The following is a 248,865-nucleotide window of genomic DNA, read 5'->3' as shown; positions in this document are numbered from 1 at the left end:
TATATGTAGTGAGTGTCACGTAGAACAATATTCAGTGTCATGTAGAACATAAGATATGACGTGTATAATCAATGGTACAATCTAACAAAAGAGAATAGAAAAAACAGAAGTACGAAAAATACGGAAAAGACGAAGTTGGCCATAATGCGCCACATTTAATCACGAGCTGTGCATATTAGAATGAACAAAACATAAAGCACCAAGTATGCAGGAAACTTCTGTTTTTTTTTCTATTGTCTTTTGTTAGATTGTACCACTGATTATACACACCATATCTTATGTTCTACATGACACTGAATATTGCACTCAATTCATATAGTGCTCTTTGCAAAACATGTACTTTTATTACAGTTGGCAACACTGTTAACCCTACTGGTGGCCTCCATTTGTTCCCTATTGTGGCAAGTCTCTTTCTGTACATCACTTGCCAGAATTGTATTTTGCCGTGCCCCCCCTTTTTTGCGGAATTTGCACTTTTCCCCCTTGTCCAACCTTGCTGTTTCCCGAACTTTCACCCCTTATATTTCTTGAACCTATTGCTATGGGCAGCTAATTTTTTGGGAATGCTCATCTCTGTTACAGCTCTTTCAATTGGCATAGGCCATATCTTTCACTGCAACTATCATTTTCGGAAGGTTCCCTTGTAAGGCAGGGGGATTGTTGGTAGTAGTCCAAAACAAAAAGCTAACCGTCTTATTATTCGCTATATTGGAAATGTTGAAACCAATTAATTCCTTGACTCTAATGTTACAGACCGAAAATTTAATCTTAGTCAGGGGCGTAGAAAGAGGTCTGAGTTTGGAGGGGGCCATATTTGCAAATGGAATAACCCCCATATATATTTATATACATAGTGTACTCCCGAAAATTAGGGGACTCTTTCCCCCTCAGCCACAGTGTTGCCAGCACAGTTAAGGGACTAAATAGTTGACATTCTATTCTCTGTTTTGCCAGAATCTTATTGAACATAATAAAAATAAGAAAGTAACTTTACATTCAATACCTTCTCGTAAACCAATTAAAACAAAGTACTATCTATGTTGCAAAACCCAGCAATCAGGAAGCACTCTCCTAGCCTGAGTCGAATCGACCTTTCAGTTTTGTCTTTGTCGGTTACAAAACGTAAATTCGCATAGATTTTTAGCTCTTAGTACCTCAAAGCGAGTATAAGGCTCTAATCACTCTAAGGGCTGGAAGAACCTCACAATATTAACGGAGAGGAAGGCCCGGCCCCCAAAGTTACTGATCTTGTATTCTTATTACTGTTCATTTAGCGTTTAAGGAATAGCCTGAAATGGATTTTAAAAAATAATCTTTTCTTAGAAGTATGAATAATTTTAGTTTACTGTGGATAATTTTTTTTTTTTTTCATTTACTGTCGGATAAAAATATTTTTAACATATAATTTGAAATAAATATTTGAGGGGGCCAAGCCAAGATTTGGGGAGGCCGGTACCCCCGTGCCCCACTTAGCTACGTCCCTGCTCTTAGTGATTTACCAATGAAGGTGTCAGTAGCAAACTCCTATTTGAAGGATATTATGAGTGAGTCATCAACTTATTTGGAAGCATTTCATAAGTATCACAAGAAAGTGATGGAAGAAAGTATGTACGCATTTCTGGAGGCACATTTTGAAGACTATGGTAAGCTTCATAATGAAGCTATGCTGCTATATGTGATAGCGTTGCTAGAAAATTTTGATAGAAGATTTGGGAATAGTGTTGGCAAAGTTTCTTTATCGTACCAAATGTTACACTGTGCTGACATTATGCCTATGGATAATGCAATGCAAGAACTCAAATCTTTGTGTGATTTTTTATCTTTGAATTTTGAAGGGTGCGTAACTGAAAATAAGTGTTTTCATTCAACTTTAAAGAAGTATGCTTAGAAGAATATGAAGTTGAATGATGTTTTATGTAAACTTCAAGTGGATGATATTGGGGACGGTTTTCCTACACTACCACTAGCTGTCATATAAAGTGTGTGTCTATAGATATTATACCTGTAAAGTTGAAAGATTATTCTCAAGTACGGCACGAATTTATACTAAATTAAGTCAACAACTTATACTTACACCACACCACTTAAGTTCACTTGTGTCAATATCCATGGAAGGTCCTCGCAAACTGGAACTTTTCCATATAAGAAATGTTATTAAAAAATCTGGTATATACACATCCCAAAGAACAACTGCATTGCCTTCTTTTTAAAATTTAAAATGTAAAATATGTTGGTTTATTAAAAATGTGTATTTAAAAATTTAGTTGATGGAAAGGTAAGAGCCTTCTGGATTAGTCTTAATATTTTAATAATTGAATAAATATGAATCTGTATCCATTGACGTCTCTGGCAGAGTTGGCGTGGGTCAATGAAAACTTGACCCACGACCCACTGACCCACCACCCACCGTGACCCACTCTGACCCACGACCCACTCTGACTTACCACCCACCGTGACCCACTCTGACCCACCATGGCCCACCACCCACGGTGACCCACTCTGACCCACCACCCACCATGAACCACTCTCATCCACTGTGACCTACTCTGGCTCACCAAAATCCATCGTCATCAACTCTGAACACGATTCACGGCCTCTTCTGTACTAACTAAAGAGTTTACACTTGTAATAAAACATGACTGTGAAATTGTCACTAATCGGAGTTTGAATTTCTAGTCAATCGCTCAAGCACCCCTCTGTCAGAATAACGGTGGATCTGATCTTTATGATATAAAATGGTAAAGTGTTTGTCACTGAGGAAATTGAAACAGTTCGAGGTGAGGGGAAATTAGTGTGTGCGTAAAATATACTTGCACTAAGAGAGTATTCTTGCAAGTGTTAATTTCTCAACGGATTCCAAAAGAAACTTCTATTTGCAGGAAAATACCCCTGTACAATATGGAAAAGGTTATGGTTTCTCAGTTCACAATATTTTCCTCACAAAAGACTTGAAAAATCAGTTTTTCATAGTGTATAAAGGTGCTCGGGTACCCTATATGAGAGCATATCCATAAAGTATGCTCATAATTGTAATTTGTGTAATCACTAAACACCACGTTAAATTTAAGTTACAAATATGCTTAATTGCAATTATTATGAATATTTATTCAAAGTAGTTTACCTAAAGCAAAGAAGAGACTTACTAAAAAATAGGTACAAAATTGAATAGCACAAATAAGCCATTAGCAGTGGCGTATTTAGGGGTGGCTTCCGGGCTTAAGCCCACCCCGAAATGTTACTTACTATAGTAAAGTATATGAAATATCTTGCAAAATTTTCACATTTTCAGGCAAAGCCCTCCCCCGAAAGTTAGCAAAGCCCTCCCCGAAACAAAATCGTAAATACGCCACTGGCCATTAGTAATACAAGTAGGCTTATACATTTTCTATAGCTCGTAATTTTCCACTTTAAAACAAACCTGAAATCGGGTTTATTTCCTGTTGGTAACATTTTCGTGGTAAATCATCCGCAGCGGAATGGTGTCTATCCTTCAGCCAAGAAATAAATAGCTCGTCTACTTTGAGCTTGTCTAGCGGTGGGCCATTAACATTGATGAACAACAAGTTAGACAATGTTTGAGCACTTAGTCTATTTTTAATATCAGTCATCTGTAAATTCATAAGGGGAAGTCCCCGTTCGCACTCTGTCGTGGAAATTGATAATACTTCTACCCGATTTCTGCAACTCCTCATCGACAATCTGCTTGTTAGACTTAACAGTTTTGAAATACTCAGCAAGAAGTATCATCTCTCTATCACCATACAACATCTTTTCCATATCGACCATGTCAGTTGGCAATGTCGACTCATGGAGAACAGAAACTTCATCTACCACGCCTTCGATAGGGAATCTTGTGAATAAATTATCAATTAAAGCCTGATGAACTGAAGATTTCTTATTTCTTTATAAATTTAATTTTTGTAATTACACATGAAGGTTTGATGCCATTACGAAGTTTCCTCTCCCGTCTAGAAAGCGAAAGAGAACGTGGTTCCTGGAAAGTGTTCAGAGGTGAATGGGAATTTCTCTCCTTCTTCCCCTTCAATTACCACACCGCTGTTTGCCATGTGCCAAATTACGATGAATTTCAATTAAATTATCATAGTATAATTATTTCCTTGTTGAATTATCAATACTTTTCAGTGAAAAAAGGATGAAATTTCAAAGTTCCAAATCAAGGTAAGTAGACCAACGTAAAGGGAAAAATGTGTAAAATTTTCCATATAATTATGGGTACAATCCAAACTTAAAATTTCCGTGTAATTAAGCTTACAGTACAAATTTTATGCCTATTTTAGTCACAAGTTTTTGGGTTGATTGCCCTGTGCTGTAAGCGCTCCATATAATAAACATAAGCTTCAGCAATTATTATAGTAGAAAGCAATGGATATATGAAGCCAAACACTGTATTTTTTGTTTCTGATTTTTTTTTCTTAAATAACATCGATCGTTTTCGATCATTTTTACAAACCAACTCACTACCAATTTTACATATATAGAACGTGCCCCCCTCCATAAAGGAGAATTTAAAAATATGCTAGGACACATTCTGTTTATTTTCAATAAAGAGTTAATGCACTGAATTTCAGCTCCGTGAGTTTAACGGCTTGCGAGATACTCATTTTTTTCACAAAATTCCGATCCTCACTACGGTACCTCCTTAGGATATTATGCATTATAATAAAAGCAATATAACATCCCAATTTGGATTAAGGCCTAACTATATACCAAAAGTAATTTCATTTGACTTTGCAATTTGACCGTGATAATCAGGCACAGATAGTTACATTCAATTTTTTATATAATAATTTATATATTACAGTGATTCAAAAATGTATTTTTTCCAGTAGTTAGCTCTAAAAACTCACAGATCTCGAAAGCCAAGTAGTAGTAGAAGTCCTATTGCTATTATTACAATTAAAAATATCAATATCCAAAAGCGCCTGAAGTTCTTTTTTCACTTGGTTAGATATACTCACCTCAGGTAAGTAGACAGAAACAAGTGGAAAAGGAAGGGAAATGAAGGTCTTGGAAGTAAAACGAAGATAAATTTACCAGTTTTCAGAAGATACTGTCTACAATGCAGTGAGCAGAGAGGGTCGGTAGATCATACTGAGTCGGTGGGTCGCAGTGGGTCACGGTGGGTAGTGGGTCGCAGTGGGTCACGGTGGGTGGTGGGTCACAGTGGGTCACATACCGTTGACCCACGACCCACTGACCCACTAGGAAAACTTGACCCACTTGACCCACTGACCCACTCCATCTCTGGTCTCTGGCATGTAATATTTGAGGAGGACATCGAAGAAAGTGATTTAAATGGTACTACCTAGCCCAACCTGTTTCGATTCCATTTGTTACCTTTCTGTTTACCTTCACGGATCCCCTGAGGTATATCAAGAACTCTGTATAATCGTTTCGCAGCCTGAATATTATATTCCAAATAAATATAATAATTATTATTATTTATATGTTATTCTGTCGTTAGTAAATAAATTAAATTAGAACAAAGTATTCAATAGTTTGTACTTCTGTCTTTATCTGATTAAAATATTGTTAGTAATAATTCTTGTACAGTACCGGTATATGGAGAAGCTTTATATTTCAAAAGTTAAAAATTAATGTGTAGCAGTGAAGAACTAAGATACAGTTCTCTGAAAGTATATAGACGGTTTCTTTGTACATAGTATATATGAAGGGTAAGGGGAAGAAACAAGGAATTTCCATGCATGCTTTACCGGGTGCTTTGTCCTACCTGTTGGTGATTCTTGGCACTATTTGATTGTATATGCCACGCACGCGTAGATGTAGAAATATCCATGTAAAAAGGGGCGAAAGATTTAATAACCCTATTCTTTGTACGCGGTTTTCAATATTAAAATGCCGTTTTCTCAAAAATGTAATTTTGTGACATTCCTTCTTTTTTCCCCTTACCCTTCATATAGAGGTATGGATTGCACAATGTGCATGGTTACTTTCCACATTTTTAATGAGCTCCCCCCACCCTAGAACTTCAGATTTCCCCCCAAAACCGAGAGGACTGGATAAAACACTGACTTAATTTGTCTTCAAGGACAAGAATACTTTTCTGAGGGCCTGCTTCTACGATGTTTCTGAGAAGACCACCCGGATATGATGTTCGTCGCCGCTCAGGGGGTGTCATTTTGCGATGTTGTATCACCGGGACAAAACTGACAAACCAACGCCGAATAGTGCGTTCATTTGCCGTTCCTGACCCAAATAGCTGTTAATGTTCTTTGAAGCTTGCTGCGAAAAAAATGAATATATATATATATTAGTTTATTGTTCCACGGTTATGCCCTCTAGGAAATGAAATCTTCAAGTTTTACGTCCCACGGTATGCAGGCGAGACTAAAGATATAGTGATGATGAGAAATGAAGGAAATTGTGGAGTTCAGTTTATTTTAGTTTGGTGTCCCTTTCAGCAGCGAGGCTATATGAGACGTGGACCTACTGATTTAACGTGGAATCCGAACCACATGAGCTCCCGCCGGGAATCGAACCCGGGCAGGAAATGATGGAAAGAAGGGAATGAAAGAAAACGGGAGAACCCCAATAAAACCCACGCACACGGTGTTTGTCCATCACGAAGCTCACTTGGCATGAACTAGGATCGAACCAAGGACCCCCTGCATCAGAGATAAACGCTCTACCACTGAGCCATCACCACCCAATTTCCTCTAGGCTAAAGGAAAGGGCTGATTGACTAAACTGAATGATTGTGAAATTAATTTTTGTGCTTCTACCGGGAATCGAACATGGGACTAGAAGCACCAAAGGCACATAAATAGTCACTTTTTTTAAAATTAACTGATGAACAAAACTTCATCAGTAACTTTATTCCTCAATTACCACTATTTTCATAATTACAATTTTTCATTCTATTTTCTACTTAACATGACAGAGGTACGAAGACAGAAATATTGAGGACAACTAAAATTCCACATATGCTCTCACAACCGGGAATCAAACCCAAAACCACGTACACTAAAGGCGCACGTGCTATCCAGGTGACCAGCGGAGAGAGCTTGCAGCTTATTGTGAAGAATTTTGCATTTTGAACCGGAGTTCGCTGCCTCTTAATTCAGTAGCATCCCCAATTTCGTCATGATGATGGATCACCACTGCAAAAATTTAGTGTTTCCATCTTAAATACAACCTGGGCCACGCAAACCGAATTGATGTGCTCCATCAATTCGCTAAGGAGGAGCTCAATAACATTAAAAAAAAAAAGCATCTACTTTCTATTTCATTGACTTCTGAAAAAGTGCATGTATATATGTAAGCCTAGGGTAAGTAAAACAGCAGTGGCATAATGATAACTCTACGGGTCCATCTGGAAAAATAAATTTTGGCGGGGCCACAAAATTATAATAAAAACTTTCAAAAAAAAAGTAGATAATTTACTGTTAGTTATCAGATATCGCAGCACAAAAATGCAAAATAATGTCATGTTTGTCATTACTAAATATATTATTTCTGGAACTTTTTTCATTATTTACTAGATAATTTATTAATATTGTTTTTGTTAATATAGAGTACAGAAATTCAATTTCAATGAGCATGTATCTTTATCTGCTGTTCCATTGTAAAATGACACGAAAACTAAATAATCTTTTTTTTTTTTTTTTTTTTTTACTTTTCACATATCATTAAATTAATACTTGGAGTAATTTACCGGTTTTAAATCAATGGAAATTACCGTAAGCTGGAAAATTACTCAATTTGATTCTGAAAACTTCTCTTTTGTACATGGTAGAAGCATATTTCTAGGTACGAAGGAAAACACGAACTACCATACCAAGTATGAGATAACCCTGCAATTGAAGACTTCGGGGCAAAAACCCGTCAACTCCAAAAAGTGAAAGTGTAAAGGAGATAGCTTCACAGGACAGATAAATCGACACGTTTTTTTTTTTTTTTTTTTTTGTTTCTTTCGGAAAATAGGTTAAGGGGGCAAAAGGTCACTTTTCGAAAAAGGACCCCCTTGATTAAAAGAGCCACATTAAAGAAACAAAACTCAGCCGATGTAAAGATGACTTCAAAGTAGGAAATACGTGTTTTGTGGTTTCTGCGAGAAAAGGGTTGCAGGGGACAATGGCCTCCTTCGAAATGGCAAATTTGCCGAGATTAGTTCAAGCGTCCAAAAAGTGAGACCCCGAATCGTTTTTTTTTTTTGGGGGGGGGGGGAACCGTTTGGCAGATGGATAAATCGGCTTCCACGGATACCATTATGTTTGTGGGCACACGTTTTGAAATAATATTTTTGGCCTCAGGGTCCCCATAGGGTCCGAGACGGGGTCCGACAGAAAATTTGCAAATGGCAAGAGGAATGAAGCAGCACAAAATTTGAAAGTTGTTAAATAAGGAATATGTGTTTGTGTTCTGAGGAAAAACATGGTAAAAGGTGGGAAAAACATGGTAAGAGGTGGGGAAAACATGGTAAGAGGTAGGAAAACATGGTAAGAGGTGGGAAACAAAAGCCAGAGTTCATAAATGCCCTTTAACAAGCAAACGATGGTATGTCAATTCAAAGACCCGTATTCCATTAATTGGTAGCAAAAACAGACAAGTCGGAACGTAATTGAATCATGGGGCAAAATTCTTTCCACTAGGTGGAAAACACGTCACATTTGTAGCCCAGGAATTAGCTGGAATTAGTGCAATGCAGTTTGTCAAATGTGTTGAACGAGCAGTGAAAATAAGATATTAGGTATGGGTAGAGAGTGTGCTTCTGGTACAAGTTCGGAAGAGAAAAATGTGAAGCCAAACACATCGAAAGATTGCAGCGAAACTACCAAGTTAAGTGAGACAACCAACAACTCGAATAATAGAAAGGGTGAAAAAAAGAAAAGAGTGAGAAACGAGCAAGCGAGGAAAAGAAATGTTATGAAGTCCAAGAAGGCGAGAGGAGAACAGCATGTAAATTGTATAGATAAATATGTTCCGAAGAAAATTATTGGAAGAGACTGCTAATGTAAAAGGAAGTGCTTTTCGAAACTGTGACGTGCAAAAGAACACACTACTAAAACAGTTCTACGATATTGGTGATAAAAAACATTCTCCATTTGGAACATTCGGGAAATTTAAGGGTAAGACTTTATTATATCCTGTCAAATTTTAAGATGGAATGCACCAAGCAATTACTGTCTTCTGAAAGAAAACAAAGTCCTGTACTTATCCATATGATCTTTTAATATTATAAAGTCTCGCCTTAGATGAAGTCAAAATCCTACAAATTTGATTTTTTGGGGGTAATTTTGGCAAGGAATCAATTTGAACCATTCAAACTTACAAAAAATATGTATACAAGTCCTAGAGTACATTCAACAAATTTTGTTTTCTGATAATTCCCAAATTCAAGGGATAGGCCAATGTATATCTTCTTCCAAAATTTAAGAGAGTATCTCAAGGTGCTCATGTCTAATGAAAGAATATGAAACTCTGTATTCGTCCATATAATGTGTTACAATAAAATCACATCTTAGAGAATAAATTAGGTCATAAAACTCAAATTTTGAATTTTTGGCTTTTTTTTTTTTTTTACCTATATAAGGAAACGATATAGACCACCCGAATTTACATAAGTATATGCGTTAACTCTAGAGATCATTTACCAATTTTTAAATCTGACAATTCCAAAAATGTAAGAGTCGGTTTTCCCAAAATTTCAAAGGAGTGTATCATGGTACTCATGCCCTATTCAAAAGATAAAATAAATGTACTCATTTGAAGGGTGAACTGACCAAACTTACAGAGGTACAGTACATACTAGCTTCCTTCCCCTAATAGTATTCCAGACTTTTAATGGCCTTACTCAAGTCTTCAAGTCTGTAAGCTTGCACAATCTTGCATTTACATAGCTGCAGGCCTAACCAAGGCAGTAACAAACTTTTTTTTTTTTTTTAGTTCTTCGATTGAAAGCTTGCTTCAGACTTGCCAATAATACGCCATACAAGGCTACCCTTAAAATTTCTTTAAATTCATTCTTCTGTCAAGTATGACTTAAAATTTACATTTGGCAAAGGCATACACAGAGAGAATCTTTGAAAGCTAAGTCTAAGGCGCACACGTTTTAGAGCAACCTTCATTCTCACATCTGGTCCAATCGGGTGTTTCAAAACAACACCGACAACGTTTGGGAGGGGATTCCTGACACCAAGATAAGACAAAAAGTATAGACCAACCTGGGTGCACAAATCCTTCCCTTCGGAGTTATAGGCTGCCGAAAACACACACACAAAAAAAGAACTTTAAAGGTCCATAGCTCCAATACTATGGGACCTACCGTAGTCGGGTCAAGATTTCACTTATTAACTAGTATGCGCCCTATCCAAAAATTTAAGTTTCAGAATTCTGCGCTACTTCTGCAACAATATTTATAGAGGTAGTTGGTGAGTACTTCAAATTACATGCCCGCAGCCAAACTCCCTCTATAAAAATTGTTTCTTGAGTAGGGTCTTGAATATATATTCGGGTAGTAGAGAACGTTTACCAAATTTTATATTTTGTTAATTCACAAATTTAAAGAGTGGGCCAAAGTACCTCTTCCGAAATTTGAAGGCATGACAGAGGTTAATAGCGTAATCTATCTTCCTTAAAAGTTTATTCTAGAACCTTAATTATTCATTGATTAAAAAAAAAAACGCTGTGTAGATTTTAGTTTAGAAGAAGATATGCAGGGTGCAGTGGATTTAAACATTATAATATAAATTTCTTTAATTAAATAGCTCAGAAAATACATTAATATAGCTATAGATTGGTTTTAAAAATATATCGATATTTTATTTCTTTTAAAGGTATATACTGAATTATATTGACACATTCGATCATTTGCTACTCCCGGGCTGGCAACACCACTCAGTGTTTATGTAACATCAAGCTTACGATACGATAATTTAAGGCTTAATGCCACATACGATAAAACACTTATGATACGATAATTTTAAAACACATACTTTTGCTGGAGTTCTTGAATGTGCAAATAACTTGTATATGTGCACTAAGTAATTATAAACACACACTGAGGTTCTTAACAGTCATTCCCGCTGAAATTAACCAATAACGACTTAAGAAATGTCAAATGGCAACCCTGCATCCATTTTTTAAAAATTCAATTACGTTTACAACGGGGATGGAAACATACTTGTTGTCAGAATAATGTTAATAATGGAAAAAAAGAGGGTGAGAAAAGTGACGTCGATTTGGAGTTCGAAATAGAAGATTACTAGATAAGTTTTTATATATTATTGTTATTATTATACTTGTTTCTACAATTATCACGTAATAACGAATATACGATATTTTTTTGTAATATACGATAATTTTAGTCGAAAGTTGATAATTTTGTTCTTTGGGGTTGGCAACTTTGATGTGACATTGTAGCTTGGAGGCTAGGCTTTAATGTAAATGGAAGGGAACTAAGTGAAAAAGAAATAGAAAAAACCAAAGAACTTCTTGAATTTTGGTGGAAAAAGAAACTGGAAAACGTTAAATGAAATAAAAGCTGTACTTACTTTTATTTTTTTTCTTTTTTTCAGGATCCAAACTTCCGAAGAGAAGGAAGGAAAATACCTTGAACCTGAACCTGAACCTGAACCTCGACGCAGTGATGCCAACCTGTGGGGAAAATCCCATATCGTAGGAGTTTTTGACCTTATTTTCTTGGAAAGGGATTAAAAAAAACAGCATATATATATGGGATTTTGCGAGAAGATCGAAATTTACGGCTTATTCATTTAGACATTGTAAAAAGTGACTAACACAGAGAAATTTAAGGTTCAATATTATAACATACTTTTAACTATTATAGCGTGGGAAATTCATACGTAAAATGGAACTTTTTGCCTCTCGACATGGGATTCCATAATGTTTCAAGTTGGCATCACTGATTTGACGCACTCACCTCTCAATTGTTCAACAAATTTAATGAACCCAGTCACCTCATTAGAGATCTTCGGATGACATTCTTGCTGTTTTATTTATATAATATACAACATTTCCACTGAAATTATTTATTAGCTAAATTCTGCATTAAATACTAATACACGACACTTTTTGCAGGTAATGTAAAATAGTTTGCAGCCTGTCTAATTGTATCATTGGCTGCTGTGTGAAAAAAGACAGCTTGTCTAAAAAGAAAATATTACATTTTCTATGAATAGTTTTCATACTTATTCATTTATAATATAGCATAGTAATAACTGATTCATATGCCCTTGTTCAAAATTAGAGTGTGTCTCTTGAGTTTATTTAGCCTATAAACAATAGTTAAATTGGAACAAAACTTACAGAATAAATACCAAGATTCTTTTTTTCTATATTAGAGTGGAAATTTGTATTGTCCAAACTACAAATAGTTAACACTCGGTTACGTTAGGCTACATAACACACATCTGATGAGACGTGCAAATTTTCAATTCGTATACGTTTTTGGGGGGCGGGGGAGAATATACACAAGCCCTACGTATTTTACTTTTTAATTTGTTCCCATTTCACACCTAAAACGACAAAATGTTGTGCATTTATCAGAAAATAAAGGAGAATATTTTATAAGTTTAGTTCTGATCCGGGTACTTCATCTAGGTTAGTTTCAAAGCCGAACCTTAAGCAAATTTTCATTTTCTCGGGGGAGAGCATAGGAGGAGCTAGGGATTCTCTGCTGGGGGACAGACCTTTTGGTCGGACTCGGAGGTCTTGGTAGGTGGCTATCTTATAGGTGGCATTTTTACTTTTTGTCAAAAAGTTGGGGGCAATACCCCCCATAACTCCGCCCATAGGGGAGGGGAAGAGCTATCAACTATAAAATCGTTTCACCGTTACTATAGTTATAAAACTAGAACACTTATACCTAAATTCAACATTACTGATTGGAATTCTTTCAGCTTGTACAGGTATTCTAGTTTGGAGATTAAGATCGAAGGATATTCTTTTTTTTTTTTAATGGGCTAAACTGCCGCAGATGGCGGCCCCGGATAAAACCCACATAAGCTTCTTTTAAACTTTGTATTACTACTTATTCGTTATTTCTTTAATGATGACTATTCACTTTGGGTATCGTTTAGTTTATCCCCCAATCTTGCACATAACCAGATCTCCAGTGTTATTTCACAAAATATAGCTGAGTGAACGTGAGTGGGGTAGAAGCTCCCCAGGCCTCGTTGTATTCTACCTTTATCAGAATTTAGACAAAAACAAGATATTTCTACTCCGTTCTGGAGCCATGAAACAAGTTGGGGGAGGTTGTAAATGCAATCCTTCACTTTTTTTCTGATTCTCATGCTGACATTTCTTCTGATTCTATTCATTTTCCCGTAAATTTTGTATTTCGGGGCCGCCATCTGCGGAAGTTAACCCAAAAATGTTCTAGTAGTTTTATAGGCATTTCCGCTGTATCGCCGGACCACACGAAAATCAAAATAGTACCAAAATGTACTACATTAGGTTAGATTAGATTATTTTAGGGTGGTTAGGTTCTGTTATGTTGAGTTAGAAGTCACATTCAAAACAGGGTGGCGTATGTACTACATTAAGTTAGGTTATGTTGGTTAAGGTATATTAGGTTAGGTTAACTCTCCCTCACAAACCAAAATAAATTCTCCATTTCACCAGGTAAATTTCCTATAATTGGTCCGGCGCTACAACAGTTAACCCATTTTGTATGTAAAATGTTTGTGTTGAATTCCAATGTTATTGCTCTGCCCGATTCCGCATCTACAGCTTGTAATTGTGCTTGCAAACAACAAACTGCATTAGACGTCAGATTAATATTCGTTTCTTGGTTGGTTTGTAAATTAACACCCTTTTCAGCATGGAGGGCTAAATGAGATATGGACGTACAACTGAGACAAGGATCCGAACCAGATGAGCTATCACTGAATCGGAATCACATCTACCCCGCGTACACTAAGTGTACATATACACGTAACTAACAGAAACTCTAGATCAACGCACAGGAAGAAGTATGTAGAGCCAGTCCCGCCTTGTTACACTCAGAACAGAACTTTCTGTGATCAAGAGTGCTGGAAAATGTAGCCAACGGAATAAAATAACTATGACAGCTCTATAGTATGTGAAGACTATTCAGAGTATTAGATATAATAATAATGATAAAAGCCTTCTAAGAACTGAAGAACTTGCCTTCGTTCACTACTGGCCAAATTGTTGTTCTGAAACACATACTAGTAACAATGAGTTGATTTAGTTTTCTGTCTTTTTACTTGGTGCTAAGAGAATACAAACTTGAGATAGTGATAGACATAAAATTAAGTTTTTAAGAAATGTCCAATGAAGGAGAGTCGAAAGCTGTACAGTTTCCATGTGTGAGGCGTTCAAAAAACAGCGAAGGCGGAAATACGAGGTGTGTTCAAAAAAGAAACCGAACTTTTACAATAGCGCGCCAACCGGCAGTGGGAGCGTGCTGCGACTACAGAGCGCACTTCGCGGCAGGTTTACACAATAAACTGTTATTTTCTTCGTTTTGCTATAACCATTAGTCGCTGAGCTACAGCTGCTGAAGTGAGCACGTGTGCAAGCTGTTCGTCGTAATAATGATAGTACAGCGTTAACGAAAGAGCTTGAATAAGAACGCGTGTGTGTGAAAGTTAGTAACAAATTTGGCAAACCGTTTACAGAAACATTTCAATTGCTTTTTAGTTCATTCAGTCTCCTTTCGAAAAAAAAGCATATAAATTATGAGTCCGTCAAAGATCAAGGTAATGTTTTTTTTTTTTTTTTTTTTAATTGGAAAGTCATTGTCCATAATGAGTTTGTATTCAAGTGGTCAGATGGTAAACAAACAGTTGTACCAGAACACTTGAGCGCGGTTGAGGGATCTTCTGCGCAAGAGGAGACCTGAATTGTGAGAAAACTATTTGGATGGTGCACCATGCTAATGTGTCTACTTACGATTCGCTCCTCAAACGCAGTTATCTGGCAAAACATCAGACTCCCACACTTCATATTCTCCGGACCTAGCCCTGGAACCTTTTTCTGTTTCTCAAACTTGAAACCACGTTGAAAGGGCGTCATTTCCAAACCATAGAGGTAATTCTGGACAATTCGACAAGAGACCTGCGCGCCATCCCAAAAAGTGCGTTCCAGGAGGCTTTCCGAAAAATGGAAGAAACGTTGTGAACGGTGTATTGCCAGTAGAAGGAACTACTTTGAGGGGGGGGGGGGCAGTAATTAAAATGTTGTACAATGAGCCATATAGATGTTATAGCGGAAGTTTGGTTTCTTCTTGAACACACCTCGTATATTGCCGAATATCTCACGAACACGAGAAGATATCGCTTTCGGTTCAAATTACATAGAAAGTCGCACCGACAAATGAAGTGATGTACAGATGGGAGGGGAGCGGTGGTCTCGCAATGGGATCTCTACAAGCAGGTGGAGGATCCACACATTCGTTCCCCAATTGTAGAAATCCCCACTCCGCTAACATCTGTACGTCATTCATTTTATTTGTGAGATACGACTTTCTATGTAATGTTTTCATCTTACAGCGATATTTTCCTGTATTCATGAGATATTCGGCATTGTATCAGCGCTTTTGCTGCTTTCTGAACTCCTCTCACTTGGAAACGGTGCAATTTTCGACCCACGACTTTTTTCATGAGACTCTTTTTCCTTGTTAATTTCAGGTCTGTTATCACCTTCTTCATTTTGTCAGTGTATTATCTTATCACCCTATATATTGGTGAGTTGACCTGCCGTTGGCAACACTAAAAAGCGGACACCAAATAACGCTGTGTGAATGAGCATCCAAGACTACCACCTGCACTTCAGTGAAAGAGAGAGATGCACTATATTTGTTTCCTCGCAGATACCGTAAAAGGTGGTTTAAAGAAGCTAGCGCACTGAGACAAAATATGGCTTTAGTGTCACTGCAGAGACTCTTGTACTGGGCTCTATTTCTTTTTCTAAATTAAATGAAAAGTGAAATCTTTGAGTTTAATGTCCCATGATTACGCCTTTTAGGTCAAGGAAGACGATGATTAAAGCAAGTGAATGATGATGATAGAATTGGTGGAATGAGAAAGTGGGAGGAAACGGGAGCAACCGAGAAAACCCACGAGCATAATGTTGTCCACCACAAACTTACTTGGCCGGGGATCGAACCAGTTGCGCACAAAATTCTACCTCTCCAATCTCTCAAAAACTGTCCTGAATCATCTTACAATCAGTGACTCATCATCTGTATCATGGGCAGGTGCTGTCATTTGACTGAAATTGACAGAGGCTTAATTACATTGTAAATGAGATGTATGCAACCCTTGCTACACATAAGATTACGGGTTACCATGTACATATAGAAAAAAACAGTAATACCATCTCTCTCTCTCAAGTCATATTTGCTACAAAAATGTTTGTCCTTGATTTGAAAACCTGTACCTTCATAACCTCTTAACCGTAAGTCTATGACACCTGGCCAATACATATCCTAAAGCATGTAGAATTTTTCGAGATACCTTTCTTGTAGCTAACTAATATTCGGGTCCCAACAAAGGCACTCAAATTATTTTTAAAAAAATACTCCCTTTTGAAGACAATTTCGGGTTGGGTCATAACACATGGATATGGTACCATTCGAAAGTCTGGTTTATTCTAAAAATAATAACGTACAAACTATGACCCTATGATTTCGCAAACCTTTTCTGTTTTCATACAAACTGCCCGTACGTGATTAAAACTTGGCAAAAGTATACCCTTAGACACGTAATAGCTCTTGAGATATCTTTTGTGCAGGTATTAGTATATAGGGTTCCGATAGGGCACCACAAAAAGAAACAAAATATGTTTCTGGTTAATTTTCCTAGAGTCCCCTGAATTTTCCATCCGTCAGACATGTATGTAGTGTTATTCAAAATTCTGATACATTCTAAAGATAATGACGTACTAGTCATTGATCTAAAGTAATTAGAGTATGAGTAGAGGCTTCCTAAAAAGTGTTCCTATTATTATTATTATTATTATTATTATTATTATTATTATTATTATTATTATTATTATTATTATTATTATTATTATTATTATTATTATTACTATTATTAACCAATATTGAACGATTTTTTGATTCAAAAACATTTTTTCTTTATCTTAATAGCTCCTTTCCGTATTTTAAAGGTTCGAAAAGAATCTCGAAGTCATGTGTTATTTTTGAAATACCTTTTGTTATCCTGGACCCAACTGGGAGCGCCTAAATCGGCTGATGGAAAATCATTTTCTCGAAAATTCTTAACTTTATTCCGATTTCTGCATTCGGGAGGTATATGTATGGTGTCAGTCAAGAGCCTGATTTATTCTACAGACATTTCCTATCCTAATGTACAAAACATAAATCTAAGATAATTAGGATAGAACAGCACCTTTCTAAGTGAAAATTTACAGTTTCTATTAAAAGACAAAACTGACTTTTAAAGAATCAAGGAAGATTGGGGCAACATATTTCAGGCTTTCCTGATTCTCATCGTCAGCACACCAAACAGTTCTGCAAGTCCGGGGTAGTAATACATCTTACTGTCGATCTGAACTCTGTACTCATGACAACTTCCATTTTGTGTTCTCTGTCCATTTGCTTTGCATCTTCTTTCTGGTTTATCATGTCGTTTCTCTACATAGCGGAGAATTACAGCCATTCTTTGGTAACATAGTTGGCCTAGTATCTGCACTCATATGTTGGTCACTTGGTGTACCTGCAGCATATTCCCAAAAGTTAGGAGTGAAAATGTATTTGCTACCATGTGCAATTGTCAAGCAGTGTTAGTTTGTATTTTATAAATAATATACTAAGTATTCCTTCTGTAATATAAAATAATCCCTCATCCACTATAATGTAATTGTAACTTCAATGTGCTAATTACCTACAAAACTTTAAGGCATTTCTTCTTATTATTATTATTGTTTCATTTCCCCGCTTATGACGATATATATAGATAGAACCATCAGTTTAAGGAAGTGCTCGAAATTCTCATGTTCCATCACCCCTCTAATTCGCGAAAGACAACTAGCAGTTCACACTTGTGAATTTACAAAACTTAAATTGACTATCACCTTAATAATGGTTGTTGACTAGCAAGAACTTTTATTTATTTATTTATTATTTTTTGTTACTTTTCGATATGAGTATGTTCGTCATTTGTTATAAATTTCCTGCAAGTTCCTCAGAAGATAAAGGCTGCTAACATGTGACGAAAATAAAAGGCATCCATCCATAGCTCAATAAATTTGTTTCAACTACAGACAATACAAAACCACGCTCAGGACTTCTAACTATCATTCTACTTACAAATTCTTGTAATTCCTGAATTTTCTTTAAACTTCCAAGCTTTCGACTCTCCCCTGGAGTCTTGGTCACGGAGCTTAAAAACAGGAAGAAAAAGAATAGAAACACCAAGGAATAAAAAAGGAACGGACTTAGCAACGGAAGAGCTCTGTTGTACGAAAATAGTTGTCAAATATGTCAGTAATCTCCAGATGAAGAGAATGCAAAATGAAACATGGCGGAGTCAATTTTTGCGACTTTCTTGTTCCTTGTTGGAAAGTTGCGAACTCATGTCATTATTTTTATTGTCATGCCAATACTGTGAAAAATTTGTAATTACTAGCTCCCATTCGTCACTCAACCATCCCTTATCTAAATTTAATTTCGTTTTTTTAATGAATAAATAAATTTTTAAAAACCAGTGTTTCTACTTCATTTCTAACTCCAAATAAAATTTTAAATCATCTACCCTGTGTTGCCTTTCTTTTAAATGTTTCGATAAACCTGATACTGGATTTTCTGCTTTTGAATCTCTAATAGGCGTTTACTGGGACATAGATTTCTTTTCGTTTTATCTATATAACTTTCTTGGCAATTACATTTTATTTTATAAATCCCCGTGTAATAACTCTTAAATTGGGTGGTGTTGTTTTCCAAAGTTTTGGTGGTTTTAAGGCTGTACGAAAACCGTATAGTGTATAGATTCTAATTAATTCAGTTGTCAATAGAATCCAATAGGAAAAATAGGCAATCCAACCCATTTTTTTTTTATCATTATTATTTTATGTCGGTTTCAAGTTTATCAGGACTTAAATTCCTTTTAACCTAATTATATCAATTATTTAATAATGAAGTTTTGTACCCATTCAAACTACCCAGCTTCATCAGGTATTTAATCTCTATCTGATTTTAAGAAAGTTAGACGTATGTCACGTAAAAAGAAATTCTTCCAAATGTTAGCTTTGGTACCTGTTAAATGTGCAGATTTATAATGTGAAATTACTGACGCACTTGACAATGTGTTTCAGTACAACACAGTTCCTACCTTGGTAAGTCCGTTCCGGTTTTTTTTTTTTTTTTTTTTTTTTTTTTTTTTTTTTTTTTTCGTTGATGTTACTATTCTTTTTCTTCCTGTATTTAACCTCTGTGACCAAGACTCCACAGGAGAGTCGAAAGCTTGGAAGTTTAAAGAAAATCCAGGAATTACAGGAATCTATAAGTAGTATAGATCCGTCTCAACTAGATTACCAAGTGCCTTGCAATATAGAAAGAATATGAATGGAAAGGCATTTCTTCGTACACTAGCTGATAATAGACAAAAAAGTAGTCAACAGCACATTCTCCTTCTGTATTTTTGGAGATGTTACTTTCAATGGAAAACTTTTCACCCTTTCTCCCTTGGCTAAAACAAAGATATCCTGCAAAGGTTTCTAAGAAATGAGGATGGTCACGTTTAGTCTTAAATGTTCAGATACCCAACAATCAGTGGTGAATTAATCACTAATAGCATAAAAAAATAACGTTACTTCCAAGCGCCCAAGTTCCAAGACAGAGAATTAGCTAACCTATACAGTAATGATAAGTGATGTATGTCTTATGAGAAAATGGAGGTTTTATAAAACTGGGGCCAGGTTACCAAGTTTTAATATAATAATAATAATAATAATAATAATAATAATAATAATAATAATAATAATAAGACGGCACCAATTACTTGGAAAAAAATTTCCCTGAATTTCCAGACTAATTTCTTAATCAGCTTTTATGGATATACTAAACTAGAGACTACTTAAATATCATTTATTTAATATATACATAGCTAGTAAAAAATATTTGACATTTTTTTTTTCGGGGAAAGTGTAGAGGTAAATTGGCAAGAATCTGAAGAAAGCCTTCATTTGCGAACATGAATTTTGTTAAACTTCCCGGACATATCATCACTATGAGAAATCTCATGTGTAAGTTCCTGTGTAACTGTCGCACATCAAGTGTATCAAGATTTGCTAGAAACCTGGAGATACACACACGGAATCAATTTGCAAACTTCAACAAGAAAATTACTTAAATATGGAGCCTGTTTAAAGATTTGTCTCCTGTTAGGACATCGTCAAAAAATTGCACTTCATAGGAAGTGGAGAAGACTTGACTCTTGATCTAGAAAGATCATCATTTGACAATCAGGAAAAGTGTATCCAAAATTAATATCAACAAAGATACTGTGTATTCAATTTGTAGGAAGGATTCAAACATGCTCAAGGCGGCAGACATTTTGTGTCCAAGCTACTTCAACAAGAATAGCAAATATTTCTGCTTCAAGTACCGCCAGACATGCTTACAAATTATCAACAGTGATGAAGAGTTCCATAACAACATGATAATACTACATGAAAAGTAGATAACCGGATAACCATAGCGCCATCATCAGAGTAGAAGCAGAAATCTATGTCAAATTCTAAAGAATCACAACAAGTGCGGAGCAAAATTAAAGTACTGCTGTATTTTTAGACAGGCATGGCCTTATGTATCATGAGCATACAACAGAATGATAAAAAGACCAAATAAATAATACCAAAACAATATGACCAAAGCATCGTCCTTGTGATGCATTTCGCCGTTAGAGATAGGACATTTGTGCCACACAAAAGTGTCAGCTTTACTACAATACCCGGGTCCGTTCATCACACCTAGTCTAGAATTTCATAGCAACATGTCATTGCAATCTTTCGCCATTCTCTTACTCTCTAATGATGGCGTCATATGCAAGTTTTGGTTATTTCTGAAGTTCAAATCTACAATAAAAGATTGTCCTAGTTTGGTTTGCCAGACAAGAGATCATGATGTGTAACACGGCGGCAAGTCATTCCAAAGTTCTTCCATGAAAGAAAGGATCGTTGGGCTGCATGTATGGTTTTTCAAGAGGTCTTTTTTATAGGGTCTTAGGACTAGAACAGCACCAGGTATGTAACTTTTCTTTTAATTCCAAAGCAGCATATCTTTTAGACAGAATGCATATAAATACACCCTGTATTTGTAAACACTTCTATAATGAAATAAATAAAAAATAAATAATAATTAATAATAATAAAGCACGTAGATTAAATTCAGACTCGAAAATCAAGATAATTACATCCTGGATTTTTGTGAAACATATGTTATGATGAAAAATATATTAATTGTTATACCATCACAACGTGTTACTTTCTCCCCAAGAATTTTCACCCAAAATATGTTGCCTTACAAGTGCGCACCCAAGACTTTTATTGGGAGAGACAGGGTTCAAATTATTATTAAGTAATTCACTTAAGAAAAAATATTTGAGAAAAATTAAATCGAGAAAGGCGAAAAATATACCAAGCGAGATCTAAAGACCAATATTTTTTTAAAGATATACAAACAGCGAGAGAAGAACCCAAGTTGATTACGGAGAACAATTCCTTTCGCTCATGCAATGATTCTAACTAGTAGAAATTTGCGATTGAATTCTGGTCTGCTACTCGTGCGATTAAAACATTGACCACCATGTTTATACGTCATACGTCGGTACAGGGGAAAATGGTTGCGCTGCTCAGTACGGAAGCGGCTTAGCAAAAGATACGATGCATGTTTTGCGAGTTAAGGTTGCACAACATGGACACTTTCAGTGCATGATTATTTGTCTTTTGGACTATCTTGTCAATGGAGTGTAACTTTTTGTACGACGTTGCTAATAACACAAAGAATAAGAAAACGTCCTAGCTTTCACTCCTGTCTGTAGAATGCAGTGTTGATTCGCTTATGTAACTTGGTGCCATATCCTGATACCGTTCCAGTGAGTTAGTCCCCGCTTCATATAGTGTGCGAATTCATTGTTGTATTCATCAAAACGGTCCTGACAACACATAGAAATTGATTTTCGTATTGCTGGTAATGTAACGTAGTTTTAACTTCCTCCTCTTAGAAAATTCCACCACAACCATGAAACCGCATAGGTACCTTTAGGTGCACTGAAAAACTCAATTACTTCTTCGTCCTTTGGCATCGGCAGTTCTGTACCTAATTACCCGAACCTTTACGAAATCGGACAGATATATTCATACTTGTCTATGGTCACTACAAACTTGCATGATCTTTTGCTAGGTGATGCTTGTGGAGCTCTCTGGAGTTAAAGTTGCACAACATGGATACTTTCAGTGCATAATTATTTGTCTTTTGGACTATCTTGTCAATGGAGTGTAATTTTTTGCAAATGGAGTAATGGGTAAGATGTTGGGACATACAGAAAGGTTGGAATTCTCCGAAGCCGTCAACTCCCAATTCCACACAACATTGCTGGTGTCAGCTCTACTAAAGTCTGTATTGACTGTGGATAAGTCGGTAATACACTGTACAGGGACGCTCGCACAACACATCGTTGTACTATGGCATTCAGATTGGAGGGGCCAACAGCAAATCCATTGTTGGTGGCACTGCTTAATTATGCTGGAGAAACTGAAGCATGTGTATCGGGCAACGCTAAATTGTAGCTTTCACAGAATCTATTCAGTATTAGCACCATTAGATTTCGCACAGCATGACAACTTAGCTAGCAGAGACATCACATACTACTGCCTCAGTGGTGCAATTGCCAATTTTCTGTGCTGCGCGTGTGGCGTATCGTGCCCTATGCATTTTGTTTATTTGCAAGGCTGTCAACTATTTTAAAATCTAACGCATGAATTAACTTGTACAGTCAACGACAAAAGTTCTTTCCGTTTGTTGAAATTAGTTTCGTAAATAACTTCAGAATGGAAGGACAATTTGAGTACAGTTTTCAGCAAATTAAAAAGAATGTAATTTTCTATACATTCCAGCTATACCACCATTTTCCCCAAAATAAATTTTGACAAACGGAAAGGACTTTTGTCGCTGACTGTACACAAGGGCGTACAGCATAATTTCCTTCAATGATGATTTAAAAAGTAAAGTCAACATTTTTTTCAAACTAGGCGAAAGAAATTGGTAGATTCTGGTTCGTTAAAAAAAAAAAAAAAAAAAAAAAAGTGACATGTAGTAGCTGTAAAGATGTTTAAATCAGAGTCTAGAAAATTGGAAACTGAAATGGATCTCAATCCTCAGTCATTCAAAAACATAAACGAAATTTCAAAATCTATTAAAACTGAGGGCCACTGGTTTTAAACGCTACTTTGTAGACAAAGAATCGCTTAATAAAATGGAGGCGATAGCTCAATATTGACATAACCAAATGTACAGTCTTGTTGAAGAAATTTTAGCCACCCACTTTGCTTTAGAAAGCCATGATCTGGCAAGCATACGTACGAAATTACAATACTTTGGCTTTGAAGAAAGATCTCAATTGACCAAAGAAAATCCACATTTGATTTAATTCCAACTATAGGTGAGAGAGGTGAGTTCTACAACAGACATATCTTTAAAAAAAAAAGTAGTAAGAAAAGAAAAGACTGTTTACATTTATGCTTAGACGTTTGGAAAGTGGAATGGTTTACCTTATATGGCAATTTTGCGTTGTCATCTGGAAATTATTAGTTTGAGGTGCTGCCATCTATAAGAATTGGTGTGAATTATTACAACGTCTACTACTATACATTTCCGCTTAGGTAATCGTTTGCGATAGATCGGCAATTTGTGTGTCCAATTATGTTACGTTTAGAATGTGACTATTGCATGATTTAAATTTGTAAAATGGATTGAAGATATGGGTTTGTAAAACAAGTTTATTGGGGAATTGGCCTCTGAACATATGTAGAATTATTATTTGTATTATTTTATTTTACTTTTGTATGTAGAATTTGTTTTCTGATAGATTTAACCCTTTTCCACGGTAATCCTATTCGACATACGATCAGGTACTGATTGTCTAATAATCTTGGCAATATATTTAGCATTATATGCCAATTCCTATTTTCATGCAAGTTTAAAACTGTTTAATCGCGGGACATACAAATTGGAATCTTGCCTTTCGAAATATTCATATACAGGGTATTATAAAAGCATATCACAATATTTTGGGAACATATTTCTCACATCTAAGTAAGGAAAAAGTTCATATGGACCTGTTCTCAAAAGTGGATAGTTTCGAAGTTATTGGGTGACGGAAATATGAAATAAGTGAATTTTTAAAAGTTCATATCTCCACTACCATGGGACCTATCGTAGTCGTGTCAAGACATCACTGAGGAATTGGTATATGAACTATCCAAATATCCATGTTTAAGAATGCTCCAATACTTCCACACCCAATTTTAGAGAGATAGATAGTGAGTGATCATGTAGTCCCAAACAGCGTCTCTAAAAATGATTGTGACAAATTTTATAACACCCTGTATATATGTCTTTATATATATGTACAGGATGTTAATGAACTATACCGACAAACTGTAAGAGGTGATTCCTCATATCAAAAGAAGAGAAACAATTCATATGGACCTATGGCGAAAAGTGCATAGTTTCAGAGCTAGGACTGTCCAAATTCGCGAAAAAGCCAAATTTTAAGAGGTCCAATTTCGAATTCCAGAAACTGTGGATGGTGGTCCTTATCAGCGTAAAGGAAACCACGCATACACAATCCAAAAGTGCATATTTCGTCAATTTCCAATAGATGTACAGGGTATTCTCTACAGGATGTAATTCTCAGATATGCTCTCAATGGAGTTTTCAGATATACCCTAATTTCAAGAAGGGTCCAAAGTAGGCAGGAGGTAAACCTTGACAACAATGGACATGCAATGCTTCGGAGGGAAGGCCCTATTTAGGGACAGACAGCTCCGTGAAGGAGACCATCGCAGCATGCGTTTTCCCTTGTACGAGAGACCATGCTGCTGACGATCTTCAACACCTGCGACATCGCGCCAAAGGATTCCGTGTTCACCGCTATCAAGGCTTATCATTTGCCTGGTTTGGACCAATCGTAAAGTCAGAGCATATCTCAAAATTCGGTTGATGGCATGTCTGGGAATTTCACCACTCTATACACCAATTGAGCATTAATAAAATATGCATTTTTGGATTGAGTATGCGTGACTTCCTGATAAGGACCACCATCCACAATCTCTCGAATTCGAAATAGGGACTCTTGAAATTTGGCTTTTTCACGATTTTGGACAGTCCTAGCTCTGAAACTATACACTTTTTCATACACGTCCATAGGAACTTTTTCTCTTATTTTGATGTAAGGAATCACCTCTTACAGTTTGTCGGTATAGTTCATTAACACCCTTTATATATATATATATATATATATATATATATATATATATATATATATATATATATATATATCGTTTCCACGGTTAGTTATATATTTTTTATGTGTAATAAATTGTTCTATTTTTCGAAATTGCATGTGTAATTCTAACTCCAAAAAATTTCTCATTGCAAAATGTGGCTAAGAAATACCTTCATTAACCCTTCTTGATGTCCTCTAGTACTGACCGCACCAAACGAAAGACTCAGTACATTTCAGTTCCCAAAATATTTTGAATAAGACTGTAGAACAGGTTTTTTTGACTTTAATCAAAACCAGAATTATAAGGAGCATATTAGGGATTGAAGAGAAGAAACAGTAACCAATGTCAGTTTTATCAAACCATTTTTTCCCATATATTTATATTATAAAAGATACATGTTTTTGCATACAAAAATGAACTTCACCAATAAAAGGAAAAGCTACAAAATCCGAAACTTAATGCAGACAAACATAATTTTACCTTAAAAAGAATGAATATAATAATGATTTTTTTTTATACCAGTATACACTAGTTAAACTTCAAGAAAAATTAAATCCAACTCTCGAACAATGAAATCATGCCTAAGAAATTTTGTTGAGTTTATAGAAGTACAATAGGGTAATCCCTCGAATGTCACCTATATTATCAACGATGTAAACGGCCCACCTTCTTATTTATTAAGTGAGTATCTTATCGCGATATAACTTTATACAGGGTGTCTCAAAAGTCCCCTGACATAGTATAACTGTTATTGTCAGAGTTACAACAAAATATAAGAGGGGACGGTTTCCAAATATGATGTTTTCAATCTAAAGTAAAGGATTTTTTTTTTTTAATCGGACCAGCCGTTTGGGCTGTACACTCTTTATGCGCCCAATGTTAAATGAAAATGCAACGTTGCCATTTACCTGGACAAACAACATAAGTGAATGAAGTTACTGTGTTTTAGGCTAACATGTCGATGACCAGCCCCCATTTGAAGCAGTAACTTCATTCACTTATGTTGTGGGTCCAGGTAAATAGCAAAGTTGCATTTTCATTTAACATTGGGCGCATAAAGAGTGTACAGCCCAAACGGCTCGTCCGATTTTTTTAAAAACATCCTTTACTTTAGATTGAAAACATCATATTTGTAGACGGTTTCCCCTCCTACATTTTGTTGTAACTGATAATAACAGTTATCCTATGTCAGGGGACTTTTGAGACACTTTATATATGTTTTGTAAATACCAACTGGATTCTAGTGAAGTGAAAATATCTGTTTTTTTTTTGTTTGCTTTTTGTTTTTTTTTTGTTTTTTTTTTTAATTTTGTAACTATTGATGTGAAATCAATTTATTTTTGAGCCATTACCTGTGCTGTTACAAATATATTCTGATGTGTAAATGAAGTTATTAAAATAGACAATATGTGAGATTATATTCAGTAAGAATTTTTGTTTACATTGAACTGCAAAGAAGTGACTAAAACGCTTCAATGTTTTGAGAATTTAAATATTTGTCTTACTAAATGCCTGTTAGCAGGATCAAATAATGCATCAATCGTCTTGCTCACACTCGTCCACAAATAATGTATTACCCTATTCTGCTTCAAGAACTCAACAAATATAAGATAAAAACTTTACAAAAAAAAATTGAAAAAAAAATACAGGTAGAACCAGCACGATCAAATTATTGGCAAACTTATAGTTTTAAGCTGTGATCGATAATTTATCCTGTTTAATGTTATTTTCTAAAGAATCTTTAACGAAACGTAAATAACCACACCCTTAAAGAATAGCTAATGTTAATTTCTGGTTTTAGCCTAACTTCCCAATACGTTCACCTTACAACTACTCCTCAAATTACATGAACGAAATTGGTTTAGTTACAAAATAAAATGTTTTAATAAGCAATGTTTAAATGTAATGTAGTTGTATTCTTCAAGAAAAACAATATATATAAATCTAAAACTGAAAGGATAATATCGCTGGTTTTAATAAACAATGTTTAAATGTAATGTAGTTGTATTCTTCAAGAAAAACAATATATATAAATCTAAAACTGAAAGGATAATATCGCTGGTTTTAATAAACAATGTTTAAATGTAATGTAGTTGTATTCTTCAAGAAAAACAATATATATAAATCTAAAACTGAAAGGATAATATCGCTGACATGTTTAAATCTGGTTAGAAAATATTAATACGAAAGCTGCAACTCAATCCCTGGAATTCGTTACTCCATGTTAGTAATCGGCATTCCGTATTTGCAGCAAATATAAAAAGACAATGACAGTGATTCAACCCTATTTGTATGTTACATGTTTTTCACAAATAGAGTAATCATGAAAATGTCACATATTGAGTAATATTTTCACTCATTCTTCTTATCCTCCGTGTCGCCACTCTGCACTTTAAGTTTCACCTGAAGCTTACTATGTTATTCCAAAAGACGATCGTATTCCATCATCAAGGATTTTGCTTGTTGCATCAGGTTTTCCTAATGTTTCCTCTGGCGTTTGAATGCTGTAAGAAAAAATACACCCTTCTTAGCACATTTGGTACCTACGAAGTTATAATAAGAGTTTTCATTGGCTAGCATATTATAACAGCCACAATGATCAGCTAAGATTGCTTACAATAAAATACAATATTTTAAAGAATTGAGGGCCGATTTAACAAAGTTCAACAAACGCATTTTTTTCAAAATGCGTTTTTTAACGGATTCTTGTACTTTAATATGAGCCTCACACAATGGCTAACAGAAAATACGACGAAACTAACTATTTGCCGCTGTAAAAGGCGCCTAAATATAGCTTTTTTTTTTTCTTTACAAAACTCAACATGCCCATTTTTCAAGATTCTGCAACTATTTCCATTTTCAAGATTATTTCTTAATACGTGGGCATAGCTTTTTCACTCGTGACAGTTTTTTTTCTTTTTTTTCTTTTTGGCATTATTGAAAAAGAGCTAAGAAAACACGAAACAATCACTCTGCTCTGAGAATATTATGACATTTTGTGAAAGTTTGGGGAGGTTCAAGTTTGGGGTAAAGACTAGTATAGTTACGATATGAAATCAATCTTCAAACGTTTAATGAAAGCCAAATTGCCTTTTAAGATATCTGAAGCAAAAGTACTGCATCGTGTAAGAAGACCTGAGATCAGAGCACAATGCCTTTTTCAAAATACTTACTTTGCTTCACCGATAGACGTTGAGGGTACCTGGAAAGAGAAGTGCTTCAATAATATTTGAAGCACTTCAACTTCCGTCAGTAAATCATGTAAGCAAAAATAAAGCTAATGACGTGAAGAAGTTGATGTGTTACTTTGACAATAATTCAGAGGAAAATAAAGTGCTAGTGATACTGAAGACAAAATTCTGTATTATGAAGAACCTTTACATTAAAGAGGGTTGTGTTCCTGTATTGTTCTTACATAACATTACAAATCTCAACATTGTATTATGTGCTATTGTTTTGGTTGTCATTTCAATGTACGACTATGAGTTCCATAATAGGTTTAAGATGTGAGAAACAGATTTTGTTACTGAGGAAACTTCTGTTCATGTGTTAAAAGGAAAATGTAAATTTACTAATACACTGTTACAGCCGCGTAACAAAATTTCCAATATAGGAGGGGGCAAGTCTTTTGTTGCGCCCCTCTCTCAAAAGCGCCCCCCCATCACAGCGCGTAATTTCCACTACTCTTTACAGTATTACTGTTATGTATTTTTTTTAGTGTGTATGGGAAAATAATTGTAATTTACGAAAACTGATATACATTTGAAAAAATAAAATATTAGGGTTACTTGAAGTAAAGACAGCTTCTTCACCCACCCAATGTATTCATTCAACACAAGATTCGTACCGTATATTAGTAAAACTAGCAGACCTCATTTGATTTGCGTCGGGTTACGTATGAAGTACAGTTTACTATTAATTAATCACTAAATAGTACGACATGATTGTTCCGTATACGTTCGGCACTAAAGCTACATTCTCTCTCTCCAGAACTCAGGCTGAAGACATATCACAAGGACAAAAATTATTTCTAAAGTGATAACAGACTCTCACAATACATCTACAGGCACACTTTTCTTATTTTACTTTTACACTACATTAATCTTCAAATGTTTCAGTACATAGATTGAACTGCACTTTGTATTGATATACCGGACTAGAGATGCAAAATAGCCGGGTTTTTTAGACGTGCTTTATTTTCATTAAAAAACGGCTTTAGGAAAGACAACGGAAATTTTCGCTCCTTTGACACAACTAGGATCTCATAAGTCCCATGTTGGTTGCCTAACCATGATATCAAGTTCTTAAAATTTATACATCTTGAAATGTGTTGTTCGGGTTGCTTAAAGTCAAACTGACAGACAAGAAAAAAGTATCGCCGCCGTTCCAGAAACACTATTGTTTCAGATACTCTTCAATACCTAATATTAGAGCCGAAAAGGCTTCACAATTTCGTTTATATTTCAGAAGAAAATGTTTCACTAATAGCAGCAGTATAATATGATTTAGTTTAAGGAACTGGAGCAACAAAGCTTAGTGCGGTGGCTCTTACCTTATATTTTTCTTCAGAATACAGTATTTTTTAAAGTTAGACCTTAATGGGAAAAGAATGCTGGAACACACTGTTGTTTCTTCGCTAAATATGAAATATTAAAATAAATATATCCCAAGCCAAAAAAGCATGGAAAACATAATCGTTTAAAAAAAATAAAGAAAGAAAGTTTTTTTTTCAAGACCTTAAATCACTATTCCGAATAGTTTTTATTCCCACCACTAACTTTTCACTAGAACTTTTTTGTCGTTAAACATTATTCGAAAAACTGTACAAACAATTGGTTTGAACTAGAAAACCCTAAACATTAACCCTTTTGAGATTTCCACTTTTTTTAGGTAAATTTTAGACTTTCAGTCAAGCAGCTATTGCGTCGAGACAATTTATCGTAGAATCATGGTTCATGCTCCGTTTTATTCGGAATGAAACAGTGTTTTCCTAATTTGTAAATTTCCCTATTATGTACCTAAGGCAATCTGTCCAAATTGGTAAAAATGGATTTTTTTTTAAAGAAAAAACATTTCCTGCGAATTTCTTCCCTCCGGAACACAACATGGGTATGCAAATGTTACAAAAAAAAAAAAAAAATTTTTTGCTTCATTCCCAACAAAGCGAGGTATGAACCATGATACTGGGGCAAATAATCTTGGTGCTAAAATTCATTTACTATTTTTTCCTAATATCTACTATCAACAAGCTCTAGTGTCAAGACTCTTTATCGTAGGATCATAGCTCGTAACTCTTTGTATTTGTAATGAAGGAATGTTTCCAACTGTATCATTCAAATTTCTCCATTATGTACCAGAAGTGAAAAAATTCCGCTCAAATTGAAAAAAAAAAAAAGATTTTTGTCAGGAAAAAATAACCTTTTTGAGAATTTCTTCTCCCAGATACATTCTAGCGCCACGGCTGTGGTACAGTTCGAAACGTTACTTCATTACAAACAAAATGAGGTACGATCCATGGTCTACAATGAACACTCGTAACGCTAGAGCTTATTGAATAACAATACATTTGTAACCATTGCCCAAAAATGGGGAGGGAAATTTAGTAAATCAGCTCTAGCACCAAGATTATTTATTCTAGGATTATGGTTTGTACCTTTTTGTTTGTAATAAACCAGCGTTTTAAATCGTATCACTTGCATGTCACTATCCTGTACCTGAGGGGAGAAATTCCCGCTCAAAATGTATAAAGAAAAGCGGGAAATTCAAATTTTCAAAAATTAACTTTCTCCGAATCTTATCTTCTAAGGTACAAGACAGCGCAATGGTAGTGGTACCGTTGGAAACGCTGCATCATTACGAACAAAATGAGGTGCAGACCATAATCCTACGACAAATAGGGATGATCTGTACCTACTTTACTAAACACATTGACTAAAAATGTGTAATAGGGAAAAAATTCAGATATATAACTACGATCACTATTTACCCTACGATCATGGTTTGTACCTTGTTTTATTTGGAATTGTGGTAGGTTCTAAACGGTACCACTCACATGTCCCTGAAGGGAGGAATTCCCGAAAAAATAAAAAGATCTGAAATAATCCCTTTTTTTCCACTTTGGGCGGGATATTCCCGCTTCTGATACAAAATAGGGAAATTTGAGTGGTACAGTTGGAAACATTTCTTTATTACGAACACCACTAGGTATGGACAATAATCCTAGAATTGATAGCAATATGTTAGGATTTTTTTTAAAAAAAAAAAAAAAGGCTCTAAAATGTATCCTTTTCTTTCTACCTTCGTCCATGTTTGTGACGTCACTGCCCCCAGGCATCGCAATCGTGACTGCAAAATGTCCATGAAACACATTCTTTGATGCTTCCCCGCTTGAATGAATGCAAGAAAAAAGCACGGTGTGAAAAGCTTTACTAGAGATTTATAAAGCAAATTCCTAAGGTCGACGACATGGTTCAGATCTGTACCAAAAGTCCCCAAAGGGTTAATATATTTGCTCTTCTTTTTCTTATGAGTGATTATTCTTGATTGTTGAACTTCTCATATTTATTTTTCTTCAGAATGCAGTAATTAAGTCTCTTTTTCTTCTTATAATGGGGAACAAAGGTGGAAAGTACTTTCTTCATTAAAGTTGAAATATTACAAAAAAAAAAAAAAAAAAAGTTCAAAATTTGACAGGCATAAAAGCGGTGGAAAAAACTTTTTTAAAATCCGTTATTTGAGCCCTTGCGTAACATCTAACTTTTAATATATTTAACAAGAACCTAATAATATAGTTTCAATTTGACTAAATGTTCAATGTAAAAAAATAACTAGCCACTGTCATCCTATAGCTCATTTTGACACAAAAACTACACACTTCAAAGAGCAGAATTCACACTTTTCCGAAGACAGTTGCACGGTAGAAGCTATTTGTGAATTCTCTACTCAGTTCCTTCACGTCCAGTGAGTCAAGCCTGTCTGGGTACGCATTAAGAACTGCAAAATGGTTCAGCCTTGCCTGGGTCATTGTGGATCTCAGATAAGTTTGAGACGCCGCAACATTGAGAAACTTCTCTCGACAGTTGCAGATGTCGCCGGGATGACAAACAGGAGACGAAGGACTTTCAACACTTCAGGAAACAACTCTCTTATTTCCTTACAGAGTTTCTTGAAGTTCTCAAGCAGGTCTCTCAGATTTCTTGAAGTGGGAATAGTGCTGAGTAACTGTTGCATCTGTAGTTGTAGTCGGTCCGGATTGACATGGTATTCTTTTAAAATGTCACTAATGTCGCGAAAAAAGTTACCTTCCAGAATTCCATCTTCTATTGAACGATACTTCTTCAGTTCAGAGTGATGGAATAGACTAAATTTTGCAAATGATATTGTCCAAACATTCATAATAGATTGCGCGTAATTTCTCTTCTGCTGTGTTGAATTGGTAATTTTTCGCGGATGTTTGCGAGTGTTCTAGCCTTTTCGGGGTCTGTTTCCTGCGCGGTAGCTGAGGAAATCCATGTTTGTTCTATCGAAAGCCCTCCTATACAATCAAGGGCGACAAAAGGAATAATTGATATATCTACAGCGCCCTTGGCGCAATATTACATCCTTTTTTGTTCTATCGAAGGCACCCCTATACAATGAGGGTTGTCAAAAGAATAATTAATATTTTTCTATATCTACAGCGAACTTGGTGCAATATTACATCCTTTTTTGTTCTATCGAAGGCGCCCATATACAATCAGGAATGACAAAAGGAATAATTAATATATCTACAGCGCCCTTGGCGCAATATTACATCCTTTTTTGTTCTATCGAAGGTGTCCTTATACAATCAGGAGCGAAAAAATGAAAAATATATCTACATAGCCCTTGGTGCAATATTACATCGTTGTTTGTTCTATCGAAGGCGCCCCTATACAATCAGTTGCGACAAAAGGAATAATTAATATATCTACAGCGCCCTTGGTGCAATATTATATCCCTTTTTGTTCTATCGAAGGCGCCCTATACATCAAGGGCGAAATAAGGAATAATTAATGTATCTACAGCGCCCCTTTGTGCAATATTATTTCTTTTTTATTCTATCGAAGGCGCCCCTATACAATCAGGAGCGACGAAAGGAATAATTAATATATTGACAATACTCCATCATTATAACTTATTTCCTTTTTTTATTCTATCGAAGCATTATGTCGCCCGTACATAATGAGGGGAGATAAAGGATTAAGAAAATGTTTACATCGCTGCTTGATTGTCATATAGGTAATTTTTATTTCTTTATTTTATTGTATCAAATGTCTCCTAGACAATCAACACAAAAGGAACAGAAAAAGTGTCAATTAGTTATAATAATACAAAGCACTGCACTCTATATTTTTTCGAAGATTTGGCAGTGCATACAAAACACTGCTTTTGTACATAAACTTTTCATTCTTCAATCGGCTTAAAAGAAAGGCAAAGTAATCATTAGGCGCCTTCGGCGCCCTCAATAACTTCTACCAGAACTTTGGGGGGGGGGGGGTAATGCCCCCTTGCCTCCCCGTCTTGTTACGCCACTGCACTGTTAACTTCTTATTCTGATACCTGCAAAATGTAATATACTTAAGAGCCCATTGAATTTAAATGCTTAGAATGTATATTTATAACACCTAGCTAAATAAAATAAAGAAGAAATATGTATGAAAAAGTGGATATGTTGAGTTTTGTTAAAATTTGTAATTTGTAACTTTTTTTCCTCAACAAAGGTCGTTAAGTAATGAACTCCAATTACTGCTTCATTAATCCCCATCTACATGGATGGCCAGTATTAAATTTTTTGAGTCAACGATATTAAGGGCAACTTAAAAAAAAATAACTCTCCTGTAAAGTTCTGTAAATGGCGTTTGTTGAGTTTTGTTAAAACGGTTCTCAATTATTACAGGAATTCTAATTTCATTTTAAACTCGAGTTTGAGTTTTGTGTTTACTTCCTTATGGAACATCGAGGTATAGTATTAACATGGGCTTTGTACCATGACTGGGGCTTAAATCTGATGAAGAAAGTGGATGCACAGGCAATCATGCCAAGTTCAACTCCCAAAATATAAGCCGTTCCCCACCACACTATCTCGTCTCTATGAAAGCTGGATTAAAGAACCGTACCAGCGGTCCCGGTACTTTCAATTCGAATTGTATACAGCATGGTGGACAAATTGTAATGCGCTGAGAACCAGGTCAAATTAAGAACCATATTTGGGGGCGACGCAAATTAAAAATAAATAAAGAAAAATAAACAAACATGTAATGATGACAATTTAATAACATGTTATTAATACTCCAATATTAAACAAAAATTAAACTTATATGGGCGCATGAGAAGATGGTTCAAATTAACAAAAAATTATCTACTTACCAATGAATCCTCCCTTGGGAAGCTTAAATATTTTTCATACGTTTCGGAACGCCACACTGGTTCCTTCTTCAGTGGCAAGGTAACAAGATAAAAACGGATATGAGATAAAAGGTGTAAAACAAGAGATACATATCACTATATAAATGTAACGTAAAGAATGGATACTGAAATGTCACGAGTAGAGCACAGCGCAAAAGGGTGATCTGAATCGAAGGAGGCGCGATATCTATCTTACGTCACTACTGCCAGATTCAAAATAAACATCAAAGGTAGGTAACCAGATTCTATTGATGTTACCAATATCCAGATTTAAAGATGGTTTATATTTATGATTAAAGAGTGATTCTTTAATCTCCCATTGTTTCTTTGTTTTTGCTGAACCTATTGCATTAACCTGTTTTATATTGTGTGTATGTTGTTTTAAATGAAGCGCCAATCTCGAAATACCCTCTTCTTGTGATTTTCTTTGATTGTCTAATGTGTTCTTTAATTCGGGCGTTAATATTGCGTTTCGTTTAGCCTACGTATGAGAAGTCACATTCACATTGAACGCAATAAATTCCTGCTAGTTTGAAATTAAAAAAAAAAAAAAAGCCTCTGGCCACCAGCTTATAGGGGCTGTATTTGGAAATCAGCGCCTGTTGGGATATCACCGTTCATCTCAGTGACCGCGAAAACTGTGGATTTGACACTAAAGTTGGTCATTTTGGATTATTTTTACAAGTCTAGTTATCACTTCCCCCCCGGTGACCCTCGGCCTGCAGGCGAATGGGGTGAATTTAGAAGTTAATGCGATCGGAGTTTTACCATTGATCTCAGCGATCGCGGAAAGTATGAATTTGACACTAATATCGGTCATTTTCTACTACTTTTACATGTCTCGTCAAACGCCATTCTGAGACCCCCCCCTGGTTCGAATTTTGAAAAAAAAAAAAAAACGCTTTGTCTTGGTCTGGGACATGGACCAAGGTACTCGTGACCAAACTTTGGTAACTCTCGGTTCAATCGTCTGGTCCCCAGACCGCACACAGATAGACAAACTATTCATTTTATTTATATTGCGTTGCCCTCAAGTATGGTTCTTGATTTGGCTCTCAGCGCATTATAATTTGTCCGCCATGATCTATACAATTCGAGTTGAAACTGTCAGGACCAATGGCTTTGTTCTGAAATCCAAAAGATACTGGAATAGCTAAATGAAAACGTAAAGAAATTTATAAACATAAATCTTTGTGGATAAGTGAGAAATCATTAAACCTAACAAAAAAGAATATAAAAAATCTAAAACAATGCCAAGATCGGTGAAGATCATAAGAAACTCAGAAATGATGTAGCAAAAGATATATATACTCGTATGTTACACTTACTAACATTGTAAGTGGTATATCGTTACAAAGTGATGGAGTTCTTGTTAATAGTAACCCACCAAGTGTATTAAATAATCATTTAGCAAATGTACGTAACGTAGATAGCAAATGCATAGTTGTGTAACTGACGATGGAGAAAGAAATCTGTGCTGAACTCGCTACCCTAAAATACTCATTAATGTACAAGTATGGGGATTGAGCTGGCCAGGGAAATGTTGGAGTACATTCTGATATTTATCAAGCTACGCCCAGGGCCGTCGCGTGGGCGAGGCGACCGGGGCGATATCCCCGTTCGCCGCGACCTGAGGGGACGCCGGGACGACAAATCAACAAAATTCAAGGAATTCACATCATGTTGGTAAATGATTTCTTCTAAAATTAATGTTAATTCAGATATTTTAATAGTTCTTGCTTTTCTACAACAGAATATCCCAGTGTTTGCTGTTCTAGTCTTACAATTTGGACACGTAACAATACTTGTGAAACTAATTCTGGACAGTCAATTTTACCGTTTAATAATTTATGTAAGAGCAACAGATCAAACACCCATCTCCTTTTTCCTAATGTTTGAAAACTAAAATTCGTTACTATGTCTTCATAGAGGACGTACTTTGGGTAGAAACCGGTTTTCTTGTATGCAAGCGTTTTTAAAAATTTAAAGTTTATATTTTCTATTGCATCAGAGTATTTAGTGACATTTGGTGTCCAAACAGTACAACAATATTCTAATTTTGATCTCACATGCGAAAAATATAACCTTATAAATGTTGATTCTTTATAGAAATCCTGTCCTATCCTATAAAGTAAACTTAGGTTTATATATGCACTACTCATTATCGCGTCAATGTGTTGAGCAAAGGTTAATTTGCTATCAAATATAACTAATAAATCTTCGATAGTATTTGGGGTAGACAAGGAAGTGCCACTTATTGTGTAAGTAAAGTTAATTGCGTTTTCTTTTGTCGTGAAAGATACAGATTTACATTTGGACACATTCAAGACTAATTTCTTCTTATTACACCATATTTGAACTCTTTGTAGATCCCATTAAAGTTTCACGCAATTTTCAATTAAACTTTCTTCAGAGTATAATTTGAGACTGTCGGCAAAAAGAAGACCTTGGGAAGTTTTAATACACAGAGGAATATTACTAATAACAAGAAGAAAGGAGAGGGGGCCTAGATTAGATCCTTGAGGGACTCCCGATAGAGTATTGAACTTGAAAATTACCAGTAATGTAAAACATTGCCTAGGATTATTGAACTGGAATTCTCTCCAGCCCTCTGTAAGAAGAGATTTTTTTAATCTTGGAATTTAATATTCGTATCGTTGTTTGTCTCGATTTCAATAATTCAAAACCTGTTTTCATTTACTTTTATGTTTTAATTACAAAAGCCATTCAATTTTAAAAATTGACATAATACCAACTTCTTTTATCTTACATTATAATGTTATATTCCATATTTGAATCTAGAAGTACAGAATAAACTCTGGTTGTTTGTCATAACACTCTAAAGTAGGAAGGGGGGCGCCTTGAAATTCTCGCCCCGGGAGCTTACAATCCACGCGACGGCCCTGGCTACGCCAAACAGGTCTGTGTGTGTATTGGCTTGTTGTCATCCTTGGGAACTGTACCGTTCTCAAAGAGCAACATCCGTATCATAAAATGCACCTAGTCGCCTAAAATACCCACATAATTTCTGGTAGTAATATGTGCTGGTAAGATAATAAGAAGAAACAGAATACCGTGAAATTGTAGCCCACTCAAGCAGCATTCAATTGTACCCGTCTATATTTAACGGTAATATGTACACATTCGGGTTAGTACCTCTTTGAAAGTCCGCGTTCGGCCTCTTGTTGTAAACAAGAGAAAAAAATCCTTGTTGTGCATTGCTAAAAGTCATATTCGTTGAATCTTTTCCTCTCTCTTTTATTCCATAACAGAACTCCTTTTTATTTGAACACATTTTGTATACCACTTCCAAATCAAGAAATGACATGGAGTTTTCTTTGAAATAAACTTTAGACTTTCTTTTTCATTTCATTCGGCACATGTTTATCTTCTACAGGACAAAAATTTGTCGCTTGTTGAAATCCAAATGTTCTTAGAGTAAAGTAATACGCAAGGGCAATTACTTATGACTGCTTTCTATATAATTAGAACGCTAAACTAAAGTATAAAATATCATTTCAGAAGGTTTATACGATGAGCATAGTAAACTAGTCAAGAACCTATATCCATACCAATTTCAGGTATCGCTGTATTTATGTCAGAAATAAATTCCGGTAAGGTCACTTAAACAAATTAGTTCGTGGAGCTAATGTTGCGTAACTGAGAGAAGCAGAGCATTTGTGTAAAAAAAACATTGAATGGGAGTGAGAAGGAAATACTCTGTAAGATTTGTGCTTGAAACAGAATTCATAAATGGCTTCTAATGTCAACTGGTCAAAGTATGACACCAGAGCACGCCTTTATGCTCAAAGCAGCAAGATAGAGAAAGATTTAAAGAGGGAAGGGAGCTGTAGAGAAGTTTGGCAGTGTACGAATCTTGGATCCACGAGTGGAGTACAGTAAGTGACGAAAGTTATTTCCGGGGCCGCGGTGGCTCAGTGGTAGAGCGTTCACCTCTGGTGCATAGGATTGTTGGTTCGATCCCAGCTCGCGCCAGGTGAGCTTTGTGGTGGACAAACACTGTGTGCGTGAGTTTCCTCGGGGTTCTCCCGTTTCCTCCCACTTTCTTCATTCCACCATTTCATTCATTTCTCATCATCACCGTCTCATTTAGCCTAGACGGAATAACCGTGGGACGTAAGATTTAAAGATTTAATTTCATTTCAATTCAAAAGCTCTTTCCGTTTGATGGAATTAGTCAAACTAAACTCAACAACACGCTGAGCAAGGCTATGTGATAAATATATAAAACACACAATCACGTAACAGTTTCAACACAATAACTGTGTCTTCAGCAAACTTCCACACCTTCTGGCTACTTGGAAGTTGATCACTTCTTATATACTTCCCGGAGATCAACTTTTAATTGGATTCCGCCCTTTCGTTTGATTATTCACTTTCATCTGTACAACTGCGCACTTATCCAATTAAATATATACGTTTTTGCTGGATACAGTCTTGCCCTCTAATTATCCCTTATTATGTTCCCTTATTAATTTGTTATCTTTCTTTCTTCTTCCTTTTCTTTTCCTTTTTTCTTCTTTAAGTAGAATCTTCTCCCATCCTTTATTTATCACGAATCCTGAATTCCAATTTATCACCTTGTCTCGTGCCTTCATAAGAGGTAACCAACTTCCAAGTAGCCAGGAGTGAAAGTCTGATGAAGACACAGTTATTGTGTGTTTTATACATTTATCACATAGCCTTGCTCAGCGTTTGAAATGAAATGAAATGAAATCTTTAAATTTTACGTCCCACAATTATACCGGCTAGGCTAAAGGAGACGGTGATGTCATATAATATATATTTAACCCATTTCCACCCCCTCCCCTCCCCTTCTAATGCAAATGGGGGAAGAATTTTTTACTTTTGAGATTGTCACAATTTACCTCAGCGATCTCGTAAACTTTGAATTAGATTTTAATATGGGCCGTTTTCGATTATTTTATGCCCTCTTCCCTGCCTTTCGCGGAAATGTCATAAAAATCTAAGTTACGTCAGGATCCAATCATGTACCAAAAATCATTGAAGTTAGTGCAGCGATCTAGGAGAAGATGACGTCATACATCGTTTCATTCTTTTTTTTATTTATATAGATACAACATCATAACCACACACAGTATAGTTATTATTACTATTATTATTATTATTATTATTATTATTATTATTATTATTATTATTATTATTATTATTATTATTATTATTATTATTATTATTGCTGTATCTCGGTTTAAGCCGGTTTCAGCTCAATAATATGACGGTTGTCTCTGGCAAGTGTTGACTGTTTGAAAAGTTCTCCAAAGAACTTCCTGACCATATGACAGGTGTCTAGTATTACTGATTTTTGTAGGTTTGTTATTGCGTTTATCAGTTTAAGTTGTATCACAGTAGCTGAGCTAATGATTGGTCTCACGGTAACTTTCTTGACATTTCCATAGCTTCTTGATTTCCTCTGCCAGGCCTTTATATTTGCATATTTTTGTACTGAATGTTGTACGTATGTTATGAGTCAGTGATATTGTTACATCTGTGTGGGTTACTTCTTGGTCCATTTTAATGATAATAGTGATGTCGGGTCTGTTTGTAGGTACGGTGACATCCGCTCTTATTTTTCGATCCCAGTAGAGTTTGCACTTGTCGTTTTCAAGTACTAGACTTGGCTGGTATCTATAGTATGGCTTGGTATCGGCAATTAATTCCATGTTATGTGCCAAAAAGTGGTGAATGCTTTTTCCAACATTGTTATGTCTTTTTAGATAGTCTGTGGGAGCCATTATGCGGCAATATTATTATTATTATTATTATTATTATTATTATTATTATTATTATTAGTAGTAGTAGTAGTAGTAGTAGTAGTAGTAGTAGTAGTAGCAGTAGTAGTAGTAGTAGTAGTAGTAGTAGTAGTAGTAGTAGAAGAAGAAGAAGAAGAAGAAGATCTTTCTTGTTTGTTTCGCTGTCCAATAATAAGATATACGACTAGGAAAGCTTCTTCCCAAGAATCCAATTCAAATATGAATCAAACAATATTACAAGGAAGATATCCTCCCACAGCCCGGAAAAAGGTGAGCAGACAGTGAGAAAAAATTAGAAGCATCTTAAAAAAGCTTGTCTAATATGACAACGCGTAAAGTATATTGTTTGTTTTTATCAATAAAAATGGTTGAATTCCGTTAAAAATAGTCCTTCTTTATTGGCATTTTTGAAGAAATTGCACTGAAATGAAGAATAGTCCTTCTTTATTGGCATTTTTGAAGAAATTGCACTGAAATGAAGAATAGTCCTTCTTTATTGGCATTTTTGGATGAATTGCACTGAAATAAAATACGTTGAAAAGAAAAACTTTTACTTACATTTATTGTACTTGGTAACTGCTTTGAGGCCGGCATTAACAGCGTCCTTGGCAAGTTCAGCAGGTAAAACAAGCCGTGCAGCAGTTTGAATATCTCGAGTTTCCAGAGTCTTCCGGTTATTTTTATGGACTAGAGAAGAGGCCTCAGTACATATGCGTTCAAACATATCGTTTACAAAGTTGTTCATCACATTCATAGCTTTGTTCGATATGCCAATGCCCGGTTGAACTTGTTTCAAAACTCTACGCAGGTAAATGGAATAATTCTTACTATCCCTCTTTTTGTTGTTCTTGCCTTCCTTACGAATCTTCTGGGTTTTGCCAACCTTCTTTGCTGCCTTTACGCTAGTTTCTTTCTATAAAACAAACAAACAAACAAACAAATAATATAATATATAAATAAATAAACGCATAAATAATAAATAAATAAATAAATAAATAAATAAATAAATAAATAAATAAATGACAACCAATCTCAAAGAGGGAAATTTCAATTACCAGGCTTGTGGAATAGCAACAAATACTTTTTAATTAATATCATTTAGAATGTAATTTAAAAAATACTTATAAAAATTAAATAAGAACATAGCTTGAGGAAAGAAAAACCGATAGTAATAAGTAATTTTACCCTATTGCTACATCCGGCGGTAAGACATGCTTCTTCACTACTAACGAGTTGAGTTTTTGAATAAAATCGGATAAATTTTCTTTTTTTTTCTTTTTTCTTTTCCTAATAAGTAGATGAAATCAAACTTTTTTTTTTTTGATTAGCTTGAATTTCTTAATAAATGGTTATTCAAATAAATAAATTAAGTCTTAACAAATATTTCTAAGAAGAATTTTAGGAAAATGATCCAACATGGATCAAAAGATTGCGATCTTGGATCAGGGGTCACAACATTTTTGAACGGTCCCTAAATCGAGTTTTCGTATCTTTTACAGAATAAGCACATCATACTGAGTTAACTGTTAGTTTCGGTTTGACTACAGTATGTGTAGTTCTCTAGATGCAAGACCTACAAGAAAATTTTTGATTAAAATATAATGGATCTTTTGATGAATTTTTGAAACAGGGGCCACACAATTTTTGAACGGCCCTTAAATCTAGTTTTCGTATATTCTATGAAATAAGAACATCATACTGTTTTATGTGATAATTTGAGTTTGGCTACACTATTTGTAGTTCTCCAGATATTAAGGCGTACTACAAAATTTTTGATTGAAATGTATTGGATCTTTTGATCCGAAAATTAAACTTCCAAATACATTGATTGTTGCGAAAACAAGCATTCTAACAATTCAAAATAGTTATCTGCAAAGAGATGTACTTACTAATCATGAAATCTTAAAGGAACATTTCATCATCACGGGAAGGACATTTACACTACATTTTTAATGCTTTAAAGTTGTATCTTTCTAAAAATACAATATAAATTCTGCAAATGTACGATATATGAGCAGTACAGACGTAGGAGTATATGTAGCTGATGTTCTCAGTATTTTTTTTTTCTGTTTAGAGTAGAAAATAATAATTGCTAAACGTCTGTCACGGGCTGGGACAAAAAAGAGAAGTGACTTTTGACACCTCAAGTGAATGGTACAAAACTCTGTGAATTCTTAACTCAAAATATTTTTTATTTAAAAGGAAATGTATAAAAGATGAAATTTTCCAAAAAACTTCAGATAAGAGAAATTTGCCAAATATGTGTATTAATTTAAAAAAAAGAAAAACTAAATTTTACTGTGTCACGGGCAGGACACCGTGTGAATTAACACACAAAATCTCAATAAGAATGATTTCAAAACTGAAATAAAATCGAAAATAAGTAAATTTTTGCTGTTCTGTTGTAGCATTGTACACAAATAATTCTATTTACTTTAGCTGAGGCTCGCTTTTATCACGCAAAAATAATAATATGTATTTATAGTACAATTATTTTTCACCACCTACCCTTTAGGAAATGTTTTGGCTACCCATTTACACCCACCTTGTAGGGAAATTTGTACAAAACACTGTGTCTAACAGTATATAAAATAGGTGCTGGTATCCAGTGCCGTGTCGGGAAAAATCAGCGCCCGAAGCGAGAGTATACGACGGCACCCCGATAAATATGAGTGAGTTCGACAGACCAGCCGCAAAGCGCCACCATGGTTGGCGTGCAGCGTATAAAATTTCCAAAATAAACTCTGCTTTTCCTTGATTTTCAGCACTTTTTAATACTTTTCTCCTTCCATTATATATATATATATTTTCTTCCCGAATCTCCGTGATCTTTATTTCGACGCACAGTGACATCGCCCCACTCGCCCCCACCTCGGCACGGCACTGCTGGTATCACGAAGATTATTTGATCGAAATTGACGTAAGATACATCTTCTTCAACAGTCCTGAAAATTTTACCGCAATCGCTGACGGTCTTTATACAATTTACCTTGACTTCTTCGTCCTCTTCCACTGGGCTTTGTGCGATAGTTGCATGTCTGTGTGTTCTCTTTTTCTGTCCACTAAAGAAAAAATCCACCAACAAAAATGTTCCTTGTGTTATATCTTCAATAGCTATGGCATAACACAAGCCTTATTACCATCCAAACCTAAGTTGTCACTCAGGATAGCTTCATAACTTTCGGAATTATCATTTTCAGAATCAAAATAGACGTCTGTTAGGAATTTTAAGATTTTACACGGACGAAACTCTGATTTAAAAGTTCGACGAAGGATCAAATATTCACTGTCAAATCGCAGAAAGAAGTGTTTTGATTGGAAACATTCAATTGACAGAGCATTTTTCCATCGTCTATTCAAAACGTCTTTGTTTCCTTCAATTTCTGCTGATGATATTAGTAAAACATGTATTTTGAAACGAAGAGCCTAAAGCTGCTACGAAATTAGCAGCACATTCTACAATTACTTTCTTTTGTTTCACAAATTTCTATACTGGCCTTTTTGTATGTACTCCAATCCCATCCACTGCTCCTTTGAAACCAACAAAAAGGTAACGCTAATATTTATATGACACTTATTTTAAGTTAAAACATACTGACAGTAATAGATAATCCTTTATTTAAATAAGTAATGTTCATGGTTATAAAACGTTATTTTAGTACACATGGAATCATTTTCTATCATGAATAACCGATCCCACCAATGGCATGCCTAGTATCACGGGCGGGACAAGTTTTTAAATTGAAATAAATGGAAATATATTATTGACATTAGTCCAAAATTTTGTAAATGTGAAACGCACGTGCAAATTGATACTTCTACTACGTACGAACCACACTCTCAAATTTAGTAATTCAGCACAACAACTTTTGTTAGTTTTCTGTCACGGGCAGAACATTCAAGGTGACGTTTATATCTTTAATGATATTATAAACAATTTTTTATCCTGTAAACACTTTTTAAACTGCAGTTTGTAGAAAAAAGAAGCATGTTGAACAGCTCAAAGTTACTACAGCCAAACATCCACAATATACCATAAAATGTTACCGATAACAAGAATTAAAAAAAATTCCTCTCAGCTGACGTTACAAATTCATAATTTAGACTTAGTTTTACGTGAATTCTAAGTGTAAATAAGTTTTTTTTTTCATTGTGACAAAGTACATTTCGTTATATTTACATCATATATATGTAAAAATGCACTGGTTTTGACAGTTTTTGAAAATTTGGTTTCGGGAACAGTTTCGCATGGAATGGCCCTAAACGATCATCTCAAAATTAAACTATTTCAGGTTAAACAGTTTCATCAATACCTACATTTTTGCATTTTCCTTTCTCCTTAATATTTCTCTCGATCACTGGCGCAAATCCCAGAGGGATGACGGGGACATGTCCCCCCAAGCTTCGAACTGAGAGACTGCTCCTTCCCCCAATAAAACGATTTTTATTTTTATTTTATTTATTTATTTATTTATTTATTTATTTATTTGACAAATGTGATGATTTGTGTTCGACTGCCACAAAGGAAAGTGAGATGAAATTTATGTGCCTTGCTGTATAATATATAACAGATTCATCTACCGTAATATGAGTCTCATCCTCCCCTCCTCACCTCTCCCAAGAATAAGAATCAAAAACTGCCCGCCTCCCAATGTTGAAGACAACTATGCTACCCTGATCCTCAATAGCATTGTTTCTCAACTTCATAAAAACTTCATAGTATTTTGAACATCATAAATATATATATATATATATATATGGGAATGGTCTTACCCATCCCTCTCAAATGTTGAACACAGATTTGTGTTTCTGCCCTCGATCATAATCTTGTAAAGATTTAACTCTATTCACTGATCACTATGACATTCGATGAGTTATCCACGTCGATTATCCTTCCAAACAATGATGAGCTGTCACGAGTTGACCTGGTCAAGTGCTATATATGGCTTATTGGACTGTATGTTTCAAAGACTTTCACATTACGGAAGTTGGAGAAGAAATATTGAGAGAACTTGAAAATGTGGTGTTGGAGAAGATAAAATGGACAGAGAGAGAGCAACAAACGAAGATGTTTTAAAACAGATAGGAGAGAAGAAGAGCTAAGGACACTTCTAGCTATCATCCTTCGTAGGAAAGCAAATTGGATTGGACAGATTTTGCAAAGAAATTGTCTTCTTCATACCACCATAGAAGGAAAGATGGAAGGAAAGCGAGGAATAAAAATGAACACAAACGATCGATGATTGTAGAAACAGAAGAAAATATTAGGAGTTAAAAGAGGAAGCTGAAGATCGAACAACGAGGAAGAAATATTTTCAGGCCTAAATCTAAAATTGAAAAAGAGAAGAAAAACCTCATAAGTCCCAGGACCTGCCGAGAGGCAGAACACTTAATAATAATTAAAGCATATAATTCCTATATTGAGACAATAATGGTGAATTTCAATAGTAAGAAATAAAATGCCAAAGTTGCCAGGTCACAGTCTTTTGCTGACTGACGTGGAACTCACTGAAAATATACCTAGGAACAAAAGTACGAGACAAAAGTTAGATACTGAAAAGTTGAAAATGAGGAAGTAGGAGCAGATTAGAAATTTCGAAGCAAAGTAGATGAGTTGATGGTAAGTAGATACACAAACTAACTAGTTGTAGGTGCATTTTGAACTTTGGGAGTATATGTACGGTATCATGAAGATAGCACAGCTAAGAACAATGGGTTATAGAAGAAACTTTTTAAAAAAACTAGGGAAAGTATGGAAACAATGGTGCATTGAAGAACGCAAAATACTGTAAGGAAAGTTGAACTACGAATTGAGAAAATAAATCGATAAAGACGTAATTATAATAGACATAAAGGTGGCAAGAGGAAAGATAGAAAAATATAAGTAACGTATATAGAGGTAGCAAGAAAGAAACTAGAAACATGACAAGGGAAAAAAGCTACTACGACAATACATAATAAAAAGATGGAAATGAGTCTTTAATCAAATTTTCGTACTTTTTGTGGAATAGGCACATAATACTTAGTTAAGCGATAGTTTGGGTTTGGCTACATATATATGTAGTTCTCGAGTTATAAGGCTTACAAGAAAATTTTTGCCTGAAATATATTGGATATTTTGATCCAAAAATGTAGACCTAAATATAAACACTAAATAGTTAATAATAGAGATAGAAAATTGAACTCAGTAAATGGCAGGTTACTTATACAAGAGTTGAGCCCGTCCATTTGTCTGACTGGTAAACATTTTAATTACTTTGTTGTTGAAGTTGGAAATTTCACGAATTTTGTCTTTATGAATTGACCAAACAAGCCAACGATTTTAACACATACTATTCTTGAGAAAAGTTTTAATTCTTTTTGAAATGCTGATACTTCGCTCTGCTTCAGCTTTTGAAACTGGAGTAATTACTGCAATTTGTAGTTTTGTGTACTTCACAAAACCATTCTTTGGAGGAATGCTTCATGAAGAAAGTGAACAGATCACAGATTGAAGGAATACCTTTGAGGTGTCATTGCGATAAATCACTGACAGGTCATTTTTTCAATTTCTCTTGGCAAATAATCGGACTATAACTGGAAAAAAGTATTAAGTAAGTGGCTGGGAATTTTCTCTGAACAAAACAACCTTTTTCGCGTCAATAATCTCTAAACTACTAAACATATGAGAGTACTGGAATCGTCCTTTCACTTCCTTGATCACTATGTCACGTACTCCTTTGGCATCTGCTATTGCATTTACTACAGATCCTTTCCTTGAGAAAGCAGAACATTCATCTTTATAAAGTTGATACTTTCCGTGTTCTTTCTTATTTCAAAAACAGCTGACTACATATGGTAACTGCATTGGCATTCTGCATCTGAATTGTGTTATACAAAGTATCATGTTTCATAAGCTCATAGGAAAAATAAAATCTGGATTGTTCAGTAAGCTCCTTTTTTAAAAGCAAAAACTTCCTTATTATTGCGATAGCTTCTTTTTCCTCATTCTTCTCAAAACATTCCAATAAATACGATTTTTTTTTCATGAACACTACTTACAACAACAGACTGGAAGTTCTATTTTGTTGAAGTAACTAGGAATCCTCTTATTGTAGACTGATCCCAACCAATCACTTTACTTAGGCGATAAAGAGAAATACGTTCTGGATCCAGCAATATTTATGAAAAACAACCTAAGAAATTAACAATGAACGTACTTGGCATACAGGAAAGAATTCTGAAGAAGACTCTGTACACCCATTTGGTTGCCACACATTACTGGAGCACTATCTTAAGCTTGAGCTGTGAGATTTTCATAAACTTTGAAAGGTTCAAAAGGTTTTTTTTTTTTTTTTTTTTTTTTTTATTCTTTCACTTAAATGTTACGGAAACTTACAACCTACCATTGTTCACAGTCGTTCCCCACCAAATAACACACAATAAAAACAAAAGAGATTTTGCTTCTATTCACTCACTGTTAACCACGACTTTTTACTTAACCATGTATTACAGAAAGTTCTCTTTTTTTTCCATTAAGGTGAGAAAATGTGCAATCATTTGGTTGATAAATATCTAACCATTTAATTTCAAGGCTTCTGCTATATTTAATGGATTAAATGAAATTTTTAATAAACAAACCACTATGTTCATTTTAAAAAAAATCAGACTCTCTCGTCCCCAAAGAATTCAGAATTACCACAATAATCAAACTTTCACATACACAGCTATATAGCACGTCTTACTATTGGCAGCGGGCCGGTTCGTCCTGGCCCAAATATCATGAGGAAGAACGTACACAGAGGGGAAATAAGTGTGATTCTATCAAGTGGCAATCATTGCTGTTCAATTCGCAGAGAGTCAGTGCTCACATGTTTTCTCCATGCCGAGAGAAGCAGAGGGAACCGACCCAGCAGATGCTGGCCCCGCCTCTTCTACGAAACCAAACTCATTGTATGTTAATCAGTACGAGTCATGTTCGAATTGTTTACTTTACAGAGAAGACTCGTGAAGGAAGTCATATTCGTACAAAATAACGTTTCATCACTTGAAACTAAGGGAAAGCTTACTTAATTCACTAATCCTTCTATAAACTTTACAATAATAATTACAAAAAATAATTATAAATACATAGTAATCACAAAATAAAATGGCATATGTTTCACTATATTTATTGGTAGGTCCCGGCACCTTTGGCTCTTAACAAAAGTCCGCCCCTGGTTATCAGGTAAATGTAACTTGCTGAAACTTAGTGGAGCAGGATAGAACTAATAGGACGAGTAGGTCTGTAGGAGTGAAGAAATATTTAATGTATATGAACGAAATATGCATGGCTGTAGAGGGAAATGGATTGAAAAGTGAAAGTTAATAAAATTTTAGCAAGAGATAATAAATATGTAAATAGTAATAAATGAAAAATAAAAATAATAAATATGAAAATATGATAATAAATAAAACAGGAAGATACGGCAGAATGAAAAACAATTTATAAAAATATGCAGGGTATTACAAAAGTGTGTGACAGTATTTTGGAAACAGATCCCTCAGATCTACATAAGAAAAAAAAGTTCATATGGACTTGTGCTCAAAAGTGGATAGTTTTGGAGTTATAGGATGCCGAAAACATGAAACAAGTGAACTTTAAAAGTTCATAGCTTCACTACTATGGGACCTATCGTAGTCAGGTCACTGAGAAACTGGTATGTGAACTATCCAAATATCCATGTTGAAGAATGCTTCAGTACTTGTACACTAATTTTTAGAGGGGTAAGTGAAGAGTGATCGAGTACTCCCAAGCAGTCTGTCTAAAAAATGATTGTGCAACTACCGAAAGTTCTGAAAGATGGATATTTAGATAGTTCTCATGCTAGTTCCTCAGTGATCTCTTGACCCGACTACGATCGGCCATAGAGTAGTGCAACTAGGAACCTTCAGTTATTTTTATTTTTCGCGTTTTCGGCACCCTACACTTCCGACCACAGGTCCATATGAACTTTTTTTTTTCTTATTTTGATGTGAAGAGTCTATTCACAAAACATTGTAACAAATTTTTGTCACACCCTGTATAAGGAGAAAAAGAGTGAGGCAACAAAATGTTTCCATCTATTTTATTTTCAGTTTTGTTGAAAATACAACAAAAAAAATTGCAATTCCGTATTTCATTATTTCCAAACACTTCCAAAACTTCATGAACTGAAAAGTCACAGCTTCTCACCCCATTAAAAGAGGTTAATAAAGATTCAACTTAAGAAGAGTTGCATAATCTATCGTGTCAAAGTTTATTTTCTAACTTTTTTTTCAACAATAATTACCTTTCTGAAGTTCAACCAGTAAATATCAAGAAATCGAATTTAAACTGTTTTGAAAACTAAGCAAATCATTCAAACTTCAATAAAGAAACTTCCATGAAGAATATAATGAAAAAAAAAAAAATCAGATCGAAAATAGACCTGAAATAGACCTATTGGTTAAAGATAACAGGTGGAGTTCTTTAGATATACAAGACAAGCTCATATCTTTGAAATCGTTGAACTTCCATCGTAACCAGGGTAGGAAGCTATTCTGAATAGACTCTATAGCACTTACAAAGTACTTGGCTTCATTGTTCCAAATTACTGTGCTATACTCCAAATGAGAACGCACGTTACACATGTAGAGAATGTTAAAGGTATTAATATTTGAAAAATTACGGCAAAGCTATTTTAGCATTTCTACGTTTTTTTTTTTTTTTTTTTCTGGCTTTAGATGTGATTACTTGCAAATATTTGTGGAATAATAATTTGTTGCCTAATAGTATCCCTAAATAATAATAACATAAGTTCGAAATTCATGCAACCCACCATTGTATATTTATAAAACAAAATATTGGTTTTCCTTGAAAAAGTTACACCTTGAGTTTTGGCAATATTCAAGGGCACAAAAATATTCTCTGACCATTTAACTAATGTTTCAATATTTTCTTGCAACGTCGCCTTTGGCGTGGGAGATCAGGGTTCGATTTCCGACTGAAGTTCATCTGGTTCGAATTCCACGTTAATCAGTAGGACTCATCTCATATGGACGGACTCAGGGTAAAAGGTAACAAGTCACTTTTTTACAATTTTCGGTTTTTAACACAGAGTTGTAGTATTTTAAATGGCGCTTTTTTTGTATGAAAAGCCCTATGAGAAAAACGTGACCAAAAACAAGTACAAGGGACGTGCAAAAGGGAATAATTAAGCTACAATGGAATCCAGACTGGGTAAAAGGGAATAAGATGACTCTCCTGAAAAATGAATAAAAATGACTTGTTACCTTTTACCCTGATTCCGTCCATATAGCCTCGCTGCTGAAAGAGACGTTTAACTCAAACTTAACTCAATTTTCTTGCAACTTAACTTGATCATGAACAGTATTGATTTCTTGAAGATTTAAGATTATGTCGTCAGCTTAGGTCATTTATATACAGTAAAAACAGCAAGGGGCCAAGATTGGAACCTTGAGGTACACCAGATGTTTTGTTATAAATGGAGGAAGTATAGCCATTATACCTAACTCTAAATTTCCTGTTACTTAAATATGGATCTAGCCATTTTATTATATGACTTGACAATTTGTACTTGTACAGCTTACTTGTTAATAAATAGTGAAGGAATTTATCAAACGCTTTTGAAAATCAAAGTAAATCATACCAGTCTAACCACCAGACCAAATAACAGAAAAGAGACTATGAACAAAGCTTGCCAAATTTGTAATAACTGATCTACCATTTACAAACCCATGTTGATTTGTGTCTAACTAATCACAGACAACGCTATACAAGTAGTTGTACATTTTTTTTTTTTTTTTTTTCAAAAATTTTAGGAATAACATTCATTATAGAAATTGGTGTATAATCATTGATTTTGTCACCTTTAGTTTTGGGTAGAGGTGTTATGGCTACTACCTTCCAAGCCTCCGGATAAATATTTTCATTGAAACTCCAATTAAGCAAGGATGCTAACACTGGTGAAATTACCTCAGCCACTTCTTTTATAATGAAAACTGGTATTCTATCTATGCCAGATGCAGATTTGGTCTTTAAGGATTTAATAGCATCTCTTATATTTTTAGTTGTAATAAGAAGTCATTTCCTCCCACAGAAGGTTTATATATATAATACTGGAATGCTAATAAGAAATGAAATAGTAAAAATTACTTAGCTATGAACAATATTCAAAATACAGAACAACTAAAGTCTCCAGGATATCAACAACAACTATCCTTGTAACTCTGAAGGGCGATCCATTTAAACCTTAAAATGCTTACAATTGTAGAGACATTTAGTGAAGACTAGGATCAATTACCCGCTTCGCTGGGTTAAATTAATATATATATATATATATATATATATATATATATATATATATATATATATATATATATATATATTAATATGTTTTGTTAGTCAGTCACTTTTTACTATTACTAAAGCGCTCCTTGATATTGGTCATTTTCGATGATTTTTATATATCCCTCTCCTCCCTACGTTGCGGGCCACGGCATCGGAAGTGTCGTTGTTCATCTCAGCGACCTCAAGAACTATAGATTCGACACTAATATTGGTCATTTTCGATCATTCGTAAATATCTTTAAGTCACATCGTCAAAGTGATATGACAAAAATCATCTCATGTTCGAACTTCATCTATGTTGAAAGTTTGATCAAGATCGGTCTGTGGTTCAGGAGTTATTAAGTTTTATATATCTCCCCCTTTTATAAGTTCTATCGTCAAAGTGAATAGTAAATACCATTCCAGGCCCGAACCTCATCTATGTTGAAAATTTGATCGAGATCGGTCGGGTAGTTTAAGCGTGAAGTCATATAGATAGTCACTTTTATTTTTATTTTTATTTTTATTTTTATTTTTATTTTTATTTTTATTTTTTTTTTTTTTACATATATCTCCTCCTCCTCCTCCCCCTAACCCTCGTTGCACTGTAAAAGTGAAATGAGGAAAACATCCCAGACCTGAACCTTATCTATGTTGAAAGTTTAATCGAGATCGGTCGGGTGGTTCAAGAGTTATTAAGTATTACTATTTTTTATAGATTTCTCCCCTCCCCTCCCCGCCCCTAAATTATATCATTAAAGTGATATAATAAAAACCATCTCATGTCTGAACCTCATCTATGTTGAAAATGGTTTTAAGATCGGTCGTTTGGTTTAAACTTGATGAAGTCACAAAGACAGTCACTTTTATTTTTACTTTTTTGACATATACCTTCCCCCTCTTCCTCCCATTCGTTGCACTGTAAAAGTGAAATGAAGAAAATATTCCAGGCCCAAACATTATCTATGTTCAAAGTTTGATCGATATCGATCTGGTGTTTCAAGAATTGTTAAGTTTTATTCATTTTCATATATTTACCCTTCTCTCTTCCTCCTCCCCTAAGATCTACTGTCAAAATGAAATGATAAAAACTTCCCAGGTTTGAACTTCAAATATGTTGAAAATTTGATTGAGATAGATCGGGTGGTTCAAAAGTAATTCATTCACGAACATAGTCACTTTTATTTTTATATTTATTGATTTTTGTATATCTCCCCCATCATCCCCTTCCCTACGTTGCTCCGTCAAAGTGAAATGAAAAAAATCATCCCAGTCCCGAACCTTATCTACATTGAAAATTTGATCGAGATCGGTCGGGTGGTTCAAGAGATTAACAGTCACAAACATAGTCACTTTCAATTTTATAATATAGAGTAGCTGAACCTGCGCTGTCTACTCAGAGCATCGTTCTGTTATAACCATGAATCTTCTTCCCCCTGTGTATGTCTCCTTACTTACATAAGTAAAGGATAGGAGACTCACAAAGGAGGTTAATTGCTATGTATAGATGTTGGAGTGAGTTTGTAACAAATTTGAAGAAGTAGCACGAAATCAAGTGCAAATATTTTTTTTCTAATAAATCCATACCCCTCTGATACGCCTCATTTCGTTTCTTGAAGCCTTTGAAGTTGCCAGTATGCAATAGGTTTTGCCATTCAGATTTTAAGAGCTTGGGTTTTTAGGGTATTTTTTAGACTTTCAGTCAAGCAGCTATTGAATCGTCACTATTTATACTAGGATCATGGTTCATATCTCATTCTCTTCATACTAGAGCAGGCTTTTAAATGGTACTACTTACATTCTCATACCATATACCAGGAGAGGGAAAAATTGAGGGGAAAGGGGAAATTTCCGGGATTTTTTGTCACAATTTGGGCACCTCTGGAACGGCCTTGTGTGAACGTAGAAATCTAAAAAAATCTGATAAATACTACCCGGTAGACTGAATACGTGCACCAAGTTTCAAGCTTCTATCTTGAATAGTAAGGGCGGAAAAATATTATCAATAATCCCTACAATGCCCCTGATTAGCGCAAAAGACCCTGATCTCAGGTAAAAAATTTCCTGAGACATCCATATTCATTCTAGAATCACGGTTCGTCCATCACTCTTTTCAGAATAAAACTGCCTTTCAATCGGTACCATTCACATGTCTTCATCATGTATCTGAGGCGGGAAAATCGCAAAGAAAGGAATTTTTGGTTAAAATATCCCTTTTTAAACTTTTAGAACCTCCGGACCCCCTGCTTTAACACAGAGATCTGAAAAAAATCTAATAAATACTACTCGGTGGACTGAATGTTTATTCAAAATTTCAATCTTCTAGGTGCAAAAGTAAGTCCGCCAAAAAATAATGAAAATACGCCTAACAAAAGAAAATATATTTTTTTTAAGTTATGACGTCATCATCTCCTATGCTTAGACACAGGAAGGCCTTGAAACTATACGTAACGTGTTCTACAACGCCTCTAGACTTTAAAAAAAAACGGACGACTAAGCTCAAATAGGAGAGTTATAACGCAAAGTTCCAGAAAACACTCGTATGGTTCAAATTGTACCATAAGATCGTAAAAGGGTTAAGCAAAGCAAAGTGCCTGCAATGTCCGTCAACCCGCCATACGTAACCTCTCTACTGGTTACCTAACACCGCAGTTTAGGCTGCAATAATGTTAATCTTATGGGCTCAAAACGGCTCCTAAAATGTTGAATAGAACAATAATGACAGAGTTTTTGAAAATTTGAATGAGAACTGGACAATCTACACAAAATTTGGAATCGACCAGCGAAAACGGCACGTTTCTAGTACGTGTGGTTTCCGAGATCTCATTGTTGAAAGGATTGGCGACAAACATATAAACCTAATATTTTAATATATAGATTACTATTAACATTAATACATTTTTTGAAAGTGTAAACAAACATCAGGTGATCAACCCAAATATGCTGTTTAATATCTGTTATACCAAGGAATCCTCATTCCACTAGATTGAAATAATTATCGCTTCTGGACACTTATTTTTTAGACAGTACTTCAATATATTTCATTTAGGCCGATGGAGGGCTAAAGAAAACGGCAAGTAAATTAAATTACACTTTTTTTTTAAAAAAAAATATTAAGTGTGTATTCTGACAAATTTACTAAGCGTTCCTATTTTTGTTAAAATAGTGAAATTAGATATTTGCTACTTACGGGATTGATAGGACTCGTACATTCTGATTCTGACTCAGAAGTCGTTTCCTCTTCCAAATCTTCGATTCCATCAGCACTTCCTTCATCAGACTGTGGACAAATAAAATAATAATTTAACCATTTACTACTGAAAGTTTACTTGAAATTCAGCGTCATAACTTATATTTATAAACTATAGTGTACTGTCAAACTATACAGAATGCCTTATCTCTCTCACACACACACATTATAACAATAAATTAAACGGTGTGCTACTCTACGAATTTTCAGAGAGATGTTACGAGAATTTTCTATTACAATCATCTTTGAAAAATGTTCGTGATCTAGTTTAGTTTCAATTCAAAATGTGATTACTCTGTATGCTTATTTGGTATCCTATGTACGCATTCAAGCAATATTATCTACCATACAAATACCGTATCTGGATGCTATTCCCACCAAAATCTGTGAAGAATTTGTGTTTAAGAATTCCATTTGTTATACATTTAAATTGAGAAAAGAATTTTTTTCTTTTTTGTTTTAATTTCGTAACCAAATCGATTTGATTTGATTGACTTGTAGTTAGATCCAGTGGGGTTATTCTATTTTTTAACAAACTGTTGTATATTTAACACTATATTTTGTTACACTATATTTTATCCAAGATGGCGGTATGTCTAGTTGGTCGACCTGTAGCTCCTGAAGAAAGGCAAGGTATTGGCGTTGAACTGTGTAAAAAATGTAAATACAACATTGAATCTACTACATTAAATGTTTGTGAAGCATGCAATATAAAGTTTCAAAACAAAAATACAATATTAACACGATCAAGATCGAAATACATTGAGATGAATTCGTGTGCTTCGCAAACAAATGACGATCGAGTGGAAAATGACACAGTAAATGGTAAGTGTTTCAGCTGCATTCGGACAGAACAAGAAGTTTTGTCTTTGAAAGAAATGGTACATATTTTGCTTAGTGATGTGAATATATTAAAAAGTAAGATTCGTGACATCAAACAACAACTGAAAGGAAGTGTGATTAAAAGCAATGAAGTGCAAGAGAGGGGGGTCAGATATGGTAAAAACGAACCATTGTGACCGCAATGTAGATGTTGGTAACTTGTTACAAATAATAAACGTATTACAGGAGGACATGAAGTCCTTAAAATCAGAAAACGAGATATTGCAGCAAAAAATAAAGAGAGTACAATCAGATGTTGAAATCCAAAGGAATTCCAACCAGTGGAAGAAAGTAAGTTACAGTAGACCCAGAAAATACTCTGATGTAAATTCAAGTAGTTCAATTGTGTATGAAAACAGATACAGTGTGTTAGAAAATGTCGAAAGAGAAGCAGACAAGAATCAGGAAGGAAACTCACAAAAGAAAAGAAGTGTGAGAATACCCATGCACAAGGGACAAACTATAGTGCAACCACAAGTGCGCAAGACTTCAAACAAGATTGGTGCAAGAAGAAAGCTCCAGACAGAATCGCAAGTGTACACATATGATGATTGTCACGGTCAAGGACTGTTTATAAAAGTGAGCGATAATTCTACACAAAAGTTGGCAGTACAAGGGAACATCAAGCCTGGAGCGAAAAGTGTTGATGTGTTATCCGAACAATGTAAATAAAGAAGATAACTGTGTAGTAATATTAAGTGGAAGAATTGATGTGGCTATGAATGCAGGTAGTGAGTCTGTGAGTAGGATTAGAAATAAACTCTCTGTTTTGAATAAATGTAAGATAATAGTGGTAAAGATCCCTTACCGGTACGACCTTATTAAAGATTCCTGTGTTAATAAAGCTGTACAAGCCACTAACTTAAAACTAAAAGCAGTATGTAACCAATTCACAAATGTTGATATGGTAGATATCAGTAAGTTAGGTAGAGAAATGAATACTCAACACGGTATACATCTAAATCAAGCAGGTAAGGATGTATTAAGCATAAAGATCCGCGAAATAATTGATAAGAGCATAGCCACTACATTAGAAAGTAAAAAGGCAATAGCGATACTTTGGTCTGTACAGGAAAACCCAAATCACCCGACTCCATGAATCAATATAAAATTCTGTGGAGCCGGGTGAAAACTTTGAACCTAGCGAAGTCGCTTAAAATTAATGAAATAAGTAGAAATGTAAGTGTTAATAAACAATTAAATGTACACAAGGTAATATGAGTCAGGGAGTAGAATCAATTACAGTCAAACTTAGCTCAACCATCTAATAAAGCTGACGATACACTCTCAGTAACCAGCAAGGTTCTTAAACTATGCTTTCTTATTGTACAAGGGTTAAAGGACAAATCGCTCTTTATTTCAGATTTTGCCTACGAAAATGATTTAAATATTTTCTGTGTGAGTGAATATTGGAGTACAGACATTGAACTCCAATACAACAATATAGATGTTTTTTCTATGGTAAATAGTTACAATAAGAGTATATACATACATGGTGGGATCGCTATCTCTGTTAATAGTCACATAGAATATCGTCAATTAATTATAACTTTTCTCAATACTGAACGTGAATTTGAGTCAACTGCAATTTTTCTGGATCACTACAAGTTAATAATTGTATCTGTTTATAGAACTCCTGATAGGTCTTTTTTTCTTTTTGAAAAATTGGAGCAGTTATTGGCATTTCTTAGCAACTGGCATAATTATGAGTTAGTAATAGGGGACGATGTAAATGCACATTTTGATGTGACTACTGACAAAGGATCCATTCATGAGTTACTAAGTCTACTCAGGCAACATAATCTTCAAGAGGCTAACCGTAAACCGACTAGAGGCACAGCGTGCCTAGATAATGCATTTACCAATGTAAAAACGGAATATTTAACCAGTAATGTATGTCAATTTCCCTTTTCAAATCATGATGCCGTGCTAGTCAATCCAAGTAAAACAAAAGTAGAATCCTGAAATTTCAGTTTTCCCATCACCAAATTTATAGCAACTAGATCCATCACATAAACTAACTTACAAAATTTCATTTATCTATTATCGTGTATAAACTGAGATGTAAACATTAAGTATGATAATTTAAGTGCCAGTGATACATTTGATTTTTTTTTAACTAAGTTTCTAAATATTTTTGAAATGTGTGTGCCTAAAAGGGTGGTCCTGTATAATTCATCAAAGAAAACCAAATTAAGTAATAGGTCGTGGTATACTCCAGAACTCTCTTCTATGAAATCTAAAGTATTGCAGTATTATAATATATATAAGAACAAAATAACTAGTGAATCCAGTGATATTTGATGTCTCAAAGGAGTAAATATAAATTTGCAATAAAGGTAGCGAAAGCAATATACAATAAAAATTGCCTTGAATTATCGTCAAATAAATGCAAAACTGCATGGAATATAATCAACCAGATAAGTAATAGTAATAATAATAACAATAATGTTACGCTGCCGCCTGATACCCTTAATATATATTTTGTTACTTCTGTAGAGAAAATCAAGAAAAGCAATGCGGGTACTAATGTTAATATGTGTCACTATTCAAGTCAACATAGTCCATTTCATAGTTCTTTCGTGATTAACCACGTTACCCTGATAACGTCATAGAGGTAGTAAAAAGAATGAAAACTTCTGACAGTAAGGATATATTTGACTTATCCAAAAATTTTATAAAAGCTGTCATTAATCACATTGCAAAACTCCTTACAATATGCTTCAATAAATGTTTCTCTCAAGGTATATTTCCTAAAGCACTTAAAATAACTAAAGTTAAACCTCAAGTGGTAATGTAGGAGACGGGAGATTGTGTTCATCTAATTATCGTCCAATATCTTTTATTCCGTTTTTTCCTAAGATTATGGAAATTATTGTTAGAGATCAGATATAAAAATACATAACTGAGCAAAAAATAATTCTGGAAGCTCAATTTGGATTCAGGCCGGGGGAATTCACAACTGATGCAGTAGAATCGCTAACGAAAAAAATATATGAAGTTTTTGAGAATAAGGATTTTGTTTTAGCGACATTCTGCGGTTTAAGTAAAGCGTTTGATTGTGTAGATCATAAAATCTTATGTGATAAATTAGCATATTACGGATTCCATAGCAGCAGTTTAAAGTTTGTAAAATCCTATTTAAATGAACGTAAAAGAATAGTTAGTGTTAAGAACATGCACTCAACATCTTAGAAGTAAAATATGGGGTACCGCAGGGTTCTGTTCTGGGTCCGGTACTATTTTTAATGATAAATGATTTGCCTTTAAATACTAATACCACATCAATTCTATACACGGATGACCTACCCTACTTAACATAAATACAAACTTTGAGGAAGTGCATGTAGAAGCTCAAGGAGCATTAACAGAAGCAGCGACCTGATTTAAAGGAAATGGTTTTGTGCTAAATCGAGATAAACAAAAACAGTAACCTTTAGTCTCAATCACTGCAATGATAAAGAAAACTATGATGAATCTGAGGTTAAATTTTCTTGGTATATGTATAGACAGCCAACTAATCTGGAAACAACATGTCAAATATGTATGTACAAAGCTCTCCCGAGTACTTTTTTTTGTTAAGAAAACTGAAAGATACAGTTTCCTATGAGTATATGAGGAATTCATATTTTGCATTTTTCACAGCATACTTGGATATGGGATTTTGCTTTGGGGTAACAGTAGCCAAGCAAACGATGTCCTAGTTTTGTAAAAGAAAACCATCAGGATTATTGTTAGAACACATGATAAAGAACACTGTAAACCAGTATTTATCAGGCTTAAGATAATGACAGTAGCTAATCTATATATTTATCAAGTGCTACTTTACACTAAGCAAAACCTTGCAAATATGACACTTAGAGACGAAGTACATACATATAATACTAGATGGTGTAAGAAAATTGATATACCCTTTACTAGATTATCGAAGATCAAAAATAGTTATTTAGTTATAGGACCGAAGCTGTTTAATAAACTAACATTCTCCATACAGCAGTTGCCGTTTAAGGTTTATAATATATATATATATATATATATATACGATTGGTTAATAACGAATCCATTTTACTCGATTCAAGAGTTTAGTGAATGTCAATAAACTGTGTCGTAATTTGCAGTGTCACTTTATTTCAAGTATTATTAGGTTGTTCATTATATTATTAAGATATTCTTTTATTTTGTGATATTAAAAACTGAAGCATTTTCTTAATCTCTCGGGGAAACCAAACAATAAACAAGTAAAAGGAAATATTTTAAATAAAGTATCGAAAATCATCCTGGTAAAAATAGGGAAAAGTTAAAAACAAATATTGTAAACACGGAAGAATTTTACAGGATAAAATATACAATCCTATTTTCTCAAATCCAAAATAGAAAATGGAAGTATGGAAAATAAATATATATACTCTAAAAATCTTACAAAAATCATCACATTACAATCACAACTCAACCTCAACGCATTCGCACATCGTTCACAGTGGCGTTCTACAATCTTAGCATTAGTGGTGTGCAGACTCAGCTGTCAATTGACTGTTCCTGATCATGGACTTCAGCCAAGTGTAAGTACGCAACCATGAACTCTATCCGTTATTATAATGAAATATGCATATGACAGTCTTAACATAAGAACGAAAATATGTAACCCCGTGTAAATCAAAATATTATTTATTATCTTCTTCATACTCTCATTTACTTTAAATGTTATTCATTTCTCTCTTAACATTTTGGTAACGGTGATACATTATGTACATATATGCAATAAAATCACGTTTTGTATTATTTTTCTAAGAATCTGTTTATCTCCTTTCAAGCACTATACTACCTGTCCTATGGCAAACAATTATGTTTTTTTTTTTTTTCCGTCTTACTATTAACAATCAACTAATTGTCTGTATGTTTGATTACTTTTTCTATATCTGTATCTATGTGTATATCTCATTCGGACGCTGTCTATTGCTTGTAAAGCTCAATGACAATAAAATATTCTATTCTATTCTATTTTGTTTGCGCTGTTGCAGTATCACTGACTGTGTTGCTGTCTCAGTTAATGCCACCCTAGGTCTAATAATTGTACGGAGCTCTGTAAACGTGAACATCGTAAATTTAATTGTGTTACTGTATTATTCATATTAATATAATGAGTAAGTGCAGTTACAATTAAAAAAAAACTTAAAAAATTCATGGTTCCCGGATAAAAAAAATATCAAATAAGTTAAGGATGTGAGGAATAACAGTAGAAAAGCATATTATAAACGTTGTAAAGTGAATTTCAGAGCCCACAAAACTGACTTAAGCAAACAAGTCTCCTTAGAAATCAGAAACGTCGCCCATTTTATATTATCATGGTCTGTCCAGTCACTTATGCATATTTGGATTCTTCGGATGGGGTTTCCTTTGATATCTTTTGACGCGACATTCGTATTTCTCTCCGTTCTTGCGATATTGCAAATTGCCGACTCGGAAGGTGGCATTTTAGACGCCTCTAGCGTCCAAACGAAGCCGTATTCACCCAATGTTCGTATGACATTATTTGCTTGTTTTTCCTGTAGATTCATCTTCCAAATTTTCCGTCATTGATGCACGACCACCCTGTATATGTGCATCATTACTATTTGACCCACAGTCATTGTTCAAACGCCATTTTCTTCAGCATAACGAGCCCTTTCCAACGGTATCACTCACATGTTCGTATCGTACACCTGAAGGGAAAAAGTTGGGGAAAATCGGAATTTTTCTGAAAAAATCACCCTCTCGGAAAACTTGCGCTCCTCGGTCCCGGCCCCGGTTTCACGTAAAGATCTTTAAAAAAAATTGCGAAATAACCAAAGGTACACACCAATCTGTATGCAAAGTTTCAATCTGATATCATGAAAACTAAAAGCGTGAAAATTTTTGAAATTTGCCTTAAGAAAAAAATGAAAGTCACGTCCCTCCGCTCCCACTTGGCGCCGCCAAGTTGAACATCTGGTTAAAAAACGCACCTAGGATGTTCTTTGGTCCATCCTTGATTTGCCCAATAAAAAAAGACTGGCTTAAATACCTTTTATAGAACCTAAATAAGCGGCCAAAACGATACTACACCATGGTAATATATACAGACTGTTCCATAATTCGTGTTATTTTCTACAGCGCTGGGAGAAGATGAAGTTTATACACTATTAGTGTAAAATTTGGCACTCTTATTGAGAAATATCTGAATTTTTCGAATTTATAAAGAAAATAAGAGAAAATTGCTGTTTAGCCCCCCTTTTAGGGGTGTAAACACGAAAGTTCATTTTCCTTATGGGAGATTCAATGTTAAATTTTAGAAGCAGTTTTCTCCAATAATTATTCGTGAAGATTTTGGAGCAAATGAGTTGTATTTGTTACAAAATGCAAAAACACTCATTCACAAAGCTAGTAAAGCCATCTCAAACATTATTTAGCGAAGGTCCCCCTTTTGGGGGGCAAGGGGCGTAAAAAGATGGTGAGTGATATGTTACCAAAATCCCAAAATTTATTTTCGGAATGCCAGTAAGCGTGAGATTAATCACAAATGTCACAGAATTAATGCTCCAATGTCCTTACATGTAAGAGTGACTGATAATGGGGCTACAGCCCCCCTTCAAAAATAAAAAAATCACCATAAATATCCTTAGTAGGGACATACGAGAAGAAGGTATTTTTGTTAATTAATGTGAAATTTGGCGTCATTGTATCAAATGAGTATGCGTTTTTCAAATCTGAAATGTTATTTTGATAACGCGCCGCCTTAGGGGGGCACAGGGGGCGAAGTATTCGATGATGGATCTTTATAAAAATTCAAAATTTTGTTCCGGAAATGCCAGTGAGCGTCAGATTTTTCACCACTGTCACAGAATTAATATTCTAATGCTCCTTGCATGTGCCAGTGACTTATATGGGGCTATAGCCCCCTTTCAAAAATAAAAAAAATCACCTTAAATATCCTTAGTAGAGACATACGAGAAGAAGTTTTTTTTTAATTAATGTAAAATTAGGCGTCATTGTATCAAAAGAGTATGCGTTTTTCAAATCTGGAATGTAATTTTGATAACGCACCGCCTTAGGGGGGGCACAGGGGGCGAAGCACTCGATGATGGATCTTTATAAAAATTCAAAATTTTGTTCCGGAAATGCCAGTGAGCGTCAGACTTTTCAGAATGCATGAGATGTGTGTTTAAGAAGCACTGGAAAACGTCCGAATCATTTGTTGGCGTCCCACTGTAAGCTGATTTTAAGCAATGTCAACAAACTTTTCTTTATAAAACACCCTCTAATTCCTGACTCAACTTCTTGTTCATGTGTACTGACAACAGTTTCAGGCCTTTTCTTATCGCAATACACCAACGATTTACGAATTAATGTGTTGACAGTTCAATAGGATTTCGTGTCTGTAATCAACACCTGGGTTAGATTGACTTTTTCGGAAATGGACATTACATAGTAGGTGAATCTCGGGGATAGACTGGCTTAATCATTTGATAATTACTTGTCGTTTCCAGTATACTTTAAGAGTGCATTCATACTGTAGTGTCCTTCGATCATGCAGTCTTTAACTCAGGATCAGCGTGCTAATGTAATTGAATGGTACATTTTATCAGAAAAATCTGCAAGAGCAACAAGATCCCGTATAGTTAAAGAACTCGGATTAAAAGTACACGATATGCAAATTCACCATTTGTACAAACAGTTCCACAGCAATTGTTTTCACACTGCCCATCTTGCATCTAGAAAAAGTGCCGGAAGATATCCAAGTGCATCTACAGAAGAAACAAAAAGACAGGTGTTGTTATCTGTTACTAGTTCACCGCGGAAATCCCTTGCTCGTCGAAGCTTAGGCTTAAATATTAAGAAAACTACGCTACAAAGAATTTTAAGAAACTTGAAGGTAAAACCATACAAGGTCCGAATGGTTTCTGAATTGTGTGCAAGTGATTATGGTGATCGTGTTTATTTCTGTAACTGGTTTATCGAGAAGTTAAATGGAAACCCTATGTTCTTATTTCAAGTGGTTTTCCGATGAAGCAAAATTCTTGTTAAATGGTTCTGTGTCCTCATCACATGCAAGATATTGGTCATCGATACAGCCGAACGTGAGATCAGAAGTGTCAATGGACAAACGAGGAATAATGGTTTGGTGAGGTATAACTGCGACTGAGGTGATAGGACCTTTCTTTTTTGATGAAAATGTAATAACGTCATCATTTCAAAAGCTACTAAGAGAAAAAGTATTTGCTGAACTTGATCGTTTAAATTTAGGTCAAAGTGATGAATTATGTTTTATGCAAGATGGAGCACCAGCGCATCGCTCAAATACGACTATAAATCTTTTGAGAGAGAAATTTGGGGAACGGGTTATTTCTATGGGGTCAAGTGTCGAATGGCCACCAAGATGTCCAGCTCTTACACCATGCGATTTTTTTCTTGTGGTGATTCCTAAAACAAATTGTCTACCAAAAATCATGTAACAGTGTAGAGGACTTGAAACAGAGGATTGTCCACAGTATAGAGATGATCACTCCAGATATGTTGGAGAAGGTGTTCACAGTTTCTTTAGTAAATCGCATTAATTTATGTCTTGCTCGTTCAGGAGGGCATGCCGAATAAAAGTAAGTTGATTTTATGGGTTTTACACTTAGGTTAATGATCTTTTTAAACAATTAGTGATAGTAGAGCCAAAAAGAGTTGTTTTCAACAAAGAATAATTTCCAGCAACTGATTCTTATTCCTCGGGAAACATTTGTTTTTATTACAACCGCGTGTCCGTGTGTATTACGTCTGCAGTACATACGAGTAAGTTGTTATATGGAAAGTTGGATAATATGGTTATTGTGTAAGAAGTAATGAAAATACATGCCTTTTCTTTTTACGAATAAAGCAAACAATATTGAAACAAAGCTCACTTTTAATTTTTAAGATCTTACTTTTCATTAAGATTTTTTTTCCTACTACGTTTACCATTGTCATTTTGTGTTCTATTTCGAGATGGTTCTGCTTAAGCGTGTAGAAAATACGTAGGTGATTTGGGTGTGAGATTTTCTGCTATAAAAAGAACCCTAATTGATATTTAAAAATATAAAATTCTTTGATTATATTCCAGTGACACCATAACAACAAAGCTATATGCATAATCAGTTACGCTGACAGAAGTTATTCATTTACAGTAATTTCCAGGTTTATTGTATACTTTTTTTTGTTTTGCAATAATGACAACTTACTTATTAATTATGACATACTTATTGTGAATTTTTGTGATTTTTGGAAGGGGGCTGTAGCCCCACATCAATCACTGGCACATGCAAGGAGCATCGGAATCTTAATTATGTGTCATTTGTGATTAATCTGATACTCACTCACAATTCCAGAATAAAATTTGGATATTTTTTAATAAAGATTCAAATGTTTATGCTGCGCGCCCTGTGCCTTCCTAATACGGTGTCACCAAAATAATATTCTATATTTCAAAAACGCGTACCTTTTTACTAAGATAAATTATTTTTACATTAATTTGACAAGAAATAATGGTTTCTCGGATGTCCCTGCTAAAATATTTATGGCTAATTTTTTATGTTATTTTTTGGAAGGGGGCTGTAGCCCCATATCAATCACTGGCACATGCAAAAAACATCGCAATATTAATTCTGCGAAATTTATGATTAATCTGATGCTTACTGGCATTTCCAGAATAAAATTTGGAATTTTCATAAACATTTATCATTTTATGTTTCGCCCCCTGTGCCCCCTAAGGAGGTGCGGTACCAAAGTAACATCCCATATTAAAAGACACATAGCTTTTTAGCACAACAACACAAAATTTAACTTAATTGATTTTTTTTAAAATTGTTTCTTAAGGTATGTTCCTGCTAAGGATATTTATGGTGAATTTTTAATATGATTTTTGGAAGGGAGGCTGTAGCCTCATATCAGTCACTGACACATGCAAGGAGCATCGGAATATTAATTCTGTGACATTTGTGATTAATCTGACCCTCACTGGCATTTCCAGAACAAAATTTTGAATTTTTATAAAGATCCATCATCGAGTGCTTCGCCCCCTGTGCCCCCCTTAAGGCAGTGGTTACTAAAATAACATATCAGATGTGGAAAAACTCATATCTTTGTGCTACAACAACGCCAAATTACACATTAATTGACAAAAAGTACCTTCTTTTCGTATGTCACTACAAAGGATATTTATGGTGATTTTTTTATTTTTGAAAGGGGGCTATAGCCCCATATAAGTCACTGGCACATGCAAGGAGCATTAGAATATTAATTCTGTGACAGTGGTGAAAAATCTGACGCTCACTGGCATTTCCGGAACAAAATTTTGAATTTTTATAAAGATCCATCATCGAATACTTCGCCCCCTGTGCCCCCCTAAGGCGGCGCGTTATCAAAATAACATTTCAGATTTGAAAAACGCATACTCATTTGATACAATGACGCCAAATTTCACATTAATTAACAAAAATACCTTCTTCTCGTATGTCCCTACTAAGGATATTTATGGTGATTTTTTTATTTTTGAAGGGGGGCTGTAGCCCCATTATCAGTCACTCTTACATGTAAGGACATTGGAGCATTAATTCTGTGACATTTGTGATTAATCTCACGCTTACTGGCATTCCGAAAATAAATTTTGGGATTTTGGTAACATATCACTCACCATCTTTTTACGCCCCTTGCCCCCCAAAAGGGGGACCTTCGCTAAATAATGTTTGAGATGGCTTTACTAGCTTTGTGAATGAGTGTTTTTGCATTTTGTAACAAATACAACTCATTTGCTCCAAAATCTTCACGAATAATTATTGGAGAAAACTGCTTCTAAAATTTAACATTGAATCTCCCATAAGGAAAATGAACTTTCGTGTTTACACCCCTAAAAGGGGGGCTAAACAGCAATTTTCTCTTATTTTCTTTATAAATTCGAAAAATTCAGATATTTGTCAATAAGAGTGCCAAATTTTACATTAATAGTGTATAAACTTCATCTTCTCCCAGCGCTGTAGAAAATAACACGAATTATGGAACAGTCTGTATATGTATATATATATATATATATATATATATATATATATATATATATGTATATATATATGTATGTATATATATATATGTATGTATATACCATAAAGCTTAAAAGGGTTAATAGATAGGATGAAGGGGTACAGCACCCCATTATTGATTTTAGGAAATAGAATATATCTTTCTATCCAAGTTCCTCCACCCCTTGTAAGTGAAAGCCGATTAATGATTACAGCTGCTTAATATTGAGGGACTGTTTTGATTTACATTAGGAATACAATCGGAGTGACTAATATGTAGTAATAAGACGTAATTTAATTTTGAAATGAAATGAAATGTTTCAGTTTAAGGTGCCACGATTTAGTTTAATTGTATAAAAGTGTGCAGATGTTTATGAAAATAATGGAAACACATATTAGACGAAAAAAATATAGATATAAGTTGAGTGAGTTACTTACGGTTACCCAGTCTTGGGATAATTCTGATCGTCCTGGACCTCCTGATGCTAACACCTTCGTATTTTTTCTATCTTCAGCCTGTGCAACGGAATAAAACATAAGATCTAAAGTAAAGAATTGAGACTAACATAAACAAAGTATATATAACGTTTTGAAACAGTTTCAATTTTCTCCTAGTTATTCATCACAAATAGAAGGTATGCGGGAAAATAAAAATAATTGAGAATGAATGGAGTTTGCGTTTCAGAAGGGCCTATCCGGTTTGCCGTAAGGACCAGACTGTGTCACGTGATCAGGTGAAAAGTCAAATTGTGTACTAAATCGAATCTGGAGATTCCAAATCCAGATGTGAGATATTGCAAACACGTAACCTCCGCGTGGGGTGCAATGGGTAATTCGCAAAAGATGCACATACTTTATCATTATTATTGATTTTACTCAAACAACTTGACTTTTGACAATGTTCTATCCATATTTACCTTACGTTCTATACATCGTTTTAAAACTCTTCATTATGTCTTTGTAATAAGCTTTTAATTAGCCATCTCCTTATTATAGTTTTTGAGATATGTGGACGATTTCATTTTTTTATTGCTTTTCCGTTCACTTAAATGTTCATGTTTCGTGATTTTTTGATTATGTTCCATCCATTTTAGAACAATTTGCTTTTAGAATATAGATTCCACATAGTGTCTTCTACATTTGAGCTGAATTTCATCAATCTCCCCCAAAGTCTGTTCACATCATTGCAACCTAATAGACCCTTTACGAAAGTCATTTATCTGCAATTGGATAACCATTTATTTTCCCCATACATTTTACATCAATAATACTTTTCACTCAATGGAGATCTTTGTCAGCTGTTATACAACTAATCATGACACATTCTTTGTGTGACAGATAGAGCTTAATTGTTAGACTCAACTTCTATATTTAAGCTTAAAACTAGTAGAGATATGTAGTGTAGAAGTATAAAGGAATTTGCTAATGTCAGTGTGTATATGTATCAAGCGTTGTTTGTTATTTGTAACGACGTAGTTTTTCGTAACACCTCAATAAAGCAACTATTAATTATTATGCATTATCAAAACTGCACTGTAGCTTTTTGCTCAACTCTCAGAAATCGATTTACAGAATTACTCACTGCTTCATCATTAGCAACTTTTTATAAAACTGTAATAGGACCCTAATCTAATACTGCTCTCCTACTCTCCTATATGGGTCATGGCAGCACCTACACATCTCTCTAGATTTGATTCTATTCTCAATTTCTTTATTGCTATAGACATTTTCGTGTTCCGCACTTCGAATTTTACCTAAGGAGGTACTCTTGCGATATCTTAATATCCAGACTCCGGGAGCACGCAGAAATAACTCTGACCTGAAATTTCTTCATAAAATAGTTAATGGGAACTTAAGATCAGAATACTTACTTCAAGAACTATTCTTACGTGTCCCTCCCAGCATAATCCGAAATACCCACCTATTCCATATTACCCGCCTTAGGTTGGCAATTATGCAGGGGTCTCTTTTCTAAAGAATACCGAACTGTTATAATCAGGGCCCGGATCTTGTTGACCTAAAATTTTCTAAAAAGTGACCTATAAAATGACACTAAAATTCCTGTAAAATGACCCTAAAAATCACAAAAATTTACCTTAAAACTTGCGTTTTCTTATTTCGTTAAACATTGACATTTTTTAATATCCATTGGATTTTTAATTAACATTTCTAACTCATATTCAAAAAATGTTGTTTCAGTTAGTTGCACTCCATTGATCATTTATTTCTATTGATCAGTCAATTGTACGGCATGGTAAGTCCTAAGTATTGAAAGCGTCAATTCACCCCCGAGTTGAAACTAAGAAGCACTCTTAAACAATAAAAGTTCGCAAGTGTACACTACATGAGAATAATAGATAAAAACCTGTTTAAAATCTGTGTACGCCTTCTAATCCATTTTTAGTTATTCATGTGATCACATCCTTTGTGGTCAACAACCCAAAACTATCTGTTTGGCCACCTACCAACCCCCATCTTTCGTTAACCAGCTACAGCCTAGTTTTCACTAGCTTGTTAAGAATGCAGTTTTTCCACCCCAATAGTCAGGAAGCAAGAAAAGAGATTATTCAACTTCGTCTTTTCCACATCCGTAAACCGTGTTCATTTAAAGATTTCCTTATGAAGAAGAAAGAGAATAAAAGGACCATAAGTGACCTAAAAGTCACCTTAAAATATTAAAAAAATGAACTCAAATTTCAAAACGGCAAAAAGTGACCAAACGTTGACCCTAAAAAACTATATTTTTAGAACCTAGAGTTGATGGATAACGTTTTTATTTGAACTTGCCTTGTCCTATGCGTAACAGAAAAAAGTTGACTTGTCAACAAGATCCGGGCCCTGGTTATAATCATGTAACAACTGATGTGGACATTTTTTCGAGTTACCCGGTGTTTGAAAGAGCACTTCAACGAGTTATGACGAAGTAATATTACTTTTGCACTCTTTGTTGATACTGTTTTTCTTTTTTCTGCTTCTTAACATTTCCCTGTGTAAAATGACAAAGTTACGCTGTATCTGGGAATTTGTTCAATAAATAAATTAATTATTTCAGTTTACACGTTATTATTTCAGTTTACACGTTAATTATTTCAGTTTATATTTCAAGTTGTTATGAGGGTCGTTCTCGGATCGGAAAGAACAAAGTGAGGAGTAAAAAGATATATATATAAAAGCCTAAAAGGGACATATAAATATAACTTGTTGTGCTTGGAACATTTATTAGAAATTGAAACATAAGTCTTTGGTTAGCTGACACGTTTTGGAGTAATGTGATAATGTACCACTGTCATATGGCTTTGTCAGTATTTTTATCTCCCTGCTATTCATTACCCTACAAACAAAAATTCACTCTCTTTTATATAACTAGTGAGCATCACGAATTAGTTATCTTTATTATTATTTCGTTGTTCCATACTTCAGTGTTTTTTCCATCCAGATTACTTTTTGTTTCATGTAGAAGTTTTAATTCTTTCACAATATCTTATTCTTAAAATGTTTGGATAACCTCGAGGAAGGTTGATTTTGTAATGTTTTCTTTCAATCTAACAAACATATTTCTTTTCGTGTTCACGAGATAAGATTAACCTTCAGTTAGTTCACTATTTTGTGTACTATTTGTGAAATAATTTTTGTAACGTCTTACTATTTTTTTTATTCATACCTTCTTTACACGCTACATTATATTATGTCTGTCCTACATAATTCTTTTAATTGATTAATTATCTCCACTTTTTTATTAATTTCTTTTGTTTTTTGGATCAAAAGATCCAATATATTTCAGGCAAAAATTTTCTTGCAGGCTCAATTAAGCTACATAAACCATGTAATATTTAAGCTCAAATGTCTTTATAGCATTATTAAAGAAACTATTTGGTTGCTTTCCCTACACTATTTTAAATTCCTTTGCATACTCAGAGAACATAACGTAAATACATTTCATATTTGTGTAACAATTTTATTTTCCACTTGTAAAATCACTAATATGTATATTTAACACTAAATTATTATTAGAGCAGTTCACACAAAAATTCCCCTCAAGAAAAAATATAAGTATATGCCTTTTAAAATTTTATTAGGTAATTTTACGAGAAATCGCCGTGTTAAGCACACAAGTATACTAACGTAGTGTACATCCTCGCACACTACGCACTATGCACTCGCAGACTTGTGAACTTGGACCTTTTGACGCACACTAGGTGACGTCAGTTCCGGAAATAAGCGTACTTCGAATGCGCACTTGTATCTTTTAGACACAGCTTTAGTTTCTTCATTATTTGTTCTTAATGTCTTTTTACTTATATCTTAAGCTTGGAACAGCTGAAGCAAATAAACCTATAAGCTAGAATTTTATACTTGATCAATGCATTGCTGTTGTATTTTGTGGCCCCTGATCTAATAACTAACTATTGGCCAAGAACACAATCTTTAGATCCATTTTTGTTTATTATTCCTAAAATTCTTGATTTATTTATAGGTAATTCACACGCTACATTATATTATATATGTACTACGTAATTCTTTTAACCCTTAAGTACTACGCATGTTTTTGTCACATTATTACTACGCGGTGTCTGTCAGACTCCGAACAATATATTGCGGAGAAACCAACTGCACGATGTTAATTTTTGCATACACACTAAATATAACCAAGAAGGTAGAGGAAGCGACAATCGGGAGAGGCGGTCGAACCGAAAGTTACGGCGACAGCGGAGTCTGACAGACTCTGCGTAGTATTTACGGGTTAATTCATTATATAACTCGTTATTTGTATACATTTTTTATTTTATTATTTTTTTTCTAGGTGGAAGGGTTTGCCATTTAACCACAAAACCAAATCCTCCCTCGGTTTAGCCATCAGTCGTTCATCGAATGCACTATCTCTCTGCATTACAGTCTGCTGGAACACAAATTGAAAAACCTTCTAAATAGCTTGACTCTACATTAGCTTTTACCTACAAGGATTTATGGATGATGCATGGATGCATTAGGTTTTAGCTTTTAGTAACTTGTGCGTTAAATTCATTGTTTTGGCCGTAAAATAGATCTAAAACTAACGAATGTATTATTATTTTCTCTTTTAACCGTTATTTTCATACCGGAATGCAAATTATACGATACACCAGACAAAAATTCCAATTGCTATTCGTTTTTATAAATTACCAATATATCACCAACTTATGAATAACAACAACAATAGTACGTAAGCATGTGATATATATTTATTAATTTGCGTTTCAATACACTACAAGTATGTACATATTGCTAATATTGTCTATTTTGCTAATGAACTTTTTATTATTATTATTATTATTATTTTTAATATAAAGACTCACCTTAGTAATCTTCTTTCCAAGTAGGTGGGCATTCATGGGTGGAGAGCTGGATCCACTGCTGACAAAAGTTAGGTCAGCACTCTCTGCTTGTTCCATGATCTATTTATGATTAAAAACAAGTTAGTCTCATTATAATGCACCGACTTGATGAATTATATCTAACAATACGCATTGATAAATTATAACTTATTGGTGTGTATTTGAGGCAGGTATATAAAGTATTGGGTGTAACACTATCACATAATATGTATTTTAAGATTCATATTAATCATATTGTAGATGGGGCGTATAGGAAACTGCGATATATCTATGATTTGGAATCATATTTATATGATACATTGAGATCATATAGAAAGAACCAAAAGGAATTATCTAAAATACCCAGTGTTTCAAAAAGAATGATCAGATTTTGGACGGTAATAATTATGGAACATGGAAAGTGCCGGCAAGGAAATGAGTGTTGTTTGAATGGGCGTGGCCAAGAGTTTCAGAAAATCGCCTTTAGATGTCAGTCAATGCGTCTTCTCAGTTTGCAGTCAATCAGAAGTAAGATGGCGTCCGCTCAACAGAAGGCGTATTGTGTACTGCACTTTACAAAAACTGAGTCAGTGATTTCGGTACAATGTGCTTATCGTCGGCGTTTTGGCATTGATCTGACTGAACCCAAAAACATTTGTCGTTGTTATCGGCAATTTGAAGAGACAGGATGCTTGTGCAAAGGTAGGAGTCCAGGTCAGCCTCGCACTTCCGATAAAATGGTGGAATTTAGCTATCGTCTAGATGTTGTTCGTGATACTGCTGGTGGACACATAGAGCATTTGTAATAGCATAGCTAAAATTTGAAAATTTTGTGAGTATTTTGCAATTTATCCCAGTTTTGCAGTATTTTTTTTTTTTTTTTTTTTTTACAATACATATGGATCACGCCATTCTTTTTGAAATATCCTGTATTTGTATTATTATAGAACCCATAACAGAAATGCCTACAATGATCATTTTAGCTATAATGATGTGTTTTCTTAAGTTTAATGAGCAGATTGTTAACAAAGTGAGCAGTGCAAATACCAGTGGTGTTGGAGTTTTCTCCAGCCTGGAAATGTCCCTGTTTTTCTTTTGGGGGGAGGAGTAAAACCCACATAAGAAAGCCCACAATAAAGCCACCCCAAAAAGAAAACTTCAAAACTATACTTCAAAACTTGGATTGAAATGATAACTTTAATGTAATTATAATTACTTTTTTCGATAATATTTTTCAGCGCACACGCCTACTTTCAGAATTAGCTTAAAACATGTATTAATCAAGAGGAGTTCTCAAGAACAGAATACCACTGAAAAAATAGTATGTTCGGGAATCATGCATAACAAATTCTGTTCTCGATCGATCAAATTCGCTGTAATTGTCTTCAACTGTAAGCTAGAACAAAAAGAAAAATGCAGCTACATTCCCTTTATTTTGTAGTACATACTAGCCTAATAGTACAAACAAATAATAAAATGCCTTTTTCCATGTTTCCGTTACTTACAAATCGGAAACGACCCCTCACTTAGAAAAGGAAATTACTGTATAGTGAAACCTGCCTATGTTGGCCACCATCGGTTCCATTGGAAAGTGGCCAACGTACAGAGAATAAGTGTGGTTGGTGTATTTTTAGAATAGAATTTCTAGTATCATAGGGTAAACATTGCTTCGATGCGGCCAACTTCCAAGATAGACAGGTAGTCAACTTACAGAGTAATAAGTAACGAATGTCTAATGGGAAAATGCAGGTTCAAGATGAACCAGGCCAAGGTAAGCAGGTGGCCAAATTAACGGGTTCTACTGTACTAAAGGTATACCTCTATTTTCTTAACATTACATGTGGATAATCACACACATACAAACGACAAAGAGTCGCATTAATAAGGAATCAAAATCTTATGATAATTAAAATGCAGAAATCACTTTGCTTTTGTAATACCATAATTTAGATCAAAGACTTTTAAACGCTTCATTTAAAAGAAATAAGTTACTAAAAATCTACCTCTATTTTCTCAGCACCACACTTGGTTAACAACACATATAAAAACAAAAACAAAAAAAAAAAAAAAAAAAAAAAAGAGTTGTATTAACAAGTGGATCGGAAAGCACCCAAATTCTTCGTGCGTGTGGTGGAGTAAATGACGTATAGTACGATCGAGGGGTCTAGTACCATATCCATTTGAGAAAATGAAAAAAACGTCTAGCTCTGTTATAACAAGCGACTTTAATTTTTTTTCTTCAACAATGTAATCTGTTCATTGTGGTCTACAAAAATGTTTGCAGGCACAAAATCAAACACTGAGCAATAACGCTTTTTTAGCCAATATGCGCAGGATATGGTAGTGTTTGATAGTATTTCTCATTACTTATATGATAAAAATACACAATTTTCGCAAGGGTATTGTATTATTTCACTTGAACTTAAAAAATGCATAATTGTATACACAATGCTTTCATCATAAGTGGTTATTGTTTATTCCAAATCACAGTATTCGTCACCTACATTATTCTCAGTTACTCATTCAGTATTTCAATGTAAAGGTATATTTAAAAAAAAATAACAAAACTCAATTAGGAACTTTTTATTTGTTCTTAAACAACACAATTACACAATGTCTTGATCATGAGGAGTTATCGCTTGTCCCACTTCACAGTATTCGTCCTCTACGTCGTTCTCGGTTTCCCCTGAATTCAATACTTCAACATAATATTTCAAGCAGTCATCTTTATTTATTTATTTATTTATTTATTTATTTATTTGCCAAACTTCCAGATACAGCAAGGTAGCCGTTTTACACTGAAACTATTTGCAGACTTACATTCTGAACGCTGAACTGCTTTCTTCCGAGCAGTTACCGGTGAACAAAGCACAATCGACATACTGGTCAACAATGTTGAATTCACACTAACCTGACTACATCTAACTGAACGAAGCACAACATTGAAAATAATTCACTGTGATTAAAATGGATTGTGGTAGATTTTAAAACTTGCGCAACTTATATATATATATATATATATATATATATATATAAAACTCTATGGCCTATGGAACCCGGAGGTTCAATGTCGCGTTCACAAAAGCTCTCCACTGACTTCTATCCTTAGCTAATTGGATCCAGTTTCTACTTTGTATTCCTATCTCTGCGAGATCTATCTTAATATTGTCCTTCCATCTGCGCCTAGGTCTTCCTAATGGTCGTTTTCCTATGGGTCTTCCAGTCAATACTTTGAAAGCGTTTCTACTTTCTTCCATTGTAGCTACATGACCTACCCACCTAAGCCTCCTAGACTTGACGACCCTAACAATGTTGGGTAAACCGTATAAATTATGTAGTTCCTCGTTATGAAGTTTCCGCCATTTCCCGTTCCCGTTCCTCTTGGGTTCGAATATTCGTCTCAGGATCTTCTTCTCAAATACTTTCGGTCTATGTATTTCCCTCAGAGTAAGCGATCATGTTTCGCATATATATATATATATATATATATATATATATATATATATATATATATATGACAGACTTTGAAACATACTCCCATCTTTGCAACGTATTTTCTATGGGATGTAGCTTAGACTGGAAAATCGCAAATAGTGGATTTGGTAGATGGTGAAATACTCTACAAAATCTGTATCATTTTTTTTTTTTTTTTTTTTTTTTTAATGGATATGGTAGGTTTTGATACTAAACCCCTCGATTGTTATATTTCAAAGGTGTACATGCTTCTTTAAGAATCTTCAGCAAATGAAAATAAATGAATAAGAAGATTTTGAGGATTGGTTGGAATCAAAGATTTAGATATGTAACAAACAGTTATTTATTTTAGACGGAAGATGTATTATTTAGTGATTGTTTTGGAATCTACCGATTTCTGCTAATATGGAAACTACAAGTGTAGTATAGATTGTCTAAAATAAAATAGTTTCTTTTGTTTAATTTGTGAACAAATTAGATTAATAATTTGATTAATAAGCATTTGATCACTAGTTGCTAGTATATTATTCAGGAATTTTTGCTAGACTTCATTAGAAACACTCACTCACGATTGACGCTAAACAGACCTTTTGTCATGGACTTTGATCCACTAATAATGTAATTGCTAAAACACGTAATTTTCTTCATTATTTTGCGTTATTTTCTTTTTTCTTTTTTACCGTAAATGTATATTGTTTTAAAAAGGTCCCATCATTGTCAAATTAAAATTTCGCTAATTTTACAGTAATTATGTGATATCTTCAAATAGATAAAAGATAATCGAAATGTGGAACAAGAGTGCCCTAAACAATATTATTTTGCATGAGGTACCGTTATCATGAGTCTTCTAGTAGTTTCCGTTTGCAGCCATTTATAAACGCGAAAATAAATATCGACTTTCTAAATGGATGGAAATCGAAAGCAGATAAGTGTGTCGTGATAACGGTATCTCATGTAAAATAATATTGTTTAGCGAGCTCTTGTTCCACTTTTCGATTATATTTTATCTATTTGAAGATATCACATAATTACTGTAAAATTAGCGGCATTTTAATTTCGCAGTTATTAAGTCTCTTAAATCTATACATTCTTGGACCAATAACTGATTTCTAAGCAACTTTTGTAGTACACCAGACAAGCTCAATTTCACTTTTGTAATAGATGTAAATGTTTAAAAACTGAGTATAGATGACCACCCTTTGTCCCTATAGGAGCGGTATTTTTGACAATGCTGTAACATGTAATCTCTTATTTTCAATCTAGAGTTTAAACAAACATTTCACACCTCTAGCTTAAGCTAATTCTTACACCGAACACCGTCTGAATTATGAATCTGAAGTTTTATTATTATACTAATTGCTCCCATTTTTCCCTTTAGAAGCAAAATTTTCGAAAACGCTGGAACTTTTTTTTTTTTTTTTTTTTTTTTTTATAGATAAAAGTTAAAATACTAAACTTCGTAAGTCAAATGTAAGCGAATCTTTACATCAAATATTTTCAGAATAAATAGCGCGAAATTTGAATATTTTAGAAACTGCCTCTTCCCCCCCCCCCCCTTAGATACAGAGTTTTAATAATGCTGAAAAACATATTTAGTTATTTGCAGTTAGAAGTTTATATGTCGAGTTTTATTTCCTAGCTTCAAGGGTTCTTGAAATATTCTATTCTTCGCTAAAAATTTGAACCCCACTTACTCCCCCTTAGTATACGTATTTTCCAAAATCCTGCCTTATTCCTTGCTTTTCTGAAAAAAGGATTATTGTGTCAACATTTCCCGTCTCTACCTGTAGCGGTATGGCCAGGGTTGGGTAATTACGAGTAAAAAAAGGTTTTCTACGTGACGTGTAAAATACGCGTAAAAACGCGTAATTTACGTAAAATACGTAAGTACGTAAAAAAATTAGAAACAGGTCTACAAATTAAAAGAAAACATTCTACGCGCTGAGCTTTAAAAAAATTCTTCCTAAAATTGTATGGAATCTAGCTGGATTTTGCAAAACTTAATCCGTAAGCATAAACTGGGAATTTTGTATTGGTTTTGTAAAGTAGCATTGTATAATACGGTTTGCATGCGTGACTTTTCAAAACCCATTTCACCATGTTTCATGTTTTAAACCCTCTGTAATCGAGAAAAGTTTTATGCCAGAGAAGCCATGGAAGAAACTATTGTGCAATATAACAACAATGGTAAGACTTCGTGGTCTCCATTTGTGACGGCTTTCTGCAATGTCTGAGAAAAGCATCACGAACAAGTAGAGGAGTTTCTGTTGGAAAACCTCGGCCCTTCAGGAATAACTAGCTACCAGCAATATCGGGGAAAATGTGGAAATTTTGAAGAACTTATGAAGAAGGGAATTACAACACCACGCACATTCTGGTATTTCGCTACTCGGTAACATAAGGAGTTGTCATAATTTGCTATGAAGTTACTGAACATCCTAGCATCTTCAGCGCAAATTGAAAGACTTTTTCTCAAATTGGTCCTTTGTCCATAACGTCACAAGAAACCAGCTCAGCTTCGAACGTTCGAAGAAACTACTTCAAATATACTACACCCTCAAATTACAAGACCACTCAAGTTATGAATATTAGTGTGATTAAGAGTATTGTGTTCGAATTGTACTAAACTATAATGGAAATGGCATGTAACATTTTTTTAGAATTAAAATAATGGCTAAGTTTTAAATGAAATGATATATGCAGTTTTATTGGAACCAAGTGAAATATATTCAGTATTCGAACTAGGAAGAAAGACAAATTGTTACTTTCAAAAAAAAAAAATAAATAAATAAATAAATAAAAATAAAAAACGAAGAAACAAGTAGTTCAATATTCTGTTGAGTATTTTCTTCAGTTTTGTCTATTTATTATGAGCATGAAAAATGTCTACATTAAATGTTCAAATGATAGTCAAGTGCTAAGGGAAGTAATATATTTAGTGTTGTTGTTGGACTTGGAAGAAAAGAGCAAAATAAATGAGTTCATTCCGAAAAATGTAGTATAATGTTCTGTTGGGTGCTTTTATATTTTTTCAGTTGTGTGTGTTTAAAATGAGAATCTAATAACTTTTACATCGACAATTCGATATGTCCCAGTGCTAAGTGAAGTGGTATATATAGTATCGTTCAAACGTGGAAGAAAAACAAATCAGTTTATTCTAAAATTTCAATATTCTGATCAGTATTTTTCGTATCAGTTATGTGTGTGTGTTAGTGTGTAATATGAAGGTGAAATGAGCCTAACAGTCAATCTCTTTTTCTTTTCTAATAGAAGTTTCAAAGTATACTGAAATGTTTCGAGTTTTATATTAAAAGCTGCAAAGGTATAACAATAAATTGTTATAATCAAAAGGTTACTTGATACTTTCAAACATATCCAAACCAACACATATTTTTAATGTGTGTGCTTATATGTTGGGTGGTTGTGCTTGTGTGTGTGCTAATAGATGGAAAGTAGTAGTGGGCCGGCGAGGGGCTATCCAAAATTATCTTTCATTACTATGATTTGGCATGAAATCATTACTTTTAAATATATTGTTTAGAAGATAATAATGTTTTACTGCTTAAATAAGAAAACTAAGCTTACAATATAACCGACTGTTCAAAATGATCTTAGTTTTAATGAAAGAAATATAGTTTTCTACGTCTGCGTAAAAAACTGGTTTTCTACATGACGTATATTCAGGCCCGTAGCCAGCCCAAAAATGTAGGGGGGGCCCGGCTGAAGTTAGGGGGGGCCGATCCAACCATATGATAGTTCATCACCATATTATAGTTCTTTTGCAAGCCTACTGTAAAAATTTTCAGGGGCCAGCAAAAATTTAGGGGGGGCCCGGCCCCCCCTAGACCCCCCTGGATACGGGCCTGCGTATATTACTAGTAAATTACGCGTAATTTACGTAAAATACGTAACAAGTAAATTACCTTGCCAACCCTGGGTATGGCCTTGGTGTTGATGATAAGCACTTTCGCTAAGTACTTCATCAGATAGGAAGGAGAGGCCTTACGAAGAAAAGAACTATTAAGATACAGAATAACAACTCAGAAGCGTCAAATAGGGTACCATTTGTGGTACAGGGACACATAACAGTGTTCGAAGGTTGAAAGTCCAGACAATTTAATGGAGAATATAAAACTGGCTGGATTGGTAAAAATACTAGAGGAGACAACGACAATGAATACATATATGTATTAACATATCTTGTTCTGGTTCTTTGAAATATACAGAGCAGACACATGAACACTTTGCGAAAGTTAGGGAGAAATGCTTAGAAACCTTCGAAATATGGGGGTATGGAGAAGAATGGAGACAATTGTCAGGTAGATAATAACATATTAAATGTAATTTAAAATTAGAAGAGAAATTGATTAAGACGTTGTCTGGAAAAGAATTGTATCCCCGAGTCATGATAAAAGGTACGGTGGAAGTGAAAGACAGACAGGTTGGAACAGATGGGAACTAATGGATGGTGTTGGCAAAAAAAAAAAAAAAAAAAAAAAAAGTTAGCTGAAAACTGTAGCACATTAAAATTTGTCAGCTAGTGGTAAGTAACCTGCTAATAATAGTAAAATATATATGATGATACTGATTATTATGATGAGGAAGTTTCATAGAATTCCAGTGAACAACAGTATTTTATTTATCTTTCAAACATTTTCCAATTATCTTCTCATGCTCTGTGAAAAATAAGTAGTTCTGTTAATCTAATAATAATATTTTATACTATTATAAATATAAAAGACTAAGAGTGACTCATGCATCAACGCCCAAGTCATAGTACTATAGCCAGAGAAGTCCAAATTGAACAGAAAAGTTTTTGTCACGAAAACAATGAATAAGAAAGGATTTTTTAAAACACATCCTAAATGGGAGCTAAAGGGAGTTCAATTTTTCTGCCAAGAATAGATTATCTCACGAATTCTTGAAGTTGAGAAACTCTGCATATGAACTCCTCATTAAAAAGTGTTATAGCATTTACGAAAATTTCACTTCTAATGAAGGAAGGAGGGACAAAATAATAAAGGAGGGAAGGAGCATAAATTAGCAAAAAAAAAAAAATAGTCTGAAATTTATTTTTCTTTTATGAAATGGAGGAACCAACTAAACTTACAGAGGCACATACCTTGATCCTATACTACTGCTAGATTTTTAGTTTTGGCAATGTATGAGGGAATGGTCCTATGCACCTTCCCAAAATTCAACAGGTGAGCCAAGGTATCCCTGCCTAATTTTGTAGGAGGTGGTCCTACGTACCTCTAAGCCATTGACCCTGAGCCAAGGACCATGAACCCTAATCCAGGGTTCCAGAGGCATAAAAGTTCGACCAACTGTCACCCATACTACTTTGTGTATAACTATGCGATTGTTGATTTTATTTAGTCATCATCAATACAGATAAACAGAAAATTTCATGTCGATTGAACAACTGAAATGCCTGCTACGTTGATTGGAAGATTTTACTTGAGCAGATATATCCAGAGATAACATGGGTAATTGAAAACTTGACTCACGAGCCACGACGAACTCTGACCCAACACCCACCAAAACACATTATCATCAGACGCATGATTCACGCCCTCCTCTCTACTGGCTAAAGAGTTTACACTTGTAATGAAACAAGGCTTTTAAATTATCACTAATCAGAGTTTGAATTTCCTCGGTCAATCGCTGAAGCCCACTCTGTTAGAATACTGGAGGATCTGATTTTTGCGATATAAAATGGTAATGTTTGTCATGGGCCGTATTACGATGAATTTCAATTTAATTATCATGGTATAATTATTTTCTTGTTGAATTACAGATACGTTTCAATGGGAAACAGAATGAAATTTCAAAGTCTCAAATCAAGGTAAAGTAGACCAACGTAAATTAAAAAAAAAAAAAAAAAAAAAAAAAGAAAAAAGGGTAAAATTCAACTGTCTCCAAGCCAAGTAGTAAGTCCTATTGCTATTATTACAATTACAAATATCAATATCTAAAAGTGCCTGAAGTTATTTTTTTACTCTGACATACTCATCTCAGGTAAGTCAATAGAAACAAATAAAAAAGGAAGAAAAATGGAGGCCAGGCCTTGAAAGTAAAACGTAGAGAAAATCACCAGTGTTTAGAAGATGCTGTCTACAATGCATTGAGCAGAGTGAGTCATTAGGACAGAGTTGGTCACAATGGGTGGTGGGTGGCAGTGAGTTACGTCCTGTTGGCCCACAACCCACGGATCCACTCACAGATCTTAGCTCATTTGACCCATGACCCACTGAACCACTCATCTCTGGATATATCAAGTTAAAAAAAAAAAAAAAGATTGTGTACATGATACAACAGTGATTACATTACAAGTGGTATGTACCAGTAGTAGTGGGATGGGTCATGGGTCATTTGGGTCACGAATTTTGTCCGAGTCATTCGAATATGGGTCTTGGTTCTCAGACGTAGTAATCTAGACAGACTCAGTGACTCAAAAGCAGCCGACATATCGTCTCTGTACCATTACTGCAGAATTTTACAGATGATTAATGATGTTCAGTATTCGAGCATGAACATTCATTTGTTTATTAATGTATGTGTTAAGTAATTCATTATTTTAATAGCGTAATAGAAACTATTAATCTTCTTCATGAACCTTTTTAAGTTTTTTTTTCTTTTTTTCTTTTTCTTTTTCTTTTTTTGCTATAATTTATTTCACCCAAAATATCAATAAGCTATTTTATCCTTATTCTGGGTAAGGTAAATGGGGGGGGGGGGGCTCTTTATACTACTCTTACCAATTTAGTGATGGTAAAATAGAAATAGATTAGATTAGATTAAGTAAGCATAACACTATTTACTATTTAAAACTATTTTATTAATAATATAATAGAAATTTATTTAAAAATAAATACCCCCAAGACTAAACTACTCTGTTGATTTTTCACTTGAAATGACATATACCGTATTGTAGGGCTGTTACTATGATTAGTTATAAAATATGGGCAATATGACTTGAGGGTTTCTTTATTTTTCTTTTTTATTTTTTCTTTTATTTTTTTATTTTATTTTTATTTTTTTTGTCTGAAAAAGCCATTCAAGAATAAACTACCCCTTGTGGATATTTTCAGAAGAAAAGACTCACACCACATTATAGGGTAATTTATAATATATGAACAAAATCGCCTGAGTTTTTGAGGAAACCGCCCGAAAACAAGATTTAGATTTAGAGTTTTGAGTTTAGTGTCCATTTCAGCAGCAAATCTGTATGAGACGTGGACCTATGGTTAACGTGAGATCGAAACCACATGAGCTCCGCCTGGGATCGATTCCCCACGCCAAAGGTGTCCGGATCTTCCTAGGTACCTTTGGCGTGGGAGATCCGGGTTTGATTTCTGGTTAGAGCTCATACGACAAAATTCACCCCAAAAACAAACTATCCTTTTATGGATATCTCCCGAATAAACTGCCTATGGCGCATTATAGAGTTGTGAACACACACACACACACACACACACACACACACACACACACACACACATATATATATATATATATATATATATATATATATATATATATATATATATATGAAATATGAACAAAATCCCTCAATTGTTTGCATAGGCGGCGCCAGGATTTTGGTAATGTGGGTGTAAGCTGGGAAGGGACAACACATCCTAACAGAATGCTCTTCACTATTAAGCCTTAAGATCTCACAAATAATCTCTAAGTTTTACTTTAAAAAAAAAAAACACTGGAAAAACACTGTATGATAGCAAGGAACTTAAGAGAGACTTAAAAAGTCACTCAAATGTATCCAAACACAGGAAACAATAAATATACAAAATAGAAAGGATTATTGTAGGAAATATGAAAATCGAAGTTAATGTAGACACTGTGGCGACGCCTATGATTGTTTATGAAAAATTCATCCGAAAAAAAAAAAAACACCTCATTACTAGAATTACAGTTGTGGATTTTTAAGAACAAATTACTTATACCGTGTGTTAATACTTGTTTATAAAATACGAAAAAATTGCCTAAGCCGTGAACTAGCCAGAAAAAAAAAAACTTATCCCTTTTAGATAGTTTCTAAAAAAGTGACTTACAACGTGTTAATGATATATTGATTTATGAAATATAAAGAAAATTGTTAAAACTGGTGTACAGAAAATCGCAAATTTTGATTTGTAACATTCAGTAAACCACCCCTGTTTTTAGAGCTGGCAAGAAAATTCGGAAATCGCTCTTAGTAACTTCACAGAATCTTAGAAAATCCTTAAGTTTAAAATTCGGCCTGGATACGTTGGAGAGTATGGCCTCTAGGTGAGTGTGTGTATGTATATTGGGAAGAAAGAACGAATAGATAAACAGATGGACATACATATATAAACCACTTTTTTCGGCAATAGGGGTTATGAAACGTATATATTCATTGATGTCTCGAACTCGACAATTCTCGCGAATTCCATACCGTACTTCTTTCTCTTCTGGGGGCGCGGTGGCTCAGTGGTAGAGCGTTCAACTCCGGTGCTTGTGGTCCCTGGTTTCGATCCCAGCTCGCGCCGTGTGGACTTTGTGGTGGACAAACACCGTGCTCGTGGGTTTTCTCGGGGTTCTCCCGTTTCCTTCCACTATTCATTCCACCATTTCACTCATTTCTCATAATCACAGTCTCCTTTAGCCTAACCGGCATAACTGTGGGACGTAAAACTCAAAGATTTCATTTCATTTTCATTTTCTTTCTCTTTTATCTACGCTTGAAAGTAAACCGGTTGAGAATGCTCCAAGAGCATTCCAGAACGAACTTAAAAGAATAGAGAGATGGAGCGGGAAGGATAACTGTCATTGTTCCTATACGTAAAACTAATCCTTTTAACTGCACAACCTTCTGTTTCTCGCAAAAATTTGCAAAATATCACCTCTCTATGACTTACGGTTTCCGAGATATGGCTGCTTAAATCTCCCGAAATTCGAACTTTCTTGGCCAATATCTGGGAACGGTGGCCAGTTGGTCAGTAGCCACCGGTTACAATTTGATACCAAAATGTTCACCATCCTCTTAGGTATTGATCAACAACAATATGATCTCTCTATGACAAGGTTCCCGAGATATGGCTCGATAAATCTCCCGAAATTGGAACTATTTTTTGGTCAATATTTTGGGAACGGTAAGTCATAGAGAGATGATATTGGTGTTAATCAATACCTAAGAGAATGGTAAACATTTTGGTACCGATATTAACTAGGGCCACTGGCCAAACCAGTGGCCAATTGGATAGTGGCCACCGGTTACTATTTAGTATCAAAATATTCACCACCCAAGAGGCACCAAACACACCAATATCATCTCTCTATAACTTATAGTTCCCGAGATTTGGTTCCTTAAATCTCCAGAAATCGGCCATTTTTTTGGCCAATATCTCGTGAACGGTAAGAGTGACGCGAAAAATTCCATCACTTTCTCAGATAGTTTTTGATGATCTATCGAATGGAGGGCTCAAAATTGAAAAAAAAAAAAAAAAAAAAAAAAAAAAAAATTGCAAATAACAGACAGACAGACACACAGGCACACAGACATAGAGAATTCAGTAACGAACTTTTTAAGTTCGTTGCAAATACAGAGAAATAAATTATCATATATAGAATAGGGTCGGACTTGCAAAGAATATGTGGGAACTCCACTGAAATTGATTTTATGAAAAGTCAGGGATGCTTAATAGTGCATAAACTTCCCGAAAGTGTTCATTCTTACTTATATCAACCTGCACAATTTCAGTGCAGTACCACTACTTTTTGGTAAAGTATCAAATTTCTTTTAAAATTTTGCAAATTTGAGGCTATTTTTCGGCAGTAGCACCGATTAAATCTGAAACCCAATTGTACCCATTTTTCTAGCCTCTAGAAATTTAAAAACTAAATAAATAAATAAATAAATAATCATACAGGAACTCTGTTTCGAACTATATAGATAAATATAGGTATATAGATATATAGTTAGGACTATATATATATATATATATATATATATATATAGCTTCCTTACTGCTTCTCATTAAGATGTCAATTTCATTCTCTTATGCTAGCTCTTAAATGTCTACCCAGACACGCAAAGAACATCACAACTTCGGTCAGAATTCACGAATTTTGAAACTTGTTTTGTATCCTTCTGAGTTCGGACTTTTCTAAATTCATATGTGATTCGCGCCATTCCGCTTAATACAGTTGCACTTGCTACATTTTATTTACGACGTCATTAAGGAATTACGAAGAAATTTGTATTTAAAAATTCGCTTAAGAGACGTGTATCTTTATCTGTCTATCATTCGTTAACAGCTGTTATCTACATTTCTACATCTTGTATTTTCTTAAAGGGCTTAAAATAAATTTAAAATAAATAATCTTTTACAAAATCTAAATTGTATCTCTTGTATAGCACATAATGACACATTCCGGTCTGGGAGTGCCTACCCCCCCCCCTCCCCTTCTTAGCCTCCGCCCTGGTTATAGGCTTGGTTAGGGTGTGCCTTAGTATAACGATACTTGAGGTTTTTGGTTCGATTTCAACGAACGAACTTCTCGATTTTCATCATATACAGCTACGAATTAATTTTATTTATTTATTTATGTATGTATTTATTTATTTATTTATTTATTCTTTCTTTCTTTTCTTATGGAGAGGCATAACTCATGTAGTCTAAAGCTTTCTGGAAACATTTATGTAAATCTTTTGATTTATTAAATTAGTGCAAAAGCAGATTCCTTTTATCCACAACATTGCTTCAACTTTAACTTGTTACTTTTTCCTCTTGGAACCTGTTATTTGACTTACTGTGTCAGACTATGTTTCCTGTCTTCGTCTAGTCACTAAACTGTACTTGAGGACATTGGACGTATATTAAGTTCTTTTATGAAACAATCAGCAGCCGCTTAGCACTTGTCGAGCTTGGAACAGCGATTTGATCGATTATAAGATTTTGTACTATTACTACGTCTGCGATTATTTGAAGTTGGATTTCGTTAATGTATTTCTATTTGCTGAGGTTTGGCTTTCTGACTTTGGTTTCCTTAGAGAGAAACCACGCATAGAGCTTGAGGTTGTTTCCTCAGCTTTGAGACCTACGACTTACCCTGGCTATCTGTCACTTTCTGACATGAAATGAAATGAAATCTTTGAGTTTTACGTCCAACGGTTATGCCGGTGAGGCTAAAGGAGACGGTGATGATGAGTAATGAATTAAATGGTGGAATGAAGAAAGTGGGAGGAAACGGGAGAACCCCGAGAAAACCCACGCACACGGTGTTTGTCCGCCACAAAGTTCACTTGGCGGGGGCTGGGATCGAACCCGGGACCCCAAGCACCAGAGGTGAACGCTCTACCACTGAGCCACCGTGGTCCCCACTTTCTGACATCATGAACACGTGGAGAGGAGGGTCCGAGCTTTAAGGTTTTACCTTATATGAAAATGAGGAGGACAAGAGGTGTGGTTCGTGTCTGCGTCCCGGAAACAAAATCGTTTTCTTGGAGAGGCTCGGGGCACTACGATCTGGATTTCTGCTGGAGCAACATCGAAGAAAGCAAGGAGGATAGATTTGCACCTACTGATGAAGGTACAGTAATATCTCCGAAACAGTTCAGTGACAACGCCAGACTTAGAATATTATTCAAATTCCTTAACTCCTATCCTGTTCTGTTGCACTTGTAGAAAATGAAATTGTGTTCATGTTTAATTTCAAATATTACCATGAAGCTATATCTCCTATATTTTACCTTATTGTGTATCTAGAAATTGATAATATTGAATGACGTGTCCAATCATTTCTAGCTTTCGAATCTGGTAGTGGAGAATAATTCCCGAAATTTAATAATTTTATTTTAAGTATTATCAAGGCTGTGACCTTCTTTCACAAAGAAACTAGCGGTAAGCCCGTCATGTTACATTAGTAGTAGTTCCATCTTGAAGATGACGTGATTATCATTTAACATCAATTTTTAGATTAAAAAAAAAATCAACATTGAAAAATCGAAAATCATGAGAAACTCATGAGAATACCCTTTGGAAACGCGGCCCTTACTGAGTAGAACAAAGAGAACTTGAAGAGGTCAATCATTTCAAGTATCTGGAAGTACTTGGTAAGTATTTTGACGAGAGGCACTTACTTTACCAAAGAAATCAGGTCAAGAATTACCATAGGGTCTAGTCAAAGAAGCATTCAACAAGAAAAGATCACTCTTAACTAGCAGGTTTAATATTGGACTAAGGAAGAAGATGGTCAAGTGCTATACAGGGTGTCCCAGGAGGAAGCGGCAATTTTCTTGGAAATGGTAGTATGGATGATTCTAAGCAAAAAGATTCATATAAACATTGGTCCTAATCTCAATGGTTTGAAAGCTATAGGTTGTAAACCATTTTTGACTTTATGTTACGTATTGTTCACCCTGTAATTATTCTACAGACATGGGATATAGCGGATTTGAAAGGTAATGGAATGACCTTTCCAATGGTATGCAACGTGTGGCAGTGGTGTCTTTGAAGAGAGGATTATTGAGGGAAAGTTAAGATTATGTAAGGGAATTGGATGGCAACACTGATTCCAAAATTTCCCGCAATTACTTCCCTTCTAAAGACGTGTTACGTGTTGCATATCGTTGGAAAAGCACTTCCATCACCTTTCAATTCCGCTATGTCAGTAGAATAAATGCAGAATGAGTAGTAAGAAATATGAAGTCAAAAATGGTTTACAACCTATAGCTCTCAAACCGTTGAGATTAGGACTCATGTTCACATGAACTTTTCTGCTTAGAATCACTCATACTACCACTTTCCGAAGTATTGCCCCTTTCTCCTGGGACACCCTGTATATGGACTATTGGGCTGATGATTCAGAGACTTGGACATTAAGGAAGTTAGAGAAGAAATATTTCGCGTCCTTAGAGCGCAAAGGTTCTAAGTCCAATTTTTTTTTCTTTTTTCGAAATTGAGTTTTATATACTTATAGATGGCGCATGATGTGCTCTTTTACATGGCGATAAGAAAGCGTACGAAATTGTTATTATTGACAAGAAATAATGAATGAAATATTGTCCTATGTCATATGTCCTCCTATGTCCTATGTCCATTCTTTTTACTCTCCTGTAAAATTTCTAAAATTGGAAATAGAACCTTTGCGCTCTATTCAAAATGTGGTATTGGAGGAAGATGAAGAAGAAAAAAATACAGAGAGAGTAACAAACGAAGAAGTTTCAAAGTGGATAGGAGAGAAGAGGAAGCTTTTAGTTGGCAATCTTCGTAGGAAGGCCAATTGGATTGGAAATATCTTGCGAGGAAATTGTCTTCATACCGCCATAGAAGGAAAGATGGAAGGAAAGCGAGGAATAGGAGGAAGAAGAACACAACTGATCGATGATTTGAAAAATAGAAGAAAATATTGGGAGTAAAAGAGGAAGCTGAAGGCTGAAAAACGTAAAAGAAACATTTCCCGGAACAAATCTACAAAAAAAAATCTTCATTAGTTCTAGGAACTGCCAACAGACAGAATAATAATAATAATAATAATAATAATAATAATAATAATAATAATAATAATAATAATAATAATAATAATAATAATAAATTGTTCTTCATTTTCTCGAAGTCGAAGTGTGCTCACATATCATTTTGTTCGGCTGGATGAGATCTATCCACAGGTAAATGTCTCTCATCTTCGGACTAATTTCTTTCCATCAAACGCTAACAAAACTGTTGAAGTATTATTACGTATTAACTATTAATATAGTTAGTAGTAGTAGTAGTAGTAGTAGTAAGTAGTTGGTTGTTTGTTGAAATTTAGTCCCTCCTTTTCAGCACTGAATCTACATGAGACATGGACCTACAGCTTAATGTGGAATTCGAATGACCTTAATGGGTTCAAATTTTTAACACTTCCCCACGGAACATCGTACACCAAAGTAGAGGTCTGCACGGCTCGGACCGAGCCCGGGCCATAAAAATTTTCAAATATGAAACCATATTTCTCGGACCTTTCGGGAACAACTTTGTAAATATACTGTACAACGATATATATTACACGGTTCTTTCTGAAGAACTTTCAAAGCACAACTGCAAAAGTAAATCTCTAATTGCTGTGAATACGAGTAAAAATACATTTTTGAGTTAATTATTAAGTTTTTGTACTTCGGGCTTCTTTCGGGTTCATTATCACACGAGCTCGGGTCGGGCTCGGGCCTAAATGCTAAAACATATTTCGGACTCGGGTCGGGCCTCACATTATAAATTCACGAGCTTGGCCGGGCTCGGGCTAAAAATTTCGGCCCGTGTAGACCTCTACACCAAAGACGCAAGTGCTAGCTACTAGACAAGCCGTAAAGGCAATAATAATAATAATAATAATAATAATAATAATATTATTATTATTATTATTATTATTATTATTATTATTATTATTATTATTATTATTATTATTATTATTATTATTATTATTATTACAAATAAGAAGAAAATTCAAAAAAGTCGTTTCTTTGGATGCAGCCCCACAGGTCCATATATGTTACTGCCACTGCATTTGATCATTAGAAACCCAGAAAGTCAGGAAATTTTTCTTAAAAATTTTGTTGCTACAGAGTTCTGAACATGAGAACATAGATAAAACAAAGGACAATTCTATGTTTACGTTTGCAATTCAATTATGATAAGTAAAACGGAGATTTATTTTAAAAAAATAAAGTAGAAAAGCCATAAATTCGAACTTTGGTTATTCAAAGTCATACATTAACTTTTGGGAAGTTTCTTTCTTATTCCATGACATTTTGATTTGCCCAGATACGACAACTGTGTCAACTGACCTTGACATATGTGTGAAATGTCGTCATCCAATAGTTTGCATCTGTTTTGGACACTTTGAGTCTAAAACTGACATCCCTAATCGAAGTTGTTCCAAATTGGACTAGTATACTCAAAACAACAGTTCACGGAGTCTTTCGTTCAACGCCTATGAATAAAATTTTTTCACATTCAATTAATGCATTCTCTTCATGAAGTAGATTGTCTAAATCGAGCAGCATGTAGCACAGAATTTGTAGAGCAAACTGGAAATAAAAACCTACTGGATAACATCTTATTCAGTAACGAGGCGACTTCCCACACATGCGGTAAAATCAATCAAGAGAATTGTCACATCTCGGCAAATAAAAGACGAAATGATGTCATGGAGTGGGAAAGGGACTTTCCAAAAGTTGAATTTGATGACCAAATTTAAAATTTATAGCTCTTTTTGTTTTATCGCTTTTATTTATTTATTTATTTATTTTAAAAAATCTCCTACTTTTGGATCAAAAGATCCAATATATTTCAATCAAAAATTTTCCTGTAGGCCTTATATTTAGAGAACTACATATTACTGTAGCCAAACCCAAACTATCAATTAACTCAGTATGATGTGCTTATTCCGTTAAAAAAAAAAGAAAAAAAAAACAAATAAAAAGAAAGAAAAAAAACACACGAAACCTCGATTTCAAAAGTTTTGTGAATCCTGATCCAAAACCTAATTATTGGCCAAGATCGCGATCTTTTGATTCATTTTTACCATTCCTAACTTTCTTGTTGTAATCATATTTTAGTTGCAAAAGTAAACAGTTTTTTTTTTTTTTTTTTTTGTTCAATCTACCAAAAGAGGTAGTTAATTTATGAGCACAAAATAATTTTGGAACACTGCATATACAAAAATAAAAGTTTGTACACTTTTAGAATATATTAAAAATGATAAACATAAATAGATTTGATTTTTTCTCTCTCAAAAGTGCATAATTTCACAAAAATAGACACTTACTTTTAGGACACCTTGGATCGAATAGAAGCACACGTTCCCTCAAGATTCTTATCTCGAAAGCTCGTTGGCGCTCACTAGTGAAGTACGGTAACTCTGTAACACACTGATCACAGCATAAAAAGAAAAATCAACGTCGTATCACGTGAGTAAGAACAGACGCAACACTGGGCGTGATAGAAGACTCTGAAGGCGAACCAATAAAAAACTACTGGTGTTTCAGATGTAAAGCATTACGGGCAATAGCCAATGGTGCACGATATTCCACGCGGTGTTGCCGGATAATGGACTCCCCTTTCCCTTCTCGCTCTTCCTCCAGTTGAGATTATGACACATACATTGGCAACATTATTCGCAATGTAAATATACTATTCCAGCAAACTCAAGAATTTTGACTGTGCATCCTAGAAGTATATATAGCAATTAAATTACTTACCTATTAACTTTTCCAGTGGATATGCTAAACACTTGTCTTCAACACTACTTTCACTATCGTCTATGTCAGTCAATATTTCGTCATTGTCTGAATCTGAGTCTTGTAAATTTATTATCATGGACTAAAAAAAAAAAAAAAAAAAAAATTGTAAACACAAAAAATAATTCTTCGAGCCTGATTTCGGAGCACTTTATTTTTTTATTATATTCTTTAAAGAAAACTCGTACTCGGTTTGCTTAAAGACATTGTCAACTATAATTTTGGAGAACAAACGAACTACCACGAAAGAAAGTAACCCAGACACTGATGAATTCTGTTTGTGCTAGAAGAGATGTTACGTTCCTACACAACTAGCCCCTTTGTTTCCTTCTCAATTTTCATAACAAATGACATTCTTGGGCTTGGTCTAGGTCACACAAAAACAATCCGTCTGATTCCTAAGCAAGTCCATATGATCGAGTTTGTTTTGGGTTACGATAATTTACGACACCATTCAGACGCCTGGTGCTTTTGAATCCCTGCTGGAGGTGGAAAGAGGGATAAGTGGTCGCATATATGTAAGGTAGTGAAACGTGACGAAAAAAAAAAAACATACTGCGTTTTTTCTGTCGAGTAAGGAAGAATTTATCCCGAATTAAATTTCAAAACAATATTACTAACTTCCCATACTTTGTTCTTACGATGTTAGGCATATTATATATATGGGAGCACACCGTATGAACTCTCTACTAGATATTGCATAATAATATCTGAGTTGATATTTTTTCGAGTTTTTTTTCCTTTACTATTTTAACCCATATAAATACAAAGTCAGATAAACAGACTGCTATAAACAGCATTTGCTTTCTTATGAATAGCTTATTGATTCATCTACAATCCGGTTTTCAGCTCAGTACTGTCAAGATCCATCTTTTGATAGGGTAGCATCGTGAAAATATAACATGTGTATAGTATGTATGGTGAATTAAAATGCTTTCATATTCTGAAAGAGATCATTTGTTCTCTTCTAAATGTGTGAAAGTCTTTCCTCCCCCTGAAAGTAATGTTCCCCTAGAATAACCTGCTGGTTACACCCATGATTGTTCTGTAATAAAAGTTGAGTTCTAGTTCCAAATCGAAGAAAAATCCACTGGAAATTAGACGCGGGACTCATCGCTCGTTTTACAAATTGTTTTATATGGAAACCTTTACAAGCGTGTATCATAACAGCCAGTTGACATAAAAAGATGTAGTTTTCACGTATGTGTTCGTAGTTCTTTTCTCTACGTCGTAAAGTGAGCAGTTAATGTACTAATACAATATTTCTAATAAGCGCCTCTGGTATTGTCAAGATTCGCAGTAGCGCGAGAAGTCAGCGTGCAGGACTGCTTGTCGCGAATTGTCAACACCGCTCAAAGCCAATTGGACGCCGCGTGAAGCCAACTCAAGGCCATGCCGCTTATCATTTGAAACCTGCAATAGTTTTCCTCAAGGGAAAAAAGAGAAAAAATAAATTGCCTTGTTGAAAAATGAAAGTGGAAATAGCTAAATGATTAAAAGTTCAAAAGTAAAACTTAACTACTAAAGTACTGAGAAACATTAATATTTGATTGCAAATTCTTTACTTATACAATATAAAGGGTTAAAATATTGGTTATTTTGAGATTGGTTATTGGTTACTACATCATTAAAGAATTTAAGAAAATTTTATATCACCATGCTATTTACAAAAAAAAAAAAAAAAAACGGAAAGAAAACTGAATATATATCTATATATATATATATATATATATATATATATATATATATATATATATATATATATATATATAGGTATAGGGTGTTACATAAGTATTTTATTAGTAATGCTAAGTAGTTCGATACAACATCTGTACTTATGTACTCGAGTTAAATAATGTGTTTCTGTGTGTGTGAGTGTCTGTCATCAGATTTTCCCATAGAAGAAAGTCACCCACAGCTGCCAAATTTGGTAAAATAAAATGAAATGAAATCTTTCAGTTTAACGTCCCACGCATATGCCTGTTAGGCTAAGGGAGACAATGATTTAGGCAACTGAACGATGAAGTGGATGGAAACGAGAGTATCCCGAGAAAACTCACGAACATGATGTTGTACACCACAAACTTATTTATCCAGGGATCGAATCAGGGACCCCGCGAGCCAAATTTGGTACACAGATAGATCTTCACCAGAGCTAATCGCGTATGAAGTCATTTTTGATTTTAGGCTTGAGGAGAGATTAGAAAGGAGGTGAAAGTGGATGCATAAAAGAAGAGGATAAATACCTGGGACGACGGATATTAGTGGTGGTGGATTAAAGCTTAGCGTCCCTTTCAGCAGCAAGACTATATGAGACATGGATCTACAGCTTAACGGGGGATCCGAACCACATGAGCTGCATTCGGGAATCGAAGTCGGGTCTCCCACACTAAAGGCACTCACGTTAACCGTCGGTGCTCCCGACGGATATTACTGTCAAATTCATAGTGTTCGGGGATGATTAGTAACACTCCAGATGCTGTTCAAATCCAAGCCCCATGATCATTGCCGTGTGTGTGGGGGGGGGGAGTAACACGTCAAAAAAAATGACCATATTAGTATTGATTTCATAGATTTTCGGGATCGTCAAGCTGGCTGGTAACAGTCCATATGTCGTTTAAGGCCAAATTAGACGAAAAGAGACATGCCAGCTTGCCCGAGAATTGACAAGAACAATATGGGGGGGGGGGAGTGAAGAGGTAGAAAATCCTTATTGACTAGCGTCAGTTACCTGCTTCGATGGGTTAAAATAGAAAAAATTAGTGATATGTTCCGTTAGTCAGTCACTTTTTACTATTCCAGAAGCACTCTCTGATATCGGTTATTTTCGGTCATTTTTATATATCTCTCCCTCCCCAAGTTACGAGCTGAATTTTGATTTAAATGGCATCGGAAGTATCACTGTTCATCTCAGTGACCCGAAAACTATGGATTCGACATTAATATTGGTCATTCTTTATCATTTCTATGTACATATCCCTCCTCCCCCTCCCTACGTTGTACCGTCAAAGTGAAATGATAAAAACCATCCCAGGCCCAAACCTCATGTATGTTGAAAATTTGATCGAGATCGGTTGCGTGGTTCACAAACATAGTCACTTTCATCTCGTATGTAGATTGCACAAATCTTATCCTCCCCGTGCGAAGAACGGGTATTTCAGGTAACATTTTATAAAACATATTTAGTAAGCAATGTATGTAGGATAGCTACAAGTTCACATATTTTAACATCCATAATTATTAAACAATGTAAGAATGACCCTAACAACTAAGTTGACCCATTAATTACATGCTAATTACAGTAATTAATTTGCAAACTTCTGGTAACAGTGTCAGTTTATTCACTCCTAGCTTAGTTCTTAATGGTGGGAATTTTTTTCCCTAAAGTATTAAGTATGAGGAACCCACCAGGATTTCGCATCCAGGTCAGCAATTAGGGTATATAAGACGAGATCTACTACTTAAAGAGGATTTGGATCACTATGGTGCGTATGATGTACTCATCCTGGGATTTAAATTCAGGACCTCATACACCAAAGAACATCTCTCTAACCTACTTTACTATAGTGATCGTGATGAGTCGTGAAGCCTGAGCTAGAATTACCAATTTCACCACCCACTGTAGAACGCGAGGGTATGTCCCGGTCGTCAACCCTATGAAATGACATTTTGTTAGTGTCGTCTCTCGACGGTGTAGTGTTGTCGGATTGGCGCTAAATTTAGTTTTGTTGTTTTATATTTTTACTTTTCTTCTTCTTCTAGCTGTTTAACTCGAATAGTTGTTAGTGTTTGTGTTATGGTTCCTAAAGTGTTGTTTCTAACACTCATTTGCCTCTAAATTTGGCAACGATGTTGGTGTACTTTTGGTGTTTCACTTTTTCTGAAGTGTGCTCGGAAGGCAATTCTACGAATCGCACCGAATTCTTCCTATGCATCACATGTGAGGGAAAGCGGTTCTATGATTCGTGTAATGTTCAGGCTTCACGAATCGTTGTGGTCACTATAGATAGGAGAGCTGTTTACATTCGCAGTATCGCTTTCTCTGTACGTAAAAGAAAGAAAAAAAAAACTTGTTAACTTGCTTAGTTGTTCCTTTATGGACCAAAAAAAAAGAAAGAAAAGAAAGAAAGAAAAGAAAAGAAAATTAGCATCAGTTTGGTAAAATTGTTGGTAGGAAATGAACGTTAGGAAAGCGCTGCCAGAGCATGGGGTCCCTGGTGCATGGGGTCCCTGGTTCGATCCCAGCTCACACCAAGTGAAATTTGTGGTTTGCTCGGGGTCTCCCGTTTCCTCCCACTTTCTTCATTCCACCATTTCATTCATTTCTCATCATCACCGTCTCCTTTTGCCTAGAAGGTATAACCGTTGGACGTAAAATCAAAAATTTCATTTCACTCTATCCGTTGACTAGCCTTAAACTAGCTCGGAACTTCGCCCCAGACAACGGCATTTGCTCCCCCTACGGTCTTGTTCCTCATATTTCAGCCTCTGCTGCCGTTCTTTGCACGGCAAGAATACATTTATGGCATTATTCTTTACGAAAATTTTAAATCTCTTTCCTTCTTAGAATATGTATTTCAATCAAGGTGAAATGATGAAAATCTACTTATGTCGGTCCAAGTACTAATTGTGTTCAAAAATTTATTTAAAAAGAAATAAAATAATATCTACTTTAAAATATCTTTTTTTTTTTTTTTTTTTTGATGCTTATAAAAATCACGGTTATAAATTCATGCTTAAACTTACTGTTTATTTAATAATGAAATCCTTAAGAATTTCTAAACCTACTTTTTACCTCACGATCGGCTATCCGCGGTAACAAGCCAGTCACCCATGTAAAGCATAGATCAGTGGTTCTCAAAGTGGGATACGCGGACCCCTGGTGGTCCGTGGGATGTAGCCGGGGAGTTCGCGACGCCTAAAAATTGAAATGTGTTATAATAAAATGGAACTCACAGCTGTTATGCAAGAAGTATTCTCTTCAGTTACTAAAAAGAAAGCAATTAGAAATTGTACATATGTTTGTAGATTTAAGTGTTTTCTTACTTTACTAAATTTCTGCCCTGTGAGTATGAAGAGTTGTCTAAAAATGCATTGCAACATTTGATACCTTTCGCTACCACTTACTTATGTGAACAGACCTTTTCTGCTCTTTGCAGTGTTAGAACCTGAAAGAGAAATCGCCTTAATGTGGAATCGGATCTAAGATTGATGGTGACAAAACTTATTCCGGATTTCAGTGAAATTATGGAAAACAGAAAGAATTTCATTCCTCATATTAGTGACCCCACATTTGAGAAATTTCTTTATCAAGTGAATTTCCTTTAAAAAAAAGAAAAAAGAAAGTACATTGATTTTCAGTCTTGAAAGTTACTGTACTTTCAATTGAAATTTCGTGAACTAGGAACCAATCATGTTACTTATTGGAATATTTTTCTTGATCTTTTTCTTGTCAATGGAAATTTTAATCAGTATAATTTTTAATTCAATGTGAAATTTCAGATAGTATTGCAAGGGGGTCCGGGGATCACTTTGCAATGAACAGGAGGTCCGCGGATCACTTTCGGAATGCACAGAGGGTCCGCTTTATCCAGTAACGTAGCCAGGATGTGTTTTTTTTGGGGGGGCAAGTGCTGTTATAGGTACATATAGAAAAAATACAAACAAAAAATATATAAACATAAAAATATATAAAAAATTACAAACATCAAAGTACCAAAGTACATTGTCGGACCTCTTGGAGGGGCGGCCTCTCCGGCCCCCCTTTCCCTACGCCACTGGCCTTATCGGAAAGTTTGAAAACCACTGCCGTAGATTATTTGCTCGGAGACATGATATACATACAAGCGTTAAACCAGTAACCAGGCTTCTCTCTATCAAGGCAGAATGACTGAATGAAAAGTCGGTTTACCATTCCACGTAGTGGAAAGGATGGGTTGCTTTACCCTTTTTTTTGTAGTTTGTTGGTTTGAAGGTGTCAGTATATTCTCAACAGTGAGCTAACACTTGTTTCTTCTTCTTTGTCTGCGTAGAGAGGGTCGTGCTGGAGGAGTGCTTGACATTCTTTTTTGTTCTTGTTGTTTAAGATTGCTCGCTGCATCATCTCGTGATGAATTACTAGCTTTTTTGGTGTTGTCTTTATTGTTGTAAATGCCTTGTGTGTGTATTTAGTTGACATGTATGGATGTGTGATTTACTGGAGGTTACGTGTGTATGATTTCATTTGTTCATGTGTTTTCCGTGACTCTGATTTCTTTTTATCTCCTGTTTGTTTTGTGAGTGGGTGATGTTTCTTCTTTAGTTTTGAATTTGTGATGAAGATATTTCCTTGCGTTGTGGTCAGTATGCGTAGTTGTCGTTGAAGGATGTGTCTCCATGTTGATAGCTGGTTGAGTTTTTTTCTGCTGGGGAAAGGGGGGTCTGTTAGCATGCTGAGAATGGATGCTACCCATTTCATTATTGTTTCGGTTACTGTTTCAATGTCTTAGTTGATTTTGAAGTAAAGGTCGGTGCTGAGAATTTCTGTTTTTCTTCTGCTTTTCTTTTTGTGTGTTTGTGGGGGGGGGGGGGGTCAAAAAATCCAATATATTTCAGACAGAAATTTTCTTGTAGGCCTTATATCTGGAGAACTACATATAATATAGCCAAACCAAGACTACCACTTAACTCAGTATGATGTGCTTATTCCGTAAAAAGTATGAAATCTCGATTTAGGGTCTACTCAAAATTTTTGTGTGTAACGATATATTTGTATTTTCAGTGTAATTCTAAATATCTTTTATTATACTTCTGGGCAATGTGTAATTTTCAAATATGTACTAACTAGTTTGAAGAAGAAGAAGAGAGTACGAAAAGATATAGAATCAAAAATTGATTCTAATATGTGGATTTGGTGAGTTTTTGTCTGTAAGTTGCCATGACGACGAATAATCAATAAATTATTGTTCCAGAACTATCTTAAGGAAGGGATATGTACACAATCTTTTGAGACGTACTTATTTTAGTGATTATGTGCCATAAATAAAAGATAATGTTCAAAAGCAATGAACCAAAAAAATGTTTTATGTGATTATCGTTACCTTATCGTTACAAAAATTTGATGGGCCTTCTTCGCAGAATCATTATCGTTATATGTGGTCCCTGATCCAAAAAATCCAATATACTTCATTTAATCAAATATTTTCTTGTACGCCTTATATTTCGAGAACTACATATAGTGTATCCGAACCAGAACTACCACTTAACTCAGCATACCGCGGTGATCCTAGCAGATATCTGCTACCTCCGTAACAGAAAAATTTCAGGGTTGCCAGTGTATACAAAGACAAATAAACAACCCCCTGTAACTCTCTCAAATCATATAGAACGCAGTAGTTATTTATACTCTGATATACACCACCATATTTATATTATAATTGTGCTGAAGCGGCCTCCACGTTATCAATAATTAATTAATCAATTAAAACGAAAAGTCAAAATTTTACATATTTTCCCATATCAGCTCATATATCACGAGTTACCCCCCTCGGAATATAATGATCTTGGTATCATGTAATCTACAGATATATACCTTCATATCTATATTATCGTCTTGTTGAAGCGGCTTTCAGTTTATCACTAATTAATTAATTAATTAAAACGAAAAGTCAATATTTTACATATTTTCCCATATCAGCTCATATATCACGAGTTACCCCCCTCGGAATAAAATGATCTTGGTATCATGTAATCTACAGATATATACCTTCATATCTATATTATCGTGTTGTTGAAGCGGCTTTCAGTTTATCACTAATTAATTAATAAATTAAAACGAAAAGTCAAAATTTTACATATTTTCCCATATCAGCTCATATATCACGAGTTACCCCCCTCGGAATATAATGATCTTGGTATCATGTAATCTACAGATATATACCTTCATATCTATATTATCGTCTTGTTGAAGCGGCTTTCAGTTTATCACTAATTAATTAATCAATTAAAACGAAAAGTCAAAATTTCACATATTTTCCTATATCAGCTCATATATCACGAGTTACCCCCCTCGGAATATAATGATCTTGGTATCATGTAATCTACAGATACATACCTTCATATCTATATTATCGCCTTGTTGAAGCGGCTTTCAGTTTATCACTAATTAATTAATCAATTAAAACGAAAAGTCAAAATTTCACATATTTTCCCATATCAGCTCATATATCACGACTTACCCCCCTCGGAATAAAATGATCTTGGTATCATGTAATCTACAGATATATACCTTCATATCTATATTATTGCCTTGTTGAAGCGGCTTTTAGTTTATCACTAATTAATTAATCAATTAAAACGAAAAGTCAAAATTTCACATATTTTCCCATATCAGCTCATATATCACGACTTACCCCCCTCGGAATATAATGATCTTGGTACCATGTAATCTACAGATATATACCTTCATATCTATATTATCGGCTTGTTGAAGCGGCTTTCAGTTTATCACTAATTAATTAATCAATTAAAACGAAAAGTCAAAATTTTACATATTTTCCCATATCAGCTCATATATCACGAGTTACCCCCCTCGGAATATAATGATCTTGGTATCATGTAATCTACAGATATATACCTTCATATCTATATTATCGTCTTGTTGAAGCGGCTTTCAGTTTATCACTAATTAATTAATTAATTAAGACGAAAAGTCAATATTTTACATATTTTCCCATATCAGCTCATATATCACGAGTTACCCCCCTCGGAATAAAATGATCTTGGTATCATGTAATCTACAGATATATACCTTCATATCTATATTATCGTGTTGTTGAAGCGGCTTTTAGTTTATCACTAATTAATTAATCAATTAAAACGAAAAGTCAAAATTTCACATATTTTCCCATATCAGCTCATATATCACGAGTTACCCCCCTCGGAATATAATGATCTTGGTATCATGTAATCTACAGATATATACCTTCATATCTATATTATCGTCTTGTTGAAGCAGCTTTCAGTTTATCACTAATTAATTAATCAATTAAAACGAAAAGTCAAAATTTTACATATTTTCCCATATCAGCTCATATATCACAAGTTACCCCCCTCGGAATATAATGATCTTGGTATCATGTAATCTACAGATATATACCTTCATATCTATATTATCGGCTTGTTGAAGCGGCTTTCAGTTTATCACTAATTAATTAATCAATTAAACCGAAAAGTCAAAATTTTACATATTTTCCCATATCAGCTCATATATCACGAGTTACCCCCCTCCGAATAAAATGATCTTGGTATCATGTAATCTACAGATATATACCTTCATATCTATATTATCGTGTTGCTGAAGCGGCTTTCAGTTTATCACTAATTAATTAATAAATTAAAACGAAAAGTCAAAATTTTACATATTTTCCCATATCAGCTCATATATCACGAGTTACCCCCCTCGGAATATAATGATCTTGGTATCATGTAATCTACAGGTATATACCTTCATATCTATATTATCGGCTTGTTGAAGCGGCTTTCAGTTTATCACTAATTAATTAATCAATTAAAACGAAAAGTCAAAATTTTACATATTTTCCCATATCAGCTCATATATCACGAGTTACCCCCCTCGGAATATAATGATCTTGGTATCATGTAATCTACAGATATATACCTTCATATCTGTATTATCGTCTTGTTGAAGCGGCTTTTAGTTTATCACTAATTAATTAATCAATTAAAACGAAAAGTCAAAATTTCACATATTTTCCCATATCAGCTCATATATCACGAGTTACCCCACTTGGAATATAATGATCTTGGTATCATGTAATCTACAGATACATACCTTCATATCTATACTATCGTCTTGTTGAAGCGGCTTTTAGTTTATCACTAATTAATTAATCAATTGAAACGAAAAGTCAAAATTTCACATATTTTCCCATATCAGCTCATATATCACGAGTTACCCCCCTCGGAATATAATGATCTTGGTATCATGTAATCTACAGGTATATACCTTCATATCTATATTATCGGCTTGTTGAAGCGGCTTTCAGTTTATCACTAATTAATTAATCAATTAAAACGAAAAGTCAAAATTTTACATATTTTCCCATATCAGCTCATATATCACGAGTTACCCCCCTCGGAATATAATGATCTTGGTATCATGAAATCTACAGATATATACCTTCATATCTATATTATCGTGTTGTTGAAGCGGCTATCAGCTTATCACTAATTAATTAATCAATTAAAACGAAAAGTCAAAATTTTACATATTTTCCCATATCAGCTCATATATCACGAGTTACCCCACTTGGAATATAATGATCTTGGTATCATGTAATCTACAGATATATACCTTCATATCTGTATTATCGGCTTGTTGAAGCGGCTTTTAGTTTATCACTAATTAATTAATCAATTAAAACGAAAACTCAAAATTTCACATATTTTCCCATATCAGCTCATATATCACGAGTTACCCCCCTCGGAATAAAATGATCTTGGTATCATGTAATCTACAGATATATACCTTCATATCTATATTATCGGCTTGTTGAAGCGGCTTTCAGTTTATCACTAATTAATTAATCAATTAAAACGAAAAGTCAAAATTTTACATATTTTCCCATATCAGCTCATATATCACGAGTTACCCCCCTCGGAATATAATGATCTTGGTATCATGAAATCTACAGATATATACCTTCATATCTATATTATCGTGTTGTTGAAGCGGCTATCAGCTTATCACTAATTAATTAATCAATTAAAACGAAAAGTCAAAATTTTACATATTTTCCTATATCAGCTCATATATCACGAGTTACCCCACTCGGAATATAATGATCTTGGTATCATGTAATCTACAGATATATACCTTCATATCTGTATTATCATCTTGTTGAAGCGGCTTTCAGTTTATCACCAACTAATTAATCAATTAAAACGAAAAGTCAAAATTTTACATATTTTCCCATATCAGCTCATATATCACAAGTTACCCCACTCGGAATATAATGATCTTGGTATCATGTAATCTACAGATATATACCTTCATATCTATATTATCGCCTTGTTGAAGCGGCTTTCAGTTTATCACCAATTAATTAATCAATTAAAACGAAAAGTCAAAATTTTACATATTTTCCCATATCAGCTCATATATCACGAGTTACCCCCCTCGGAATATAATGATCTTGGTATCATGTAATCTACAGATAAATACCTTCATATCTATATTATCGTCTTGTTGAAGCAGCTTTCAGTTTATCACTAATTAATTAATCAATTAAAACGAAAAGTCAAAATTTTACATATTTTCCCATATCAGCTCATATATCACGAATTACCCCCCTCGGAATATAATGATCTTGGTATCATGTAATCTACAGATATATCCCTTCATATCTATATTATCATCTTGTTGAAGCGGCTTTCAGTTTATCACTAATTAATTAATCAATTAAAACAAAAAGTCAAAATTTTACATATTTTCCCATATCAGCTCATATATCACGAGTTACCCCCCTCGGAATATAATGATCTTGGTATCATGTAATCTACAGATATATACCTTCATATCTATATTATCGTCTTGTTGAAGCAGCTTTCAGTTTATCAATAATTAATTAATCAATTAAAACGAAAAGTCAAAATTTTACATATTTTCCTATATCAGCTCATATATCACGAGTTACTCCCCTCGGAATATAATGATCTTGGTATCATGTAATCTACAGATATATACCTTCATATCTATATTATCATCTTGTTGAAGCGGCTTTCAGTTTATCACCAATTAATTAATCAATTAAAACGAAAAGTCAAAATTTTACATATTTTCCCATATCAGCTCATATATCACGAGTTACCCCCCTCGGAATATAATGATCTTGGTATCATGTAATCTACAGATATATACCTTCATATCTATATTATCGGCTTGTTGAAGCGGCTTTCAGTTTATCACTAATTAATTAATCAATTAAAACGAAAAGTCAATATTTTACATATTTTCCTATATCAGCTCATATATCACGAGTTACCCCCCTCGGAATATAGTGATCTTGGTATCATGTAATCTACAGATATATACCTTCATATCTATATTATCGTCTTGTTGAAGCGGCTTTCAGTTTATCACTAATTAATTAATCAATTAAAACGAAAAGTCAAAATTTTACATATTTTCCTATATCAGCTCATATATCACGAGTTCCCCCCCTCGGAATATAATGATCTTGGTATCATGTAATCTACAGATATATACCTTCATATCTATATTATCGTCTTGTTGAAGCGGCTTTCAGTTTATCACTAATTAATTAATCAATTAAAACGAAAAATCAAAATTTTACATATTTTCTCACCTTTATCTTATATTGCGAGTTATTCTTCTGTGAAGATGATAATAGCTGTGTGAGTAATTAACCCCAAAGCTAAAAAGTCAATATTTTATTTTATTGATTACTTTTTTGTTGTTGTTGGATTTGTTACTATTAGTCAGTTTAGAGAGGACTAATGTTTAGAGGAATCATGCTTGACTTGTAGTGTTCATCGTTATATCTTCTGTTTTATTCCCTTGGTGTTTTAAGCTTGTAACTTTTTTATAATATTTTTAAATTTATCAGTTTGGAATTTGTTGTGAGAAAAATAATTATCATGTTTTTTTCTGTTTAGTGGAAGGCTACCATATTATTATTATTATTATTATTATTATTATTATTATTATTATTATTATTATTATTATTATTATTATTATTATTATTATTATTATTATTATTATTATTATTATTATTATTGCAACGAACTTTATGCTTTATGCATCTTTAGGTTATGCTTTATATTTCCTTACGTTATGCTTTATTATGCTTTTTCCTAATTCAGTCCTTAATGTTCTGATCCTTGAATTGTATTTCATTTTTACCCATTTGAATCTCATATTTGGTTTATTTTACTCGCATTTATAACACAAGCAGTGAAAGTATATATGAAACCATTCATTTTTCTCACTCAAAATTACATCAATACAACATACCAAATCATTTTGTGAAGTTTTCCTTAAGCAGTGTTTCGAAGATGAAACATGTACCTGCAGAGTAGACTTCTCACATTTGATGAATTCAGAACAAAGAGCAGAAAATAGATTACCACCTTCTACTCTGAAAGGGTCAGTTGGGAATTCTCTTACTCTCTGAGATGCATATACTTTTGATTTTGACATTTTAGAATAAGCACAATGAGTCTTGCCTGCCTTTTGAAACATTGTGAGGAAGCAAAAATTCACTCTGAGCGGAAGGTGCAGAGAGAGGAAGAATTCAAACTTTCCATTGTTACGCATAAAGGCAATTGACAGTTGATTTACATTGATTGCGGCATTGATGACAGTCTTTGTTGACAATTGTTATCTTCGACACAAAATATATTAACATATTTTTCTTTGTTGTAAAGATACTCAGGGTTCTGGAATCAAAAACATTAAGCATTATGCTTGATGCTTTATTTTTGTAAATTATGCTTTATTATGTTTATAAGGTAAGCAAATTTGGACATGTAAAGTGGTCAAAATCTCAGATATGGTACCAACAATAGGTGAAAAATTCCATTATGCTTTTACTGCATTTATGCTTTATGGCTGCTCTTATTATTACTATATTATTATTATTATTATTATTATTATTATTATTATTATTATTATTATTATTATTATTATTATTATTATTATTATTTACTTTGTTCTGAAACTGGCTGAGAACATCACTGTTTTCATTACTAACACTGAAATGGTTACAATGTTTTCATCCTGTGTTACAATTTATTATTTCTTCTATATGATCAGTTTAAGGAAATGTAATCGTTATTTTCTAATTTTTTAGCAAACATGTAAAGACACACACTATTCAAAGTTCTATGCGAACCCATTTCACCTTAGTTTCTCCGGAAGTGACATTTGCCATTATTCTCGCTCGTTCCTCTCATATAATAAAATGCTGACCTGGGGAAAGATATTGATGGATGGTTTGCCACTTGGAGAAATAAAAATATTTCTATGGCTGGAAATCCTCTTTTATCTTCTTCATTGTAGGCAAACGTTCTTCAATTCAACACATGTAGTTTATTGTTTGGACCGCCTTGCAAATAACTTACCACCAAACGGAATCTGTAATCAGATCCGAGGGTCCCTATCCCTTCCTCTGCCTCTCACTGCAAAGGTTCAAACTTTCTCTACCGAATACTTTTTGTCTCTTTCCTTTTTTTTATTGTAGGCAATATAAAGTGGGAAAGAATAATATTATTTTTGTGCGGCAGTTTGTCATTTAGTTGAGCAGAGAGACGGTAATCAGAATTGTTAGCTAAATATACTCCTCAAATAACAGGAAGAACTCTCAGCACAACAATATTTACAAAGATAATCCAAAAAACCAAGTTCCCTTCTCTGCTTCTCACCCGCACCGATGAACCACTCGCCCCGGGCGAGTGGGCGAGTGTTTATTTGCATCTCTGATATTGCGTATTGCCGCTTACGATAACTTATAAAACTGAAATTGTAAAAGCGGGCCGCGGTGGCTCAGTGGTAGAGCGTTCACCTCTGGTGCTAGGGGTACCGGGTTCGATCCCAGCCCCCGCCAAGTGAACTCTGTGGTGGACAAACACCGTGTGCGTGGGTTTTTTCGTGGTTCTCCCGTTTCCTCCCACTTTCTTCACTCCACCATTTCATTCATTACTCATCATCACCGTCTCCTTTAGCCTAACCGGCATAACCGTGGGACGTAAAACTCAAAGATTTCATTTCATTTCATTTTTCAAATTGTGAAAAAGAAAACGGCATAAAATGCACCGAATAAAATGTTATTACGTATTTCAAGAAAAGAAAATTTATTTTTTGTATTGGGTCCGATATCTCTTATATGTCTTTTCTGGGTGATTACTGTAGTTTGTTTTCATCATACAATCAACCTGATAGTTTTTGTCAGGAATAAAACAATCACAACTATATGTTCAGAGAATAGTTATAGAAACAGAATGTATAGAAACAACTTAAAACACATTCCGTATAGTACACCATAGACCATATAGGATACATATGTAAGAAGCAAAAAATATATGGATAAAAAATTCTTAGTTGGATTAAAATATAAAGTGGAATGGTTTTGAATGGTTTTATCAGATAATAGTTGTAGAGATAGTATTGAGATAATAATAGGAACAAAGGCAATAATAATATTATTAAGAAGTTCAGTATAATATTTACTATGTCCTAAAAACACCTAAAGTACACCCTATGCATAATATATACATAACAAATGCGAGATTCAGAATTATTTGCCTAAATGACAAATTATAGATCATTCCTCTTAAATATTGAACAATATTCCTATTGTCCAAAGTGGTTGCAAGCTACTGTGTAAAGTGGAGCATTTGTATTTCTTATTACTATTATGGAAGCTTCCCGCATGTAACCGTTTTCGAAAAATGTGCACTTTTCAACTTTATTCCTCCAGTAACCTACATTTATTTTTGGAAGTAGACAATTCTAGAAGACGCCCTCTAAAACAACTTAAGTTTCAAATTAAATGTCGATAGGTGGTGGTGGTCGCTTCGCTAAATCACACGGACGGACATCGGAAAACTAAGTTTTCGTCATGTGAGAGTCATGAAATGTTAAAATCTGTCGAAATCTTGAATTCACATTATTTCACGATCACATTTCTTTCAATTCCTTATAGTAGGCAGTAGATACAAAGTTTGAACTTAAAACTAATACGTTCCTTTATTTTCAATGTTTATAATTCATCGTACAGTCTACTAAACGAATATTTCCTTACACGTAGCATTCGCTACATCGAGTTTTCTGTACACCAAATTTTCCGTGCAACGAATTTTCTTACACCAAGATTTCCTACACCAAATTTACCTACACTCAATCTTTCTGCTCCCGTGCTGTTACAAGGTCAGTTTTTTAATAGACCAATATTCATAAATCAACAACAACAATTCTGTCGCAGTTTAAACCAGTGGTTCCCAACATAGCGGCAGGTCGTGCAAAGCGAGCAAAGGGGGATCACGCTACTGACATAAATAAGTTACTTATGTAATTATGAATAAGTATTACGAATATTGTAACAACGAGCCGTTAAATAACGTATAAATACAAAATAGGTATTGGTTAACAAGAACTGAGGTTTTATTTAGAACAAACGAGATAGAAAAGTATGTCCCTTTCTGCAGCGAGGGTATATGAGACGTTGACCTAATGGTTAACGTGGAATCCGATGCACTAAACATAAGCCAGGAATCGAACCCGAGTCTCCCATGCCAAAGGTGCGTATGCTAACCGCTTAACCACGAAGGAGCTCATAAGACATATCGAGAAGCTGTATTTTGCAATAGATTCAGGGTACCAAAATTAGGAACTCTCTCTCCCTTTCACCCTCTATTGAAATCACAAGTGGTTCAAATCAACCATTGCAGGTTTCAGTGCTTATCGCCATAGAACAAAAACGGTAACAGATAGTAATAACCGACATTTTGCAATCTATTCAGGATCCCAGTTAAGAAAATCATAACCACCCGTAACATACTACCAAAGCCGAGAGTGTTTAAAAATATATTATTACTTCCGGTTTCAATATTGATCTCTATAAAGTAAAAATGGTATGATATATCGAGGTTTTTTCTTTCTTTTTTTAACCCTCTGAAGCACTTGGTGAAACTAGCTAGTTTGTACTAACAATAGATTGAGAGCAGATTAATGGTCTAATATATTGACTCAAAACACTTTTATCGTCTCTTCTCGTTGAAATGATCGAAGAAGAGTTATATATTCCTTCCAGGGAATCGCTAGCTTTGCCCGCTTCTGGACCCGGACTGTTTATTTATAATAATAATAATAATAATAATAATAATAATAATAATAATAATAATAATAATAATAATAATAATAATAATAATAATAATAATAATAATAATAATAAAGCATTTGGAAGCAAATAAAATATTTTTGTAGCTAATTTGAGGGTGGTATTGTGTATTTATAAGTAAACGGTAGTACGTAATTTTACTAGTAAAACGATTGTCGAAAATAGTGCTTATAATAAATTAGGTACGTCATTAATAATCTCGATCATCATATGGTCTAATTGTTTTAAACAGGTTAAGTGAAATACTTAAATGAGCTAGATTTTAATGTAGAGAGAGAAACATACAAAAACAAAACTTTCTACTAACATCAGAAATTTCCGGTGGAAGTACGGACCCCCAGGGCCCTCCCTTTGCTACGTTCGTGTTTGAAATGAAATAATGAATCAAAAAACTACCTATTTTTACCATAAATATATCTGGGCAATATCTGTTAGGATTATGACCTTACCTCTGTTAGTCGTATAAAAATATTCATCGATTGTGCTTAGTTACAGTTTCCTATATATAATACGTATATTTGTGAAAAGATATAACTAAACAGCGTATAGGACCTTTAAAAAGAGTACTTTCCTAACAATAATCCCAAGTAACAAGGTTGATTGGCTCACCGTTGGGAATTGAGTGGGATTTGGTAAAAAGGGTGGGTGATGTTCGGTGAGAGCCTATAGCGGAAAAACTTACGTTGGCCCAACGTTGGTTAAATATAAGGTTGGCTAACTAACTAATCTCCCGATCTTCACGCAACGAGACTAGAATTGACTGTTTTCCCAACTAAGTAATACGTTACTGTAGCGTTGGCTAAATGCTGGGGAACCGCTTTAAGAAAAGCACTTTTCCCACCACTCGACCATTTTCTTTTATCGTTGGCTAATGGCAGGGCCGGCGCTAACAGTTTCGCCGCCCTGGGCGGTACTTTCCCATGCCGAACCTGTAATCTGGAACCCTTATTTTAACGGAAGACGTTCAAGTGTCATGAAAAAGATGTCCCATTTAAAAACTTGTATGAAATGGAAAAGTAAACAAAAAATTGAACTACCCCTCTCGAATGTTTACTCCATACGTGACACAATGTTTAGAATTCTCGATTTCGCTGTATATCTATGATACACAGCAGCGCGTACAGAAAATAATAATAATAAAAAATGCTTTAGTCCCGACTAAGAATTTTAATTTTAAGTTTATATCAAGGTGTGTTTCCAATATTACGACAAAATTAAGTGATTAGCTTAAATCTTATAATGTACTAAAACACAATAGAGATACATAAATTTAACATATCTTAATTGAAAGAAACTTTTCTTGGTTTGGAAATAATAAACACTTCTGACCAAAGTATATACACTTGTTTATTAAAAACTAAATTCCAGTATAATAGTTTCAACAACGTAACGTTGTCTTCATCAGACACTAACTGCTTTGCTTCTTGCTTTGATATAAGCAAATTCCTTTCTCACGTTCACGTAGTCCAATGTTTCAACCAATTCAAGTTTTATTGATATCATCGCTGGACCACTCAAGCGTGTTTCAGATATGGAAGAACGTAAATTAGTTTTTAATAAGCTTAAGTTTCGAAAAACGTCTTTCTCCACTTGTCACTGTTACCGATAAGGTTAACAAAATCCTAAGTGCAATACTGACGTCGGGAGCAAAGTCATGTTCCTCAATTTTAGTTTCTTTTGGTGTACCTTGAGGCTTAATTATAGCAGTTAACACTTTCAGTTCGCCTTTGAAATCACTGGTGTTAATATTTTTCGATTCTTCGTGTGTTAAGATGCTGGCAAGTTTAGTCCACTTTTCAGACAAAAGTTCAGGTTGCATATCTTCAAGATTACTTATAACGTAAAGAAAATCGAAATACTTGCTGTAATCTTTAAGTTGCTCAAACCTTTTTCTTAAAGCTAACACAATCACGTCTAGAACTTTGTAATAGAAATCGATCTTGTATCTTTTTGTGGATCTTCAATAGCTTCATCCTCTGCTTCGTTCTGAAACTGTCTCTTCTTCTTTCGACTTCGAGCTTGCACCGTCTTACCTATCAGTGGATCATCCATATCTAATGCTCATGCCAACTCCATCGCATCAACTAAGTAAGATTGAAACTTTTTATCATTTCTGTTCCTCTCAAACTACTCACATATATTTTCAAGTAACCTAACAGCATACAACACATGATAATCAATGCTGTAGAGATTTTTGCTTACTGTGTTTACTTGGAGTAAAAAGTCATAGCAGATAACGAATGAGTAAAGTAAAGTTACTCTCCTTTGCTATACACAAATCATCGTGGGCGACCATTCTATCTGTTTTATTGTTGTTATTTATTTGAAGTAAGACATCATAATCTCCCCTATTTGATATCTAAGTGAAGTCAGAGCATCAATTTGGATCTCCCACCTTGCGTGCTTAATAGTTTTAAAGCAAGACTGCCAATATGTTCCTTTAGTTATGGCCCAATGTTGAACTAACGCAGAAATAAAGTCAAACTTTTTTAACTATACAAAAAATGGCGTACTGAAATATTGTAGCTGCATCGTTAACGACAAGATTTAGTGAATGACTATTGGAAGGAATATAGAACGCTCAGAAGTTTATTTCTAAAATTCTTTTTTGAATACCTGAAAGTTTGACTTCCATATTGGAACTATTGTCTTATCCTTAGCCCCTCATGTCTTCGATAGGAATGTTCATTTCCTTTAGCTGTTTAATTATTACTTCTGTCAGTCCTCGACCAGTGGTGTCTGTTACCGGTATGAAATCAATCAAGAAAATGTTTGCAAATTTTTACAAGGCATTCTCCAGTACTGTATGTAATTTGTACAAAACGAGCGATTATTGTCATTTGCTCCGTACTAGAAATATCTGGCGCACAGTTTAGTATTATACTATAATATTTTGCAGCTATCAACAAAGACAATATTTTACTTTTAATTTGTTCACTAAGAATTTGAATAGTTTCATTTTAGACATCTTTTCCTAAGTAGTAGTCGTATTTATTTTGCCCTCCCATTGATCTTTTAATGTGTTCGGCCATGACGCAGTCAAACTTTGCAAAGAGTTCTACCAGTTTCAGAAAATTACCGTTATTACTTGTGTAAAGTTTATCTGATGTTCTGCGTAACGGTAGACATTGTTCACTTAAAAACTGTATTATTGCAACTAGTCGTTCTATTACGTTTTTCCAATGTGCTTCGGCATTGAACATTTTCTGGTGTTCTGCGTCTATTGTAAGACCACTCTTCAGTCTTATCGAAAGCTTCATCCACCTTGTTTGCGACTCAAGACTAACCAAAGCTCTCAGAAAAGAGGTGCCAATTATAGCCATCAACTGCGAAATATATATTTTACTTGTGGAAAACAATTTCCAACAAAAACAGAAAACAGCATTCTTACTTTCTGAATAAACTAACTACTTTCTGAACACAGTTTTGCCATTACATAATGTATGTTACAGTTAGTTACCTGTGATCCTACGGTTGAAATTGTCTCTGGGACAGTTGTCAAGATCAGTTAATTGCTCTGGAGGACCTCTTTTGATTAGGGTGGTTCTAATAAAATAATTTATACTACGAGGCCAATTCGCAGGATCTTGGTCTATAACATCACTGTGTGTGATGTTTGCGAAAATTTTATCTAAACCGCTGGAAGGGAAATATTGAACAAGGTACGTGTGACTAGTAGTTTGATACGAGTTTCCTGAATTTCCTGAGTATTTTCCTGAATGTGAGTGAAGTAAATTTAATTATATTCTAAGGTGAACACAATTTTATTTATCCATGTAGGTCTATTACAAGCATTATACGAAGGTCGTTTCGAAAGTAATTCATCATATTTTCTTTCATGGAAACTAATGGAGATACATTAATAACAACAGCACAGCTAAACAGAGCAATATTTCAGCTACAGACTGTCATTTTTCCACATAGTTCCCACCATTCTTTATGCACTTTTGCCAACGATGAACCAGAGCCTGCATGCCGCGCTTGTAAAAATTGGAACCAGCTGAGGCTAACTACTTCCTTACAGCTTTGACAAACAAGGCATTATAGCCGACATTCAACTTTGTACACAATTCTCTGGTCGTTTAAGGCGATCTTAATGTCATTGGGATTTGGTTGGCCCAGCGTTGAGAGATGGTTGGGGATTGGTTGGATAAACGAAGACCCAACCTTCGTTAGGTTGAGAAATGGGTCTGAAATGGTTGCCAAAGCGGCCAGACCTGACTCTGGGCCACCATTGGTATGTCGCATCGCCAACATTTTCCCAACGTTGAGCCAACTGATTTTGCTACTAGGGATGTAAGTCTTGCAACTTGTATTTTATATCATCGGAAAATTTTTTACCCGCCTCTAGCATTATTTTATGATTTCTTCAATTTTCATATAACATTATATGTGCATATATACAGGGTGCGGCAGCGTTCATAGCGTAATTTGACTTGCATAGTACAATGACGTACTGCATGAATGAGCGCCAGCTCGTGCCGCATTCGTGTACTAACGAGCTTCCATTTCGAGTGTGACAGTGATATGGAGCGGTGAAGTGCACAGCATTGTGCCTTTGCTGTTGAAATTTACTTCAAGAATAACGACTCTGTTATTGCTACCCAGCGTCTATTTCGGCAATATTTCAACTTGGAAAATCATGGGAAAGTTCCAGATGGACGAACCATTGTGAAGTGGGTACGTTCATTTCAAACAGCAGGTTCTGTTTGTAGTGGCAAACCGGGAAGAAGTGAAAGAACTCTGCGGACACCAGAAGCCGTGGAAAATGTTTGTGCTGCAATATTGCATAGCCGAAAAAGATCTGCTCGTCGTCATTCGCAAACTGTGCATATGTCCGATCGGTCATTCAGGAGAATATTGCACGAAGATCTCCATTTTCACCCATATAAGCTGCAGATTGTTCAGGAAATTAGGCCTCGCGATTGGGTTTCACGAGAAACATTCTGCTTGACCATGCGTGATCTCCTTCGCCAAAATCCACAAATGTTGCACACCATCCTGATGCCAGATGAAGCGCATTTCGAGTTATGTGGTTCAGTGAAAAAGCAGAATATGCGTTATTGGAGTGATGTAAACCTGCATGAACTGTACATCAAGCCCTTGCACAGTTCTCGTGTCACAGTGTGGTGTGGAGTTGCTTCCTTTGGGATTATTGGCCCTTACTTCTTTGAGGCTGACAGCGGTCTGGCTGTAACTGTCACTAGTGAACGCTACCTAAAGATGCTGCAAGATTTCGTTCTTACCCAATTAGGTATGGTCGATGTGAATGTGGAACAATTATGGTTTCAACAAGACGGAGCTACCTCGCATACAGCCAGAATTGGCATTGGTTTCTTGCGACAGACAATTCCAGGTTTCCCGTTTCGGTGACATTTCCTGGCCGCCTCGCTCACCTGATCTTTCATGTGCAGACTTTTTCCTTTGGGGCTACCTGAAGCAAGAAGTGTTCCGAACACGTTGTGCCACCATTCCTGATTTGAAGGATCGCATCAAAACTGCCGTCGACAATGTCACAGGGAATACGTTACGCCGAGTTATGGAAAGTTTCCAACGCCGCCTAGATGAATGTGTTGTGCAGAGGGGGCCTCATTTGACAGGAGTCATATTAAAAAAGTAATTCACTCAATGGATAATGACTTACACATTAGTAACTTTAACTTTTAATTGACATAAGAGGTAATAAATAAATTACAGTTACTGCTTGATGGTGTGTTTTTAATATCCTACTATGAACGCTGCCGCACCCTGTATAAATGACAAAAAAAATTATATTAAATTTTACGTTGGATTTCTAAAAGAAAAAAAAAAGTCAAGCGATTGCATATGACAGTCTCCTCATGATTTTCATACCTATACATGCATAAGTAGATTTTTTGAATGTGATTTAGTTCATCTCCTTCCTTTTTAGCACGATTTGTTGTAACTTGTTTCTTATTTTTAAAAAAAAAAAAAAAAAAAAAAAAAGAAAACATGATTGTAAAAATTCTTATTTTAATTAATGTAAATAATTAATAACAAAATTAAATGCAATCCAGTAACGTAAGTGAAACAATGTACAGTTGAAACGACACAGTATAATGTCAATCGTGTTACAGCGAAAGTGAAACATTTAAACAATTCTATATTATCAGATTTTTACCTAGTATGTAATGTTTGTAGATTTGCTATCTCGATATATAGTATATACTGCTATCTTACTGTATATACCGCATACGTGTATTTCATAAAGTATGTTTGGACAATGAATGAAGACGTACTTGGACCTCTTGAAAGTTTTTAAACTGAACCTGTATCATGACTAAATTTGATTAGCCGATTTAAAATAAATTTCAGGACATTATTAATAAATTATTACCTTTAATACTTTATGATAATATTGATTTGATTTATTAGGCAGCAAACAGCATACACAGCCACAGGTGCAGCCTGGCAGCAGGTACATGACATATTCAACCAAACTCATAGAAATCAACACAAAATAAACTTAGATTACATACTTGAATAAAAATGACGCATCATAAATAAAAACTAATATTAACTAAGATAAAGTAAAATCATGTAGTATCCGCTAATGCATCAAACAAAAAACTATTAATAATAATAATAATAATAATAATAATAATAATAATAATAATAATAATAATAATAATAATAATAATAATAATAATAATAATGTATAACTTAATTCATGTTCGGAGATGAAACACAGAGACACGGAAAGGATAATAAAGGCGGCGGCAAAGAAAACGAAAAAGTAGTGTCTAAAAATAGCAAAATAAATCAGTTATAGTACGCAAATAGAAACAAGTAAGGTTTTATACGAAACCCCCTCAATATATAAATGAAACTCGAATGACATGAGATGCATTTTAGAGCTCGATAATGTTTTCTGTTTTCAATATTTGAAAACAAAATTTGTCCTTGTACATCTGTTTTATTGCTGTTTTATTTTTTATGAAAAAAAGTTAGTTCCATAGTAGTGGAGGCAATAAAAATTTGTCATTTAGTCCTTCTGTACGTTAACATAAAGAACCCGACTTCTAGGTTTCCGGTGACGATGTGTGGTTGATGGGAAAAGGTAGTAAAATGGATGAAAGTTCCTTCACAGCTAACACAGGAGACCTTGTCCTTCTCAAGCCAATACAAATTCTATTGTTCGGGTTATTGCATTACTCTCCAATACTAAAAGTGAACTTTTACAATAGCCCAATCAATGGATCATATCCTAAAAGCGAATGATTAAACTTAGGTATATATTATTTGATAATACTTCAGTAATTGTACAAGTGTATTCCCTGCACTCTCTCAACTTATAGCTTATCAACATTAGTCATTACGTACAATTAAGTAGAAGAGTATGTATGAAATGTAATATAACGTTAATTAAAAAAACCTACATTACACTGTACTTTATTTATTAATTAACTTATTTATTTTTATTGCTCCAATAACAAAGCTTTGTTGCAAATTAGAATTTCAATTATATAATTATTTATAACTAAACGAAATATTACTCTGAACGTATTCTATTATGTCTCTTTGTCATTCCCTATTATGCCCTGTAAAGTTTGATTTACCAAAAGTTCCTGTATATATTAAATATTTTAGTCAATGTGTCACTCTTTACAGGGGACAAAATCTATAAAGTAATGGATGGAACACACTAAGTTTGGCCATGATATAGACGACTAAGAGTTAGAAATTGGGTTTCTAAAGGGAGCTTATATATACAATTCATATCAAGATATCTGCAAAAGAAACTTTTATACCTATAGCAATAAATTAAAAAAAAAAGAAAAATGAAATCCTTCAGTTTAACGTCCAACGTTATGCCCTTTAATATAAGGGAGACAATAATCAAAGCAAGCGAATGATGATGTTGGAGTCAGAAAGTGGGACAAAATGGGGGTACCTTCAGAAGATCCAGTGGTATGGTGTTATCTACCACAAACATACGTGGCAGGGATCAAACCAGAGACTTTGCGCACGCTCACCAGAAGTGCGTGCTTTACCACTGAGCCAGCGCGCCTTCCTGGAATTTGAAAACACATTTCAATAATACGTAATCAACCTTACTTATGCGCATTAATGGAGAGAATAGATTGTAACATTTGGAGAAAACTACTTCACTTCCTGAATTGTGTGACACAACTACTTGTTCAATAAAAAGTAGTTTCTTTCATCAAAAAGAGCGATATGTAACTAATCGAGAAGCATACTTTATCTCAACAACATAATTAATTGAGTAACTGATAAAAAATCATTAGAAAAATTTAAATGTAATGAATAACTGAAATTAAAAAAGTTGACAATGCAAACAACCTACAACAGATACAGAGTAAATGCAAAAAAGACTCAAGAAACAGCATCAGAAATTCAAAAAAAGTTACACATAAAATTTCATTAATTAATATCTACACAATTAATTCCTCATTCAGCAACAATTAAAAACACAAAACTGCATTACAAGAAATAAAATTATATCAAGATCCTTATGATTACATAGGGGAAACACAAGCTATCAAAATTCGAAAACATGCAAAATTTGAATTTTAGTTTTAATTGATTAATTAAATATCTATAACATGAAATCCGTTTCAACATAGCTATACTACAGATATGAAGCTATACATCATGAGAATAAACGATGAAAAAATGATTGACATTCGAGGGGGATAACTTGTAAAATACGATTAAATATAACAAAATATGGAAAAATTTGACCCTTCGTTTTATGTGATTAAATAATAAGTCACAAAGTGAAAGCCACTTTTACACGACTATCATATAGATGTGAAGTATAAATCTCGAGATTCAATCATAATAAGATGATTGAGATTGGAGGGGCGTAACTCGTGATATATGATTGAATAATCGACAATATAAAAAATTTTGACATTTCACCATAATTAATTAATTAATAAGTCAGAAACAGAAAGTCACTTCAACAAAACTATAATATAGATATAAAAATACATATATGCAGATTGAATGATACCAAGATGACTATGTTCTCAAGGGGGTTACTCGTGATATATGACCAAATATGGGAAAGTAAGTAAAATTTAACTGTTTGCTTTAATTCACTAATTAATTAGTGATAAAGTGAAAGCCGCTTCAACAAGACAATAATATAGATATGAAGATATATGTCTGTAGATATAATGATACCAAGATCATTATGTTCCGAGGGGGGTAACTCGTGATATATGAGCTGATATGGGAAATATGTAAAATATTGACTTTTCGTTTTAATTAATTAATTAATTAGTGCTAAACTGAAAGCCGCTTCAACAAGACGATAATATAGATATGAAGGTATATATCTGTAGATTACATGATACCAAGATCATTATATTCCGAGGGGGGTAACTTGTGATATATGAGCTGATATGGGAAAATATGTAAAATTTTGACTTTTCGTTTTAATTTATTAATTAATTAGTGCTAAACTGAAAGCCGCTTCAACAAGACGATAATATAGATATGAAGGTATATATCTGTAGATTACATGATACCAAGATCATTATATTCCGAGGGGGGTAACTTGTGATATATGAGCTGATATGGGAAAATATGTAAAATTTTGACTTTTCGTTTTAATTGATTAATTAATTAGTGATAAACTGAAAGCTGCTTCAACAAGACGATAATATAGATATTAAGGTATATATCTGTAGATTACATGATACCAAGATCATTATATTCCGAGGGGGGTAACTTGTGATATATGAGCTGATATGGGAAAATATGTGAAATTTTGAGTTTTCGTTTTAATTGATTAATTAATTAGTGATAAACTAAAAGCCGCTTCAACAAGCCGATAATATAGATATGAAGGTATGTATCTGTAGATTACATGATACCAAGATCATTATATTCCAAGTGGGGTAACTCGTGATATATGAGCTGATATGGGAAAATATGTGAAATTTTGACTTTTCGTTTTAATTGATTAATTAATTAGTGATAAACTAAAAGCCGCTTCAACAAGACGATAATATAGATATGAAGGTATATATCTGTAGATTACATGATACCAAGATCATTATATTCCGAGGGGGGTAACTCGTGATATATGAGCTGATATGGGAAAATATGTAAAATTTTGACTTTTCGTTTTAATTTATTAATTAATTAGTGATAAACTGAAAGCCGCTTCAACAACACGATAATATAGATAAGAAGGTATATATCTGTAGATTACATGATACCAAGATCATTTTATTCCGAGGGGGGTAACTCGTGATATATGAGCTGATATGGGAAAATATGTAAAATTTTGACTTTTCGTTTTAATTGATTAATTAATTAGTGATAAACTGAAAGCCGCTTCAACAAGACGATAATATAGATATGAAGGTATGTATCTGTAGATTACATGATACCAAGATCATTATATTCCGAGGGGGGTAACTCGTGATATATGAGCTGATATGGGAAAATATGTAAAATTTTGACTTTTCGTTTTAATTGATTAATTAATTAGTGATAAACTGAAAGCCGCTTCAACAAGCCGATAATATAGATATGAAGGTATATATCTGTAGATTACATGATACCAAGATCATTATATTCCGAGGGGGGTAACTCGTGATATATGAGCTGATATGGGAAAATATGTGAAATTTTGACTTTTCGTTTTAATTGATTAATTAATTAGTGATAAACTAAAAGCCGCTTCAACAAGACGATAGTATAGATATGAAGGTATGTATCTGTAGATTACATGATACCAAGATCATTATATTCCAAGTGGAGTAACTCGTGATATATGAGCTGATATGGGAAAATATGTGAAATTTTGACTTTTCGTTTTAATTGATTAATTAATTAGTGATAAACTAAAAGCCGCTTCAACAAGACGATAATATAGATATGAAGGTATATATCTGTAGATTACATGATACCAAGATCATTATATTCCGAGGGGAGTAACTCGTGATATATGAGCTGATATGGGAAAATATGTAAAATATTGACTTTTCGTTTTAATTGATTAATTAATTAGTGATAAACTGAAAGCCGCTTCAACAACACGATAATATAGATATGAAGGTATATATCTGTAGATTACATGATACCAAGATCATTTTATTCCGAGGGGGGTAACTCGTGATATATGAGCTGATATGGGAAAATATGTAAAATATTGACTTTTCGTTTTAATTAATTAATTAATTAGTGATAAACTGAAAGCCGCTTCAACAAGACGATAATATAGATATGAAGGTATATATCTGTAGATTACATGATACCAAGATCATTATATTCCGAGTGGGGTAACTCGTGATATATGAGCTGATATGGGAAAATTTGTAAAATTTTGACTTTTCGTTTCAATTAATTAATTAATTAGTGATAAACTGAAAGCCGCTTCAACAAGACGATAATATAGATATGAAGGTATATGTCTGTAGATTACATGATACCAAGATCATTACATTCCGAGGGGGGTAACTCGTGATATATGAGCTGATATGGGAAAATTTGTAAAATTTTGAGTTTTCGTTTTAATTAATTAATTAATTAGTGATAAACTGAAAGCCGCTTCAACAAGACGATAATATAGATATGAAGGTATATATCTGTAGATTACATGATACCAAGATCATTATATTCCCAGGGGGGTAATTCGTGATATATGAGCTGATATGGGAAAATATGTAAAATTTTGACTTTTCGTTTTAATTGATTAATTAATTAGTGATAAACTGAAAGCTGCTTCAACAAGACGATAATATAGATATGAAGGTATTTATCTGTAGATTACATGATACCAAGATCATTATATTCCGAGGGGGGTAACTCGTGATATATGAGCTGATATGGGCAAATATGTAAAATTTTGACTTTTCGTTTTAATTGATTAATTAATTGGTGATAAACTGAAAGCCGCTTCAACAAGATGATAATATAGATATGAAGGTATATATCTGTAGATTACATGATACCAAGATCATTATATTCCGAGGGGGGTAACTCGTGATATATGAGCTGATATAGGAAAATATGTAAAATTTTGACTTTTCGTTTTAATTGATTAATTAATTAGTGATAAACTGAAAGCTGCTTCAACAAGACGATAATATAGATATGAAGGTATATATCTGTAAATTACATGATACCAAGATCATTATATTCCGAGGGGGGTAACTCGTGATATATGAGCTGATATGGGAAAATTTGTAAAATTTTGGTTTTTCGTTTTAATTAATTAATTAATTAGTGATAAACTGAAAGCCGCTTCAACAAGACGATAATATAGATATGAAGGTATATATCTGTAGATTACATGATACCAAGATCATTATATTCCGAGGGGGGTAACTCGTAATATATGAGCTGATATGGGAGAATTTGTAAAATTTTGATTTTTGTTTTAATTTTTTAATTAATTATTGATAACGTGGAGGCCGCTTCAGCACAACTATAATATAAATATGGTGGTGTATATCAGAGTATAAATAACTACTGCGTTCTATATGATTTGAGAGAGTTACAAGGGGTTGTTTATTTGTCTTTGTATACACTGGCAACCCTGAGATTTTTCTGTTACGGAGGTAGCAGATATCTGCTAGGATCACCGCGGTACTCAGCATGATGTGCTTATTCCGAAAAAAAAAAGAAAATTCGATTTAGGGGCCGTTCAAAAATTTTGTGGGCCCGGAACCAAAAAATCCAATGGTTTTTTATTCAATTATAAATTTTCTTGCAGGCCTTATGTCTGGAGAACTACATATGCAGTAGTCAAACCAAAACTACCACTTAACCCAGTATGATGTGCTTATTTCGTAAAAAAAAAAAAAAAAAATGAAATCTCGATTTAGGGTCCATTAAAATTTTTTGTAGCCCTTGATCCAAAAAATCCAATATATTTCATTCAATAAAATATTTTCTTGTTTTCTTCTTCTTCTTGGTTGGATCCGTGGCTCTGACAAGGGCCGGACCTTACAGCGTTGCCAACATGAACCATAATTATAGAAAAATTTAAGTTTTACGTCCCACAGTTATGCCGGTTAGGCTAAAGGAGACGGTGATGATGAGAAATAAATGAAATGGTGGAATGAAAAAGTGGGAGGAAACGGGAGAACCCTTAGAAAACCCACGCACACAGTGTTTGTCCACCACAAAGCTCATTGGGAGGGAGCGGGGTCGAACCAAGGACCCCATACACCAAAGGTGAACGCTTTACCACTGAGCCACCGCGGCCCACGATAATTATCGAATGATACGATTATTTTGATCTCCGTACGATATACTCAGGATTTACATTTCTTGGGGCTCGGCATCTATGGCCATTCATCCCGTCACGTTTGAGGTATGACGTCCCTCGGAGAGCACACTATCCGAGGAAAGGGAAGGAAGAAAGGATTCGGAATGGAAGGAAGTAGCCTGGGACCTATAAGGTACTACCGCGACATTTGCCTGGTGTGAGTGAGGAAAACCCACGAAAGCCTCATTCAGGGTGGCTGGCCTGAAAAAGCATTTCACAAGCGACCAAGTGCCCTCATCGGAAATCGAACCCAGGACCGCTTGCACCGAAGGTGAGAGTGTTAGCGACTACACTACGCGGGGCCACTCCGTACGATGTACGATAGCTGAAGAACGATAATAGGAAAGTATACGATATTTTAACAACTTCTAATAAGATGCAAAGATAATTCTACAGGTGGTTGAAACTCGAAAGAAATTTCATTCATTGCGTGAAAAAAATGTGAATTTTGCAACATACTGTACATCAGAAAATTCTTCAAAACATTATAAGGGTGACCAATGTTTCGAGAAAGTAAATAATACTGGTAAATTAACGTTAATAGGGTAGTTATTTAAATATTTTTATGTTACACTATTAACCACATTTTACGTTTATCGCATTTTAAATTCATAAAACCAGTTCACCTGCGTACACATGTTTATTATTACTCAGTAATTGGTTATCTGATCATTGCAATTTAACATACATTTTGGATACTGTATGAGACGGGACGTACCGTAAGACGGGGTTACTTTGCACAAGATTTAAGGAATTTTAAAGAAAATTGCATCTAACTTACAAACGAAATGATTTAGAACACTGTATTTTAAACATATAATAGCTAGATATATAAGGAAAACATTCGTGCAAGTGCATTAGTAAACATTCAGTAGACCGTATGACCATGGTTATCGAAATTTAAACTTGGTGCAAAGTTACCCCATAGGTGGAGGGATACTTTACACAACATACAAAAAAGTATGTTTAACATACGAACATACTGGTTCTGTGCAATGTTTTCCCTTCAGTATTTATACATTTCACTTCCTACACAAAACTGCATGCAGTCTACAAATATTGATATTAGAATGATGGTACCGGTATTTCAGTATTTAGTATGAATTATTGATATTTGTAAAGAAAATTATATATTGTCTGGTACAGGCTAGGGCTTCAAGTTTCGCCTATTCAAGATTCGCCTAATACTTTCTAGCTATGTAAACGTCAATCATAGCGATGACACAGAGTCAATTTTCTTGTTAGGCGAAAGTTGATTTTTTGCAAAACTTAGTTTCGTTCTCATACGTTGGTAGTCCTGCATCTCCTTAATAGTTAGCATTTTTTGTTGAAATTATTTTCGCGCTCTCATTAAATAGTCCGATATGTAGGAGAAAATTTGACAAACGCAGCAAAAATTAGTAGCTTAATGAAATTTGCAGGATAGTTTCCTTTCATTAAGTATAGTAATATCTTAAAAGAAAGTCCCGAGCATTCCTCTTAAGCTTCATCCAATATGACTGCCATATCCAATTTGGCTGCCACCATCTATAGAACAATTATATTTCCCTTGATTTTACGGTCTTGGAACTTAAAACAAAATATTTTGTAAATAAAATTTCCTTTGTTTGATATTTAATTCATATCTGTATAAAGTTACAAAAGTTAGAGTATAGGTTTGTATCGCTTAATCTTGTACCTGTGTTTCTATCAACTGTATTTTTCTGATTTCCTTGGGGCATTGTACGGAAGTTTCTGTAAATTCATTTAGCAAAATAGCCCGTAGAGAAAATGTTATTTAAGCGAAATTCAGTTTTTTATAAACAATAAAAATAATTTATAGTACATAAAAGACAAAAATTAACCCATCCCTGGCACAGGCACTGTTGGGATGGAACATAAACGATATGATTAGGTTGGATCAGACCAACTACTGCTTCAGATGAAAGAAAAAAATCATTGAAACAACGAATTATTAGGAGAGCGTATATATTTTAGTAACTTTGGTTTCATAAAATAAACTCTGCTTCTTTCAAAACAGAAAAGGAACTTATTACACTGAAAAACGAAAACGAAAAAGAAAGAAGGAACTTCGAAAGATTCATAAAGTAACGTATAATTCGAGGGTAGTTTCAAAACTAAGATAACGCCAACATGTCACTTTCATCATGTTGTTTTATGATTCCCAACATGTGATTTTCCTTCAATTAATGCACATGTCTGAATAAAACAATATCGAACATGAACAGTTGGACTAAGTACAAGAGAGTTTTACATTTGCAATACACCAACCTCAGAAGGGAGTTTAAGTGCTGGTATGTCCAAACAAATTATTGAGTAGCATTCTTCATTTTCTCTTCCGATCCCTAATCAATTGCTGAAATATCTTGCTCAAGCCGAGTTTGCTCCTAATGGTACACCTTCGATGCGTGTGGTCTGCTCGCACTTGTTGTTATGTGTAAAACTGAGGTATGAGTTATTGGTGTAAAATAAGTCTTCTATATGTGAAATATCGACAAAAAGCCAGTGCGTCACCATCATGCGATGCATAAAAGTGTAAGTTAATTGGAAATATTATCCTACTTCTACTAGTTCTTCAGGATTTGCAGTAGATTTGTTGAATATACTCACAACCTGTTGCAATTAAAGATATACCACATTGACTTGACACCTAGTCTTACCTTCCAAGCGCTGCTATCGGCTGAAGGAATTCCACTCCCTTTTGCTAAGACTTTCTCCCTTAGCAACAACTGAACCCTTATTGGCTCAACGCGTGGGTGTGAGCTTTAGTTCGCATTTTTGCCACGGCTCAAGACATTTTGGCAGCATTATAACTATCTACTTCTCGAGTAGTTTCTAACAAATTTTTCCTTTCTGGAACAGAGACAAAGACGTGTCACTTTCAGAAAAGTTCATGTAAAAACAGTATCATATCATCCATGTTTTCTCCTGTATTTTCATGTATTTAATCATTTCGGCTAGTTGATTAAATCTGCCTTCTTTATGAAAAGTTTTTTAAAAAATCAGAACAATACTAGTGCTACACAAACCTACTCTACCAATGGGTACAACCCTACGATAACAATGGAAACATGACGATTAATCAATTAATCGAGCGGAAGCATGGCACTCCCAAATAACAAGAAAGCAGGAAATCCGCATTTGAATATATACAAATTTATAGATCTTTTGAAACAGGAGCAAGCAGAAAATGAAATGACAATGTATCAACTCCAGATGCCTGGGACACGTCACAATATCAAGGAAAGCAAAACAGTATTGCCTTAATCAACGATTGTGGAACTCGAAAGAAGGTTAAATCAGAAGAAATACACATAATACAGTATTTTCATTCACTGTCTCGTCAATACAGTACAGAATTGTATTTAATTTACGTTTGATTACTAATTCTTGGTGCTTTGTTATTTTATGATTTACACAAACTCTCTTAGGATTTCTGTCACTTCATTTTATGTTTTCTGTAAGACATTTTGTAACTTCATATAAGATTATCACAGCTCGATGTCAAGATATCTAGTCATATAGACTCTACTGTAATTGTGTTTATACTGTTTTAATTTTTACTTTTTAAATATATATATTTTTAAAATTTATTGACTACAGATTTGTGTGTCATTCACATAGGATCGTTTATCCTAACAAAAAAGTTTCCTTTTCAAACCAAACAAATCTGACATGATACAGCAGCTGGAAAAAGAATTACCTGAAATGTCTACATCATCTCTCTCTGCATCTTGTCAGTACTACCAACATAATTTTACATTAGGCAAATCTTGAATTTGCATTAGGCCTACACTTTCTGTTGAGTTAAGATCTGTAAATTCCATTGCCTCAGGTTATTAGGAGAATCTTGAATAGGCCAAAGTTGAAGTCACCGGTACCGGCACAGGAACTACATTCTGATAGTTTAGCATACGCCCCACAAAAATGCCAACTCAGGAACAGAAAAAAATCCCCGTGAACTGATTTGCCTTGGTTGTTTTTTATGTACAAGAATATCATCCCAAACGTAATAAGTAGAATATTGAGGGGGTTTGGGGTTTTTAGGCTGAAGCCCACCCAAATTGAATGATTTTTAAAATTTAATGTTAGTCATTCCTATGCGTATAATTCTTTCTTGTTTTTTTTTTTTAACTAAGCGTTTCTGAATGGACTCCCTCTAAAACTATTTTTCTGGATCCGCCACTTTTCGTAATTTATTTTCCAACAAGAAATCCATTCCGACATCTACCTAAATAGGAAATTTACCTAAAATTGGAAGACAGGAGATACTAGCAGTAAAGCTAAGAGGTTACTTTGGATCTGTGCAAAGTAACCCCGATTAGAGGCTGAAACCGCCTTCTCCCAGTTTTACATTTTTTATGACTTTAAAACGTCTCACATTTCAATTTGAACTATTGCATCAAAGTCCCAGTATACACAGTAGTATTCTAAGAAACTGACTTAACTTTGACGGAGATTCTGGTACGTGATATCTTTCAAATTTTGGCAGTCTTTACAGTGAGTGCTTTCCATACCTCTACAACAACAAACCCTTTGGGTAATTAGAACTGATGTTAACCGCCAAGATTATAGCCAAAAAACAGTTAGATATTCTATCTTACGGTGGCAGTTGAAACTTCCTCTTTACAATTCATGGTTTTACCGACAGAGGACTGTGAATCTCTTTTCATATTTTGTGCAAAGTTACCCCTGAAATAAGTGATTCGGATTCCACTGCGAAATACATAGCCCGTCTTTCGGTACCGTAATTGATCCAAACCATTGCTATTGTTTGTAATCCAGGCAAGTGGTCCCAGCTGTAATCAAACCTGGAGCAACGTACACAGGAAACTTGCGTTATCTATTCGATCAAGAAGGGGTAATTACTTGCTACTTTGACGTAGATAAGTTTTTAGAAGTAGTCTAAACATATAAAGTGTTGAAGGAAAATCAAAGACTTTTTCGAGTTAAAGTATTGAGCTTCAATCTTCTTTCCTATGCAGATTGTTTAATATAGTTTTATATGTAAATTTTCGTGTTAGTTTCCTCTTAATATTATTATTATTATTATTATTATTATTATTAATAATAATAATAATAATAATAATAATAATAATAATAATAATAATAATAATAAAGCTTGATATTAAACTTGGAAACAAAAGGTACGATAATTTTACGACAGAAACGATAATTTTGAGTGCTACATACGATAATATCTTCTGATCAGGTTGGCAACGCTGTTACAGACTTCCCCTCATGGGAAAGGATGCTTCACGCTTGTCCGCGCTCCGTTCCCGAGGCTTCTCTCATTGGTTGAAAGCTGTGTTGAAGTAGATTATCATGGAAACGACTAGTAAGCACTGCATTCTGCCTTGATGTTTCTGTAACCAAGCATCCTATTGAAAGAATAGGCTACCAGTGCATTAAAGCGTGTGCTTTGGCCGAAGTCCACTTCCTCCCCACTCTTGTATATTTTGTATATACGTATGTGTGTATGTGTGTTTGTAGTATAGTGTGTAAAAAGCTTTGAACATGTGTGATGATTAGAGAAACAAAGAATGAAAGAAAAAAAATAAAATATGACAGTCAAAATCACATTTTTTTTTAAAAAAAAATATGAAATCACCTTATATTCATTATTTTTTTTAAAAAAAGAAAAAAAGACATATCAGGCGTTGATTAACACCGTTATTTCAATAATAAAAGCTTCCTGACAACATACATATGTGCACTTCCTTAATAAAACTACTTGTTTTGCAGGGAAATGATTCATGTAACATTAAAATTCGATCTGACACTTCATGTGATCTTATACTTACGTAATTTGCTCTTATACTTCAGGATTATCACGTTCTCCTTTGGCTCGTGTAGTCATTGGTTCGATTATCAAAATACGGGATTCAGTAAAACGAATAAGTGATTCGGGTTCCACTGCGAAATACATAGCCCGTCTTCGTTCTATATAGCTAATAGCTACGCTTCTGAAGAGCTGTAAGACTCCAATAAATAAATCTAATTCCTAACTTAGGTCATATTGATTACGGAGTTAATAGCCGTAATAGGCTTAGGCATACAGAACTTAATCAAAAGGGGGTTTAAAAATAAAGAGTTGTTGGCCTGGAGTAACTTAATCAAAAGGGGGTATTGTACTACTGTTTAATTGTCCAGCGGGGCAAGGAAAGATGTTGGCCTAATAACCTTTTAATCAAAGGAGATATTGAGTAATTCCATTTGTCTCTATTTTATAGTACGGGAGGTATAACGTCGTTGGCTTCCCGCCAAAAGTTGTAGTGACGTTTATGGGAAGTGGCCAATTTGATTACTCGTATCTCGCTGAGTGCAGTAAACGGTTGGTGGTGATTGGCTAAACTCTAACCACACCCCCAGTGACGAGCAGGTGCAAGCGCGGGAAGCCAACGACGTTATACCTTCTGGACTATAATTTTATCATTTACTGTTGTATATGCAACACACTTTACCTTGCTGTTATGCAGTTAAACCGAGCTATAGGATCACGTAAAGATTATGCATTAGGATCATACCCAATAAAAAACTATGTTTCAATCAAGTATAAACTATAATTTCACAGTTTGCCCTTAACCTCCTTCGTGGCAAATTTATGTCTTCTTTTTACACTCATTGAAGGAAAATGTACAGTATACTGTACATAGTTTTCAACTATTTGTTTTAACAATGAAAACAGCCCAACAGTCACTCAAATACATTTGTGCTCATTCAATTGCAGTGTTTGGTGTTCATTGAAGATTGTGCATAGACAGTGTTGCTACTTGTTGGTCAATCATTGAACTACCAATGTGGCACTGTCTGTGCTTGGTGAAAATTGTGCTTTTCTCGTGTTTTAAAACTGTTTTTTTTTTTGAGTAAACAGAGCTGATAAAAATAAACAATTGCTCATTTGTGTATAGCAGAAGACTAATTTTGAATATTATATGCCAAATAACACTCATATTATTTTTATTTGCGTTGAAACGTATTTTAGAAAAAACATGTACAATATACTGTACATTTTACCCTAGTCCCGTGGAGACATTCTACTCCGTGCAGTGCGTTTCTGATGGATTCTGGTTAAAAATGAAAAATAAATCTTTCAGTTTTACGTCCCACGATTATGCCGGCTAGGGTAAAGGAGACAGTAATGGTGAGAAAAGCAGGAAACATTCGAATGAAAAAAGTGGGAGTAAACAGGAGAACTCCAAGAAAACCCACGCACACGGTGTTTGTCCACCACAAGTTTACTGACAAAGTGTAAAAGTGGCAAAGTAGACCATCTTCCTATTCATGATGGTTGGGATGAACCGACCCGTCGCAAATATCAGACATACGGAGAGTTCAGGTCTCACTTTCTTTGTCAAAAATACCAAGTACATTTGTGTCTAAACCAAAAAAAAAAAAAAAAAAAAAGAAAAAAGAAATTGTTTCTATGAATTCCACCAAAAGTGATTTATTATGGTGCGTAATCACAAAAGAGATTTCTCTATAGTACACTTTTTCATACTCGAAAATCTAGTACAGTGTTCTGATACTGGTCATTTTATGTGTACTATATACATGCTACAGGGAAAGTGTACATTTAAGTGTACATTTTGAAAAATATATGTAGATGTATATATTTATAATTTTTTTCATTATAAAATATCTTAAGGGTCCAAAATAAATAGTAATACGAATAATTATAATTTTATCTCAACTAAATCAATAAGTGTCCCTAAAGCATACCTAAGTTCGATGTGCAGTATACTGTACAAAATCCACTGAGGAGTAGGGTGTATCGAAAAAAACTTTTTTTCGAAATCCGGTTACGGCTAGTGCGGATTTTTGGCCAAATGGCATCAATAAAACGTGTAAAAAATCTCAACTCGATCAGACAACTCCTTCTGCTGCCGAGTAGAGCCCAAATATTAGAAAAATCAACAAAAGATTCACTTTTCAACTGATTTTTCAAAAAAATATTTTTTAAATATTTCCTATATTTTTCGGTCTTTTAAATTATTGAAATAACATTGGAAAGAAGAAATAAATACATAAAACAAATTTATTACGGTTATTTCTGTACACCATAAGCATAAAATCCTACTTAATTATTTGTGAAAATGCACTGATTTTCTGGCGTATCGTACAATTAAATTTTAATATAAAATTATTGAAGTCTCTTGAACAACGAAGAAAACACTTTAGTGCTAAATTCTAAGAGCAGTAATAGTATAAATAATTGCCCCCAATGCCGTATGCATTTGCTTATCACACTATATCACCTGCCGCCCACCTCTCCCCGAACGCCTCTTCTTTTGTACTTGCCCAGCTGAAAGGATATGTCTTATCAGTCGCCAGTAGTCAACCAGCTGTGTCGAACGTGATTGTCGCTGCTTGAGTTATTTATTAGTGCTGTACAAAATTTTAACTAAATAATTTGTTTTCGTGTGAAGTGCAGTCAGGGCCTAAAATTGAGTGGAGTACTCCACACTTTGTGGAACTGTAGGAAAGGAGTGTGGAACTATAATTCCTAAAGTGTGGAGTGGTATTAATGTGAGTACCTTACTTTTCTCGAATTATGTATTTAAACGCGTTTAGTGTGTCAAACTAAGTCTTACTGATTCAATACATTTATTATGCAATGGGTTACTCAATTCTATATAACTACCAGTATATAACATTAAGCCAGAGTTAATATGTATAGGTGTCTCCTAGATGGCAGGGAAAACCATTGTCAATTTTGAGGCGAAGGAACTTTTTAACTATATTTAGTTTTCAAACGTTTTCGAGGGGTACATATAGTTTTAAAATACGCAACTAACTGCTCGTTTATCTGTTGTTTTAATAGCACATTACACTTTTCCGATATAATGAAATATGTTGTTTTGTAGATAAAAATTACACGATCCTTTGAATCCGTTATAGAAATATGTACTACCAGAGATAACATACATCAATAACCGCCAAAAATTTAGCAGAAGCACCGTAGACTCTCAACAAGCAATCATAACACAGGAAATGTCCGTTCGTAAGTTGCATGGGGAAAAAATCTCGCTAGCCGGCCCGGGTTAATTCTTTTGTCTATAGATTAGTGTTCGCTGTTTAGTGACGATGCATTGTTGTCTTCGGTAAAGTAATTTCATTACTTTAGAAACAATAACGAAAATGGAATAGAGGAAGGAACAGAGGAAAGAAACAAAAAGTAAGCCAATGTTCCTCATCTTTATGCCTGCAGACACGACACCTGACACAGGGTTCTCATCTAGTTGATTTTCCGGTACTTTGTGCCTACAAGCAGCATAGGGTATTCAATTTTCCATGTTGCTGGGCGTTGAACATTAGGTCTATTTATGTTTATATGGAACATTGAAATTCAAAGCCTCAGTAAAATTATACAGGGATCCCTCCAGGAATTTCTTAGTGTGGGCACCCACTACTGACTAAATATTACCCGGTTTTGAGAAATCGCGCTCACAGTTAGCAGTATGAACAGGTACAGAAGACAGTAGCCTATAATGCAGTAAATTTGAGCCAAGTTGGGCACGTTGGGGAAAAGAGTACATGGTCTTGTCAGTGGAGAAGTACTTCACCAACTCGGAGTATTTTTATTCTTTTCACATATTAACGCGGAAATTTTAAGTGTGGGTAAGGTGCGGGACGGCGTCCCGGCGATGTTAAGTGCGGAAAACTACGCCCCACGGGGAGTGATCCCTGAAAATAGGTACGCCTACTAATATAAGAAACGTAACATCTGTTTCTGTTTCTTCGTCATTACTTTCCATCGTTTTGTGTATGTTACAGTGATAATGGGATGTAAGTAGAATACTGTAGACTAGACCCCCCCGTATTGCTATTATGAACCTATTTTATATATTTCATTTTTTTTTTCAAAATTATAGGCCCATGTTGAGTTTACAAGTGTTGCTAAATATTGTTACGTGTTTTTTTAATGGTGTTACTTCAAGAAATGCCACTTACTGTGCTTTTACAGGCTGAAAACAACATGTCAATGTGAGTGCAAAAACACAATAAGTGCAAAATTACTAAAATATATATGATTAACAGTTAAAAATCTGAATTTTTGACTGTACAATATACAATCGCAAACAGTATAATACCTGTCAAATCTGAAAACCCATTCCTAAGTCACCACAAAGTTATTTGTCCTGATACAGATCTTTTGCAGTTCGCAATGCAATATAGAGAGGCATCATCGTGAAGTATGTTGAAAGGTCTGGACACTAAAAGCCTTCTCATGAAAATCTGTTGAAATCAGTCATTTCATGCTCTGTCAACAAGTGTAGCCCGAGTTGTTGCTTCGAAACCATTTTCTTTCGATTTTGAAAGACTTATAAGTGACTACAACATATTGAAAATAGATAACAGACTCCCTTTGGCTTCCACTACTGTGAAAAATTACCTTCACGTTAATAGAGTCCGTTGGAAGATTTTAACCCAACCCCTGCTGTTATGAAATGGCTGGCCAGAAAGGAAAGGCGTTTTGAAGTTGGTAGGAAGTCAAAGGAACAGCCCTGGTATAACTTTGTATTTGCCTCGTCAGAAAACAGACTGAGACACCGTGATGATCACGAAAAAATGACAGTGAAATTCTTATGTAAGAAAGTGACTTTTCTTCCAGTGTGACTATTTTTCTTACCGGTTTATTTCCTGTATTTTATGGTTTAATACAATACAATTAAATATGCCAAAATTTTCCTACATAATAATAATAATAATAATAATAATAATAATAATAATAATAATAATAATAATAATTATTATTATTATTATTATTATTATTATTATTATTATTATTATTATTATTATTATTATTATTATTATTATTATTATTATTATTATTATTATTATTTTGGATCGCAGGTAAACATGATGTACTGGACAGAACACTGATTATATGTCAAAACAAATGCTGACTAAACTAGTTTTTCTATACTATATAAACATTTTTACAAGTGTGGAGCTGTGATTTCGTTGAATTTTAGGCCCTGAGTGCAATATGCAGAAGTGAGAACAGTGTTTCAGTTGTGTTAAGTACTTTTTATTAGGAAGAGAGTGACAGATACGCTGCCGTTATGGCATCGACAAGTTTGTTACGGTCTGACGTTAGGAATATCATTATTGGCACACCCAAGGAATTGGGTAGAACACAGCTACCAACCGTTGAAACGTATTAAGACAATACCTATTGGAGCGAGAAGAAAAAATGAGAATTTCGGGATCCCGGAAAGAGCCTTCAACAAAGGATTTATCTTCTATCGTCGCCAGGAAGAATGTAGAAAATTGAGATTACGCCTCAATCTTGTGGTTCTTTGATCTAGAAGAAAAGGCACCTCTAGCACTGGCACTTTTCTTCCTTCTTCGCAGTTGCAGGCAAGAGGATCGGAACACTTAAAAAGGGCTATATCAAATGAAATATTTTTGGCAGACTGTTGAAAATCAGCAATCCGTTTCGCAGAAGTTTGGAAACCGGAGTTTGCTGAGTTTTGCAAGTCACGGGCAATATTATGGTACTTCAATATCATTGCAACAATCCCTCTGACACTGAAAATTGCTTCGCCGCTGATTGAGGCGTAATCTCAATTTTCTACATTCTTCCTGGCGACGATAGACGATAAATCCTTTGTTGAAGGCTCTTTCCGGGATCCCGAAATTCTCATTTTTTCTTCTCGCTCCAATAGGTATTGTCTTAATACGTTTCAACGGTTGGTAGCTGTGTTCTACCCAATTCCTTGGGTGTGCCAATAATGATATTCCTAACGTCAGACCGTAACAAACTTGTCGATGCCATAACATCAGCGTATATGTCACTCTCTTCCTAATAAAAAGTACTTAACACAACTGAAACACTGTTCTCACTTCTACATACTGCACTTCACACGAAAACAAATTATTTAGTTAAAATTTCGTACAGCACTAATAAATAACTCAGGCAGCGACAATCACGTTCGACACAGCTGGTTGACTACTGGCGACTGATAAGACATATCCTTTCAGCTGAGCAAGTACAAAAGAAGAGGCGTTCGGGGAGAGGTGGGCGGCAGGTGATATAGTGTGATAAGCAGATGCATACGGCATTGGGAGCAATTATTTATACTATTACTGCTCTTAGAATTTAGCACTAAAGTGTTTTCTTCGTTATTCAAGAGATTTCAATAATTTTATATTAAAATTTAATTGTACGATACGCCAGAAAATCAGTGCATTTTCACAAATAATTAACTAGGATTTTATGCTTATGGTGTACAGAAATAACCGTAATAAATTTGTTTTGTGTATTTATTTCTCCTTTCCAATGCTATTTCAATAATTTAAAAGACCGAAAAATATAGGAAATATTTTTTAAAAATATTTTTGGAAAATCAGTTGAAAAGTGAATCTTTTGTTGATTTTTCTATTTGGGCTCTACTCGGCAGCAGAAGGAGTTGTCTGATCGAATTGAGATTTTTTACACGTTTTATTGATGCCATTTGGCCAAAAATCCGCACTAGCCGTAACCGGATTTCGAAAAAAAGTTTTTTTCGATACACCCTACTGAGGAGGTTAAACAATATCGAAATTAAGCAGTATGCGAATTAAGGTGCATTTTACAGGGTGGATAAATTGTGCTTCACGGAAATTAACATGAGAAAATCTGAATCAGATAGGAGATATCTAATACCGTAGACGGAATTCCCCTCATCCCTAACGTTAATTTCACACATTAAATTAAAGTAATAAGTAAGTATTCAATTTCGATTTATTTCACTATTTTTTCTTCCGCGTTTACGCGTATTATAATTAAAAGAATAGCGTTTCTAATCTAATCTAATCTAATCTTCTAATATAAATAAAATAAAGAGTTTGTGTGTTTGTCTGTCTGTCTGTGTGCGGCCTGGGGACCAGACGAGTGGACCGAGAGTTACCGAATTTTGGGTCACGGATACTTTGGCCCAGGCCCCAGATCAAGACGAAGCCCTTTTATCAAATTTCGAACCAGGGGGTCTCAGGGGGGCGTTTACCGGAACCGGCTTGGGAACCAGACAAATTGACCGAGAGTTACCAAATTTTAGTCACGGGTACTTTGGCCCAGGCCTCAGATCAGGACGAAGCCTTTTTGTAAAATTTCGAACTAAGGGGTCTCAGAGGGGGCGTTTACCGGAATCGGCTTGGGAACCAGATAAATTGACCGAGAGTTACCAAATTTTAGTCACGAATGCCTTGGTCCAGGCTCCAGACCAGAGTTAAACGTTTTTGTTAAAATTCCAACTAGGGAGAGTCTCAGGGGGGTCGTTTACCGAGACATGTAAAAGTAGTAGAAAATGACCGATAATAGTGTCGAATTCATAGTTTTCGCGGTCGCTGAAATCAATGGTGAAACCCCGATCGCATTAGCTTCCAAATTCACGCTATTCGGCTCCGGGCCGGGGGTCACCGGGGGGGGGGGAGGGGGTAGATACAGAGACATATAAAAGTAATCAAAATGACCGATATTAGTGTCAAATCCATAGTTTTCGCGGTCGCTGAAATGAATGGTGACACTTTCATTAGCGATGACTTGGAAATTTAGTTACAATTGTATGTGGGCCGGGAGTCAGCGGGGAGGGGAGAGATCCGAGACATGCAAAAAAATAGCCCAAAATGACCGATATTAATATCAAATCCATAGTTTTTGCGGTCGCTGAGATCAATGGTGATACTTTCACAGGCGTTGACTTCCAAATACAGCCCACGTGCGAAGCATGGGTATATTCAACTAGTTATACATAAATAAAAAGCAAAGCAGCACACACACAAAGCCAGTAATCACTCATGAACAGGCCTGTAGTCAAGGGAAGGGCTAGGCACTCGTTTCGTCGAAATTTATTGTTCCCTTGTCGAAACTGAAAACATCGCTTGAATACGTATTTTGAACTAAACTGTTTTGAGTTAGCGTGCATCTCCTATAGTTAAAAGCCGGTCACTTGTACTAAAACCCTTAATCTGTTGAGAAGATGGAATTTTATCTTTCCTTTTACTTTGTTGCAATTGAAAGAGTTTTTCCCCAAGATAATGCAACTTCTAATGTCTTCATAAGTACAAACAGGATAGCACTATATAACTTTCATATATTTCACAAATAACAATAATACAAAGCAAGATGCTGCTATGAAAGTGTTCTTTGTATTCGAGATGTCTCGTTCCTATCACGGAGTTGGCCGTCCCATTTAAAATTTTGTTGTTTCCCCCCTCACTTTTACCAGAAGAATGCCAGAATAGTACCCTTGTACCCGTAAAGTTAAATGTAAGCAGATCTTCCCAATCTCTAATTCTGCAGACAAATAGATCTTAGTTCTTATATTGAAAAAAAAAAAAAAAAGATTAATGTAATATTAAGAGCACGGGTAAACAAGTTATTAACATTTGGACAATAGCTTGAGTTGATTTTGAGTTTAACGTCACTTTTAGCAGCGAGGCTATATTAGACGGGACCTTACTGATTAACGTGGAATCCAAACCACATGATCTCTCGCCGGGAATTGAACCCAGGTCTCTCACTCCAAAGGGACAGTAGCTTGATCCCAAATGTTTATGTGTTCTCTTTCTGTCTACACTAGAAATTTAACTACTACTACTACTACTACTACTACTACTACTACTACTACTACTACTACTACTATAACAACAACAACAACAACTACTACTACTACTACTACTACTACTACTACTACTACTACTACTTAAAAAACTTACTTTTAGGTGCTTCCTCAAATATGCGAACGAACTCCCGGCTGTTGATAAATATTTCCCGCTGGGGCACTTCAGAGGTTCAGACATTTTACTTCAAAATTCTATCCACCATCATCCTCAGCTTTTAAGAAAAAGTATTTCTTTCAAATGTTCGGGTGGTGAAATATTTTCGTTCTCGATCTTTATAAAAAGAACACCATTGAACTCGCAGTTCACTCAATGGATGTATTAATTTGGAGCTGTCAAAATCGATGACAAAATCTTCCAGGTGCTTGCAATCAGTACAAGTGATTTTTCTGAGGCTGTACTCATCTTCCAAAAACAGCAAGTTTTACTAAGATCTTATCCGTTTCTCTTTGTGTCGGTGACTCACTGTCGGTTACTGACATAGTTCATGCTCCATTGTGAGAAATCCACTTCAGGAAAGAAACATTTGTGTCCGAAAAAAATATATACTTATATTGTAGTTACTCATCCGGAATGTAGCACAAACTAAACACTTTACTTAAAAATTTGTATCGCGTTACCGTTACAGTTATTTTGGAAAAATATAACGCATTACTAGGAAACGTTACTTAAAAAGTAACTCGTTACAAATAACGCGTTACTTCATTTACTTTACTTCCCAAGACTGAGTTGCACACGATACCGGCAATGCCGGCAACGGCAACCTAATCAAATCCTAGCTTACACACGCACCGGCATTGCCTGCTGAGCTGCCGTCAACGGCAATGCAGCCGGGGAACTCCACAACAATGACGGAGTTACCACCGTTCCGGCTTTGTAGTCGACAATGCTTCCTTGTGGGTGGATGCAGAAGCACATTCTGCCGGCAATGCAGGCCACCTGATACATTTATGCAGTTTAGTTAAAGTAAGTGAGTGACAAGGCACTGTGTATTCTTGTTCCGTTTCTTATGTTTGAAGTTTTGTTGTTTCCATTTTTTTATTATACTTCTTTTATAATTATTATTATCTCGCTCTACAACAACTTAAAAACAGTTTCTTATTACAGTCCCTGTTTAGGAATAGCTAATTCCCTTTGTTACATAAAATATAAGATGTTGTAAATCTAGAGAGTACACTGAGAAAAATCCGTTATCTGGAGAACTGTATATTGTACAAATATAATTATACGGAATCCTTATGTTTACTACAGAAATCAATACTTAAAATACGTTATCCATATGCTACATACGTACTGCCCTCTTTCCCGCTTAGATGTTACACAATGTCGTTGCAGGATGTCTGACATCTAACAGTCTTCCGTACATTACGTACGTCAACTATAAGTTACAAACGGCCATCTGTAAATGAGATCCTGACCGCCTACATACAGTTCTTTCGTTCGTGCGGAAAGTATGTTTATTCGGAACACTTATACGGAAAATATGTATAAAATATAGTTTTTTCAGTTATACGTTTGCTGTACGTTAAGTACAAAAACTACAAGATTTAAACATGTAGCCTATGTTTTTTCGTACCCACATACGTTTTTTTCTCAGTGTACTGATCTCTTTTTATGTAATTTCCGTCAAATAAAATGTGAGAAATCTGGAGGGTACCGATTTCTCTCTAAACAGCTATCATCAAATAAAATACAGGAAATTACGATATCAAATTTTCCGTTTGTTATTTTCATCCCTTTTTATATTTTATTATTATTATTATTATTATTATTATTATTATTATTATTATTATTATTATTATTATTATTATTATTATTATTATTATTATTATTTGTTCTCTCCCTCTTTTTGATTGTAACCTACTAATGTATTTAAACCTTATCATAGCATTTTTGATTTCCACAGTTTGCTGAATGAATGTTATGAAAATTGGAAGTTTAGACTAATAATGTAGTTTATTGTGTATTATTTTCTTTAATAGAATTGTTCTTCTTATGAGAGAAAAAACTTTTTCAGAATGTAAGCTTTTCGAAAAACGCTATCAATTACTACTACTACTACTACTATTACTAACATTATTGTTACTTTTACTAGCTGAATCTGCGCTATTTACACAGCGCACAGTTCTAATATGAGCGTGAATCTCCTTTTCACTTCTCTCTATATTTGTGCAAGCCCCATTACGAACACAAGTCAAGGACAGGAAAACTCTCAAAGGGAGTGAATTGCTATAGAAACACATATAAATGCAGTATTTTAATATATAGAATGTTGGGGAGTTTGCGGCAAACTTGGATAAGTAACAGATAATACGAAATGCAAAGTTTTTTCCTTATAATTCCATATAGGGGTGCGCCTTATTGTGGGTCCACAAGTCTTCCAAGTTGCCAGCTTACAATAGGTTTTGTCATTCAGATTGAAGCACAGCGCCTGAAATGTCCATCAACCCGTTATACGTAGCTCCTCTACTGGTTGCCTTTCACAAGGGTATCAACCTAGTTGCGATATTAAACTAACAGGGCCAAAACGACGGCTAAAATGTGGAATCTAATCTAATATAATATAAATAAAATAAAGAGTTTGTTCGTCTGTGGGTCTGTCTGTCTGTCTGTGTGCGGCCTGGGGACCAGACGAGTGGACAGTGGACCTATAGTTACTAAATTTTGATCACGGGTATCTTGGTCCAGGCTCCAGAGCAAGACGAAGCATTTTTTTAAAAGAAATTCAAACAAGGGGGGTCTCAGGAGGTGGCGTTTACCGGGACCAACCTGGGAACCAGACAATAGACCTAGAGTTATCAAATTTTGGTCACGGGTACCTTGGTCCAAGCCCCAGACCAAGACGACCATTTTTTTAAAACTTGATCCAGGGGGTATCAGCGGGGGCGAAACAAGTAAAAATAATCCAAAATGGCCGATATTAGTGTCAAATCCATAGGTTTCGCGGTTGATGAGATCAATGGTGACACTTTCATTGGTGATAACTCAAACTCAGCTACCATTGTATGCGGGCCGGAGTTCATCTGCGGAGAGGGTACCGAGACATGTAAAAATAATCCAAAATGACCGGTATTAATGTCAAATTCATAGTTTTCTCGGTCACTGAGATGAATGGTGATACTCCCACAGGCGTTGACTTCCCAATACAGCCTCCATGCAAAGAATGGTATTTCAGCTAGTAGAAAAATAAATACAAGTTTCTTTTTGACAATTCGAATGAGAACTAGCAAACTTACACAAAATTTGGAATCGACCAGCGAAAACAGCACGTTTCTGGCACTTGTGGTTTTCGAGATCTCATCGTTGAAAGATTGACCACAAACATATAAAGTTTTCTTCGGAGAGAAACATATAAACCTACACAGCGCATCATTCACATATGAGCATGACTCTCCTTGTCATTCCTCACGACATATATCCATGCAGTGGTGTTATTCTATTTTTTAACAACCGGTTATATATATACAGAGAGAGGGAGGGAGAGAGTAAATGGATAGGTAGATAGATAGATATAACTGTCATAGGGGAAAAAACAAGCTAGACGAAAACAAACTTTTTACTGGATATCACAAGTGACAGTAGAGACCTAAACAGCATAAGGTGGGGTCACGTAATTAAGTAGCACTGCAAATATCTTGGAAACGAATTCTGCAAGGTAGATACTTGTCAAAAAGTGTTGGAAAGACCTTAATCCAGCAATGGATCGACAATTGTTGATATTGGTGTGTATGTGTTTCAAATATAAATCACCCTCGCCACTACACTCATGTGACAACAGTTCTCATTCTTGATCGCTTATAGGGTCTACATTGTTCTGAAAGATCGTGTGTTCAACCTGTAGCTGTAAGAATTTTTAAAAACAAAGATAATTAAAATAAATTTACTGTTCCTGGGTATAACTGGGTTGTTATGTTTGGGTATAACAAACGGTTTGGCGAACTGGAAATATTTTAACAATCGGTTCTCACGAACAGGGGCGAACCGGCTGAATAGCACCACTGTATACATGCCCTTTTACAGACACAAGTGAAAGACGTCTTGATAAATATTGGCAAGGGGTACCATAAAGGGAAGATTTTTTAATTATTTTTTCAATCTCTCTCATGTTTTTTAAATATTCAATTAGAACTGGGCAATTTACACAAAATTTGAAATCGACCAGTGAAAACGGCACATTTCTATCACTTGTGGTTTTCGAGATCTCATTGTCGAAAGGATTGGAGACAAACATATAAACTTTTCTTCGGAGAGAAACATATAAATGTAGCATTTTCATATATAGATAGCTGAACCTGCGCTCTCTACACAGCGCATCATTCACATATGAGCATGAATCTCCTTGTTATTCCTCACAATATCTGTATATGTCCCTTTACAGACACAAGTGAAAGACATCTTGATAAAAATCGGCAAGGGGTACCATAAAGGGGACATTTGTTCGATTATTTTTTTCAATATCTCTCACCGTTTGCAAGATTGAGCCTACTTCCGGTTGGAGTTTCTAATTCATGTATGAGCAGTGTTTGCTTTCATCTTGCATGCACTATGTAATAAGCAAATACATTACATACACAATTAAAGTCAGTGATATATTATGTTCATTGGGCAAAACACTCCAAACAATAAAGATTCATCTTAGACTGGAGAAATGGCCATCCTTCGCTTTTTTTTATCATCATTTGGCCATGAAATAAACACCTGAGTGATATACAACCCCTGTATATAACTATGTTGTGCTGGAAATGTATAACTCACAGGATATGACACTTCACTTTTTTTTTAAATATTCAACACTTCCAGTGTACTCCTAAAAATGTAATAAAGAAATAACGGTCACGTTTTTCAAATATTCTATTAGAACTGGACAAACTACATAAAACGGCACGTTTCTGCCACTTGTGATTTTCGAGATCTCATTGTCGAAAGGATTGGAGACAAACATATAAAATTTTCTTTGGAGACAAATATATAGGTCTAAACCTAGCATTTTAATATATAGATTATTGTTGTTAACAACTTGCCTGCGTCCAGTAGGCAGCTTCTCCACCAGATCTATGGCCCAAAAGAAAAGTGAGTTAGAGGATCAGAAATGTTTCATAATTCAATTGGCTCAGTGAGAAGTAGAATTTGATCGAATGCAAATAATGCATCAAGATCCATTGACTGAGATCCGTGGGTCATTCTTCATTCAAGTCCTTTTCGATTGGGGGGTTAGATTTACCCACAAGAGCGATTTAAAATGTCCGCACTCAACGATCGAGAAACAAGCACGCCTCTAACTCGAAAAGATGAATTTTCAGAAAAAGATCAATGGTGACGAAAAATACTTCTAAGGGTCTTTCTAAAAGAATAAAATTAAAAGTAAAAATAAAAATAATAAAGTTCGAAATTCAGAGAAAAAAACGTTTGCAACTTTTTCTCCGGCTTTAGAATTTAATATTTGAACTTTCTTTAATTTTTTGTCATTAAAACCGTCCACGAAGAAGAGATTTTAAAAAAACGCATACCCTCTACCTCTCATGGAAGTAGGTTAGAAGCAGTCAGTAAGTTAGTAACTTCGTTCGAGTTTTAAAGTAAGTTTATATTATTATTATTATTATTATTATTATTATTATTATTATTATTATTAATAATAATAATAATAATAATAATAATAATAATAACAATAATAGAGACTGCGGTAGCTCAATAGTACAGCGTTCTCTTCTGGTGCATGGGGTTCTTCGTTCGAAGCCAGCTCGTGCCAAGTGAACTTTTTGTTGGACAAACACCGTGTGCGTGGATTTTCCCAGGATTCTTCCGTTTCCTCCCAGTTTCTTCATTACACAATTTCATCCATTTCTCATAATCACCGTCTTCTTTAGCCAAGCGGCATACCGGTGATAAGTAAAATTTTAAAGTTTTACTTTCATTTCAATATTATTATTATTATTATTATTATTATTATTATTATTATTATTATTATTATTATTATTAATAATAATAATAATAATAATAATAATAATAATAATAATAATAAATGCAACTATCAACATTTCTGTGGTGGTATATAGGATCTTATCTCTATATTCTGGCGGTGAACTTTGTGGTGGACAAACACTGTGTGCTTGGGTTTTCTCGGGGTTCTTCCTTTTCCTCCCACTTTCTTCATTCCACGATTTCATTCATTACTCATCATCACCGTCTCCTTTAGCCTAGCAGGCATAACCGTGGGACGTGAACCTCATAAATTTCATTCTTCTATATTCTGGCGATGAAAAATGGCGCTGAAGCTTTCGTGCACTACATTTCCTGTTCCTACGTCGTAAACACAAGTCAAGGAGTTATGTTTTGTTGATAGCTGGACTCACGTTCTCTGTCTCACGTCCTAACTACCTCTCAGCGTCCGCATTGCCGCCCACATGTGCAAAGAAGCGCCGGCAACGGCTTTGTCGGGGCTTACACCGGCTTTGCCGGTATCGCGTGCAAACACACTCAAGGTATAGGACACAGACTTAATATATATATATACTATCCGGCTATTTTCCACAGAAAGCAAAGGGAAATAGGGACCCCCTCAAACGACTTCCTGGCCGCCCGAATGGAATTCACCGGTTAAGTGCTGATTTAAACATGTTTACTACAGTAAATGAATAACGTTTATAATAGAACAAACTGAAGGGTCCGTTTTTCATACAGGAAGCAGCTTGGATGAATATAGAACTGGAAATATGACTGTTGAAAACAAGTATCCCTTTTTTTTCAATAGAAGCGGAATGTTTAAAAGTGATGCAACACATGTTCACCTATTTTTGATTATGAGTTTATAGATCCTATATCGAATTTCATACCTTCAACTCAAGCGACAAATTAGAAATTCTCTGAATAAAGAGTCGAAAATTTTAACACTAAACCCTGTTCGGCCTAAGCTCTAAACTGCGGTAAACAAAGCCATGTGAAACTAAATCCCGCTGATTTGTTGTTGGCCTACCGCCGCTTGTACTCCTCCGCAAAATAGTTCATATGATTTGATTATTACTTGCACTATGAAGCTCCATATAAAACTGCTACATTATTATGAATGACAAAAATATAATACGGGTTATCTAATAAAACTGCAATGAAGTGTGGTTAATGAAACAATAGAAATAAACACTAAGCATGCGCAGTAATTATGGCACCAATTCAACTGTGGACGTGTGTTCTGCTTTCAAGCCTGAAAGACGGCTGGCATGAATCCTGGTTCAGCGAGTGTTGTTGTGAAACACCATCAAGGTAAACCTTTACTCACTAAGCAACAATTGTTTATCAGCAAAATTCAAATAATAAATTTCAATCTTTCGAGTTTTTTCCTTTTTTTTCTGCTGCTGCTGTAAGTATCTGGACAGCACGAGACAGTATTGTCAAAATACACGTGTATAATTTGCTCCTCTCCGTGGGGAGTGTAGTGATGAGCAAATGCAAGACCAAGACCAAGACCGGGGTGGTTTTGGTCTTGGTCTTGGTCTTGCACATCCAGTCTTGGTCTTGGTCTTGCACTGGAACCCTTGGTCTTGGTCTTGGTCTTGGTCTTGCACTGGAACCCTTGGTCTTTGTCTTGCACACCCAGTCTTGGTCTTGGTCTTGGTCTTGAATGCAAGAGTCTTGCAAGTCTTGCATTTAAGAAATCTCAAACTTTTCATAGGTAAATTTTACTATGGATATAAGTGATAATAAACTCTACAATGCGCCAATAGTAACGGAAATACAACGCATGTTTCTAAATGTAATATAGTTTAACTTCGTAAGTATCATGATAGTGTACAACATAAGTGATGGCCTTTCCTTTTTTAGTGGGTGCCCACGCTTCACTACTTGTAAGATATGCCTAAATCAAAACATTTCGTAATCTGTTTATATTTTTTAACAGATCTGACACTCCACTGGTTCCCAAACTGGGGAGGCTAACCCTGAGGCGCATGAAAGAAAATCAAGACGGCACAGATTATAGAAATACCATGAATTCCAAAATTATTTTTACACTCTAAAGGCTTCAGATTTTTCTTTTCAACCACGATTAGCTAATCCTTGTATTAATCAAATTTCCAATTAAATATTGAGATTTTGGTTTACTGATTCCAATATGTACTTTATGGGGCAGAAACATTGACATTACGCAAAAGTGATGGAAAAAACTGCAGGCTCTTGAAGAAAAAAGGAGAGAATTAGCTGTGTTGAACGGACAACGAATGAGGTGTTTAAACAATTACCAGTAGGGAAGAAAAAAGAAGAATTTTAGATATTGTTAAGAGGAGGAAGAGGAACTGGTTAGGATATTGGCTGAGGAAGAACTGTATTATGAGGGACGTGCTGGAGAGTATTGTGGAAGGAAATAGAGGGAGGGAGCGAAGGAGACTAGTTGAAGGAAGGTATTAAAACAGAAAATTGCTATGTCAAGACGAAGAGACTAGCTGAGGACCACCGAACGTCGAAGCTTCTCTGTTGCAGCAAGTAACCTGCCAATAATGGCAGAATAGCTATTATAAAGGTGATTATATATTTAGCAATATTGACTATAAAAGGGAGAGAGAAAATTAAAATAATTATTATTATAATCAAACCTCTTAATATTTTAGAATAATTTGAGTGAAAACTGAAAACGATTCAACTGTCTATGTCTTTTGTGTAAATTCAATCTATATAAATACTTTTGACTTGTATTGGAAATACAAAATAACGGCATCAAACGCCAAGCTATTTGAAGTCTCACTTGTGAATATGGATTACTAATATCAATTACGCACTTTGTTGGGTTAAACTTAATAATAATAATAATAATAATAATAATAATAATAATAATAATAATAATAATAATAATAATAATAATAATAATAATAATAATAATAATAACATATTTCGTTAGTCAGTCACTTTTTGCTATTAGTAAAGCGGTCTCTGATATCAGCCATTTTCGATTATTTTTATATTTCTCTCCCCTCCTTCTTCCCAAGTTGCTAGGCTGAATTTGAATTTAAACGGGATCGGAAGTATCACTGTTCACCATAGAAATGCCGAAAACTATGGATTCGACACTAATATTTGATCATTTTTGATCATTATTATGTATCTCCCTCTCCCCAAGTTAGGAGGATGAATTTGTTCGTAAACGGTATCGGAAGTGTCAGTATTCAACTCAGCGAACTGGAAAACTATGGATTCGACAATAATATTTGTCATTTTCGATCGTTTTTATATATATTCTCTTCCCTCCACCAAGCTACGGGGCTGAACTTGGATTTAAATAGCATCGGAAGTGTCACTGTTTATCTCAGCGACCCCAAAAACTATAGACTCCATTTTAATATCGGTCATTTTCGATCTATTTTAAATATCTTTAATTCCCCCTCCCCTAATCTGCACCGTAAAAGTGATATGACAGAAACCACCTCAGGTCCGATCCTCATCTATGTCGTAAATTTGATTAAGTTCGATTGGCTGGTTCAAGAGTGATGAAGTCACAAAGATAGCACTTACATTTTTAATTTATATATATATATATATATATATATATATATATATATATATATATATATATATATATATATATATATATATATATTCCCCTCCCTTCCACCTCTCCAAGGTTTCACCATCAAAGTAAGACATACTCTAAAAACTTTTTCAGGACCGAACTTCATACATGTTAAAAATTTGATTGAGATCGGTTCAAGAGTTATTAAGTCACAAACTTAGTCATTTTTATTTTTATTTATATTGAGTTTTGTACATCTCCCCCTCCTCCTCCTCCCCTACATTTCTCCTCAAAGTGAACTGACAGATAACATTCCCCGATTGAACCTCAACTATGTTAAAAATATGATCGAGATTGGTCGTTTGTTTCAAGAGATTTGGACTCAAAAATAGTCACATTCAATTTTATAATATAAATTTATTGTTGTAGTTTAATGTTATATCGTTCAATCCTCGATGTGCCGTATACCTAAGGAGGCTAAAGGTTATATTAATAAATAATTATTCAATGTATAAGCATCCGCCCATGAAATCAAACTTGCGGTCACATGCACTGTTTTTGTCAATGTCATGAAAATGTTATTTCGATATTAGTTTTAAGAGCACACATTGAAAATTTCCAACGGATGCTTGAGTCTCGGAGGCAAGGCCATACCCATGTAGTCAGCACCTATGGTGTACGGAATTACCGATGTTCAATACTACATTTCTCTTCAGTTTTGGAAGAAGAACACCACTAGTATGCTTTGAAATGAAATGAAGTATCTAGTTTAACGTCCCACAGTAATGCACCAACGCTAAGGGAGACGGTGGTGATGAAAAAAGACTGAAATGGTGGAATGAAGAAACTAGAAGGAAACGGAAAAAACCTAAGAAACCCATGCACACGATGTTTGTCCACTAAAATAGCTTACATGGCGCAAGATGACACCTGTGTGGCTTGAGAACGAGCAATATCTACAGAAAACGCGAACAACTAATTCGGAAAACGACATACTGTAGCTATATGTTACAGGGGCAGATCGACTCACACGGATTGCATAAGCTACTGGGAACACATTCACTACAGCAGCATTTTTACTAAAGCCAAGAAATCCATCTCCTTCCTTTTTACATTCTATATATATATAAAAAATCAAGTAGTGTCGGTACTTGTGCAAGACTCTTGCGCAAGAGTCTTGGTCTTGGTCTTGGTCTTGCAAGTATGGTCTTGGTCTTGGTCTTGGTCTTGCACCCCTTGGTCTTGGTCTTGGTCTTGCATCGGGATTCCTGGTCTTGGTCTTGGTCTTGGTCTTGGTCTTGCATGCAAGACTCTTGCAAAAACTGCAAGACCAAGACTCTTGCGCTCATCACTAAGTCGACACCTATGGTGTACGGTAGTACCGATGTTTAATATTACATTTCTCTTTAGTTTTGGAAGAACACCACTAATATGCGTTGAAATGAAATGGAGCATCTAGTTTAACGTCCCACGTTTATGCACCAAGGCTAAGGAGGCAGTGATGATGAGGAATGACTGAAATGGTGAAATGAAGATGAGAAATGACTGAAATGGAGGAAACGAAAAATACCGTGAAAACCCACACACATGGTGTTTGTCCACCAAAAAAAAAAAGCTCACATGGTGCGAGATGACACCTGTGTGGCTTGAAAACGAGTAATATCTACAGAAAACGCGAACAACCAATTCAGAAAACGACATACTGTTGGCATGAGCTACAGGAGCAGATCGACTCACACGGATTGCATAAACTACTGGGAACACATTCACTCCAGCAGCATTTTTACTGAAGCCAAGAAATCCATCTCCTTTTTTACATTATATAAAAAAATCAAGTAGTGCCCGTACTTGTGCAAGACTCTTGCGCAAGAGTCTTGGTCTTGGTCTTGGTCTTGGTCTTGGTCTTGCAGGTATGGTCTTGGTCTTGGTCTTGGTCTTGCAGGTATGGTCTTGGTCTTGGTCTTGGTCTTGCAGGTATGGTCTTGGTCTTGGTCTTGGTCTTGCATCGGTATTCCTGGTCTTGATCTTGGTCTTGGTCTTGGTGTTGCATGCAAGACTCTTGCAAAAACTGCAAGACCAAGACTCTTGCTTGGAGTGGGAGTGATACATCACAAGCCAATCGTATTTGTGACAAGCGGAAAGATACAAATATTTTGTTTACCGGAGTTTAGAGCTTACGCTGAACAGGAAATATAAATTGTTCCCTTTAGTAGCCGAATTTTTGAAAAAAAAAAAAAAAAAAAGCTGAAACACATTTCCGAATTATTTCAATTAGAATTTCATACCCTGGACTTAAGCCAATACTCACATTGAGATTTTATGTATAAAGAATCAGACATTTGGATATACAACACAATGTACCCCTGTTAGAAACAGAATTGTCATAAACGTCTAAACGTATATATATCTTATTTTTAATTAAGTATTTAAATACCGAATTCCAGACATCCAACCTAAGCAATGAAGTACACCAGAATGAGAGGATTGAGGTTTGACTAAGTAGGGTTGTCAACTGCCCGGTTTTTCACCGGCCTGGCCGGAAATATTGCTGTTATTTCGATTAAATCCGGTGGCCGGTACAAACTTCTTACCAGCCCCTTTATAGTCGTTTTCTTTTTTAAATTTGTATCCAGTTCAAAGCAATTTCATTTAGTTCGAAGTATAAACTTAAAAAGTATCTTTTATTCTGTAAATCCAAAACTGTCACCTTTCACCATCTATCAACGACTAGTATATTTTGTTCGTTTGTTTAGATAATTTTAAAGAGATGACAGGGACTGTATCAGGGAAAATTTGAAATTTATTTGTAAGGAATTTTATACATTTATTGGGAGTAAAAAAGGACTTCTGAAAGCAGTTTTCTGTAGTTGAAGTACAAGTATAAAGCAGAGTTTCTCAAAGTGTGTTCCGCGAAACCCAGAGGTTCCGCAAAGAGTTCCTAAATGTTCCACACAAACGGACCTCAAGGAAGCGAACAAACAAGTTACCAAATCTCTATCTCATCTAAAAGTTTCTTTGAAGTTTAGGTCCTTCGGAATTTGTTTTGGGAAGTTTAAACCGGAATAACTTAAGATATATATATATATATATATATATATATATATATATATATATATATATATATATATATATATATATATATATATAAATGAATTTTTGAAAAATCGAAAATGATAAAAGCTCTTTTCCGAGACTTCTTTCGAACCGTAACGAAAATATTTTAAAATTCGAAAAAGGTAAAAATCTTCTGGGACGTCTTTTCCCCTTTTCCGAATGGGAAATGTCAACTTTTCGTAGGACTACTTTTTTTCGATGTGCAAACCTATTGAAGGAAGCGAATATAAAAGCGGAAGTAATCACTATCTCATCTAGAAGTGGGTTAGAATTTAGATGAGTTAGTCAGTATTAGCGTCAAAAGATCTAGATTCCTACCTTAGTAGGAAATAATTATTATCGATTCAGTTTCACAGTAATATTCCAAACCTCACAATGTATATATTCATTTTACAGAAAATATCCAGTCATTTCATCAACTATGGCGACCAGCGTCAAAGCTTATGATCCCTGATTACAATTATAGTGTTTCCACACTTTCGTTTCACAAATCATTTGCCAATCGTTCGTGATTGTACATGTGCCCTAAAGTCAGAACTAAAACTATCAAAAACCCGCTGTGGAAAGAGATGTTTTAATTATTTTCTCTACAAGCGGGACAACAATGTACGAATGTATATTTTTCTTATACATGTGAACACTAACAATGATTTAATTACATATTGTTGCAAACTTGGCAACTATGTACGAATGTTTATTTTTTTTTCTTGAGAGAAACACATATCTGCAGATTTGTAACATTCAGTTTAAAATGTCCTTCCAATTAATTAATTAATTTGTTTAACAATCACCAGATACAGCTCAGAGGCCATTTTAAACTGGATATCTAACAACAACTACAACAATGGAAAGGATTTGGAAAGGTATCGGCCAGGGCCTGTTTAGTAGATACCATCCCGGCATTTGCCTGGCAGGACTGAGGGAAACCCTGGAAAGCCCCAGTCAGGATGGTCGGCAGCGGGAATCGAACCCACGACCTCCCGAATGCGAAGCCAACACTCTACCACTTAAGATTGAAAAATGAAATGAAATTTTTGAGTTTCACGTCCCACGTTTATGCCGGTTAGGCTAAAGGAGACGGTGATGATGAGTGATGAATGAAATGGTGGAATGAAGAACTGGGAGGAAACGGGAGAACCCCGAGAAAACCCACGCACACGGTGTTTGTCCACCGCAAAGTTCACTTGGCGGGGGCTGGGATCGAACCCGGGACCCCAAGCACCAGAGGTGTACGCTCTACCACTGACCACTTAAGATTGAATCTCACTGCATTCAGTTCTGAGTTTAATCTCAATCAAAAAAAAAAAAAAAAAAAGAAATGAAATTGAGTTTTACGTCCCACGGTTATGCCGGTTAGGCTAAAGGAGACGGTGATGATGCCGAATGAATGAAATGGTGGAATGAAGAAAGTGGGAAGAAAGGGGAGAACACCGAGGAAACACACACACACACACGATGTTTGTCCACCACAAAGTTCACTTGGCGCGAGCTTGGATTGAACCAGGGACCTCATGCACTAATCTCAATCAAGATGGATTGGTGGCTCAAAATAGGATCATTAAAGGTTTCAGTTAGTTGTAACAAACCTTCAGCGTCTTCTAATGTGGCTGAAGCAAAAAAAAAAAAAAAAAAAAAAAAAAAAAAGTAAATGTGATAAGAGTTATGTAGCCATGGGCTTCATGGGTACTCAGAGCTGTCCTCGATGTGCAAATTGTGGTAGAGTGTTACGTCTTGTCATGCCTATTGAGACTTTTTCTCAGGATCACAATATCTACAATATATCACGGTTTCAACGAATTCCACCGAAATCCGATTGTGCAGGGATTGTGCAGGGTCCATTGTCATTTCGAAGGAATCATTGCCCCTGCAATCCTTTTCTCGCAAAAACGACAAAACACTTATTTCCTACTTTGAAGTCATCTTTACATCGCCAGAGTTTCGTTTATTTAAAGTGGCCCTTTTAATCAGGGGGATCCTGTTTTGTAAAGGGGCCCTTTGCCTCCCTTAACCTATTTTCCGATATATATATATATATATATATATATATATATATATATATATATATATATATATATATATATATATGCCAAGTTCAAAATCGTATGACGAATAACCCTTGTGAAGCTATCTCCTTTACACTTTTACTTTTTGGACTTGACGGCTTTTTGACCCAAAGTCTTCAATTAGAATAATCGTAAAGTCCTTAAGGATATACACCATATTGAATAACCTTTAGGAAAATTATCACTTACATTTTTGATCACATTATTTAAATTTTGTAAACTTTTAATATGGGTTTCAATACTTATCCCGTTCTTACCCTTTTGTTCTTAATGAATTTCAACTCTGAACGATAATCACCCATCAAAGTTAATTAACATTTGTAAATGTTCTACACTGAGAAAAATCCGCTATCCAGACAGCGATATATTGTACAAATATACGGAATCCTTATGTTTACTACGGAAATCTGTACCGAGCATACGTTATCCATATTCTACATATTCACTGTCCTTAGATGTTGCATCATGCCGTTGCAGGATGTATGACATCTAACACTCTTCCTTATATTACATACATATACGAATGTTGCATACGTCAGCTGCATGTTACATACGTCCATCTGTATGTGAGATCCTGACCTCCTATGTACAGTTCTTTCGTTCGTACGGAAAGTACGTTTATTCAAATAACTTATACGGACAGTACGTATAAAATATACGTTTGCTGTACATTAATCCAAAAACTACAGAATTTACACATGTGACTTACGTTTTTCGTATGCCACATATGTTTTTTCCTCAGTGTAGAAGTTATCGTAGAACGGATCTAAATATACATATTGACTCAAATACTACCTCGATTACGCTCACATTGCCGTGTAAGTAGAAACAAGCGAAATATTTTATTTAAGGTGGGGATTTTGAATATCGTATTCTCAAGAAATGTCATTACCAACCAATAAATGATTAATTAGTAATTCACCAAGGAAACTCAAGTCACGTTTATGACTTGTTTTACCCCCTTTTACCTTGAAACATATTCATATAGTTGAACACTACTTAATCCACTTAATACTAACTCATGTCAATCACGGGCCTCTGTGGCTCAGTGGTAGAGCTTTCAGCTCTGGTGCATGAGGTCCTTGGTTTGATCCCAACTCGCTCCAACTGAGCTTTGAGGTGGACAAACACGGTGTGCTTGGGTTGCTTCGGGGTTCTCCCGTACCCTCCTACTTTCTTCATTCCACTATTTCATCCATTTCTCATGATCACCGTCTCCTTTAGCCTAACCGGCATAATCGTGGGACCTAAAACTTAAATATTTCATTTTTCATCTCAACTACAAGCAATTCCCTAGGGAGAAAAGAAAAAATAAAAACACACACCATATTTTATATACATCCAGCAATTTCTAGGAAAGATATATTTGTTTTAAGATAGGGTGAATTAATTTTTTTTTCTTGAACCATAAGCGATTGGCATAATTGAAAAAACTCAAGTAAAGCACATGTCATGCTTCACTGAAATCGAGTAATTTTAGGTAAGCACTTTCTTTCGTCATATGTTGAATTCAGGGGCGGATCCAGAGGGGGGCGATTGCTTCCCCAGAATAGGAAGCTTTCTTATTATATATATATATATATATATATATATATATATATATATATATATATATATATATATATATATAAAACACATCCCAAAGTTTAGAGCCCTTAAAAGTAGCAGTATGACAACCCACCGCCCCCCAGAAGTCGGTCCTGGATCCGCCCCTGGTTCAATTCACCCCTAGCCTATGACTAATTTCAATACCAAACAATAAGAGTTAGACAAAAATTATTAAGTTTTACGTCCCTCAGAGATGGCGTGTGTCAATTAAAACTTGACCCACGACCCACTGTGACACCACCCACCGTGACCCACGAAACACCATGACCCACTCGGACCCACCAGCCACCATGAACCACTGACCCACCAAAACACATCGTCATCAACTCTGACACATGATCCACGGCCTCTTCTCCACCGACTAAAGAGTTTACACTTGTAATAAAACCAGGCTGTGAAATTTTAACTAATCAGAGTTTGAATTTCTACGGTCACTCGCTCAAGCACCGCTCTCTTACAATAACGATGGATCTGACTTTTACGATATAAAATGGTGAAGTGTTTGTCACGGGCAAAATTGCGATGAATTTCAATTAAATTATCATAGTCTAATTATTCCCTTGATGAATTATCGATACTTTTCAGAGGAAAAGCGGATGAAATTTGAAAGTTTCAAATCAAGATAAGTAGACCAAAGTACAGAAGCTTACATTACAAATGTTATGTTTATTGATCACCCTGTGCTATAAGCACTCCATATAATAAACAAGCTTCAGCACTTGTTATAGTAGAAAGCGCATGGTAAGCATATATTGATATATGCGATGCGAAGCATTGTACTTTTTTATATCAACTAATATGTATTGTTTTCGATTATTTTTACAAACTAACCCACTACCAATTTACCATATATAGAAAGTGTCGCCCCTCCCCATAAAGGAGAAAATTAATAAATGCTAGGAGACGTTCTGTTCATTTTCAATAAAGAGCTCAATATAATGAATTTCAAAGTTCAATTCATTTTCAATAGAGCTCAATTCAAAGAGCTCAATTCATTTTCAATAATACTGAATTTCAGCTCCGTAAGTTTAGCGACTTGTGAGATACTCATTTTTTTTTTTCAAAAATTCGGATCCCGACTTTCCCTTAGGATATTAATATAATGAAAGCAATATGATAACGTCCCAGTTTGGATTAAGTCCTAACAATATACTAAAAGCAGTGGCGTAGGGAAGGGGGCCCCAGAGGGGCCGTCCCCCCAAAGAGGTCCGACAATGTACTTTGGTACTTTGATGTTTGTAATTTTTTTATATATTTTTATGTTTATATATTTTTTTGTTTGTAATTTTTCTATATGTACTTATAACAGCACTTGGATCCCCCCCCCAAACACACATCCTCGCTACGTTACTGACTAAAAGTCATTTCATTTGACCGCAATTTGGCCATGATGATTAGGCACACTTAGTCTTGAATCCATAGTTTTCGGGGTCGATGAGGGAAACAGTGACACTTCTGATGCTGTTTCAATCCAAGTTCAGCCCTGATAGTTGGTAAGGGGGAGGGTACAATTTACGGGAGGGAGATAAACATTTAAGAATGATCAAAAATGACCAATATTAGTGTCTAATCCTTAGTTTTCGGGATCATTCAGATGAACAGTGACATTTGCGATCCGGTTTAAATCCAAAATCAGCCACACCACTTGGGGGTGAGGGAGAAAGAGATATATAAAAATGATCGAAAATGGCCACTATCAGTGTCAAATTTATAGTTTCTGAGTCGCTTAGATGAAGAGTGATACTTTCGATCTCGTTTAAATTCAAATTCAACCCCGCAACTGATGGAATTGGGAGGAAGAGATATTTAAAAATGATCGAAAATGACCGATATTAGTGGTGAATCAAACTTTTTTTAAGATTGCTGAGATGAACGGTGACACTTCCGATGCCATGGTCTGCAACATGGGGAGGGGGATATATATACGAGGTGTGGAAATTAAATTAAATAACGAGACTGGCCATCTCCTGTAGCGCAGGATCGTGGGGGAAGGTAGCTAATGATGTGTTGTTGATCTTGAACTTTCATGAGCAGCCACTGTTTGTTTCACGATTCTGAAAACTTTTCTTTTCTTTGCAGGCTTGCAAATTTCTGGAAATTTTGAACCCATTTGAAAAAATCTTTTGTTTGGAAGTATTGGCTAAACCCTAAAAATATAATTTAAAAACTGTTTCTTCGTCTGATGCTAATTTTATTTGCTGCGACGTGTCTGCAGCATATACACAACGTATTTCGCTAGCAGGAAAAGTACTTAAAGCAACAGCTTATAATATTACTTTTTAGTTTTCTCATTTCTGATAAAAAAAAATTCATCTTTATTAATTGTATATTTTTCGAACAACTCAAAAAGAGAGATGATCTTATTTACATATACACACATACACCTTACAAGTGCGTAAATTTGAGCAGCAAAAAGTATTACAGAATTTAACATGTGAAACTTCAGTTCGTTATTATTAAAGACTAGCAGAATAACCGTTCTTTGCATGGGAAGAATACGTTTCATTTTCTTATAAGGGGCAACAAAACTGTCACCAATGAACTGAGGGACCCCAAAAACTATGAATTCGACACTAGTATCAGTCATTTTCAATTACTTTTACATGTCACCCTTCCAATTTGCGAGTCTAATGGGGGTTGAATTTGTATGTAAACAAATTAGTGTTATTGTGTGTTATTGATATTAGTGTTATTGTTTCTCTCAGCCACCCCAAAAACTATGGATTCGATACTAATATCGGCCATTTTCAGTCATTTTTATATATCTCTTCCTATCTAAGTTGCGGGCCTGAATTTGGATTTAAACGGCATTAGAAGTGTCACTGCCCATGTCAGCGACCCCGAAAAGTATTGATTCGATACTAATATCAGTCATTTTCGATCATTATATATATATCTATATATATAAAAGAGAACGTACAAATCCTTTGTTAGCTCATCACGCTAATACGGCTGAACCAATTTCTTTCATTTTGGGGGGGTTATTAAGATTTGGACCCTAGATGGTTTTTATCATATCACTTTAATTTTCAATTACCAGTGTCTTGAGATAATTGACCATTCAAGTGTCCATAACGTACAAATCCTTTGTTAGCTCATCATAGCTAAAACTAACCGTATTTATATGCAACCCACATGACCGTGTCACTCGGCGGGTTAACATAAATGACAGGCGATATAATGTTAACATTTACTCCAATCTTCTATGGTTTTTATCATATCACTTGAAAGCGAAAAAGTAAAAATTATCTAAGTAACAAAGTTTATTGCGTTCCAGGGTGACCGCAGCGAAGCGGGGTGAACGCTGCTAGTATATATATACCCCCTTTCCCCTCCCTAAAGTTTCGGCCTTGAATTTGGATTTAAACTGCATCGGAAATGCCACTGTTCATCTCAGCGGTCCTAAAACATGGATTCACACTAATATCGATTATTTTGTATCATTTTTATATATCCCCCAAGCCCAATTTGCGGGAATAAAATTGGATTTAAACGGCATCGAAAGTGTCAGTGTTCACCCCAGCGACCCCAAAACTGGATTTGACACTTTTTTCAATAAATTTTATATACATATATCTCTCCTTTCTTTTCCCATATGTTGCGGGCATGAATTTTTATTTAAACAGCATCGGAAGTGTTCCTGTTCATTTCCGTAAGCCCGAAAACTATAGATTTGACATTAATATCGGTCATTTTCGATCACTTTATATATAAATATCTCCTTTCACCTTCCCCCAAGTTCAGTGCGGAATTTTAATTTAAGCTTCATCGGAATTGTCACTGTCCATCTCAGCAATCCCGAAAACTATGGGTTCGACGCTACTATCGGTCATTTTCAATATATATTCGCACTTCCTTCCTCCAAGTTACATCTTCAAAGTGAAATGATAAAAAATTCTCGGACCCGTACCTCATCTACGTTGAAAATGTTTTATCTAAATCAGTCTGGTGGTTCAAGAGTTGTTAAGTTACAAATATAGTCACTTCCATTTTAATATAGAGTGTATATATATAGATAATTTGTCGCACTAGAAGACAGGTATTTGCCTAAAAACTAACTAACTAACTCTATGGCCTATGGAACCCGGAGGTTCAATGCCGCGTTCACAAAAGCTCTCCACTGACTTCTATCCTTAGCTAACTGCATCCAGTTTCTACTTTGTATTCCAATCTTTGCGAGATCCATCTTAATATTGTCCTCCCATCTGCGCCTAGGTCTTCCTAATGGTCGTTTTCCGATTGGTCTTCCTGTCAAGACTTTGAAAGCGTTTCTACTTTCTTCCATTCTAGCTACATGACCCGCCCACCTAAGCCTCCTAGACTTGACGACCCTAACAATGTTGGGTAAACCAATAAATTATGTAGTTCCTCGTTATGAAGTTTCCGCCATTCCCCATTCCCGTTCCTCTTGGGTCCGAATATTCGTCTCAATATCTTGTTCTCAAATACTTTCAGTCTATGTTCTTCCCTCAGAGTAAGTGACCATGTTTCGCAGCCATACAGAACAACAGGCATGATTACCGTTTTGTATGTTTTAAGCTTCAAATTTGTCGGCAGAATTCGCGACGACAAGAGATTTTGAACCGAATAGTAACACGAATTCCCTGCTTTTAGTCGACATTTAATTTCTCCTTGAATATGATTTTCCTCTGTTAATATTGATCCTAGATATTTGAAACTATCCACTTTATCAAAAGTATTATTTAATATTTTAACGCATCCATAGTTTGCTGTATTCCGGTCCCGACGCACTTCCATGTATTTAGTTTTATCTGCATTTACTTCTAAATCCATGTCCCTGCAAGCGTTTAATAAGATCTCTACATTTCTTTCTATTGTTCTCCTATCATCACCTATTAAATTTACGTCATCAGCATATGCCATAACCTGGTGAATATCGTTCAACTCTAGGCCCTGGTTGCTATCTTTGATTTTCCTTATAGCGTATTCCAGAACGAAGTTAAATAATAATGGCGACAACGCATCTCCTTGTTTCAGGCCATTTTCGACGTGAAAGCTCGAGGACAAAAATTTTCCTACCCGGACTTTACTTTGGGATTCATTTAAACATATCTTAATTAATCTAATTAGCTTTCTCGGTATTCCAAGTTCTGTAAGGACGTTGTATAATGTTTCTCTCCTAACCGAGTCGTACGCCTTTCTAAAATCAATAAATAGTTGATGTACCGGGGTATTGTATTCCCACTTTTATTCGAGTATTTGGCGAATGGTAAATATTTGGTCGATAGTTGATCGATTCCGTCTAAATCCGCATTGATAATCTCCAATAATTTCATCTGCGTATGGGGTCAGTCTTGCTAATAGAATATTTGAAAGAATTTTATAGGATGTTGACAGAAGAGAGATGCCTCGATAATTATTACAGTCAGTTTTGTCGCCTTTTTTGTGAATTGGAACAATGATTGATTCTTTCCTTTCTTGTGGCAATTCTTCCACACTTCTATTCGGCACTCCTATTCGGTTGGGTTCTGGAATATACGGTTCTGCGGTGTGTATCTCCTTTTCTCCACGCACACCGCAGAACCGTATATTCCAGAATCCAACCGAATAGAAGTAGAGACTGCTATAAAGAAATTAAAGAAACACAAATCTCCGGGTGTAGATGAAATTCCGGCCGAGTTAATTTTAGCTGGAGGCGAAAAATTGTGGAACAAGATACACAAACTCATTCTCCTTATCCGTAGTTTTCGGTTGCGTGTTAAGCAAATCGTCAAAGAAATCTTTCCATCTATTTAAGATGCTATCCGTGTCAGTGAGAACTGTACCGTCAGATTTCTTTAATATATAAGCACGAGGTTGATAGCCTTTCTTAAATTCGTTGATTCCCTTATACATGTCCCGGATGTTTTTATTTTTACTATTATCTTCAAGTTCCTTAATTCAGAAAATCGCGTTTCTTTGTTCTAAAAGTTTTGGAAGTTTCCCGCCTGATATCTGCGAAATTTTGTGTAGTTATTTCATTCGGATTTTGTAGCCAGCGTAATTTTGCCTGTTTTCTCTTCTCTGCTAGTTTTATGCATTCCTGGTCGAACCATGGTTTGTTCCTACGTATTTCCGCGTGTCCCAATTTTTCTTTTGCTGAAATTTTAATGCTATCTCTAATTTCAATCCAGGTATCCTCAACACTAGTGCACTCCGAATCTTCTAAAGCCGAGAATCTATTCGAAACTTCAATCTGGTATTTCTCTCTTACCTGGCTCTCTTCTAATTTCTTTAAATTAAATCTCTCCGTTTTCGGACAATGAATATTACCTTTATTCAACGATAACCTCTCTTGTATTATCGCTGCTACCAGGTAGTGGTCGGTGTCGCAATCAGCCCCTCTGAACGACGGGACATCAATTATGCTAGATTGCCTTCTTCTATTTACTAAAACGTGATCAATTTGATTATGTGTTTTCCCGTCTGGTGATGTCCAAGTGTATTTATGAATGTCGCGGTGTGGGAATTTTGTACTCTTCACGATTAGGTTTTTGGATGTTGCAAAATTTACGAGTCTAACACCGTTGTCATTACTTTCCTTATGCAGACTTTCGTTCCCTATGATCGGTTTGAAAATATCCTCTCTTCCTACCTTCGCATTGAAATCCCCTAATAGAATTTTCATATGGTATCGCGGGAGTTGGTCAAATATCCGTTCCACTTCTTCGTAAAAACTGTCTTTTATATCGTCATCCTTATCTTCAGTTGGGGCATGTACATTTAAAACAATAATATCACACCACCGTCCCTTAAGAGTAATAAAAGAAAGTCTGTCAGTGACAAATTCAACCCGTTTAATTGCTGGTAATATACGTTTATGAACGAAAAACCCTGTTCCTAACTGGTGATTTTTGTTTCCTTCCCCGTAAAAGAACGTAAAATTTCCGGAATTCTCAGATCCATTTCCTTCCCACCTAACTTCCTGAACTCCTACTACGTCCATCCTGTATTTCTCTAACTCACTCGTTACGGATTTTAACGCGCCTGCCCTATAAAGACTTCTAATATTCCATGTTTCAAATCTCATGTCCATTTTCTTTTGCTGATGTCGTGCCAAGTTATCAGTCCTTGTCCGAGGCTTTTGTGAATGTTTCTGAACAAGTGCTTTTTTTTTTTACAGGATGAGGTTGTTAGCCCTACCCAAACCCCCAAGCTGGAGGACCACTCCTAGTCGGCTGTCCGCGACTGCTTATTCAGTATATTCGCAGCTAACCTCTATATCTAGAGGCCTTCTTCTCGATCCGCAACCTGAGGACGCACCATGCCGTGGTGACAGGAACCCACGTTACCCACGGACAGGTATTTGCCTACATACAAATTTTTGTACATAAAGTTTATATTAAAGTCTGTATTTGAATATTAAATAATAGTATTTATATGTCTTAGTGCATGAGTATTAGTGAAATTTTCCTACTACTCTTTCTTTTAAGAAAAAATTTGGTTAAAGTTACCAAAATTTCACCAGATCAAAGAGCACATTAAGAACTCAGTTTCATTCAAAAGCCCTATTTGTTGCAACAGAAACGCTTCATGATGGTAGATGTGTATGCAATTGTAAAAGTTCTGTAATTAATGCACAACTAGGAGTAAACCACTAAAAGACAAAAAAGAAATGAGCGTAGACTATTAATTTTCAAGAATAGTATAATTACAACAGTTTTATTTTCAAATGTTTCTTTAAATATTCACAATACTGAAATTTCTCAATTTACATTTTTCATACGTTCGAAAAAAAAAAGGTTCCATTAAAGTAAAACTAATTTAATACAAAAATTTATGTTATTTTCCCAATTTTTCCATTTTTTCCAGAAAAAAAAAAAAAACAGAAAAAACTTTTTTACCAGCAGGCTCAAAATTTCCGGTGCAACACTAGTCACGTGCGCTAGTTTTCGAATGGCACAAACGATTTTCAGAAGGTAGGGAGGAGGTTGAAGATGATGATCGACCCGACCGCCCTTTGAGTTTAAGAACGGACGAAAATGTTCAAAAAATTAATGAACTTGTGCGGAAAGACAGACATCTGCATATGTGATGAAACATGGATTTTTCATATGACCCCGAGACTAAGCGTCAATCCATGTACTGAAAGACTCCCACATCGCCAAGAATGAAAAAAGCACGAATGAGCAAGTCGAAAGTGAAGGCAATAGTGAAGGCTAGTGTTTAATAAACACTGGATAAATTTTACGAAATTTATTTTTGAACATTTTTATGGAGATAAATTTACCTCCTTGTCCCTTATTGATAACAACCTCACTCAATTGAGAATATTCGAAGAAAACAAATATGATTACTTAATGAAAATCTGATAATTACAACGAAAAACATGAAATGAAATGAAATGAAATCTTTAAGTTTTACATCCCACGATTATGCCGGTTAGGCTAAAAGAGACGGTGATAATGAGAAATAAATGAAAAATGGTGGAATGAAGAAGTGGGAGGAGACGGGAGAACCCAAGAAAACCCACGAACACGGTGTCTGTCCACTACAAAGTTCACACGGCGTGAGTTGGGATCGAACCAGGGACCCCAAACACCAGAGGTGAACGCTCAACCACTGAGCCACCGCGCCCCCAACGAAAAACATCTTTTCATTTTCAAGATAGGGTGAATTCATCTTCTTGACTCTAGCTTAATTGTAAAGAGCACAAGTAATGAAAAATGAAATGAAATCTTTCAGTTTAACGTCCCACGATTATGCACGTTAGGCTAAGGGAGACGATGATAAAGCAAGTGAATGATGATGGAAGAATCGGTGGAATGAGAATATGGGAGGAAACGGGAGTACCCTGAAAAAACCTACGGACACGATGTTGTCCACCACAAACTTACTTCGCCGGAGATCGAACCAGGGGCTCCATGCACCAGAGGTAAGCGCTCTACCACTGAGCCACCGTGACCCCTTCACAGGTAATGCTAGTCTTATGTCTCAGTCAGAGACAGAATATACACTAAGCTTCATAAAAATCGGAGTAATTTTACAAGGTTTATCGGGTAATATATAGACTTTTTTTTTTTAATCAGGGTTAATTATTAAGCTTTCAAGGAACCACAATCAATTTTTATGACTATCTGTTTTTCTTTCTGCTAAAATTACCGTGAATCCTGTTCTTAAAATTGAACAATTCATCCTTCCGTTCCTCTTTATGACTTGTAGAATAAAGGAGACGGATTTCATTAATGAAAATTATTGATTATAAAAGTTAGTGGAGTGAGAATGTGGGAGGAAACAGGAGAACCCCTGGAAAACCGACAGACAATATATTGTCTATCACAAACAATTATTGCTCGAGATTGAACCAGAAACGCCTCGCGCCAGAGTCAGCTCTTTGTTACGGAATCACTGTTCTCTTCCCAAGCAATAGACAGGATTGGTAATTACCAAATCCGAGTGGTAATTCGGATCATACTTTAAACACCAAGTCAGGTATCATCCATATAGGAAAAATAAAATGAAATCTTTGAGTTTTACATCCCACGATTATGCCGGTTAGGCTAAAAGAGACGGTGATGATTAGTAATGAATGAAATGGTAGAATGAAGAAAGTGGGAGGAAACGGGAGAACCCCAAGGAAACCCACGCACACGGTGTTTGTCCACCACAAAGTTCACTTGGCGGGGGCTGGGATCGAACCTGGGACCCCAAAAACGTGAGGTAAATGCTTTACCATTGTGCGACCGCGGCCCTCATCATACATATAGACTCGATGCAGAAAATAGTCGACTAAACCCAAGCTATGTTTCATATAAACGGGAGACTTTTTTACTTTATATATATATATATAGCAACGGAGGTGGAGTTTCTACCTTATTCTTGACCGATTTCAAGCCTCAGTAATCATTCGGAAGTCACAAAGAAAAATTTACTATATTGCATCAAAATCGAATAATTGCTACTAAAATTGGCATTTAACTAACAATTTTTACTTATCTCATTATATGAAATTTCCACCTAAGATAAAATCTCCGCTATTATCTCGAGGCAATACCCTTCAATTTCTGAGCATCAAACGAAACACCTCAAAAGTATTTTAAAATAAGATTAGTTTTAAAGAAGTCATCATGTTAATTTTCAAAAGTATACTATGTAATAAAATCGTTTTATTGCCGACTAAACAATCTGAAATAAATATAAAACTAAAGCATTAAATTAAAATTTTTAATAAAACAAGAACATTCTTACCTTATACAAATGTAAGATAAACCGCTGTGTCGTCCCTTGCCGAGTATACTGATGCGCGATTTCTACACCTGTGCACTGTCCACTGACGCCGTCGCAAAGTCACTTGCAAACGATACCCGTCAACCACTGTTCGACGCCGCGTCGCTCCCGCCGTCGCGGACTCTGTTCATTTTCGAATGTGAAACGGCTCTACGTCACGTGGGTGTTGCGCAATAATGTCAGCTAACCCTTCGCGCCTTGGACGGGACTTGAATCATTTCTTTCTTTTCTTTCTTTTTTTTTTCAAGAAACTCCATTGTGTTAGCTTACGAATATTTTTTTTTTTTCGTTTTTTCTCTATTCTTTGACTCTTCTCCGAAGAGAAAACACACGGTTTGTATTCAAGTAGTCAAAACAAAAATGGAATAATTTTCCTTTTTCTTCTAGAATAGGTGACCAAATCGCCAACTAGAAAAAAACGGGACACCTTTTATTTCTGGATAGGTTGCTCCTCTAAATATATTTTTTAGACTCTCCGTTCTCCCTCTCTTTTTGTATCTCACACAAAAAAGGCCACATTTACTCTTTTTCGTTTTAAAACCTATTGAAAAGGATGTGGAGCTAATTAGATAACAAGTAATTATCAGCAGCTAACAAAAAATGAAATATTTGATAACATTACTAAAAACATATGAAACATTTATAAATTTATTAAAATGAAAAACATGAGGTATATTTATGAGAATAATGTAATGCAAAACATGAGTTCGTTTCATGAGATAGATTCATGAGAATACTTAGCTGTTGTCATAGCCATCTTTTAAACTTCCTTCTTCTCTAATACAAAGTTATAAAAGTTACAAGACTCCATTTCTAAATTGTATAGTACTTGAACAATTACAGAAAAGGTCTCCACTCCCATCCTGTTTCTTTCGTCTGACCACTGAATGTTCATGAGTGAAAATATTCTTTCAGTATTGCCATTATGGGCAGGGATCCCCAAACACATATTGACATATCTTTAAAAATTCAGAGTGCTGTTCCTTCCTAACTAACTAACTCTATGGCCTATGGAACCTGTAGGTTCAATGCCGCGTTCACAAAAGCTCTCCACTGACTTCTATCCCTAGCGCTGTTCAGACCTAGGTTTTGAAAAAAAAAAAAAAAAAAACTTCTCGTAGCACTGGAGTATTATTATTATTATTATTATTATTATTATTATTATTATTATTATTATTATTATTATTATTATTATTATTATTATTATATCTTCTTCGGTCCGCTCTATATTATTACTAACAAAATCCTTCAACGAAGCCATTTGATGGAAAAACAAAGAATCATTTATTTTTATACCTTTCTCCTTGAAGTAAGCAACACTATCTTCAACCTGTCTCCAACTGGGGATGCTCTTCAACAGCATCTATTTGAATATTGAAAAAGTAGAGAGCAATACACTCCATTTACTTAGATATTCAATGCAGGTTTCATAAAACTCTTAACTTCATTGTTGAAGTTGATTTTGTCTTGTTACGTAATTTCATTCATTTTAAGGACGGATTTTATATTAAATGATAAAAACTATTCCCCTTTTCTTTTAGACATAGCTTTAAGCATGCCTTCCAATACATCATTGACCTCCATAACACTTCTTGCATTTCCTTCAATTTTTCTTAATTCCGTGGTGGTAAGTACTAAGCTGGCTATGGATAAACCATAGATATGCTTCACTTAAAGGATTATTTAAAAACGTAAGCAAAATCTTTGGAGCTTTCTCCTCGCTTAGAAAGAATCCTTCAAAGCATCAGACAGTTTTAAAATTCGTCCTACTGTAGGCTTCAAAGACAACTAACGAGTTTTGGAATGTGTCAAAATAGTTTCAAATTCAATATCAACTATTTCACAAAATTCTTTTAGCCTCTCTGTTCGTACAGCGTATACAGAGAAATAAGAAAAGAGGTTGACAACAATAGCTTCTGTCACAACATAATCATACGCAGTTATGTAAGACATGTGCTGGACAACCCACACCTTCAATATTTCTATGTAAATTCGCTTTCAATTTTGTAAACACATTACATTTTTCCTGTCTATTCAAACCACCAAAATTTGTGTTTGTATTTTCACCACAAAACGCAATGCAAGTGTTTTTATTTGACTTAAACTCGTCAATACAGTTCAAGCAGATATCTCGTCTGCCGTTTCACAGGGCAAGGAAGCAACTCTGACTTTATCCCTTCGTTTATTTCAAAAAAAAAAAAATACATAAGAAAACTCACATTTGTTGAAATGACATAAAAAGGGGATTTATTTATCTCTTCAATGTTAGTTTTTAAACTAAATGGAGCTAAAACACCAATTATCAGGGCCGATTACTTTGTTCTGGCAGAACTGAACTTCGATGCGATTAATATCATTTGACTGCAAATTGTATGTTTTATTGTAAAATATGTTTTATTGTATGTTAGGCCTTAGTTAGCTCAGCAGCTCTGACTGTTCTTTCTTCATCTGATTCTTGTTGTATAAAATAATTGTTAACAGAGTTGTTGCAACTTGGTGCACTCAGTCTGTTCCTACGTTTCACTGATTTGATGTGTTGTTGTATAGTCTATCTGTACGACCATTGTGTCCAATACTAAAAATACTGCTGCAAACTGTACACTCAGTTTCATTGTCAAAGCATCCGCTTTATAATATAGTTCCACTCCTTAGAATGCTCCTCCTTCAACTTGCATACACGCTTAGGCGTTGTTAAGCAGATAGTACGGAACGCAACAGAATAAACAATTCGTTTTCACAATACAAACAACCGCAACACATCCTATTTGATTTAAAATTTAACTCACTCTGACCGAAGATAATATTACTCTACAAAAAGATAGGCAACGACAATGTTAAATTCATGTATCGAGTTTGAGGCTGGAGCGATCATATCTGTCACCAACAGGATTTACAGATCTTATTGCTCTCAGCATCGGATTCCAACTCCCTTTATTTGATTTCTTTACTTTTAAACATTATTTTACTTAAAACTAATTTTCTTTTTACTTTCACTTTTATACTTCTATACCTTTGTTCCCCTTTCGTAGTGTGTTACATCTTAGTCAAATCACGGAAACACTGTACTGTACTGATGACAGCGTCTCAATCTTCCTCCGCCCGAAACAGAGAGAAAAAATAAGTTACATTTGTTCTTTATAAGACTTTCAGCTTTTTGCACTGTCGTCTGCGGATTGGGGAGGCCTAGGAGGGAAAACAATGCAGCCACCACATCCAATATCGGAAACGTCGTAATGACGTTGCTCATAGTAATTAGACATATTCCAATATAGTCACATAGCTTAGAAAATAGTAATATAAATTAAGACATTTTAGCGATTGGATAGATTTTTTGTACACAATGTACGTAAATAGGGACATTTTGGCGTCCCGGGAGAATTTTTCGGGACACGGGGAATGGTAGTGTAAAACGGGACATTCCCGTTTTTACGGGACGGTTGGTCACCGTATTCTAGAAGGTTCTTCCTCTCTGGTCGATTGCCGAACTAGTGGAAGATTTTCACGAGCGACTTCACTATTTACAATGTGAGAAAGACATTTGCATGTTTAAATATAATTATTTTTTTCTTTAATTTTCCTATAAATATGAAGTTACGGCAGTCATTTTAGTGCTGCCAAAATGTCTTGATCCGTGGCAAAAATAAGAATTAAAGCTCGCAACCTCGACACACCCACGCGTTGAGCGAATAAGTATTCAGCTATTGTTAAGCGAGAGAGCCTTACAGCCGTCTACGCCAAAGGGAGTGGAATTCCCTCAGGCGATAGCAACGCTTGGAATGGAAGACTACGTGTCAAGTCAATGTGCTGTATCTATATAAGGGGAACACCCACGGGGGGCTCCACCGGGTCCGAATTCCTTCAAAACTTCCAAACACAACATGCATTTATATATCTAGTTTATATATATCTAGTTTATATATAAACAACATCTAGTTTATATATATATATATATATATATATATATATATATATATATATATATATATATATATATATATTTGAAAATGAAGACGGAAGTATTATCGTCTTTTCGGATACGGAATAATACCCTTCAATACTACACTGATACACTGACATAGTGGCTTCTAGTATTGGACCCCCCAACAAAAATTTCTGGGTGCGCCCCTGCTCACTACCTATTTTGATATCACATAAAAGTTTAAAAAATAATAATGTTGTTTACACTTCACAAAAGCTTAAATATTACTTTACTACTTCCACGTTTCTGTAAACTATTTATAAACTTGACTATCTGGTGTCACTGCACGAAAGGTTATGTTTTTATGAAATGAAATGAAATCTTTGAGTTTTACGTCCCACGGTTATGCCGGTTAGGCTAAAAGAGACGGTGATTATGAGAAATGAATGAAATGGTGGAATGAAGAAAGTGGGACGAAACGGGAGAACCTCGAGAAAAGCCACGAGCACGGTGTTTGTCCACCACAAAGTCCACACGGCGCGAGCTGGAATCGAACCAGGGACTCCAAGCAACGGAGGTGAACGCACTACCACTGAGCCACCGCGCTCTCGTAGTTTATGTTTTTAGTTAAATGATGTACGGAGAGTACATCAGTTCTCATAGTCGCTATTCATGGGGGCGCGGTGGCTCAGTGGTAGAGCGTTCACCTCCGGTGCTTGGAGTCCCTGGTTCGATTCCAGCTCGCGCCGTGTGGACTTTGTGGTGGTCAAACACCGTGCTCGTGGGCTTTCTTGGGGTTCTCCCGTTTCCTCCCACTTTCTTCATTCCACTATTTCACTCATTTCTCATTATCACCTTCTCCTTTAGCCTAACCGGCATAAACGTGGGACGTTAAACTTAAAGATTTCATTTCATTTTTTCATAGTCGCTATTCCTGGTTTTCTAGACAAAGGTTCGCTACCTCTTAATTCAGGTGGCATCAGAAAGCTAGTACGAAAAATACTCTAATCCACAGTGATTTGAAGTAGTTGTGCGTACACAAAAACTAGTTTTTCAGCTTTAGGAAAAAAGAAACAGGTTTCTGAAAGCTTTCAAATTTTTTTTTTTTAAACCGCTCCAGTTTTCTATGGAACTGGTTTGGTTCCCTATCAAACTGGGTTAGCTTTTAAATCAAATCTTTTTGCTTTTTTGTTAACCTGTTTAGAAATTAGTAGTAAGAAAACAAGAATAGATATCGAATTCGGCGAAAATCACTCCGGTTTCAGTAAAAACCCAAAACACTTTTGGAAAAAGCGGCAAACGGTTTGGGTGAAAACCAAACCGTTTCTTACTCCAAAAACTGGTTTTTAAATTTTATATTTAAAAAAACGGTTTTGTTGATTCCTAATTCAAATCTAGGACCGCAGACCTCACATAAATGCATGATAACTGTAAGCAACACGAGATAAATTATTATTTTGTAACTTCATGTCTATAACAAATATTCTCATCTTTTTGTTGTTGTTGTTGTTGTTGTTGTTGTTGTTGTTGTTGTTGTTGTTGTTGTTATATGGTGGTCTCGCAGAGCGTAGTTAGACACTCTTGCCTTTAGTGAACCCGGTTCTGGATTTGATTCCCGATGGAGACCTTTGGTCAAAAAAGTGTATTTTCTAACAACTTTTTCAGGACACCCATCCTGAGAAAGGTTTCCGTCGTTCACATCAGGCAAATGCCGGGATGGTACGGAGATGGCCGGAATAGTGAGATCGCCAAGAGACGTCATCCTTCATACGTGACGTGCTAACATGGTCATGGAATGGACGCAGAAAAGAGAAATCTAATTCCTAATCTTTTTTCTTCTTATATTACTGAATAACATGTCCCCTTGATAGTCTATTATTTTTATATATTTATTTTTTTTTTTACATAAAATACGTGATGATAGCGAAATTTTCACTTTCTCATTATGCATCTTTTCTCTGCGTTCTTCGCATTGAATTTGCGCATAAGGTCATCTACATTCCCTTTAGTACAAAATGTGGCAAAAATTCAAGATATTGCACTCAGTGATGAACTGCCGGCATAGAAAAAATGATCCCGATACACAAAATAGTTTTCGCAAAACAGTGCATTCAGTATACTCACATATTGCAATTCTCTTTATTAAAGTGAAAAAATTCGTTTTAGCAGGGTTAATTTCCCTCCACTCCTTTGCCCCTTTTGAAGTTGAATTTCGAAAACCCCATACATTTGTGTGTTTATTTTTGACATGGATTTATACATTAAGTTTGGTTCTTTCAAATTTCATCGACGTCTTATAAAGAATATAACCATAAGCATATAAAACTTCTTCTTCCTTTTTTTTTCAAGTTCCTTCCACTTTGGAAATGAAATGAAATGAAATTTTTAGTTTTACCTTTCACGTTATGCGCTGAGGCTAAACGAGTTGATGATGATCATGATAATGAAATGAGAAAGTGAGAGGAAAACAGGAGGGCCCTGAAAAAATCCAGGCATATTGTGTTTGTCAATCACAAAGCCCACTTCGCGCGAGCTGAGATTGAGTCAGGGGTCCCACGCATCAAAGGTGAGCGCTCTACCACTGAGTCACCTCGGCCTCCCTTCCCCTTAGAATCCGCACTTACAAAAGCCCTTTCTTGTCCCTTAGCAAGCCATGAAAGAAGTATACTAGGCAAAATGTCAAGTTTCTAAATATTGTGGTTTGGGCTGGGAATTGATGAATTTAATTTATGAATCAATGACTGGTCTTTAGATTTCATACATTATCTATAAATGCTAGGCTTATATGTTTGTAGTCAATTCCGTTTGTAGGTTTGTGGCCAAATTATTTCAACAATGAGATCTCGGAAACCACAAGCTGTAGAAACGTGCTGTTTTCACTGGTCTTTTTCAAATTTTGCGTACACCTGCCAGTCCTAATTCATTTTTTCTAATGTGCAGTTATTTTATTTTATGGGCCATTTTGAGCCCATAAAATCAATTGTCTCTACAGCGAAGCTAGGGTTCATATCCTTGTGTTAGGCAACCACTCAAAGAGTTACGTATGGCGGGTTGACGGACATTGCAGGTGTTTGGCTTTAACGTATTACATGTTGGCAGCTTCAAACACCTAAGGAGCTGCAATGAGGCATTCTGGCTTTATAAGGACATCATCTGTCACTTCTTGTAGTTCGCCACAGCTCAACCCAACATTTAAATGTTACGTTTATATGTTTGTCTATAGCAATTCACTCTCTTGTCCTTTAATTGTGTGTGTAAAGTGATATAGATACCTACAATGAGGACGTGGGAAGGAAACCCATGGTCATATTAGAATGATGCGCTGAGTAGACAGCACAGGTTCAGCTAGTGTATATGTAAAGAGAATAAGTTTTTTTTAAAAATGTAAAATTTCTTAGGTCAGCTGATCCAACCTGGTGAAGCTCCTGAAATATGATTAAAGTCAAATGAAAAGATTCGCCTGACTCCCGTACACTAAAGTACATGTGCTAGCTGCTATACTGCAATGAGCAATACATAAAAACAAGAAAGTAATGGAAGAGTTAGTATGATTGGCTACTGCTCACGTAGCTTCTCATCTAAAAAGCACTGTAGCTATGGTCCTATCCTATTATTACAAGGAATAATAATAATAATAATAATAATAATAATAATAATAATAATAATAATAATAATAATAATAATAATAATAATAATAATAATAATAATAGGTACGATATGTGGGAGCATGGTTTTGAGTTTCATTCTCGATCGTGATATAGACGGTAGCTCAGTGGTAGAGCATGCACTTCTACTGTATGGGGTCTTTGATTCGATCCCAGCTCGTGCTAAGTGGGCTTTGTGGTGTTGGTACATGGAGCTTATTTTCTTCTTTGCACTGAAAATCATTAGAAACAAGACATTCTACTATATATAAATGAGTGTAACAATATTTGTCTCTTAATTCCTTTTGGATCGATTTGGATGATTTTTGGCATCTGATTTGACCCTTGTCTAGCTTAGCATTTTATCATTTTACTTTGATTACAATGCATATTAGGGATGAGCACGAGCGAGTTCGAGCGAGTTTTCTTTGAAACTCGACTCAACTCGAATCAGACATCCTTGAACTCGACTCGAGAACTCGGTTCGAAAAATTTTCTCCAACTCGACTCGAAACTCGACTCGAATTCGGATCAAGTTTCGAGTTGAGTCGAGCCAATTCGAGCTAAACCCTGTGTGTAGTTCCAAGTACTCTCTCCAAGTACCCTATAGGGATGCGCACGAGACGATTCGAGACAGGATTTTCCTGACAAAATTCGAGTCGAGACGGCGGGAGAAACTTGAGTAAACCCACGTCGACGAAAAAGAAAACTCTTGAGAAAGTGGACAGTGATAAAAATAAAAATGTTCAACTGTTTGATAAAGTAGGAATAAGTAACACACTTAAAATAGAAGTCTTCGTGCCCTTCGTGGAATTTTCTTGAGTTGAAATGAAGGTTTAAATGTGTTAAGTTTTAAACAATATAACTGTACATATTTAATATAAATTCTGTATGTACTAATAGTTTGATATTTTTTGCATGCTTATATTTTGTTTATGCTCCTTCCCTTCTCCTTCTTGTATTTGAGAACCCTGTTTCTGTGCACCGTTTCTAGCATTTGCGAAAGACATTTCTAAAAATTTTGAGAAATGTTTTTCTCAAATTTGGTGCTATATGTCTCATTTCCTCAAAGATTACTTTCTCAATTTTAAGAAAAAAATACATTTTTTCTCAAATTTGAGAAAGCATTAGCACCCTCAGAAGTGAGACATAATTCCTCGCATTTGAGTCATTATTTCTCAAATTGATTTGAGAAAATTGAAATCTCACTTTTAAGAATGTATTAATCGGTGCACAGGTAAGAAATGGATGTTCTCAAATACGAGGAATTTTTTCTCGAATTTAAGAAACCATTTTAAATAGTATATCGCCAAATATTTCTCCCGGAAAGGTCAACTCACAGTTGGGGACCCTGACCACCGCAGGCTATCAGAAAAGGGTAGAACACAAAATGATTTAGGAGAGTTAGGAAATTAGAAAAAAAATATGATCAAACTACCCGCTGGCACAGAGAAGAGAATTATAAAAATTGGACAAAAAACACCGAAAAAACAATTAAAGGAAAATTGGTATGAAGAATTAGTCAAAAAGAGGAGTTTGAAAGGAATATAGCCCTACACATACAAAAAGAATTATGAGAAAATAAATTATATGGACAATGATTTAAGGAGCATTTTGCTTTTCAAAGCCAGATCAGGGAGCCTTGAAACAGGGGTAAGATTGAAAAAATTTAAAGAAGTGAACGAAAAATGCCAACTATGTTCCAAAGAAGATGAAACACTACAACACTTAATTTTAAAATGTGAAAAGATGTGAACTACTAGATACTCATCACGATCACAATACAAGATCAGGTGTAAATAAACTCCTTTCTCTTCCCCTACATTCGTGAAAATTCTACTCAAATGCGTTTTTTGCATCCACTATCCGTGCATGCAATGACCTCCCATTCAACCCAAGGCAATCTCAGACAATCAACCTACTTAAGAAGTCGGTTGAGCAGATCCTCCATAAGTCTATCAAGGCTTACTAATATCTGAAAAAATGCTGATTTTTGTTCTTTTTGTTCACTGAATGAATGTGACTATATTATGTAGTTATTTGTTATAATCCATGTATGCAGGTGATGTGATGCATGTGTGTATGTGTGTGATTGGGAGTGTTTTATATATTTTATACATATTTTATTATTTTATTGTATTACAAATCATAATCATTGCATGGTCAAGTGGGAGACAAAGCATGATTAGCCTTAACTTCGCCATGTAAAATAAGACTAAATAAAGAAAATAAATAACGGCCATTCCACGTAAATATGAGCCTAAGGACAGAAAATTGTTTTAAATATATTTTGCTCATTATTTATATAAAAATGGCCAGAAAGGTTCAAAATTTACTATGCAGGTCGATTTTTTGTTAAAACGTTTTAGTTTTTGTCTTTTTGAGCGATTGAAATTCTATGCTGTACGAAGCCAGTCGAAGGGAGAATTTACCAACAATATTGGACACCCCTAAACAACACATGATAAGCATTTGATTCAGTTGCACTGCGATGTAGACAAGCACGTACACCTTAGGAACTGAAGCTGTGAAGTTTTAAAGCTGATAATATATTAAGTAGTCTACTATTTGACTACTTTTGATACCAATGTAATTATGTAACGCCCGTTACAAAAAAGATATATTTTTTTCTATACAACTTGTACTAAAAGTCAGAAGTAGTCTATCTTTTGCAAAAGTAAAAATGAGCACATGGGCAATACAACAAGAAAATGAATATCATTATATTTATAATTTAATAGGCAAAAACTGCGTAACGGGTGTTACATTGCCAATGTAACGGGTGTTACACGTGAATTGTTAGCTTGGTTTAACAGTGATATTTTGGGCACTTAGGCTAGCTCTAAGGCTCCAAATAGGGAATTTGAAGTTAGTAAAGTTATAGAGGGTCCTCTTCTGAAGACATAAATTATGATAAGGATGAGCAGTGGGCGAAATTAAGGGACATTATACCGGAGGTGATGAAATGCGCTACAGAGAATATAATATCTAGGAGATATCGTACGATGGGGGACTCCCTCTCATTCCCCCGTTAAGTCGCATACTCAGGGTAGTGGTTAAATAGCATAAAAGTGCCGTATTTTAATTGAGTACTCATTACATACCAGATGTCTACTTCTTTATCAGAAGCGCAATACGCTGCTTTGGAAGTTTTCGTTTAGCAAATCATTAGAGGCTGCAGCGCGACAGATTTTCATTAAGAAACCAGAAAAACTCTACACTACAATGATGTGTACGCAGACTCCGAATGAAGTTGTGATCATCCCTTTGCGGAAAGATGTTTGTGTGGGAATGTTGTCTTGCTGGCAATGAAAGATGAAATAAGTAACAAAGACTAGAAAATATATCGTCAAGTTGGAATCCATCAAGGATTTTCGGACGAAAATTGTGATATTAGAGTTATGTTCTTGAAATCTTGTAGCGAAAAGGAATTCGAACTACGCTGAAGTTTGGAAAGTATACTAGTGACGTGCCGTAAGGGGGGTTTAGCGGGGTGACGGCTCCGGGCGCCGAAGTAAGGGGGCAAAAAATTCGGTAGGAAAAGAAAAGGAAAGAAAAAAGAGAGAAAAAATACTTCACATATCAGTACAAATTAGTATGCACTTAAATCCTCTTCCTGTTTTAGAATTGGTCCTATAATGTTACTCATGTTAGGTTACTAATGCACATATATCAAATTGAAGGAAAAAAGTAATAAAAAATCCTCGAAATCAAGGAAAAGCAGGGTTTATTTTGGAAAAGTTTCTTATGGTTTGTCCCAACCATAGTGTCGCTTCGCTGCCGTGCTGGTCTCTCAACCTCACTAATATGCACGGGGGCGCCGTCGTATACTCGCCCCGGGCACTGATTTTCCCAGCACGGCACAATATAATTCATTTTCATGACGTGATTGGTAAACTGAAAAATCCGATTATGAAAATTAAAGAATAACGTAAAGTTGTGTAGCAGTTTAGTTCCAGAGTTAATGTCACTGAAGCATAAGAAGAATAGGCTTTTGTTGATGATCAGTGTATCAAAAGACCTACATATTTAATACTGAAACTTCCTACATTCTTCTGATTTATATGCTTATTATTTAGTGTTTTTATTTCCTACACTGTACTACATGTGTAATTTTTTATGTATTAACATTGTAATATTTTGTTCTTTACATAATATGTTCATTAAAAGTGACGTTGGTTTAAGTTCATTCGCACTGTGTAACACCCGTTACAATTTGTGTAACACCCGTTACGGTATTAAACATTTTTTAAAACAAAAGCCATTACACTTATGGAATTTCTGATTGTAATATTCACATCATCATACTTTCAGAGAAGTGCACACATAATTGGAAACAAATTCTGATCTGGACATTCCCAGAGTTTGGCTTAACTTTGCATGCATCTGAAAGTGCATGTTCAATTGCTGTAACACCCGTTACGCCACATTTTTCACTCTCACTGAGTTGTGGTATCATGTATATGTAACAAATTAAGTGTTTACTAAAATACACAGACAAACGGTGATGTTTCGAGGCAGTTTGATATATCTTGACCCAGTAAGGACATTTCTATAACAATTTCTATTCGTCCAAATGTAACACCCGTTACGATGGAATGGCCGATAAATAAATAAAAGAATCCTAAAAATAAGGAAAACATGGAAATAGAAAGATGACATGGAAAAGGAAAGGAACATGGTTAAATTAGCTTGGTGGATATTCTTTAATATAAATGGAAAGGAACTAAGTGAGAAAGAAATAAAGAAAAAGAACGTCTAGAATTTTGGTGGAAAAAGAAAATGGAAAATGTTAAATGAGGGGGGGGGGAAAGAAGTAAACACGGTATACATTTCTCTCCCTACTTTCTCAGAAACCAAACTTCCGAAGAGAAGGAAGAAAAATACCTTGAACCTTGAATCTCTCACAACTTTCCGACCAAGTAGTAGACCACACTTAACGTATTGGCCATTCTTGATATAGGTCAGGTGTGCAGCGAAAATGCCCTCAAAATTTCAATCAAGGAAACGTTTTTGAATGAATAATAAATAATATATATTGCTGTGCTAAAAAAGAGTCGCGACTCAGTCTAATGCCTTCCAAGTAGATAGTACCATGAAAACAATTCAGAGATTTTTTTCTGAACAATAACAGCTACGTAGCGACAATGTGTGAAAACCATTTAAAACAAGTTTTTATCAAATAGGTTGGCAGCACTGGTGATCACTCCCAGAAAATCAAGTGTGATGATGGCAAGAGGAAAGGTTTTGCGTTCGAGACTGCAGAGGGTTCTGCAAGTGGGAAATTCTCTCGACCAATAAGCTTAGAGATTTCGTAATCCTTTTGGCGGACGTCCAGCTTCACGAGTTGGCATTGGCTGCAAGATGGCATGCTTCTCCAGCTGATTAACTGTGCTTGTATGACGTAACAATGTGTGTACATTATAATTGTTTTCGAAGTTTTTTTTTTCATTGCAAACTAGAAAAATCTACTTTGATACCTTGAGAAACAATGGGAATGGAAATATCTTATTTTTTATGTAAAATGAAGAAGAAAATAAAATAGAGGCAAAATAGAGAATAAACAAGCAAGAGGTGAGCTATGAAAATTGTTGGAACAAGTAGTAGCCCCTACGCAGTATTGATAATCAAATTTCGCTCATTTTATTTATCTATTTGTTTTTCTTTAAATCTTCATGTGACATATTAGGTTCTGAACTTCATACCAGTTATTTAAGATCCAGACCTATATTATCTCGTACGAAAACTTATGACATCATCACTTTCTCCTTTCAGCTTAGCGCAGCGCCGTACAACGAACACCAGCCGTCTGGCGAATTTCTTCTAATTTTTCACATTGGATGTTGCAAGCCTATGGTTACAGTACAGAGTTACACTCAGTGGCGTACGCAAGGAGGGGTTTCGGGGTTTTAACCTACTTTGAGCAAGATACAATCTAAAAATAAACATTTTCGATTTTTCAGGTCCTATACAAACACCTACAAGTAAAAGTGAGCGGGAACGCGGGGAGACTCCATCCCCTCACCTCGAAAAAATATGTACGGCATCCCCTCAGTTTCTAAAAAAATTTATAATGGACAAGGATAGGCAGCGGGAACGGCATGACATCATGCCGCTACCTGTCGTGTGTTGTCCCCCTGCCTTTTCAGATCCACTTTTACCCCTGCAAACACCTAAAATAATATGAACTTGGGAACTTGAACTCAGCTTGACGAAATTTTGCGTGTGTCACTGGCATCACTGATTATACAAATACACACAGGCACATAAATTTGAATCAAACACGCCGATTTCTACCAATTTCGGTTTGAAGATTGCCTCCATTAGCAAACTGGACTATTAACTTTTTACCCTTTATATCCAGACCAAATTTGGCGGTGAATACCAAATATTTAAGATCAGTATTAACAGACCAAAACCATATACACGAAGAAATTGAAAGTCGACCGAAAGCAGGGAATTTGTGGTATTATTCAGTTCAATATCTCTTGTTGTCGCGAATTCTGTCGAGGAATTTGGAGCTTAAAATATATAAAACGATAATCATGCCTGTTGTACTGTATGGTTGCGAAATATGGTCGCTGGGTCTACGCTGAGGGAAGAACGTAGACTGAAAGTATTTGAGCACAAGATCCTGAAACGAATATTCGGACCCAAGAGGAACGGGAATGGGGAAAGGCAGAAACTTCATAACGAGGAACTGCACAATTTATACCTTTTACCGAACATTGTTAAGCAGGCCCGTAGCCACGGAGGGGCTAGAGGGGGCACTGCCCCCTAAATTGTTTTTGCGCCCTCTAAAATATAATGCTGAAGGAAAGTTTCAAATTGACTCAAAACCAGTGAAATTCTTGCAATTATATTTACCAAATTCAATTCAACTTTGCGAATTCTACTCGTTTCTATGTAAAATTATATGTTTCTTGTGCATCAAACATCTTCATTTGGCTTTACCCAATTGAAGAATTTCAAACCGTATCTTATTATTGCAACCATGACAAACACCTAAGGATAATAGGTGCACTTCCAAACAACAGTATGAATATAAATAAACTGTAGTGTAATGAAGGTCTTTCATGGAGTGTGCGCGTCTTTGGTACAGGAGACCCGACTTCGATTTGTGGTGAGACGTCAGATGATTTGGATTCGACGTTAAGGTATTGGTCCACGTCTCAGCTCGTCGGTACTCAAAAGGGACGCTTAACACGAAACTAAAACCACAACTAAAGTACCACTTACCAATATTAATATCAATTTTATTTGAAACAAAATAGGCTGCATTCATCAATTGTATTTTGTAATGAAAGGAAATCAAATGAAGTCTTTGAATCTTACGTCCCACGATTATACCGGCTAGGCTAAAGGAGACGGTGATAATGAGAAATGAATGAAATGGTAGCCAAAGGCGGCAATTTCTCCGTAAATTTGGGGGAGTCCATTCAGATGCAGAAGGTATATATATATATATATATATATATATATATATATATATATATATATATATATATATATATATATATATATATATATATATAGATAGATAGATAGATATAGATATGAGGATTTTAAGACAAATTGCATTCAAATTATGCCAAATATTATATATTCATAAATAAAATAGGGGGCCCACATGAGCTTTGGGGGTGCTCGGGCCCCCCGGCCTCCAGGATCGGCGCCTTTGATGGTAGCATGAAGAAAGTGGGAGGAAACGGGAGAACCCCGAGAAATCCCACGCACACGATATTTGTTCACCACAAAGTTCAAAATTGTATTGTAATTCAGGCCCTATATGTCTCACTTAGATCCATACCATTTACGACATTTCTTCAGTGGCGGATCTAGAAGGTAAAAACTGGGGGGACAACCAGAACCCAGACTATGATGGATATATCATGAGTTTACTATAAACTTTCAATATATATATAAATAATAGCTTAAATAATTTTTGTCATTTAAAAAAGCGGGGGGATTGACCCTCAGGCCTCAGGCTAGATCAGCCACTGTTTTTAGTTTAACATCCCTCGATTATGCACCGAGGCTAGGAAAGACGGTGATGGTGATAAAGGATGAAATGGTGGAATGAAGAGAGAAGGACGAATCGGTGGAACTCCGGTAAATCCCATGCACGCGGCGTTTCTCCGCCACAAAGCCTGCTTTAGGTCTAAGTGAGTAAATCATAAGGGACTTAATCTAAACAAACATAGCTTAAAATAACACAAATTATTTAAAAATAAAACATGTAAATTAATTGTACCATTTTTATATGGGGTGGTGCCGCGGTGGCTCAGTAGTAGAGCGTTCACCTCTGGTGCTTGGGGTTCCGGGTTCGATTCCAGCCCCCGCCATGTGAACTTTCTGGTGGACAAACACCATGTGCGTGGGTTTCCTCGGGATTCTCCCGTTTCCTCCCACTTTCTTCATTCCACCATTTCATTCATTACTCATCATCACCGTCTCCTTTAGCCAAACCGGCATAATCGTGGGACGTAAAACTCAAAGATTTCATTTTGTTTTCACTTGTATATGGGGTGGCAAAGAAAACTTCCCTTGAGTTCCCTTGAGCTACGCTTGTTGGAGATTCTCTTAGAAGTTATAACAATGTAAAAAAAAAATGATTTTAAAAAACTTGCGATTATTTGCTAATTTAATAACGATGTGATTCAAACTTCATGATTACTAAATTAACTCTCAATCACCAACGACTGAGAGCCGGCTCGGGAGGAGGGGGGGGGCTACCTTCCAAGAGAGAGCCACAGCTGAGAGTCGGCCTCTACGCTCAGTTAAATTTTTGTTCTCCCTTAATCTTAAATGTCTCATTATAGACTCGTATGGGCAAAAAACGTAAACATAAAAATTCCGAGCAAAAAAGAGAAAAAAAAAAGAAAAAAAAGAGAGTTAAGTACTCACCTTCTGCGACGCGTCTTGTTGCTCTGCTTTCAAGCTCACTTCTGTCAAGAACGATAGTATACACAGGCAAATCCATTGAGCGCGGAATGATTCTTTTACAATTTATAGTTCTTCATCAATCAGCTGTGAATAAATAGGCGTGGTCATTATACTTTTTTTTTAAAAAAATAAGAAACAACCATTTGTTGTTGATTCTATTTGGTAACTATACGTTTTGTAGATTTAGAAAGTTCATTTTGTGTTCATGGAATAATTATAAAAATAATGTACCTTTAAAATTGTAACGTGAACTATATCTAACTATATCAACCAACCGTGTACACAGCAGAGTTTGGTGGTGAAAAGGTTCAAGGCGGACGAATAAAAATGTTGTTTTCATTAACAGCATCATCTAAGAGCGGCTAGTAATACGAACTGAATGTGAATCAGTGTTGCCAGGTCTACATTTTTTTTACTTATCTATTGATTTTTGATTTCAATATGGAAGACAAGATTCAATCAGGGGCGTCATTTGGAGAGCAGAGAAGAAAACTTGACCATGACCCACTGACCCACCTCCCACCGCGACCCACTCTGACCCACCAATCCCATCGTCATCAACTCTGACTCATGATCCACGCCCACCTTTCCACGACTAAAGAGTTTACATTTACGTAATAAAACAAAGCTGTGAAATTATCACTAATCGGAGTTTGAATTTCTAAGGTCAATCGCTCAAGCACCGTTGTATTACAATGCCGGTGGATCTGACTTTTACGATTCTAAAATGATACAGTTAATACAGTCCCTGTCCATAAGACCCGTAGGAAAGTCATGTCTGACGGCTGTTCTCTTCAAACCATTTTAGTACATGTCTAAACAAGTGTAAATCACGAGGGTAGACTTTTTGACTTATGGGCAGTTTTTTTTCTACAGGGGCGTAATCCTAGGGGGCGGCGCCCCTTTTGAGTTGTTGCCGACTTGTAGCAGAACAATGAATTAGGGTTTTTTTTCTTTCTAAATGGTCCACGAAATAAACCTAGATATAGATTTTTGGCGTAGCCGTACAAATAGAGGGGGAAGAGGGGGGCAATGTCCAATTTTGGCTAATTTTTTAAAAGTTGATTTTATTTTCTTTCCATAATGTCCAAACGGTGATAACTTGTGTGACAACGATTTCTTGGCCAAGACTTACAACAATTCTCTATACAAGGACTCAAATTTTGACAAAAATCTTCCTAAAGTTATCTCCACAAATATATATATATATATATATATATATATATATATATATATATATATATATATATATATATATATATATATAGTCAGATGCGCGAATTTTTTCAGAATGTAAACTTCCGTGGTTTTGTGTTTGCTTCACTACACACGTTGCAATTCTAATAGAAGTAGAAAATTATTAGCACATCGTTGTATTATTATTCACGATTCTTAGAATAAACAGCACTGTGTTCTGTGTGATATTCCTGCTCCAAAAAGTACATGATGGACAAGAATGTTTCTTGGTATTAAGTGGCTTTATTTGTGGACCTTTTGCTAACTGTGGATAACTTTGTTTTCATTTTGTGAATTAATAATGAGTTTCAATGTAAAATGTCTCGAATTTTACCTCTAAAATAGAAATTTTGTCGTATGTGAATTTTTCCAGGTTTTCTTTACAGCAGCTGCTAGAAAGGATGGAGACAAACGTACTGATTTAGTGTGCCTTACTGCCTGCTATCTCCACTTAAAAAATGTTTATGCTTTTCAGGTTGTGATGTAATCTTCACTGCAGGAACAATTATGAATGTATTCATGTCTAGTCTAGTAACAGTTGACTATCTTTTTTCTTGCAGATCACTGATGTAATAATTTTCTGAAAGGATTTGAAGTTATTCTGGTGAAGTAGTTATGACGTCAAATGTGAAAAGTTCTTTATTTGGAGTGAAATTAACACAAGGAACTAGTAGTGATTTTGACCTTACAAAATGTGTGATTTGCCAAAAGATAGACAAAGGTCACAAGACTACAACTTCAACAATTGTTAGAAATAATATAAAAAATGCTGCTGAAATCAGCCAAGATGAAGTGTTCCAGAGACTTCGTTCAATGGATTCTGAAGTGGAATTTGTGTACCATTGCAATAATACCTGCTACAAGTCTTACACACTGAAAAAATCGTTACTTAAATTACAAAGAGATAGTGACGCTACGATTCAAGACTGTGAGGATGAAGAATCGCCAATTAAACAATCTACAAAAAAGCTACGTTCAGACACACTATCCTGTACAGAACCGTCGTGTCAAAAAAAATCCAGTATACGAAGTAACATGCATAGTGTGTGGTCTCAATAAACACGCTGGTGTCAGGGAGAAGCACGGGATTTGTGAAAGTACCCGAGCTCTTGTCTTCCTCGAGGCAGCAATGTTTTTTAAGTACGGTGTGTATAAGAGAACTTGTGATCTAGAAGATGAGTCATCAGTTTTTGGAGCAGACTTATACTATCATAAAATATGTCTAGAAATTTACCTTACTAAATTCAGAAGTTCACAGGAAAACAAAAGCACTGAAAGAAAGTCGCCTAAAGAAGAAATGGTGAAAGAACTTTCAACTGTAATCAAACAGCTTCTGGAAGAGGGCTGCGGTGTGACTTCGTCAGAAATACGAGATTACTTAAACGGTAAAGGGACAGGAATCGTGATAAGCAACAAAGAGGTCAAGCATTTTTTACTGAAGATTTTTGGAACTACGATTAAATTTTCTAAACCTACTAAAACCAATGAGTCTCTTATTGCCTATTCATCAAATTTAACTACTGAGAAACTAACACAGACCGTCCGGAACCACAATGCTATAAGAGATGCCGGAAGATTAATAAGAAACTCCCTTAAAAGCTGCAACTTTGACCTTGACAAAACAATTGGTGATGCTCAGGAACTGAAGAAGTCATGGATCAATACCCCTGTTCCACAAACACTAATTGATTTTTTATCAGAACTTTTCCAAGTAGGACGATTGTCTCTTATGTCAAGCTCCACGGAAGACGTGGATTTACTTGAAGACGATGGAGTCGTTAATAGTGAGACCACGGATAAAGCTGAAGATGACGTACTGACAAAAAATTCTCTTTCTTGTAGAATTAAGACAATTTTTCAGATTCTCTTCTATAACGTACATAGAGGCAAGAAAAAACACCTTTACATCTTATGACAGCCCATGTTATACATGAAAAATGTAAAAGTAAAAGTTTGATAACATCTTTCAATAAACTTGGTGTATCTGAAAGCTACAACCAAGTTATGCATGCACGTGCCAAATTAGCCCAATACACTGTCAAGTCTTGTTCTGACGGTATTTCACTTCCAAGTCACTTTGTTAGTAATGAATTTAGAGTGGGTGCGATGAATAACTTCGACCATGAAGAAGCTACACTTTCAGGTTTGCAAGGAAGTCATGACACTGTTCTGGTAGTATTTCAAGAGAAACCTAAAGAGGCAACAAAAAAGTCCTATTCACTGGATTTTGTTGAGAAGAATATCTCCAAACGTGTGACGTCTCAACTCACATGTCAAAGCCTAAAGCATTATCGCAAGCAATCACTGCCTTTGATAGTACCTCAGAATTTAAAAACGTTTGAAGATTTATTTGATGCGGATGTAAGTGAAGTGACATTAAGGGAATCTGTGATCAGCATGATGAAAACTTTGCATTCACTCAGTGATAGGGACGTTAATGTAGCCTGGGGAGCTGTCAGCGCAGTGATATCGAAATCTGAAGTTCCTCTTCAGCAAGTTGGGTTCTTACCTATATTGCCATACCCTATTACAGCATACGACAGTGTCTATTCTGCAATGAAAAACTTCCAGTACCTTCTCAACCATCTTCATCAATCCGCTTTACCTATAGCTTGTGACGAGGGAGTTTACCACATCGCTGTAGAAATCCAAATTACTTCAAACGAGTTCCCGGACATTGTCCTGATGATGGGATCTTTCCATATGACCAAAGCACTATTGCCGTGCATAGGTAAATATATACCAGGAAGTGGATTAGAAAACATCCTTATTGAAAACTCAGTATTTGGACCAAGAGTAGTCGAAAGTGTACTGAAAGAGAGTAACTACATTCGTTCTACAAAAGCAGTGTTCATGCTTGCTGAAGTAATATAAAGGCTGAAATGGAAAACATTTTTGAAAGATAATGTCAGTGCACCTAGTCAAATAGTCACCGACACACTGAAAGCAATTAAAGATAAAGATATTGAAAAAGCACAACTCCTGTTTCAAGATCTTACTAACAATTCTATAAGCTTAATCCAAGGGATGAAAGACTTCTCTCAGATGAATGCGGAGCGATCAGAAACGTGTCAGTACTTGGAAGGTTTTTTGTTTCTTGTATCTCTTCTGAAGAATCTTATTCGAGCAGACAGAAAAGGTAATTGGCTTCTTCATTTGAATACCGTTCAACAATTCCTTCCAGTGTTTCACGTTTTTGATAGAATCAATTACTTGAGGTGGGCATCCCTGTATTTAGAGCAGATGCGAAACTTGGAATTTCAACATCCACAATTTTTTTAAAAATTCATGAAAGGATTCTTTGTAGTCCGAAGGACCACAGGAAAATTCAATGGGTTGGCTTGGACATGGCATTGGAGCAGACGATAAATATATCCCAAAAATCACAAGGAGGAATAATTGGACAAACAAAAAGAAATGAGTACGTTGTTGAATGGCAGTTAATCTACCACGAGATTCTTGAAATAAGAAACACTTTTCGGTCATTAATTGGCGTTGCAGTGGTTGACTACGATCTTCAGATACGTCACGAATTAGTAGGGAAACAGAGTGGGGAGCTTGAAACAAGCATCCAGATGATGTGCTCTTATATTGAGGATAGACAAAAATCCTTATGATACCACTGGAACGATGAAACTCCAAAATCTATCGACAAATGAACTTGTACCGCCACATAATGCAAAATCAATACTTTCCTTTGCTGCAAATGGGAATGCACTTTATCTTGAATTTAGGAATGAGAGGTTTGTTTCCAAATCAAAAGCACTATCTGCCCCCATACACAAAGTGAAGTTGCCATCTTTCAATTCTGTTAGTTCACAGGATGCAAAAAATGACAGGTCTAATTCAGTTACATATATCATCTATGCGCAAAGACTTGTTAATATTTGTAAGGAGAGAGGCATGTTATTGAGCGTGATTCTAAGTTATGACATTTTACCAGTTACAACATTGATGGATAAAAACAGTGCAACCATTAAACCGCAGAAATCGGGTTTGATGACAGCTTTGATAAGGAAATTAGACAATTCCGAGTGCAGTTCTGCTTTTGAAAAAATCTACTGACGTGTTTGATAGTGGATGTTATGAACCAAATCCGCAGGATGCCTCTAAAGGAATTTAACACTTTTTGCCGCCCTCGTTGAAAGCATGAGTTCCATTCACCAAGAAAAGTCACGAACGGATTTTGTCTTTGATAGCTACGTAACAAACTCTATTAAGAACGGAGAAAGGAAACGAAGAGCTGAGATTCAACCAATAACTGTATCTAACATTTCAGCTTCTACCCGATTACCGGTTCAAATGAACAAATTTTGGGCGTCCATTGAAAACAAAAGTATGCTTCAGAGCGTTTTGCGATATTATCTACAAAAACATTCACTTCCTTTGCAAGGAACTACTGTTCTAAGTAGTGAAGTAGTGAAGTAGTGAAGTACGTGAAGGACCAATTCCGACTGTAACAATCAAATCTGGCAAGTGTAATGAAGTTTCGGATGAAGATTTAATGAAGCCTATTGAAGAAGCAGATTTGAGAATAATTTCACATTTATATCACGCATTTAAAGATGGCTACCAGCAAGTAATCGTAGCATCAAATGATACAGATATACTTGTCATTCTTCTTCACTTTTTCAAATTCTTTCAAACGAAAGGTCTTCAGGCTCTTTGGCTGCGAAAATCTTCAAAAAAAGTGCATACCAATTCACACGTTAGCACGAAAAATTGACACATTATGTGACGTTATTCTATCAGTGCATTTTCTCACAGATTCGGACGTAACTAATAAAGTGGGGCCTTGAAAGCAAATCCTGAAAAGTACCTTCTATATTTTGGCCAGCAATTACCTGCAAATCCGGATACATTTCGACTAGCAGAAAACTATCTTGTACAGGTGTTAAAGCCTGGGAGTCCGTCTACAATGTTTGATCAGCTACGGCTCGAATTATTTTCACATTCAAAGACTCCAAATCTTCTATCACTACCACCTACAAGCTTTTCATTAAGTGCACGTCTTCAGCGTAGCTTTTTTAATGGTTTACACTTGCTCTTTTGTATTGAGTTCAAACGCGTCACTGTTACCAGAACATTATGGTTGGTCAGTGGACGACAACGGTACGATAATTCCAGACTCTCACTTAAATTTCCTCCCAGAAGATCTCTTGATTACTTGTGGCTGCAAAATGAAATGTACAAAACGTTGTCGCTGTATCTCCAACTTTGTGTGTTGCACAGACTTCTCCAAGTGCTGTGAATTCTGTGAAAATCGATAGAAAAATGACTTCTAACTACTTTATCGCATTTAACAGAGGTGGGTGATTACGTTAACAAAAGTATAACATTTTAAATACTGTATACATATATTTATAAAGAGGTAATTCTTCACCTGATCTACTTACGTAATTATTCTTCAATAATATAACAACATACTGTATCATTAAAAAAGGAAAACATCCCTCTCGAATAATGTCTTCTTGATCCCAAGAACATTATCAGTGCTGTTTATTCTAAGACTAGTGAATAATAATACAACGATGTGTTAATAATTTTCTACTTCTATTAGAATTGCAACGTGTGTAGTGAAGCAAATACAAAACCACGGAAGTTTGGGAAGTTTACATTCTGAAAAAATTCGCGCATCTGACTATATATATATATATATATATATATATATATATATATATATATATATATATATATATATATATATATATATATATATATATATATTTGGTGGAGATAACTTTTGGAAGATTTTTGTCAAAAATTGCGTCCTTGTATAGAGGATTGTTGTAAGTCTTGGCCAAGAAATCGTTGTCACACAAGTTATCACCGTTTGGACATTATGGAAAGAAAATAAAAACAACTTTTAAAAAATTAGCCAAAATTGGACATTGCCCCCCTCTTCCCCATCTATTTGTAGGGCTACGCCAAAAATCTATATCTAGGCTTATTTCGTGGACTATTTAGAAAGAAAACAACCCTCATTCATTGTTCTGCTACAATGATTTTAAGAAAAGTCGGCAACAACTCAAAAGGGGCGCCGCCCCCTAGGATTACGCCCCTGTAGAAAAAAAACTGCCCATAAGTCAAAAAGTCTACCCTCGTGATTTACACTTGTTTAGACATGTACTAACAGGATTTGAAGAGAACAGCCGTCAGACATGACTTTCCTACGGGTCTTATGGACAGGGACTAGACTAAGTGTTTGTCATGAACCATATTATGATGAATTCCTTGTTGAATTACAGATACATTTCAGTGAAAAATAGGATGAAATTTGGAAGTGTCAAATCAAGGTAAAATAGGCCAACGTAAAGAGAAGAAAAAGGACAGTGTAAAATTCGACTGTGTCTCGAAGGCCAAGAACTATGCAGAGGTGGCGGACTGAGCTGCCCGGATACCCGGAAATTTCCAGGTGGACCCTGCCCCCTGGAAAATCACTTAAGACATTGCTCGATTAGTTACAACTAATTAAAAACTCCGTTCTCCTTCATAGTAACCAGTGGCGTAACTAACAGGCTCGCAGTGTTAGCGAAGGAATGGACATTAGGGAAAGTGGAACCCTGCCCAACAAGTAGTCTCGTTTGTTGAAAAATCAATAAGACAATAAAAAAGTCTCAAAGATACGTGTAAGTTATTAACTCGAAAATGTAATCTCGTCCATAATTTATGGATTAAATGATGTGATGCGCAATCGATAACATATGAAGAGTATGGAGCTTATTCTCCTACCGTAAGAAAACCGTGTTAGACATGGAATTGTTGGACGCGAGTAGTGACGATAAATAATGATCTCCTGAGCACAGCGTTGATATCGGGAAACGTGCCTAGGGATGCGCACGAGACGAGTCGAGATAGGATTTTCTGACAAAATTCGAGTCGAGACACGGCTCTTCCAATAGAGAAAAATACATTTTTCGAGTCGAGACATCACTTTTACAAGCACATTTTCGAGACGAGACAACCACAAATCTTGTCTAGTGCGCATCCCTAAACGTGCCTGAAGCCCCAGAAATCGGGTCCCGAAGTTTTGAGATTGGGTCCCTTCTATTTACCAATGAAACATAGAGTTTTTGAACGTGGGTGGTTGCATTGGAAAGTGTCGGTTTCCCCCTGAACTCACCGGTGATGTCGTAAATCTGGCTCGGGGGCCCAAATTTCAAGAAATCGGGTCCCAAAGGATGTTCATGCCATATTCTCATCTCCATGCAACAAAAGTAAGTTTTCTTATTATCCTACCTGAATGTTATTCAACTGAACAAGACAATACTGTGATGCTGCATGTCAGTAAGGGACAGCTAAATATATTTGATATCGAATAGATGGGACCTGACCCCAAACATGTGGGATCCGAATTCTAAGGTTTCAGGCCACGGGCTGTATTCAGGGGACCCGGTTCTTTCCTACGCTACACCTCGCGTTTCCAACTCCATGTCTAATAGGGTTTCCTTACTGTACGAGAATTTTCATGGAATATTCTCCATGTTCTTATGCAGGAGTAACAAAGACATTACAAATCTGTGGGAATTAATAGGGCATTAGATTGGGACAATTTTTTTATCGTATATATAAATTACACATCAAATAGTGAACCCCAATGGAAACGCGCCACTCCTTTCTTGCAAATCTTTATTTTCAACGAACTTAAAAAATTCGTTACTGAATTCTCTATGTTTGTCTGTCTCTGCCTGCCTGTCTGTCTGTCTGTTATTTGCGATTTTTTTCAATTTTGAACCCTGCATTCGACAGAACATCAAAAACTATCAGAGAAAGTGATTAAAATTTTCGCGTAACTCTCACAGTTTCCGAGATATTGGCCAAAAAATGGCCGATTTCCAGAGATTTAAGGAGCTATCGGGAACCGTAAGTCATAGAGAGATCATATTGGTGTTGATCAATATCTAAGAGGATGGAATATATTTTGGTACCAAATAGTAACCGGTTTCCACTGTCCAACTGACCAGTGGTTTGGTCAGTGATCAGTTGGATATTGGCCATCAATTAATATCGGTAGGAAAATGTTTAACATTCTATTAGGGATTGATTAATACCAATACCATCTCTCTATGACTTACCGGTCCCAGTATATTGGCCAAAAGATAGTTCCGATTTCGGGAGATTTAAGAAGACAAATCTCGGGAACCGTAAGTCACACAGAGATCATATTGGTGTTGATCAATACCTAAGAGGATGGTGAACATTTTGATACCAAATAGTAACCGGTGGCCACTGATTAACTGTCTACTGGCCAACTAGCCATCGTTCCCCAGATATTGGGTAAAAAAGTTCAAATTTCTAGATATTTGAGCAACCATATCTCGAGAACTGTAAGTCATAGAGAGATGATATTTTGTTAATTTTTGCGAGAAAGAGAAGAAGGTGTGGATAAAAAGATTTGCATCTGGGAACAATAACAGTTATCCTTCCCGCTCCATCTCTCCATTCTTTTTAAGTTTGTTATGGCAATGCTCATGGAGCATTCTCAACTGGTTTAAATTATGGCTTTTATTTTTTACTTGTTTTCAAAACTCGGGTAGAAGGAGGTCTCCATTGCTGATGCAATCATGTTTTCTTTTCTTTTTTAAAAAAGTTCGAGTCCATGAAGAGGAAGGGGAATAGCAAGATGGGATTTCTAATTCGGTATACCTAACAATAGTGCACGAATATTGACGAGGGCCCATTTGCGAATATTGCGGGGAGTTGGTAATTTGAATTGTATTTGTGCGTATGTTATGTGGAATAATTCATCCTGGGGAAATGTATGGATTACACAGGCCATTGGGTCTTTAATACTAAGGAGCTCCCGAGGGAAATTGGTCACTGAAAGATATTACAATTAATTATTATCGTAACTTGGAATCCGATTAACGATGAGCTTTCTGGTGTTTTCTTAACACATCATTTCACAGCCAATTAGCAATTGAAACATAATCTCACCCTTTCCAGTCCCTAGAAAATAAATTTTAGAATCATAAAATCACACTTAGCATAGAACAATGCACTTGTCACAGCTTGAAGTGATCCGAAGCAGCAAAAACCGCTTTTTCTACCAAATTCTCAAGCGGTAAAGATAACCCTTTTTTTATTTATTTCATTAATTTATTTGAATTTGGAAGATGTCAGCTACAAAGCAATTTACCTCAATAGAAATAACGTTACCACAGCCAGTGCCGGATTAATCCGGCCTCCAAGCTACTCGAAAAATAAAATGAAGTAGCTAAGGTAGCCGGAAAAAAAATCAAAAGAAATAGCTAAGGAAAAAGCGAAATAATACTTGGCTATAGATACGCATGCACAACTTTACGTTTAATGGAGGCCGGGGTTTTGCCATTCAAGTCTCCAGCTAAAGGTTCATTCCTAAAAGGGCAGTCCAGAATCCAGAGCAACTCGGTGGGCCCTGTACTCTCAGTCTGCCTCTGGTACTATGTTGTATTAATATTATCACAATTAGAAATATCAATATCCAAAAGCGCCTGAAGCTCTTTTTTGACTTAGGTATACTCGTCTCAGGTAAATAAATAGAAACAAATGGAAAAGGAAGAAAAATGAAAGCCTTGAAAGAAGAATGCAGACAAATTCACCAATGTCCAGAAGGTGCTGTCTACAATGCACATAACACAGTGGGTGGATGGGTCGTAGTGGGTCACGTCCTGTTTATCCACGGCCCACTGACCCACTCACAAATCTTGACCCACTTGACCCACACCATATCAGTCGGAGAGGACAGGTGGGGCAATGACCTCCATCTCTGATGTTAAGAAACACATACTTTTTAATACAATTGTATACTAAAGTACTAAGGAAAAAAAACGTAAAACCTGGATGATCTTGCCCCTTCCTGGCAGGGCCTGGAATGACGCTATTGGATCAGTTTAAGGTGGTGACTTAGGGGGATTCAGGGGAGGAATTTCTGCCAGAACTTCAACTTGAATAATAACTATCATTTAAAAATAATTTTTCTTTGAATTGGATATATTTTATAAGTATATTTGAGCAGCAATCACCTGTCAGAACCCACAGGAAAGAAAGAACTCTGGTGCTCACCTCCCGTCAAAGCCCTAGTCAATAGTCAGAGACTACTTCTTTAAACTATATTCAAGTGCAAATATTTTTATATATGAATGGGTTAAGTTCAAAAGGAGTTAATTGCCAAAAGTAAAACGTTTAAATATTTTTTTAAAAAATGTTTATACTCACCATATGATAATGCAACAAGCGGTATCTTTGAGCCTTGCTATAAGCTACAAGGAAACAGGTTTTACTTAGATTCTTTAGTAAAATAAAAAAAAATAAGAATAAATGAATAGGTACATAAACAAATAGATAAATTCGATATATTTGATAAACAGACAAATAGATTCCTTGTGTTACAATATTCAAAATATGTTCAAGTTTATGCATATTTATGTGTTTGCCGAAAGGAGCTATATCACAAATTAAAGAGAACAATTCATTAAAGTGTATTAATACAACATAACAATGGATCGGTTTGTTTCGGTAGTATAGTATGTTTATGATGCATTGCCCGTCACATAGAGATTAGGGTTGCCAACTGGCCGGTATTCACCGACCCGGCCGGAAATATTGCTGTTATTTTGATTAAACCCAGTACCGGTACAAGCTTCTTACCAGGCACTTTATGACTGGTGTTTTGAAATCTGTAATCCAGAGTAAAATATCGAACATCGAATTTTTTTCAACAATGCCTTTACAAATACAAATTTCCGTTGTATTATGCATTAAGCGATATTTTTTAATCTATGGCAGCTTTTTTTCAAGATAAGATTATTATTATTATTATTATTATTATTATTATTATTATTATTATTATTATTATTATTATTATTATTATTATTATAACACCGTGTATAGCCATGACAGATAGGCGGTTTGTATCTGAATACTAAAAACTAGTTGGCCTCCGATCTCGGTTATCGAGAAGATTTCAGAAGGCAAGGACATCGTTCGTGAAGTTCTGGGTTTGAGTTCCGGAGAAGCAAGTATTCAGACTCGAGCCAAAAATTGTTAAAAGTTATAGGGTGCCTGCCAAACATGTTCAAAACTGCTCGGGCCGGGTTTAGGTTATTAACGGCTCGAGCGGCTTGGCTCAGAGCTTATTCTCTATCGAGAAGAACCGAGAAGTGAGGCCAACAGGTCACCCAACCATGCCGGCTCGAGCCGGTGGCTCACCCGAGCCAAACTGAACCGAGCTGATGGCTCACCCCAACCAAGCCAGTTCGAGCAATCGGCTCAGTTGAGCCGAGTCGAACCGAGCCGATGGACTCGTTTAAACGGAACTAGATCGAGCCAATGGATCATCTAAACCGACTCGGTGGCTCATCACTCAGTTGAACCGAGCCGAGCCGGTTGACATCACTTCCCGGTTGGGATTCTGCTTGGGCTCAAAAATTTGACCGTGCAGATCTCGACTCGACTGGTGCAGGCATTGATGATAAGAATTACAGTATATACTTATATTGGTGCTCACGACATTAGAGGGTGTCTCGTTATAAAATCTATTGTCGTCTCGTTATAGAGATGAGACTGGATGCGAATAGTTTTGTTGTGAGCAACATTAAAAGTATACCACATTACTGCTTATAGTTCTCATGGCTTCAGCTTTCCAGTCTAATCAGGTCATAATTCCAAACAAGTTAAAACGAACTGAACGAGTGAGCCATTTATCAAACTCGACTCGACTCAAAACGCGACCTCAAAAACAGTGACTCGGTTCGAGAAAATTACCTTTGACTCGACTCGTGCCCATCCCTAGTTGCTTCGAAATTGACGAAGCACTGACTGGAAGAACTGACCCGTAGTGCAGCAGTGGATCAGCGTCTGTCCAGATCTGATGTGGATCACCTGATAAAGAGCCAAAACATGAAGTCCGGCATTCAGGAAGCTGCATCGTCTCTGGAACGGATGAACATCTTAACGTCTGGAACGGTAGTACAGCATGTGGTTGAAAAATACATCTGGAAATATAGCGTGTCGCATAGGCTTGCCAGACGTCTCGGTTTGGCCGGTATAGTCCCCGTTTTGAAGGGTTGTTCCGGCTGGTTTTGTTTAGACCCGGTCAGACGGAGAAATTTAGTTTCTATTCGCAAAATTATTTAAAAACTTCTAGCGTTTTTCCCCATAGAGAAGGTTAATTGAAAAGTCAACAGTGATTGGACTAACGCTCTGCAAAATGAACTTCGCAACGAATTGCAGTGAATTCTTTAATAAAATAAAGAACAATAAATGCTTTTTTGAGAAAATTTCATTCAAGTGAAAAGTTTAAGCCTGAATAATGTTTAGTAGTTTTTTTCTTTCCTCCTCGTTTTGCTAATGTTAAACTAGTTAGTTGTTAAATTTTTCTTTGCTAAATGTTTCTATACATGTATGTATTTCAGCAGGAACAAGTCTTGAGAGAAATTGAACTGCTTGAGAAATTAGAACACAAAATTTGACTACTGAACAGCAAATTTTGAGACTATAACACCTCAGAATAATTTCTACATTATTATTATTATTATTTGGTGTTGTGCATACTAATATTTATGCAGTGTAAATTTGTTTAAATTATTCTGAGTTATTGAATTGAGTTGATTTTGAGTTTAACGTCTCGTTCAGCATCGAGGGTATAGAATTGAGACTTGGACTTACTGACTAACGTGGAATCCGAACCACATGAACTCCAGCCGAGAATCGAACCCGGGTCTCATACGCCAAAGGTGTGTACGCTAACCGCTTAGCCACGAAGGAGGTCTGAATTGTGCGTAGTATGTAAGAATAAATCTTATATTAGAATTTTGAAAAACGTGATGAATTTTCAATGTGCATGTGTCGTATTGTGAATTGACTACGAGAATTTTTGATTAAAAAATTGGCATTAACAATGTCCCAGTTTAGAGCTTTAGAAATCTGGTGAGTCTATTCTCGCAGGAAGATATTGCCTCTGCTGATTGACTCCATCACACATTACACTGGAGGAAAAAATTGCCATCTGGAGGTGACACCTCTGGTATCTCGAAGCAATTGATTAAGAGCAATAAAGATTTGCATTAGTTTAACAAATATATATATTTAAAAAAAATTTTTGTGGCTTTTGTTCGCCGGACTGCAATTAAACGGCGTGACAAACATCTTGGCAATTGAAGGCGGCGCTCCAAGTTCCCTTTAAATGCTGCTAGCAAATAAGAGGCCAGCGATATTGCCACGTTTATTTTTACACATCCACGTCTATCCCCTGCCACCTGATCACGCTGTATTTCCTCTACTTAGTCATAGCCACACCCTTTTACCACTTGGCAACGTCGCGTCAGAGCTTGCGTTTTATTTGTTTAGCTGAAATGCCAAGATGTTTGTCACAGGCTTTAGTTTAATATGTATATGGACGGTGATTTTTTTTTTTTTTTTGGACTGTAAGATATGGTCAAGCAAATAATGGTTGCGAATTATTCTTTATGTTTTTTGTTGTGTATTTTTTCCTTTCCGGAAATATTAGATAACAGGAATAAAAAACAGTTGAGAATGCTCCAAGATAATTGCAAGAACGAACTTAAAAAATAATGGAACAGGAAGGATAACTGTGATTGTTCCTACATGTAAAAGTTAATCTTTTAATCCACACCTTCCTCTGTTTCTCGCAAAATATCATCTCTCTATGACTTACGGTTCCTTAAATTTCCAGAAGTTCAAACTTTTTGGTCAGTATCTGGGGAACGGTGGCCAGTTGTGCAGTAGCCACCGGTTACTATTTGGTAACAAAAATGTTCACCATATTCTTAGGCATTGGTCAACAGCAATATGATCTCTCTATGACTTACGGTTCCCGAGATATGGATCCATAAATCTCCCGAAATCGGAAATATTTTTTGGCAAATATGTCGGGAACGGTAAGTCATAGAGAGATTATGTTGGTGTTGATCAATGCCTAAGAGCATGGTAAACATTTTGGTACTGGCCAAACTAGTGGCCACTTGGACAGTGGCCACTGGTTACTATTTGGTACCAAAATGTTCACCATCGTCTTAGGTATTTATCAGCACCATCATAATCTCTCTATGACTTATGGTTCCGGAGATATGGCTCCTTAAATCTGCGTAAATCGGCCATTGTTTGGCCAATATATCGAGAACGGTAAGAGTGACGCGAAAAATTCCATCACTTTCTCAGATATTTTTTGATGCTCTATCGAATGCAGAGTTCAAAATTGAAAAATCGCAAATAACAGACAGACGGACAGAAAGATAGACACACAGACATAGATAATTCAGTAACGAACTTTCTAAGTTCGTTGAAAAGAGGGGAATTTTCATTGCAACTGTGTTTGTTAATGGTGGTTAATGACCTAGAGAGGAAGGAATGACATAGTAACAGTTACGATATGGAATGCTATGATAATCCATGTAACGGAAGAAGTTGTATTTTCTGAAAATCGACAAGTGTCGTATAAATGGTGTGTATTAGAGATCCGTCAAAATTTCGTACGTGATTTTACGTATTGTGACGTGGTGTCTTCAAGTTACCGTTCAAAATCGTGTGTGCGAATCGTGTTAGTGAGGGGATGTGTGGTGATTTGTGTAATATTATGATTGTGAAGTCTCAAGTAAGTACTATTGTCTGGCTCAAACCTCTTGGTGTTTGAGGCGTGCCCTCTCTTCTGCAATACCCAATGAAAGTTACGCGAGGTTGTCTAATACTAGATTCTTAGGAGAAATATTATTTGCACTGAAAAATGTCTTTGTTAATAGATATTACTGTATGTTTAGAGAAAAAGAAAATCGTTTATAAATAATTAGGGAAGAAAAGCATGGTTCTACGTACAGTGGTTTATTATTTTATTGTACGATTGTTTTTTCATATGAGTCGTCCAGTTCCAAAACTACTCTTGTCCGTTTACATAAAATTGCAGGAAACTTAAGAGCCCTCACTACTTCTCGAGCATGTCAGATTTCAGTGTTCTGGGAGCGGGGAGAAGGGTAGTGTAGGTGTGGCCATTCGTCTGTCAGTCGAACTCGTCCTGTAGTGTTTCCACTTTGCATTAAATATCGTTATCGGTACTTACACATTTTCCTCTTGTTTTGTCATTTGTTAGGAAAATTCTACCACATTCTCATAGGTGACGTATTCACACAAAAGATACTACAAATTTCTTACTGTTCTTCTTGCAGATTTCGTACAGAACGTTAACATTCTTGTCGAATTATTTTTTTCCTTTAGACAATTCTTTCATATCAGATATGGTAACCTTGAAATTCCGCCCAAAATAGTTCTCATCAATAAAACGTGTAAATTTCGGTTATAAGTTTTCTTTACGGTTATAAGTTTTCTTTAAAACTTTTCACTGCTTGAAAACATCATAGTGAACCTTCCTGACATTCCTACAGACATTAATCTCAGCATAAACGATGAATCCTATACTTCTGGGACAGTTTACTGCAATACTTCCGCGATGCTTGAATGGCAATGAAGTTGCATTGTAGTCGACTTCGAAACTGCCCTGTACTCTGCAACAGCGCTAGAGATATGAATAAGCGACATACCACACACACACAAATACACACACACACTCACAACTTGTAAACACAGGTTCTTAGAAACGTGCGCGCAGACTTTTGATACCTGCCGGACAGATAGTAAAATTATTCCCGCACTCCACAGTCCATTGACATGGTTTCCAGCTGTGGAGGAGACCTTTCAGTTTGTCAAAAAGATGAAGGGACTTCGTAATGAGAACTGCTGTGTTGCGTTTCCTGAAGATTTGTTTTTTAGTCTCCCATTGTAAGAAAGCATATGCCCTATGCAATTTCAGAAACGTATATCACAATACTTCACACGCAAAAAAAAAAAAAAAAAAAAAAAAGCTAATACATTGGCGTCACTAAAATATTTTGTTTGGGGGGCTGAAGATCTTTTGGGGGGCATACTCCCCAACAACCCAAAAACTCCGTTTAGTATTTTAGAATCATCTTCAATCAAGGACACAATGAAATTCGCTTTTGGGCGAGGGAAGGGGGGGGGGAGAATATTGTTGCTGCTCTACGCTTTCATATTTTTGTTATCATAGTCATGTTTATTTGTTTCACTTTTATCGTTGCGGAAATGCACATTCTTGTACTTCATCGATTCAATCACGCAATTTTTTTTTCTTTCTTCATTTCCTTGTTTCCTTGATAGTTATTTTTCTTAAAAATACTTCATGAAAAACTTCTTTCTCAGCAATCTTATTTTTATATTCGACTTCTGACCTGCCTGAAATAGGAATACAATAAGATAAAAATAGTCAATAATAAATAACATATAAAATTTCTTAAAAGTTATCTATCTAAAATTTGCCACATGAGATAGTTTATAGTTGAGACCTCACCTTGCGGAAACTAAGAAGTAAAGGAATGAGAAGTTCAGTTCACATAGTATTTCCAAGTGAGAAATACGATAGAAAAGCATAATTACGTCCAGTGGCGTATTTACGATTTTGTTTCGGAAGGGGCTTTCCTAACTTTCGGGTGGGGGAGCTTTGCCTGGAAATGTGAAAATTCTGCAAGATATTTCAGTTATTTTATTATAGTAAGATTTCGGGGGGGGGGGAGGTTAAGCCCGGAAGTCCCCCTAAATACGCCACTGATTACGTCATAATCATAATAACTATCGCTTTTCTCAGCTAAATCTAACACATCAACAAGTATCTGTAGTCGCTCGCCGAAGACTGAACTTCACATTGAGAACTCTATACAGAACGCGTTGCTGTTTGTTGAAGCAAAAAGAAGACAACCCAATATATCATGAGTCTACTGATGGCGTGTTAGAATCTTACTTTTGAAATAAATTTCTCAGTATGTAAAGTATTTTCAGTGTGAGATTTGGGAGGGGAGCTTGGAAGAAATTTCCCGGCTTTAACCCCCCAAATAAGGCCTAGTGACGCCACTGTACATATAGTCGTCTTCTGAAAGTCAAAACGAAATTAGGTAAGTAAATATGTATATTTTTAAATAAAGTGCTTACATACTGAACTTGCATACAATAAAAAGTATCATATCACAGAAACAGACACTTTGTATTGGGGCCATTATTTCCCTTAAATGACTACATAGTAAACAATAAGATGAAAAAAAAAAAAAAAAGACACATGCTCAAATTGGTTATATTTACGTATTATCCATACACTGAATAACTTACGATTCGATTCTGTTTCTTTTCCCATCCCCTCTCTCTCTTTTGCAGGTACCGCAAGACACGGTTACTTTGCACACGATTTAAGGAATTTTAAAGAAAATCGCATGTAACTTAGAAACGTAATGATTTAGAACACTGTATTTTGAACATATTATAGCTAGATATGTGTGGAAAATATTCGTATAAGTTCATTAGTAAACATTCAGTATGACCATAGTTACTGAAGTATAAACTTTGGTGAAAAGTAACCCCATAGTTGGGGTCACTTTGCACAACATACAGGGGCGTCATTTCAGCCTTCGCTTGAGGGGGGGCAAGAGTACCACCGACATATGACTTTTACGTTTTGTACTAGTATATTAGTATACAATCGAAATAAGTATATATATTCTTCAAACTCTTGGGGGGGGGGCAATTGCCCCCTCCTGCCTCCCCTAAATGACGCCCCTGACAACATACAAAAAAGTATGTTAACATACGAATATAACGTTTCTGTGCAATGTTTTCCCTTTAGAATTTATACATTTTACTTTCTACACAAAAGTGCATACAGTTTACAAATATTGATATTAGAACGAGGGTACTGGTATCGATACTAAGTATGAATTACCAATATTTGTGAAGAAAATTATGTATTTTCTGGTACCGGCACAGGGACTACATTCTAATAGTTCAGCATATGTCCCACATAAATGCCAACTCAGGAACAGAAAAAAATCCCCGTGAACTGATTTGCCTGGGTCATTCCTTATACCCAAGAATATCATCCCAACCGTAATTAGTGGAAAATTTACGGAGTTTGAGACTTTCAGGCTAAAGTCCACCCAAATTGCATGATTTCTTTTTCAAAAAATCTAATGCTAATCATCGAGCAGTTGACAACCCTAAACTCGGGCCGAGCAGCTATGAACATGTTTGGCTGACGCTCTATGAGTTTTAACAATTTTTGGCTCAAGCCCGAATACTTGTTCCTCCGGAACTCAAACCCAGAACCTCGTGACCGATGTCCTTGTCTTCTGAAGACTCCTCGAAGACCGAGATCGACAGTCAACTAGTTTTAAGTATTTCAATCCAAACCGCCGACCTTTCATGGTTATACACAGTGTTATAATAATAATAATAATAATAATAATAATAATAATAATAATAATAATAATAATAATAATAATAATAATAATAATAATAATAATAATAATAATTAGTAGTAGTAGTAGTAGTAGTAGTATAATCATCATCATCATCATTGATAATTATACTGTCTATGTAGGATATTTGAAGAGAGTACTTGGAACTACACAGGGTTTAGCTCAAATTGGCTCGTTTTGGCTCGACTCGACTCGAAACTTGATCCAAATTCGAGTCGAGTTGGAAGAAATTTTTCGAGCCGAGTTTTCGAGTTGAGCTCAAAGATATATGTTTCAAGTTGAGTCGAGTTTCAAAGAAAACTCGCTCGTGCCCATCCCTAAGTATTACAGTCTTCATTGATAAATCAGTGGCCACCCCTAGAAACCTGGAACGGTGAAACGGATGTCAAATCAGGGAGTTTCTGGGGCAAACTTCTAATCTCCATACGTTGTTATTTATCATTATACCCATTATCACAATTTTGGCCTATTATGATTTGAAGCTAATTGAACTTTCATTCTCATTTGTGAAAATTGTATTATATGGAATATGATTACTTATCATCATTAACAGGAGATGGGCAAATATGGTTTTTCAGAGAGAAATGGAAAGTTTCGCCAATAGGGACTGTTGCTGCCCTGATATTTCTGCTTTACTCTAGCAGAATTATAATCATTGATAATATTACCTCTGCCTTTTATTAGCATGTTTCATAGTAAAATATATAACACTAAAAATATGCAAAATACAAGTCAATTACATACTATACAGTGAGCCTGGTGGAATGAGTGGTTACGCTCGTCGCATTCTAATCAGTGCTTGGGTTCAATTCCCTGTGGGACACAAGTGGCTCGTGTCTCACGTTAAACTATAGATCCTGTCCTTTGGACGTCATCATAATCCCATAGAAGATAATGGCAAACCACCATGGGCTTACCTTGCCAAGAGATATTCGGGTTAAAGACCTACTTTCGGGCAGAACACTCATCATCATATAATGTACTGTACATCGTTAGTTGTCTTCATTTTTTAAGTTCCGTTTTATTTCTACATCACTTCAAGTGCAAGACTTTTTTTTTTTTTTTTTTTGCGCTAGTAACCTCACCTTACGATACGTACAAGTGAGACATTCACCAAAAACAAACAAAAAAAAAAAAAAAGAAAGAAAGAAAGAAAGAAGAGAAAAGAAAGAAATAGCTGCAGGCACGTGCAATGTTAGATGCGTGGTATTCGAAAAAAAAAAGTTTTTAGTATTTGTTGCCAGGGTAACTCTATTATCACTGGCATGGTACCGTAACTTATCATTTAATATTAGCAGTGTCCGTAGACTAAATACTAGCCCGGTTTCTGAAATGTTCGGGAAGAGAAACCGAAGTCAAATAGCAGTAATAGGTGAGACAATACCAAGAATGTATCTGCAGCACACCAACAAAATGTACTCAAAATTATAGCCTATTTGTGAGGTCCTACAAAGGATAATGACTCCAGCTTTCTGAATTTCTCGTAACCTTTTTAGACCACCTGATTTTCTAGTCAGTAAAGTGTTTTTCCTTTGATTTTCCCTCAGTGATTTCGGTCGCTACTTTGCCACAGAACCGAGAATATTTATAAAACAAGAATGCCCTTCTGATAAGGATTATGAACAGGGACGTACGCAGGGGGTGGGTCCTGGGGGTCCGGATCCCCCCGAAATTTCGACTTTTGTATAAATTTAGCCTAAGTTTATGGGCAATTTTAGGAATTTTGATATAAAATACCCTCATTTTGAGTTTGGACCCCCCCGAAATAAATTCCTACGTACGGTACGCTACTGATTGTGAATTATGCGACCACCCCCGCCTACTTTACAATTTGCTTTCAAGCTCTTTACTTCTTCTTTCGCATAGGCAAATTATCAAAATACTTATAGTCTTTACTGATGAGTGATAAACATAACAGTGATATACTTGATAAAAGACAGAATTTTTATGCTGAAGACGTCCAGTTGATAGAAAAGCCATCAACATTTAGGGTATTCGGTGCACTAAATTACAAATCAAAATCTTAAACTAACAACTTATCTAAAAATTTAATTAAAAATCTACCCAAGTAATGAATGAAAAATTAAGAAGAAAATTTTGTCAATAGTTTCAAAATTTACAAATGACATTTAACTTTGTCCGTTCCCTTCAGGCAGCTAAATTTTCGCCTCGATTTTTCTTCCTTCTTGCTGAAAGATAAAGGCCGCTCTTCTTCCTTTCCTGAGATGGCATTTTCCTAACGATTACTTTCTTCAAAGCTGCACAAACACAGTGCGGAAGCAAAACAAAAACACACTATGCGTTCGCCCTGGAATTCGGAGATTACAAACCTACCAACAGAGGAAAGGATTCCCGAACGTGACATAAGCAGCCGATTTCGAACGAACTGAAGTCGTATTTCGCGCCTCCAAGAAGTTGAGTGAGGCAGACTGCAAGGAATAGTATCACTCCGCGCTGACGTCAGAAAGTGGGTGGGTCTATGCTTGCAGCAAACGCCGCCTATGCTGGCTAGATTTTTTTTTAACGTACCATTTTCTTTTTTACGTAATAGTTTTGCTAATATGCATTCAAAATAGATTTTGATTTCAGAAATGTTTAGCAAAAGGTACAATCTACAAATCTCTGTTTTTACTTTTTCTTTTACGCAACAATTTGTTTCTCTGTTGAAGAGTAATTGATAGACAAGCTGTCAATTCGATATTTTATTAATACTTTTATTAATTAAAGTTATTTTACCATGCTTATTGGAGGAAAGAACTACAGACAACTCTTACATACAATTTAATCTATCTAACAAAAAAAAGAACACAACGATATCTCACATGATAAGAGAATTAGAGCGAAAATAGATTACCATGGATTTAAATGGCAATAGCGAACTTGAACAGAATGCAATAACTCCTCTTAAGAGGCCTCATCACTGCGAATTTAAAATACCGCTAATTTTACAGTAATTATGTTATATCTTCAAATAGATAAAAGATAATCGAAAAGTGGGACAAGGCCTCCCTAGACAATATTATTTTGCGTGAGATACCGTTATCAAGACTCACCTATCTGCTTTCGATTTCCAGCCATTTAGAAACTCGGCATTTATTTTCGCGTTTCTAAATAACTGCAAACGGAAAGCCACTAGGTGATTCGTGATAACGGTACCTCATGTAAAATAACATCGTCTAGGGAGGTCTTGATCCACTTTTCGATTATCTTTTATCTATTTGAAGATATCACATAATTACTGTAGAATTAGCGGTATTTTAATTTCGCAGTGATAGGGACTCTTAAAAAGAAATGTAGGTTCTGCATGTTTTGTGGAACTGGGAACTACTTCAGTGTGCTCATGTGAAAAATCTGAACATCCTCAAATATTTCCAGTTCTACAAAACATATCGATCCTACAGTTTTTCTCGATTTTCTGGGATTTTCTGTAAATGGACAAGAGTCGTTTTGGAACCAGACTACTCGTACACAAGTCAATCTAAACCTGTGTTTATTCTTTCACCTTCTCGATTTGAAGCGTTTAATTCGTTCTTCCATCTGTCCTTTACGAAAGAAACGTTTCACGTTATACTTGTATACGAAAGAAAATAAAATCCGACAACCTTGCTTATGCGCGCCATTGGCTTTCGCTAAACGTCAAGAGGTTTGAACCGGACAGTAGAATACTGAAATTGGTGTATATACTGGCTAGATTATTTGAGCGCGACACATGGGAGAATAAAAGAAACTGAATAGAAATAAGATTAAGAATGCATAACGAAACTAATTAATTATTCTGAATATAATCGAAACAATTACGTATAAGCCAATATTCAAATAAAATTGTAAAAGAAAGAAACATACAAATGCTACAAAACTATGAGAAATGCTAAGTTCTCATACTTATTCCATTAATACTGTGATACTTAGACATATTTTTTTCCCCTAAATTTGAAACTAATGTCCTAGTGATTGGTTCCCAGAGTCTTCTCCGTTGTTATTTCGAAATTTTGGTTGACGGATGATCCAATGATGTAGACTGAATGACTGATAAAATCTGAATGATGTTTTGGTTTACAAAATCTCCCTTTTTATATGCACTATTCTCCTTGTTTATTCAACTATTTTTGCTTTTAGAAAAAAAATGATACTGTATTTTTGAGTTTAGAAAGTCCAACCTCGTGGTTGTGTAGGTAGCGTGTGCCCCTAAGGCGCTAGAGGAGAAAAGGAGACCCAAGTTCGATTCTCGACGGAGTTCATATAATTCGGATCCCATGTTAAGCTGTAGATTCATTTCTCATATAGCTTCGCTGCTGAACGGGACTCTAAACCCAAATCAATTCCATATATATATATATATATATATATATATATATATATATATATATATATATCAATTTCTTTATTTTTTACCTAGCGTACACATTTGAGAAACCTACAAATTCTACATAGGACATCCTCGTAGCTATATGGTTAGGGTAGACCCGATTTCGATTCCCAGTAAAAGCATTTGATCCTACATTACTGTGTAAGTCCTCGTCTTATAACCTCGGTGCCAAAAGTGACGTTAAGCTCCAAATCAACCAAATAGAAATATAACAAATTCTTTGTGATGATATGGTGGCTCAGTGGTAGCGCCCTCACACGGAGAAAAATGCATAATCCAGTCGGCATGTAAATGCTGTTTTTACCAGGTTTCGCGCGTCACCACATTAAGTAATGTTATTTCATCCGTAGTACGATCTACACCACCGTCCAGCGAAAATTTTGTATTGTGGGACCACAATTTCAAATCTAGAATTAACGCTATACCCATTCCGACGGTGGTAACTTACGTATATAATATTGTTACCACCTTCCTACGACTGTCCCCTCTTGGTTCTTTTTAAATCTGTCACTCCCTACCTTACGAGAGAAATAGTTTTTAACACGAAATCAATCATGTGAATAAAATTGTCCAATCACAGCGAGTCTAGTTCGACGCCGAACTCCAGACTTGGCATGGTGTTCCCACCTGCTGTACTTTTATACATGAAATTACATTACTTAAGGAGCGCCCCCGCGTAAATAAAATGTATCCACACTGAAATCCCAGTCCTTTTTTTCTCAGTGCAAAATTCTTGCATATAAATCATAAATTCGTCCTATGCAGCAAAGAATGAAAGATACCAAATTTCGCCTTTGTATGTTGATTGGTAGGGATTATGAAAAACTTCGAAATCACACTTTTAGTAATTATCTTGTCATCATACCAGGGCCGTAACCTGAGTATGAAGATCATTTTTTGAGAACACTAATTTGAGTTCACTTACTTTTATACATACATAACCCCCCTCCCCCCAAAAAAGAAAAAGTTTCTGGAGGACTAAGCTGGTCGCCTGAGGGTGAACTGAGCCCAGTAACCACGAGCGTACACCATATCAAAACTCATTTTGACACAAAAAATAGGGGGGTGCTCAGTGGTAGAACGCTTACCTCTGGTACGTGGGATCCCTGGTTTTATCCCCGCCCAAGTAAGTTTGTGGGGAACATAATCTTGTCCGTGGGTTTTCTGGGGTTACTCCCGTTTCCTCCCACCTTTAATTCCACCTATTCTACCTTCATCATACACTTGCCTTAATCATCCATCTCACTTAGCCTTAAGGGCATAATCGTGGGAAGTTAAACTGAAGGATACAAAAAGTAGCATTTTCGTCATTATGTTGTTTACAAAATTTTTCACTTTTAAGTGATCAGAATTTTCTTCCATCCTTTCACGATTAAATGTCCAATATTTAGTATGACGTGAACCACTAGCAAATCATGTCGTATCATGATATAAAAAAAATTATCCTTGGTTCGATCCCCACCAGCACCAAGTGGGTTTTGTGGCGGACAAACATCATGTATATGTGTTTACTCAGAGTTCCCCACTTTATTCCTACTTTTTCATTCCACTATTTACTCATTATTATCATCATCTTCTTCGTTAGCCTCGGTTTGTACACGTGAGACGTGAAACTAGAACTTTCATTTCATTTCAAAATCGTTGAGATTGTGTGTGTGTGTGCGTGAGTGAAAGTGTTCCCTTAGGAGGTACTGGAAAGACTGTCGCTGCGTGCCGAAGATATTTTCCTCAAAAATGAGTTATATGGTTTGGGTAAAAAAAACCTCGCGGACCAAAACCTTGTCTTGAAAAAAATATTCGTCGTCCAAAACCTCGCATCCCAAATAAAAATCTTGCCATACCCAAAATATCGCCTGGGCAAAACCTCGAGGTCCTGACCTCGCGACATAGAATCTCGCCTGGCCTAAACTATGCGGGACGTAATCTCGCGTCCGAAGAAATGTCGTAAGTATAAAACCTTGTCACAATAATTTCTTCGATGTAGAATGTTCAATATATGACTATATATTTTATTTTTAGTAATAACGCATAATTGCATTAAAATAATGACAAGAAAAATTCTAACGCGTGCTTTGGAAATCTATATATAGAGAGATTAGCAATTAAAATGACTATGTTTGTGACATCATGTCTCTTGAACCACCCAACCGATCTCTATCAAATTTTTCACATAGGTGAGGTTCGGGCCTGGGATTTCTTTTTTAATTTCACCTCTCTTGACGGTACGACGAAAGGGGATGGGAGGTATATCCCTATCTCTATCTATATCTATATCTATCTATATTTCTCTCTCTCTCTCTCTCTCTCTCTCTCTCTCTCTCTCTCTCTCTCGCTCTATATATATATATATATATATATATATATATATATATATATATATATATATATATATAACTTAATAATTCTTGAACCAATCTCGATCAAATTTGCCACATAGATAAGGTTAGAGCGTGGAATGTTATTTTCATTTCACTTTGCCGGTGCAAGTTAGGGGATTCATCCCGCAAGGTTTTGTCCACATGAGATTTTGGGCGGCGATGTTTCGGCCGCGAGGTTTTCTCCGTATCCCGAGTTATATACTACAATATGAGCAGAAAATATTGCTACATCTTCCCTTATATTCCTATTTGTAAATTCTTAATAGATTTATGGTAATAAGGAAAGAAAAATGGCACTTCTTAATATAAGAAATCATGCTTTGTTTGCTTCTCCTGGGAAATTGCTAGTACTGCACATAGCGGTTTTTTGAGGCGCAGCGACAATAGACAAACTTGTAAGTTGTTTCCTGTTAAATGTTGCCGAAATAATATCTAATCTGATGATTCGTTGATTTATATTCACTGCTTTCATGTGTCGATCCTGAGTCCCCTCCCTTTGGAAAAATCCTGCATGTTCCTGGTTACATTGTTTTCTTGCTTGTAGTTGAAGTATTATATAATACGGAAAGGAATTGTTTTATTAGTTACTCTGTCTAGATAGAGTCTGTTAAACACTGTGCTAGGGAACTGTTAGGTAACTTAACTAAGTACATAATTTTACACATTTACTTCTTAAGGTATTTTAGTGCAACTTACTGTAGGTGTTTCAAACTGGTTCTACAGATATTTTACTTTCCGGTCTGGCAACACTGAAGCTGATACTGACATTTGATCCTGTGAGTTCCAACACGATTGAACTGAGGAGCTGACGTTTTCTGACTGTCGCTGGTATCTTGCCTTATTTTTTATTTCTTTTAAAAGAAATAAAATTTTCTTCCGTAGCATGTGGGGTACTTTGCGATTAGTCGGGATTTTCCCGTTTTGAGAACACAAAATATTCAACAATTAAAGAGCTAATTACTGTCTTGCCACAGATTTTTTTTTTGCCACTACAAAACACCATCATTAAGGTTTATTGTAACATAATTATACTATATGTTCAGTGGCGGAGATTGGACGTTAAAAATGGGGGACAAGACATGATGTGAATATTTGTATATCAATGCTAGTTTTCCTGGTTGTTTCTAACACTTTGTATGATGAAAGATTGTATAACTAATAGGATAATATCTTTTTTCAGTTAAAATATATCGTATTTGATATTTTATTAAGCAAATTGACAAGAGCAACGCAAGTAGGTACTAGCCCTTTGTACTCTTAAACAACGAAGAGATCTAAGAAGAGATTTGATTCCTTGCTCACGAACATCTTAAAATTCTGCCTGGAAAATTGTGTGATCAGAACATTTAATAACACATTTGCAAAACAAATAAATAGAAAAGATAATCTTAGTAATGGATAATAAAGCTTGTTTTGTAGAAGTTATATTGAAACTGGGGATTAATGAATAACTTTTAATTCCACACATACTTTTAAATGTGTGTTATTACTGTTAGAAAATGAAAGACAGTAAACGCTACAAGGATATGCTACGACATTGCTAGGATATGCTAGGAGAAATACGCAATTGCAATATTATTTGCTTTGAATTGCAATTAAAACGCAATTCCTGTAGCTTTGTTAACACCATAGGAAGACAAATAACCAATACGTACTCACACAACGGCAAATATTATATGACACCATTGTTTTTAATGAACCAGTAATATATATATATATATATATATATATATATATATATATATATATATATATATATATATATATATATATACAAAAAAACTTTACATTTCCAAATGAAACTATATATATTAAGCGGTCACTTCAAAAAAGTGAGGGGCAACTGCCCCCTCTTGCCTCCTAATCGCCGCATCTATGTATGTTCATCATGTATACTTCTTTATTATGTTTTAAACTATAAAATAAACACTGTTTTGTTTCACAGTTTCTTTTATAGTAGTGTTTTACTGTGAAATTATTGGTTTATTCCCAAATAGGTTTCTGCTGCAATTTTTATTTTTCTAGATGTTCTATTTTTATCTGTTAAAATTGTGATCACTACAGGTGATAAGGATTTGCAACATTACGTGTAGGGATGCGCACGAGTCGAGTCGAGACAGAATTTTCCTGAGAAAATTCGATTCGAGACACAGCTCTTCCAATAGAAAAATATACGTTTTTCGAGTCGAGACATCACTTTTACAGCATATTTTCGAGACGAGACAGCCTCAAATCTTGACTCGTGCGCATCCCTAATTACGTGCAAGTACTTCATTTTAATACTTTCTGGATTGCATAAAATTTCTTGTCGTTCTGAATTAACAAGTTGATAGTAGCACACTTGCTTATGCAGTATGCGGCTCTGGGTTTGATTTTCGTGGGGTCCAGTCTTTGTTAGCCAACTGTAATAACAAAAAAAAAAAAAAGAAAAGAAAATAAGTAGGATAACCAGAAATATTTTGACAAAAGAGAGCATGGGAAGAGTGTGTAGCTATAGTTCATACGTTATGGTTTGTAGGGATGCGCACGAGACAAGATTTGTGGCTGTCTCGTCTCGAAAATGTGCTGTAAAAGTGATGTCTCGACTCCAAAAATGTATATTTCTGTATTGGAAGAGCCATGTCTCGACTCGAATTTTGTCAGGATATTCCTGTCTCGACTCGTCTCGTGCGCATCCCTAATGATTTGTTAGAAGGAAATCTGTTGTTAATTGTTACTGAAATTACATCATCATGAAAGACATGGAGAGCATGACACTGTGACATAAGTGATAAGCTAACAGTCCCCGCTAATCTAGTGGCTAGTGCGCGGGCCTCTAATACACGGGATTCTGAGTTCGATTCCAGGTGGGAGAGCCTTGAAGAATTTGAAGGTATTCTGGAGGCTCAAGTTTTGCCTTAAACTATAAGTCCACGTCTTATATAGTCTCTGTTCTGAAAGGGACGCTAAACTGCTATCCAACCAATAAGCCATAAGTTGACCTTCGCAGTACAAATCATATTTCTTTTAGAACATGTTCGAATTTAATACCTCCTGACCTGAGTGTTGTTGCAAGAGTGAAATGTTAATCTACCGTTTCTGTTAAGATTAGACCTATTCATTTCTTGACATCACTAAAAGTTATAAGCTAATAATGACTTTTAAGTTTTGATGCTTTTCTGACAAATCAGTTTGATGTAACACAGACAAAGAGTATAAGGCAAAGATATTCGCCATAAAAAAAAGAAAGAAAACTATAGATTATTTGAACCTCCAAAAGATTATAATACTTTTAAAACGAGTTCATCTGGTCATCGTAAGGTAAACCTTGCTTGTTTGTTTGGTTGAGTTTTAAACTTCATAAGGCCGTGCGTTGTCAAATTTGATTCCGTTCTTAGTATTTTGTGATATTGTTATTGTTTGACCTTGCATTCACACGAAATTTACTAACTGTATTACGGCAAATGACTTTTAAAACAGCCAGCATATTGTATAAGTAGTGGATTCATGGGATGCTGGACGGGACGACTCAATCTCTCAAACGCTACCGTTTTATTTGCAGCATTAATTCGTTAGGGGAGAGAAATACAATCTCTATCTCTCTTTTTTTTCGTCGATCTAGTCTGAGTAATACAAGCTTGGTAGTTCCTAACCAAAGTGTGTGGTACTTGATAAAAACACATCATTTCAATTGCAGGTGCATGTGTTCATAATTTCTTGGGCTGGTCGCTCTAAGACTCAAAGGAAAGAGTTTCAGATTCATCATTTGTACGAACAGCTAAAGGAAGGCGAATGGGATGTAGATTCTTACCATGCTTCACAAAAAACAATAGAGAAACAGGATGCAGAACCAAAATGCAAGACTTGCAATTTCTTTCACGTTGATTTTTTTTTAAAAATGGATTGATTTATTGATTTGAATTGGTATCCTTTGTCAGCATCGAAGATATATAACACAAAATCTGCGGTATTTGAACCACTGCTCTCCCACCGGAAATCAAACCTGTAACTACGCGCCCCAGCCACCGACCCAACGAGGAGAACGCTTATGGGGCTATGTAGCGTAAGAGGAGACCAGGAAGACATTACGTCATTTTATGCATCTTTTTCCTTCAGGAGGCGCTCAAAGTATGATGTTCTGATGTGTGCACTACACATACAATGAACAATTATTATTATTATTATTATTATTATTATTATTATTATTATTATTATTATTATTATTATTATTATTATTATTATTATTATTATTAACTATTTTTGATCATTAACATGTCCATAAATGTCCTGAAGTGTTCTATTAGTGAGCAAAAAGGCTATAATGCATCCTACCAGTGCTTAGTAGGAACTGCCCTCAGAACGTTGAAAATGTACCTGAACTTTTGATGTGTCTACTAAGTATACGGGCGAAAACGGGTAAATGGTGATGTGTAACGTGTCCTAACACGATTTGAAACTCGTTTCTGTACCCATACACTTATTAGACACTTTGAACACTTTCAACTTGGAGAATTTTAGGGTATATATACAGTTTGTTTACATTAAAATATTTCCTTACAGTATCTGGACGTGAATCTTGAAAGTTTTGAAATAAGCTTCACAGATAGAAATCTTAAAGACGAAATATGACCAAAATGACTTGGAAAAGTGGACTTGATCCCCTTGTGCACTGAACCTACCATCTGTTAATTCCAATGAGTCAAAACCTGATGCTTAGTCTATAGCAGTTGTGAGATTTTTTCGCAACATTGTGTGGCGGGCCGGCGGTATGCGGTTGCATAGACCGGCACCCACACAAGAGAGTTTTGCAATTTACCAAAATACTTCTAATTTTGTCAACCAAAGTTTCTGCAAAACACCGACTATAACTCGAGCGGCAAAGTTATACTGGAAACAGGAACTCAGCTAACAAAACAGTCTGAAGAATCTTAGTATTACACGGTAGCGTTGGCCTGGGCCAAGACTTATCTTCTAATGGAAACAATGGAATCGTTATCCTGATTAAGGTTTGATAACCAAACAATCCTTTGGGATATCTCTTGAAACAAAACTCGACAAATATGTTCCTTGCAGTAAGCCTGCAGTTTATTGGCTCTAAGCAAATTACAAGAACCAGAGCCGGGGCGATAGTGTAAGTACTTTGTATATTTATAAAAGAATTTAACTTACGTGGCGGTGTTCCAATAGATAGTAAAAAAAAAATAACTCACTAAGTAACTGCACTGTTTAAAAGAGCACTGTCACAAAGAAAACAAAACTGCACTAGACTGGGAGGGCACGAATCAGTCCTAGTGGGTAGGTAGGTAAGAGGTATACTATTTGATCTACCGGTCTGCGAACAGACATCAAATAGGGTAGGTTACCAGAGGTTAGGAACAGGTTACCGTTTGATCTACCGGTCTGCGAACAGACATCAAACAGGGTAGGTGTAAAGGTTACCGTTTGATCTACCGGTCTGCTAAGCAGACATCAAACAAAGTTGGTTACCAGAAGGAATTAAGGTTACCGTTTGATCTACCGGTCTGCGAACAGACATCAAACAAGGAAGGTGTAAGGGTTTACCGTTTGATCTACCGGTCTGCGAACAGACATCAAACAGGGTGTAACTATTTGATTACCCGTGCGTTTAGGCCAGCTAAGCAATAAACTTAGAGTCTGTCAAAACACACATCAAATAGGGGTGCGACAGAACTTTAGCCGTCAACTTCCTAAGCTTGCCAGCAGTTTCTGGAGCGAGTCCGGGCTGAAGCGAAACTTGCGGAAGTAGATTGCCAAGTTCGGAAGGAGGTAACTTTAGCCGTCAGTTTCCTAAGCAGACCAGCAATTATGGGAGAACCCTGGCTGAACCGTCTTGCTTTCAGAAACAGATTGCCAAGTTACCGTGAGGATTAGGTAGGGTAGTACTTTGACCGTCAGTTTCCTAAGCCGACCAGCAATTATGGGAGAACCCCGGCTGAGCCATCGAGCTTTCAGAAACAGATTGCCAAGTACTGGGTAAACCAAGGGAGTGAGGTAGGTAACCAATAGAGTGAGTAGGCAGGCCTCCGTAGAGGCAGAGAGGTTGGAAGGCAGAGGGATGGACAACTAGAGACTTCTTCGTGATAAGTTCCTGAACTGAGACGTACCTAACGAATTGCGTACTCCTCGTAGGCCGCACGTCTCTGAGGGGTTCAGGAGAGGGACGTTGTCCGATGAGAGAGCCCAAAACATGCGTTTTTAAGGGCCTCGATCGGAGGTGCAACCGGCACCAATTTACGGTCTGTGTGCAAAATAGTAACGTGTGTAAACGGTGCACCAAGACCGTAAGGTCAGAGGTTGAGCATGCGTGGAGATGCAAAAAGTACCTAGGGCGGAGCCCGAGGGGAACCAGTATCCTGAAAAGAAAGATTATTGGTTTTGCACACGGTCTCGGGTGCAGAAGAGTTCCACTCTGAGGGGCGGAGATACTAGCTATTGGAACAAGCCATGCCATTAACATCTAGATTGGCTAGAACAAGGTGCCTTGGGCGGAGCCAGGCAAAAGATAAGATTTTGTGTGTGCGCATGCGTGTGCGTGTGATGTGTAGTCCTTGGGTTTAGGTGTGTGAGCCCCTTTCTCTGGGAGAATGATGTTACATCTAGACTTACAGAGAATTGTACAAACAGCATCTTAAACTATAAAACAGATACTAAACATAAAAGATTTCAAGTAATAAACTTGAAAGGTTTTATACATAATGAACTCAAGACCCTTCGACAGTTTATCTTCTTGTTTTCTACCAAAGACATACATATATATTTAATGTTCCAAAGAACGAAAAAGAATCTTCTTTTTAGAAGCAGAAAATGACATTTAAAAGATACACAAAACTATATGGGTTTTCTTAACAGTATTCTACCACTAATAATAATAATAATCTAACTTGTTAAAAGACTACATAAATATATAAAAAAAGAACCAGGCTTCTGTATCAACCAAGAGGGGAGAATGTTTATCTTAACTGCTCTTGACCTACAGGTCAGAAAGGGGGAACTCGCTTGCGAGACGTGAAGGCAGACAGAATGTCTGGCTTCATAACAGCAAAACTTCTCAACAGAATTCGGAGTTTAAAAGAAGTGAATGAGACGCGAATTCTGTTACAATAAAATGCAAAGAAAAGAAAAAAATGGGGGGGGGGCAGATATTGAATGATATTTGCGGGAAAGAAAAATTTTTAACTGTAAGGCAAAAATTTTTCGTACTGGCTACAATCAAAATCTGAAAAAAAATTCCAAAATTAAATTTTAACGATATTTCATAGACCTAGTAACTCTCTGATTGAGGTGAGGTGAATCATCATCTTGTGATTCCTCGTTAAAAGTTATTTCACCAGAAGCAGCTCGATAAGTAGCATTAAGAGCTGGACTATTTGATTGTACACCTGCAATGATTGTTGGCTGAAAACATATGGTTCTGATACAGTCTGAATTACACCATTTATTCCTATGTCTACAACAATTAAACTTAAAACTACAATACACACAAAGAAATATCAGAATAGTAAACATGATTATATAAGTCAAAATAGAATAAGAAAATACATGATTACTTTGTCTTATCTGCCATTCTTGTTCATTAATTAATTTTTCAACATCCTCAACACGATGGCTGGCATATTGTAAATCTGTAACTTTGTGTATGATATGATTTAACGGTAAGGTAAATTCCATATTCTTAATATTGATCTTTGAGTTTGAGAATATACAACAATCAATGCTATCATTTAGTAGTGGAAGCAAATCTTTACTTGTACTGTTACTTACATATATTTCCTGAGAACTGATTAAGGAATTTGGACCATAAGCTTTACAGTTTTTATCTAAAGTTAATTTTCCAGTTTTATGAATCAAAACAGTTTTCGACACATCATTTCCACAAACTATTGTTAATTTTTCTGGAAATGGTGAAGCAAATAGCCATTCTTTATTATCTAATGAAATCCATAAAACTTTTCTTAATTCTACTATACGTTTGTTACAATCTGCTGGAATTGATTTAACAAAATCAATAAGTTTTACTTCACAGTCTTCATTACTATGTGTAGGTTTTAGCGGAAAGGTTTGTTTGCAAACCCTTGAAAATGAAGTTAATTTCTTACAAGTATTAAACATATGTTCATCAATCTTACCATAATATTGCTTTGATACTTCAATAATCAAATACAGATTTTGAGGCTGTATAAAGAAATACTTATTGTCTTTAAGCTCAGTTGGAAATGGAATTAATTTATACATATTAAATCTTAAACCATCAGTCAAAGGTAAACTAATAACATAACCGAGAATTTTCTGATTGATAAAAACATCGAGATTCACAATTTGTAATAATGCATAACCTATTGAAGAGCCAGGTGGAATGGGTAATGACATGCCTTGTGGAATCACAGAGGCACTTAATTTAAAATGTTCTAATATCTCTTTAGGAGTAATTATATGAGGAGATAAAATACCAGATTGAGCATTTAGAACGGATTGTAACAAAATTTCAAATGGGGCATCTAATTCTTCTAACATAAGTGAAATAGAATGCAGATAATTATCCCATTCGACCTTCACTTCAAGTTCGTTTATCGAATGCATAAATGTTTGACTACGAGTATTAATTTCTCTTTTAACATCTTCCAAACCTTTCTGTAAAACTTGTTCATTATGTTCAATAGACAACACAGTATTATTAATAGTTTTCAAAGTGGCTTTTACAATAGTCATTGATTCTTTAGTTAATTTCAAAAAGTTTGACTGTTCATTTTCTAATTTACTAATTTGTTCTGTATAGTAAGTAGCATCTTGAGAATCTAAAGTACCAAACAAAATTTTCGATATTTCACCAACAAAATTAAATATTCCTCTTTTGGTTTTCACCTTGGTTTTGACAATTTGATTTATGACTGAATTAGTTTGCTCAACCTTGTGTAGTTTTCGGATAAGTACGTCTAATCGAGGTTCTCGACGAGAACGATCGGAATAGATAACTCTTGATTTGTATAGTTCGTTTGCTGTTTCCAAGTAGGTGGAGACACGGTGAAGAGTTTGTTCATAATCGGACAGATTAACAAAGGTCACAAGCTTCCATTGTCTGTTATATAAAACTGCTTCCCCTAAGAAGTCATAATATATACCAACAGTGTTTGTTATTGTCTGAATTTGAGAGCTAGTGACATTTGCTGTCTGGATAATCGGAAGAATTATCGCCAAGCAAGCAAGCAACGAGAGAGGATGTCTCATGATGGCTGCGAACAAAAAACGGAACTACATTACCTACTAATATTATCTACTAATAATATAACTTTAACCTATTAGCATGAACTACAAATGTTTTTCTTCGATTAGCAATAGTACAATTAACACCTTTAACTTTAACTACTTTGTATGGACCGATCCACTGTGAACCCAATTTCTTGGATCGTCCTCTTCTAACAGATTCATCTTTAAGTAACACTTGATCGCCTACTTTAAACAATTGTTCTTTATGAGAGGCGGTCTTATCATATTGTTCTTTGTTTTTAACCTTAGCTTGTTTCAATTTTGATCTAGCTAACTCGTAACTGTTCTGAAGCTTCTGCTTTAGGGTTTTGATGTAATCATCATACGCGTAATTAATGTCGGTAGTTTGTTTCTGTAATATACCAGGGATGTTAGCCATCCGGCCAGACATCAACTCGTGTGGAGTATAATTAGTTACTGAATGTGGAGTTGTATTGTAAGCAAAAGCAGCGTATGGCAACCAGACGTCCCAGTCCAGTTGGTTTTCAGACACATAATGCCTCAGATACTCAGCAAGAGATCTATGAACTCTTTCAACGAAGTTAGTTTGAGGGTGGAATGCACTAGTATGTAGTTTCTTAATCTGGAACATGCGACACATTTTCTTAAAGGTATCGCTCATAAAATTAGTACCTTGATCGGTTAAAATGGTTTGATGTATACCGGAAACACAAACAAATTTCGTCACAAATGCTTCAGCTACGGTTTCTGCATCTTGTTGCTGTAGGGGAATGGTCACTAAATATTTCGATAATTCATCTTGGCATGTTAAGATGTATTTGTTTCCGAGAGAACTCTCAGGAAACGGCCCTACAAGATCTAAAGCGCATTTCTCAAATTTTTTACATCAGGAGTGGTGGTCAAAACCATGGGAAGTTTGACATTAGGTTGGGTGAGTTTGTTCTTTTGACACGACTCACATTTCTTTATGTATTCTTCGACATCGGTGTTTAGTCTTTTCCAAGATTTCGGATCGATATTGTTCAATTCTAAGTACGCTTTGATTTTAGCTATAGTTCGATGAATACCTTGGTGTCCACCGGCAGGAAGGTTGTGAAACTCTTTCAGAATCCTACTCTTTGTTTCTTCGTCAAGGGTAGAAGGTTGACCTTCTGGATCGGGGTCTAAATATGCAATGCGACTCAATGCATCAGCATTGGTATTACGGACACCTGCTTTATAAACAATCTCATAATTATATTCTTCTAGCTTAATTCTCCATCCTAAAAGTCTACTACTAGGATCTTTTACACTAAAAACCCAAAGCAAAGGTTTATGATCAGTCACAAAGGTTGTTACCTGTCCAAAGATGTATGGGCGGAATAGTTTGGCAGCCCAAACTATCGCAAGTAATTCACGTTCGGTTGTGGAGTAATTTCTTTCAGCATTATTAAGTGTACGACTAGCGTAAGCGATTGGTTTGTGTTGGCCAATTTGGCCCTGAGACAAGATAGCTCCAATCGCGACTTCTGAGGCGTCACAGGTAATAATAAAGGGACGGCTCATGTCAGGATATTGAAGGAGAGGTGGTGATGTCAATTTTTCCTTCAAAGCTTGGAACGCTAGTTCTTGTTTAGTTTCCCACTTGAATGGAACATCTTTCTTTAACAAAAGAGTGAGAGGTTTGGCTATATTGCTGTTGCCTTCAATAAATCTACGGTAATAAGAACTTAATCCTAAAAATCCACGCAATTGCTTGACATTTTTCGGATGCGGAAAATGTAACACTTTCTCAATTAAGCGAGGGTCTGGCTTCAGACCTTGATCTGTTATTTGATGTCCTAAATATGTTACTTCTTTTCTAAGAAATTCACACTTATCAGGCTGAAGTTTGAGGTTGTAGGTTCAAAACCTATCAAATACAAGTTTCAATCTTGACATATGTTCCTTTAAGTCTCTACTATAGATACAACAATCGTCTAAATACGAAAAAAACTTTAATCCTTGCAATCCGGATAGAACAATATTCATCATTCTCTGAAATGTTGCGGGGGCACCGCATAATCCAAAGCTCATGCGATTATACTCGTAATGACCACATGGTGTACTGAAGGCGGTCTTACTACGGTCTTCAGGTTTAATTCTAATCTGTTGGTACGAACTGGCTATATCCAAGGTCGTAAAGTACTTCGACTGCCCTAACTGATCTAGTATTTCTGTAATATTCGGTAAAGGAAAGCTATCTCCAATAGTAATCTGATTAAGCCTACGAAAATCTAAACATATACGAATCTTAGGTTTGCCTGATGCATCCATCTTTTTCGGCACTATTAATATCGGAAAATTCCAAGGACTCTTACTTGGGGAAATTATACCTTCATCTAACATCTTATCGATTTGATTTTGTACTTCTGCCTTATGTACCTCGGGAATACGGTACGGTTTCTGAGTCACGACTGTTCCTCGTTTGTCGGGATGAATGGGGATGCTATGTTCAATCACATCAGTATAGGAGAGTTTGTCTCCCTCTAAATAAAATAAATCATGATATTCTTCACAATGCGACAGTATTAACGCTTTCTCTTCTGGATTCAAATGGTCTAATCGCAAGTTCTGCCTAAGTAATTCTAAACGCGATTTTAACCCTTTAGTTTGACTTGCATTGTCAGATTTGCTCAATGCATAAACACTATGAGATTTTGTCATATCAAGAAGTGGTTCAAAATCTAAAGAGATTGGAGGAATTTGTACGTCTACCTCATTTTCAGTCAAATTCAAAATGCTAGTAACACATTTGTTATCGGATGCTTTAACTATACCGTCTGGCAGGAATACACCGTCTGCCAAAGTACGTTTCGACAAAAATCCTATCCCATTATTTTCAGTCTTAACTTCAATTAGCTTTTCAGTACGTGCTGGGATCTTTACTTTAGTTCCTACATCAATTTTCAATTCAGCTTGTCCGTCATACGAAATTACACAATGATGTTCAAGAAGAAAATCTCTGCCTATTATACCGGCTATATTAGGAGGTAATAAATCACTACGCATTACATGAAAAGTATGAGTCACTCTATTCTTGCCTATTTCTAATCTAAGATCTAATGTACCTAAAGTATGGGCATGAAAATTATTGAATCCATGCACTGGAGTTGAGTCACATCTATGTATCTTTCTCAACATTGACTCACGTAAATGGCTATACTTAATAAGCGATAGATCTGAGCCTGAATCTAATAACATTTCGTGATTCTTATTTAAATCCATCATTCGCAGTTTAATTTTACCCTTTTCATCGATTATACTCTTAGTGGAACATTCGCATAATTGGGCGTAACGTCCAATTGTATCAGACTTAACAGAATTTCGATCAGGTTTCTGAGGTGGGGACACCTTCGTACAATTATTACTCGTTTGTTCAGTGGAACAAAGGAAAATCTTCTTGACATTATCATTCTGATTTCTATTACTATCAACACGTTTTTCTAATTTAACTTTGGAGGAGTTGTGTTTCGATAAACAACATAAAGACTTATTCTTGCTACAAGATTTTGGCTTGGTCCTGTGGTCAGCACGGCATTTCTCTTTCAATTCACAATCATGCGTGTCAACGACGGGATGACGACGCGGTGAGACATTATTCGGTTTTGGTCACGGAGAAAGTTTGCGCGGTGTACGGCGCTGGGGACACACATACACTGGGCGACGCGGCGAAGGACTATGCGCTGGGCGTTGCTGAGTGCGACGCGGAGAATGAGCACGCGCTGTGCGATGACACTGAGAACGGCGCGGAGAAGGATCTCGCGCTGGGCGACGCTGAATGCGACGCGGGGAACGGCTTCGTGTTTTGCGGTAACGAGAACTACGCGGAGAAGAACTGCGCGTTTGGCGGTGATGAGAACAACGCGGAGAACTATTGTTCTTTCGGGTACAAACATGGATGCGTTTCTTAGCACAAGTATGGGTACGCTTTTCACGACAATGATAGGAGTGTGTACAACGTAAAGCACAACAAGAATTGGAATCCTCAATTTTGTCACTATTTTCACTACAATGTTTATCATGCGGTTCTTCATGCGAGTCTACTGAATGATCGCAATCTTCTAAACAATGAACCTTTTTCTTAAAATTTCTCCTATCCTTACGGGAATGAGAAGAGTTATGAGAATCTCTAGATTTACTTTCAGAATGCTTTTTCGGGGAGAATTTCCTATTTCCTTTCTTCTCTGACTTATGGTTATGATTTGAAGAATTTGCCCTATCTTCATTCTTAGAATCTAATGGCTTTCGTCTCTGAGACAATATGTGCGATTCTTCAACTAGAGCGAAATCTACTAATTGAGCGAAACTATCATCTTCTGTACTTTTACCACGAATTACTGTTTGAATGCGGGGATCGTTAATTCCCTGGACAAAAGATGCTTTTGTCAAATGATCAATAAGTGAATGAGCACCAGCTCTTTCAGTTTCACTACATATTTTCGAAGCAGCAGCTTTCAGATCAGCTCGAATTGTATCTAACTTGCTAGCCCATGAGCTAATACCCTCATTTTTGCCTTGCCTGGCAGAAAACAATAAACAAGCATAATAATCAATAGATCTATGTGTAGCATAATTCTCTCCTAAAATTGTCTTAACTTCTTCCCAAGTATCTACGTTCAATCTAACTAAAATACGATTTCTAGGTTCTCCTAAAATTTTCGACTTAATAAACTTCAATAATACAGGCTTATCACGGGGGTTAACTAACCCTTGAGGAATTTCACAACTATCAATAAATTGCCTCAACTTAGAACGATCTCCTGTAAATGGTTCTGCAATAACTTGAATTGCCTGAGAAACTTTAACATATTCTGGCTGTACGTTACTTCCGTCAGCTTCTGCCATGATTAAAAATTCAAATTACGTTTCTACGTGGAAAAAACAAATTAAATAAATGAATGAACCTCTTAGATTTGCGAAAACTCGAAGGTTTGAGCAATAATGGTTTCTGAGAGGAATTTCTGACTTAACCTAACTAAATCTAAATTCACGATGAGTTTATTAACCTGTGAGTTTAATCACGAGGGATGTATTCACCTATTCGGGCTTTAAAATGCCTAATTTCAACACTAAAATGCACTGCACTTATTTAAACACTAATGAACTGAAATCACTAATGTGCGTTTGGCGTCACGATACAGTGAGCAGGATCTTTTGCTGATTGATGGCCAGTCAAACAACAAAAGCGTCCTTTTCCCTTTTTCGCTTCCGCCAAGGAGGATGGAATGAAAGGAAAAACTTTCAGCACACAATAAATATCACACATGCAAAATGCACATACACAAAACACAGTTCACTTAAATAACTTAAACTGGTATCAAAGTTTACGATGTCACGATTATTCCTGATATCCTAAGGCTGTGCAAAAAGTTCACGATATCCTAGGTTGTTCAAGATATCCCACAAAGCTGACACCAAATTATGTGGCGGGCCGGCGGTATGCGGTTGCATAGACCGGCACCCACACAAGAGAGTTTTGTAATTTACCAAAATACTTCTAATTTTGTCAACCAAAGTTTCTGCAAAACACCGACTATAACTCGAGCGGCAAAGTTATACTGGAAACAGGAACTCAGCTAACAAAACAGTCTGAAGAATCTTAGTATTACACGGTAGCGTTGGCCTGGGCCAAGACTTATCTTCTAATGGAAACAATGGAATCGTTATCCTGATTAAGGTTTGATAACCAAACAATCCTTTGGGATATCTCTTGAAACAAAACTCGACAAATATGTTCCTTGCAGTAAGCCTGCAGTTTATTGGCTCTAAGCAAATTACAAGAACCAGAGCCGGGGCGATAGTGTAAGTACTTTGTATATTTATAAAAGAATTTAACTTACGTGGCGGTGTTCCAATAGATAGTAAAAAAAATAACTCACTAAGTAACTGCACTGTTTAAAAGAGCACTGTCACAAAGAAAACAAAACTGCACTAGACTGGGAGGGCACGAATCAGTCCTAGTGGGTAGGTAGGTAAGAGGTATACTATTTGATCTACCGGTCTGCGAACAGACATCAAATAGGGTAGGTTACCAGAGGTTAGGAACAGGTTACCGTTTGATCTACCGGTCTGCGAACAGACATCAAACAGGGTAGGTGTAAAGGTTACCGTTTGATCTACCGGTCTGCTAAGCAGACATCAAACAAAGTTGGTTACCAGAAGGAATTAAGGTTACCGTTTGATCTACCGGTCTGCGAACAGACATCAAACAAGGAAGGTGTAAGGGTTTACCGTTTGATCTACCGGTCTGCGAACAGACATCAAACAGGGTGTAACTATTTGATTACCCGTGCGTTTAGGCCAGCTAAGCAATAAACTTAGAGTCTGTCAAAACACACATCAAATAGGGGTGCGACAGAACTTTAGCCGTCAACTTCCTAAGCTTGCCAGCAGTTTCTGGAGCGAGTCCGGGCTGAAGCGAAACTTGCGGAAGTAGATTGCCAAGTTCGGAAGGAGGTAACTTTAGCCGTCAGTTTCCTAAGCAGACCAGCAATTATGGGAGAACCCTGGCTGAACCGTCTTGCTTTCAGAAACAGATTGCCAAGTTACCGTGAGGATTAGGTAGGGTAGTACTTTGACCGTCAGTTTCCTAAGCCGACCAGCAATTATGGGAGAACCCCGGCTGAGCCATCGAGCTTTCAGAAACAGATTGCCAAGTACTGGGTAAACCAAGGGAGTGAGGTAGGTAACCAATAGAGTGAGTAGGCAGGCCTCCGTAGAGGCAGAGAGGTTGGAAGGCAGAGGGATGGACAACTAGAGACTTCTTCGTGATAAGTTCCTGAACTGAGACGTACCTAACGAATTGCGTACTCCTCGTAGGCCGCACGTCTCTGAGGGGTTCAGGAGAGGGACGTTGTCCGATGAGAGAGCCCAAAACATGCGTTTTTAAGGGCCTCGATCGGAGGTGCAACCGGCACCAATTTACGGTCTGTGTGCAAAATAGTAACGTGTGTAAACGGTGCACCAAGACCGTAAGGTCAGAGGTTGAGCATGCGTGGAGATGCAAAAAGTACCTAGGGCGGAGCCCGAGGGGAACCAGTATCCTGAAAAGAAAGATTATTGGTTTTGCACACGGTTTCGGGTGCAGAAGAGTTCCACTCTGAGGGGCGGAGATACTAGCTATTGGAACAAGCCATGCCATTAACATCTAGATTGGCTAGAACAAGGTGCCTTGGGCGGAGCCAGGCAAAAGATAAGATTTTGTGTGTGCGCATGCGTGTGCGTGTGATGTGTAGTCCTTGGGTTTAGGTGTGTGAGCCCCTTTCTCTGGGAGAATGATGTTACATCTAGACTTACAGAGAATTGTACAAACAGCATCTTAAACTATAAAACAGATACTAAACATAAAAGATTTCAAGTAATAAACTTGAAAGGTTTTATACATAATGAACTCAAGACCCTTCGACAGTTTATCTTCTTGTTTTCTACCAAAGACATACATATATATTTAATGTTCCAAAGAACGAAAAAGAATCTTCTTTTTAGAAGCAGAAAATGACATTTAAAAGATACACAAAACTATATGGGTTTTCTTAACAGTATTCTACCACTAATAATAATAATAATCTAACTTGTTAAAAGACTACATAAATATATAAAAAAAGAACCAGGCTTCTGTATCAACCAAGAGGGGAGAATGTTTATCTTAACTGCTCTTGACCTACAGGTCAGAAAGGGGGAACTCGCTTGCGAGACGTGAAGGCAGACAGAATGTCTGGCTTCATAACAGCAAAACTTCTCAACAGAATTCGGAGTTTAAAAGAAGTGAATGAGACGCGAATTCTGTTACAATAAAATGCAAAGAAAAGAAAAAATGGGGGGGAGCAGATATTGAATGATATTTGCGGACGCTACAATTGATTTCATTGAAATCAGTCCAGTAATTTTTTAGTCATTGAGTGAGAAGCATGAAAACAAACAAATAAAAAAACAAAAAAAAAATTGATTGCTCACCTATGTTTTAAAACATTTGCGTCTTTGTTTATAGATAGAATAAATCGTTCAAATCAGCATCTTCTTAGCTAATTAGACTTTTTTTCCGTAGCCAAATTACCAAAACTTCCTAAATATTGGGGTGAAAACGTAACTCTTTTAAACAGATATGTAACCGGGTATTTTGAACAGGACTACATATACACACCATACCCGTAAATTATATATATACAGAGCCGGACTTAGGGGTTGCAAATGTGCACGTGCACCACCACCCTTCGTTGTAAATATACACTACCTAAAATTGAGAAGCTAGCAGTGAAAATAGTCTGCCATCATGTTTCCGTTGGGGGCTTAAAAGAAAGGAGAGTTTTGCAAAAAGCAATAGTTTAAGTCGATTTTCAAAAGGTTGAAGGAAAAGGATACATCATGTAAAACAATATAGCATTTGTCAAGTGCGTCGGAAAACAGAAGCCAGGAGGAGAGAAGAACATTTATTTATTTTTTTTTTGCATAACCCTTGCCACTTTCTTTAAAATACTTTCTACCACTAATAATAATAATAATCTAACTTGTTAAAAGACTACATAAATATATAAAAAAAAGAACCAGGCTTCTGTATCAACCAAAAGGGGAGAATGTTTATCTTAACTGCTCTTGACCTACAGAGAATTGTACAAGCAGATTGTCATCCTGTTCATTTATCTCCAACCGTTTTCACATTAGTGGTACTGGACGTTTTATTTAATACAGGCACCATGTCTTGGCGCCCATTTTGAATACGGTAACCGATATGAGAAATCTTTTACCACAACTTTTTGGTTTTTAAAGATCTATCAAACGAGATATCACTTGACCTATGTTTTTGGTTGTTTTAATTACAACAAGTTGCAGTTCCATTATTTTAAGCAGTGTTGCCGACTTAAATAAATTGCTAAATGTTATTCTAAATATAGTGCAAACAACGTAACTAAGCTGCAAAATATTTTAATAACTCGTAATTTGCTTTATGGTGCAAGAATGGTTTCAAAAGACGACGTTTTTAGTCTTTGGGCTATTTATAATGTTAATGTCAAAGTTTTCGTTCCAACAATACATGTAAATGAAAATTGTAACTGAAATTAAATGTTACTTATAACTTTTCAGTAACACTAGTTGTTCCCCTAAACCTTAGGCCTGACGTACACAAAACCATGCTTAATTGAAAGTTCTAAATCCACCCTAGTTACATTTCACTTGTTTCAGTTTGACCACCGACCACCTAAACCTCGATCCATACCATATAGCTATATGCAATTATTCAAGGACTTACAGTTAGTAATACACATTGTGTTGATTTTTGGTATAGTTTGTTTTAGTTTAACGTCCCATGATTATGCCAGGGCGTCTAAAGGAGACGTGGAGCTAATGATTATAATGGAATCCGAAACACTTCGGTCGTTCAACTGTAACCCCAGCGGAAATCGAATTCGGGACCACGCGAACCGAAGTCAAGTGTGCTAGCCGCTAGACCAAATGGAGGTCCTCACATTGTGTTGATTTAAATCATTAAGTCAGCGTTGCCAGATTCGAAGATCAAAAAGTAGCGTGTCTGTGCTCGAAAAGTAGCTGATTTAAGCTATTTGTAGGCCAAATATATACAGTAGAAATGAATTATTTGGCAACTAATGACTGGTACTAATTGAAAATTTTTAACATGGGCTGGAAAATGTGCTGGACATATTGCAAGAAATTATGATCGATGAACAAAAACAATTCTAGACAGGATACCACGAAATAAAAACAGCCTAAGAGACGTCCTTATACAAGAAGGTTTGACGAAATCAAGAACAACTGGGGAGTAACCTGAAAAAGAATTGCTCAAGATAGATAGTTGTGGAGAAGACTTGGAAAGACCTTCATCCAGCAGTGGATTGACAATGGTTAATTGTGATTATGGCTATGATTTTATTATATCTGGACCTCAGAGGTAAACTAAATCAAGTCATAATTTCGTAATTTACAAGAGAAGCGATAAACCAGTTCCTTAAGTAAGATATATAGTACTGTTTTCAAAGTATACTAAGTAGTTACAAAGTAATAGGATGCTTTTAGATACATTGTTACACCACTAGAAAGAACATAGTCTATTAAAAAAGTATTCTTAACTCAATTTCGACCAAAAAATGACTTAACATAGTTTACCTCTAAAGTTCATGTATATATATAACTTTTACTATAGAGCATCCCACCCTTAGAATGCAGTACAGGAGTAAATGACAATGCTTTTCCTTATGCCCATTGTTGCCAAACTTAGCCTGAATTTTAGAAATAGCTTTTTCTGCTAGATATGGATAGGTTATTGTAGAACATTGTATTCTCTATCAAATAATCTGTTTTTCTCATATCAAGAAGAATTTTCAAGTATTGAAATAAATTGAAATAGTGGAATCTTGCTAATGACAAATTCTAAAGTCGCGTTAAATATATCACATCATAAGTCTGGAGCTATAAGAGATACAAAGTTGAAACTTATACAGCTATTAACACCATATTTGGTGCCAATGTTTGCATTCAAAAAACTTCTTGAATTTTAAAATAAAAAAAAAAATAAATAAAATGTAAGAGAAAGTGCATATACTATTACAATGCAATATCTAAAAAGTTGACTAGTGAGAAACTTTTTTATTTTTCACCTTAGACGCGGGTGCAAAGCGAGAAAAATATTGAGAAATGATTGAAGTTATTTTTAAAACAATTTGCAGGTCGATATCTTTCTTTATTTGGGTTTTATGACTTTTAGTGTTAAGAGTCAACTTTCCAAAGCGCGCGCATCTGACCAGAAGAAAGGCAGTGACAAATCTTTCCAATGCTATTTTCCTTACAATGTTTATTTTAAAGTTACTGATGTAGACTGTCGTGCTATACCGATGAGTATTCACTGTTGATGCTATGTGAGCATGAATCTACTGATATACGGTAGGTATACACCCCTGCATTGATCAAATATAATATTCTAGTTTATGGGTTTATTTGCTTCGGCTCTTCCGAGCTTAGGATGTAAGTAAAAGCATATTCAGAACAAATAATGAAAAAACTCTACCTGAAGAATAACAATAAGTAATAATATAAAAAGCAATACTGTACTGTATACCTACTTTAGGGCCACCCTATATATATATATATATATATATATATATATATATATATATATATATATATATATATATATATATATATAGACTAACATACAGACGTGCGCGAGCGTATAGTTCTTATTTTCTCTTTTCTAAGAAAGACAATTTTCAATCGCGGATGGATGGTAAGTACAGTGGACACTTGAATCAGGATAGTAATTAATTTAGCAATAACATAAATCACAAAAATGCAGTTGGTACTCAAACAAAACGAACTGTTTCTTCAGAAGATTAATATCTATAGAAGAGACAAAAACAGGCCAATATCTGTTAATAAGAAAACACAAAGCAGAATGAAAAGGCTCTTTGTTCTTTTCCTCGTTGTTTCTTTAGAAAGCATGGAAGAAACAAAATGAATTTTCGGATGGTTTATTTTGTTTGGTTTGGTTTCCTCGCCCAACGATCTGTACCTTGTTGGCTGTCACTATACGTGATTTAAAATCACAACTTGCTGCGTTTGTTTAGAATAGATGTAATAGGATTTCTTTTCATTCTTCTTCTGTTTCCAGACTGTCATTGTGTGTCTGAGGTGTCAGAAGTGAGTATAGAAACAAGAGCGGTTCAGTTTCGGGTGTAGGTTGTTGAAATATTTAAAATATTTGGTGTGTCGTGTACAATAATATTGTATTTACTGTATTGTTCATAATGGAAAGTGAAGTGCGAAAAAGACGTTCAATTGGTAAGCTGCGTGGGAGAGAGCGTGAAATAGTGCTGAACGTGTTTAAACATTTTGCACAAAGTATGAATGTTAGTTCTGCAGTTAAAGAAGCTTCAAGAGTTACAGGATGTTCAAAAAGAACTATTTACACGATACGAAAGGAAGAACACAAGGGAAAATTGACGACTCCTGCGAAGGTCAAGCAAAGAAGAAAAGGACTGCAGAAAAATACAAGATCGGTGATCTACGATGGTATTGTTCAGAGTGGAGTACGCCGTATTGTTCACTCGTTACTTTTCGCAAATATTCCACCAACACTAAATGTTATTTTAAAAAACGTTAATGAAGACGAAACCTTGCCTAATTTTTCAAGAACTACTTTGCACAGGTTTCTACATGACATCGGATTCCGATATGTAAGACGAAGTAATAAGCGTGCTTTCATCAGGGCCTAAAATTCAACGAAATCACAGTTCCACACTGGTAAAAATTTTATATAGTATAGAAAAACTAGTTTAGTCAGCATTTGTTTAGACATATAATCAGTGTTCTGTCCAGTACATCATGTTTACCTGCGACCCAAAAAAATATTATTATTATTATTATTATTATTATTATTATTATTATTATTATTATTATTATTATTATTATTATTATTATTATTATTATTATTATTATTATTATTATGGGTGATTCCACGTAAAAGGGAAATTTTCTGTCACGGGCATTTCTTCAAACTACTACTAGAAAGAATCACCTCATTTTTATTTTGTTTGGTAGTAACCGTCACAAAGTAGGTATGCCATGTATAACAATTTGCAAATATAACACGAAACATACGTAAAAAATTAATTATTACCCAATTTCTCAACACCGTGGGCTGTCACAGACTACAGTTGACTGATTTTAATCAATAAATTACAACTGAAGTCGTAAATCAAACATCATTTAATGGTAATTAAATGGAAGAGAACACTTCAATGTTTCGGTTTTGTGGAAAGTAAATCTTTATAACGATTATTTTGGAAACCTTGACTATGCTTCGTTTCTGTCACCTCTATTTCGTCTCAACTCCATGGCAATAGAAAAAATTATCATTGCTCTCAACAGATAGCATGGTCGTCCACATCGGCAACACCCACAAGAAGACAAGGCAGACATGTTTGACTGAAGAACAGAAAAAGTTGTGTGCATGTGTTAAAAGCTATAGGAAAAATATTTTTGTGTGTGGAAAACAGGTGCGTATATTAATTGATTCTCAACACCATGGTATTTATTACTGAATGTATTTGTATGGTATATACCTTCTTTCCCTCGAGGAACCTACGCCTTAACGTAGAAAATTCGTACACAATTACTCACATGTACTGGTTAAAAAGTGGGCCGGTAAAAATAAATTATATTCGATTTTCTCAACTCCATGGTTCTCAACTCCATGTCCATCTGAAAACTAAGGAATCCACGGTGTTGAGACAAGTCACGGAGTTGATAATCCTATAGTGTTTGTTATGCTCATGCTCTTCCAAATATTTGTTCTTTCAATATATTGATAGAAATAAAGCTCGTTTATGGTCTAGTGACTGGTATGCTCGCCTTTCGTGCGTGGTTCTGGGTTTGTTTCCCGGTGGAAGCTCAAAAATTAATGGTGTTTACTTCGCACAGTAAGGCAATTAAAAAACTCATTTGAGTAGAGATGTATTGAAACCTGATCGCGCAGACCATCGCAACGGTCGTAGGAGCCGACACGCTGACCACGTGTCATTCACACCCAAAGACCGGCTGGAGGGTCCTAGCCCATTTAAGGAGTGTTTCGCGGAAGTTCAGATTTGGGGCTGTCAGGTAGCCGGAGGTAAAACTTCAGTCAAGTCAAGATGGATGGTATCTGTTTTTAACCTATTGACGTCTGAATCTTATGATCAACTAATTGTTTTCTTTTCAGAGATTGTCGAAGAGTCTGAGGGCAATATGCGGACAGTCAATTTTATGACACGGATCGGGAGGAATTTCTCCTGGCCTACTAAACCTGACGTTTAAAAAGCGTTGGCAGTTGTCATTCTGTGTAGACTAGAACAGCCCTTCCCTGTTTCCTCAAGACATTTCCTTCATTGGAGTGGAAAATGAGGGCTACTTAACAAAGAACATCGAATTATCCAAAGAAAACAGAAATGATGAGTGCCTTACACTGTTATTTAGTGTGCATTATACAGGGCGTTTCAAACAATACCGACAACGTTTGGGAGGTGATTCCTAACACCAAGATAAGATAAAAAGTATAGACCAGTCTGGGTGCACAAATGCTTCCTTTCGCAGTTATAGGCTGCCGAAAACATGAAAAAAAATTAACTTTGAAGGTGAAGGTCCATAGCATAAAACTATGGGACCTACCGTAGTCGGGTCAGACTTCACTTAATTAGTATGTGCGCTATCCAAATATCCATGTTTCAGAATCTTGCGGTACTTCCACAACAACTTTTATAGAAGTAGTTGGTGAGTACTTCAGATTATACGCCCGTAACCAAACTCCCTCTATAAAAATTGCTTCGTGAGTACCTCAGGATTCTGAAACATATTTTTGGATAGTGCACATATTAGTTCCTAAGCGAAGTCGTGACCCGACTACGGCAGATCTCATAGTTTTGGAGTTATGGACCTTTAAAGTTCATTTTTTTTCATGTTTTCGGCAGCCTATAACTCCGAAAGGAAGCATTTGTGTACCCAGTTGTCTATACTTTTCGTCTTATCTTGGTGTCAGAAATCAGCTCCCAAACGATGTGTGTATTGTTTTGAAACACCTTGTATATATACCAAATATACGGTACAAATACACTTACCAAATGTTGAAAAAGTATTGCACTTTCGACGTGTGGACTTGATCACACAGACAAGACAAACGGTTTACATAAGCTCAGAAAACAAATGAAGTAGACAATAGACAGGTTTAGTGACTACTTCGTCTGTTTCGTAAGCTTATGTAAAAAGTTTGTCCTCTCCATATGATAGTCAACATATTGAAAGCGCAATAATTTTTCAATATTCGATAAGTGTATGTGTATTTCTTTTTTTCTTATTTACGTTACATATTCATATATATATATATACACTCAATTTTGGAACCTTCATTAGATATATTTTCATATGCTTGCAGTATTTTCTGAAGTATTTTTCTATAGCAAATTACGTGTCATCTAGTTTGTTAGAATTTTATTCAACATAAGGAGAATAATTCTAACTTACAAAAACTATTGGAAAATTATTTCAATTTTTATGTAAATTATAAGCTTAATCATTTATAAACCAAAACTTATCACCCAGATGTATCACGTTTCTCAACTCCACAGCAGTTTTCAACTCCGTGTTAACTAATCTCAACTCCGTGACCTATGGTCTCAACTCCGTGGGTGCTGAAAAGTTTATTATTTTTTATTTACTACACCAATAACGATTCAGCTCTGCTGAACACCTAATTAACATGTACTTAGTAGTAGTAAGTGCATGTGATATTTTCATTGAAATAGGCGACCATCAACGGAACAAAAATTTTCCAAGTGAAAATTTCCCTTTTTCGTGGAATCACCCATTTAGGAAAATTTTGGCATCCAGAGCAAACAAAATTAAATGCACATTAGGATACATATTTAATTGTATTGTATTAAACCATAAAATACAGGAAATAAACCGGTAAGAAAAATAGTCACACTGGAAGAAAAAAGTCACTTTTTCTTACATAAGAATTTCACTGTCATTTTTCCGTGATCATCACGCTGTCTCAGTCTGTTTTCTGCCGAGGCAAATACACCGTTATAGCAGGGCTGTTCCTTTGACTTCCTACCAACTTAAAAACGCCTTTACTTTCTGGCCAGCAGGGGTTGGGCTAAAATCTTGCAACGGACCCATATTTATATTAACGTGAAGGTAATTTTTCACAGTAGTGGGAGCTAAAGACAGTCTGTTAACTGTTTTCAATATGTTATAGTCACTTATAAGTCTTTCAACATCGGACGAAGATCGTTTCAAAGCAACAACTCGGGCTAGACTTGTTGACAGAGCATGAAATGTCTGATTTCCACAGATTTTCATAAGAAGGCTTTTAGCGTCCAGACCTTTCAACATACTGCACGATGATGCCTCTCTATATTGCATTGCGAACTGCAAAAGATCTGTATCAAGACAAATAACTTTGTGGCATTCTCTTAGGGCATCATCAGTTACATCCTCTTGCAAAACACGTAAAGGCTCCAAAGCAACAATACTGTCTTCATGCAGCAAACGCTGACTAACAAAGTTAATTATGGAATCCAGGACTTCGTAGCCTACTACAGTAAAATCTCTCTTCTCACTGACATATTTGATATGGAGTTTATTGCGACGTGTATTACGATGAAGTTGAATGCCATGTAATGAGTACTGTATTTCTCCGTTGACGTTCTCTTGCACACGTTCATTTAAAACTTTTTTTTTTTCCACCCGCCTAACAGAGGTTTCTCTTTCATACTCTCCAATTGTGCTATAGTTCTATTTTTATTTGTTATTATGTCCAAAAGAAACATTTCATTATATCGGAAAAGTGTAATGTCCTATTGAAACAACAGATAAACGTGCAGTTAGTTGCATATTTTAAAACTATATGAATGCAACCGAAAACGTTTGAAAACTAAATATAGTTAAAAAGTTCCTTCACCTCAAAATTGGCAATGGTTTTCCCTGCCATCTAGGAGACACCTATACGTATTTACTCTGGCTTAATGTCATATACTGGCAGTTATATGGAATTGAGTAACCCCCCATTGCATAATGAATGTATTGAATCAGTAAGACTTAGTTTGACACACTAAACGCTTTTAAATGCATAATCCGAGAAAAGTAAGGTACTCACATTAATACCACTCCACACTTTAAGAATTATAGTTCCACACTCCTTTCCTACAGTTCCACAAAGTGTGCAGTACTCCACTCAATTTTAGGCCCTGGCTTTCATAGAACGCGATGATATTATACATTGGCGTCATCGGTACCTGAGGCAAGTCAAACAGTTTCGAGCAATGGGTTTACCGATCTTTTATACAGATGAATCTTGGGTAAATGTTGGGCTTACAGTGGATAAAGAATGGAAGGACACCAACATTAAAAGTGCTCGACAGGCTGTGTTGGAAGGTGTGAGTTCTGGCTTGAAACCTCCACGGGCAAGGGGACCGCGATTTGCGCTAGTTCACGCGGGGAATGAAATGGGGTTTGTAAAAAATGCCGAGTTGACATTTCTTTGTAAGAAAAATACCGCTGACGTCCACGATGAGTTGACAGCAGATACTTATGAAAAGTGGTTTGCAGTGGTTTCCCGGAACAATTAATACCAAATACACCAGAAAAGGCTGTTATTGTACTTGATAATGCATCTTACCATAGTCGATTGTGCGAATCCATTACAACACAAAAATGGCGTGTAGGTGAAATAAAACAATGGTTAAGCAAAAAAAGTATTGTATTCGAAGATAATATGATAAAACGATACAAATAGTGGCGGGAGTAAGAGAAAAAAAAATGAAAAGTACAGACTCGATGAAATGGCAAGAAGTGTGGGGAAAACAGTGATTCGGCTACCTCCATACCACTGTGAGCTGAATCCCATAGAATTGATTTGGGCGCAATTAAAAGCATTCATTAAATTACACAACACAACATTCAAAGTCAGTGATATAGAAAAATTAATATCTGAAGGTTACTCCCAGATTTCCCTACAAAAATGGAGCGATTGTGTGGACCATGTAAAAAAAACTGGAACAAGAATTATGGAAGGCCGATGAACTGCAAGACGATGAAGAACGTCTTCTCATAGCACTATCATCATCATCTTCAACTTCATCGTCGTCGTCGTCGTCACCTCAACCATGCTCTTCGGGTTTGCAGCTACAGACTGAATACACGGAAGGCATTTCACCTTTAAGTGGTAGCAGTGACAGTGATTAAAAGGTATTTAGCATGCGTTCTTTTCTTATCCTTTTATTTTAAATTTACTAATCCTTCGTTAATATTCGCAAATGCATTTATGATGTCTATTATAGTGTGGTGTTTCATTTAGACCTCCTGGTATTTGTTAAAATATCATGCTGTTGTTCCGCGGAGAAAATCGGATCTAAACCGTCGGAAGTGGGGAGCAGCTGCCTTCACAATATGCTTTGTTTGACAAACGCAATTGGATTTGCGTATATTTTGCGTACACAGACGAATGAGTGTTTTCATACGTCATATTTTCTGGCCACGTATCATCATCACCCTACTCCAATTTTCACTCTTACCCAATTTCAGTATCTTACCCAATGCTATTCATTAGTTTGCCGCACAATCGGTACAGGAAATTTCTGTGTGAAACTGTTTAGTCTGTCGTCTATTTCAATAATATGTTTTCTATTCGTTCATATATTCTCTCGATTCCGTATTGCCTTTTTCAAAATTTTATTGCAAATATTTATAAACCATCATAAAAGGAAATCTCTAACACACAATTATTAGACTGTTTCGTACTCTTCAATTCGCCGTTCCAAGTGAATTTGCGCGAATGGAATGACAAAAAGGTTGAAAATATATGAATTTAAAAAAGATTTATTTACAACACAGTCACTCTTTCTTTTTTCTTCACAAGAAAACACACAGCGGAAGAAATGTGGCAACAGCGCGCTCCATTTACCCTGTACTGCAATATAAGAGTGGGACGCTCTATAGGTAAGGTAGAGTAAAAACAGATCCAAAATTTAACGAAATTCATACAGCGAAAAACAAATTTGATCCTTCATATTGCAGCAAAACTACGAAAATTAATACAAAAGAAAACTAGAAAGTTAAGAATCACTTGTTTGCTGGGACAGAGAAAATAGATACATATAGCTCGAATTACCTATATACTTACATAATATGTATATTCATGTTTCGCAAGTAATTTTCAAGCAATATAAAATTTCAGCGTAATGAACGCATGATTAGTTTTCTTGAATAAAGGTCACATGCACCGCTGAGAAAAATGAAATGAAATCTTTGAGTTTTACGTCCCACGTTTATGCCGGTTAGGCTCAAGGAGACGGTGATGATGAGTAATGAATAAAACGGTGGAATGAAGAAAGTGGGAGGAAACGGGAGAACCCCGAAGAAACCCACGCACACGGTGTTTGTCCACCAGAAAGTTCACTTGGCGGGAATTGGGATTGAACCAGGGACCACAAGCACCAGAGGTGAACGCTCTACCAGTGAGCCACCGCGGCCCCATGCACCGCTGAGAACTCAGGAATAAGCTTAATTTATGTTACGGCACTAGATATATGCTTATACGTATTATTGCATTACGGCCTTATAAACTTGTATAAGAAACAGGATGTACATAAAGTGAGATGCGAACTACACGAAACATAAGACTTTGATTCTAACTTGTTTGGTGATCCAACCCGAGACCACAGATAGCAAAGATGAGTGCCGTAGCTCCCACCATAAGGTTAAGGAAGTGCCTGATTTAAAGTGTCAATTAAACACTGAGTTGTGAAACGGTAATAAAGCAATTGATCAATTTGAAACAAAATATATGGTATAATAATTTACTCTATTTATTAAGATAATGAACGTTATATTCTGTTTTTAAAATGACAATCAAAGCAGAGTGTTTTGGATAGTAACTGAGAAATTGTAAAATTTCAATTTTGGTACGATTAATTACATTCGTGCTGCTATGTGTTGTGTTATCTGTTAGGAGGTATTGAACAATTCTGATTCAAAGGAACTAAATAAACTACTCTATAGTACTGGAGTTAATTTAATAGAGTTTAATTGTATAGACAGTACTGAGGCTATTTGAGACAAAGTCTATTGCTAAAAGTGAAATATGGGTTACTATTAGGGTTTTATCTCAGGTATGTTATACCCACTGATGATTGAACCCGGAACATACGCATGGAAAGCATTAGCGCTAGCAAATTAACTACGAAGAAGTACATCATACCATAATTCTGTCAAGAATGAAGGCAAAAATAAGAACCGGAAACGACAGACTGTACGATAATAATACTTTCAAAATTTTAACTTCATATTATTTATTTCGAGACTTTCGAGACGAGACCCGAGACGAGACCGAGACTTGGCCTTCGAGACCGAGACCGAGATCGAGACAAGCATCTGTTGACCGAGACGAGACCGAGATCGAGACGGCGATTTTTGACTCGAGACGAGATCGAGACCGAGATCACTACTTACAAACCGAGACGAGACCGAGACTGTACGAAGTCTCGTCTCGCCTCGTCTCGATACCATCCCTACCCATGAGACTTCCTATTTATTGGAAGTAGATATCCTATGGAAATCTAGATGTCGGCTTACATTCTGCTATTAATCTAACCTAATATAAAATAAAGAATTGTTTGTGTGTGTGTGTGTGTGTCTGTGTGCGGCCTGGGGATCAGAAGAGTGGACCAAGAGATACCAAATTTTGGTCACGGGTACCGTGGTCCAGGCCCCAGGACCAGGCGAAGCGTTTTTTTTTCGAACCAGAGGGGTCACCGGGGGGATACCAAAACATGTAAAAATAGTCTAAAATGACCGATATTAATGTCTAATTAAATTCAGCTACCATTGTGTGCGGGCCGGGGGTCACCTGGGAACGCGGGTTTTTGAGACGTAAAAATAATCCAAAATGACCGATATTAGTGTTAAATGCATAGTTTTCCTGGTCGCTGACATGAATGGTGATGGCGTTGATTCCAAATACAGCCCCCATCCGCTGGGAACCAGGGGATCTCAGGAGGTGAGTACCGGAATATGTAAAGGTAGTAAAAAATGAACGATAACCATTTTTTTCTTTCGTTGTTCAGTTTGTTTACATAAAAATTTTATCTGACCCATGCGAAAAATGGGTATTTCAGCTAGTTTATTTTTTCTATGACTTGAATTCTCTTGTACTTCGGTTCGTCAGCACAAAGATCAGAAATTACAACGATAACGTTGTATGTAATATTAACAATCTGTGCCAATTTACAGAAAGGGATCAGAGGCGAATTATCTGAGCAGTATTATATATAAAGAAAAAGAAAGATATATAGAGATTTCGAGACATTATTTTTGTAATCGGTAACTAAACAGAGAGTTGTTACTATACCAACGTGGTAAATAAATGTATTATACATGTATGTAGACATCTTGTCGAAAAAATAAGTGTATGTATAAAGGTGTAGACATCTTGTTATATATGCAGAAAAGTAGATTATGTACGCTTCTCATGGTTAAGTATTAAAAACCAGCTAAGAAAGTGTTAAAACGTTTTGAATTATTTTGAAGATTACTAAAATACGAACCAGGACAGACCCTTACAAATTGGTGCCTCACCACCGGGAGTTATATAAGTGTCGTTTTGAAGGATAGTAAAAGCGGCAAGCTTTCAACGCGACCTTAGTATTACCATATTGAGAAGTGGAAAAGTAATTCATCGAAATATGGCCATGAGTACAACAAGTAATAATATAATTGGTGAACAGAGTGTGTGTACAGAAATAAATCCTAGTGAAAATTTGACAGACATTTTAAAAGACTTGTCCCAACAAATAAGAAACCAGTCAGAGCAAATTCAACGCTTTGATGAAAAATTGGACCAGCAAATTCAACACTTGGATGAAAAATTGGATCAGAAGTTAACCCAGTTAGCCAATGATTTTGATAAAAAAATAGTGAAGTTGGAACAATGCAATGAAGACAGATGGGATCGTGTTCAACATCAATTAAATCAGATGAATCAACATGTAGTGGAAAAATTCGAGAAGTACGATGAGAAAATGGAAAAAGTAGTACAAAGGAACACGGAAATTCAAGAGTCAATGGATGTTCTAGAATCAACGATTAATGCCCATGAAAATCATATTAAATTACTGCGAGACGAAGTAAATTTCATCAAGGAAAGATGTATTCCCGGAACTCCATTTCAGGATAACGAATGCCCGAATCATCCTACAGCCACAGGTTGGGTACCAGATCGTCCTCCCAGAACAACTTTAGAACTTGATGGATCTTCGAGTGGTGCAGAGAGTAGTGAAAGAGAAGGAAGAGTGAGGCAAACATCCAGGCGCAAACACGTCTCCAGTAGAGGTATGAAGACGTACACAGGTAAACAATTGCGATTCCGCGAAGTTAAGTTGCTTACAAAATTTAGTGGCGTGCCAGAAGATATACCCGCTAGGGCATTTCTCGAAAAATTTCAGGATGAATGTGAGCTCATGGGTATAGATGAGTCTCAGTTTTTAAAATTATTACCGCACATCTTGTTACCACCCTGCTTAACATGGTTTAAAGCTATTAGAGGTAGTCTTCATACATATTCAGATTTTAAGAATGCTCTTCTATCAAATTATGAAAACGATTTTATGGTAGCGAATAGAGATGCCGTATTGCGAACGAAGCATTACAATCCAAAATTACACCGGAGTATTACTGAATTTGTAGTATCTACATATCATGAATTAAGATCACTAAACCCAAACCATCCGGAATCCCGAATTATAGCTTCCATTAGGATCTTATTGCCATTTAGACTACAACAGTTGTTAATGTCGGCACAGTGCATTAACTTCAACCATTTAATTATGCTCATTCAGAGTTATGAGAGTCAGTCTGCAATTCAGAATAACAATAAAATGCAGGATAGAGGTCAGGGTAATTATGCACGTAATCAGACACAATATGCTTCTGTTCGTAATGTAGATATACAACCTTAAAATGATTCTAATGTTCGTAGTTGCAATAATAGAATGAGTAGTTATAATGGTACCGGAAATCAGACGCAACCTAATTATAGAAATGGAGCTAGGAATTTTAGAAATAACAACAGGAATTTTAGTAGAAGTAATAATTATAGCCGATCTTCACAAAATCAATTTGCAGATGGCAGGATTTCTGTAAATAGGAGTCAAAATATGGTATCATCCTATGAAAGACAAGAACGTACACAAGATTGTGCCATACAATGTTGCTTAAATGAACCCTTCGAACGTATAAGTTGAACTGTCAAAAAGGCATCCGACAGATTTGTATTAAATTGACCTTTGCTTACGTCTATGGTTAATATGTTCTTCAGTCTATTTATTATTAAAATCTATGTTGAAAACATATGCAATTACAAGATCAGTTAAGAAAGTGATAAAATTAATTTATAGCAATTAACTGAAAATACTATTGATTTGTTCCTTATAGTTTTGTTGCAATTTCCTTTTATAGCATTAATTGAGGAAATGTTAATTTGTGTTTCATGTCTTTTGCAAGGTTCTCTCATAATTACTTATATGAATATTATTGATACTTAAAAATAAAAGATCATAATTTTAATGTAAACGTATGAAGGTAATGACAGACTTATATAAAATCGATGCACCTTATTATATGGAAAGAATAAGAATAATGAATATTGAATTTTTTAATTTTTCAAAATTTATTAATGTATTAAATGATAATCTTGCCTTCTGACCCTGCTAATATTTAATATATTACAAAGATCTTTGTTTGTAAATAATTTTGTTTGTATATGAAGGAATAGTTAATTTGTACCCTAGAAGGAAACTATCAGTTAGGTTTAATTTTTGAATAGTCTTATTCATGATAATTGTAATTCGTCGTTATTAATATTGAGATATATTGACAAATATAAAAATGTGTAATGTTATAATATATTATATATAAATGGAAAAGTAGAATATGTGTATTAAAGGGTGATATTAAATATACGAGGGCTATTCAAAAGGTAAATGTTTCATGATATTTAACCCAGGGTTCTTTTCTTCATAGTAGAACTATTATGGAAGTAGCGTCCGAGCGACATCTACAACGATAACGTTGTATGTAATATTAACAATCTGTGCCAATTTACAGAAAGGGATCAGAGACGAATTATTCTTTGCAGTATTATGTATAAAGAAAAAGAAAGACATATAGAGATTTCGAGACATTATTTTTGTAATCGGTAACTAAAAAGAGAGTTGTTACTATAGCAACGTGGTAAATAAATGTACATGTACGTAGACATTTTGTCGAAAAAATTCGTAGACATCTTGTGTATGTATAAAGGTGTAGACATCTTGTTGTATATGCAGAAAAGTAGATTATGTACGCTTCTCATGGTTAAGTATTAAAAACCAGCTAAGAAAGTGTTAAAACGTTTTGAATTATTTTGAAGATTACTAAAATACGAACCAGGACAGACCCTTACAAAATCAAGGTAGAGAAATGGTATAAATGTCGAAGCTTACTTTAATAAAGAAAGAGCAAACAGAAGTCCATGATGGCCATTTGCAAAAGAAGTAGAGGGGATATGGAGTAGACAAATAGGAAAAAATTTAGTCATAAACATCGCAAAGCAGAAATATCCCGATGATGTAAATACATTCGCGGCATCGCTTTGTTCACCTCATGAATGGGAGATTTAGTTTTCTTCGACCGGGATTGTGTGTTTTCTTAATTTCATCTACAAGGTATCAGAATCCTTCCGCGCAACAAGAGGTCAACAATGGCTGTGCTGTAAGATTTGAACCATATTTCTTACTTTACTATGTTGTATAATCATTTGTGTATCTTTGAAAGTTGATAAATGTTCTTCACTATGTTCGTACTAGGGATGGGCAAAACCGGTTTTTATAAAAACCGGAAACCAGTTTCTAGAAAAAGCAAAATCCGAAAAACCGACATTTCGGTTTTCTTCAAAACCGGTTCGGTTTTCTTTAAAACCGGTTCGGTTTTCTTCAAAACCGGTTCGGTTTTCACCGAAACTGGTTTCAGTGAAAACTTTTGGAAAACACAAAACTATTTCTGTGGAAACGGAATCGATTTCCAGTGAACAACGAAACACTCTTCTGGTCAGAAATAGAAGAAATTTTGGAAAAGAACAGAACCGGTTTTGAAGAAAACCGAAAAACCGGTTTTCGCGCCCACCACTAGTTCGTACGTTCACTTGATCAATTTATAATTTTTTTAATACTATGAATCATGTAAAACTAAATCAGTGTTTGAGATCTAAGCCTTGGGTGAACTATTTTCCCACGAGATTTGAAAGATGTCTCGTGTCGTTAACGATATGAGAATTGTCATGTTTCTTGTCTCGTCTCGAATTGAAAATGCACTTTTAGTCTCGACTCTCCTCTCGTGGGCAACACTATTTAACCTCCTTACCACTGCCATTTCAACGCGATTAACAGAAGAAGGACACATTTGAAGGATTACGTAGCTGGAAAAAAGAACACAACTTTTGCATTACTTTTGGAAAAGTTTATGATGCAATAGAGAGAGTGGACAATTTATTATGGAATAATGTATTGAGATATGCGTGGGACTTAATACAAAAGGCTTGAACGATGGGAGGAATTTCAGAAAAGTGTGAAGAAACGTGACAGTGACATTAGCAATGATGATCACGACGCCAATAGTGGCTCTTCATGATGAAGACGAGGATGATTAATATAGACTGTACATCAAATGAGTTTGCCGCCATGACGTTTTATTTTTCATTTCTCAATAATGATAAATATCTTGTTCTAAAATTACGTGTTCCTTTGTATATTATTATGAAACATTATGTTCAAATGATAATAATAAAAAAGAAAAGTTTAAATTTATATTCCTTGCGATAACTTATTTCTGGTACGAAGTAATTTCTCCGGTGTCTTCCCGTTGGGCCTACTTCCCGTTATGCCTACAGGCCCTCCAGCACTTTGTAGAAAATATTTTTAATGATCTTATCTGTAGGCAGAACGGTAATTCCCGTTGTGCCTACTTCCCGTTCTGCCTACTCTTTCGAGACGGGGAATTCTGTGCAGGGAGGGATCTTTTCTAGGGATTTTTTCTTTAGTAATTCTAATAGATTCTGTAAGAAGAATAACTATTCCTTTAAATTTCATCATATATTTTAAATGTTATCTTACTTGCTCTTCTCAGAAAAAATGACTAGGTATAGTTTTGTTATTAGCAGCGTTATTCACGTCTACTTTAGTAGAGATGTGTTTTTTTAATACTTACAGAGAAATGGAAAATTAATTGATTCAGTTACAAGAAAATAAACTTATTTCGGTCTAATATCAAGTCATTTCACAACAAAATTTTATTCAGTTTTCCAGTAGTTCATCTCCAACATTCTAAGTTGGGTCTTAGTCTCCTACATTAAAATTACTTTTTCGGCATCACCTTATCAGCTGATTTGTCTTCTATACGTGATTCTATACTATATGCCATAATATCATACATAGGAAGTGGATAAGACGTGCTGCTGCACTACCACTTGTGCCAGTGGAGCAAGTGGGTGACATGTTCCTGCATCTCCAGGAAAATGCCCCGGAAGTACAAAACGCAGAGAAGTTTCATGACTATTTAGTCGAAACATGGCTGGACGATGCAGACGCCATTTTCACAAAGTAAGTACGATATAGTAGTTACCTTATTTTCTACGCTATTTCACTATCTGTTTTTCGTTTGATTTTTTTTTCAAATATATGTGGTTTTCGTTTGGGAAACGAAATCTACGTTAGCAGTGATTAGTATTTCATATATAGGCCTACTCATTCGGTCATTTTAGTCCTTTATGTTTTTCCATTAGTTTCGTTTGTCATTGTTGTATTGCCTATGTGTTCTACAATTGTGAGCTCAGAAGTGTCTGGATATGAAATGGTGCACAGTGTCTTTAATGGAGTGTGGTAAGCGTAATTATTATTCTCATTCCATAAAAAATCATTTCTGAGATCTGCATGCCAATACGAAATTTTAATCTGCTCATACCAGAGATCTGAAATTAACTCTATACTAGTGTAATGATTACAAAACTGAATACTTATAAATTTACCGTGTTACTAACAACAAACAACAGACGTTATCCTTAACGTTATCTACGACAGACGTTAACATGCAACTTCCAATCGTTGTTGAATGTCTATTGTCAAGCTTTGATTTGTTTTATGTAATTAATGTTTCTCTCTTTTCCAGAGATATATGGAACCAATATGATAATGTTGAGGGAAGAACAAATAATGTTGTAGAGGGCTGGCACTCTAAATTAAACAGAAAACTGACAAGAGAACATCCAAATATTTTTACATTTGTACAGCTGTTGCAGCAAGAACAGAGTGAGAATGAAGCTTGTATGCTGATGTTGGAGGTAGGAAAAAAGCCGAAGGAACCAAAGCTGAAATATAAGCGAATTGAACAAAAAATAAAATCATTGAAGGCACGTCTGGAATCACATGTAATAGACTTGGTGGCTTACACAGATGCAGTTGCATACTGTTTGCATTTAGAACAGTGATGGTGAGATGTTTTAAATATATTGGCTATATTAACGATATATGGTATTAACATTGACGATATGTAGTATTTACATTGACAATATAAGTATATGTAACATTGCATGTAGTATAGAATCGTGTTAGAAGACAAATTACCTGTTAAGGTAATGCCAAAGAAGGAGCAGTGATGTAAAAGACAAAGGCTCTTTTTTTTCAAAAGGGCCGCCTTATGCATCCTCTTGCATTGTTTGTTTAATGTATGGCCGAACATGTCTTGAGGATGTGAATTGTGGCACTTTTTAGTACTGCAAGCCTTAGTATGCTGGAGATAAACTACTGGAAAACCGATTAAAATTCGGTTGTGAAATGAATTGATATTAGCCCGAAGTAAGTCTGTTTCGTGTTCGTTTCAGATACAATGTCAAACGGGTTACTGGCAACTGAATCAATCAATTCGAGGAAAGAGATATGATGGAGACAAACACTCTTTTTAAAGGCCGCCTTATGCATCCTCTTGCGTTGTTTGTTTAATAGTTGGCCAGACATGTCTTGGGGATGTGAACTGTGGCATTTTTTAGTACTGCAAGTCTTAGCATGCTGGAGGTAAACTACTGGAAACCCAAATAAAATTTTGTTCTGAAATTGCTTGATATTAGATTTTTTTTTTTTTTTTTTTTTTTTTTTTAATGTTTGTTTCACATACAATGTCTAACATTCTTGCAACTGAGTCAACCAATTTTCCATGTATGATGAAACTTGTAGAGGTGGTGGTTGTTTTTACAAAAGCTTTTAGAAATACTAAAGAAATATTCCCTACAAAAATTCCTCCCTGCACATAATTCCCCGTCTCGAAAGAGTAGGCACAACGGGAAGTAGGCACAACGGGAATTACCGTTCTGCCTAGAGATAAGATAATTAAAAATATTTTCTTTAAAGTGCTGGAGGGTCTGTAGGCAGAACGGGAAGTAGGCACAACGGGAATGAACCAATTTCTCCTCCGGTCTTTCTTTTTCTTTTTCAGTTGAAAGGAACGAAATGAACTGGAAATCTCGCCCTTTCAAGTTAAACTCGTCTTCAGCCTGTCACGATCTTCCGAAGACGTGGGCGCAGGCGTGTAAATCTGACAACTCAGCTCTGTTGGTAGTCGGTCTGGGGGTATGTAATGTGGTTGGAATCTCTTCTGCTTGGTTATTGGTTGAGAGTATCTTGTCTTGTGAAGAAGTGTTGCAATAACTGAGAACATTTCTCTAGGCTGACATAGAGTGATGAGGGATAGATAGGTACTACTGCATGATTATAAAAAAACAAGTTTACGATGAATTTCATAATAAATTTAAGCATTGACAGGTATTTTAACAAAACTTCGTATTAACACATATAGTCTGTAAGAAATCGAAAAAGGATTTTATTATTTTCAACATTCTCTTATTTTAATTTCATACTACATATGATGCGTTTTATGTAGTAAGGACAAACCCAACATCGGATCTGCATTTTCTTATTTACTCAAAATATTAATAACAACAGAAAATACGGAAGAGAAGGAAATAGTGGGAGAGCGTTGCTATTAAACGGCAATAAGCAAAGGTGTCCACTTTGGACTAATCTCATTCGAATTCACACTCACAACATTATTTGGAACTCGCGCTCAATCAACCTCACTCTCACTTCGTGTGCGGTCCAGTGAGTGTGAGTTCCGAACTCATGAGTGCTGACCTCATGAGTTCGGGCACCTTTCTCAATAAGTATAACTCTGTGCGCTGTTTTGTTCTCTTGTTAAGTGACATTTTCCATCTTCTTCTTGCGCACCCATACACTGTATTATGCACTTTTAGACTTCCAAACTGTGCTATGCGTAAGTTTAGGAAGTCTTACCCGGGATGTACTTGAACCTGAACCCACAAAGTGGGGGTGATGTATATTTCCTAAAAGCTTGGATCAAGGTAAGGTCAAAAACGGTTACCAAAATTGGGGAGGTCTCAAGCATTCCACTTGGGGGCAGCACTTTACTCATTTTTATTAAAACCTTTAAGTGTATCCGTAAAGTTCGTTGCAACCCCGAAAAATCTGAAACTGTGAGACAGATATGAAAACAGAAAAACAAGCCATTCATCATTTCAAAAGTAGGACGTATCAAAGTAAAATAAATTGTTCCAGGTTCCCCCGCAGGGTCCCAGACGGGCTCCAACTCAAAAGTTTTAAATGGAAAGTTGGGTCAACTTGCATATCGTATGAAAGTTGGTGTTAAATGAAAGAAGATAAATCACGTCTCGACTCTCTTCGATGAGCCTCTGCAAAATAGCGGTGGGTCAAAATATCAACGCAGTCTTCATTGCAAAGTCTATGGCTACTCGTATAAATCTAAAACAGTGGGATAGGTGTAAAAAGAAAAACACGGATATGTCATTATTTCAAACGTATAATGATTGGAAGTAAAAAAAAATGTTCCAACGTCTCTCACAGAGTCCCAGACGGGGTCCAACTCAAAAGTTTCAAATGCCAAGGGGGGCAAATAAGCACATCATGTGAAAGCTCTTGTTAAATGTTACAGAATTGGACATTGGACAAGTCTCGACTGTCGATAAGCACTGCAAAATGGCAGCGGGTCAAAACATATTCATCGAAACGTCTATAGCCACCGCTATAAATCTGAAACGGTGAGAGAGACGTGAATACAGGATAACACGTATTCCATTATTTCATAAGTAGAACACACTAAAGGATTTTGTTTTGTCAGAGACCCAGATGAGGTCCATTTCAAAATGTGTAAGTAGGAAGGAGGTTATGAAATCTTTGATTTTTACGTCCCACGGTTAGGCTAAATGAGACGGTGAAGATGAGAAATGAATGAAATGGTGGAATGAAGAAAGTGGGAGGAAACGGGAGAACCCCGAGAAAACACACACACACACGATGTTTGACAACCACAAAGTTTACTTGGCGCGAGCTGGGATCGGACCAGGGACCCCATGCACCAGAGGTGAACCCTCTACCATTGAGCCACTGCGGCCCTTCTACTATCCATTTCATAAAGATAGGCCCCTAACTTCGCGGTGCTGCCCTGACGTTCACTCAAAACTTACATTGCATTATCGTACCTTGTTAGAATTGTTGGAATGTTGTCTTTTCAATACTTAAGGCATAATTTTTTTTTGTATATACAATGTAGTGAGAAACAAATAGGAATTAATGAAAAAGTGCGTATTTTATCGTACTTTTTTGGTAGACTAATGTTTATAGAACTATATCTCAGAAAGGAGATCAAATGAACTAATTCCATGTGCACGATATGTAGGTGCATCTATTACCTGTAAGTTCTGAAAATTTCATTACTCAACACATAGTAATTTTCTTGTTATTCAGTAAAAAGTGAGACATCATTATCTCTGCATTGCTGCGGTGTATTATCAATCTGAAAAAAACTTTTAGAAAGATCTTAAAGTACCTTTTTCAACCAAACTGTTTCGATTTGTTTTAAAAGATAAACAATAACAAATATGACATTATTATTTTCTCTGCTCTGCGCCTTTCGCTACCTCAGATTATTCGGAGTACCACGTTGCCATACTTTTCTGGCGCGTATACACTCTCAGCCCGACGGGTATTTAAACTTGTCACTCACACTGTCCACCACTTTGCAGAGGTATTTTTAAAATTTCCTATCTCCAAAGATTTTAAACTAATTTCTGATAAATTAACAAGGTATACAGTAAACATACCTATTGTTTAAAGTTAGAGAAACGAACTGAAGCACGTTTGTTTAGATTTGCATGTGATGGTCCTCGAAAATTTATTGCTTTTTGTCAGTTTTTTCACTTACTGCACGCAGTACAAAATACATTTGCACCGAAACAAATACACTCACAAAGTTTATGATATGATATAATCTTAGTTGATATGTAATATTGAGTTTACACTTCACAGAAAATCTGTTTTCAGATCTAGGAGTCTCAGTATTTCTCTTTAATGTTGTACATTTCGAAGCACTTCTCCATACAAAGTTCAACTTCATATATCAGACAATAAACACTAATATTTTATTAAAAAGTTCTTTCGCCGTGTGGATGCTACGCACTTTGCATTTCCTTTGTCCTACTCTATTAGGATATTAGGGGAACTTTGTATGGGTAATGGCCCCTTGTTACCAGTCTTCCATGGGTGGAGATTGATATAGTCCCTGTAGTTCAGTGCCTGCTGAATGCAGCAGTTTTTCTGCTACGTTCACATAAAATGTTCGAAGTGTGATTTGTTTTCCGGCTTTCTTCCTGTACAGTATGTGAGCACTGGCAATGATAAGTCAAACAGCAGAAAAAACATCATCTTCCATCATTTGATAGACATACTAATAGCTCTTACGTAGTTGATTTGTAAAAAAAATCGACTAAAGCTGGCTAAAAAGCACATATGAATAATCAATGTAAAAGGTTTCTTCCTTTCAATTGAAGTAATACGCTTTTACTTAGAAAACAAAGAGTTTTGTTTCAGTAATTTTTCTTTTTCTCAATCTGCTGTTTTGTGTATTTATTCATTTATTTTTCTACTATTCCCGGCCGGAGCTTATATGGTTTGGATTCCACGTTAATCAGTAGGTCCATGTCTCATATTGCCTCTGCTGAACGGGACGTTAAACTCAAAATCAACTCAACTTTTTTATTATAAAACTTTATCGATAAAAATAGCTGAAACACTTTATATGGGGAATATTCTGTAGATAGCCTAGCATTTTGATTGATTCCCGGGACACCACTAAAAAGGGGTTTTACATTTACTTGAGTTTTATCGCTCCAAACTACATCAGAATCTGCCTTCAAATAAGAACGACGCGATTCTTTTTCTTCTGTCAGGGGGTAACCTCATGTTCACTTGAAACAGAGTTACTATCTTGTTCACTCCTGAATATGCTGCCACTGAACACAGAATAATCAATGTTATTACTATCTAACTCATAACCATCTGTGTCGGAGTCATTCATCAGTTCTGCAATTTCGTTATCGCTCAAAATTTTGACACTTTCTTCTGTAATGCCGTCGCTCGTAGAAGGAATATTCATAGTTTTTTTTTTAAATAAAAAAGCACGAGAAATACGTAGGAAGAATATAAATGCACGTTCGCCCGTCTCACTCCAATGAGTACATATGATCTGAGTGTGTAAGTTTTTGACGCCTACGAATTGACGGGAAGTGTTGAAAACGTAATCAATGCGACGTGATTAGACGCAAAAACATTCCTCGTCACCTACACATTGCATAGTTTTCTTTCGTTGAAATAAAACAAAGGATCCATGTTTCTCTATTACATTCAGCAGGGGAATTGATCACAGAACAACTTGGGTGAACATGTGGTTGTCAAGGCTACAATTTCTTTTTTTCCCTTTAACATGTTCGTAAGCTGGTAAGTGTGTATACTGATAGATCTTGAGGTAGAAATGGAGCCATGGTTAATAAGTGTCCAGGAAGATAGCAGGAGCTATGATGAGTCAACAAGTGACGAAAGTGAATGAGATAAGTAGATTAAGAGATGAGTTTTTGGATGTGTTACTTCAACGTTTTATTTCGATTACATTGAGATATATACATGCATGGTTATTATTATTAAGATGTTGTGAAAGGTTGTGAGATCTTAAATACTTTTTCCTATTACATTCTTATGAAGTAAGCTTCGCGCTCCAAGCTTTCTGAATGCGACAACACAGCACAACACCGTTGTCACACTTCCAGTTACTGTATGCAATTTCCTCATATAAGCGCGGAGAATTTAAAGGCTGGGCTGCAACATGGCTCTCCGCTTAACGCATAGAATATGTTCGCATAAACATTTTTATTTTAAAAAAATAATTACTCTACCAACTAAACCCTTTTTCGTTAAAAATTTAAAATATTCGGAATACTAGAGTTCCAAATTTTCGAACTGTGTTTTGTACGTTTCCCTACCTACCACGTTAAAGCAGATCATAGCCTCATACATTTATTTTAATTACACAAAAAGTATCAAGTGATGAAAATTGAACTTTCTACAACTTACAGTTAATGAATGCATCTATATATCGTACACAGGAAATTATTTTAAGGAACATGAGATATAGTTCTATAAACATTGATTTACCAAAAAAGTACTATAAAATACACACATTTTTTCATTAACTTCTATTTTTTCTTATCACA

The 248,865-nt window shown here is 35.5% G+C and overlaps 1 protein-coding gene across 3 annotated transcripts; it reads right to left on the bottom strand.

The window, feature by feature from the left end:
• Positions 1–25,857: 25,857 nt before the first annotated feature.
• LOC145687963 (histone H2B-like) lies at positions 25,858–180,222 on the bottom strand. Of its 3 annotated transcripts, none has more exons than XM_081761570.1 (6): positions 180,103–180,222; positions 72,567–72,665; positions 67,672–67,749; positions 55,244–55,333; positions 41,283–41,637; positions 25,858–28,010 (listed from the first exon to the last, which is right to left on the bottom strand). In XM_081761570.1, the coding sequence occupies exons 2-6, from the start codon at positions 72,660–72,662 to the stop codon at positions 27,985–27,987; spliced, it is 645 nt and encodes a 214-aa protein (XP_081617696.1). In that variant the 5' UTR covers positions 72,663–72,665; positions 180,103–180,222; the 3' UTR covers positions 25,858–27,984. The 3 variants fall into 3 exon arrangements, with proteins under 3 accessions (XP_081617696.1, XP_081617697.1, XP_081617698.1); XM_081761571.1 differs by lacking the exon at positions 180,103–180,222 and adding an exon at positions 91,851–91,942; XM_081761572.1 differs by lacking the exon at positions 25,858–28,010 and having other exon boundaries at positions 41,275–41,637.
• Between the last annotated feature and the right edge of the window lie 68,643 nt (positions 180,223–248,865).

The sequence above is a fragment of the Thermobia domestica genome, chromosome 6 (genome assembly GCF_964235325.1).
Source record: "Thermobia domestica chromosome 6, izTheDome1.hap1.1, whole genome shotgun sequence".
In the NCBI taxonomy this organism is placed as follows: Eukaryota; Metazoa; Arthropoda; class Insecta; order Zygentoma; family Lepismatidae; genus Thermobia; species Thermobia domestica.
This window is presented reverse-complemented; position numbering and strand designations above follow the sequence as displayed.

Excerpts from the sequence above, each read along its gene's own strand:
- LOC145687963 (XM_081761570.1), bottom strand. The coding sequence starts at position 72,662 with ATGGAACAAGCAGAGAGTGCTGACCTAACTTTTGTCAGCAGTGGATCC. Across the intron at positions 67,750-72,566 it reads TTGGAAAGAAGATTACTAAG|GCTGAAGATAGAAAAAATAC; the intron begins GTGAGTCTTTAT and ends TCCGTTGCACAG. Across the intron at positions 28,011-41,282 it reads AGTTACCAAGTACAATAAAT|CATTCAAACGCCAGAGGAAA; the intron begins GTAAGTAAAAGT and ends TTTTTCTTACAG.